The 231,723-nt window shown below is 37.3% G+C and overlaps 11 protein-coding genes, 1 long non-coding RNA gene and 2 pseudogenes across 28 annotated transcripts; 7 read left to right on the top strand and 7 right to left on the bottom strand.

The window, feature by feature from the left end:
* The first annotated feature begins 5,761 nt into the window (after positions 1-5,761).
* Positions 5,762-12,463, top strand: LOC119770716 (annotated as a pseudogene).
* A 2,933-nt stretch (positions 12,464-15,396) lies between these two features.
* Positions 15,397-17,859, bottom strand: LOC6042671 (tRNA (cytosine(34)-C(5))-methyltransferase). Its single transcript, XM_001853319.2, has 3 exons — positions 17,654-17,859; positions 15,666-17,574; positions 15,397-15,601 (listed from the first exon to the last, which is right to left on the bottom strand). The coding sequence occupies exons 1-3, from the start codon at positions 17,723-17,725 to the stop codon at positions 15,495-15,497; spliced, it is 2,088 nt and encodes a 695-aa protein (XP_001853367.2). The 5' UTR covers positions 17,726-17,859; the 3' UTR covers positions 15,397-15,494.
* Positions 17,860-17,919: 60 nt separating this feature from the next.
* Positions 17,920-18,667, top strand: LOC6042670 (39S ribosomal protein L20, mitochondrial). The gene is made up of 4 exons (XM_001853316.2): positions 17,920-18,109; positions 18,194-18,402; positions 18,465-18,553; positions 18,619-18,667. Exons 1-4 carry the CDS (start codon positions 18,023-18,025, stop codon positions 18,636-18,638), a joined length of 405 nt encoding a protein of 134 aa, XP_001853364.1. The 5' UTR covers positions 17,920-18,022; the 3' UTR covers positions 18,639-18,667.
* A 4,568-nt stretch (positions 18,668-23,235) lies between these two features.
* Positions 23,236-25,375, top strand: LOC6042669 (probable methylcrotonoyl-CoA carboxylase beta chain, mitochondrial). The gene is made up of 2 exons (XM_001853313.2): positions 23,236-23,490; positions 23,552-25,375. Exons 1-2 carry the CDS (start codon positions 23,353-23,355, stop codon positions 25,160-25,162), a joined length of 1,749 nt encoding a protein of 582 aa, XP_001853361.2. The 5' UTR covers positions 23,236-23,352; the 3' UTR covers positions 25,163-25,375.
* Positions 25,376-27,899: 2,524 nt separating this feature from the next.
* Positions 27,900-42,520, bottom strand: LOC6042668 (transcriptional regulator ATRX homolog). The gene is made up of 15 exons (XM_038260001.1): positions 42,065-42,520; positions 38,428-39,445; positions 37,830-38,263; positions 37,182-37,772; positions 36,819-37,120; positions 35,290-35,561; positions 35,073-35,225; positions 34,767-35,013; positions 34,538-34,706; positions 34,254-34,481; positions 29,456-29,627; positions 28,997-29,396; positions 28,755-28,930; positions 28,455-28,673; positions 27,900-28,391 (listed from the first exon to the last, which is right to left on the bottom strand). Exons 2-15 carry the CDS (start codon positions 39,388-39,390, stop codon positions 28,296-28,298), a joined length of 4,422 nt encoding a protein of 1,473 aa, XP_038115929.1. The 5' UTR covers positions 39,391-39,445; positions 42,065-42,520; the 3' UTR covers positions 27,900-28,295.
* A 2,623-nt stretch (positions 42,521-45,143) lies between these two features.
* Positions 45,144-64,658, bottom strand: LOC6042667 (DNA-binding protein Ewg). Of its 4 annotated transcripts, none has more exons than XM_038262237.1 (10): positions 64,508-64,657; positions 59,723-60,059; positions 52,261-52,686; positions 52,054-52,182; positions 51,609-51,908; positions 51,268-51,396; positions 51,063-51,201; positions 50,864-50,997; positions 46,861-46,872; positions 45,144-46,744 (listed from the first exon to the last, which is right to left on the bottom strand). In XM_038262237.1, the coding sequence occupies exons 2-10, from the start codon at positions 60,011-60,013 to the stop codon at positions 46,553-46,555; spliced, it is 1,752 nt and encodes a 583-aa protein (XP_038118165.1). In that variant the 5' UTR covers positions 60,014-60,059; positions 64,508-64,657; the 3' UTR covers positions 45,144-46,552. The 4 variants fall into 4 exon arrangements, with proteins under 4 accessions (XP_038118165.1, XP_038118167.1, XP_038118166.1 ...); XM_038262239.1 differs by lacking the exon at positions 64,508-64,657 and adding an exon at positions 63,927-64,219; XM_038262238.1 differs by lacking the exon at positions 64,508-64,657 and adding an exon at positions 63,931-64,219.
* Positions 64,659-64,758: 100 nt separating this feature from the next.
* On the top strand, positions 64,759-66,513 carry LOC119769509. The gene is made up of 2 exons (XR_005278393.1): positions 64,759-65,091; positions 65,144-66,513. It is a non-coding gene; the product is annotated as an uncharacterized LOC119769509 (long non-coding RNA).
* Positions 66,514-86,867: 20,354 nt separating this feature from the next.
* On the top strand, positions 86,868-103,765 carry LOC6042666 (protein sprint). 8 transcript variants are annotated; one of them, XM_038260599.1, is made up of 13 exons: positions 86,868-86,997; positions 88,113-88,703; positions 88,791-88,953; positions 89,020-89,238; positions 92,615-93,634; positions 93,695-93,946; positions 94,008-95,130; positions 95,197-95,298; positions 95,373-95,570; positions 100,156-100,601; positions 102,196-102,567; positions 102,626-102,824; positions 103,090-103,765. In XM_038260599.1, exons 2-13 carry the CDS (start codon positions 88,303-88,305, stop codon positions 103,230-103,232), a joined length of 4,638 nt encoding a protein of 1,545 aa, XP_038116527.1. In that variant the 5' UTR covers positions 86,868-86,997; positions 88,113-88,302; the 3' UTR covers positions 103,233-103,765. The 8 variants fall into 8 exon arrangements, with proteins under 8 accessions (XP_038116527.1, XP_038116531.1, XP_038116530.1 ...); XM_038260603.1 differs by having other exon boundaries at positions 86,872-86,985; XM_038260602.1 differs by having other exon boundaries at positions 86,904-87,068.
* Positions 103,766-109,102: 5,337 nt separating this feature from the next.
* On the top strand, positions 109,103-110,135 carry LOC119770715 (annotated as a pseudogene).
* Positions 110,136-125,051: 14,916 nt separating this feature from the next.
* Positions 125,052-149,842, bottom strand: LOC6042665 (zwei Ig domain protein zig-8). The gene is made up of 7 exons (XM_038264022.1): positions 149,387-149,842; positions 142,985-143,214; positions 142,664-142,902; positions 142,150-142,363; positions 131,980-132,157; positions 127,186-127,322; positions 125,052-127,105 (listed from the first exon to the last, which is right to left on the bottom strand). The coding sequence occupies exons 2-7, from the start codon at positions 143,052-143,054 to the stop codon at positions 126,999-127,001; spliced, it is 945 nt and encodes a 314-aa protein (XP_038119950.1). The 5' UTR covers positions 143,055-143,214; positions 149,387-149,842; the 3' UTR covers positions 125,052-126,998.
* Positions 149,843-152,249: 2,407 nt separating this feature from the next.
* Positions 152,250-162,093, bottom strand: LOC6042664 (axonemal 84 kDa protein). The gene is made up of 12 exons (XM_038266350.1): positions 161,909-162,093; positions 161,434-161,709; positions 160,977-161,071; positions 160,679-160,910; positions 158,043-158,221; positions 157,782-157,975; positions 157,349-157,675; positions 156,251-157,233; positions 154,123-154,322; positions 153,633-154,046; positions 153,021-153,084; positions 152,250-152,824 (listed from the first exon to the last, which is right to left on the bottom strand). Exons 1-12 carry the CDS (start codon positions 161,909-161,911, stop codon positions 152,687-152,689), a joined length of 3,105 nt encoding a protein of 1,034 aa, XP_038122278.1. The 5' UTR covers positions 161,912-162,093; the 3' UTR covers positions 152,250-152,686.
* A 5,793-nt stretch (positions 162,094-167,886) lies between these two features.
* On the bottom strand, positions 167,887-169,942 carry LOC6042663. The gene is made up of 2 exons (XM_038263561.1): positions 169,705-169,942; positions 167,887-169,577 (listed from the first exon to the last, which is right to left on the bottom strand). Exons 1-2 carry the CDS (start codon positions 169,757-169,759, stop codon positions 167,956-167,958), a joined length of 1,677 nt encoding a protein of 558 aa, XP_038119489.1. The 5' UTR covers positions 169,760-169,942; the 3' UTR covers positions 167,887-167,955.
* A 13,917-nt stretch (positions 169,943-183,859) lies between these two features.
* LOC6042662 (protein Vhl) lies at positions 183,860-184,927 on the top strand. Of its 2 annotated transcripts, none has more exons than XM_038263099.1 (2): positions 183,860-184,012; positions 184,319-184,927. In XM_038263099.1, the coding sequence occupies exon 2, from the start codon at positions 184,388-184,390 to the stop codon at positions 184,853-184,855; it is 468 nt and encodes a 155-aa protein (XP_038119027.1). In that variant the 5' UTR covers positions 183,860-184,012; positions 184,319-184,387; the 3' UTR covers positions 184,856-184,927. The 2 variants fall into 2 exon arrangements, with proteins under 2 accessions (XP_038119027.1, XP_038119028.1); XM_038263100.1 differs by lacking the exon at positions 183,860-184,012 and adding an exon at positions 184,029-184,169.
* Positions 184,928-184,965: 38 nt separating this feature from the next.
* Positions 184,966-224,655, bottom strand: LOC6042659 (zinc finger protein 497). Of its 6 annotated transcripts, none has more exons than XM_038263092.1 (13): positions 224,296-224,653; positions 196,567-196,642; positions 195,407-195,492; positions 195,307-195,345; positions 195,200-195,238; positions 194,996-195,128; positions 194,853-194,930; positions 194,151-194,257; positions 190,772-191,019; positions 190,517-190,648; positions 189,932-190,385; positions 186,310-186,462; positions 184,966-185,912 (listed from the first exon to the last, which is right to left on the bottom strand). In XM_038263092.1, exons 1-13 carry the CDS (start codon positions 224,374-224,376, stop codon positions 185,697-185,699), a joined length of 1,842 nt encoding a protein of 613 aa, XP_038119020.1. In that variant the 5' UTR covers positions 224,377-224,653; the 3' UTR covers positions 184,966-185,696. The 6 variants fall into 6 exon arrangements, with proteins under 6 accessions (XP_038119020.1, XP_038119025.1, XP_038119022.1 ...); XM_038263097.1 differs by having other exon boundaries at positions 190,973-191,019; XM_038263094.1 differs by lacking the exon at positions 224,296-224,653 and adding an exon at positions 207,873-208,120.
* Positions 224,656-231,723: the final 7,068 nt, after the last annotated feature.

Raw genomic sequence — 231,723 nt, 5'->3', positions numbered from 1 at the left:
TTGCAAAGAATGTGTCAGATAATGATTAAAGACATTGAATTTCTATTGAACGCTCATTCCCCCGCTAGAATGGCCTAATTCCCCCCCAGGGGGGAATTCCTCACCGGTTGAGAAACAGTGGATTATCCGAAGTCCCATCCAAATCTTCGGATAATTGAGTTTGAACTGTAGAGAGCAGTTCTCTACGGAATCAGTCTTTTTTCTTTAATTTTAATTTGTGTATTTTTTAATCCGGCTGAAACTTTTTTGGTGCCTTCGGTATGCCCAAAGAAGCCATTTTACATCATTAGTTCGTTCATATAATTTTCCATACAAATTTGGCAGCTACCCATACAAAAATGATACGTGAAAATTGAAAAATCTGTATTTTTTTTTAGGAATTTTTTGATCGATTTGGTGTCTTCGGCAAAGTTGTAGATATGGATATGGACTATACTGAAAAAAATGATACATAGTAAAAAAAATTATTTGCAAAAAAAAGCTATTTTTATTTTTTTTCGATATGTTTTAGAGGACATTAAATGCCAACTTTTCAGAAAATATCCAGAATGGGCAAAAAATCTTTGACCGAGTTTTAATTTTTTGAACCAATACATACCAATATTGGTCGCAAAATTTTTCAACTTGAGTTTTCGATGTAAAATCGAATTTGCAATAAAAAAGTTCTTTAGTCAATTTTTGATAAAGTGTACCGTTTTCAAGTTAAATCCATTTTAAGGTAACTTTTTTGAAAATAATCGCAGTTTTTCATTTTAAAAATTAGTGCCCATGTTTGCCCAGCTTTGAAAAAAATATTTTTGAAAAACTGACAAAATTCTCTATATTTTGCTTTATTGAACTTTGTTGATACTGAAAGGCGGAGCTTCTTCAAAGAACGATCTTTATTTAACTAGGTCTTGAAAGGGAATGAAAAAGTTTAGTTGAACCTAACACAAGGTTACTACGATCTGTTGATCGTTGATCAACGTGGCGTTGCCAGGGTACGGATTGGCGGTTGCCATCTAACATCCCCGCTCAAACGAACAATCCGAACTGACCGGAACGCTACATAATTCGCTATCGCAAACAGTAAACGTACGACTTGATTTTGGTCACCGGTGTGTTCGTTCCTTTGTAATCGAAGCCACGTCCTTGTGAGCAGCTTTTCTCCACCAAGTGCAAATTGAACCGGTCCACGTTGCCGGTCTCGTCTTTCTCGAACTTGAAATCTTTTGCCAATCAACGATGTTCTCCTCCAGCGGCTTTGGCACGAACCTGGTCTTCTTCCAGTGGATCCAGCCAGAACGCCGTTTCGAGGCATCAGTCGCCGACTGCAGGTTCTTCGCAACTGCCTCTGTGTTCCGTGCACAAGCCAACACTACGTCGTCAGTGCCCTCGGTGAAATCTGTGAATTGTCCACCAGCAGTATTGCTGCCAAATTGCATGCAACAGTTAAGGAACTTACCCGAGGTTCTGCGCTCCCGTTCGCTGTGCCTCGTGGACCCTTCTGCTGGGCAGTGGCCACGTTCTGGTTGCGAAGGGAGCGCTCCGGGAAGTCCTTCCTCGTCCTCGTCTTCCGTCAGCTTCGCAATGCCGAGCTGTCGTCCAGCCAGACCAGCGGTGAGCTCTTGTACGCTCTCGCCATCTTGAACATCAGCAGCCGTCTCCTCCTCAACCGATTCTTCATCAACAGGTTCCTTGTCTTGGCTCAAGCGGCTTTGCGGTTTTGGCTTCCAAGCCATCATTGCAGTAGCATGGATGCCACCGCCAACAGCACCATCTCGGCGGAAAACGTCCAACGCGTACAGCTGTCCAGATCGGCGTGCACTGCCGACCACACGCTTTCCCTTCTCGATGGACACCTTTCCACCGACGAACTTTACAGCCATCCCAACGTCTTCAAGCCGTCGAACAGAAAACAGGTTGCATCGAAGCTCGGGCACGTACAATACATCGTTGACCACTGCCGGCAGCCACTTTCCCTTGACCAGCATCGTCACTCGTACAGTGCCGACCGATTCTGCTACTAGCGATTGGCCAGACTTGGCCACGACAATCCGCACCTCTCGATTCAGCGGTCGCAGCTCCTCAAAGAGAGACTTGTCTTGCACCAAGTGCGCCGTTGCTCCAGAATCCAGGTACCACTCGATTCGGCCCATCACAGCAGGCGACGCTGAAGCACCAACGTTGTCCGTAGCAACACCAAACGCGATTTGGTTTTCGTACGTCACATTGGCTCTACTTTTCACGTTTCGAGTGGACTTACCGGACCTGAATCCAGACTCCTCTACCGGTTCCGATCCGTCCAGCCGTCCATTGGGACAATCTGCTCGCTTGTGACCGGGCCGGCCGCATTCAAAACACCTTATCTCTCGTCTCTTGCTGGCGAACGCAGACTCACCCGACTCGCCTTCACATTGATCCTCCGGGGCAGCGCGTTCCGCTTGACCTGCTCGTCCAGAATCCTCTTCTTTACGTATTCCAGCGTCAAGTCCTTCGGCTCAATCGTCTCGACCGCCGTGATCAGCGCGTCGAACGATCGTGGGAGAGCCAACAGCAGTTGGCAAACGACATCTTCCTTTTCCAGCTTGACTCCGGCCGCCTTCAGTTCGCGTAGCACCTTCTCAAATCGCTGCAGGAACGCCGGAACATCGCCTCCCTCGGCCAATCGTAGCTCTTGAAACTGCTTCTTCAAGAAGAGCTTCCCCGCGATACCGACGCGCTCGAACACGTCGCGCAGCGCGTCCCAGGTCTCCTTGGCTGTCCGCGCATCCTTCACGTGGTCGAGCTGGTCCTCAGCGATTCGGTTGACCAGCAGGTTTCGGCAGCTTCGATCCTTGGCCACCCGTTCCACCCGCAGCGCTCGCTTCCTCTGCTTCTCGTTCGCCGAGTCCGATTCCAACTCCGCCAGACCCGCCAGGTCCAAGGGCGCTTTAACGCAGTTCAGCAGACCCTTGTCCTCAAGCAGGACCTCCATGCGGAACTTCCAGTTCCCGTAGTTCTTCCCTTCCAGGAGCCAGACCTTTTCTTCAGCCATTCCGCTTCCGCCAAAGAAAACTTCTTCAGAAAACTTCAATCTTCTTGAACGTAATCTGGGCCCATAACCTGAAAGGCGGAGCTTCTTCAAAGAACGATCTTTATTTAACTAGGTCTTGAAAGGGAATGAAAAAGTTTAGTTGAACCTAACACAAGGTTACTACGATCTGTTGATCGTTGATCAACGTGGCGTTGCCAGGGTACGGATTGGCGGTTGCCATCTAATAGATACGACCCTTAGTTGCTGGATATTGCGTAATATTGAATGTTTGGCCCGTTTGAAATGTTAGTCTTGATTTTAAATTTTTGAAAATATTTTTTTCGAAAAGATCCGAAAATTTCACGAATGTTTCATATTTTAACATTGTAAATCGGACCATTAGTTGCTGAGATATCGACATTAAAAAATGGTGGGTTGTTTGGGTGAGACTTAGATAACATCAATTTTCCTGTTTTTTACCTTTGCATGGCAATATCTCAGCAACTAAGGGTCGTATCAACAAAGTTCAATAGGAAAAATATAAAGAATTTTCTCAGCTTTTCAAAAAAAAAAATTCAAATGTGGGCAAATATTGGCACTGATTTAAAAAAAAAACTGCGACTATTTTCAAAAAAGTTACCTAAAAATGGCTATAACTTGAAAACGGTGCACTTTATCAAAAATTCACTGAAGTACTTTTTGATTGCAAATTCGATTTTACATCGAAAAATGAAAGTGAAAATTTTTTGCGACCAATATTTCGATTTTTTGAAAAATTATGTATTGATTCAAAAAATCATAACTCGGTCAAAGATTTTTTGACCATTCTGGAAATTTCTGAAAAGTTGGCATTTCGACGTCGTCGTGCTATCTTGTCGCACCCGCCATTTTGACGTTCCGAGAAAACGCGTTTTAATGTTTGACCTTGAATATTCAAAAACGAGAGCACGCAATGTAAACAATAACAAACACGTTTTGTTTGGCTCACCATTCTGTGCATTGTCCCAAAGTTTGGTTGAAGTTGGTTGCTGGAGTAACGAGTTATAATTACAAATGTTTACGGTAGTCTAGCTTATACGTGCGACAAACGCATCCTGACTTTCCTGGCCTGAAATCCCTTTGGCCTTTTGTCGCACTTACATCAATTTTCATGGAGTGACAAGATAGAACGACAAGATTTAAACTACTTTCATATGTAAAGTGACAAAAATGCACGGAGTTTTTTCGGTTTTTGGTGAATATCTCAGGATTGAAATCGAATTTTGGGGATCTGTGAAGGTCAAAAGGTGAGGCATTGTGAGCTGCACAAAATGGCGTTCTTAACTCAATTTGGCCCAAAATGCACGTACGACAAGTTAGCACGATGGCGACGATTTGATGTCCTCTAAAACATATAAAAAAATAAAATATAAACTAAAAATAGTGTTTTTTTGCAAATCAAGTATTAGTGACAAAAAGTGACATTAAAAATCACCACATTTTTATACTGTGTAACATTTTTTTTTTTCAGTGTAGTCCATACCCATACCTATAACTTTGCCGAAGACACCAAATCGATCAAAAAATTCCTTCAAAAGATACAGATTTTTGAAGTTTCACATATCATTTTTGTATGGACAGCTGCCAAATTTGTATGGAAAATTATATGAACGAACTAATGATGCAAAATGACTTCTTTGGGCATACCGAAGGCACCAAAAAAGTTTCAATCGGATTAAAAAATACAAAACAAAACGAATGACCGAAATCTCAGAGAATTGGTCTATAATTAAAACAATTTTAACTCAGAACTTCCAAAATTTAAAATAATCTTAAACAATATTTTCCTTCTTTTTTATTTTTAAAATAATGAATTTTTTTAATTGATTTGTTTTTTTTTTTTTCAATTGTTGAAGGTTTTTAAAATTCATCATTTAAAAAATAAAGAAAAAAAAATCAGTTTTTAATATTTTGTTGTTCTTGATATTATTTATTTAATTTAAAAATAAAAATTCAAAAGCTTCAAAATGTGTTCGAATCTTGCCGTTGAAAGCTCAAAAAACAAAAAAAAAAAAATAAAACATTAAAAATAATCTGAATTACAACAATTTAAAACTTCGGAACTGTTTTGTTCATACTTAAATTTGTCTATAAATTTCAAATTGATTAAATAATATAACTTTAGATTATTTGAATATTTAATTTTTTAGATATAACAAAATTAAACTTCAAAAATGTATGTATAAAATTTAAAAAAAATACAAATCTAGAGTTTTTTACAGGACCTTTTAATAAAATCTAGAAATTCACAATCGAAAAATTAAAATTTCATTTTTTAAAGGAATTTTAGAAATTTATTATTATTTTTTTAATATTTAAATGTTAAGAAATAAAAAAAATCGAACATTCAAATTTAAATTGTTAAAAATTAAAAAAAAATATTTTTTCAAAGAATTTTGAAAAATTAAAAACAAAATAAATTTTACAGTTTGGATTTTTTATGTAAAAAATATATAAGTTACCAAACCATTCACGCGGTTTCAGCTAGAAACCGCGAACATCGAATAATCACAACGTCAGCATGCGCCGTGTGCAGCGGCACATCATATTACACTGTAACCAGAGGACGACGACGACGTCTGGAGTGACGACGTCTGGCGAGGATTCCAGGAAAGTGGCGCAACAACATAGTTTACGTAGTGTCTTTCAGATTCAATAAAGAGAGGGAAATTAATTATTCCCGGTCAGTCTGTGTAGAGCCATCAAACCATCAATTTAATTTTTAAAAAGTAACCTTCGAAAGCCCGGCGGCTAACTGGCGCAGTCGGTAGGATATGCTGTTCAATTGCTGGTGAACGAATATCATCAAAGACAGCATGAAGACCATCCTTATTTTTATGTAAGTAATTTCGTGAGCCTCAAGTGAATATTGAGTGCATAGAATTCCGTTGGGGACTGTTAAATTGAAGATTATCATGAATTGTTAAGAGGCAATCAATTATTCCAAGCTCAAGTGAATATTGAGTTAAGTGAACTTTAAAGTGAACTGTTAATGGGGACAAATTATTCCGAAACTCAAATGAATATTGAGAGAAGTGAATTTTTCGTGAACTGTTAACGGAAACAACATTAAGTTAAGTGAGTTTTGTGACAAACAAATCTAATTAATACTCAAATGAACATTGGGTACAAATCAAGTAATTTTTTTTTACAATCAAATAAACTGTTGATGTTAAGTGAAAAATAAAAGGACTGTTTCAAAAATTAAAAGGAAGAGAAGAAACCGTTAAGTGATTGATTTTTTTTTGAAAATTAAAAATGGATGCTGAGCAAGCAGCACTTGCAGCAGCAGCAGCTGCAGCAGCCCAAGCTGCTCAAGCACTTGCAGCTGAACAAGCTGCGGCCGAAGCACAACGCACATTAGAAGAAGCAGCGCACATTGTTAACAGCATGAAAGTTCCGAATGCTGTTGATACGATTCCAGAATTCACCGGTAATCCAATCAAATTACATTCATTCATAAGAAGCGTAGAAAATTTACTGCCTTTTATGAGGCCTTGTGTTAACACTCCTTTTACAACATGTGGTTACAGGCAATTAGAAGAAAAATAATTGATGACGCGGATAATGTTTTGGAACTATACGGGATTGGGCTTGATTGGGAAGCAATCAAAGAATTTTTAATCATGTTCTACAGTGATAAAAGAGATAACCTTACTCTTACCAGAGAATTGTATTCGTTGTATCAAACAGGTACAATTGAAGATTTCTATGGTAAAATTCAACATACTTTGTCTTTGCTAATAAACCATGCTAACGTTTCGATACAAGATCTCAATATAAGAGCAGATCGAATTGGTATGTACCGTCAAAATGCATTGAACGTTTTTCTAGCTGGCCTCAAAGAACCGATAGGAGGAAATATTAGGTCTCGCGGACCCGATAATCTGAAACATGCGATTGATGCGTGCATGGAAGAATTAAATTTCCAAAGAATAAATAATTCACGCAAATTTGAATTACCACCAAAGCCTATGCAAAACTATAAATTTCCGAAAAATTATTTTACTTCAAATCAAGTTCCAAATATTCCACCGAAAAATTATTTCGCTTTAAATCAAGTGCCAAATGTTCCACCGAGAAATGTTTTTGCTCCTTTTAACTCAAAACCAAATTTGACATCCAGAAATTATATTCCATACCTCAGACTTCCAACTCAAGAGGGATTTGATTTGAAATTGTTAATTGATACGGGATCAAATAAAAACTATTTGAGTCCAAAAAGAGTACGAAAAGCATCAAAGCTTCAAAAACCAACAATTGTTTCAAATATTTCCGGAAAACATTTGATTAATGAATACGTTAATTTTAATCCATTTCCTTCATTAACGACTAAAAAATTTATTTTCCATGTTTTTGATTTTCATAAATATTTTGATGGACTCCTTGGATACGAAACACTTCAAGACCTCGATGCCAAAATTGATTCAAAACTGAATACGATCCAAATTCTCAATCAAACATTTAAAATGTATAGAAAATATCCTGATATTATGTGCAAAACTATACCAAAACAATCAATTTTAAACATAGAAATCCCAGTTACTGAAAAATCTGGTGACTTTTTTTTTGAGGATTTTGAAGTTTTACCAAAATTAATTATTTGTTCAGGTCTTTACAAAGCTTCTGAAAATAAAGCCGTTATAACTATACGGAATGACTCTAAAAATGATCAACAATTTGCTTTGCAAAATCCCATGCAAATTGAACTTAATAACTTTGAAATCATATCATCGGATGAAATCAATCATCATGAATTTCAACCAGAACGATACAGAAAACTTATTGATCAACTAAGGCTTGACCATTTAAACACCGAAGAAAGGAAAAACTTTTAGAGGTTATTAATGAATATCAAGATTTATTTCACGTCGATAATGAACCACTATCAGCAACAAACGGAACAACACATGTTATTCGAACATCAGATGATTTACCAGTATACCAAAATCTTATAGGTACCCATATTGTCATCGAGAAGAGGTAAGTAATCAAATATCAAAAATGCTGAAAGAAGGTATCATTAGACCTTCTTCATCTCCGTGGAATTCACCCATTTGGGTAGTACCCAAAAAGATAGATGCTTCAGGACAACAAAAATGGCGCATTGTGGTTGACTATAGAAAAGTCAATGCCAAAACCGTTGATGACAAATTTCCGATACCGAACATAAGTGATATCCTTGACAAATTAGGCAGGAGTCACTATTTCACGACCCTAGATTTAACCTCCGGGTTTCATCAAATTAAGATGGAACCACAAGATATCATCAAAACTGCCTTCTCGACTGAAGACGGACATTATGAGTATACAAGGATGCCTTTTGGACTTAAAATGCTCCAGCCACCTTTCAACGTCACATGAATGTCGTTTTAGCTGGTTTAATTGGAAAAATATGTTTTGTTTACATGGACGACATAATCGTCTATAGCACAAGCCTTGAAGAACATTGTGTTAATTTATCTAAAGTTTTTGATGCTCTCAGCGCAGCGAATCTCAAAATTCAATTAGACAAAAGCGAATTTTTAAAAAAAGAGGTTGCATTTTTAGGTCACGTCATAACTGATGAAGGTGTCAAACCTAACCCGGACAAAATTGATGCTATTCAAAATTGGCCAGTACCTAAAACAGAAAAACAAATTAAAGAATTTTTAGGTACAATAGGGTATTACAGAAAGTTTACACAAGATTTTAGTAAAATTACTAAACCCCTCACACAATGTTTACGGAAAGGTGAACAAGTTGAACATACCCCTCAATTTATAAAATCCTTTGAACAATGTAAACAAATTTTGTCAAGCAGTAGCATTCTTCAATATCCTGATTTTTCAAAACCATTTATATTAACTACTGACGCATCAAAATATGCGTTAGGTGCAGTTTTATCCCAGGGGCCTATAGGAAAAGATAAACCTATAGCATTTGCGTCAAGGACCTTAAACAAAAGCGAAGAAAATTATTCCACTATAGAAAGAGAGTTACTTGCCATATTTTGGGTAACAAAATATTTTCGACCATATCTTTTTGGACGAAAGTTTATTCTTTATACAGATCATCAACCATTGACATATGCTTTAAATTTAAAAGACCCATCATCATCAATGATTGGCAAATGGATGATCGCTTTACTTGATTATTCTTATGAACCAAAATATAGACCTGGTAAACAAAACGTGGTTGCTGATGGATTGTCAAGAATAATAAACGATGTTAACATTAATGAAAATGAACAATCATCAAACCCTGAAGAAGACATCTCATCAGATGATGCAACACAACATTCCGCCGATACAGATGACTCAGCTTTTATTCCCTGCACTGAAAAACCTGTCAATAGTTTTGTTAACCAAATTATTCTAAAAGAGGAGAAAATGAAAGTGAACATTTCGAACAAATCTTTACTAAAATCTTCAGACACACAATAACTAAAGTTACTTTCGGCGTACCCCTTATTCTAAGAATATTAAAGACAAAAATCGATCCAAATCGGGTTAACTGTATTTACTGTCCAGAAAACGTTATTAACACGGTTCAAACAGTCTACAAAAATTATTTTAGTAGGGCAAAAATGTTCAAAATTTTTATATCCCAAAAACTTTTGATCGATCTTAAATCACCAGAGGAACAAGACGAAATTATAGAAGAAACTCATAATAGAGCACACCGAGGAATAGAAGAAAATCTCGCCGTAATTTCTCGAAAATTCTTTTTTCCAAACATGAAAAAAATTGTCCGAAAATTCGTGTTGCTTTATGAAATATGCAAACGCGCTAAATACGAAAGGACTCCGTATAAAATTTCATTTGCCAAAACACCAATACCAAAAAAACCATTAGACATTTATCATCTGGATATTTTTATTTGTACCCAAAACATATTCATATCAGTTATTGACAAATTATCCAAATTTGGCATTTTAATCCCTATAAAATCAAGATCAATTCCAAATATAAGAGCAGGATTAACAAAATTATTTTCACTTTACGGTATACCGAAATTAATCGTGAGCGATAACGAACCATCGTTAAAATCCACAGAAGTTCGTGGAATGCTGGCAGATCTCAACATTGAAACTTATTACACACCATCTAATAAAAGCGAGGTGAATGGGATCGTTGAAAGGTTTCATTCAACCTTATGTGAAATACTACGAACAAACGAAGAAAAATTTGCGAATTTATCAATGAAGGAAAAGTTAAGAATCTCTGTGGCACTATACAATAATACAATACATTCTTCAACCAATCTTAAACCTACCGAAATTTTCTACGGAATTCGGGATGGAGAAGAGAGGCCTACTGAATTGATTGATATAATTGCGGCCAGAGATAAAGTTTATGATGAAGCTATCATAGCACTAAAAAATACACAAAAAAAAGATTTATCTTACCCTAATAAAAACAGAGAACACCAACCAAATCTCGAAGAATCTGCGTCCGTTTACATAGAACGTCAAGGCGTCAAAAGTAAACATAAGGACAAATTTAATAAAACAAAAGTAGCTCAAAATCAACGAAAAACCTTCATTGATGAAATCGGTAGAAAACATCATAAAACCAAATTAAGACGCCAAAGAAATTAACAAATAACTTTTATTTCTAGGTGCGTGATGACAACTTTAGCCGAAATCATCATCACGGATTTGAACAGAAATGATGGATTCATCGCCTTCAAAGAATATAAAACAAAAATCATCCGAAATCTAAATCTGCATTTGCACATAGTTAATGTAGAGAATATTCAAAGCAACATTGATATAATTTCACATGCTTTGAACATTTTTTACAAAAACAATTCAACTCAAAATTTTCATAAGGTTCTAGAAAGAAGGGTAATGAAGTTATCCGATAATTTCAAGCGCCTTAAACCACTGACATCAAGACACAAACGAGGACTTGTAAATCCAATAGGAACCATTATTAAATCAATAACTGGCAACTTAGACAACAATGACCTATATGACATTAACAAACAACTTGATATAACAAAAACTAAAACTAACTACTTGATTGAAAGCAATAATCGTCAAATAATAATAAATGATAGACTTCAATCAAAGTTAAATGAAATAACTAAACACTTGAATGAGCAGCAAATCAAAATTTTAAAAGAAATTTCAATTCAAATCAATAAAAACAATCCAATCTGATTACTTTTGGAAACAAAACCTCTTCGAACTATTATTTAACATTCAGTTTTTGGATCAAGAAATCAATGATTTAGTAGAGTCAGTGCAGTTAGCTAAATTAGGTATCATTTGCAAGAATATTATCTCTCTAAATGAAATGGAAACATTTGAAAAATATTGACCGATCAAAACATTACAATTAGTAGTCTTGACCAAATTTATGAATATCTCGGTTTAGAAGTTTTCCATAAAAATCATTCAATAATATTTGTTATTAAAGTTCCAAATTTTGAACCATTTGAATACGACTTCATTAATATTGAGCTTCTCCTAAAAATAATTCAATAATAACATTTGATTACAAAAGTGTTATAACAAATGGAACAAAATCTTTTGTGTCACAAATACCATGTTATACTATTGAGAAATACAAAATTTGTAATTCAAAAATCTGAAAGACATAAGCGAAGATAAATGCATTTCGAACGCATTGAGAGGAACCCCAGCGCGATGCAACTTCAAGGAGTACCAGGGAGGCACACAGATTGACGTTGTCAACGATTTTACGGTAATATTAAAGGATGCAAATTATCCAACTTCTATTAAATCAGAGTGTAACATCAAAGAACGCTCTGTTACGGGAACATTATTAGTATCATACGAAGGTTGTGATATTACCATTAACAACACCAAGTTTAGTGGTAAAAGTCATGTTGAACACCATAAAATTACAATGATTCCTATGATAGGAATTTCATTCAAACAAGAATGGTTTTTCAAAGAGCATAACATTTCACAGATTCAAATCTCGAATATAAACCATATCGAGAAGATAGAACAACAATACACAAAACTCCAATACTTTACCATAGGAGGTTTTATGCTAACATTATCATGTAGCATAATAATAGTATTGTTGTGGTTGATTACAAGAAAGACAAAATCAGCAGCTACTGTGGAAAACAACCTTGAATCCAATGATCCCGTTTCAGCATCCATAAGTCAACATTCAAATAAAGATTCGGGCCGAATCTTCTCTAAGGATGGAGTAGTTACCAAACCATTCACGCGGTTTCAGCTAGAAACCGCGAACATCGAATAATCACAACGTCAGCATGCGCCGTGTGCAGCGGCACATCATATTACACTGTAACCAGAGGACGACGACGACGTCTGGAGTGACGACGTCTGGCGAGGATTCCAGGAAAGTGGCGCAACAACATAGTTTACGTAGTGTCTTTCAGATTCAATAAAGAGAGGGAAATTAATTATTCCCGGTCAGTCTGTGTAGAGCCATCAAACCATCAATTTAATTTTTTAAAAAGTAACCTTCGAAAGCCCGGCGGCTAACTTATATATAAAAGTAAAGATTAAAAAATCATAAACTCAAAAATGTGTTCGAGTCTTGCTTAAAAAAATCAAAGCATGAAAAACAATATTCTAAACTTCAAAAAATTAATTAATTCGGAACTTTTTTCAATTCTTTATACATTTTTTTAACCGTTTAACAAAAAACTTAACTATAAGAAATTCAGAAAAATATGTTTACGAATTTAAAAAAATAAATGTAAGTGATGCCCTTATTTTTTTATTGTTCATTTTTTATATCTAAAAAATTCAAATTAAAAAAATTGGGAAATATTTTTTTTTTAAATTTTAATAAATAAAACACAAATTGTTTAATTTAGAAAATTCAATTAGAAAAAAAAAACAAAAAATCAAAACAAAACAGGTTTTAAATAAATCAAACTCAAAAAATTTAAAATTTATAAAAAAAATGGATGCAAGTTCGAAAACAAGTTTCTATATTGTTTTTTTTTAATTCTTGGTTTTTCAAATTTTAGAAAGAGGGGAGGGGGAGGGTTAAATAGAAAAAAGTTTTTTTTAAATGCATTTTATTTATAAAACACCTTTTCAGTTGTTTTGCCTTAGATCGTATCCTACCCCTTATATATACCCTCCAAAAAACCGTCCAACTCCAAGCGATACTAACTTGGGGACACCGTGGAGATTTCCCGTTGTCCCCTTAAAAAAGTGGAGCATCAACCCTTCCCGTCTTCCAAATCCCCTATCCTTGTCCCTGGTGCGCGGTGGAGATGCGAGCGGCCGGCAATGGACGGCTGCCATGGTGGTGAAAATCTGGTTCAGGTGGAGTTGGTTTAATTCCCAATTATCAATTCCCATAGGCAACTTGGGCTTTGAAAATCATTATTTAACATGGCGAAATCCAGGCTGCAATCCGCTAAAATCACCGTCTCCTTGCGAAGCGAATAGACCTGTCCAGTTGTATTGCAATCATAGAATTTCAAAATTTTTATCTGTATTGTGAGGATTTTTTTTTTGATTCGCGAAAAAAACTGTATGTCAAAATTCCAACAGCTAAAAAAAATTTGATTTAAAAAATCTAGATTAGGATGGTGGTAAATAGCAGTGGTGAAATATTAAAAAAAAATGTATTTGGAAGCATTTCATAATTAAAATTTTACAAAATAGGATTACAGAATTCAAATTTGATGTTCCACGTTTCCAGATTAATATTTAGAAAAAAGAAAACATTTAAAATTCCAGAAATCCAGGAATTTTAATATTTTTTTAGTTAAAGCCAATTTGAAATAATTTTCAATACTAAATTCTCAAATTGAAAAAATATGATACAAACATTTATTGCGCATTTTGCACTTTACTAGAGTCTTGCGCAATTATTTTCATCACAGTATTTTTTCATCACAGTGATTTTTCTTCACAGTGATGACGATGATATCCGTTGCTATGGCAGGCTGTTTATTTATTTATTTTTGGAAGTTCAGAAAGCTCGTCCAGCCCAGAGAAAGTGTGTTCCGACTTGTTCCGACTGTGGAATCGCGGTCTTTGGTGCCGGGATGCAGTGGTGTTGCGCCGGCATCTTGGCTTGCGGTAAATCTTTGGAGTCAAATAACGGCTGATGGCTGTTGTTGCTGCTTCGAGCAGGATTCCGCTGCCGGATGTCGAGCGGGTGTTGCTGGGCTTCCGCGCGGCTAGGCGTCTTCTCTAAGTGACGGTATCGGCCAACCCAGCACCTAGCTGATCTGGTTGAACCGAGAGGGGAACCTCCTTGACGATGATGGTTCCGCGCCAGAGGTGAAGATGGTCCGCCAGAGGTGGAGATGTATGGTGGACGTTTTGATGCAGGCAATGGCCCCTACGCACTCACAGGCCTGGACCGACCAAAACCCATGGGTTGCCGAGGTCCTGCGGATTATTGACTTCCGCCGGGGCACTTCTTTTCCGGGATGCAGAGTGTGACCAGTACGAAAACGGGACTGACACTGGGACACTTGACTAACCACACAGACGCCTGAATGGCAAAAGATTCCGATCTTTGCAATCGGTGATAAAATTCCGTTTCTCCCTTCTAATCTTTTCCGGAAGAAAACTCCACCATTTTCCAATCCAACCCATTTTTGATGCAGTTTCGACGCAGCGCTGTCGAGCCTGTCTTAATTGCAGTGGTATGCAAATCCCTTCGCTGCTAGTGTGTGTAGTATTGTAGGTTGAGGAATTATGTTAAAAAGTAAAGGTTCGTTCAAGAACTGAACTGCCTCGAGCTTATAAGAAAAAATAACCCGTAAAAAAAACCCAAAAGTGTCAACTACAAGAATCGATCCAAGAATCTTTAACAGTCCATCTCAAGACTTAACTGCCACGGCCACCACAGCTTGGTGACTAGATTGGGGTCAGAAGTCGATGCATTGCACTTGTTTTGTTTTGATGGTGTGATAGAAATTCAGTTTGCCAACTGTGATGAAAATAATCCCGCAGCACTCTACTGAGGTGCAAAGTGCGCAAAGTTGACAGTTCTCAGTCCTGCAAAGCAGTGTGATGAAAAAATCTAGGCCTAGCACGATTGACACAAAACTCTAGAAATTGCTGCAAGGCGCAATAAAAATAAAAAAAAACATTATTTTTTCAAAAAAATTTAAGAATTTTACTTTTCTAATTCTATATTATGATACTAGTGGTTAAGGGGTCATATTCAAGCACAGCAATTAAAAATAAACGCAATTGTCGTCTTTTTAACGATGGGACGACTGATCGACCAAGACCAAAATTTCTCGATCTACACTTGAGAAGCTTGATCCATTTCAAAATGATCTACAACATCGATAGGGTTCTTATTATTAAAACAATCAAAGTTATCAAGTTTTTGTTGGCTCTAAAATGTTTTATAATGTGATTTGTCTATGAAAAAAGCGCATTTTAATTCAACCGATTATATTTCGTACTCTTCGTTAAGTCTAACAAAGTTTGTGGATGTATCCTTATAAAAGAAAACTTGATAGGTCAAATGATCACCTAAGCTGCTTCCTCGACTTCAACCTTTACCTCGTCTTGCTCTTCTGCCTCGGCCTCAGCTTCCGCTTCCGCTTCGGCGGCCCGGTTGTCCTCGAACTTGTTTTTCTCTGCAATTTTTTAGAATTGATTAGTAATTTTTCAAACTTTGTTTTTTCCAATGCTACAACGTACCATATTTCGAAACATCCGCCCCCAGCAGCCTCAACATGTGCACCGTATCGTGCTGATCGACGTACGCCCGCAGCGACTTTGTCCCCCTCCAGCCAACCAGGTCCATCTCGAGCCCATCCTCGCCACGATACTCCAGCACGCAACTGCCCGGTTCCAGCACCGTCACGTTCGTCTGCGTGTCCTCGCTCAGCCCCTCAATCTCCGGCGGCCTGGTCGGATCGTTGTTGGACAGCAGCTTGATCAGGTCGTCCTTGACGATGCGCGCCCTCCGCCCCGCCCCGATGAACCCGTTGACACTCTCGAGTCCCTCCTGGGCGAGCCGGAAGTCACAGACCATGTTGCGGTTGTCGCACCGGGCGAACGCTTTGACGCCCAGGTTGATGAACTTGATCTTGTTCTCGTTGGTGGTGACGATGTTCCGGAGGATTTCCGCGCTGAAGTAAATGTTTTTCTTTTTGCCCTCGCGGCACCGGGTCAGGAGGTTGAGCGGGTTGAACGTGTCGTTGAGTTGGTAGAAGCTTTTGATCGAGTCGAAGATGTCTTCCTTGCCGTCGAAGAAGACAAACGGGTCCTCTTTGAAGCCCCGGTGGTAGCGTTTCTGCTTCTTTTGGGGTGGCTCCGCTTCACAGGTTTTGACTTCGTCGGCGGCGGATTCTGACGGTTCCACTTCCGAGGGGAGCTTCTTTTTCTTCTCGAGCAGGGCGATGAAGAACCCGCCGGTGTTTTGCTGGTGCGGGAGGACGCGGATGCAGCGGTCGAGGTTGAACTTGGCCACGTCCTCGGGTGCTGGAGGGAACATGAGCGGTCGGATGACGGTGCGGTAGTTTTCCGGGACTTCGGCGAAGCTCTTGTAGAATTTCATGTCCTTGGTGGCCGGTTCCCAGTAGGTCATGCCGGGGCTGTGCTTGAGCGTCGGAACGAGGTGACTTGCGTCGACGATTTCCATCGCGTCGCCGGTCTCCGCCAGCAGGTGGTGCAGCACGGCCTCGTTTTCGATCGGATTCAGCGAGCAGGTCGAGTAGACCAGTTTGCCGCCCACTTCGAGCAGTTCCGCGCCACGTTTAACGATTCTGTACTGAAGTCCGTGCAGGTTGCACGCATGGCCCATGTTCCACTTGGTCCAGATATCCGGGTTCTTGCGCAGGGTGCCATCTCCGGAGCACGGAACGTCGCACAGAATGCGATCGTATTTGAGTGGAACCAGTTCCCCAGCTTCATTCTTGACCTTCAACGACGGAAATACCGAACTATCGGCGTTGACCACCAAACAGGAAGCCGAAGCAAGGCGTTTCGCCTGGTGGACCAGCATGTAGCACCGGTTATTGTCGATGTCGTTGGCCATCACGAAGCCCGTCGGCAACGCATCACCCCCGGCATGCAACGCCTCAATCAATTGGGCCGTCTTCGAACCCGGTGCCGCGCACATGTCCAAAACTTTGTGATGCGGCTCAACCGAGAGCACCAACGGCGGAATCATCGAAACAGCCTCCTGCCGACTAATGTTGCCCGACCCGGTCTCAGCAATCAGAAAATTGTGCAGCTTGTAAAGCGGTTCCGACCTCCGGATGTCCTTCCGGGACAACTCCAACTGCCAGGCAAACTCGTTCGGATACCACGTCAGGCACTTCGGCTCCGGCACGACACCCTCCCCGCTCTCCCTAAACTCAGCCACCGCCCGCCGATACTCCGTGAAGAACTGGTCCTTGATGATCTTCAGCAGCGTGTGCGCCTGGCTCTTCGAGCCGGTTATCCGGAACGTAACCGGCAGATTGCTCTGCATCTTGCCCATAAACTCGTCCCATTCCTCCGGCTTGCATACGTTCAGATGCTTGTAGTACGCCTCAAAGCTTTCATTCTTGCGCACAATGTCCTCGTACGGCTTTTCCCTCCGGACTGATTCCGTTTGACCCTGCCCAAAAGAGAAAACATCGCCGTTTGTTTACCTCCCAGAAAAAAAAAAAACATAACCTCAATCTTCCAACACTCACCCTCTCCTTCGAGTCCCGCTTCCTCTTGGCGAACGGATTCTGCTTGTTCGTGAACTGTCGCTTCTTTCCCATTGTCAACGGTTCGTTCCACTTCCTGTTTCGCCAACAAGTCTTCCAGAAATTCCAGTAACACGAAAATTCCGTCGCACTCGACCAACTTCAGCGCAGAAATGCGGCTTCTTTCGCTGCTCGCAGCGAACTGTCACCCAAAATTCACCCCCCCCTTCAGAAACCTCATTCCTCTTTGTCGCTGTGGTGAGTTTCTCGATGACATAACGTAACTTTGTTGTTTTCACTCAGTGCAAATCGGAGCACATTTGCGGCGGTCGTGAAATAATCTTATTTTTCGCGTTAGTAGGCATTTAAATTATGGTGTTCACATCGGTCGTGAATTTCGTGCGTGCGCGCGGTCCGGACGAGTTCTGGCGAAAGCGCAAAATCTTCAAACTGGCTGCGGTAAGCAACTTTAAAGTTCCCACTCGACATCAAAACACGGGCACACTGAGGCAAAAGCATTGAATTTGATGGTCAAAATTTCAGCACTACATGGGACGGCCGCGGAACTGCTACGGGATTACGATTCGCAGCGTGCACCGGGCGTTGGCGTACGCCACGAAGGGGCGCGCCCTGAAGAAGCTGGATATGCGCGAGTTGTGGACGCAGCGGATAAATGCGGGCTGCGAGCAGCACGGGTTGCAGTATCCGGCGTTTCAGGACGGGTTGTACCGGAATGATGTGCTGTTGAACAAGTGAGTTGTATTTATCTAGGAGGAGGATTTGAGTGTTTTATTTTTTTTTCTTTTTCTTACAGGAAAGTACTAGCGGATTTAGCCATTTGGGAACCGAGAACGTTCGAGGCGTTGGCACGGATCAGTGAGCAGTTTCCAGAGGAAGACCAGGGTAAGATTTTGATGGGACTGTGTGCAAACATATAAAATTATTTTGATTCGTTTAACATTTTGCAGGGTCGTCAACGAAAAAGTAAGCAATAAATCAATGATAGTTTAAATAAGATACTTTTGACTACATCTAATTTGAAATCACAGCCTTGTCTCATATAATATGCCTTAAAATGAATTTTGAAAGTTAAAACTCATATTTGAGAGTTTTAATTCGTTGGTTCTTATGGCAACATTAACCTCAAAATTAGGTCTGTTATTTTATTTGGTCGATACAACTCATTTAATTTATGAACTCTTGAAATAACAAATAAAAAAAAATGTGAAATTCTTTTTGCTTCGCTTGGTGATTTAAGCGGATTGCATACTGTATTTCATCATGTTTATGCGATTCTTATCCAAATTAAAGTTGCCCAGAAATTGATAGCGGGAGTTGTTGATGCTCGACTTTTTCTACAGAACCAGGGAAAATCTCCACGTCAAATAAGTTTCGCTTGGAGTAGAATTGAAAATTTATTAAATTAAAAAAAAAATCAGAGATCTCAAAAATAAAATTAGGATTTTTTGGTTAAATTAATAAAAAAATATGTGTTGAAATTTGTGTCGTAATATTAAAACTTAAATTTTAACACAATTTTAACTTAAAACTCAAAAATCATACAATTTCAATTTTTTCTCGAGTTTTTTTTAAACAGGTCCAATAAACGATAATATTTTTTTTTGTTTCTGGTTCCAAACACCAGAAAAAAAATAATAACCGGAATAATAAAAATAAAAATTATTGGGGATTTGTATTTCAACCTAATTCAATCTGCAATAGTAAATGAAGATAGTTTTTTGTCAGCCTTTAAAATATAATTTATTTTGGTCAATTAAAGTGATAAGCTAGAAGCAAAAAGGTAAAAAAAATAATTTTGCTGTGGGAGGGAAGGGGTCAAAATCTATTTTTTGTTAATGGCCGCATAACCTACGGATTTCCCTAGGTTTATTGGACCTTTTCAGATATTGAAACTCTTTATATTTTCTTGAAGCCTTATGTAATTTGTGCACAATGGTAATAACTAAAAAAACACGATTAAAAACTCTTTCCGATCACTTTTTTTCATTTTAATGCTAAATATAAATTGACAATTGTCAACCTTTTGCGATGAAGCAACTAGGGTCCCCTTTAAACGAGCTGTCAAGAAAGGCCGCGAAGTTATTTTTTTTATTTGATTTCAAGTCAATCCAAGTTCTTACTACTCACACCAACACTAATTTTCTTTCACCTTCCTCCTCCCGATCCCCTAAATCTTCCGGTGGTGTTCATTTTGTATGCAATACTAGTGCACTACCCTTTTTTTCTACAAGAACAAGATCTACAAGACTTGGACTGACTTGAGGCCGCGTCCCCCACCTTGCTCCGTAAAACGAAACGAAACGAAAATCAATTTTAAATTATTCGCGGTCATACAAAGGGTCATGTTACTCAGAAAAATAATAATAAGCATTACCGTTGTGAACAATAACATCACAAATTCAAGCTTAATTTTTTGACCCAATTCCTTAAAAACCGGTGTGTGAGTGGGTGACTAAACTAAAAAAGTAACGTTACGGGTAGGGCTAGTTATTTTTTACGGCAAAAAAAAAATGAAATTACATGGTATGCCAATTTCAAAACATTTTATTGTTCATGGTTTTAGCAAAAGAGAAATTTTTATTTTTTCCAAAAAAAGTTAAGGCAAAATTTTATTTTGAACAGTATTTTTAATATTTGTTTTTGAAAATTCTAGAAAATTGGAATATATTGCAAATTGCTTAACAAAATTCTTACAACACATTATAGCAATATTTAAATTAAATTCATTGAAGAAAAAATATTTATGACCAGATTTCTATTTTTATGGTTCCTTTGCGTTGTTAATTTGTTAATAGTTTTTTTTTTTTAAATAAATTGAACAGGGATAAAAATAGCTCAAACTGCTTTGCGTTTTTTTAAGTTTTTGAATCTCGTTTTTTCTCTTACTTTTTTGAAGTTTGCCTAAAGGAAAAATCTAGAGTTTTTTTTTTTTGAAAAGGTCCTATAAGCTATTGTCTTTCACTTTCATATGTTTTATGGGACCTTTAAAAAAACTCTAGATATGTGCACATGCATCCCTAGTATGTTAAATCCATAATATATTTCGCTGGAACTTTGCGTGAAACACTGTATTAAACAGTATCCTTAAAAAATAGGAAAAAATGAGCATGAGCATGAGCATGGTTGACTGCCAATGAGCTGCTACTCCGTTATTGACGGATCAGCTGAAGTTACACAATGAACCAACAGATGAGTAGTGGGAGCTAATCATCCTCACTGTATAACCCCTGAAGATCTCTGCTTTAAGTCAATACCGGCGCCCCCCCAAGGAGATGCAGTTCAACAAAGGTAGGAATGTTAGTCCGATAGTTGAAGTTGCAGACTCATCAGACACAGAGTTTGTCGCTCTATACCTGTTGACACCGCATGAGACCGTTGAATCCACAGCATCTCCTTCAAGCATCACGGGAAGTGGGGGATTTTGTTAGTAGGGGAAGGAAAGGGAAGGTCAGGATTCATCTTGGTAGATGATATGACCAGAAAGTGATAAGGACTTATCAATCGCTTTTTTTTTACTTCTTACCGTCGGCGTGCCATCCGAGCAACGATGCTATGGGAAGGGCTTTCAAAACGAAATGAAATTTTAGTCACGTATTATTCGTTATCATGCAAACTTCTTTGCAACAAACTTCACCGCGAATTTGCCCAGTTTGGACCGCGAACAACCGGCTCAACTATAGAAATTCAACATACACACGACGACACGAATCCTTCTTTCAATAAATTCAAGAATCTTCCACTACTTTCTCGCGAGTAATAATTTATTTCGCGTATTTCCCGCCGGCGTGCTTTTGAGCAACGATGCTTTGAGAAAGTCTTTAAAATGAAAATGCATGTTTTACTAACTATTCGACGACGAACCTTCCGAGCGGCGATGCTATGGAAAGGGATTGAACTTGAAACAATGTAGAATATAATATCACCACACATTTAATTAAATGTCTGGAAATTTTTTTGAAAAGAATACATTATTTCGTATTTAAGAAACAAACGGTGACTACGATTAATAAAGTTAGTACGAACACGACTCGAATTGTATCTAACAACTTAATCGATTCAAGAAATTTCTATCGAACGACGAACGAAAACAAATTTCACCGCGAGACTGTTCGTATTTTTTTCAGTTAAGTCCAGTTTTTAACAAACGCGCGCGCGGCTGGCAGAACTCGACGATCGACTGGCCAACTTGAAGGCCCAAATCAACTGAAATCTTCTTTTATCGTTTCACTCCTCCTTCCCCCACAATGAATCTTCCAGAATTTTCCGGAATCCATTTTTTTTTTCACACACGCGCGCGACGGAGAGAACTCGACGATCGACCGGCCAACTCGAAGGCCCAAATCAACTCATCCTTAAAAAATAGGAAAAAATTAACTTAAAAAATGAGATTTTTTGTGAAAATTCACTAGCCCTAGTTAGGGGTAGTAATTGAAAGTTTTTAACCCTCGGCTCTGGTTGAATCCGCTTTATTTTCAACATGTTTAGGCAAAAAGTATCAAAAATTGCTTTATAAATCAACAGTTCTGCTTCTGACAAAAGTTTGAAAAATATCAATGAATTTTTGAAAATCTAGACATGATTTCTTAAAAAAAAATATAATATATGTTTTCTAAATTTTACGTTTTTAACCGTGGTTGTGGTCTCAACATTCAAATTTTTTAAAGGGCTTAAAAAGTTTTTATTTGATTGATTCTGAAAAGTTTACAAACATTTTATAAGATTGTTCAATGAAAACATGAATTTTAGCAAGATTGCTAAGCTTAGATTGCTGATATTATTGTTTACAGCGATAAAGCTTATTTTTCTGAGTACAATTACCCAAGTTTAAAATTGATTTTTAAATCAATTTTGGAGAGTTAACCTCGCGGTCCTTCTTGACAGAAAAGTTCCTACTTGAAAGCTCGTTCCAAGGGGACCATAGATGATCCATCGAAAAAATGTTGTCTGAAAAAAAGTGATCAGAAATAGTTTTTGATCGTGTTTTTTACCGTTGTACACAAAAATTGACTTAGGGCTTTACACCCAACCCCCGGTGGTTGGTCACTTTTTCGTTTGACACTTTTTTAGTTTGTACCCCGTTGGTTGGTCAAAGTCAAACTAAAAAGTGACGAACTGTCACTTTTTACACAGCGCTCACGCACACTATCACAACAATCGTTTGGTAGTGCGTGTGAACTCCGTGTAAAAGGGGTGTCAAACTAAAAAGTGACCCCGTTCGTTTGACAACAGTTGGTGTCAAACCATCGGGGTTTGAGTGTAGTACCCAATTTTGAAGGGTTGACAAAAACTTGAAATAAAATTTGCATTGTGCTAAGACAGCAACAATTCCGTAACGCATCGGTAATGATGCTTTTATAAAGCTTTTACAAACTCCATCTTTTCCAAAAGCCTTTCAGTCAGGAGAATTTTGACCAGTAAAATAAATTGAAAATAAATCATTGTTCAAATAACTAAAACTAAATCGCCCTAATTCTTCCTCCGTGCTTAAAAGGTTTCGATGTTTTTTCTCCAGCTGTCAAACCGCGCGCGCGCGATAAGAAATGCGATGAAATTGTATGTTTCTGTCATCCAGCGCCTTTATCAGTGCGTGCTCCGCATTCGTTCGTTCCTTCGCTCCGTTCCACCATCACCAACCAGTTGCATGTTTACATAATATCCTATTCTGCGCCGTTGTGATAAAAATGCTCTCAAAATCCGTTCTCCTCGGGTCGCGTTTGTCCGCGCTGCGACCCCTGCACCAAGCATGCCGCCGTGCCGTTCACATTTCCGAAGCCAACGTGCTCACGACCGAGGTGAATCGCCAATCGGCCGAGTACAAGGTAACTAAGGAGGAAGGTTCTCGCTTGTTGCCAGGCTGGTTAATAAGTTGCTTCGTTGCAGGAAAATCACTCGCAGATGCGCGAGTTGGTTGGGGAGCTGAAGTCGATTACGGGGGAGGTGCTGACCGGAGGTGGACCGGAAGCGATCAAGCGGCACACGAGTAAAGGGAAGTTGCTTGCACGGGATCGGATCAACCGGTTGGTGGATCCGGGTTCGCCGTTTTTGGAGCTTAGCACGTTGGCCGCCCATGGCATGTACGGGAAGGATGTGGTCAACGCGGCTGGGATCGTAACGGGGGTGGGTCGGGTGCAGGGTGTGGATTGTGTGATTGTGGCAAACGATGCCACGGTCAAGGGGGGGAGTTATTATCCGATTACGGTGAAGAAGCACCTGAGGGCGCAGGAGATTGCAAAGGAAAATAATCTACCGTGTATTTATTTGGTCGATTCCGGTGGTGCGAATCTGCCGCGGCAAGCCGATGTGTTTCCGGACAAGATGCATTTCGGAAGGATTTTCTACAATCAAGCGAACATGTCGGCGCAGGGAATTCCGCAGATTGCGGTCGTGATGGGTTCGTGTACGGCTGGTGGGGCGTACGTGCCGGCCATGGCTGACGAGAGCATCATTGTGAAGAAGCAGGGAACGATCTTTTTGGCTGGTCCGCCGTTGGTGAAGGCTGCCACGGGGGAGGTCGTATCGGCGGAAGATCTTGGCGGGGCAGATCTTCACTGTCGCACCTCGGGAGTCACTGATCATTACGCGGTGGACGACGAGCATGCTCTGTTCCTGGCCCGCCAGGTGGTGCAGAATCTGAACCGACCAAGTGCTTACGACGAAAATGCCGGCTATTCAACCAAGGCAATGATGAATCACACCGGGTTGAGCTTCCTGTCCGATCCGGAACCACCCAAGTACGACGCCGAGGAGCTGTACGGAATTGTGGGCGCCAACTTGACAAAATCGTTCGACGTTCGCGAGGTAATCGCTCGCATCTTTGACGGAAGTCGGTTCACCGAGTTTAAGAAATTCTACGGCGAAACCATTGTCTGCGGGTATGCCCGACTGTACGGTCAGCTGGTCGGAGTGGTCGGCAACAATGGTGTCCTCTTTTCCGAGAGTGCCCTCAAGGGAGCTCACTTTATCGAGTTGTGTGCGCAGAAGAAGATTCCGCTGATCTTCCTGCAGAACATTACTGGTTTTATGGTGGGTCGTGACGCCGAAGCCGGTGGAATCGCCAAGAACGGTGCCAAGATGGTCACGGCAGTGGCCTGTGCCAACGTCCCCAAGCTGACCCTAATCATTGGCGGTTCGTACGGTGCCGGCAACTACGGAATGTGCGGTCGCGCCTACTCGCCCCGCTTCCTGTACATGTGGCCAAACAGTCGCATCTCGGTCATGGGAGGTTCGCAAGCCGCGGGAGTGCTGGCACAGATTACCGAGGAGCAGTACAAGCGCACCGGCAAGCAATGGACGGAGGAAATTGGCCAGAAGATCAAGGCGCCGATCATCGAGCAGTTTGAGGCCGAAGGATCGCCGTACTACAGCTCGGCCCGCCTGTGGGACGACGGAATCATCGATCCGGTTGACACGCGGAAGGTCCTCGGGCTGAGTCTGCAGGCGGCCCTCAACAAACCCATCGGGGATACCAAGTTCGGAATATTCCGAATGTAAGCGAAATGCGGGTTAAACAACACGTGTGTCTTCCAATCTAAAGTGCATTTATTACGGTTAGGATGAATACTTTTTTGAAAAGTTTTATAGATTTATATTTTTGTAGTGACGAAACGTGCAACGTTTACACACATACCAGTGAGTGCATTTATGAACTTGTTCAAAACAATACATTGCTGTTATCGAGAGAAATAAAGTTTTCTTCAAACTCTTGGTCTTTGATGTTTTTTTTACTCATTAATCTCACATTACCGTAGGTAAAATTTGTTTAAAAACAAACTGGAGACAGCTTTGCGAAAATTGTAAGTTTATGAAAACGTGCGCTTCCCTAACGCGGACGTGAACTTCAAGTGTCTAACGAACTCTAGAAGTGATAATGTTCAGAAGATGGCTCAATATTAAACATATCTCGAAATTTTTTTGATTAGGTCCTATAAACAAATGTAAACATTGAGTGTATCCCTTTTACACCATATGTTAATGCCCATCGGAGTAAGCGGGATACACTCAATGTTTACATTTGTTTATAGGACCTAATCAAAAAAAAAAGTCTAGATATCGAAATCGCATTACGTTACTTTGACTCTTTTCTGTCATTTTGCTTAAAATAAATTTAGAATTATTTGTTCTAGATGTCGTGGCTAACATAAAATTGAGGAAATGTATTTTCATACATCTAAAATTTGCAGAACACATCGAGTGCGTTGCATGTCCAGAGCAGAGATGGCAGTGGTTGGACTCAAACTCTACTTTTCAGAAATAAAGCGTTATCCATTGAAGACGTCGTGGAGGTGTACGCCCCTTCAGTTGCCGAGGTAACTAACACACTATACCCGTACCTGCAGAATTGCAGAATTTCTGCAGGTTCTGCAGAATTCTGCAGCCAGCATAAGTCACTTTTTTGCAGCACGTTCCCGTACTTTTCAGCTCGCTCTCTTCAACTCTCTCTTTTGCAGAAGTTCTGCAAGGAGAGAAGCGGTAAAACTTTTGCCTGAGTAGCGCGTTCCAGTACTTTTTCTGCAATATTGTACACAGTTGAGTGGATTTACTCAAATTGGATTTTCAAGTTTTTTGATTATTTCAAAATGTTTAATTAAATAAAATAGAAACAACTCGAAACTTTTACATAAGGTAAACAATTTTACAATATGAGAGTGGCAGGTACGTTTAATAAATATGATTTAAAAAAAGACAAACAAAGGTTTAATATAGAAGGGGCCAAAAATACATTATGACTGGATGTCACGTGAAAGAACAACGGTGACGCAGCAAAATTGGCAAATTAAAAAAATGAATCGCAGACTCAAAAATTTTAAAACACATAAAAAAAGAAATCCATAATTAAAAATATAAAAAAATATTATTTTCAAATTGAGAAATTTAAAAAAAACATGAATCAGATATAAAGAATATATCAGAAAAATAAAAAAAATATTAATCACAAATTCAAAGTTTTAAATTCAAATAATTAATAACTAAATAATTCAAAATGTTTAAAATTTCAAAAAAAAATATTAATTTTAAAAATTCAAATTAATTATAATAAAGGTCGAAAAAAATCGAAATAAAAAACAAAAGTTTGAATATTTATGATTGCTTCAAAAATAAGTAAAATTAAAAATTGTGTCAATCAAAAAATTTAAAACAAAAATATAAATAAAATAGAAACAATCAAAATATCCAATCTCTTAATCGTCTAAATTTGAGTTTCTAACCTAAAATATGACTCCAAAAAATGTGTATTTTTTATGATTCAAGATGGCGAAGAAATTAAGAATTTAATAATTTAAAAATTTAAGAATTTCAGAATTTTAATGTCGACACAATTGCATTTTTTTTTGGTTCATGTAAGAATACAAATTGGTAGGTAGCGCCGTTTAAGGTTCAATTTATGATTTGCCAATTAAATTTACCTATTATTTTAACACACATATTGAGTATATTCAAAATAAATTAATGATCAAAAATAATACCTAAACAAATATTTATTTGAAATTATTAAACTCAAAATAAATGTGTCTTTTAAAAGTTTTTAAAAACTATTTGTTTTTAAAGTACATTTTTTTGTTGGGGTACTAGCCGTGCTGTAACACTATGGCTTAGGTTTTATCAGGTAAAAATATTAACACTAAAAAAATCGCTTTATCATTGATTACATGAATGAACTAAGCCTGAAATCGTTAACATAAAAAAAAATCGTTCTCAATTAAACCAGACATAAAAAACAACCCCAAAATCATTTATTATTACAACTAATAATAAAATGCTTGATTTCACCCAACTTGCAAATTTAACGTAAGCGTGTACTCAACATCCATCACACCAAATTGCAGTAACTTTTCAACAAGAAAGAGAAGAGAGAGTTTGCAGAAAAGTACGGGAACGGTTTTGCTGCAACTTCTACCTCTCTCACTGCAGAAGTTCTGCCTGAAAGAAAAGTTACTTTTGTTGCAGAAAAGTACGGGAACGCTCTGCTGCCGTTTTTGTGCAGAATTGCAGAATTCTGCAGTACGGGAATAGACCTAATGTAATTATTTCCAAGTACTTGAAGTTTACGTCCGTGTTAGGGAAGTGTAATGTGAGGGTGTAAATTTATACAAATTAAGCAGCCAAATTGTTCAACCCAGACCTACTGGGAAAAGTCAGCCGCAAAGATACTGCGTTGAACTGGGTTATGTTTGAGGATACAAGTTCAAAAAAGACATTCTTTTAAAAACTTTCAAAGTGAAACAACTTCTTCCCGTTTCTTTAACCTAGTCAGAGGTTAGTTGTTGGAAAACAACACATTTATTACTTGTTTTTTTTTTGTTATATAAATAAGACGCTTCACTGCACTTATGATGCTTCAGACTACGACGACTGTTTTAAAAGATGTATTTCTTTTGCTACCATTTTTTTCCTTTCTTCTTTTGTTATCTGTGTGAGATCCGAATTTGGGTAGGACCTCCCCGCAGATTGTGGGAGGGTCCATCATGTTTCACTGCACTGTACGAATCAAAAAGATGCGGAGGGGGAGGATTATGCTGAGTTTCAACGCAACGGTCACTACAAAGTTCAATGTGGTGCGCGGTTGATATCCTTTTTTTTCTTCTACTGTTTGTGGGTTTTGTGTTTTTGGGAGTGAGTGATTAAATTAATCCAGTTCTACGATTTCCACGGGATCATTCATGAACCGCTTTTGTGCTTCGTTCAGTATGACGCCTCGATTCGTGCCGCTGCCTCCGGGTTGCTAGAATTGAGTTTCAAAATTAAAAAGGGCGTTCTTCACCGTGAATACCGTGAGTCATCTTACCCCCATCTGTGCGTACCGGAGCTGCTCTTGCTCGCGCATGTACTGCAACTGGGTCATGTTGTACGCCGGGGTGGCCTGGGCGCCCCCCATCATCATAGGTCGTCCCATCTGCTGAGGTTGCTGCTGCTGCATCATCATCGGGTTGTTATAGCCCATACCGGCGGCGGCGTACGATGGTGCTTCCAGCTGGTAGTAAAGCTCGAGGAGGCTTTTGTACATCTGAAGAGATCAAGAAGAGGGCGATATTAGAGGGGAGAGTTCGTCAATTGGAACTAACGTCGCGCCGGATAGCAGTTATACCGATAGTTCACCATCTTTCATCTGCCGGCACAGTTCCTGCATGAGGAAGGGAATTAGGGTGGCGACTCGGGAGTCGTTAAAGGTGGGATTATCCTGGCGGGCCTTCATGTTGAGCAGCTTGAGCAGCACGTCGTTCCGGAAGCCAAAGATGTTGCTCGACGTAACGGGGCCGTTACCTGTGACAAGAAAACAACACCTCAAAACGTTGTCCAGCTAAAAGATTCAATTACTGGTAGACTCACCTCGCATTCCCATGTTCATGTTCATGCCCATGTTCATGCCGTACACCGCCCCGCCGTAGTTGGTCACCGGGGGCCGGTTCTTCTCCTGCTCAAACTCTTCCCAGGCCGCCTTGCGTTCCTCCTCGTTGAGCGTTTCCTCCTCCTTGTTCTCGAGCAGCGAGTCGTGCTCGTGGTACTTGTACAGCAAGGTTTCAAACTTTTTCAACAGTTCCGCAAATAACCGGTCTTTCGGCAGATTTGGCATCGGTCGCGCCTCCTCCGGGTCGATCATATCGTACCGGTACAGCTCCTGCAGGTCGTTCTCCTTGTAGTGCCGATCGATTTGCTGCTCGTCGATGACGCGCTTCGAAATGGCCTGCTTCGTGACCTGTCGCTCGTAGATCTTCTCCTCCATCGTGCCCTGAAATTCGAGTTGTACTTTTTAATCACAAATTTTCACCTAAAAGATCATTGCATTACCATCGCCAGGAACCGGTAGATGTAGCAAGGTTTGACCTGACCGAACCGGTAAACTCGGAAGATACTCTGAATATCGTGCGAGGGATTCCAGGAAACGTCGAAAATGATCACGCGGTTGGCAGCCACCAGGTTGATACCGAGACCACCGGCTCTCGTAGAGATAAGGAACAATCTGTAAGAAAATGCATTTCTTGGATTGGTAAACTTTTCACCAACAACACTGTTCTGAGATATCGTTACTTAAAAGGAATTTGAAAAACCTCTCAAGATCGAAAACTTATTTGGGGATACCGTGGAGATTTTCCCCTATCCCCTTAAAAAAGGTGGAACAACCTACACTTCCCGTCTTTCAATTCATTTGCGCGGTGGAGATAAGGAGCGGCTGGCAACGGATGGCTGTCTGTTGTCTCCAAGCAAAGCGAAGTTCTGAGGCAAAATAAAATTACAGCATCCAAAATTATTGTTCATTTCGTTTTTAGAAATGTGTCCAAATTAGTCCACAAAAGATGTCCGAATTTCCCCGAAAGGTTTGTCCAATATACCTCACATAATTTTTGCTAGAGTAATTAGGAAACCTTTTAAATTTTGCGGTATTTTTTATCGAAATAATAATTAAAATGAATGATTTTTTTACGAATATGGTTTTTAATATTTTGCAGGCCAAGTGCGAATGATTCTGATGATATCTCTTCAGTTGACGCTCAGGCGAGGAACATCCTGGAAGGAGCGTCACTGACTACGTCCGTAGTCCTGTTAGATCTTTCTTGATCAGGACAGTATAGCTCTGGTTCCTTGCAAGTATCCTATTTTCTTACCTCCACGTTGGCTTGGTTTTCATGATGACCTAGCTGGTGGCCTGTGGAAACGGATCGTAAACCTTTGACCAGCGAGGGTCAGAGTCGAGACGGCTAGAAGAAAGGGGCGCGTCAATGTGGGAACGGGAAGTAATTTGTGATTGTAGACGGTATTGTTTAGATTCGCAGTATGTTGAGTCAACTGCTGTGGATGTACCTGAACGTTGCAGAACGGGGTTTCCTCTCTCCTTTCCACTTCTAGCTACCATCTATCATCTGTTTATTTAGTTTCACTGATTTTCTTAAACGGCTTTTGTTTATTATCCTCCATTTGATTTCGATTTTACTTATTTGATTCTCTTATTTCTCAACGCTTTTCCACTCTATTTTACTAATTGATGCTGCTGCAACAAACTGTCTGCTTTCCCTTAATTTGGCAGCGATGTCAATTTTGTTTATCATGTGCCTTTTCTTTATTTATCTATTTCAATAATTTCTCATCTCCCCTGTAAATTGCCCTCAATACAATCTAAGCATATTTGTTACCTCTATTTATTAACTATTGTTAATTTCTTTATCTTCTTCATAAATTACTATCTTTCTTTTACTATTGATTCTTTACATAGTATATTTCTTTCACTGTCCATTGTTTTGAAACTTCACCTTTTTCTTAAGCAAGTGAGGTTCGAGCCCTGACTCAATTTATGAAATGATTAAAGGATTAACGCAAATATTACTATTGCACTTTTGAAAAACTTTTATAAAATGCTTAGGACCAAAATATTGTAACAAAACACCGCGACAAAAGAAATAGCAACAGATAAACACGACTCAACAATAGGGAAGATTTCAGGAGAAAACAATACACAGTAAATAACAATTAGTTTTTGAATTCAAACTAAAAATATAACAGTTTTTGCTTTATGAAAGTTGATAGGCACACTATAAATGGTTAGGCGCTTATACTTACATCAAACCCTACGTAATGTACCACCCCCGGTCGAGTTAAAATGCGTAACCGGAAAAGAAGGTGTGCATGCCTGGCACGAACACTCAAAGCGTGTTCTAGCGTGTTGCTCGTACTGACTCAGAGCAAGGGTGAGATGTAGGTGTAAGGGCAGTGCGTGTTCGTCGGGAACCTGGTGCATAAGATCGGTCAAGGCCCGTTCTTACACTGAAAATTGCGAATTGCGAATATGGTTTTTAATATTCTCTTGGGCCAACCATGTTTTAAAACCATGCTTTAGGTTTTATTTCTGTAAAATGGTATAGTAGCTATTCAATTTCTGAATCTAGTTTTTTTTATTCAGAATGCTCATACTAACAAGTTAAATTTCTGTAATTATGTTATTTAACAATTTTAAGTTTAAAAAAATAATATTTCTTTATTGAATCTTAAAATGGCAAAAATTGCGAATTGCGAAAATAATAATATTTTTTTATTGAATCTTATATGCATTTTAAAGCATTCTTAATAACAGTTATTCTGCTCCAGTTTTTGAAATCCAAAATCTCAAAGCTTGCTGTTTTCAATTTTTTAGTTTGTAGGTTGTAATTTTATTTTTGTTTTGTAATTTTCCAATTCGTCGCTAACATTTCAATAAGCGCTATACCTCACGAAAAGTCTATGTTTGTTAGCGAAGAATTTCAAATTATTTTTGAATGTTACATAAATTTTAAACAGTCTATATTTAGTTTGTTATTTTTTTTTTATTCATAGGCTCAAAACTCCTTAATTCTAAATTTTACATGATTAGACCGGCGAACACATTTTTAATACGTTTTTATCAACAATTCAAGGATTGAAATTAAATTTTTTTATTTAATAAATTTGTCACTTAAATTTAAAGTCTCAAACATTATTTTTAAAATGTATTTTTTTTTGTTTTAATTTTTTAAAATTTTTATTCTTTTTTTATTTTATAGCAAAATGTCTAACTAATTGCGCAAAATTCAGGAATAAAAAAATGTCGATATCAAAACACTAAATCATTTTGTTTTTTACAATCAGAGGTAATTTTTTTGATTTTTTTCTTCTTTTTTTTTACTTCCCACGTGGTTTAATCGAGGCAAAAAATTTAATAAAAAGGCAGAGGCAAAAAAAATTAAGATTAAATTCCAAGGCTACTATTTAAAATATGGAATCAAAAATAACAGAGAAATTTTGCTTATAAAGTTTCGACCTTGTCTTCTTCGTCTTCACCACGACCGACTACCTGATTTTGACATTCTGCGTACGTTCGTTCCACACATAAACGAATGAGTGCTACGCAAAGTCACTCACACAGTCATTTGCCTCCCTCTAGAAACGGTCTTTTGACATTCTACCGATATTCCGATCATCGCTCCCATGATCGCATTCAAATTACTTCTGTCATCACGCAGCAAACACAAGAGAGAAGCGAAAAAAGAGAGAAAGAGAGCACGTTGTTTCGTTGGGGCGGTTGCTCGTTTGTTTCGTCGTTGTGTTTACTACATTCGCCGACTGTCGCCAAGCTGTGCAATTACGATAGGCGCTGTGTGTCAACGATCAAATTTCGTTTTCGGAAATGATCGCTGACAGAAAGTTCTTTCACATATCGAGCAGTCCCATGCAGTGACAGATCCCTTCTCAAGCATTGTTGAAAAATATCGAAGAATTTATTGCACCGTTTTCATTAAAATTTGAACTCAGAAAGAAAAGATTTGACCTCAATAAATAATCAAAAAATCAAATCAAATTATTCGCTCTACAGCTTTGCCTTGGCGTTCTCGATTAAGAGATTTCTACTCGAAACTAGGTGTCCGAAGGCTTGATTGTTGAGGCAATTGCAAACCTCTTTTTACCACCTTAGCTTCCATCCACCCCGGGATTCGAACTGACGACCTTTGGATTGTGAGTCCAACTGCCTACCAGCGAATCCACCGAGGCAGGACCCCTGGGAGACGACTCCTACACCTGGACTGAGCTAACGACCTAACACCTCTAGGTTAGACCGGGGCCAACATTTACTTTCCCATCCGACGGAAGGCGTGATCAGACAAATCTCGTCTCAAAATTTGCCACCGGGACCTTCTGGGATCGAGCCCAGGCCGACTGGGTGTGAGGCAACCACGCTTACCCCTACACCACGGTCCCGAAATAAATAATATGCTTTGATTTTTTTTACTTTTAGAATAATAAAATTTGTATTTTTTTAAACTTTTTACTCAAATACGGATAATGACATAATTCAAAGCTGAAAGTTAGAGCATTGCATAAGCTTTGAAAATTGCGATCGAAATTTGAAATAGATTTTTAAAAAATGTTCGAAAAACTTTATTCGACCTGAAAAAAATTGAAGAAATAAACCAAAAACAAAAAACATAAAAAAATTAAAAATCATTTGAATATTTTAAAATTTCTAAAACTTACTTTCATGTTTTTTTTTACTATTACTGACTTTTATGGGTTTTTTTTATTTAGCAGCATTTTTAAAACTTTTCAAATTATTTAGATATTTTTTTCAAATGCTTTAAATTTAGTATTTTATTCTGTTTATTTTTTTAAAAATTTTATTTGAATTATTTTTTTGAACACATGTCGAGATTTTCGGGTCGAAGGTATATCGAGAAATTGCGAATAAATGATCGCAATATTTGAGTATTCGTAGGTCGGCAATGAAGTTTTGGAAAAATATCAGACTTAAGTTTGCTGATACAGCTTTCCCTAGTCCCGGACACAAAGTGATATTTTCCCTCACGCTACTTGCCCGGAACGTCTTCAGGGAACAGCACGAAATTCCATCGGACACCTTATGTTGGCTTATCAACACTTTGATATTCAATTACAGTTTCTTAAATGCATTTTAAATTTAAATAAAGTCATAACTAGCTCAGTCAGCTCAGTAGGAAATGAGCAAGCAGGTTTTCATCGAAAGTTTTGCAACGTAAGTTGTTTAAATAGTTAAATCGACAACTTTTGATTTGATTCCTCGACCCCCAATCTTGAAACTTTAATCCTCATCCCATCTGGTCAAACTTACCGCGCACGCGGATTCTTCGCGTCGTTAAACACCTTACACGCCGTGTTGCGGTTCTCGATCGTGGTGGACCCGTCCAGCCGGAAGTAGTCCAACCCCAGTGACCACGAACCCTGGTACTTGTCCAGCTCGGTGTCCTTCTCGTCGTCGTCGCGCTGCGTATTCTCGTCGACCAGCGCGAGGAAGTGCTCGATCACGTCCAGCGAGTAGAGCGATTGCGAGAAGACCAACCTGAAAATAAGTCACGCTTTGAACTCCAGCGAAAAGTTCGACCGCTTCGGACTTACAGCTTGTCTCCGATGGCTTCGCACTCTTTGAGAATTTCAAACAGCACTTGAAGTTTGCCCGAGTGCTCCAGGTTGTTCAGCTCCTCCTCCGGACACATGGACATCCACCACTCGGTAGGGTTCTCGTTCTTCTGCTCGACCTCCTGGACGTCGTCGTCTTCTTCGTCAGCTGGAATGAGTCAGTGTTAGAAGTCGTTCGAAACTACAACTTCCCGCTAAGAACACTCACCTCCGGCATCCGGATTGTTCCGCGTACGCCGCGACGGCGCCGCTCCGCCCTTGTCCGAACTGGCTTTTTCCTCCTTCTTGCTGTCCTTCTTTCCCTTGTTCTTTTTGGACTTTTTGCGGCTGTCGTCACTGTCGTCGCTCTCGGATTCGCTCTCCGACTCGTCCGGCGTCGTTTCCGCCTCGCTGTCCTCGTCGTCCAGGAAGTCCTTCATCGAACCCATTGACTCCTCGTCGGACTCCATGTCGCGCTGAAATTGATCGATACTCTTTAGTGTTTACTCAGGTCTACAACATGCCTTGAGTCTACCTTCTTCTGCTGCATGTACTCGTAACGATCGCTGTTGTAGCGCAACACCCTCGGGTGCGTCCAGATTCGCTGCAGGTTCTGGAAGTCGGCAAACAGGACGGACGCCCGCTTGGTTTCGTCACTCTGCTTGCGCGCTTGCGTCTCCATGTAGTACTGTTGCAAGAAAAGAACCCCTCCGTTAATCTCCAGCTACCAAACTCTCTAAATCTTAGCTCACCTTGTACAGCGTGACCTGCAGCGGCGTCAGCTTGATCGACACCACAAACTCCAGCTTGGGCGGGAGGAAGGGCGCCAGGACGGCGTAGTCCCGCCGCTGGACGCACCCGTCGAGCAGTTTGTGCAGCACGTGGGCCCGCTTCCGCATCAGCTGGATGTCGTACGGCGTCGAGTCGGTGTACTGGCCGTTGGTGATCGGGTTCACGAACCGGTTCATGTACTCGTTGTACGTGCCGAGCAGCTTGGGCTTCACGAACTGTACCATGCAGTAATCTGGGTGAGGAGGGAAGTGAGAGAGAGAGTCGGAATGGTCAATTGATTTCTCAATACAATTCTCCGTACAAACTTAGGAGCTGTCCATACAAAACTGTTATGAAAACGTGCAGAAACCCGTACCTTGAGAAGACATTTTTTGATCGATTTGGAATCTTCGGCAAAGTTGTACGTTATTCAATATTAGGGCTTTGAAAAATTTAACCTTTTGTTACTTTTTTTTACATTGATTTTTGAAGGTTTGTTCAGATGCTTTCTTTTAATTTGGTCGTAGAAGGCATGGGTTGCGAGATAAAAATTAGGTGTCTTCGACAAAGTTGCTTGGACTGACAAGTCCAGCAAACAACAAATTCATCGAATTTCCAACAATTTTCCTACAAAGTTAGAATAAAAAATAAACAACCTAATCGTGAACCACTCTAATTTCCAATCATGCCGAAAGTTGTCCCTTTCTATACGCAATAACTCTCCTGAAGACACCAAAGCTCCAGAACGACATCATTTTTTGGAAAATTAATTTTCCACTTAATTTGACGATCTGGACCACTGTGTCTGACATTTTTACGATTTACATGTATGTAACCCCTTAAGCATTCAACATCAGTAAAGTAGTTTCACTGTCGAAGTAATTCAATGCTTCATTTTTTTTTCAAAGTGCAGCGAATTTGCAAGGAAAATTTACGCTTCTTCAACATCTAAATAATCAAATATCTAAAAAGCATAAAATTGGACACAGAAATAGCGCTTCCCTAACACGGATGTAAACTTCCACTAACTAACAGGAACTACGTTATTCAACACCATTTTGGTTATGCCATGTGACTTTTTTATCTTCTTTTTCTGTTTCACTTATTTTGTATACCCGTTGTAAATCGATAAATCATGCCACTTTTTATAGCTAAACTTAACGAAAGAAGAATACGAACTCTTCCTACCCGATCCGCAAAGCCATCGTTACATCAAAACTAGTATTAAAGTGATTAAAATTGAGTTAAAGCAGCATTTAATTTTTTGATTCTCAACAGTTGCGGCTGAAAATGCCGCCGCATGTTGCGTATTTATGGTACCCTCCACCGAAAAAAGGTAAACCGTCGTGATAATTATAGTTCCCGCTGGTTTCCAGTCCAGTTTCAATTCCGACTGAATTCGTGCATGCCCTATTTCTGACGATTTCTGAAATCAATGTCAGGTAGGCACTTGAAGTTCACGTCCGTGTTAGGGAAGCGTTCATTTTTCAAAAGATAATTTTCCACTTACACTCCTTCATGTTGTTCTGGATGGGCGTTCCGGTGAGCACAATCCGCCGCAGCGTCGTAATCCGGTTGACCGCCTTCGAGAGTGACGTCTTTTCGTTCTTAAGCAGATGGCCCTCGTCGCACACGATCAGATCGGGCCCGGGATCGATCAGCGAGGTTGACAGCGACTCGCGCACCTTCTTCTTGATCCGGCCGGTCGTTTGGTTGGACAGGTTGCGGTACATGTCGTAACCGAGCACCATGACGCCGCCCTCGTTGTGCCACTCCATCAGCTGGTTCGCGCGGACAATGTTGTTTTTGTATCTGAGAGGGAGATGGTGTTTAATTGTGGAATCACTTCTTGGAAGACTGTTTACATTCTTACTTGGAGATTTCATACACTTCGACCTCGGTGCCCTTTTTGACGTGCTTCATCCAGATCCGGAACTCGTTGACCCAGTTCAGCACGGTCGAGAGCGGACAGATGACCAGAATGCGTTCCACGCCGGTCGACTCCGAGTTGGAGAGCAGCGTGTGGCACAGCGTGACGACTTGGAGTGTTTTTCCAAGACCCATGCAGTGGGCCAGGATGCAGCCGGAACCCTTGCTGTTGCGGGCTCGTTCGAGACTTTCGAAGCACGCGTCGAACATGAACTTGATACCGTTGGCCTGATGCGGCTTCAGCTTCTTCACCAGCGTCTTGTCGACCTCCAGCAGCGGTTCCTTGGTTTCCTCGTCAAAGTCCAGCACCAGCTGCTTGAGCTCTTTGACCTCTTCGGGCTTTTCGTCGTATACCTGGTTGTACAGCTTCTGCCGCTCGGCGATACGCTGCTTGCGTTCCCGCTCCTCCTGTTCAGCCTCTTTTGTGGTTTGCTCAAGTTTGGACTTTTTAAGAATCTTACGAATCTTTTTGCGGCCCTTGGTTGGCGAATCGTCTTCGCTGCCCGAACTCTTCTTTTCCTTCTTGCGCTTTTTCCTGCAAAATAGAGCACATTAGAAACAAATTCAAGTAAGACTCAACCCCAAAACTAACTTCTTGCCACCATCGTCTTCATCGTCCTCGTCGGACGTCGACGAATTTCGCTTGATCCTCGAGCGCTTCTTCTTCGGCGGCGTCTTCTCCTTCTCAAAGTCATCGTCCGAGTCGGATTTGTTCTTGCCGTCCTCCTCCGACTCGGCCGCCGCTTCCTCTTCATTCTCCGAGGACGAGTTCTTGACCACTTTGGCAGCGGGCCTGCCGCGGCCACGACCAGAACGCTTAACCGGAACGGCCTCCTCCTCCTCCTCCTCGTCTTCTTCTTCGTTCTCCGATGACGAGTTCTTGATCACCTTTGCGGGTCGACCCCGACCCCGTCTGCCGGCCGGCGCCGCTTTCGCGGGCTTCTCCACCTCAAAGTCATCGTCGTCGTCGTCATCGCTTGCGACGACCTGCGTGCGCTTGGAACGTCCCGCCATCGTCGTAGTCTTCTGTTGGGGGGAGGAAACAAACGGAGCCCAGGCTCACGTTATAGTAAAAAAAAGGACCTTTGGTCGAGAGCAAAACCCGCAGGGTTCTGCTCCCGATCAAATTGATCTACAAAAATAAACCCTGAAACAAGAAGTAACGCCACAGCTGCGCAGCAGCACATTACGTTTTTGGGAATGTTGTCTTTCTTGGTCGCGATTTTCGCGATCGGTTCGTCGGAATCACTTCCACTGGACAGGGCCACCGTTGGACCGCCACCACTCTTCGTTTTCTTACTGTCACTTGACCTCGACTTTGCGCTTGCTTCTGCCTCTTTTGGTTTGCTCGAAATTGCCGACGCCGCCGTAACGGCCAGCTTGGTAATCACGCGGTTTTCCACGTCTAGGATGGCCGTCAGCTTGTACCGGCGCTTGATCGGTTCCAGATTTTCCGGTAGCCGGCTTACCTTTACGCGCAGCGGCTTGCATCCCTCCGGGAGTTTGGCGGATTTGGACTTGCTCTTGTTGGGACCGCTCAGCTTCTTTTTGACGACCGGCGCCTCGTCCTCCTCCTCTTCCTCGTCTTCCTCATCCTTGATGACGATTTTGGAGGGTTTCTTAGCCGCTCGTGACACCCTTCGCTTGATCGGAACATCGTCCTCACTCTCTTCATCGCTCGATATATTCTGTACGCTTTCGTTGCGCGACTTTTTGGCCAGCGGCTGCTCGTCGTCCTCTTCGGTGTCGCTAATCTCGATGACGCTCGCGTCCTTGCCCCGTTTGTTGGCCCTTTCGGCCGCTATTCGAGCGCCGATTTTGATCTTCGGGATTGGCTTCTCTTCATTCGTCGCGAGTAGGCTCGGCCGCATCAGCTTTTCAATGGACACCAGCCGGAGAACCTTTGCCGCAGCAGTTTCCTCCTTCTTGACCTCGACGATTGGTTCTTCGTCCTGAGCTACCGACGAGCCTTTATCGCTGGTGGGCGAGTCCTTCCCATTGTTGTCGGTTGTACCGTTTTCGGCTTCGACCGGTTCCTCGGTTCCGTTCGGAGGGGTCACGTCCTTGCTGGTTGAGGAAACCTGCTGCTGGTCGTCCCCTTCCGACGAGGAGGTCGAGTTTTTGCCCTTGCGGGTCGTCTTTTTTGTTCTCATCTTTGAGTTATTTTTTAGTACATTGTGACTCGGTTAAAGATTCAAAGTTGAACATCTGCAATTGAGAGAACAAAACAAAATGATTAAACTCAAATGTTAGGTCTTCAGTACAATATTGGAGTTTTTTTTGAAAGATCCAAAACCAAATTTTCTGTTTTTGCTTTTTGGGTGTTTTTTAATGCCTCTGACTCAAGGTGGCTTCAAAAACTTAAAAATTTGGTTTATTAGACCTCTTAAAAAAAAGAAAGAAAAAACTCCAGAATTCTAGAGTTTTTTAATAGGTCCTATACTGCCGTTCTACGAATAATTGTCTCATGTCATTTTTTGACGATTTTGGCTTTTTGACATTTTTAAGTTTAGTTTGTCGTATACTTCGCAATTCGCAATTCTAAATTTTCAGTGTAAGAACGGGCCTTGACCGATCTTATGCACTAGGTTCCCGACGAACACGCACTGCCCTTACACCTACATCTGGGGCGATTAGGGACACATAGGACGGATAGGAACCCACGGGACAATAATGCGTAGAAACTCAGAAATTGGTCGAAAAATTTCAATAGCGTTTTTCTCAGTTGCACTTTTTTGAACAAGGTCAATTATGCGTAGAACGGTAGTATAAACATATGAAAGACAATAGTTTATAGATGGAGTTTTTTTTTTAAAGGTCCAATAAACCAAATTTCCAGTTTTTGCCTTTTGGTGGTTTTAAAACCGCCTTGAGTCAGGGGTATTAAAAAACACCCAAAGAGTAAAAACTGAAAATTTGTTTTATTGGACCCTTAAAAAAAAAACTCCATGTAAGGCCTTAAAAAAACTCTGGAATTAAAAATTAATATCTCAGCCCAGAAACACATAACTTTCCCTCCTGATTTTGCATGTGAGTAAAATTCGTGCCAAGCTTTACAGTCCAGACTGGATTATCTAATGGTTTAGTATAGATCAACTAAATGGTCGCAGAAGTCTTAAGTCCCACAAAAAAAAAAAAAAAAAAAAAAAAATAAGACTGCGGATAATCGATCATGGACTATGAATGGGCCGCAGACTTCATCAGTGTTCTGTTCTCGACTAAAAAAAAACTTCAAGGCTTTCGGATAATCGAGTCTGGACTTTATGTTTGGATTTTACGATCGATTTGGTGTCTTCGTCAAAGTTATAGGTTATGGCTAGGACTTCGAAAATCGATTCGCAATTTAGTACCAAAATCAAATCTAAAATTATGTTTTCAATCCTCGGCCATATTGCACCATTAAATTTTAAAACAATTCCGATTCAATTAGTTCGCAAAACAAGTTCTCTAAAAAAAGATATCTGTTTCTGCTCCATATAAACAGAGATATGCCCAATTGTTTCGAATATAACGTGTAATTTCTGGAATTTAATTAAATTTCACATTTTATGTTTATGATCCAGCTTTTAACGGGTATTTCGAAGGACAGTGCCCTGTTATAAGCCCGATATAGATATTCCGATATTTTTTGTTACGATTCAGTTTTTATTAATTTTTGAACGGAGGGAGAACTTTTAAAATTTTAGAATTTTTCTAGTTGGAATATTTTATGGTTGACTTGTTTTATGTGATTTTGCCCATATTTTTAAAATGTATTTTATCAGTGGTCAACTTTGGCCTTGTTTTTTTACTAACATTTCCTATATTTTAATTAAAAAGTATGCAGTAATTTTTGTAGTGTACCAGACTAAACAAAAAAAAAAAAACATAAAAAATAGAAAGACAAAATGTAATAATAGGAGGCCTAATAATCAAAAAAAAAAAACCAAACCTAAACAAAAACTAAACAAGATAAATGCAAATTAAAATACTAAAAATCAATCAAGAAAAAACAAAACAGGAGAAGTAAAGTTTTTCGTAGAACAAAAGTTGCCCAAAATTACCTTCTGAACACGAGAAAAATAAAATTTAACTGAATCGTCTTTTCTTCATATTTAACATGGACGATATTTCAGATTCAGATTAAGTTTTTTTTATTGAAGGAAGGGAGTGATGAACACCCTAGATTGTCTTAGTTATTGTGTTTCAATCCAGTTTAACTGAATCGTCATATTTAGATTAGTTAGTTAGATTTAGTATTGATATTTGTTAGTTTATATATTTTGGATTAAATGTAAATTTCCGGATAGTTCCCTTTGTGACATGATACATAGTTTAACTAATAAGTTATTGTACCCAAAAGATACAAATATAACAAACTCCATGGATGTATCGATAAAACGCTTTTTGAGAACCAACAAAAACGTAGATTTTTAAAAATTATGTCAATTAAGAAAACAACTCGGAACTTTCATTTTTTAAGAACTGATAAAACAAATTTTAAAAATTGAATCACATAGTAATTAACTAATCGTTAAAAGAACAGAAAACAAAACTTGAGTGGAATTGAACATAACTGTAAATATCGTTTCTTTTCTACTCTCAACAAAAAATGCAATTAAATCTATGCTTCTTGTAATCTAACATAAAAAGTGCCCACAAAAAGCAAGAAAGCTGCAGCTTCACATATGATGCGAAATCTCTCTCCTCCTCCTCCAAAGTTGATGCTGTGTTGGTGCACTTGGTTTAAGTGTGTGCAGTGTAAAGACTGTAGCTTCGTATGAAATTGTTTGCAACAAAAAAAAGACAAAAAATAAAAAGAACGTAACACAAATTTGCAAAACTTACCCAACGCCTACCGCGGGATCGCTTCCGTTACGCGAGTCCCCCTATCCGTTCCCGCGTACTAGAACCGCACCGGAAGCCGGAATTTATCGCGCAAAATTCGCTTTTTTCTCCGGGGACAAAAAACGTCAAAAAATTCAATTCACCACCACCGCCGCGCCACACACACTCTTCTCTGGAATATTGACCCAAGAAATTGAAAATGCTCCTCCACCCTGGTTCCAGCAAAGATGGGGCGCGCAACCTCCTTCTCCTCCGGGGGAAAACACTCTAAACTTCCGGAATCCGTGTCCCGCACACTGGAGCACACAATCCTGTCGACGTAATGGCGTACGGGAATCTTTTTTTCTGTGCTAGGGCAATATTCCGACGACGACAACCGGAGAGGCAGAAGCAAAAGCAGCAGCAGCAGCCGTCTAGAGGTTCGCTTTTTACAAGTATCTTTTGACAGCGGAAAAAACTGGCGTTCAAAGCCAGGGGGAGGGCCGCTGCCGTTGGGTCGGTAACGGTGATACCGGTTGAATGTTTCGGGCTCACTGCTGGCGGCAGATGGTAGGAGCAGGCGCATGTGGGCTACTGTCAAACTGACCGGGAGGACGTGACAGACCTCTGGTTTGAAATCAGACGGAAGGCAGTGATGCCAGAGAGGATTTTTGCGAGTGACAAACGTCATTGGAAACACTGAGAATGATTTGCTCGTTGAATTTGAGGTACTTTGCAACAGACTCTGGCTGATCGACAGATACATTTTTTATAGGGTACGTTATCCATTAGTGGACCCCTTTCCTATAGTGGACCTTCTGAAGGGTTTTTGATGAAAAATTCAATTAAATCACAATTTCAAGCGTGTTGTTGTCTACAAATCTTTTATTTGGCATGTTCAGCATCATTTAAAACAATGTTGACTGACATTGAATTGTCCTTTTTACCAAAATAAGTGTTTTGATTTCCACATCTGAAATCAGCCATGGCCACTAGCATTTTCACAACAAAACTTCATTTATATTTAATGATTGAATTAACCATCCAATTATTTTTTGACTGATTATTTAACTTCAGCAAGTCGAAATAATGTAAGTTAAAGGATCTTTACTAAAATATAGCGAAGAACTGCCATTTTCGAGCAAAAATTAGGGGGGTCCAATATAGGACAACTAAAATCCAAACTTTTCCAAAAGTGGACCCCTGTTAATTTAACTTTCAAAAATGAAGAAAACTGTGTATCCAAGCAAAAGTTTCTCTGAAACATACAATAAATGCTTGTTTTTATCAACCTAAACGAATATTTTTTCAATTATGAGTATAAATGTAGCTGTTTTCATGTTAATAGTACCAAAAAAGCTGAAGCCGTAAGAATTTATAATTAATCAAAACTATAGTTAATTGTACTTAACTGAAGCATCATAATTGCAGTTTGAATTGATATTTTATAATAATAAATCAATAAAAAAAAACATTTTTTTAAATAAACATCCGTGGTTTTATCAGCAACTGTAAACAAATCTAATGTTTAGTTTCGGTCAACCATTTATGTAATTAATATGGAAAAATTTGCATCAAGATTACTTTTTTTTTATTATTTTTATGTTTGCAGTGGTTTTTGAATCGTTATCTCTGATCTTTTTCGGAAATAAATGTGTTTAAATATCTGTAAGGTTTTTTTGTTGCTTAAAGCCAAATTTGTTAACAAAACATATTTGTTTATGATGAAAAGTGAGCAAAATCCATCTTTTATTCAGTATATCTATCATTAGACCTACACCATGCATCAAAACATCAAATATCGGTTAAATTTGATATAAAAATGACAGTTTGCCTATAGTGGACCCGGGTCCACAATCGGATTATGGACCCGGGTCCACTATAGGAAAAGGGGGTCCATAACAGGCAAATTTTTTTTTTCAAATGACTATTTTTCTGCTCAAAAACAAGTAACTGATGAAACAAATAGTCAAAATTGTTCAAAAGACTTCAGATTTAATTGTTTTGTACAAAAGGTTATGAAAAAGTGCTTAAAATATTGAAAATTTGTAAAAAAATGTGCTTCGGCTCTACTAGGGGGTCCACTAATGGTTAAAATACCCTATTGCTCTGGTGTTAACATCGCATCATCAAATCGAAGTTCTAAACGCCTCCCTCTCCCTTACAAATTGGGTCGAAATTTTTGGGGGAAAAAAGGCAGTAAGTACAAAATGTTTGGGGGTTGCCCAATTTTAAAATTCTTCAAATCAAACCATCCACATTAACGACCCCCGGGTCTTTCTTGGTCTCTTTTGCAAGTTTCTGCTCGAACCTAGGAGTCCGAAGGCTTGAATGGGGAGAGCACCCAAACCTCTTTCTACTCCAAGGAACCTTCCACCCCAGTGTTTGAACTGACGACCTCAACATAAAAATATTTGTTAACAAACTTTTTGAAAATTGGCTTTTGTCATGCATACTAGGGTGCCTAGAATATGGGACTTTTTCTCAAAACCTCGGTGAATATTGTTTCTTGACCTATTTTAGGACTATATGTCAAATATGAGCAAAAACTGTCAACATTTACCCGTTGATACTCAAAGGTGAAGTTTGTATGGGAAAAATCGAAAAAATGTATGAAAAACTCAGTTTGCTTACGATTTTGTTAGCGGGTGCGCTACTTCTTTTCAAAAATTCCCAAAAGTGAGATTCTTATTGGAAATGTAATGCCCTACAACTTTCTAGAACTACCAACGCTGTGAAACTTGATCCTGAAAAGTTATTAGCGATTTAAAAAAGTCATTTTTGTATGAAAAACATTTTTTCGTCAAATTTAGGCTTGGGTATCACTGGGTTATTTTAAATCAATTTCGCTCAAAATTTGCACAGATGCTTAAAACAACCCAAAAACCCGATTTCCGCTTGTGGAACAGGGTGTCATTTTTTAATAAACACAAATGAAAGTTGTTTTGCAAAAACACAGAGAATAATATGTTGCATGAGTAAAATTTATAGTTTATTTTTCATTCAAACAATTTTTAAATTTTATCTAAGAACAGATTTTCATTTTTTTTAAAATAATAATTTATTACTAAATTTTCGGATAAATAACAGCAGTGGTGCATTTGTGTTATCATTAGTTTTTTATTTTCCCATGATTTAATATTTTACATAGATGGTTCAATACATTAGCTTGGTTCACGGAGACAAAAATAGTTTGCTTTCGAAATATTTCATATTTCATACAAATATGCTTTATGAAATGCTATCGGGGGTGGTGGGTAAATATACCAGAGGAGTATTGCAATCTCAGTAAGGAACAGTTAGCATTTATGGTCACGTGTCACCGAGAGTATAGAGTAGAAAGTTGCTGAGGGGTACAGCAATTTTGTTCACTTCGGCAACTGAACCGCATACTCTCTGCTCTGGAACTTTTCTGAAGTTACACACCGGTACAACTTTGCTATTCGCGTTACCCACAAGTTTGCTTCATATTCATTTAAGGGTGATGAAAATAAATCTATATAGTTCTCAAACCGCTTTCCCTAACCCACCTCTCGCTGCATCTGTTTGACAATTGGTGAATGTTTAGATTCGAATAAATAAAATAAATATTTGACTCTTTTTTGTAAACAATAAATAAATAAATAAATAAATAAGATATTAAACTAAAAAGTTGATTGATAAATAAAACTGAAATTGATACATTCCATTAATCACAGCTGCTTTTATATTGGAGTGTTTACTTTTGTCTAATCCCTCAGGATGGATCAGTCTTTTCCTCTAGTGCTTCAAAATTTTGTCTAGTAAATTTTTCGGGACTGCTTTTTTTATGCACGTTGATGTTGCTGTATTATTATTTTTGTTTCGTTTGATTTTCACAGTGATATTGAGGGATTAGTTAAAAGGGTGAATGGAGTTGAAATTAAAGCAATAAATAAATAAATAAAAATAAATTATCTTTGCACACAATGTGATTTGACTAGGTTAATGAATAGATAGTACGTTAGTTTAACTTATTTCATCTCGATATTGTACAGAAACTTAAGCTGCCGACGTACAGGAAAAAGAAATCTTTTCTGCTAATTTAGACTAAAAATGACTAGTCGAGAAGATTTCCACTGTTCTTTTCAATCACACCGTTACACGCTATTGAAAATTACACTAGTTTGGATATAAATAATTTTTGAGTTGCACAATCCGTATTTACATGTTTCTGTTTTTATGTGCTGAGAGAATTCAAAATCCACTGATTTTATGCTTTTTCCTTCATGGATCTAATTAACGATGATTGTTTAAATGAGATCTGTATGTAAAGTGTTTAAAACATTGAAATTTTGATATTTACACAGTTTGCTCTTTTTCTGGAAAGGACTAGAACATACTTTACTTATTGAATTGCGATTCTAGTTGACTGATGGCAAATGAAACAAACCATTTAGCAATGACTAGATATGATACGCTCGAACGAGAGTTAGTTCAGCCCAGAGAGAAGTCATTTGATGATGCTCACTTTCTTTTGACTAGTAGCATTTAGTGCTCGATGATTGTACCGTCGTCCTTGTTGAGTTCGCCGATACTCGCCATGGCCTTGGTCAGCACTGAGGCGTCCTTCAGACTGATGACCTGCAGTACCTGAGGATCCGTCCCGGGCGCACCCTGGATCATCATCTGGTGCATTCCGGAGCCCACAGTTATTGTCTCCATCGTTTCTCCGTTTTCGACCTGGAGGGAAAGTGCGACATGATTTAGTACAGAGAAGGGCATTGAAAATAATATAAAAAAAATAAACTAAATAAAACACAAATTCTAATGTAATTTTACAGCAACTTTCTACTCACTAGATCACACATCTGGAAAGAGATAGAGAATAGGTATTAGCTGTAGCTTATAAACAAACTTCCAAAATTGCATAATTGCAAAAATGGATCAAATTACCTTGTGTAGTAAAAACCAAAGTAAAAAAATGTACAAACTAAATAAAATAAAAATGATTTTTATTTCGCTGTAAACATCTCTACACTTACAATCAATAAAATACTTAGAAAAAAACACACAAAATCATACGTGGACACAAATAAATAGAATAAACTACAAAACATAGTCTAAGAATGGCACAAAAGTTGAAAACAAACATGACTCTTAAGACTAAAATCATTGAACTGCTCGTTAAATTTAAATCTTTAATAGCTAGCTTTGGACTACGACGGTGTTTATGGCTTGGGCCGATGGTCACAATAGTTTCGTTTCTAATTTGTTTTTTATTGCACTTTTGTTTCTTGATTTTTCATTCCTGCCGAACATTTTTTCTTTTTGATTTAGCTGCGTATGAGAGACATTTGCTGACTAGAATTATGATTGCGAGCAATTGAAAGTCGAAAATCTTACAAATATTGATGATGACCGTTCGACGTTTAGGTTTAAGTTTTAGTTGTTAAACACTTAGTTACACTATTCATCGATTGAATAGTGATTTTTGGTTGGTTTCGTTTATCGATGAACATCTTTGTTTGATGGGGAAATAAATGTAAAATGGTCATTTTATTCGAAGTGAAACAGCAACAATATTGAAGTTTTCTGGTTAAGCACAAATTTGGTCGAACTGTTTTAATTTTCAGAAAAAAGAGATTGTGGATTTCAGTCTCCATCCTTAATTTGTTTAGATAGAACTTTTTTTTTAGTTCTGATTTTCTACAAAGGTAATGAGTACAAGTGGAGAGATTACTCATTTTTAATGATTTAAACGATGCTGATTATTTTTAAATCTATTTTAAACATCTTGAAACAAATAAAAAGATGTTTTTTTGGAACGTTAAAACAAAATTTCTGAAAAGGGAAAAATACATTAATTTTATTGGACATTTAATGCTGACATAGTAAAGCAATGCCATTATGCTATCGTTTCTGTGGCTTAGTAATAAATAGCTTTGAAGCTTAAAAATCTCAGAACTTCTCGAAAATTATTGAAAATATTTTTTTGTTTCTGTTTGCTAAAGAACAGCACATAAGTTTTGTTGACAAAATAAATATGAATAAATATTTTCACGGTATCATGACTGCTCCAAAAACTCTAATATTTTGATTTAGATAAAAACTCTTCAACATTTTTGGAAGATTTTTTCATTTTGCACAAAACTCCGTGTCATTTAAAAAAAAAAACAGTACAGAAACGTGACAATTTTTTTCAGTTTGAATGAATTTACAAATTTTATTTGAAATTCAAAATATGTTTTTCCTAAGATTCGGGTTTCTTCATAGGATTTTATAATCTTGAAGAATAACTAATTCATAAGTTGTTGATGCAGTTTATGCTTGAAAGAATGCCAACATTCTGAAAAAAAAATTGCAGGGAAGCTAATTTTCTAAAGAATAAAAACACTGAAAGAAATATAAGGATTAGATTTATGAAATTTGCAATAAACAAAATATCAAGAAATACTTATGTGAAAAAATCAAGAAAACTAGATCATTGTTAACGACAATTAAATAATTATTTCAGTTTAACAAGCTAGAGTTTATAAGCAATTGATCTTGAAAATAACACAGAAAAAAAATCCGATGTTGGAATCGTATGCAAAAACATGCACAACATCACCTTTGTGAGAAAAGACTGTCATCTTTCAATGACGGTTCTGGATATAGAGCATAGAAAAAGTAATAAATACAATTCTCCCCGAATTCCGGAAATGGGTTTTATTTGTATTTTTGTATTTGGGCTTTTCCTATCCACCCATTCAAGTCTCCATACATTTTTGGCAGCTGTCCATACAAAAATGGACCATAAATATTCGAAAATCTGAATCTATTGAAGAAATTTTTCTGATCAATTTGGTGTCTTTGGAAAGTTTTTTTTTTTTTTTTGAAAAGTTTTAGACATTGATGTGGACTATTCAGAAACAAATTAGGCTGGTACAAATATTTTAAAAAGTTTTCGGCACCCCGGGGGACCCTTCAAAATCGGAGCGAAAAATCAGGGGGCAAAAATATTTTTTTCAAAAAACTAAAATAAATCATGTTTGGTGTTATTTAAAACTGTAAGTAGCACAAAAAGTTTTTTTTCGCTATTTTTTTTGTTTTCTTGATATTTTTTGAAACAAATGATTGCAAAACAATTGAACTAGTGTAAAATGCATTTTAAAACACTTTTTTCATTCAAATGTTGAGGCTATGGCTTGTCAGTACAATTTTCGTTTTTTTTACCCCCTCTCCCTCGACCCCGGCCAGGGCCGCACACAAACTTTGAAAAATATTTGCAAAGGCCTGAGTACACGTATTTTTTTTACTGATTTTTAATTTTTTTTGCAGAAAATCAATTTCCCAAAATCCGTTGTTTTTATTTAAGAGATTTTTTAAATGTTTTATGGGATTTTTTTTGGCAAAAGTTTTAAATGTAAATTTGGATTTGCAATCGAAAAGCACTTAACAGAAATTGTGCCCTTGAGTGACGATTTCTGGAAATATTTTTGTGAAACGTTCAGAAAATTTTCGAAAATTTCGTCTAAGAAACATTCAATTTTAGACCCCTGGTCGCTGACACCCAGCGAATACAAGAAAAACAATCAGGAAAAGTGAAGTTTTCAAATTCTATAATTTGTAATGCTACAAAATAAAACATTTTTGAAATTTTCTGCACAGAAAAAATAATGTAAATTTGGAAGCTGTAATTTTGGAAGGTTCAATATTACCTCTTTTATGATGTAATTTTACCTCAATTTAGACTGAAAAAGTGACATTACACCAGAAAAGTGGTAAAATTTCAAATTTCCAGAGGTAAAATTACACCTTTTTTCTGACATAAAAGATGTACCCCTTCCCAGATGTAATATTACCATGATTTTTGTTTCTGTGTGATCTTTTTGAAAAAATATTTAGAAAATTTTGGAATCAATACTATTTTTTGAAAAGCACCTAAATATTGTAAGATCAGATCAAAAATCAGAACTAATATGTTTTGATGAACCCCTATTTGAGCTTGATCAGAAAATTCAGTTTCATTTTTTTTGCACACTTCAAATGGAACGACCCCAAAAATATACTCTCTAAATAAAGTAACAAACCAAAGCTACCGGTAATCAACGTTACTTAAAATTTCTAAATTACAAAAAAAAATTACGGGATAAAGAAAGAAGTGCTGGGGATGGTCTCGGGGTTAGTTAGTATTCAGTCTGTAAAACAACAGTATGATTCATTCTAGAAATGTCAGTAATGTTAGATGGGAAAGGCACTCTAAATTCTCGTGATGGTTATGTCTTTGGTGTCCAACAGCGGAGGGCTGCTAGCGGGACTCGAGGGCAAACTGTCCAGCACGGTCGTTACGCTGCGTGGCCTCTGCTGGGCAGCCTCGAGCTCGGCCCGGACCAGCTGAACTTGCTTCTCGAGCAGCGCGGGAAGGCTTTCGTTAAGGAGATCTTTGGCGTTGAGGATTACGACGCCCGGGGGAAGGACAGGGGTTGGCTTTGGGATTGTTTTGTCCCCGGCTTCGAACAGATCTTTGGCGATAGTTATTTTGAGGGGGTTGTTGTTGTTTAAGCTACTGTTATTGTTGGTTGATATCACATTTGGTTTTTTGCTTTGGTTCGCCGATTGTTGGGCCAATGCTTGCTGGTTGAACAGGCTGGCAAAGTTGGCCGCCATGTTGGCATTGGTGGCGGCCATGTTAGGTACGGTTCGTGGCCTCTTTAAACTATTGAGATTAAAGCTAGTGTTGGTCAGGGGGAAGAGACTGTTGGTAACATTACTGACATTACTGGTACTGCTAGTGCTGTTGGTTGAAATGGTCACGTTTTGGGAGGAAACTGTCGTTCTAGTGTTTAGGTTTAGCGAAGAGCCTTGATGGTTAGGTACCTGCATCGGGGTTATGCACACGGTTCCATCCCCGTTCGGAAGCATGTTGGCCACCATGGTCTGGTACATCTGCGCGGACACCGGCACCGTAATCATGCCGCTGACGTTCACCGGGAAGCCCGAGTAGGAGTACTCTGTGGAAATTTTGACGACGTTTAGATTTTTGGACTTTTGAAGAATAAATTTGAATTGGTTATACCTTGACCATCCTCTCCGGTGATGATGAGCTGGCCATCCTGGCCCAACGTGGCCTCGGTCAGATCCACCGACATGCTTTCACCCTGTGCGTCCGAAATGGTTTGAATTGTGTGCACGTTGTTATCGTTTTGGGCTTGTAGCTGTGAACAAAGACAGTGTTTGATTGTAATACATTGTATAATGCAGATTTAAAGTTGTTTTATTACCGTTGCGATTCCTTGTACTTGTGCAGTGGTTCCGTCTGGAAGTGTGATGATTGGATTGTTGGGATCAACCTGGATGATGGAGACCGTGCCGTCGGCGTTCTGGATGGTCTGGAGAACTGTGTGCGTGTACTAGAGAAGGTAGGAAAGAAGAAATACTTTACAACTCTGCTGCACGACAAAGTGAAGTAACACCTTCATGCTCAAATCAAAGAAAAGCAACATAATTTCAAAATAAAACAATCTTCAATCAGAACAAACCATGTCAACTCAAATAAAAAAAAAAAAAAGTAAAAACCAAAACTGCACAACAACAATATTCTGGTAGGAGGATTAGTACGAACATCCACATCGCTTAGCGCCATCGAGTCGAGGCAAACCTGCGCGTTCAGGGTCTGCGTGGGCGAGGGTTGCTGCTGAATCTGGATTGTGCCGTCGGACATTTCCTTGATGATCTGGTGGGTGGTCTGGGTTTGCGCCTGGGCGCCGCCCGTCGTCACGATCGTCGGCGTCCCGCTGGACTGCTGCTGGATGATGATCTGCTGGCCGGTTGTGCTACTGCTGGCCACCGCCGTAGCATTGCTGCTGACGATGGTCGGACTCGTTGTGATAACGTTTGTGTTCTGAATCTTGATCTGTTCAACCTATGTTTATCGTACAGGATTTGAAGTCGGTAAACAAAGAGTCCCATCGTCCAGGGTTAGTGGAAATTTTAAATTTCAAAGTAATTTAATAAATTTTACGTTAGTTTATAGTATAAGATTGAGAAATCAACAGTATGATACTTACGTTGGAGTTTGCGGTCGCAAGCGCGTTGGCCTTTTCGTCCTCCTCGCTGAACGCTGGCAGCAGATCCTCCCGACCGTGATATTTGTAGCAGTTGATGACAATTTTCCGCAGCGCGTGTGTCCAGCTAATCTGTAGACATTACCAAACAAAAAGATATACGTTCAATCGCCAATCTCCACAAACAACCCCCCCACAACTCAAACGAACCTTCTGCTTTTCGTCCTCGGACCGGGCGTCCATCCGCACGTTCGCCCACGGCAGCTCCTTCGGCCACCAGCCCGGACGTGTCGAATCGCGACCCCAGCCCGGCTTCCCGCGCCCCGTCGAGTACTTCAGCATCAGCGGAATGAACGCCCGCAGCTGGGCCTGGGTCATCTTCTCCACCGGGGTCGGGATTCCGTCGATGATCAGCGGGGGCAGCTCGAACAGCGACGGGTCGTCCTGAACGCGGGGTGGGGCCTGGGCGGCCAGCGCTTCGTCCAGCTTGTCCATCACGTTTGGGCGGAGATTTTTCAGCACGTCCTCCAGCGGTTTCGCGCCGAACACTTTGAATATGTTGTTGGGCTTGCCGGGAGTGGCGACCAGGACGACCGCTTGTTGGCCCACGCGCGTTGCGTACTCGAAGATTGTTTGCTTTGGGGAGGAAATACGACTCGGTTAATCTTTGTCCAATTTAAATTGTTTTGCTCCAGTTTTGGAATTACAGCTAATTGTTTAATTTTTAAAATTCTTAAAATTCTGAGTTTTTTTATATGGTCCTATAAACATTTGAAATACAATAGCTTATAGGTCCTTTAAAAAAAACGCTGGAAATATTTTTTAACAATACCAATTCCATTTAGGCCGTTAGAATAATATTTTTCGAATTATGTCGCTACCCCTTCAAATTCAGTCCAAAAATTCAGGGGGCAATTTTTTTTCAGCAAACTTCTAAATTGCAAAACAATAGGGCAGGTGTTAAATGTATTTTAAAACACTTTTTTCATTGAAATGTTAATACCATGGCTTGTGGTTTCAATTTTTCAACTTTTTTTATTTTATTTTTTGCCACCCCCTTGACTTCGGCCAGAGTCGAGGAACATAAACTTCGAAAAATATTTGCAATGGCCTTACTTTTAAAACAACAATTTTTTTTGAATATTTTCAATATACCAAAATGATATTTTGATAACCAAAAATTTAATTAATATAACATTAAAGTTATTTACAAAATTTTGAGATTAAAAAAAATCTCTTAAAAAAACTAATTTTCAAAACTATTACAAGTTGTATTACAACATGTCTGATAAAAATAGAAACTGGACTGTAGAGATTTTTTTAAAATGTTGTTTTTTAAATTGTTTTAGTTTTGTATGCAAAATAAATATTTGCAAATTCCTATTTTTTCTCATATTTTCTGGAAAATTCAGAACCTCTGATATTAGACATGTTATATTTATCTAAAATATGAATAACCCAATTCTGAAAAGCTTGTCATTGCGATTCTAAACCTTGGGTATATTTTTAAAACATAACAGCAGATTAACATCATGTCTAATTAAAGCAAAAAACAATACTAGAGTAACATTTCATTTCCATCTATCTGCTGTGGGTTTCCACATAACACTTAAGTAGCTACAAACTGAAGCGTTTGGTACGGTATGTCCACGCATCTTAACTTCCTGGTAGATTTTGTGAATAGTGAACGTATCATAGAATCCTCTCAGCGATAAACCCAATGCAGTAGGTCTGGTCGCTTATATTTTTGTAAAACATTTTCTAGGTATTCTCAGCTATTTCCGGGCAGGTGGAATATCAAAATGTTGTAAACATATCTGATTTTGTTATTAGATACCATGACCATATATAATAAAAGAAAAAATATTAACATCCCCAAAAATGTTATCAACCAGATAATATTAAGAGAATGCCAAATTTAAGTAAGACAACAACAACTCAAGTTATACCATATGAAATGTCATTCAATCATTGATCGCATTATTCGTGTGATACTATAAAATGTGAATAAAAAAAATTGCAGTCCTTACTAAATTTGTTGTTATTTTTAAATTTTAGAACCACTGACCAATTTTTCATAACAGTATGGGGAAATTTGTAATTTTTTTTCAAGGTAATATGATCAAATTTCAAGCTACTTTTCAAGATTCTGAAGCATTGAATATTGTAAAATGTAATAAAGGTGGGCAAAAAAAAAGAGCGAACCGCTCAAAGAGCCGGTTCGCTTAAAAGAGCGAACGAACCGTGGCTCACAAAAAAAAAGAACCGCGGTTTTTTTTAAACTCCGGTCAATTTCAAAAATTTCAATGCATATAAAAATTAATCCCAAAAGTAAACGATTTTCTCAACAAAATGAAATAAACTTTTCAGTGTGCAACTGATTGTTCATTAAAGTAAAAAACTTCAAAATTTTAATAAAAATAGAAGTCTTATCCACTGAAAATAAATTAAAAAGCATTTTCGGATCGATCAAAAATATGCTGATTTTTGGTGAAATTCCGTTGTACAGTATCTAATGCAAAAGTTTTTTTTCGGTTTAAAAAAAAAGTTCATCGATACTTCGATATTTTGAAAACTAATGATTGCAAAACTTCTGGGGATGTCTTTTTCATTAAAATGTCTTTTTATTATTTTTTTGCGACTTTGGCCAGAGTTGAGGAACATACACGGGTCATTCCATCTCAACTGTGCACGAAAAAGTGCAAATTTGAAAATTACCCTCTCCGATCCTGCTCAAATTTGGCAGAGCTGTTAATACTATCAAAACATGCAAGAATCCCGAATTTCATCAAAATCGGACCACCCCCTCAATTTTTGTACCTCCCCAAAAAATCGACTTTTTGGCGATTTTTGACCAAACCTTCAAGTTTCAAACGACGATAACTCAGGAACCACAAATCTTAGAGGGTCGGTCTTAGACTCAATTTTGAAGGAAATTGGACGTAGAATCCATTTCTGTGGTCAAATTTTTGATTAATTTATTTTTTCTACCTGTATTGCGCAATTGAAAACTTTAAACGGCCGTATCTCAAAACACCCCAACTTATATTTTTAATTTGACCTCACCATCGTGTTCTCCGGCCAATTTTACATAAGAATCACTTATCGACCAAAAGGAATATGTTTCGTTCCAGAGATATCGAATTTTAAAGTTTTGTGTTTTCGAGACTACCTACATCAGCTTCATTCGCCGCATCTGCTAGAAGCACACAGGCGGGCTGATCAATAACTGCTACCTGGTGTTCTAGGAGATGATTAATTTAATTTATATTTTCATAATTTTACGCAAATATTTATTCAAATGGCTAATAGGGAAATTCTGGTATGTTTGGCAGGTTAAGTCCTCGCTCCTAGTTTCGTCCAATTTGCTCATTTTCACTATTTAAACAACAAATTTTGCAAAACTTTTGATAGAAACTTGCTTGTTCACTTCTTATTGAGCTATTTATCACTCGATTTCAGTTGAAAACGCTTTTAATCAGCTGTAATTGAATGCCAAAGCGCTGATATGGCAACATAAGAGGAACGCTGGAATTAGATGCTGTTCCCTACCTTGATCAATCTATTTTTGTGAAAGGAATATTTATTGGGTTATTTTACGTGTTGCTAACCGTTTTAGAGTACCTCCGAGGCCATGACTAGGGCCTTCATCATGAGCGGTAGCAAAATAGTGCCATTCAGCAAAAACCCCAAAACCTGCTTTATTATTATTATTATTATAGTTCATTATTGACACTTTACCATAATTTGGCAAATCCTATTTATGGTTTAAAAGATTGATCATATTAAATCAATTTTAATATTGTGAGCCAGCTCCATTTGATTAAAAGAATCCAAGAATAATGTAAGGAAAAAAATACTGTTGTTCGGACGGTGTCGAAATCATCGCAACTAAATTTGGGGAATTAGCCGCTTTGCAGCAGATCAAACTTTGTGATTTTCTTACATTTTTCAGTTTTATACTTTCCAGAAATCCTTTTCCTACTCCTTGTGATCGTCCTTCACTAGAGTACAACGTATCAACAAATTTTATTAATTTTTGTTCATATTTTTACTCAGTAATGTATCGTGTACTTATTGTTCAGTGTTACTAACAAGATTAATTGCATTTTCCTGCTCGCTCCGTCGGAATCCAATTCTGCCCTTTACTGTGTGTCGTTATTGCTCTGTCCTGTGGGTTAGCACAGAGATTCACTTCATTCATTTTTTTGAGCAGGTAAACATTCGTGATTCAACTCCAGTTTCCTACAGTGTTATACAGTAAATTTTTGCCCAATTTGATAAAGATTATTTATGATGAAATATTATTTCAATAAATTACCAGGTAGCAGTTATTGATCAGCCCGCCTGTGTGCTTCTAGCAGATGCGGCGAATGAAGCTGATGTAGGTAATCTCGAAAACACAAAACTTTAAAATTCGATATCTCTGGAACGAAACATATTCCTTTTTGTCGATAAGTGATTCTTATGTAAAATTGGCCGGGGAACACGATGGTGAGGTCAAATAAAAAAAATAAGTTGGGGTGTTTTGAGATACGGCCGTTTAAAGTTTTCAATTACGCAATACAGGTAGACAAAATATCTTAATCAACATTTTGATCACGGAAATGGATTCTACGTCCAATTTCCTTCAAAATTGAGTCTAAGACCGACCCTCTAAGATTTGTAGTTCCTGAGTTATCGTCGTTTGAAACTTGAAGGTTTGGTCAAAAATCGCCAAAAAGTCGATTTTTTGGGGAGGTACAAAAATGAAGGGGGTGGTCCGATTTGGATGAAATTCGGGATTCTTGCATGTTTTGATAGTATCAACAGCTCTGCCAAATTTGAGCTGGATCGGAGAGGGTAATTTTCAAATGCTGTTCCGCTTCAGATGGAATGACCCACACTTTAAAAAATATTTGCTATGGCCAAATTTATAAGTCCATTGTGAAATAACTTATAAAATCACACGATTCTTGAAAAAACCTTATTCATTCAAATTTTGAAAAAAGAGCGATAGAGCCGTTCAAAAGAGCAGCTCTTTTTAAAGAGCGAACGAAAATGAGCGGCTCCTAAAAAAGAGCGGTTTTGCTAAACTCTAAGGAGAGTTCATTAACTATATTAGAGATTAAAAAATCTCTAAAATTACTGCAAATAATTTTCATGGTCCCTCCTATATATTTTCCGAGATTTTTTTTATTTTGATTATATGTTACTATGTGGAGCCGCATGGACTTAGAACAAACAAACTCTTGTACAGAGTACATTATTTTAAAGCACCATGTGCCTCCACTATTCAACTTCAATGGAGTCGCTGCGTGCCTAACAGTGGAGCAATTCTCTACCAAAACCGGAAATGGATTTTATTTGTATTTTTTTATTTGGCTCAAACTTTGTGGGGGCCTTCCCTATGACCAAATATGCTATTTTGTGTCATTGGTTCACCCATACAAGTCTCCATACAATGTTGGCAGCTGTCCATACAAAAATGGTATGTAAATATTCAAACAGCTGTAACTTTTGAGTGAATTTTCTGATCAATTTGGTGTCTTCGGCAAAGTTGTAGGTATTAATGAGGACTTTTGAGAAAAAAATAGGTACACGGAAAAAAAATTGCGGATTTTTTTTATCAACTTTTTTTTCATTAAAACTCAATTTCCCAAAATACGTATTTTTTGATTTTCGTGATTTTTTGATATGTTTTAGGGGACAAAAATCCGCAACTTTTGAGCCATAGAGAAACATGGTCAAAAATCTGCCGCCGAGTTATGAATTTTTGAAAAAATAGTGATTTTTAGAAAAAATCGAAGTTTCATGCAAAAACAAGTTTGACATTACTTTTTAATGCAAAATTGAATTTGCAATCGAAAAGTACTTTACAGATTTTTTGATAAAGGGCTCCGTTTTCAAGATATAGCCACCGAAAGTTTGATTTTAGCGCAATATTTGCAGTTTTACAATTTTTAAAAATAGTGACCATGAGTGACCATTTCTAAAAATATTTTTTTTTGAAAAGTTCAGAAAATTTGCTATAAAATTGTCTAATAGACATTGCAGATTGGACCTCTGGTTGCTGAGATACAGCGGCTTAAAGAAAAATAAACACAAAAATTGAAGTTTTCTAAGTCTCACCCAAACAGCCCACCATTTTCTAATGACGATATCTCAGCAATTAATGGTCCGATTTTCAATGTTAATACATGAAACATTCGGGAAATTTTCCGATTTTTTCGAAAAAAATATTTTGAAAAAAAAATAAATCAAGACTAACATTTTAAAAGGGCTTGAATAACGTCATTTGAAAAGATGATTTACGTGATTGAAAAGACAATTTTGATTTCATTAAGAAAATGTTTTATTCAAAATATTAAGAAAACTTCAATTTTCGAGTTTCTTTCTTAAAGCGGTTCTATAGCAAAGGTCCAACTTCAATGTTTTAGACAATTATCAAATTTTATTTTTAAAAAGAAATGCTCATGGCTAAAATTGAACTGCTATATCTTCAAACTATCTCTTTTTCGGAAATTTTCTTTCAAATTATTCGGAACACCCACAAATTCGGAACACTTTAATGATAATTTGTCAATAGCATGCCAAAAGTAGCTTTTCTGTCGACCTTACTATTTTTAGAACCTTCATTTGGACATTATCTTGCTATTTCAATAGTAAAAGTAGGACTTTTTGAACAAAAAACTTCATTCCAAGACTATTTTGTCCACAGCAGCAAAACACTGCCTCCAAATGGCCTGTTTCATAATTGTGGGATGTTATTGTGCCTCCCACAATTGTGGAACACCTGAATTTACCTGCTATTTCCACAAAAAAAGTTATCAAACCATGTATTAAACATCACTAAGCTTGAGTTTCATTGGTTTCAGTGTGTGAAGTCATTATTTGGTAATAAATATGTACTCCTGGAGAAATCCAAAGTTTACATTCGTAAGAAAAAAGTGTTCCGAATTTGTGGATTTCAAGGGTCAAAGTAATTCTTCAAAAACTTCATATAAAAGTTAAAATTTGCAGATGTTCGATACAGCATTCGAAAGATCGCAAGAAAAGCTTTCAAATGAAGGTAAAAGCGAAACATTAAGTTCAATTATCGATTTGCTATGATTTTTTGAACATTGGCCGATCTGGAAACCGTTCCGAATATGTGGGATGACTGTAATATCAAACTTGTTTTTGCATGAAACTTCGATTTTTTCCAAAAATCACAATTTTTTCAAAAATTCATAACTCGGCGACAGATTTTTTGACCATGTTTCTCTATGGCTCAAAAGTTGCGGATTTTTGTCCCCTAAAACATATAAAAAAATCACGAAAATCAAGTTGATAAAAAAATCTGCAAATTTTTTTTCCGTGTACCTATTTTTTTCTCAAAAGTCCTCAACAATACCTAAAACTTTGCCGAAGACACCAAATTGATCAGAAAATTCACTCAAAAGTTACAGCTGTTTGAATATTTACATACCATTTTTTTGTATGGATAGCAGCCAAAATTGTATGGAGACTTGTATGGGTGAACCAATGACGCAAAATAGCTTATTTGGTCATAGGGAAGGCCCCCACAAAGTTTGAGTCAAATAAAAAAATACAAAAAATAAAAATGGTCGAAATCGGCCGATTTCGTAGAGAGTTGCTCAGTTTTAAAGTGAATAATTCTTCCCGACACAGTTGACCCCACCGTACTCACCCTCAACTTCCTCAGCAGCCGGTTCTGCTGCCTTTTCCGGATGGAAGGATTCGTCTCGAACGAGTGCGGTCGCTTTTTCTTCTTGGACGATGTGATGGCCGCCGCGGCAGCCACTCCGACCACGCCGGCCGCCACCAGCTGGGCCGTCACCTCGTTCTCCATGGCCACATTGATCAGGTTCCCGTCGTCGTACGCACTTCCGGGACTGCTCGGATTATCGTCGTCATCGTCGTCCTCCGACCCCGTGAGGTGGTCCTCGTCGATCAAATCCATCGCTTCCACCGAGTTCATGGTTGCTGCTGCTGATGTTACTTCCTTTGCTGCTGCTTTTCACCGACTGAAAAAGAGGGTGCAAAATTTGAGTCACGCAAGTTAAGATAAGCGCGACATGGCCACGGGGTGATTATAGTTGCGCACCCCTGTCGAGTTTGGTCGGAATAAGTCCTTTTAACATGTTCCAAAACGAAGGGGACAACGCGTGCGTCCTTTATTTAAGCTGTAGTTCCAGTGCTGGCCACTAGAGGAAGTGAGACGACGACGCGTGCATGCACGAACAACAGGACTAGGGGGAACAGTTATGCTCTATCTTTTTATGTTGCTTCTGGCAAGTGCAATGCCACGGGATTTTATTAGTGTGTGTGTGTGAATCAGAGGGCTCTTTAAACTTGATTCGTCTCTTTCGTTTATTCCGGGTTGGTGGAAATAACAAAACGAAATGAATTACTACATTAAATACAGAATATAGATAGAATATTTTGTTTATCAAGTAAAAAGATCGACTGGATATTTTTTTATAATTTCAAAGTATGGACCACATTATAACATTTTTGAGATATGTTTTTTTTTTAGATCAGAAAATTTCGCAAAGGTTTCAATTTTTAACATTGAAAATCGGAAAAATTAGTTTCTGAGATATAGTCAGTTGAGAATAACAAGATAATTAGGTGACACGTAGAAAATTAAATTTTCATTGTTTCGAATTATTTGTGAGGCTGCATCTCAGAAACTAAATGTCCGATTTTCAATGTTTCGGAGAGAAAATTCTTGGAAAATTTCTCAGCTTTTCAAAAAAAAAATTCATGATGTTTTTCTTTCTATAAGTTTTTTTTTAAATGCAAAACATACTAAAAGAATTCAAAAATTTATACCTTTAGATTCGAAACGGTAAATTTTATCAATTTACCGCTGAAAAATCAAGGGGCAAAAAATCTTTTGAAAATTTCAATGAATCTAAAACTCTTTTTTTTCTGCATTGATAACCATATGTAGCATGTTACAGCACCGAATTTATTTATTTTTTGCAAAAAATAAATTTTCGTCAATACTTAGGTACTTTGGAAACTAATGATCAGCGCCGTAGCTAGGGGTTGGCGCAGTTGGCGACCACCTAGGGCGTCGAAATCGGTGATTGTATTATTTTTAATGTCAGTCATAGCATCCTCATTAAATATTTCAAACAGATAGGGCGCCAAAATATAATGTTGAATTATAAATAACTAGATAATTTGGTTTAACATATAAAAAAAATATTCAGAGGCGTCAAAATCAATTTCATAAATATTTCTACCGAAGTGTTCTTGAAAATTTATAATTAATGCTAAATTTATTTTGTCATCAAAGAAGGGGTGCTCAAGTGGCACAAAGTACAAGGAGTTCTAGAAGAGATTTTAAAATAAATACAGCATTAAAGTTTGGTTCGTTATATAATGAAGTTTAAGCCCTACCTTCCAGACTAAAAAATGTCCCACTATTTGTTATTTTCACGTTAACTTGGCTGTGAATCAAAATCCGTAAAATTCAGAAAAAAATGATTTAGCTTCTTTGAAACAGGAGTAATCTTGACAATTATACATTTACTTTTCTTATGAAATTCTGACATTCTCGAGATAAAAAAATGGGCTTTGAATTATAAGCATTTTCGTGCATTGAAATTTCCCTACGCTTTTTCAAAATTCTAGATTTTTGAAATAGGAAAACTGCTGTAAATTGTAAATTATGTTTTTCAGAGCACACAAGCTGCTCTGATCATCACTTTTTCAGATTTTGCTTAACCGGTGTTGCAAAATTGCTACACGTTCAGATTATTCTGGCTTTTCAAGTGTTATTTACACATTAACTTTTTGAATCGTCAAAAAAGCTCTGATAATGAGAAACTATTCAAACTTTTATTGCCTGGAAAATGTATTAAAAAATAATAACTTTGTAGAATATGGAATTCCATTTAATGTTTTAATTCATGTTTAAATCAAAAAATACAATTGTAAAAAAATCGATGCAAAACATGTGTGTGTGTGTGTGTGCAACCAACCAAACGGGACCACGCGGTCGCTTCTTACAAATTGAGTTGTTTCCATGTATTTTTTAGATCTACATTCTATACATGCAAATAACTCGCATAGGCATTTGGAAGATGTTAGCTCTGCCGAGCTTCGGTGACCCATTTCTACGCTGGCTAGCCGAGCGCGAGGTACTTCAGCTTTATCGACAAGCCCCGCCCTGAAGAACGTTTGGATCAATCGGATACAAACGTTATTTAGACCTTCCGAACCCTTGTCAAATGGACAAGGACCCAGCGCGTATATAGTTGATAGTAACAGTATTCCTAATTCCAGTCATAGCTCACCAAGTCCCGAAGGCATAGTGGTTAGCATTTTTGCTTACCAATCCAAAGGACGGGGGATCGAACCCCGACTCGAGCGATTTTGATTTTTCGTTCATGTTCAGAGTTTCAAGATTTATATTTCCTATACTTTCTCGTTGGGAGTAGATGGGAATCGAACCCAGGATCATTCGCTTACAAAGCGAACATCGTGACCAGTCAGCCACGGCCGCTCCCTTGTAAAAAAAAAAAAAATCGATGCAAAACATAATCTAAAAAAATAAAAGCATAAAAAATATTTCCAAGCATCGTATAGGCGAATCATTAAAAATTAATAAAAATTTCTTAACTTCATATTTTTTTTATCAAATATAATGCTATTATTATTACCATTAAAATAAGTTTCAACATGAATTGCGCTAGATTTTGAATGATTTTTAATTGATTTTTACGAAATTTGGTTCTGCCGGTGCATGTTTAAAAATTATTGCTTTTATTTTTTTAATTTTGAAGAAGGATTTTTTTTATTTTTTCTAATCACACCGAAACGAAATCCAATGCCAAATCAGCTTTATATTTTACGAATCCGGGAAAATTCTTTGTTGAATGTTAAGTTAAGTTGTTTTAGCAAAACTCATCGGGATTGAGCATTCAATTGTGTGCATTTATCTGAAACATAAATTAAAAGCAAACAAAACCCTGCTATCATTATCGATTTTATTAAATCTATTCAGCCAACTTAATTCTTACAATAAGTTTTCAATTCAATCTACCTTAATTATTTTGGAAAATAAATCATAAAAAACTGTTATTCTGATTTTAACCATTTAACCACATTTAGGTCTCCAATTGGGTCCTAAAATTAAGCCTAAATTAGGGATATTATTGTTCACAGCGATAAAGCATAGTTTCCTGAGCACAATTACCCTTTGTACGACCGCAAAGGATTTAAAATGGATTGCGATTATACTATCAAAATTATTTGAAGCAATAATTGAAAAATAACCTAAATTTACCAAAATGCAAATGGTGGGGACCCAAATTGATGCTTCGCCAAAGGACGTCGTGGACCCAAGGTACACTTTTTAAACACTTTTTTCATTCAAATGTTTAAACCGTGGCTCGTAAATTCAATGTTTAAACAAAAAAAAACCCTAGTGATTAAATATTATTATATTTTGTGATTCGATTATCCGAAATGAAATTTTTCGAAGAGCCTGGAGTGAAGTATGTTCAAATAACAAATTTTGTTATTTTCGAACCAAGCTAATCCCGATCTTCTCACAAAACATGTACTTTTCCAGTAATTTCCACCCGCTCGGGTTGGCCCATGCTTTTATGTTTACAATCTGGCACCACACGCGTTCTCATTTTGCTCTCCTGGATCGGATAGCATGGTTGGTTCGTTGGTAGTGTTGGTGTTGGAACGACCCTTTTTTTCCTCCTTATGCTTTTGCCCATTGAAAACAGGATACGCGTCTGTTATCGTAGCCCCGAGTAAGGGTTTGATTTAGTTTTTTTTCATTGAGGGAAACTCAGCATATTGTTTAACATGTCATGATTGAAATTTACACTCGACTGCCCGCACTAGCTCACCACACTCACTCACACTCACGAAACTTGAAGGAAATTTGCGGGGGATCTCCGAAGGAAGAAAATCCCTCCTTGGCCACTCCGGATCGCTGGAGGGTCATGTTCGACGGAACCCCGGAGATCCGTGCCATATGGTCTGGCTTTTTTTCACGACACCCCGTCACCACTTTCACGGTCACTTTTCACGCCGTGACGAACGACGACGACGTCCCCCATCTTGGTGAATTTTTCACGCTGCCCTTTTGTAGCCATTATGGCCGCGCACTGCTGCCCCGAAACACGGTCCCGAGACCAAAGACCAAAACATACACTGACCCCACCGAAATATGGTTTGTTTACTCCGTGAAGGATGCCGCGAGCACGCGGCGATTTCCACGGCGGCGTCGGAGCGCGCGGACCCCGAATCCGAGAGCGATTGAGCGCACATCGCACAGGAAAAATTCTGAGTTTGCCCTATTCTTACAAAACAGACAACATTTTGCTGAGCAAGCCCAGTTAAATTTTCGCGTTACGCACCTGCGTGAAGTTTACAAAAATAGAAACCAGTCGCCGCGGATGCACGCCGACAACAATTGACCACTAAATGCACTTACCTGCCGTTTTCTGCACGAAATCAGCCCGAATTATGCACTAAATTGCAAAGAGTGAAAATTTTCACGTCCGCAGCACTCGTCGCGATGGCCGACGCCAATATCGATTTTCCACCCAGGGCAGGAAAGAAGTGCTCATCAGGCAAGGCAGCAGCAGTACAGCAAAGCAGCAAGCAGGGGGGTGAGGCGTCGCGACGGGCGTCGGTGGGCGTTGGTTGACGAGGGGTGGTGGTGGAGGGACGCGGAAAACGTCGTGACGTCACGAGGGTGATGCTCGTGGGTGGTTTGGAGGTTTTATCAATGAAAGAGTGATATTTATGTTTGAACTTATCTTGCAAAATCGATCACAAGATGATTCCAGCTGAACAATACACATTTCAAGTTACAGTTTAGATAACTTTTACAATTTAATTTCCGACTATGCTGACGTCACATGGTTGTTTTATTAGTCAACCTCACTAGCTACCATAATCGCTGCTGTCAGTGGGAATATGCTGGGGCACGTTCGCCGATTTGACATGGATTTCTTATTGGAAAAATAAATATGTTGACAGGAATCTGAGTTTGATTTTAATTTCACTAAAAAGGTAGCTAAATTATGGAATAATACAGTTTATATTCATCTTTTCTTTATTTTAGGCAAAAGAGAGTCATACCTGGTCATAGCCTGGTACATCGCAAGCATAATAATCCAAAGTGAATCGAGAAATCAATAGTTTCCACAAATATCTTCATCATTCCAATGCCTATGGACATAAACATCCATAAGCAGAATTAAATTTCAAATCAATTTCTTCCAGTCTTTTTTATACTGCAAAATTTTACACCAATTAATGCCTATTCCTTTAATACTTATGTTGTGTCAAGCCTTATTTTTTCTTATTTTTGAAAAAAAATCTTTCTTTTAAACGACATTCTAAAATTGTTCATGCATGCTTCTGATTTTTTGTTCTGTTTTACAATAATATTAAAATTGATTATTTTTCTGAAAACTGAAAAGCGTCTGGAAAAAAAAATTAATATTCCATGCCTTATTATCATAATTTTAAAACAAAAATACTTTAAGCAAGACAGCAATTACGATACAACAAAAAAAAAAAAAAATGAAAATATCAATGAATTTATAACAACTTAAATGTATTTTATCGATTTAGTTTCTGAACTAAACTGTGTCTTGTTTGATTAAAAATGGAAAAATATAATGTTAAAATAAATAGCTCAATAAAGTTTGTAAATCGAGTCGTACATTATTATGATGAGTGCTGAAAAAATCTTCTTTTTGCAACTTGTTTCATTATTTTACACTATTTGAGTTGCTTTTCTGTTTGGAATTTTGGTGAAAATATCATATTATTGAATGTACTTGGCTGAAATTTTTCGAACAATCAGTTTTTTAATGAAAAAAAAATAAAAAAAAATAAAAGCGTTTGCGAACTATATGGAGTAATATTTTAATGTTTATTTTTTTCATTTTTAATCCAATAAGACACAGCTATGTTTAAAAATAATTAATAATAAAACAATTAAATCTATGCCACAGATCGCCAAAACACTTCAAACTTGTTATAAATTCATTGTATTTTGCATCTTTTGCCGGTAGCCTAATTGTTGTCATGGTTTAAGCATTTTTGCTTCAAAATTATGAAAATAAAACATGGAATATTATTGTTTCTTGGTTTACCTTCTTGGAAACTATTTTTTAAAATTAAAACTATATTTCTACGGGAAATTCTATACAAGATTAGCTATTAGTTTTTGCGGCATATTTTTGGAATGGAGAAATTCGTTTTAATTCCAGGCAAAAATACGTCTAGATTTTTTTAAACGGTCCCATAAACATTTTTTTTTTATTTTTGGGAGTTTTTGAATACCTCTAATTCAAGGCGATTTTGAAAAAATCCAAAAAGCAAAACAATAAAAATAAAATTTTGTTTATAGGAAAGTTAAAAAAAATGTAGACATTTTTTGAACATCAACATGATATTAATTAAAAATGACAACCTCCTGAATCCATATAAAAAGAGCAGTTCTCTCAGATTTCGGTCATTCGATTTTTTGTATTTTTTTGTCCATATAATTTTCCATACAAATTTGGCAGCTGGCCATACAAAAATGATGTATGAAAATTCAAAAATCTGTATCTTTTGAAGGATTTTTTTGATCGATGTTTGCCACCTTTTGAAAAAATATTTTTGAAAAGCTGAGAAAATTCTCTATATTTTGCACTTTTGAACTTTGTTGATACGACCCTTAGTTGCTGAGATAGTTATTGCCATGCAAAGGTTTAAAAACAGTAAAATTGATGTTTTTTAAGTCCCACCCATTTTCTAATGTTGATATCTCAGCAACAAATGGAAATTTTCCGATCTTTTCGAAAACATTATTTTCAAATTTTTAAACCAAGACTAACATTTCAAGATGGCTAAACATTCAATATTACGCTCTTTTAAAATGTTAGTCTTTTTTTTTAATTTTGAAAATATTTTTTTTCGAAAAGATCGGAAAACATTTCATGAATGTTTCATATTTTAACATTGAAAATCTAACCATTTGTTGCTGAGATATCGACATTAGAAAATAGTGTGTTGTTTTGGTGTGACTTAGAAAACATCAATTTTCCTGTTTTTAAACCTTTGCATGACAATATCTCAGCAACTAAGGGTCGTATCAACAAAGTTCAAAAATGCAAAATATAGAGAATTTTCTCAGCTTTTCAAAAATATTTTTTTCAAAGGTGGGCAAACATGTGCACTTATTTAAAAAAATGAAAAACTGCGACTATTTTCAAAAAAGTCACCTAAAAATGGATTAAATTTGAGAAAGGTGCACTTTATCAAAATTTCACTAAAGTACTTTTTGATTGCAAATTTGATTTTACATTGAAAAATGAAGTTGAAAAAAATTTTGCGACCGATTTTTCGATTTTTTGAAAAAAATTAGTATTGATTCAAAAATTCATAACTCGTTCAAAGATTTTTTGCACAACCTGGAAATTTCTGAAAAGTTGGCATTTGATTTCCTCTAAAACATATCAAAAAATTAAAAAAATTTAAAATAGTGTTTCAGTGACAAAAAGTTAAATAAAAAATCACCAAATTTTTTTTACCGTGTATCATTTTTTTTATAGTGTAGTCCATATGCATACCTATAACTTTGCCCAAGACACCAAATCGGTCAAAAAATTTCTTCAAAAGATACAGATCATTTTTGTATGGCCAGCTGCCAAATTTGTATGGAAAATTATATGAACAAACTAATGATGCAAAATGGCTTCTTTGGGCATACCGAAGGCACCAAAAAAGTTTCAGTTGGATTGAAAAATACAAAAAAATAAAATTTAAGAAAAAAGACCGATTTCGTAGAGAATTGCTCAATACAGTCCAGACTCTATTATCCGAAGGCCTTGGCAAAATTACTACTCTAAAGTGATTTAGAATTTTTAAATCCAAGATGGCGGCCAAAATGACGGTAATGAAATATTGAAAAAATACATTTTTTAATTTTAAAGGCTATCAAGCATTCAAATTTGACTGAGATGGGGTCGTTGAACTCGAATTTGATGTTTAAAACAAGAAAATGAAAAAAAAAAAAAACTAAATATAAAAATGTTGTTCGTGATTCGATTATCCGAAGTCCAATACAAAGCTTCGGATAATCGAAACTTCGAATAATTGAGGCTTCGGATAATCGAGTCTGAACTGCAATAAAAAATCTATTTGTGGGACCTCTAGCCTTGACTTGACGTTCAATAATACCCAAAATGCAAAAGCAAGTTTTATTGGATCTTAAAAAAAACTCCGTAAAAAGTCTTAAAGTAGTTTTCACGGACGGTGCTGGTGATTCACGAAGTTTTTACGAACTGCTTGCGGAATTTTATCACATAACTGTGGGTTTTTCTACTTGTCATCTCCTTGGAATATTCGTTTTGTCTTGAATAATGTGACCTATTAATTTCGAGGCAATTTATAAATATTATGTTCAAAGATTTATATTTGAAATCATGTTTGAACTGATTTGTTTTTTTTTTAAATATTCATTTAAAATTTAATAGGACGAAATAACGTTGGAAATTATAGCTTTGGGATAAACAATAATTTTAGAAACGATTATGATTTGAAGATTTTCCCAATACTTAACACAACGATGTTCTATCAAGAAATATTATTATGATTTTTTTTATTTGAAGCTTCAAAGGCAATTCAATGAAACTTTTTTTACAATTCTTAGGAATTGAAAATCACCATAAATCACCAACCATTTTCGAACGCGACACACATACACTCTTTTTTTCGCAAAACACTCTGGGACGACATCCCACCACAATATTGCCCTTCACTAGGCAGCTAACTGTTTCAAGTACGAGCTAGACGTCCCAATGAAAGGCCGAATTGTAGTTTCGATTGATTCTTCCGGTACGCGCGGCACCGAAGGATCCACTTTCTCCGGACTTAACTAGGCAGACACTGACACGGTGACGACAGCGGACGGAGGCTTTTATAATGACGAAACTTAAGAGTTTGACTCCTTTCCACGATGCCGGCCACAACGCAACTGATTAGTTATGGTAATTATTTTTCAACTTTGACCACATCACCACATTCGACCAGCAAAACGCGTTTCCCATTCACAGGAAACTCTGATTTGATAAAATGTCCCAGCCCTAGAGTCAGCCTCACAGGCTCACATGTGGCCGTTATTTGTTGATAACTTTTTGTGCGATACTGGCTGGACAACAAACTGCAAGTTGCGTTCACACCCGCAAACGGTTATCTGAAGTGAAGGAAAAAAAGAGCTCACTTTTTGCTTATCACTAAATGTTCGGAAGAATAGATCTTGGTGGTTTCTCGCTACATACAATTTACTTGCTGCTTCTGCTCTAAAGTGTGTTATCCGGCAACAAGGATGACTGATTTGCACGTGCTAACATCATGGTTCAAAAATTGTTGGGAGATAGACATTTCTGAGTTTGATACCCCAGGTGTACTGAGCTTGACTCTCAAATATTAGCTTGATTCGTTGCGACCGGACTTGGCGCTCGGCTTCTATGTTTTGGGATCTAGCACGCAATAGTACGAAAATATTCGTTTTTTATCTTTTGAAAGAATTTTGTGATCGATTTGGTGTCTTCGGTAAATTTGTTACTGATTTTTACATTTTCTTTTTATTAAAAATCAATTTGGCATTTTTCCGCATTTTTTTATATTTTAAAAATTTTGAGATATGTTTAACACGGAGAAAAAAGAGTTCCCAAAATCGTGAACAAGTGTTCATGGAAATGGGAACCACGAACAAAGTGTTCAAATGCCATGGTACGTTTTTCAAAATCGTACCATGACATTTGAACACTTTGTTCGTGGTTCCTATTTTCATGAACGCTTGTTCACGATTTTGGGAACTCTTTTTTCTCCGTGAAGGGGAAAACTTTGAAAAAAATATTCGTTTTTTATCTTTTGAAAGAATTTTGTGATCGATTTGGTGTCTTCGGTAAATTTGTTGCTGATTTTTACATTTTCTTTTTATTAAAAATCAATTTGGCATTTTTCCGCATTTTTTATATTTTCAAAATTTTGAGATATGTTTAAGGGGAAAACTTTGAAAAAAATATTCGTTTTTTATCTTTTGAAAGAATTTTGTGATCGATTTGGTGTCTTCGGTAAATTTGTTGCTGATTTTTACATTTTCTTTTTATTAAAAATCAATTTGGCATTTTTCCGCATTTTTTATATTTTCAAAATTTTGAGATATGTTTAAGGGGAAAACTTTGAGCCATAGAGAATTACGGCCACAAATTTTGCCGCCAAACTTTTTGAAAAAAATGAGTGTTTTTTTTCGAAGAGTTTGGAAATTTCCTGAAATTTCGTTCGTCTCAGAATCATTGGAGATTGGACCTTTTGTTGCTGAGATATAACGGATAAAGGAAACATTGATGTTTTCAAAGTCTCACCCAAGCAGTCTCCCATACCAGTATCTCATCTACTAAAAGTCCAATTTTCAATAAAAAAAAAAATAAAAAAATGGTGAAGATTTCTAGTCTTTCCAATATTTTTTTGAATTTTTAAAAGGGAGTAATATTGCATGTTTGGATTTTTGAAATGAGATTTTTCAGCGTTTGCAGTGCTATTTTATCCCTTTCAAATGCAAATTGGCGCTTAAAATTCGGTCTGCGTTTTTTCAAGATGTTTGAGTTTTAAAATTGCATCAATTTTATCTTAAAATGGCTATAAGTCCAACATATTTTTTCAAAAACGCTTTTTTAAGAGTTCTAAAAATGCTCAGAACATTACTTTCATCTAAAATTTAACCCTGAATTGCCACGTTCTAGAAACTGATTTTTGATTTGGTAAATGTTTGTTTTTTAGATCTCTAAAAGTGCTCAGAACATAACACAAACTTATTTTTGAGGATTTTTCTGACGCTTTTGACAAATTTGGTCGTAGGAGGCGTAGATTGCGAGATAAGACGAGAAAGAAAAAAAAAAAAACTCTTGCTAAGTTAGATTAATAAAAACACCTGATCGTAACCCAAACCTCATTTTAAACCAAGCAAAAGTTGCCCCTTTTCATTTGAAACAACTCTCCAAGCTCAAAATCTTTAATTAATTTTACAATTTGGACTAATTTGCACTGTAAGATAACATGAAGATCTGATAATTTGACAACAAAAACCTGTTTTATTATTAGGTTGAAATTCTGTTTTTTTGGTATTCGATAAGAAAATTCAAAATCATGAAAATGTTTACCTCATCCTCTACTGCCCAATGGAACATTTCCGAAGTTTTTTTTTCTGAAAAGGTCTTGGAAAAGGTCCAAAAAACATTTTCTCTAATTTTTGTTTTTTGGCCGTTTTTGAATATCCAGGTAGTTTCAATAACGCCTAAATAGCATGTTATTTGTTTTAGTAGACCTTTTTTAAAATCCAGATTGTTTGTTGTTGTTAAGTAGGACATTTTGAGAAATTTTCTTTTGACGAATGATAACTTTTTCTTATTTTTAGAACTCCATAGTATTTTTAAATTGTCTTGTTTAGTTTATGTTATTTTTCTGTTAGCATTAGGCCTATTTAATGAATTCTCATCTCTATTTTTTGCCTGACGCGTTTATTTTTTTTCCTCCGGCTACTTTTTGTTTTTTGCATGTTTTTCATTTAAGCACATTGACTGAGAAATATGTTTGGTTAACCATTCCAGACGCAATTATGGAAGGGCCTAAAAAAAAAATCATTTCGGATAAACAAGTATGATCGAATGAGCAGCATGAGCATGAGCATGGTTGACTGCCAATGAGCTGCTACTCCGTTATTGACGGATCAGCTGAAGTTACACAATGAACCAACAGATGAATAGTGGGAGCTAATCATCCTCACTGTATAACCCCTGAAGATCTCTGCTTTAAGTCAATACCGGCGCCCCCCCAAGGAGATGCAGTTCAACAAAGGTAGGAATGTTAGTCCGATAGTTGAAGTTGCAGACTCATCAGGCACAGAGTTTGTCGCTCTATACCTGTTGACACCGCATGAGACCGTTGAATCCACAGCATCTCCTTCAAGCATCACGGGAAGTGGGGAATTGTGTTAGTAGGGGAAGGAAAGGAAGGTCAGGATTCATCTTGGTAGATGATATGACCAGAAAGTGAAACAATCGTTGCCTTCCGAGCTACGACGCTATGAGAAGGTCTTATCAATCGCGTATTTTTTACTTCTTACCGCCGGCGTGCCATCCGAGCAACGATGCTTTGGGAAGGACTTTCAAAACGAAATGAATTTTGAATTAACGTATTATTCGGTGATGTACAATTTAGGATAGATCAGGATTCATTTTTGTAAGATGATATGACCAAAAAGTGAAACATTATCGCTGCCTTCCGAGTTGCGACGCTTTGAGAAGGACTTATCAATTCCTTAATCGCGTATTATGTTTAACTTCTTACCGCCGGCGTGCCATCCGAGCAACGATGCTATGGGATGGGCTTTCAAAACGAAATGAAATTATAATATATAATTCAACGATGCGAATCTCTATTTCAATGCTTTTCCGATCTACTTCTCGCGGGTTCGCGCGCGTCGATTCACTCTCCGATCGCTCCAACGAACACCACACGACTGATGGCCCAACTTCTCTGGCCACACCGCGACCCCTTTTTCAATGATTTCGAGAACTTTCTACCACTTTCCCGCGGGTTCGCGCGCGTCGATTCACTCTCCGATCGCTCCAACGAACACCACACGACTGATGGTCCAACTTCTCTGGCCACACCGCGACCCGTTTTTCAATGATTTCGAGAACTTTCTACCACTTTCCCGCGGGTTCGCGCGCGTCGATTCACTCTCCGATCGCTCCAACGAACACCACACGACTGATGGTCCAACTTCTCTGGCCACACCGCGACCCCTTTTTCAATGATTTCGAGAACTTTCTACCACTTTCCCGCGGGTTCGCGCGCGGCAAACATGTGCACTAATTAAACAAAATGAAAAACTGCGACTATTTTTAAAAAAGTTACCTAAAAATTGATTTAACTTGAAAACGGTGCACTTTATCAAAATTTTACTAAAGTACTTTTTGATTGCAAATTTGATTTTACATCGAAAAATGAACTTAAACAATTTTTGCGACTAATTTTTCGATTTTTTGAAAAAATCAGTATTGATTCAAAAAATCATAACGCGGTCAAAAAATGTTTGCCCATTCTGGAAATTTCTGAAAAGTTGGCATTTGATGTTCTCTAAAACATATAAAAAAATAAAAAAATAAAATAGTGTTTTTTGCAAATCAAGTTTTAGTGACAAAAAGTTAAATAAAAAATCACAATTTTTTTTACCGTGTACCATTTTTTTCAGTTTAGTCTTTATCCATACCTACAACTTTGCCGAAGACACCAAATCCATCAATAAATTCCTTCAAAGATACAGATTTTTGAATTTGCATACATCATTCTTGTATGGACAGCTGCCAAATTTGAATGGATCGAATGAAAAACAAAAAAAAATCGATGTCTTATTTTTGTTTTTTAGCTTTCTGACCTTAGGGGTAGATTCAGATTTTTTAAATCCAAGGAGGCGATGAAAATTGCTGTTATGAATTATTGAAAAAAAAAAAAATGCACGAACTCTAATTTGATGTTGAAAAAATGAAAATAAATCATTCGTTTTTGTTCACGATTCCATTACCCCTAGTCTTATACAATGTTTCGGATAATCGAAATATCGGATAATCGAGTTTGGACTGTATTATGGTTGAAGTGTGACTAAAGGCGGGGTTAAGCTGTAGAGGCTTAACTGCTAGTAAAATAATATGAAAGTCTGAAGGTTTATTGAAAATTCAACAACATAATTTTTAAATAAAATAATTCTAAAAAATGGTTGAATAATTAAAATGATTAACAAATATGATTCATCTATTAACTAGATGAATGTGATAGAATACATCACAGATATCTAATTGCAAAAAAATGTCACGTTTCAGGTTTTCTGAATAAAAAGCTAAGCTTTAAATTGAGACAATGATTGAGATGGTTATTCTCTAGTCCAACACTTATTTCATACAACATAAAAAAATCTCCCAAAAAAAAAAACGAGCCCCCATCACACTTATGACCCCGGGGGGGCGCAATCAAAGATGAGTGCGTCCTGCTTGATGGTGTGAGCCGCCTCGGCGTAATAACAATAAAAAAACTAACTTAATCCACCTATGTGGTTGGAGCCTTCCTCACAACAATGGCTGTACACAAGTTTCATCAATTTTTTAGATCCGGCTTTCAAAAAGTACATCGATATCACTTAAGACGCCATATCTCGAGACAGGGTTGCCAGATCTTTAATGTTTTAGACTCGTTGGAAAGGTATTTTGATAACCTAACCAACGTTGGGTCGGATAGTGGAGCCGGACATAGTTTACATACATTTAAGTGAGATCCGGCTTCAAAAAAGTACATCAATATAACATAAGTGGCCATATCTCGAGACAGGGTTGCCAGATCTTCAATGTTTTAGACTCGTTGGAAAGGTCTTTTGATAACCTAACCAACGATGGGTCGGATGATGGACTCGGACATAGTTTACATACATTTAAGTGAGATCCGGCTTCAAAAAAGTACATCAATATCACTTAAGAGGCCATATCTCGAGGCAGGGTTGCCAGATCTTTAATGTTTTAGACTCGTTGGAAAGGTATTTTGATAACCTAACCAACGTTGGGTCGGATAGTGGAGCCGGACATAGTTTACATACATTTAAGTGAGACCCGGCTTCAAAAAAGGACATCAATATCACATAAGTGGCCATATCTCGAGACAGGGCTGCCAGATCTTCAATGTTTTAGACTCGTTGAAAAGGTATTTTGATAACCTAACCAACAATGGGTCGGATGGAGGATCCGGACATAGTTTACATACATTTAAGTGAGATCCGGCTTCAAAAAAGTACATCAATATCACACAAGTGGCCATATCTCGAGACAGGGTTGCCAGATCTTCAATGTTTTAGACTCGTTGGAAAGGTTTTTTGATAATCTAACCAACGATGGGTCGGATAATGGACTCGGACATAGTTTACATACATTTAAGTGAGATCCGGCTTCAAAAAAGTACATCAATATCACTTAAGTGGACATATCTCGAGACAGGGTTGCCAGATCTTCAATGTTTTGAACTCGTTGGAAAGGTCTTTTGATAACCTAACCAACGATGGGTCGGATGATAGACCCGGACATAGTTTACATACAGTTAAGTGAGATCCAAATATATGTGAAAACACATTTTTATACATAACTTTTGAACTACTTATCGAAACTTCAATCTGTATAAAACTCGATCTATGGGACCCTAAACCAAGTCGAATGCAACAAGTTCGGGTCAAATCGGTTCAGCCAGTGCCGAGAAACATGAGCTAGTTTGTTGGTCACATACATACATACACACACACATACACACACACATACACACACACATACACACAGACATTTGTTCAGTTTTCGATTCTGAGTCGATATGTATACATGAAGGTGGGTCTACGACGTTTTTATACGAAGTTCATTTTTAGAGCAGGATTATAGCCTTACCTCAGCGAGGAAGGCAAAAAGCACCACCACCCTACGGGAAAATCCCGCATTCGCAGAAGAGCCCCCCCTCTGGCCCGGCCGGGAAATCAATTTCTTTATCGCCCGCCGCGTGGTTCATCTTCTCTGCCTCTGGGTGGTTGTAATCTTGTGTGACGATAAGGAAAAATTCATACTTTTTTATTCTTTTTCATTAGAGTGAGAGCATTTTTGGGGTGCTGCTGCTGCTGGGGATAAGTGGGGAGGTTTGAGGGAGGAGGGGACACACGGGCATATGCACTAGGACAACGCTTATGTACTGCTAATTTACGATTATTGCATGTATGCCACATCACATAACATAACGATCGATTTTCCTTGTTACAAATTGTTTTGGTGCGTACTTTTCACACTTTTTGACCACCACGAGAACCGCAAGTGCGTTGTAATGGCTGTTTGTGGTTTGCAGTTTTTTTTTAGAATTCTCTTGAAAATAATTTTGCTGAATCGAACGTTCTGTTCGGACGAGGACAACCAGTTATATAAAGAGAATTTCACAGAACAGAACTCGTCAGAACTTGGAGGCACTCCCCCCCCCATTAACTCGGCATTCTGTCGGGCTTGAGGGTCGATTTCTTTACGAAAACTTTATCAATCAGAGTTCGATTGCTAGAATCCACAACATTTCGACATAGTTTAGCTTCACAAAATGCCGTCCACTAAATAATACCAACTTTTTCACAATTCACTCGCGGAAAACTTACTCCATCGTTGTGCAAGACCATGTCGGTTCTGTGTGCGGAATTGACATACCTTAACCGCCTATTGCGCAGCTGTTCTATACATGTAGATATTGTGGCTGTTGACCGTGGCTGGAGGCAAGGCAAAGTTCTCCACCATCACCATAGGGAAATGGCTGAAGTTGGAAATTGATTTTTCGCTGGTCGACCTCGTGGTTTTCCCGCTATTAGCATTTCGGGCAGTAATTTAGGAGGGGCTTTTCTATCCGTGGTCCCAAAATCCTTTTCCAATACGCACAAAACCACATCTTCCATCGGTTATCATCGACTCTGTGACCCAAATACATACATTTGCGGAAAAAGAGGGACCAATCTTGGTCCCAATATGAAATATTTATTCGGTTTTACGACATCCCGGTCAATCTAGGCTGATCCCATTTGTCCATCGATGGTGGACGAGATGACTTCGTTTTCCATCACAGATTTCCCAAAAGGGGATCAAAGCCCCGAAATGCAATCTCTATTTATTTGGGATTCCAGGAAAAAAAAAAGTGGGAGCTGTGAGGGGGCATTAGTGCGGCATTGCTTTTTTGTTTTGTTTTTTTTTTTGCTGCCGTTCTCCGGCCGCTTAGTCACACCCCCAAACGAAGAAACGACCACATCATATGCATAAGAGAGGGCACGCAGCATCCCCTCTATCATCGGGGGCTTTTCCGGGGTTTGTTGGGATGAGAGTGCGGGTGCTGCTTTTCTTTATTTCCGGCAAGTGTGACATTAAGAAGCGGGAGAGATGGGGGGCGTTAGTGGTGTGGCGTATACTCATGAATATTGGAGTATGAATAGTTTGGTGTTAACTTTGGAACAAAGGAAGGCTCCAATATAGCGAAATGTCCCATGTTCATTTTTTTTGTTTTTTTTTCTGTCTGTGTTTTTTTTTCGTTTTGATTAAAATAGTTTTTGATTTTTATTAATGGTTGTCGCCGTACCGATGGATGGCCTTTCAAAATCAAGATACTAATGATAATTTTGGAAAAAAGTATACAAAATGTTACTAAAACAACATGCACTGGATTTGATGTCAGTAAACGCTTCAGTTTCGTCAAGGTATGATAGATTTGGGCTCTCTGAACACGTTTCAATCGACAGAATTCAATTATAGTGATTTCACTGCCATTAAATAAAATAATAAATTTAGGGTTTAAATGCTATGGAATCATCCTAAGCATCCATGCGCAATCCTTATTTTTTGCTACGCCCACAGATAAACGTGGGTGCGCATGGTTGTTGAAATGATTCCATTCCATTTAGTGTGGGAGTTGTAAATTTTATCATTTCAGAATTTTTGGACCAGATGAGCTCACCTTTCTGGAGATTTTTTTAATGGGTCCAATAAATTAAGTTTTTATTTTTTGCATTTTGGGTAAAAATTTAAAAATTCCCAAAGACCAAAAAAAAAAGTTTGTTGTGCTTTTAAAAAAAGTTTTTAATGTTATTTCCAAAAAAAAAAAAAATTTGTTCAAATCTGATCGAAATATGATCAGTTCTCAACAGCTCTTACATTGTTTGGCGATTGATTGTTCGGATGAAACTTTAATTAAAAAAATTGAAACATTCGTTCTATGACACTGAAAATTTGGACCAAGAGTTCTCAAGATGTCGTCTTTTGAAAATTAACACCTAAACTACCATGCAAGCGAAAAAAGGCGAAGTCCAACTTCAAACAGCTGTATCTCGGCTCCCTGTGGACGGATTTTCAAAATTCAAGAAGCAAAAGATGCGGACAGATCTCTAGATTATTTTGCTTTTTGAAAAGTCAAAAACAGAGGCACTTACCTAAGTTATTCCCAAAACCAACCAGGTAACTTTTTTAGCCCTCTATTTTCTAGTTGTTTTGCATGTTGGATCGAATGTTGAATGACAATTTGTTTAAAATTTTATCATAATGCAAGTTACAGTACAATTATAATATCCAATACCATATTGGACCGATCTGGACACATTGGGACCGGTTCCAGGTTCTCCGGTGAAACCCGGAATATCCTCAATTCAGAGTATTTTCAAAAATTTTATTAGGGTGGCAATATGGGTATCAAAATTCAGCATTTTCAAAATCAAGCTCACTGATGACGCTGAAAACCATTTTGGACATATCTGGCCACTTTGGGACCGGTTCCAGGTTCTCCGGTGGAATCCGGAATATCCCAAATTCTACAGTATTTTCATGAATTTTATTAGAGTGGCAATATGGGTATCAAAATTCAGCATTTTCAAAATCAAGCTCATTGATGACGCTGAAAACCATTTTGGACATATCTGGCCACTTTGGGACCGGTTCCAGGTTCTCCGGTGGAACCCGGAATATACCAACTACGGAGTATTTTCAAGAAATTTATTAGAGTGGCAATATGGGTATCAAAATTCAGCATTTTCAAAATAAAACTCATTGATGACGCTAAAACCATTTTGGATACTTCTGGCCATTTTGGGACCGATTCCAGGTTCTCCGGTGGAATCCGGAATATCCCCAATTCTACAGTATTTTCATGAATTTTATTAGAGTGGCAATATGGGTATCAAAATTCAGCATTTTCAAAATAAAACTCATTGATGACGCTGAAAACCATTTTGGACATATCTGGCCATTTCGGGACCGGTTCCAGGTTTTCCGGTGGAACCCGGAATATCCCCAATTACAGAGCAATTTCAAGAATTTTATTAGAGTGGCAATATGGGTATCAAAATTTAGCATTTTCAAAATCAAGCTCACTGATGACGCTGAAAACCATTTTGGACATATCTGGCCACTTTGGGACCGGTTCCAGATTCTCCGGTGGAACCCGGAATATCCCCAATTCCAGAGTATTTTCAAGAATTTTATTGGAGTGGCAATATGGGTATCAAAATTCAGCATTTCCAAAATCAAGCTCACTGATGACGCTGAAAACCATTTTGGACATATCTGGCCACTTTGGGACCGGTTCCAGATTCTCCGGTGGAACCCGGAATATCCCCAATTCTACAATATTTTCAAAAATTTTATCAGAGTGGCAATATGGGTGTCAAAATTCAGCATTTTCAAAATCAAGCTCATTGATGACGCAAAAAACTATTTTGAACATATCTGGCCACTTTGGAACCGGTTCCAGGTTCTCCGGTGGAACTACGGAGTATTTTCAAGAAATTTATTAGAGTGGCAATATGGGTATCAAAATTCAGCATTTTCAAAATAAAACTCATTGATGACGCTAATACCCATTTTGGACATATCTGGCCATTTTGGGACCGGTTCCAGGTTTTCCGGTGAAACCCGGAATATCCCCAATTACAGAGCAATTTCAAAAATTTTATTGGAGTGGCAATACGCATAACAAAATTTAGCATTTTCAAAATCATTCCAAAAAAATAATTTGAGTGTCAACAAAAAAATTTATTTTGAAAATGCTGAATTTTGATACCCATATTGCCATCTAGGAAAAGCTCCGTAATTGGGGTTGTTCCGGGTTCCACTGGAGAACCTGGAACCGGTCCCAAAGTGGCCAGATATGTCCAAAATAGTTTTTAGTTTTTATTTTAATCAATGAGCTTGATTTGGAAATGCTGAATTTTGATACCAATATTGCCAATCCAATAAAATTCTTGAAAATACTCTGGCATTGGGGTATTCCGGGTTCTACTGGAGAACCTGGAACCGGTCCCAAAGTGGCCAGATATGTCCAAAATGGTCTTTAGCGTCATCAATAAATGCTGAATTTGGATACCCATAATGCTCCCCAATAAATTTCTTGAAAATACTCCGTAGTTGGGATATTCCGGGTTTCACGGAGAACCTGGAACCGATCCCAAAATGACCAGATATGTCCAAAATGGTTCTCAGCGTCATCAATAAGCTTGATTTTGAAAATGCTGAATTTTGATACCCATATTGCCACTCTAATAAAATTCTTGAAAATACTCTGAATTGGGGATATTCCGGGTTTCACCGGAGAACCTGGAACCGGTCCTAAAGTGGCCAGATATGTCCAAAATGGTTTTCAGCGTCATCAGTGAGCTTGATTTTGGAAATGCTGAATTTTGATACACATATTGCCACTCTGATAAAATTCTTCAAAATTCTCTGGAATTGGGGATATTCCGGGTTTCACCGGAGAACCTGGAACCGGTCCTAAAGTGGCCAGATATGACCAAAATGGTTTTCAGCGTCATCAGTGAGCTTGATTTTGAAAATGCTGAATTTTGATACACATATTGCCACTCTAATAAAATTCTTGAAAATACTCTGGAATTGGGGATATTCCGGGTTTCACCGGAGAACCTGGAACCGGTCCTAAAGTGGCCAGATATGTCCAAAATGGTTTTCAGCGTCTTCAATGAGCTTGATTTTGAAAATGCTGAATTTTGATACTCATATTGCCACTCTAATAAAATTCTTGAAAATACTCTGGAATTGGGGATATTCCGGGTTTCACCGGAGAACCTGGAACCGGTCCCAAAGTGGCCAGATATGTCCAAAATGGTTTTCAGCGTCATCAATGAGCTTGATTTTGAAAATGCTGAATTTTGATACCCATATTGCCACTCTAATAAAATTCTTGAAAATACTCTGGAATTGGGGATATTCCGGGTTTCACCGGAGAACCTGGAACCGGTCCTAAAGTGGCCAGATATGTCCAAAATGGTTTTCAGCGTCATCAGTGAGCTTGATTTTGAAAATGCTGAATTTTGATACCCATATTGCCATTCTAATAAAATTCTTGAAAATACTCTGGAATTGGGGATATTCCGGGTTCCACCGGAGAACCTGGAACCGGTCCCTAAGTGGCCAGATATGTCCAAAATGGTTTTCAGCGTCATCAGTGAGCTTGATTTTGAAAATGCTGAATTTTGATACCCATATTGCCATTCTAATAAAATTCTTGAAAATACTCTGGAATTGGGGATATTCCGGGTTCCACCGGAGAACCTGGAACCGGTCCCTAAGTGGCCAGATATGTCCAAAATGGTTTTCAGCGTCATCAGTGAGCTTGATTTTGAAAATGCTGAATTTTGATACCCATATTGCCATTCTAATAAAATTCTTGAAAATACTCTGGAATTGGGGATATTCCGGGTTTCACCGGAGAACCTGGAACCGGTCCTAAAGTGGCCAGATATGTCCAAAATGGTTTTCAGCGTCATCAATGAGCTTGATTTTGAAAATGCTGAATTTTGATACCCATATTGCCACTCTAATAAAATTCTTGAAAATACTCTGGAATTGGAGATATTCCGGGTTTCACCGGAGAACCTGGAATCGGTCCCAAAGTGGCCAGATATGTCCAAAATGGTTTTCAGCGTCATCAGTGAGCTTGATTTTGAAAATGCTGAATTTTGATACCCATATTGCCACTCTAATAAAATTCTTCAAAATACTCTGGAATTGGGGATATTCCGGGTTCCACCGGAGAACCTGGAACCGGTCCCTAAGTGGCCAGATATGTCCAAAATGGTTTTCAGCGTCATCAGTGAGCTTAATTTTGAAAATGTTGAATTTTGATACCCATATTGCCATTCTAATAAAATTCTTGAAAATACTCTGGAATTGGGGATATTCCGGGTTTCACCGGAGAACCTGGAACCGGTCCCAATGTGGCCAGATCGGTCCAATATGGTATTGGGTATTATAATTGTACTGTAACTTGCATTATGATAAAATTTTAAACAAATTGTCATTCAACATTCGATCCAACATGCAAAACAACTAGAAAATAGAGGGCTAAAAAAGTTACCTGGTTGGTTTGGGAATAATTTAGGGTAAGTGCCTCTGTTTTTGACTTTTCAAAAAGCAAAATAATCTAGAGATCTGTCCGCATCTTTTGCTTCTTGAATTTTGAAAATCCGTCCACAGGGAGCCGAGATACAGCTGTTTGAAGTTGGACTTCGCCTTTTTTCGCTAGCTTGGTAGTTCGCGGGATAATATTGAGGATGGTAGTTTAAGTGTTAAAGATTACACGGCTTACACTCGGAAAAACTCACATCTTTCACATTTTAATTTTTTTGCAAAGCCATAGTCCCATCTTCGCATAAATTTTCCAAATTCAAAAAATCTTGCTATGTAACCTTAGTTAGCTTAAGTCAAATTATTTGGCCTTTTTGAAATGTAAATAGTGATTTGAAAAAATTGAAAATATTTGAGAAAAATTAACACGAAAAATCGGATCAATAGTTTCAAGATATCATCAATTGCAAATCTCGGGACGAATGGGCAACATTCGTATAAACATATTTTTCCTAATTTTGACTTTTTGCAAGGCCTACAAAATTTTACAGATGTTTGCCAAAGATGGACTGGAATGTATAATGAATAAATTTTTTTTAACGAAATTTTACTTTTAAAATGGCCTTAATTCGAAACGGTACATTTTATCAGAAACTGCCATAAGTACTCTTTGAAGCTTAGAGCTTGAATATTCAATACTTAAAAATAAGACTATTCCACACAGTTAAAAATAATGTAAATTTGGAAGCTGTAATTTTGGAAGGTTGAATATTACCTCTTTTATGATGTAATTTTACCTCAATTTAGACTGAAAAAGTGACATTACACCAGGAAAGTGGTAAAATTACATAATTCCAGAGGTAAAATTACACCTTTTTCTGACATGAAAGATGTACCGCTTCCCAGATGAAATATTACCATGATTTTTTTTCTGTGTACACAACAAATCATAACTTGACAAAACAAAATGTCCATCCGCTTTTGAGTTGGATTTTTTTGTCCACTAAAACATAACAAAAAGTGAAGAAAATCGAGGGGGTTATAGTTTGTCAAAATCGAAAAAAAATGATAAATTTGTCTTTCTTTTTTTCAAATTATCCCAATCATAAACTACAACAAGGTACAAATTTTCGAATATTTGCGTAGCACTTTTCTATGACCAGCTACCACATTTGTGTGGAGACATGTGTGGAAAAACAAATGATGCGAAATGGCTCACTTGAACCTACACAGAAAAAAATAAGGGTCTCTTTGTATTCACAATAAGGGTAATATTCATCAGGAAATGGTGACAGATTTTGTGGCGAAAAAAAGTGTAAATTTCAACATTCCAAAATTCAACTTTTTTTTGGCTGTTTAAGGAATTGATGGACAAGGTTTCATCCAAATAAAAAAACATACAAAAATTTAAAACAGATTTTTGTTCGAAATTCTAGAGTTCTGTTTTAAAAATTTGAAAAAAAAACAAATCTTTCGAAAAATTTAAGTCAAAAATTACTGTAACTCGCACAGTATGGACGAAGCAAAATATTATGTTCAATTCAAAATATTCTATCGGTGAAAAAGGCGTTTTTCCAAAAATAAAAATGTTTTCCCATATTAAATAGCTTGAGCGGAGGCACATTGTGGCTCAAGTAAATTCTAATAATTTATTAATAACCTTATAATAGGTCGTGTTTCAAAATGATTCACATTTTTTACCATTGATTAGCATAAAATTTCGATAAAAGTATTTCTTAATATATATTTTTTTAAATTTTGTCTTAGTACCAGGCGTCTCTTTTTGCATATTTTTTTCTTCTTAAAAACGCAATTTTCACCGGTAGATTAATTAGAATCCATCATATTCTTAATCAGGAAGGTGAAACCAAACTTTCTACGTGCATTCCATTGTGGACCATCATTCAGTGAGGTACTCCTGGATTTTAGCTCCTGAAAAGTGCTTAAAAAGTGCAAAAATGCCTCAGGGCAAGAAAAAGAGGCGGTCCTCACCAGCAGGATCGGCAGATTTGAAGAAGCTAAAGAATGCCGAAGCGCTACCTGCAAAGCCAGGCAGTTTGAGCAAGGACGCTCAAAAATTGTCTGGAAACAAGTTCGCTACCCTCCCTGTGGACGTGAGCGAGAAGGAAGAATTTGAACGACGGGAAAAGTTGCCACCCATTTTTGTGAAAACATCGTCATCGGATTCGGTGCGAAAGTGGCTGACCGGGTTTATCAAATCTGGTGCTTTACGAGCTTCCATTCGCTTGTGTGCTGATGGACTCAAAATTCTGCTACCTACCAGAAAGGATTACAACTACGTTCGGGATTTCCTGAACAACACAAAGATTGAATACTACAGCCATGACGATCCAGGTAAACGCCCCATGAAACAGGTCCTCCGAGGCCTGTACGACATGGATGTGAATGTGCTGAAAGAAGAGCTCAAAACTCTGAAGTTGAACGTGATCGACATCTTCAAGATGACGAGACACAACAAGGACATCAAGTATCGTGATCAACTGTACCTGGTTCATCTCGAGAGAGGATCGACAACGCCGTCTGAGCTGAAAGCAGTTCGGGCAATTTTCAACATCATCGTGACTTGGGAACGTTATCGCCCAGTGCACCGTGACGTGACACAGTGTTCGAATTGCTTGCAGTTTGGACATGGTGGAAGGAACTGTTTCATCAAGAGTCGTTGTGCAACCTGCGGAGGTGAGCACAACACACAAGCTTGCGAAACAATCAACGAGAACATCGAAGCGAAATGCTTCAATTGCGGCGGCGACCATTCTACCAAGAATCGAAGCTGCCCAAAACGTGCTGAGTTTGTAAAAATTCGGCAGCAAGCGACGACGAGGCACCAACCAAATCGTCGCCAAACACCACCAGCATACACGGACGTGGATTTTCCTGCTTTGGCGTCACCAGGAGCGGGATCTGTTCGAGTGGTTCCAAATCTGCAGCCATTGCCGTTGAATCAGCGGCAAAGAGTTGCAGAGAATACAACACCTCCAGGCTTCAGTCAGCAACCGAGGGAAAACCAACCAACATCAACGGGTGAAGGCAGTAGTGACCTGTTTTCACCACAAGAACTTCTGAACATTTTCATCGAGATGACAACAACTCTGCGTGGGTGCAAAACTCGCCAGGAACAAGTAAGAACTCTTGGAGGATTCATCTTAAAATACAGTTCGTAGTTTACTCGTTCTAGTGATTTTGAATATATCAATGAACTTATTTTTTTAGTTTTAAGTTAGGATTAGTTGTTAAAGTGATTTTTTTTTTCTTTTTTTACCCAAATGTATTCGATTCAATGCAATAATGTAAAACAATTTGAAGCTAATAAATAAATGTGATCAGGTAATAATAAAACGAAAAATACAACAAAGATGAAGAGCATTAGGCCATACCACTTATCATGTAAAAGAAATGTAATTATTATAAGAATGTTCAATAAAGACATATTTAATTTCAAAAAAAAAACTTTCTACGTATTAATCTCCCATGGGAGCTTGTTCAAACACAAGTTGGTAAACTTAAGGGAAAAGGTTACCGTTTTTGTCCTTTAAAGCATCCGTTGCAAATATTTTTTGATTTTTATGCCACACTACTTCAATAGCGGGCTTCAAAAAAAATATTTTTTTCAAAAAACTTCATAATTTTAATGGAAATAGACGTGCAATTATTGAAAACTTTTTTAGATGATTTTTCTTGCGTTTATAATTACAGTTAGCATAAATGAATCTATTAAAGAATATGTGATTGTTTTTTTTGTTAAATTAAATACCAGTACCGCAAAAAGTTTTTTTTTAATCTTAAAATTAATAACTTCATAATAATTGTACTGGTGTGTAAGCATTTTAGTGTTTAGAAGTTGTTCAGTAAAAAAATGATTCATTGGAATATTGTTTCCATGGCTTACTGTTTCATTTTGTTTTCTTGTTATCGGTCAGAGTCGAGGGACACAATTTGAAAAATGGATAATGGGCTGCTTTGTACATAATTACTAAGCTAAGCTATTGCTCAAAAAATAAAAATAGTAATATTATTTATTTGCAATACCATGCGCCTCCAGCATTAACTTCTATGGAGACGCATGGTACTATAAGTTAGCGATGCTCATAAATCGCTTGATTTAGCATTTTGGAAATTCATTTTGAACGCAATTTCCAAACCAAATTGGAACTTTTTTTGCCGTTGAACTTTTTTTAATCGATGTGCATTGAGGTGGAGAAGCATGGTAGCTTGTTTCATAGTAGTCTGAGGATTTTTTGTCCATCAATTATATTGACATTAACTATTTGAGTGGTATTTAAATGTTTTACTAGATTTGTTTGAACATAAATGATGACTTCACTTTTTAGGGGATTGATCATCCCTATCATTACGATACACCAACACATTGCCACACGTGACAGTGGGCCAACAGCAATGTATCGTTTGGTATGTTCTATGTGCGTTACAATCAGCACACATAGATACCACGCAACATGGCACAGGGTAAATTGACTCACGGATGTAGACTGGCAGGTACGGTATTTCTTATAGGATTTTTAATGATGTTTCATTACTTTTGAAAAGTGATAAGTTATTCTAGGTGTCTGTAATTTATTATGGCGATATTATTAACTTTGTTGATCTACAATCAACTTTGAAAGTATTTTTGGTTGCCATGGAAACGGCAACGTTGCATAGATATCACGTAAATACGTACATTAAGGTGTATTTTTCTGTGTTAATCTCGAAATAATTTGTGCATATTTGTTCAACGATTCCCATTTCCCCCCAGCTGAAATGTTTTGATGGTTGTGTGACGTCGTCGTCGTCGGTGTGTAGCGCCGACATTCCAATTTGAACGTGCGCCGTACGCGAGCTGCTAGCTTTGCTGCTTTAGGCATAAGTCTGTGTGGATGGACCACATTTAGTTGCAATTGGATTTCGACACGAGCAGACGACGGGGACCGACGACCAGGTCTAGTTGGAGGTGCCTACACACTGGCTCTAATGGGCTGGCGAAACTAAACTTTCACTAAACTATCGATTGCGACGGGCAAGGTGGCGGATTGGTGGGCTTCAGGTTTTTGTGCGAAATGTTTTGAGGGGTTCTATTTTTAGTGATGGGTTTGGTGGAGAAATGGTTGTGCGAAATGGTGGTTCTTTCTTCTTTTTTTTTTGGAGGGATTGAAGTTGTGTCTAGTGACAATTAAGAATGGTGTATCTTGCTGCTCTGTGAATCAGAGTAGCTGAATGGAGGGTTTTTGGTGTGTTTGTGTGAGTTGAACTTCCCTTTGGTTCGTCGTCGTCGTTTGCGTGTGCCCATCCAAGTGTTTCTCTGATTGCGATTCAAGGCACTTTGGCGGCCACTGGCAGACACGCATCCAGTGCTGAAAAGTGCCACTTTAAGTGAATATCCGCGATTGATCTTGGGCGAATGAATGGGTGAAGTTGCAATCGGGTTGCAGTGATACTTGATTGCTCTGATGGAAATGTATTAGTGTAAAACGGCAGCCCTGAATCAACAAACAAAACATGTTATTATGCTACGCGTTCCACCCACACTAGCGCACGCCTACTGTGTCTCTCCCGTAACACCGCCCAACACACACACCGGCGCTCTATAGCATGAAATGTTGCAATTGTTTCCTTGGTGATTTCGTCGGCATATGGTGGGATGAGCCCAAGTTGAACCGTCATTCGTCTAGAGAGTGCTTTAATATTTAATGAAATGACTACTTTTTACATTTGTTAATATCGATCTATGGCGGTACGTGCCGGGGGATTTTCGGGCCTCGAAATGGATTAGATTTCTTTTTTTTTGCGTACACTCGGATGTATTTTAGTCTGATGCTACATGCTCGTTTGAATTAAATTCTTACAAGAATGAAATGAGGAAAAAAGGAACAGGAAAAAATGTGGTGCGCAACCATGCGACACCGCCTGTGATGTGATGAGTGAAAAAGAAAGTATGTTTGTGCGACGCCTACTACACTGCGTCTTAGTAGATCGCACAAACGGTTGATTTGGCTGGGGAATCAGAGCGAATCGAGTCATCATCGCATCGCGATGCACTAGCGTTCAATCGTGTTATCTGTTTTCTAGTGAATCGCAGCAAGACCGTCTATGTTGCTGCTGCAGCAGCATGTGTTTGTAGAAGGTAGATATCCCAGTCAGTGGAGAAGTGGAAGAAGTGCACGGCAAAAATAAAGAAAAAAGTCGCTCGTGGAGTGGGATTAAACGTTCGCGAAGAAGAAACAAGATTAACAACCACAACCACAGGCGCGGCTTAGCGATGCAGCAAAGTGTAAACGTGTTGAATGAAGGTTCTAATCCCACGGAAGCAAGAAATGGCAACGATATCGATCTGCTGCTGAGCGGCGGTGGCGGCGACTCTTTCCAACGCAACAACTTTGACGACAGTGTTAGAAATACTAGCAGCAGCACAGTCGCGAGTGATAAAAATATTCGACCTGCCTCGCTGCCAATTAAGAAATGCTTCAATTATACGGAGGAAGACGCCGTTGGTAGTGGTAGTGGTAAAGCTGACGATGAATTCGAGCTGAATCAGTCGCAAGCCGAGGCGGCATTCCTGAGTCCGAGCGAAGGTCACTTTTTCAAGCGCTATGCAGAAGTGTCCAAATTTAGCAGGAAAGACAACAACGCAGCAGACTGCCCCGCGAAGAATCGTCGAAGGTATGCAAAGCGCCACCACCCCAAAAATGGACTTGTTTCTTTGTGCCCCATCATAACCCGACACCACGCTTCTCGTCTCTCTCTCAGGTCGGATACGTCGTTTATGCTAGCAAAACAGAGGTTGTCCTCGTTCAGCACAACCGGCTGCGGAGTCGGAGGTCAGCAAGAAGCTAATGCCGAGACAATGGACGACGACCTGGCTCCACTGCTGCCCAGCAAACGCGAACTCTCGCAAGAGGATATCTATCATGTAAGAAAAATAAAACAACCCTCAAGTCATAACCTGTGCAATAAAACTAAACCTCCACACACACAGTCCCAGACGTCGCTGGTGTCCAGCTCCGAAGGGGGAATCCTCGCCGAAGGCGAAGAAACCTCCAGCGAGGACTCGCAGGTGTCGGACGGCAACTCGTCGCGCAGTCCCGCCTGCGTGCTCGGCCTCGTCGAGCGGCTGCTGCGGACGCATCCGGTTTGGTTCCTGCCCGGGATACAGCGCTCCGGTGCGGTGCATCTGCTGCAGGGAAAGGAGGAAGGGGTAAGCGGGCTTGTTTCTTTAAATTGAAATTGATGGAGACTGCAGCGTGCAGTCTTCGTTGTGATGGCATGAGTCACGGGCAAGCAACAGAGGCAGCTTCCTTTTTGTGGCGTAAAACGTGGTTGAGCAATTTATGAAAATAAGACTGATTATAGCCTTGCTATCTTCCCACGATTATGTGGAGCGCTTGACCGGATTGATGGTGGTCATGTGGAAATTGTTGTATTTAGTTTCAAATGATTCATAAAACTCTATAAATTTGATTTTTAGTTATCATTTTTTTCTCATAAGAACAATGTCCAAACTGCCGTTTTCTGTTAATTATTCTGGCAGGGCAATTTTATTTAAGTGTTGTTATTTAGATTATTTTTTTTATTACTTATTTGCTTTTTAAATTTTTTATCCAGAGTTTTTTATGCATTAAATTTTGGATTATTGGCGGCTGTGCTGCAACAAATTCGATTAAATCGTAGCATGGAATAACAAAAGCTCAAAAATCATATCTTTACGTAAATGGCTGAAGTCGGTTAACAATTCAGGAAATATAAAGAGTTTTTTGTCTAATAATTATTTAGGAACTTTTAAGAAATACTGGTTGGTGACTTGAAAATTTAAATTTATACCATGAGGTGCGTAAATCGCTACGCAAGGATGAAACTTCGTCCATTTTGTATCATAATTATTTCCATAGTTAAATTTAATTGTTTTATGTGCTTAAAAAGACAGTTACCAATTCAAAAGTGGTTTAAATATGAGCAGAAAATTTTACACTTGGTTATTTTTTTAGCAATGAAAATAGATCTAATAGATTTAAAAGAGTGCCTTAAAAATAAAAAAACTTAGATTTTTTTAAACAAATGATTGTAAAACAACTGTACAGGTGTACAATGCATTTTACAACATAATTTTGGTTATTCCAGTGTTAAAACCATGGCTTTTACTCTCAATTTATTTATTTTTTTAACAACCCATCCTAACCCTTCTTAAAACTTAACATTCCAACGCCCAAGGCTCCAAAAAAGTTGGAACGGTAACTTCAACTCAATGGTTCTCGGGCATAACTCAACCAATCAATATTATTCTTCTTTCCAGTGATTTGTTAGGATGTCTACATGATCCTAAAACTTTGCAGAACTTAATTTGATCAAATCTGTAATTTTTGCGATCAAAAACATCGTTCCAACTTTTTTTTTCACGTGTAAAAAAAATTCGCCAAAAATTCCGCGGAGGCAGTCATTTTAAAAAAGGTGGAACGATGTTTTCGGTCGCAAAAATTACAGATTTGTTCAAATCAAGTTCTGCAAAATTTAACCCAAGTAACATTTTTTTCCAGGAGTTCTACAAGAGCTCTTCAAGATAGCTACAGCATAGCAGTTTGGACCGCGGTAGGATAAAATTCTCTTCAAAACTTCTTCAGGAGTTTAGAAGAGTACTTGAAGAGAATTTTATCCTACCGCGGTCCAAACTGCTATGCTGTAGCTATCTTGAAGAGCTCTTGTAGAACTCCTGGAAAAAAATGTTACTTGGGTAAGGTAATGATCATCTAGACTTTCTTACAAATCACTGGAAACAAGAATCGTCCCGATTGGTTGAGTAATACTCGAGAACCAGCGAGTTGAAGTTACCGTTCCACCTTTTTTGGGAGGCTTGGGCGTCCGTGTAAGTTGGACATGCGTTGGGCGTTCCAGTGTTAAAAAAAATATTTTCATCGGCTTAATTTTAATCAAATATTTTTCTGCGTTCAGTTGAAAAATAAAATATTATTAGACATATTCAACTGGTAAAATAGTAGTTTATGCAACAAGTTGCGAAAAGAGGATTTTTTCAGCACGAGTCGCACATTTATCATACGAGGTTCATCGAGTTGGATAAATACGACGAGTGATGAAAAAATCAAGTTTTGCAACGAGTTCCATACAACGTTTTTTGCAATTCCGAAAACACCATTTGAACAGAATTATAGGATAAATGTCCATGCATTGAGTCAATGAATCGTTTAATTCAAAAAATGTTGAAAAATATAACTTTTCGAAACAAGTGCTGAAAAGTTCAACTTTGCAGCATCCATTTCAGTGCTGAAAAGTAGAACTTTTCAGCATTTGTTTTGAAAAGGGTTACTATTCGATTCTGTTATTTTTGGTACAGAAAAGTAGGCTGTTTCGTCGTTCAAGAATGACAGGAAAAGTAATTAGTTTCACGACGGAATTGCAAAAATAATATATTAACATGTTGTTGAGGTGGTCAGCTGCTAAAATAACTTATTCAATAACAATTCAATAACAGAAAAATTGTACTGAAAATATCAGATATTGTTATTATCTGAATAACAACAAACCCACAAAAAATAACAGATAAAAAAAACTTGAGCGAAATAACTTCTTGTGTTATTTTTAAATTACTCAAATTTTTTCGATAAATTTGTGTCGATAACATAAATTATAATTAGGCATTCGTTGGAACATGATGATTCTAAAACAAATTTGATATGATATGTTTTTTTGCAATTCCTTTTTCAGTCATTCACAAACAATAGCACAATTTAGAACAAATTTCTGAGGATGGTGGGGCAGTTGCCCCATGTTGCCCCACCCTGTGCACGCTAGGGTTCTAAAACGACCAAACATAACACAATCAAAAAGTGCATAGTTATACTTTTCAGCATTTAAATTGGTGCTGATAAGTTGAACTTTTCAGCGCTTGTATCAAAATTAATACTTTTCAATACTTTTTTGAATTGATTGGTGAATTGACTAAACACATGGACATTTGACTTAACAGTAATTTCAAAGGGTGTTTATTGGAACGTCTATAAAGACAGGGAATCCCATATTTTATAGGACCTTTTCTGAGCTCTATGTTTGCATTCAGTAATCTCTCCGTTTGCAAAGTTTTGAAGATTACCCTAAAATTTTAATGCTACCTGAATTCAAGACCATGCCTTCGTTAAAAAAAAACCCTATGACTCATAGCAGATATTTTTTAAAGTCATTGTCAACGCTGCTGATTTTTCTTCATGCTCCGTATGAGTTGAGCTCCTTTAAGCTTTTTCAATCGGTAGAATTTAGTTTTTATATTAATTGTTATGTAATAACTCATTTCGAGTATAAATGCTGTGGAATCATTCTAAGAAACCATGCGCCTCCTTGGATTCATTCTAAGAAACAAAGATTCAATGGAGGCCTTGGTCGCTCAGAATGTAGTCTTAACGTTTATAGTTAAAAATTGAGCTTTTTGATCTCAACCGGAGGCCGGAGATGTAAAAAAGTTTAATTCTGTCAATTGGAACAGCTTCAGAGCATGACGGAGAATCAGCAGAATTGACTTTCAAGATGTTATATTTTTAAATTTAAAATTAAATTCAAATTACCTTCCCCAGAACTTCATCGTTCGTGGCTCCAGTCAGTCCAAAACGATGGCCGTATCGGTGCGTCTCCCGGTGGACACCGGACCGTATATCGAGCACTACTTAATCCAGTCCAACGACGGGCAGCTCAGTTTGGAGAGTTCGCGCTTCAAGTTTGAATCCATTCCATCGTTGATTGCCCACTACTCGCAGTGTTGTGATGAACTTCCCGTTCAACTGTGTCTTCCGAAGGCGCTGAGAGAGGCCAAAAACCGACAGCAGCTCTCCTCGCTGGCCCTGTTGGGTCAGGAGTTTTGGCGATACCCGATGGCATCGCCAAAGCCGAAAACCGTACTATCTGCCAACTCTAGTCATCTGAACACGCCCTCGGATGCCACGCAGTCCAGTGGCATCGGGTTGACGTTCAACAAGCAAGTGCATGCGAATTTTAATCATTTTGGAGGCCAGGAGGCCAACACCAGCTTCATCGGTCCGGGGGAAACTCCCACGGACACCATATCAACGCTGAGCAGCTTCACCGTCGGACCTGGCCAGCAGCTGCTGAGTCCGGAATCGATTGACAGTGCTGTGGTAATTTCCCCCACTGACCCGAATCAAACGGGCATCATAGGGAAAACGAGTACTTTCAAGTCGAAACGCCCGCTACCGTCACCCGGTGTGGCGTCGTACGACGTTGAGAAGCAGATCGATCTACTTAACGCAAACCTGTTCAGCTCCAGCAGTAGTGACCATGAACTGAAGATAAGCCAGCTGAACGAAGTCATCCATACTAGCACGTTGGAGCGGCAGTTGAAAACGCCACGACCAACACCGCCGAATACGCTGAACATTAAGCCAATTCGGAGTCCACCGGCACCTCCGGCGAGACGGCTGAAGCCACCGAGTGCGGCTAGCACCCCGAACGAACCGAACCAGCTGTTTTCCAACAATATTACGGTGACCACAACGGTGACCTTCAGTGTCGACAATCACACAAATGCGCAAATCATCGAGCTGGTCTCGCCGGCCGAGAATAGCAAGAATTTTACAACGGTAAGTGGGATAAAAGAACGTAATTTGAAATCAGTTATAAGAACTTGTTGCAATTTCCAGTTCCAGTCTACGGCGGCTCGTCTTCCACCGGATGGAGAGTGCCACGGAGGTTCTCTCGTAAAGTCCCACGAAATAATCGAGTCGGAGTCTTTGTCGAATATGATGGCCATTCAGTCGCCGCTTTGCAGCAGCAATAACGGAAACGGACTGTCGTTCCGCAAGGTTCCTAAAACTGCAGAATCCAGCTCCAGTTTCGCCCACACTAACCGTACTAGCAGAAGAAGCAAACGAATGGAGTCGAAACACTATCAGGTTTGTTGTTCATAGAATTGATTGGAAATTTAATCTCGTAATACTCACAATCTTGTTGCAGGAATCGGATATTCTGGAATCTCCCTCAGTGTACTGTCGAAGCAATCTTGGTGATAAAATTAGTGACTATGAAGATATCTGGACTCAGGACAACAACGGCAACACAACGTTGGTTAAGGTGGACAAGGTATCCACCTTTAAGCCAGCAGTAGACAAATCTGTAAATCTGTTGTCACCAGTGGCACACACCCCGGTGGCAGATCCTCCGGGGGCGTTCAGTGACTTTCCCAAAACACCGATCCTCTCGTCGTTCAGCACGGAAAGTGTCCATCTGAGACACCACTACAGAGATGCCAGCAGTGACCGCAGCACTCCAACCGAGCAGCACAGGAACACGGTGCTGAAAACCTTTTCGCCGACTCCAACTCCAACTCAGGAAAAGCCTTTGCACAATCCCATGCTGGAACCTCGCTACAGGATGGGATTGTGTTTCCCAAACGTAACGAATCGATGTGACTTGAACGGGAATGATAACCGGAACGATATGTCTCCGGTGAATGTTGGTATCCTTCCTGCCAGCAAACAGGACAGTCCGTTCTACGCCGATCCAGCGGACGTCCTGAACAGTATCATTCGGAGAAGTCCGTTCAACAGGTCGACGATGCTTCCAAACAATCAGCGCCACTCGGAACCGCCCAAGCAGCTTCTTTCGGGCATTGATTCACAGTCCCCTCTCCCGTGGGCCGCGATCGAGCAGGACGCAAGGTACAAGAATCAACTGGCGGCATCGCTGGACGAGCTGAAGAATCCCAGACACGCCCCGCAGCCCAAGTTCGTAGACAAGTTGCACTTTGACCGGCTGTCACTCGAGCAAACCGAAGCCAACGACTACGACAATGACTTGCGCTGGATGACTGATCAAACAAAGTCTGATGCGGCGATCCAGAGGAATGTCAAAATATTGACCCAGGGCCAAGAGCTGCTAGCTGATAACCGAACCGTAACAGTACATCAAATAATTGCCAAACGATTGCCGCATCTCGATTTGCCAGAGCTGCCAGCGGCAAATGGAGGCACCAGCGTATACCCTGACGAGTCCAAAAACACCGTAGAAAACGGATCGGGTACCTTGACCCGCCCGCAGCGAAAATCTGCCTACGATAATGTGGAGAAACATGGTGCAGGTACGAGGACGCCTTAATCCTTCAAATCCTAAGGAGTAATAATTTCTATTTTGGTTGTTATTTTAGGATACGCATCGTCCCTGATCAACAGTGCCCAGTCCGACGATGGAACCGTCTTCTCCGAACCCTGGGACAGTTCTCAATGGGACAGCTTCCTACCTCAGGACAGTAAGTGTATCTCTACCCGAAAAAAGGGTTAAACGACCTCCTAAAATCGAAATTGTTTTATTTTACCTAATTAGGCAACGCCGCCGACACGATTCCGATTGGCGACGGGCAGCAGGCAGGTAAATCGTGCGACCGGTACGGATCTCGGAACGAGTTGTCCTCGTACAACAGTCTTTCGTTGCGGCGGGAGGTGCGCGTGAAGAAGTCGAGCCCATCGCAGAAGGTGGCGACCATTTTGCGGTCGAGAAGCTGCCGGGATCGGGAGATATTATGTGAGTATTTTTTTTTCAACAGTTTTGTTCTTGAGTTTGAGTTAGTTGATGGTCAATTTTAGTCAATTTAAAATTAGCTGCTTTTGGTCGATGCTAGTTAAAGAATTATCTTATTTTCGATTTACTAAATCTTGAAAATTTAAAATTTGTGTATTTTAAAATTTCAACATTTTGGTTTTATTTAAAAATATTAAAATTGTAGAGTTAAAAAATTTTAGAATTTTAGAATTTTAGAATTTTGGAATTTTAGAATTTTAGAATTTTAGAATTTTAGAATTTTAGAATTTTAGAATTTTAGAATTTTAGAATTTTAGAATTTTAGAATTTTAGAATTTTAGAATTTTAGAATTTTAGAATTTTAGAATTTTAGAATTTTAGAATTTTAGAATTTTAGAATTTTAAATTTTAGAATTTTAGAATTTTAGAATTTTAGAATTTTAGAATTTTAAATTTTAAATTTTAAATTTTAAATTTTAGAATTTTAGAATTTTAAATTTTAGAATTTTAAATTTTAGAATTTTAGAATTTTAAATTTTAGAATTTTAAATTTTAAATTTTAAATTTTAGAATTTTAGAATTTTAAATTTTAGAATTTTAGAATTTTAAATTTTAGAATTTTAGAATTTTAAATTTTAGAATTTTAGAATTTTAGAATTTTAAATTTTAGAATTTTAGAATTTTAGAATTTTAGAATTTTAGAATTTTAGAATTTTAAATTTTAGAATTTTAGAATTTTAGAATTTTAGAATTTTAGAATTTTAGAATTTTAAATTTTAAATTTTAGAATTTTAAATTTTAAATTTTAGAATTTTAAATTTTAGAATTTTAAATTTTAGAATTTTAGAATTTTAAATTTTAAATTTTAAATTTTAAATTTTAGAATTTTAAATTTTAGAATTTTAGAATTTTAAATTTTAGAATTTTAGAATTTTAGAATTTTAGAATTTTAAATTTTAGAATTTTAAATTTTAGAATTTTAGAATTTTAGAATTTTAAATTTTAGAATTTTAGAATTTTAGAATTTTAAATTTTAGAATTTTAAATTTTAGAATTTTAGAATTTTAGAATTTTAGAATTTTAGAATTTTAAATTTTAGAATTTTAGAATTTTAGAATTTTTTTTAGAATTTTAGAATTTTAGAATTTTAGAATTTTAGAATTTTAAATTTTAGAATTTTAGAATTTTAGAATTTTAGAATTTTAGAATTTTAGAATTTTAGAATTTTAGAATTTTAAATTTTAGAATTTTAGAATTTTAGAATTTTAGAATTTTAGAATTTTAGAATTTTAAATTTTAGAATTTTAGAATTTTAGAATTTTAATTTTAGAATTTTAGAATTTTAGAATTTTAGAATTTTAGAATTTTAGAATTTTAGAATTTTAGAATTTTTTAGAATTTTAGAATTTTAAATTTTAGAATTTTAGAATTTTAAATTTTAGAATTTTAGAATTTTAGAATTTTAGAATTTTAGAATTTTAAATTTTAGAATTTTAAATTTTAGAATTTTAGAATTTTAGAATTTTAGAAATTTTAGAATTTTAGAATTTTAAATTTTAGAATTTTAGAATTTTAGAATTTTAGAATTTTAGAATTTTAGAATTTTAGAATTTTAGAATTTTAGAATTTTAGAATTTTAGAATTTTAGAATTTTAGAATTTAAGAATTTAAGAATTTTAGTATTTTAGAATTTTAGAATTGTAGAATTTTAGAATTTTAGAATTTTAGAATTTTAGAATTTTAGAATTTTAGAATTTTAGAATTTTAGAATTTTAGAATTTTAGAATTTTAGAATTTTAGAATTTTAGAATTTTAGAATTTTAGAATTTTAGAATTTTAAATTTTAAATTTTAGAATTTTAGAATTTTAGAATTTTAAATTTTAGAATTTTAGAATTTTAGAATTTTAGAATTTTAGAATTTGAGAATTTGAGAATTTTAGAATTTTAGAATTTTAGAATTTTAGAATTTTAGAATTTTAGAATTTTAGAATTTTAGAATTTTAGAATTTTAGAATTTTAGAATTTTAGAATTTTAGAATTTTAGAATTTTAGAATTTTAGAATTTTAGAATTTTAGAATTTTAGAATTTTAGAATTTTAGAATTTTAGAATTTTAGAATTTTAGAATTTTAGAATTTTAGAATTTTAGAATTTTAGAATTTTAGAATTTTAGAATTTGGACGAGTCCAAATTTTAGAAATTTCATATTGTCAGTTGCACGTGCTTTTCAGTACAAAATACAAAATTTTGATGAAATTTCGTTCAATGGGCTAATTTTGGTCCATGATCACGAATCAGATGCCATTTTTTTATAGCTCGTGACGGATACGCGGCACGTCCCCTTTTATTATTGAACATGCGAAAAAACACGTTGGAAATTTGTTGTCAAAATGACTTTTATTTAAAATTGGATGCCCAATTTGAACAAAGATTAAAATGTGAATCTGAAATGAAATATTGGAGAAAAACCATTCGACCCTGTTTAAATATTTTTGAAAAATTCAAAGTACACGTGGTTCTAGGGACCCTAAACTTCATTCTTACCCTCGAGTTGAACCTGCGCAGAAATTTTGTTGGACGGTGTTATAAGTTACTGGAGTCATCATGCGTTTGCATATTGTTTTCTTTGTAAACTTGTTTTAAAATTTATTCATCAAGATGTGATTAATTAATATGATGTTGAACATTAGTCACAACAAGTTATTCTTTAGTTCGCTAAGCCATAAAGTCATACAGCTTTGCGTTTCCATTCACCCTGCATGTTTGAAACAATCTCAAATTTTATTGCGTCTCACACTTCGATAATGTGCACCATCATCCCAATGATAAACACGCTGTTCAAACTACCCGGAGGCACACAAACAGAGAGAAAAAGGAAACCAAGGACGTCGCCACACGCATTCATCAATGAACTGCTTCCGTCCGGTGTGGTCGTCTGCTGTGCCGGAATTTGTCTATTCGCTACGACGCCATTACTCATTGTTCTGATGGACCCAGATAAGTGTGCCGCCGCCGACACATAATCCACTTTTCCTCCCCAGCAGTAGCTAGTTGAGTAGTTTGAGCGTCACCATCAATCAGTGTGCAAGCAAAAGCTTTTATTTGCCAGGACTCAATACTAAACTCAAGTCGATGAGTGAGTGAGTGAGAGGAGAGAGATTGACTACCGACGAGAAAAACTTTCGTTCTGTTCGTTTCTTTGTTTCGGGAAGATATTTGGACGCTGGGACCGAGAGGTGGGCGGAGCAAACCTGTGATTTATGCTAACTTGAGGACATCCGCATGGTACTTGAGCTTCAGTCTGTTGGTTGGGATTAGAGTGTGAAGACGGGTGTGTGACTTAAGTATGCGCCGTAGATCTTGAAGTGAGGCCTTATTCTCTGTGCGTGGATCGTCGGGGTGATCGTTCTGATGAGAAACTTTAAATTTCGACGATTCCTGCAATCTGGAAAGAATCGTTTCTCGATCAGCCATGAGGTCGTTCAAAAAGTGGTGGCTCGAAAGGTTCGCGAACCGGAATAAGGGCGGTACGGACGGGGCGAATGGATTCGCTCGAGTAGATTCCATTATAAACAACGCGTCTCGTCAGCGTTGGCCGTCTAGTAGTGATGTTGCTGCCGCCGTCGCAACTAACGATAATCGAAACGGCAAACATGCTGATAAAAGTGGCGATGCGCTGCTGCTGGACGCTCACTGCAGTCATCATCATCGCCATCGTCAGCCGGGAATAGATAACAACTGTTGCTCGCTGCTTGGCATCAGTCTCGAATATGGGGTGAAGACGGTCAAAAGTGTGTCCACGATCAGCCTCGACGACCATCTGATACTCGATGAGTACGAGATTGTCCAGTTTGAAGATATTGCCGACTACCGACCCGCGTCCAAGTTAGACCGTCTGTTCTACCTGGGCAGTAGAATCGAGTATGGACTGACTCTGCAGGAGGTTCGAGCAGCCGAGCAGCACAAACCTCCAACACTAGCAAGTGAGTCGAAGAAATCTGCAAAACTCAGAAGAAAGGTCAGACGGCTAAAGTTGGACGTTGCCGATGCCCTGAACCGATCCCTGATGGGTCCTCTGTACCAAGCTCAGAAAACCGACTCGGATGTGTGCGAATCATCGTACTCCGAAGTGGGCGGCAACACATCGCTGGACAGCTGCGATTCGCTCGACGTCCAGATGCACTTTGGCTTGAGTGATTCCGGCAACATCATAATCGACATTGGCCACATTCAAGAGCAACGTGGCGAGGGCACCTACACCAAGAAACGCACCCAAAAGTTCCTCCGAAAGCTCGACTGTGGTGAAGAGGCGTTCGAGAGTACCAAGTTTCGCACCACCTGGAAACAGTGGATCCGCAAAATCCTAATTTGCTTGATGTGCAAACCCGAAGGTATGTCCAAAACGTGTCCCGGAACCGTGCTGGCCACACCGCGACCACTCATCCTGACGCTGATACTCCCCTTTGAGATAAAAGATTAAACCCATAAATCATCGCCACGATACCGTAAGCCTCGAGCCGGGCTATTTGCGTTACTCTCGGTCCCATCACTCTGCCACTAATCCCACCCAATGTGTTTCTATTTTCAGGCCACCCTCGCAATAAGACTGTTTTCAGCGGACCGGGCGAAACGATCGGTACTTACGCGCTGTCGTTGGCCGACGACACGGAGTCGACCTTCTCGCGGAATATATCAAACTTCATATCATGCACCAAAGAGTCCAAGGCGGCACCGCAGGTCGTCATGCGCAACATGCGGCAGTTTATGAGCGGGATGAAAAACTATCTGGTGAAGCACGGCGAGGGTGAGTTCGCCAACGAGGTCCAGAAGGCGCGATCGCAGCTCAAGTCGGACGAGTTCCTGAACCTGGACTCGATCCTGGAGGAGGTGATGCATCGGCTGGTGATTTTGCCGCTGCGCGAACATCTGTACGGGCTGTTTGTGGATTATTACACCCAGTCCGGGGACATCCAGGTGCTGGTGGAGAAGGTGAAGCAGGCATCCGGTCGGGGACCTGCGGTGTTCGGGATTAAGGTAGGTTGATATATGGAAAGGGGATCACCAAGTTTGGGTAAAGATGGCGGAAATTTGCGAAAACATTTTTGTAGCTTTAAATTTCACTGAATTCTCCTTTTATAACTGCTACGGACAAATTAAAAAAATTTGATTATTTTTGGGAAAGTTTAAAAAAAAGGTATCGAAATATTTTTCATGACAAATTTTTCAAATCTAAAAACATTTTTTTTTTTTCAAAGAATTAGAGACTTTCTTATAAATTAGTGTAAGAAACTTTGAAGATTTACCTGTGGTAAAGATAAAAATCTTGAGTTTTATTAAAGGTCTTATAAACTATTGTCTTTCATATATTTATAGGACCTAATAAAAAAAGCTCTAGAATTAAAAAAGGAATTAGAAATCACTCAAAATAGCACTCAATTTCCAAATGCTGATACCTCAGCAACTAACGATCTGATTTTCAATGTTAGAAAATGAAACAAAAATTTCTGATCTTAAAACTGAATTGAAACTCAAGAGTCACATTTGAAAAGGGCCAAATTCTACACCTTTGTAAAAAATTTGAACTTCAAGATAACATTTGACATGATTTTTCGAAAGCATTGACGTCAAAAATATTTCTAAATTTGCACTGTAAAACAAGAGTCCTGATTTTCGGTTAAAACATCAAAAATAACTCACCCATCGCCGAACGAATCTTTGCCGACTGAAGCACGCCAGCACTGCAAGCGACTTGGCCAATCACACAGCGATACAAATAGATATGTTCAGAGAGGAGAGAATCTAACAAAATACCAGCGCGCAGCTCAGTTGGCCTGCACGGCCTCAGTTTGCCGTAAATTTGAATTTGGCATGGAGCAAATTGCTGTCAAATGTGTCTTTGATGTTGAGTTAACAACAAAAATTGCAAAATAATTTTGATAGTATTTATTGATCGCAGACTAATTTAAGTTAGCTTTGAGCGACATAGCGTATCTAGTTTCTCTGAGCCATTCGATGTACTGACCGATTCGAGTGAGAGGGAGGGTAAAAGAGAGAGGAAAGAGTAATCGGTAGCGATTGAAAGTGACAAACGGTCAGAGCAGTTTTGTGTCGTGTTCAATTTGTGTTCGCTAGTTGTTGAGTCTTTTTGGAGCAATCAGGACTCTTGCTGTAAAATCAATTTGAAATCAAACGACTATCTTTTGTTGGTACTATTAACCATTTTCAAGTTAAATTGTACCGATTTCAAGTGTCAAAAAATTGTCTGATTTCCCGATTAAACATATTAAAAAAAGCAGAATTTTGCTTGTATAGGTAGGCACTGGGCTATTAGGTTTTACGCCGACTCGGTTTTTAAGTTAGAAATTTGACAGCTTGGCTGCACTGTTTACATTTTTTGCACGTGTGTCTCAGTAAAAATGTGTGTGCGTGTGCGCTCGTGACGTCACGCTGTAAAACCTTATTGATTGCGCACTGCTGTTGGTTCTAACGAAAAATTGGCTGTCTTAGCAAAAGTTTTGGCAAATATCAGCAAAATCTGTTCTGATTTGGTGATAAATTTCCGTTTCGCGCAATGGTGAATTAATGTTAACGAAGAAAACTTAAATCCCCTCTACAATAAAAACAACAGAACACCGTCATCCCGCCAAGTGCGAGCGCGTTACGCCAGATCTCCGCCCTGTTTGTCCGTCTTCAGGAAACGGAACTACCGCTGGAAAAGCTCGATCTCCTCCTCACAGCGGTGTCTGCCATCTTCGAGTCCACCGCCAGCAGTATAGGCCAGCAGCTCAGCGCGGATGACTTCCTGCCCGTGCTCGTACTGGTCGTGGCCCATTGTGGTTTCATCGGTGCCGAAATCGAAGCCGAGTACATGTGGGGACTGATTCAGCCGTCGCTACTCAGTGGAGAAGCCGGGTATTACTTGACCGCGCTGTGCAGCGCCGTGCACGTGCTGAAGAACTTTTCCCTGCACGATCACGAAGGAATCGCTGGGTCGATGGAGGTAAGTCTACGTTTCTATTGCAAGTTGAATTCGATATCACTATTTTTTCTTCCAACAGTGGGTGTCGTCAACGCTTCCGGAATGTTCGTCGGTGCTGCGTGTCATCATTCCGGATGAGTACAACGGGTCCATTCAGACGCGAACGCTTCCCATTCGGCCGCACACAACCACGAGGGAGGTCTGTCGAATCATTGCTCACAAGGCGAGAATTACCAACGCTCAGGATTACGGACTGTTCAAGCTGATCGATGGAGAAGGTTTGTGATGGCACGGACAAAACAGGCGTAAATCTATTTTAAAATCTGCAATTCAACTGTCAATTTGAATAATCGGAAACTCACCACGGCGATTTTGAATTCACCACAGCTCGTTTACACGCAATTGACAGCTGTGCACTTGTTGACATCTAGATAGCTTTAGTGAAAAGTGATTGATGAGCATTCGATTGAAATGTTCAATGATTTACGTCTGTTTATCCATGGTGATGTAAACATGTGAAATAACTTGAACTTTCTATTTTAGAAACTCTTCTACAAGACAACGAGTGCCCCCAGGACGTGCGCATGGCGGCCTGCGGAAAGCACTGCATGATAGCCTACAAGCGGGTGGACGCGAAAATCGCCTGGCCTACTGTTATGCCAACGACTCTGACTGATAACCAATAGCACTACGGATAAAAGTTTCCAAAAGTAACAAGTTTTATTTATTCGATTCATGCACAGAAAAAAAAAGAAGGAATGGTTTCGTATGCCGCAAAACAATAGCAGATAACTGTGACAATTAAGAAAATATATATATATATTCATATATTTATTTTTACCGATAATATAATTTCCATCTGTAATAGCTTTTTGTTAATGCTTGCTAATGAAGTACGATAATTTTGTCAATTTTATTGGCTCAACACGTGTAATCGAGCCCCCAACAAAAATACGAGAGACATAGCTATGAAATTCTAAGAAGGACTGAATCATTTCGTAAATACACTTCAAATATACCTGCTATCGAGTTGTGTGATTAAAACATCGAAATTTCGCTTAGCTTAGTCCCACACTAATTATACCAGGACAAAGTAATTCCGATTATAATATTTTTGCAACATCCCACAAGCAGAGTGAAAAAATGTCCTGTCATTTATCTAACCGTATAATATAATCATTTCACATCTAAGCATTTTTAAAGTCATTGTCAGGAACTGTTGATTTTCATTTTTAACTGTAACAATTGGACTCCTTGAAGCTGTTTTAATCGACAAAGTAAAGTTTTTTTTTCATTTCCGACTAAACAAATAGCTCAAATTCCTGGTGCAATAAAATCATTTTGTAAAACTCAAAAAATTTAAAATTACTGACTTTTTGAAATTTTATTATTTTCAATTTTTGGTTTTTCAAAAATCAAAAAAATATTTTTTTAAGTTTTACGATTTGAAATCTTTTGAAATCACTAAAATTTTATTTTTTGAATAGTTTTTTTTTAATTAAAAAAAAACTTAAAATTTCTGATGTCTTTAATTATATTGTAAATTATTATCATTTAATTTTTTTTAATTTGCGATATATTGTGAAAACGTCTTTTTTTGTTTTTATAGCTTTTATTTTTTTAAAACATGTAGTATATTAGATTTTTTTTCTTTCTTTTTTTTAAATTTTCGATGTTTAGGATCGCATAAAGTTTTTTTTCGCTAAAATTTTTGGTTTCATCAAATCTTACATTTTTTTAAACTAATTATTGCAAAACAACTAAACTTGTGCAAAATGCATTTTAAAACACTTTTTTCACTAAAATGTTGAAACTATGGCTTGTTATTTAAATTATTATATTTTTTTATTTTTTTTTATTCAATTCTGTCGATTGGAAAAGCGTCGCAAAATAGTTCTAACAGATTAAGACAAAATATCAGCAGCTTTTGACATTGACTTCCAAAACGATGAGTTGTGCATTCTTTCACAAAATTCTTCCATATTAAACGAAGTACTTATTGAAGCCGAATCATAACATCTGTACATATGATCGCATAGTAGATCAGATTTCAACCTATCCGTCTTTCGATTCTCCACTTAGGTATCACTTACATTTCGAGTTTAGGGTGTAGCTGTTTGCGTTTTTCGTTCCGTTACCCTTCGATTATTATTGCGTTTTTGTGTGTCGGTCATGTAATGACAAATAATGTAGCGAAATGCGTTGCCAAAAAAACGAGGAAAGAAAAAGGAAGAAAGTAACTCTAAGTAAAAATTTGCACCCGACAATCTAATGAAGAAACAGTATCAAGCGTTTTTGTGATTACTGCTATGTGTAGATGTTACGTAAAATCGTCATCCGTTTGGACCAAGTCAATCCCCTTCTGTCTCCTCCCCCCCCAACAATCACGTTGAATGTGTTTTTTAATTCTTATTTAATCCTAGTCAGAAAAAAAGAGAAAAGATCGTTTTATTTGGCTATATCGTCTATTTAATAGTTTTGTTGAGCGTCTGTTAGCTCACTTTGCCACTTTATTTAACTTATTACTCGAGAGTGAACAAAAACAAACTTATTAAAACTTTCGGAAATCTAATTTCATCCAACAATTTGCCCATTTGCCAAAACAACCAATATTTATACATTACTCGATTCTCAGACAGTGTGTCTTTTACCTTATGTAACGCGTGCATTTTTGAATAGATATTCCAACAACACTACTAGTTTGTAACGTTTCTAAACTTGTGTAATTGCTCATTTAAAGGACAACATAAAAAAAACAAAACTACAATGCTCACACTTATACTAACAATAAAAAAAACTATATTCAGCATATACACAAATTGCAATAAGGCTGGTTTGGATTTGCTTTGCGTTTGCCGTAACGAGAAAAATAAAACAATAATATTTTCATATTATGCATACTTTCGCCATGACCAGTATTACTACAGTGAACGGATTACCCGCCACAAACTCAGAGCAAATTCACTCGCCCCAACGTCGTCGTACCCTCTTCTTATTAACAAACTTGCCAAATAAAAGTAAATAAAAAGTTTTGGATGCATCTATTTTTACATGATATTCAACTATGTAAACTCAATCAATAAACTATTCATAAACAATTTGAAGTGGCTTTACATTAATTGATGACATTTTCCAAGCGTTATTTGATGACATATCAAGCGTATCACAATTATCACATCTTAACTTTTATGTTTAAAAAAATCTTATCATAAGTTTTCAAAGTAAAAAAAAAATATCAAAATTATGATTGGAATCAGTTCTAAACTGAATAGAATGAAATAGACTGGCTTTGCCACAATGTTTAATTTGCTGTTCCCTTTCAAGAGATTTCCCTCCCAGGCAATTAGGTCGCAATATAGTTCTGCAGAATCTATGACATTTCCCCGAAACCCATATTACCGAAGGGACATTTCCCCGAATGCCACTTCCCCGAAAAGACACTTCCCCTAATAGTCATTTCCCCGAATTCCATTTACCCGAATTTTCCATTTCCCCTAATCGTCCACATCCCCGAATGCCATTTTCCCGAATGGGCCACAATCCCGAATGCCACTTACCCGATTAGTCGTATCCCTGAATAGTCATTTCCCTGAATGCCATTTCCCCGAACGCGGTCAAGCGGAAATGCCCGGTGCCCCGGAGCGCGCGCGCGCTCCTGGGCACCGGGCATTTCCGCTTGACCGCGTTCGGGGAAATAGCATTTTTAAGAAAAAAAATTGATGGCACATCAAACTAGAGACCCTAAATAGGGAGACTGGTCTAAGCTGGCTAAATCGATCTGGCAACGTATGTTTTGAGTTTGGCAACACTGATAAGTTTTGCTGGGCGTAAAGGCAAATGTCCGTTTGGATACGTCAAACTCGTGTCTGTTTGGGTACGTCAAATTCACTTCGACCAGTCTCCCTATTAAGGATCTCTACATCAAACTACTTATAATATTTCTTGAAAGGTTCGTATTGGTCTTGAATGATCAACTTTCTTTTTGGCTTCATTCAGAACAGACGTAGCATTTTAGGGGGAAGGGGTGTTGAAAGGTTTGATAATATTCATTCAAATACAATGAATATTGTTACAGACTTTTTTTTATATATTCTCAAAACAAATACTTTTTTCTTATAGACATGATAATAACAATGCAATAGAAGTTTTGTTTTCTTTTATGATTCAAAAAACATACCGTGCGATTTTCGTAGTACAGAACCCCGTTCACACTGATCATTTTATTTACATTGCTGGTTTGGGATTTGGCGAAGAGTATAATCATCATAAACTCTAAATAAAATTTGTACCAGCCTTATGTACCTATTTGTTCGATTTTTGGGTTCTTGAACAAAATTCGAAAAAAGACAAATTTCTCGAAAACAACATCTAGGATTATGCGGTTGAATACAAATGTTAATTGAACAAAAAAAAATCTAGTACAGTCCAGACTCGATTATCCGAAGGCCTCGGAAAAAATTCACTTAGGATAATCGAAACTTCGGATTAAAACTTTTAAATCCAAGATGGCGGCCAATATGGCGGTGTTGAAATATTGAAAAAATGCATTTTATTATTTAATAGGCAATCAACTATTCAAATTTGACTAAAATGGGGTTGCAGAACTCAAATTTGATGTTTAAAACAAGAAAAAGAAAAAAACAAAAAATGTTGTTCGTAATTCGATTATCCGAAGTCCCATACAAACCTTCGGATAATCGAACTTCGGATATTCGAAACTTCGGATAATCGAATCTGGACTGTAATTGGGTCCTAAAATGAAAATTAAATTTGTGATATTATTGTTCACAACGATAAAGCTTTTTTTCTAAGTACAATGAACTTTTGAACGACCGCAAAGGATTTAAAATGGATTTTTAATTCAATTTAAAAAAAATCACTTCACGGCCCTTCTTGGTAGAAAAGCTCCTACTTGACAGCTCGTTCCAAGGGGACCATAGTTGATCCATCGAAAAAATGTTGTCTTGTCAATAACTTTTTTTCATACAAATAAAAAAAAATGTTATCAGAAATGGTTTTTAATCGTGTTCATAAAAAATTACAAAGGGCTTTACTACCCAATTTACAACATTTAATCAACAGCATACCCGAAAAAGCTGTTTGTTCGGTAAAATCGAGAAAGAAAATAACTGTTAGTCATGGAAAAAGGCTTGAGCGAAAATGATGATTAGGATTAGGATGATATGAAAAATCGGCAAAATTTAAATAAACAGCAACTGGCGTAAGTGTCACTTCGGGGAAACGGCATTCGGGGAAATGGCCGATTAGGGGAAATTGCATTCGGGGATATAGCCGATTAGGGGAAATGATATTCGGGGAAATGGCATTCGGGGATGTGGCTGATTAGGGGAAGTGGTATTCGGGAATGTGGTCAATTAGGGGATATGATTTTCGAGGAAATGGCATTCGGGGAAATGAGCTAGACCCAGTTCTGCATACTGTAATTTAAACTATATTGTTCGGTCTTCCCCGAATTCGGACCGATTGCTGGGGGAGGAATTTATTTATAACTGAAAAGTTCACAATGCCGGCAAAAAGTTGCACCATCATTAGTGTCGCAATAGATCCATACGATTTTGCATGAGGAATGTCACTTTTTCAGAATCGGCAATTTTAGAGCATACTAGCTTTTTTTTGCGATTCAGGTCAACAATGTCCAACGACCCCTATTTCAGTCGAATTGGAGTGGTTGGTCAGATCACAAAATAGATCCCTTCAGAGCATTTTTTAAGGTTCAAATTTGAATTTATTATTTTGGTTTAATAATATGAAGTGATTTTTTTTCGAAGGACTTAAAATAGTCTAGTTTGTGCGGTATACAAAAAAATTAAACGTTTTCACATGATTAAAAACCATTTCTGGCTTAAATTTCTTTGCAAAGCACTTTTTTAGTTTTAGTTTTTTTTTCTCAAAACGTGTCACATCAAAAGTTTGGTGTTGGCCGTTTTGGTCATTTTGGTCATTTTACACAGAAAAAAATCTGTAAATTTCCATGTCATGTAAAGTGTGTTTCTCATGTAATTCCACCAAATGTAAATTTGAAATTCAATGTAAATCGCTAAATTTGATGTATTTAGCAATCATGTAAAATTAAAACGAATGTAAATAATAAATTGCATGTAACTGGAACAGATTTTGTCAATCAATAATGAATCTAAACATGTAAAAACTAAAACAGATGTAAAATTCGTCTAATGTAATTACAAAACAAATGTAATTTGAAATTGCCACAACTTTTTGACAGCAAAGCAAAACAAAACAGGTCGAATACAAAGTTGTTTGAGAGCGGTCGTTTTAAAATGGGTTTTGTGAATACGCCTTTGTTTATACAATGATAATCACTCAATTCTCAATGAATGTGTAGCACTGGGCATTCCCTCGTCATTGAAACCATCGAAATCAAAATCTGTCAAACTCGAAGAAGGCTGGATTTTTTGGTTTTGTTTTGATAGTTGCGAAACTACTGCGAGTTCAAAGCAGACTCACGGACCAGCTCTAGTTTTAAACTGGGTTTTAAACTTTCAGTGCGATCTGCACCTGGCTGCGGTGGCCGGTGATGGAGAAGGTAAGGTAAGCCAAATTTTCTTGTAGAGTTTCTGACATGTTTTTGCTCCACACACAGGAGCTGCCGTTACGACACAGATGTCAACGCCGGGGCGATTTCGCAAATAACTCTGCTGGCCCCAACTTCGCCACCACTGCAGGTGCAGATCGCTTCGAAATTTTGGAACTCGGGCCGGAACCTTATAGAGAATCTGGTCAGAGCAGAATACTTTCAAATAAGCCGTAGCAGAAATCGAAACAATTGTCATTCAGATAAGTATATTAGATTTTTATGTGTGTCTAAGAAATGATACTTTGTGTTTACTTTTTTAATTTTCAGATAAACACCAATTTCATTTATAGAAAGAGTATGTACCAGCGTAAAGTTTACGAGGCGTGGGATATAAACTAATCCAAATTGGCAGCTTTCAGATCAGAACACGAAAAGTGCAGCTGGTAAACAAAGAAAACATCAATGCCGGCAAGGTGAGTCATGAGTCTTGATCTTCTTTTTGCTTGGGTTGTTGAATGAGAATAATTTATTTTGTTTTATTCTTTTCCGTTAGACGATTGTTGATCCTGTTTGGGACCGCGAACCATGCTGATGGACCAGATGGTCAGAATCACGATGACCAACGATAGAAATATGATCCTGCTCGAGATTACGTTCCAACATCCGGTGGCGAACAGTATGATCATGATTGCCCGAACCCAGCACGAGGAGGTGGTGATATAGAACCACCTCGGTGATAGTGCTGAGCGTCGAAATGTTGGCCGTGGCAGAGCAGTTCCTGCAGTAGCAGATTAGTCGGACGGTTCTTATCCGGGCGTATAGGGAGTCGTGGGAGGATATGATCAAGCTGCTGCAGGTGGATGCCAGCGTTCCGTAGGACAAGGCTATGTTGGAAGTGGTGGTCAACTCTTGCATCGAATCCAAATTCATAAGCCGTTAGTCCAATCTGGCGGTCGATATTGCCAGCCGGATGATCGTTCGACGAGTCGTGTGCAGCGTGGAGTTATGTTCAACCAGGACGTGGCCCGCCTGAAGATGCGCCGGTACATCGAGAAATCCTGCATCGTTCTGTAGGACTAAATGCTGTAGTACAGAGTATCCGGCTGAACGTAACTAGCAAGCACCATATTCAGGGCCGATCCAGCTTGCACGGGATGGAAAAGTCTGAAGAGGTAAGACATCAAACGGCAAAGTCAAATAAGTACTGTTTACTAAGTCATTATTTTACCATTCACAGGTCAAAACAATTGGACAGTTGCCACCGGTAAATCACTTTCTCAAGCGCGAGCCGGGTTTCTTGATCGAAAACTTGAGGGAAACTTCTGCTGCGCATGATAGCACCGTTGTTGAATGTGTTGCTGCTGACGAATTTGGCCTTTGATCTGCTTCCATAGATTGCTGCGTTGGATTTTTCAGTTTGTAACGGAATTATCAAACTGATTCCAATCAAACCCAAAACCATTTGTTGCCCGAGGAGCCCATCATCAAGCTCAAGAAGACACGATTAAGGAAAGCACCGAGTCTGGTGAGTATGTTCCTCAGTGTAGATACCACCGATAAAAACTCATTTGTATTGCTCCGTTGAATTTAGAATCTGAATATTATAGCAGATTCTAGTTTCAGCGGAGCAAAAAAATTTTTCTGATTGTGTAATTTTACATTAGATTTGTTGGAAATTTACACGATTTCAATATATTTTCAGTTGGAACATTTACAATGAAAGTCATGTAAATTTCCAATGAATGCAATGTTAATATACATCATTTATCATGATACCTTTTGGTACATGATAAATAATGTAAATTTACAGGAATATTTTTTTCTGTGTAGTCATTTTGGTCATTTTGGTCATTTTGGTCGTTTTAGTCATTTTGGTCAGTTTGGTCATTTTGGTCATTATGGTCGTTTGGGTCATTTTGGTCATTTGATAGTTTTGGTAAATTTGATCATTTTGATCGTTTTGGTCATTTTGGTCATTTTGATCGTTTTGGTAAATTTGGTCATTTTGATCATTTTGGTCATTTTGATCGTTTTGATAAATTTGGTCGTTTTAGTCATTTTGGTCAATTTGATCATTATAGTCATTTTGGTCATTTGTTCATTTTGGTCATTTTAGTCATTTTGGTCGATTTGGTCATTTTGGTCATTATGGTCGTTTTGGTAAATTTGGTCATTTTGATCGTTTTGGTCATTTTGGTCGTTTTGGCGATTTTGGTCATTTTGATTGTTTTGGTCATTTTGGTGATTTTGGTCGTTTTGGTCATTTGGTCATTTTAGTCATTTTGGTCATTTTGGTCATTTTGGTCATTATGGTCATTATGGTCATTTTGGTCATTTTGATCGTTTTGGTAAATTTGGTCGTTTTGGTCATTTTGGTCAATTTGATCATTATGGTCATTTTTGTCATTTGGTCATTTTGGTCATTTTAGTCATTTTAGTCATTTTGGTCGATTTGGTCATTTTGGTCATTATGGTCGTTTTGGTCATTTTGATCGTTTTGGTAAATTTGGTCATTTTGATCGTTTTGATCATTTTGGTGATTTTGGTCGTTTTGGTCATTTTGGTCATTTTAGTCATTTTGGTCATTTCGGTCATTATGGTCGTTTTGGTCATTTTGATTGTTTTGGTAAATTTGGTCATTTTGATTGTTTTGGTCATTTTGGTGATTTTGGTCGTTTTGGTCATTTTGGTCATTTTAGTCATTTTGGTCGTTTTGGTCATTTTGGTCATTTTGGTCATTATGGTCATTATGGTCGTTTTGGTCATTTTGGTCATTTTGATCGTTTTGGTAAATTTGGTCGTTTTGGTCATTTTGGTCAATTTGATCATTATGGTCATTTTGGTCATTTGGTCATTTTGGTCATTTTAGTCATTTTAGTCATTTTGGTCGTTTTGGTCATTTTGATCGTTTTGGTAAATTTGGTCATTTTGATCGTTTTGGTCATTTTGGTGATTTTGGTCGTTTTGGTCATTTTAGTCATATGGCCGTTTTGGTCATTTTGGTCATTTTGATCGTTTTGGTAAATTTGGTCATTTTGATCGTTTTGGTAATTTTGGTGATTTTGGTCGTTTTGGTCATTTTGGTCATTTTAGTCATTTTGGTCATTTCGGTCATTATGGTCGTTTTGGTCATTTTGATTGTTTTGGTAAATTTGGTCATTTCGATTGTTGTGGTCATTTTGGTGATTTTGGTCGTTTTGGTCATTTTGGTCATTTTAGTCATTTTGGTCGTTTTGGTCATTTTGGTCATTTTGGTCATTATGGTCATTATGGTCGTTTTGGTCATTTTGGTCATTTTGATCGTTTTGGTATATTTGGTCATTTTGGTCATTTTGATCGTTTTGGTAAATTTGGTCATTTTGATCGTTTTGGTCATTTTGGTGATTTTGGTCGTTTTGGTGATTTTGGTCATTTTAGTCATTTTGGTCATTTCGGTCATTATGGTCGTTTTGGTCATTTTGATTGTTTTGGTAATTTTGGTCATTTTGATTGTTTTGGTCATTTTGGTGATTTTGGTCGTTTTGGTGATTTTGGTCATTTTAGTCATTTTGGTCGTTTTGGTCATTTTGGTCATTTTGGTCATTTTAGTCATATGGCCGTTTTGGTCATTTTGATCGTTTTGGTAAATTTGGTCATTTTGATCGTTTTGGTAATTTTGGTGATTTTGGTCGTTTTGGTCATTTTGGTCATTTTAGTCATTTTGGTCATTTCGGTCATTATGGTCGTTTTGGTCATTTTGATTGTTTTGGTAAATTTGGTCATTTCGATTGTTGTGGTCATTTTGGTGATTTTGGTCGTTTTGGTCATTTTGGTCATTTTAGTCATTTTGGTCGTTTTGGTCATTTTGGTCATTTTGGTCATTATGGTCATTATGGTCGTTTTGGTCATTTTGGTCATTTTGATCGTTTTGGTATATTTGGTCATTTTGGTCATTTTGATCGTTTTGGTAAATTTGGTCATTTTGATCGTTTTGGTCATTTTGGTGATTTTGGTCGTTTTGGTGATTTTGGTCATTTTAGTCATTTTGGTCATTTCGGTCATTATGGTCGTTTTGGTCATTTTGATTGTTTTGGTAATTTTGGTCATTTTGATTGTTTTGGTCATTTTGGTGATTTTGGTCGTTTTGGTCATTTTGATTGTTTTGGTAAATTTGGTCATTTCGATTGTTGTGGTCATTTTGGTGATTTTGGTCGTTTTGGTCATTTTGGTCATTTTAGTCATTTTGGTCGTTTTGGTCATTTTAGTCATTTTGGTCATTTCGGTCATTTCGGTCATTATGGTCGTTTTGGTCATTTTGATTGTTTTGGTAAATTTGGTCATTTTGATTGTTTTGGTCATTTTGGTGATTTTGGTCATTTTGGTCATTTTGGTCATTTTAGTCATTTTGGTCGTTTTGGTCATTTTGGTCATTTTGGTCATTTTAGTCATATGGCCGTTTTGGTCATTTTGGTCATTTTGATCGTTTTGGTAAATTTGGTCATTTTGATCGTTTTGGTAATTTTGGTGATTTTGGTCGTTTTGGTCATTTTGGTCATTTTAGTCATTTTGGTCATTTCGGTCATTATGGTCGTTTTGGTCATTTTGATTGTTTTGGTAAATTTGGTCATTTCGATTGTTGTGGTCATTTTGGTGATTTTGGTCGTTTTGGTCATTTTGGTCATTTTAGTCATTTTGGTCGTTTTGGTCATTTTGGTCATTTTGGTCATTTTAGTCATATGGCCGTTTTGGTCATTTTGATCGTTTTGGTAAATTTGGTCATTTTGATCGTTTTGGTAATTTTGGTGATTTTGGTCGTTTTGGTCATTTTGGTTATTTTAGTCATTTTGGTCATTTCGGTCATTATGGTCGTTTTGGTCATTTTGATTGTTTTGGTAAATTTGGTCATTTCGATTGTTGTGGTCATTTTGGTGATTTTGGTCGTTTTGGTCATTTTGGTCATTTTAGTCATTTTGGTCGTTTTGGTCATTTTGGTCATTTTGGTCATTATGGTCATTATGGTCGTTTTGGTCATTTTGGTCATTTTGATCGTTTTGGTATATTTGGTCATTTTGGTCATTTTGATCGTTTTGGTAAATTTGGTCATTTTGATCGTTTTGGTCATTTTGGTGATTTTGGTCGTTTTGGTGATTTTGGTCATTTTAGTCATTTTGGTCATTTCGGTCATTTCGGTCATTATGGTCGTTTTGGTCATTTTGATTGTTTTGGTAAATTTGGTCATTTTGATTGTTTTGGTCATTTTGGTGATTTTGGTCATTTTGGTCATTTTGGTCATTTTAGTCATTTTGGTCGTTTTGGTCATTTTGGTCATTTTGGTCATTTTAGTCATATGGCCGTTTTGGTCATTTTGGTCATTTTGATCGTTTTGGTAAATTTGGTCATTTTGATCGTTTTGGTAATTTTGGTGATTTTGGTCGTTTTGGTCATTTCGGTCATTATGGTCGTTTTGGTCATTTTGATTGTTTTGGTAAATTTGGTCATTTCGATTGTTGTGGTCATTTTGGTGATTTTGGTCGTTTTGGTCATTTTGGTTATTTTAGTCATTTTGGTCATTTCGGTCATTATGGTCGTTTTGGTCATTTTGATTGTTTTGGTAAATTTGGTCATTTCGATTGTTGTGGTCATTTTGGTGATTTTGGTCGTTTTGGTCATTTTGGTCATTTTAGTCATTTTGGTCGTTTTGGTCATTTTGGTCATTTTGGTCATTATGGTCATTATGGTCGTTTTGGTCATTTTGGTCATTTTGATCGTTTTGGTAAATTTGGTCATTTTGGTCATTTTGATCGTTTTGGTAAATTTGGTCATTTTGATCGTTTTGGTCATTTTGGTGATTTTGGTCGTTTTGGTGATTTTGGTCATTTTAGTCATTTTTGGTCATTTCGGTCATTATGGTCGTTTTGGTCATTTTGATTGTTTTGGTAAATTTGGTCATTTTGATTGTTTTGGTCATTTTGGTGATTTTGGTCGTTTTGGTCATTTTGGTCATTTTATTCATTGTGGTCGTTTTGGTCATTTTGGTCATTTTGGTCATTATGGTCATTATGGTCGTTTTGGTCATTTTGGTCATTTTGATCGTTTTGGTAAATTTGGTCATTTTGATCGTTTTGGTCATTTTGGTGATTTTGGTCGTTTTGGTCATTTTGATTGTTTTGGTAAATTTGGTCATTTTGATTGTTTTGGACATTTTGGTGATTTTGGTCGTTTTGGTCATTTTAGTCATTTTGGTCGTTTTGGTCATTTTGGTTATTTTGATCGTTTTGGTAAATTTGGTCATTTTGATCGTTTTGGTCATTTTGGTGATTTTGGTCGTTTTGGTCATTTTGGTCATTTTAGTCATTTTGTCATTTCGGTCATTATGGTCGTTTTGGTCATTTTGATTGTTTTGGTAAATTTGGTCATTGTGATTGTTTTGGTCATTTTGGTGATTTTGGTCGTTTTGGTCATTTTGGTCATTTTAGTCATTTTGGTCGTTTTGGTCATTTTGGTCATTTTGGTCATTATGGTCATTATGGTCGTTTTGGTCATTTTGGTCATTTTGATCGTTTTGGTAAATTTGGTCGTTTCGGTCATTTTGGTCAATTTGATCATTATGGTCATTTTGGTCATTTGGTCATTTTGGTCATTTTGGTCATTTTGGTCATTTTGTCATTTTGATCGATTTGGTCATTTTGGTCATTATGGTCGTTTTGGTCATTTTGATCGTTTTGGTAAATTTGGTCATTTTGATCGTTTTGGTCATTTTGGTGATTTTAGTCGTATTGGTCATTTTGGTCATTTTAGTCATTTTGGTCGTTTTGGTCATTTTTGGTCATTTTAGTCGTTTGGTCATTTTGGTCGATTTGGTCATTTTGGTCATTTTGCTCATTTTAGTCATTTTAGTCATTTTAGTCATTTTGGTCATTTTGGCCGTTTTAGTCATGTTGGTCATTTTGGTTATTTTGATCGTTTTGGTATATTTGGTCATTTTGATCGTTTTGGTAAATTTTGTCGTTTTGGTAAATTTCCTCGTTTTTGTCATTTTGGTCGTTTTGGTCATGTTGGTCATTTTGGTTATTTTGATCGTTTTGGTATATTTGGTCATTTTGATCGATTTGGTAAATTTGGTAATTTTGATCGTTTTGGTAAATTTGGTCGTTTTGGTCATTTTGGTAATTTTGATCGTTTTGGTAAATTTGGTCGTTTTGGTCAATTTCCTCGTTTTGGTCGTGTTTGTTATTTTGATCGTTTTGGTCGTTTTAGTTATTTTGGTTGTTTTGGCCATATTGGTCATTTTTATCGTTTTGGTAATTTTGATCGTTTTGGTAAATTTGTTGATTTTGGTCGTTTTGGATGATTTGGCCTTTTTGGTAATTTTGGTCGTTTTGGTAATTTCAGTCGTTTTGGTAATTTTGTTTGTTTTGGTAATAGTGGTCGTTTTGGTAATTTTGGTCGTTTTGGTAATTTTTGTCGTTTTTGTAATTTTGGTCGTTTTGGTCTTTTTGGTAATTTTGGTCGTTTTGGTAATTTTGGTCGTTTTGGTCTTTTTGGTAATTTTGGTCGTTTTGGTAATTTTGGTCGTTTTGGTCAATTTGGTCTTTTTGGTAATTTTGATCATTTTGGTCAATTTCCTCGTTTTGGTCATTTTTATCGTTTTTGTCATTTTGGTCAATTTGCTCGTTTCGATCAATTTTCTCAATTTGGTCGTTTTGGTCATTTTGGCCATTTTGGTCATTTGGTCATTTTGGTCATTTTAGTCATTTTGGTCGTTTTGGTCATTTTGATCGTTTTGGTAAATTTGGTCATTTTGATCGTTTTGGTCATTTTGGTGATTTTGGTCGTTTTGGTCATTTTGGTCATTTTAGTCATTTTAGTCATTTTGGTCGATTTGGTCATTTTGGTGATTTTGGTCGTTTTGGTCATTTTGGTCATTTTAGTCATTTTGTCATTTCGGTCATTATGGTCGTTTTGGTCATTTTGATTGTTTTGGTAAATTTGGTCATTTTGGTCATTTTGATCGTTTTGGTAAATTTGGTCATTTTGATCGTTTTGGTCATTTTGGTGATTTTGGTCGTTTTGGTCATTTTGGTCATTTTGGTCATTATGGTCATTATGGTCGTTTTGGTCATTTTGGTCATTTTGATCGTTTTGGTAAATTTGGTCGTTTCGGTCATTTTGGTCAATTTGATCATTATGGTCATTTGGTCATTTGGTCATTTTGGTCATTTTGGTCATTTTGGTCATTTTAGTCATTTTGATCGATTTGGTCATTTTGGTCATTATGGTCGTTTTGGTCATTTTGATCGTTTTGGTAAATTTGGTCATTTTGATCGTTTTGGTCATTTTGGTGATTTTAGTCGTATTGGTCATTTTGGTCATTTTAGTCATTTTGGTCGTTTTGGTCATTTTTGGTCATTTTAGTCGTTTGGTCATTTTGGTCGATTTGGTCATTTTGGTCATTTTGCTCATTTTAGTCATTTTAGTCATTTTGGTCATTTTGGCCGTTTTAGTCATGTTGGTCATTTTGGTTATTTTGATCGTTTTGGTATATTTGGTCATTTTGATCGTTTTGGTAAATTTTGTCGTTTTGGTAAATTTCCTCGTTTTTGTCATTTTGGTCGTTTTGGTCATGTTGGTTATTTTGGTTATTTTGATCGTTTTGGTATATTTGGTCATTTTGATCGATTTGGTAAATTTGGTAATTTTGATCGTTTTGGTAAATTTGGTCGTTTTGGTCATTTTGGTAATTTTGATCGTTTTGGTAAATTTGGTCGTTTTGGTCAATTTCCTCGTTTTGGTCGTGTTTGTTATTTTGATCGTTTTGGTCGTTTTAGTTATTTTGGTTGTTTTGGCCATATTGGTCATTTTTATCGTTTTGGTAATTTTGATCGTTTTGGTAAATTTGTTGATTTTGGTCGTTTTGGATGATTTGGCCTTTTTGGTAATTTTGGTCGTTTTGGTAATTTCAGTCGTTTTGGTAATTTTGGTCGTTTTGGTAATAGTGGTCGTTTTGGTAATTTTGGTCGTTTTGGTAATTTTTGTCGTTTTTGTAATTTTGGTCGTTTTGGTCTTTTTGGTAATTTTGGTCGTTTTGGTAATTTTGGTCGTTTTGGTCTTTTTGGTAATTTTGGTCGTTTTGGTAATTTTGGTCGTTTTGGTCAATTTGGTCTTTTTGGTAATTTTGATCATTTTGGTCAATTTCCTCGTTTTGGTCATTTTTATCGTTTTTGTCATTTTGGTCAATTTGCTCGTTTCGATCAATTTTCTCAATTTGGTCGTTTTGGTCATTTTGGCCATTTTGGTCATTTGGTCATTTTGGTCATTTTAGTCATTTTAGTCATTTTGGTCGTTTTGGTCATTTTGATCGTTTTGGTAAATTTGGTCATTTTGATCGTTTTGGTCATTTTGGTGATTTTGGTCGTTTTGGTCATTTTGGTCATTTTAGTCATTTTAGTCATTTTGGTCGATTTGGTCATTTTGGTCATTATGGTCGTTTTGGTCATTTTGATCGTTTTGGTAAATTTGGTCATTTTGATCGTTTTGGTCATTTTGGTGATTTTGGTCGTTTTGGTCATTTTGGTCATTTTAGTCATTTTGGTCATTTCGGTCATTATGGTCGTTTTGGTCATTTTGATTGTTTTGGTAAATTTGGTCATTTTGATTGTTTTGGTCATTTTGGTGATTTTGGTCGTTTTGGTCATTTTGGTCATTTTAGTCATTTTGGTCGTTTTGGTCATTTTGGTCATTTTGGTCATTTTGATCGTTTTGGTAAATTTGGTCATTTTGGTCATTTTGATCGTTTTGGTAAATTTGGTCATTTTGATCGTTTTGGTCATTTTGGTGATTTTGGTCGTTTTGGTCATTTTGGTCATTTTGGTCATTATGGTCATTATGGTCGTTTTGGTCATTTTGGTCATTTTGATCGTTTTGGTAAATTTGGTCGTTTCGGTCATTTTGGTCAATTTGATCATTATGGTCATTTTGGTCATTTGGTCATTTTGGTCATTTTGGTCATTTTGGTCATTTTAGTCATTTTGATCGATTTGGTCATTTTGGTCATTATGGTCGTTTTGGTCATTTTGATCGTTTTGGTAAATTTGGTCATTTTGATCGTTTTGGTCATTTTGGTGATTTTAGTCGTATTGGTCATTTTGGTCATTTTAGTCATTTTGGTCGTTTTGGTCATTTTTGGTCATTTTAGTCGTTTGGTCATTTTGGTCGATTTGGTCATTTTGGTCATTTTGCTCATTTTAGTCATTTTAGTCATTTTGGTCATTTTGGCCGTTTTAGTCATGTTGGTCATTTTGGTTATTTTGATCGTTTTGGTATATTTGGTCATTTTGATCGTTTTGGTAAATTTTGTCGTTTTGGTAAATTTCCTCGTTTTTGTCATTTTGGTCGTTTTGGTCATGTTGGTCATTTTGGTTATTTTGATCGTTTTGGTATATTTGGTCATTTTGATCGATTTGGTAAATTTGGTAATTTTGATCGTTTTGGTAAATTTGGTCGTTTTGGTCATTTTGGTAATTTTGATCGTTTTGGTAAATTTGGTCGTTTTGGTCAATTTCCTCGTTTTGGTCGTGTTTGTTATTTTGATCGTTTTGGTCGTTTTAGTTATTTTGGTTGTTTTGGCCATATTGGTCATTTTATCGTTTTGGTAATTTTGATCGTTTTGGTAAATTTGTTGATTTTGGTCGTTTTGGATGATTTGGCCTTTTTGGTAATTTTGGTCGTTTTGGTAATTTCAGTCGTTTTGGTAATTTTGGTCGTTTTGGTAATAGTGGTCGTTTTGGTAATTTTGGTCGTTTTGGTAATTTTTGTCGTTTTTGTAATTTTGGTCGTTTTGGTCTTTTTGGTAATTTTTGTCGTTTTGGTAATTTTGGTCGTTTTGGTCTTTTTGGTAATTTTGGTCGTTTTGGTAATTTTGGTCGTTTTGGTCAATTTGGTCTTTTTGGTAATTTTGATCATTTTGGTCAATTTCCTCGTTTTGGTCATTTTTATCGTTTTTGTCATTTTGGTCAATTTGCTCGTTTCGATCAATTTTCTCAATTTGGTCGTTTTGGTCATTTTGGCCATTTTGGTCATTTGGTCATTTTGGTCATTTTAGTCATTTTAGTCATTTTGGTCGTTTTGGTCATTTTGATCGTTTTGGTAAATTTGGTCATTTTGATCGTTTTGGTCATTTTGGTGATTTTGGTCGTTTTGGTCATTTTGGTCATTTTAGTCATTTTAGTCATTTTGGTCGATTTGGTCATTTTGGTCATTATGGTCGTTTTGGTCATTTTGATCGTTTTGGTAAATTTGGTCATTTTGATCGTTTTGGTCATTTTGGTGATTTTGGTCGTTTTGGTCATTTTGGTCATTTTAGTCATTTTGGTCATTTCGGTCATTATGGTCGTTTTGGTCATTTTGATTGTTTTGGTAAATTTGGTCATTTTGATTGTTTTGGTCATTTTGGTGATTTTGGTCGTTTTGGTCATTTTGGTCATTTTAGTCATTTTGGTCGTTTTGGTCATTTTGGTCATTTTGGTCATTTTGATCGTTTTGGTAAATTTGGTCATTTTGGTCATTTTGATCGTTTTGGTAAATTTGGTCATTTTGATCGTTTTGGTCATTTTGGTGATTTTGGTCGTTTTGGTGATTTTGGTCATTTTAGTCATTTTGGTCATTTCGGTCATTATGGTCGTTTTGGTCATTTTGATTGTTTTGGTAAATTTGGTCATTTTGATTGTTTTGGTCATTTTGGTGATTTTGGTCGTTTTGGTCATTTTGGTCATTTTAGTCATTGTGGTCGTTTTGGTCATTTTGGTCATTTTGGTCATTATGGTCATTATGGTCGTTTTGGTCATTTTGGTCATTTTGATCGTTTTGGTAAATTTGGTCGTTTTGGTCATTTTGGTCAATTTCATCATTATGGTCATTTTGGTCATTTGGTCATTTTGGTCATTTTGGTCATTTTAGTCATTTTGGTCGTTGTGGTCATTTTGATCGTTTTGGTAAATTTGGTCATTTTGATCGTTTTGGTCATTTTGGTGATTTTGGTCGTTTTGGTCATTTTGGTCATTTTAGTCATTTTGGTCATTTCGGTCATTTCGGTCTTTATGGTCGTTTTGGTCATTTTGATTGTTTTGGTAAATTTGGTCATTTTGATTGTTTTGGTCATTTTGGTGATTTTGGTCGTTTTGGTCATTTTGTTCATTTTAGTCATTTTGGTCGTTTTGGTCATTTTGATCATTTTGGTCATTTTAGTCATATGGCCGTTTTGGTCATTTTGGTCATTTTGATCGTTTTGGTAAATTTGGTCATTTTGATCGTTTTGGTAATTTTGGTGATTTTGGTCGTTTTGGTCATTTTGGTCATTTTAGTCATTTTGGTCATTTCGGTCATTATGGTCGTTTTGGTCATTTTGATTGTTTTGGTAAATTTGGTCATTTCGATTGTTGTGGTCATTTTGGTGATTTTGGTCGTTTTGGTCATTTTGGTCATTTTAGTCATTTTGGTCGTTTTGGTCATTTTGGTCATTTTGGTCATTATGGTCATTATGGTCGTTTTGGTCATTTTGGTCATTTTGATCGTTTTGGTATATTTGGTCATTTTGGTCATTTTGATCGTTTTGGTAAATTTGGTCATTTTGATCGTTTTGGTCATTTTGGTGATTTTGGTCGTTTTGGTGATTTTGGTCATTTTAGTCATTTTGGTCATTTCGGTCATTATGGTCGTTTTGGTCATTTTGATTGTTTTGGTAAATTTGGTCATTTTGATTGTTTTGGTCATTTTGGTGATTTTGGTCGTTTTGGTCATTTTGGTCATTTTAGTCATTTTGGTCGTTTTGGTCATTTTGGTCATTTTGGTCATTTTAGTCATATGGCCGTTTTGGTCATTTTGGTCATTTTGATCGTTTTGGTAAATTTGGTCATTTTGATCGTTTTGGTAAATTTGGTCATTTTGATCGTTTTGGTAATTTTGGTGATTTTGGTCGTTTTGGTCATTTTGGTCATTTTAGTCATTTTGGTCATTTCGGTCATTATGGTCGTTTTGGTCATTTTGATTGTTTTGGTAAATTTGGTCATTTTGATTGTTGTGGTCATTTTGGTGATTTTGGTCGTTTTGGTCATTTTGGTCATTTTAGTCATTTTGGTCGTTTTGGTCATTTTGGTCATTTTGGTCATTATGGTCATTATGGTCGTTTTGGTCATTTTGGTCATTTTGATCGTTTTGGTAAATTTGGTCATTTTGGTCATTTTGATCGTTTTGGTAAATTTGGTCATTTTGATCGTTTTGGTCATTTTGGTGATTTTGGTCGTTTTGGTGATTTTGGTCATTTTAGTCATTTTGGTCATTTCGGTCATTATGGTCGTTTTGGTCATTTTGATTGTTTTGGTAAATTTGGTCATTTTGATTGTTTTGGTCATTTTGGTGATTTTGGTCGTTTTGGTCATTTTGGTCATTTTAGTCATTGTGGTCGTTTTGGTCATTTTGGTCATTTTGGTCATTATGGTCATTATGGTCGTTTTGGTCATTTTGGTCATTTTGATCGTTTTGGTAAATTTGGTCATTTTGATCGTTTTGGTCATTTTGGTGATTTTGGTCGTTTTGGTCATTTTGATTGTTTTGGTTAATTTGGTCATTCTGATTGTTTTGGACATTTTGGTGATTTTGGTCGTTTTGGTCATTTTGGTCATTTTAGTCATTTTGGTCGTTTTGGTCATTTTGGTTATTTTGATCGTTTTGGTAAATTTGGTCATTTTAATCGTTTTGGTCATTTTGGTGATTTTGGTCGTTTTGGTCATTTTGGTCATTTTAGTCATTTTTGTCATTTCGGTCATTATGGTCGTTTTGGTCATTTTGATTGTTTTGGTAAATTTGGTCATTTTGATTGTTTTGGTCATTTTGGTGATTTTGGTCGTTTTGGTCATTTTGGTCATTTTAGTCATTTTGGTCGTTTTGGTCATTTTGGTCATTTTGGTCATTATGGTCATTATGGTCGTTTTGGTCATTTTGGTCATTTTGATCGTTTTGGTAAATTTGGTCGTTTCGGTCATTTTGGTCAATTTGATCATTATGGTCATTTTAGTCATTTGGTCATTTTGGTCATTTTGGTCATTTTAGTCATTTTGTTCGATTTGGTCATTTTGGTCATTATGGTCGTTTTGGTCATTTTGATCGTTTTGGTAAATTTGATCATTTTGATCGTTTTGGTCATTTTGGTGATTTTAGTCGTTTTAGTCATTTTGGTCATTTTAGTCATTTTGGTCGTTTTGGTCATTTTTGGTCATTTTAGTCGTTTGGTCATTTTAGTCGATTTGGTCATTTTGGTCATTTTGCTCATTTTAGTCATTTTAGTCATTTTGGTCATTTTGGCCGTTTTAGTCATGTTGGTCATTTTGGTTATTTTGATCGTTTTGGTATATTTGGTCATTTCGATCGTTTTGGTAAATTTTGTCGTTTTGGTAAATTTCCTCGTTTTTGTCATTTTGGTCTTTTTGGTCATGTTGGTCATTTTGGTTATTTTGATCGTTTTGGTATATTTGGTCATTTTGATCGATTTGGTAAATTTGGTAATTTTGATCGTTTTGGTAAATTTGGTCGTTTTGGTCATTTTGGTAATTTTGATCGTTTTGGTAAATTTGGTCGTTTTGGTCATTTTGGTCAATTTCTTCGTTTTGGTCGTGTTTGTTATTTTGATCGTTTTGGTCGTTTTAGTTATTTTGGTTGTTTTGGCCATATTGGTCATTTTTATCGTTTTGGTAATTTTGATCGTTTTGGTAAATTTGTTGATTTTGGTCGATTTGGATGATTTGGCTTTTTTGGTAATTTTGGTCGTTAAATTTGTTCATTTTGGTCGTTTTGGATGATTTGGCCTTTTTGGTAATTTTGGTCGTTTTGGTAATTTCAGTCGTTTTGGTAATTTTGGTCGTTTTGGTAATAGTGGTCGTTTTGGTAATTTTGGTCGTTTTGGTAATTTTTGTCGTTTTTGTAATTTTGGTCGTTTTGGTCTTTTTGGTAATTTTGGTCGTTTTGGTAATTTTGGTCGTTTTGGTCTTTTTGGTAATTTTGGTCGTTTTGGTAATTTTGGTCGTTTTGGTCAATTTGGTCTTTTTGGTAATTTTGATCATTTTGGTCAATTTCCTCGTTTTGGTCATTTTTATCGTTTTTGTCATTTTGGTCAATTTGCTCGTTTCGATCAATTTTCTCAATTTGCTCGTTTTGGTCATTTTGGCCATTTTGATCGTTTTGGTCGTTTTGGTCAATTTCCTCATTTTGGTCGTTTTGGTCATTTTGATCGTTTTGATCAATTTGGTTGTTTGGTTATTTTAGTTGTTTTGTCGTTTGAGTCATTTTTATCATTTCTCTATTTTGTTCGATTTGGTAATTATGGTCATTTGGTCATTTTGGTCATTTTGGTCATTTTGTTAATTTTGGTCATTTTGGTCATTTTGGTCATTTTGGTCATTTTAGTCATTTTGGTCGTTTGGTCATTTTGGGCATTTTGGTCATTTTGGTCATTTTGGTCGTTTTGGTCATTTTGGTCATTTTGGTCGTTTTGGGCATTTTGGTCATTTTGATCGTTTTGGTTTGGTCATTCTGGTCATTTTGATCGTTTTGGTTATTTTCCTCGATTTGGTCGTTTTGGTCAGTTTGATCGTTTTGGGCAATTTGCTTGTTTTGGTCGTTTTTGTAATTTTGGTTATTTTGGTCGTTTTAGTCATTTCATCCCAATCATCCCTTTTTGCCTAATTCATAACATAAAAGCTCATAATTTTCGACTTATTTTAAGGTCAACTAAATATCTAAGGTAACTTTCCAATAGAATGTAACCTTCGGCGTTTTCAAGCCCTCAGAAAACACCAAACCAAAAGTTGCCCCTTTCTATTCGAATAACTCTCCATTTGTCGGAAAATCATTTTTTCACCTAAGGATGAAAAGGTTCTTTTTTATTGAGATGTGATATTATACTAATAAAATACACATGGCATTTTTTTTTCGTCGACTATTTATTCATATATTATGTTTGCTGTATCTTTGATATATCTATGTCCATATGAATGATTTATATTTAATCATATAGCTTTGACCACAACCATCATTTTACATATCAGTTGATAAGTTTGTTTTGTTATTATTCAATTATAAAATGAATATAAAATTCACCTCTCTACCTCTAAGTACGGGTTTTTTGTATTTTACTTTCTTGAACTGTATATTTATATATGTGGTTATAAAAATGCATATTCCTTTATCTATCAGAGATCGTAAAATAAATATTCTGAAATAATCGTTCACAACACCATTCTGCATGCGCATAAAATTCTCCATTTTGTTTGTAACATATTGGGCGTGTTATTATTATTACTGGTTCTACTTTTATATCTCAACAGCTGGAAAGATTAAATTGTTTTTTTTTTTGTTGGTTCTTCTTCATATTGCTAGTCATTGAATTAGCTACAAGTGTCTTTGTTTTTTTGTTTTATTATTATTTTTTAATTCCACTGATAACGAGTCGTTGATATAAAAGCTTATTTCACTCACAATTTCCTGGGTACAACATAAAGGACTATCCACAGCGGTGGCGAACAGTCATCCCAATATATTTGAATTTGATGCGCAGTACACTTATATAGAATTATACGTTTTATAGTTTAATAATGCTGGTTTTCAAAATCAACATTTGTTTTATGTTTTGGTTTTACTCACTATTAATTTCACTCATCTTTTGCTGTTTTAAGCGCCTCGTACTGGTTTTTTCCCCTCTTCTTCTTTTTGTTTGTTTGTTTTTGGTATATAAAGATTTCCTTCAAAATTTTTACTATAGAATCACTGTGTAGAATTTCATTCTACGCTATGGAAACTACAAACGTGTTTATTTTCTTCTTTTGTGTGATGCGTTACGATTCGTCACCGTTGAAACACAGTAAATAAATTCCATCTTGACCGTTTTGCGTGTGCGGAACACTGTTAGTTTGCGGTTAGGAAAAGGTTCGGAAAAGTATTTGATATGGGACACATTTTCTATTTTCCGTTTTCTATCTCACTCTCTGGGGCTCTGGTTCAAATTTGTCGCCAAATAAAGGTTTTGTTTTAAACTCGCTCCAATTTGGCTGGACTTGTTTTACACGACGTTTTGTGTTTTTATTCTTGAGATAATGTTACACAAGGAATAGTTAATGCACGATTAAAATTTTCGTAAAAAATGTACTATCTAGATTGGATCCACAATATACGAATTTCAATTTGATTTTCATTGTTTTTTTTTAAATTTATAATGTTTTTTGTTGTGTAAGATAATTGATTTGGAATGACTTTTTGATGATGCCTGGAATCGGATTTCTTTTTTTCTTTTTTTTTTACAACTTTTGTGATGCTGAAAATGGAAAATTTTGGTGCACTGATGGTTTGTTTTCGGCGGATAGTACAAGAAGTATACATTAGTTTGTGAAGTAATTTTGAGTTATTGCTTTGTTCCCTAAAACAAACGACTTTGCACTAGTGCATGGACAAACAGATTACTTTAGACGAATTGCCCATCGATTATTGTAGCTAAGGACAAAGAAAGGGCTAGTATTAGTTTACATGCGGATATTATATGCTTTTGTGTGTTTGTGTGTGTGTGTGTAGGAAAGATACACCGAAAAAAAGTCTAACGCTGCTCTACACAACCTTTTTGTTTGTAATCTTATTTTTTTTCGATTAGTACAAGTGTCGTCTGCCATTAATCGTAGGTTTGTTTGTTTCATTCCCTCTCGGATAAAAACGTTGGTAAGTTACAGTTATGTTGTAGTGTTTTACTTTTGCTTTATCTCATTTTGCTTCTATTGGTTTGCACAATATAGTCTTTGGTAGTGGAACTAACACACTTTACACAGTGATGAATGACTTCAGAGCGAATGATGTGTGCCTAATAGAGAGACAACAGTATCTATAGTCACCGGTTGGCACAGGTGGCCACCACCAGGAGTAGAATCACCAAAGTGCTACTCAACGGACCCCATTTGACGCCCCCACCGTGTTGCATCGCGGCCGGATTTTCACCTGCGAAAAAAAAAATGTGTTTGTTTTTGTTAAGGAAATGCATCCTGTTTTTTTTCGGTACTGATTTCACGCCAAATTACCATTGAGCACGTGCACCGATACGGTCGCTTGGGCGATGTCCGCCAGTGCGCACGTGTAATTTCCGGAATCGTAACGGTTGGCGTTTGCGATGTACAGCCGGCTCATGGCTCCGCCGACCAGCAGGTCGGTTTTGACGCTGAAATGGAATTGATAGGTTATGGATTTTGCATGAAAATTATGTAAACTATTTGTTTCCACTGGTATATTTGATATCATCGTAAACTAGCACTATTTTAGTGATCTACTTGACATGGAAAACAGACCTTGTTTGGCTTTGTTGGTTTTATGGACGAAAATCAGCCACTTTTGAGCCATAGTGGCTCAATTTCCATATTTTTTTTTATTTATTGCTCCGTTTTTGAGATACGGCCACTTAAAGTTTAAATTTACAAAAAATGCAGTTTTTCGATATTTTAAAACAGTGCCTATGAGTGACCATATTGTTTTCTAAAAGTTAAGAAAATTTCTTAAAAGACTAAAGAGGAAAAACAAACAGGAAGTTTGAAGTTTTAATGGATTCACCCTAACAACTCCCTTTTGTCTTATACCAATATCATAACAACTACCGTCATCAGGAGTGACATTGGGTCTGGGGTGACATTGGGACATTCAAAAATGCTGAAATTTGTATGACCCAATGTCACCCCGGCGGTACCTGTAGAAAACTAGAATGTCATAAAATGAAACATTTGAGAAATTTTCCGATCCCTCCGAAAAAAATGTTTCGGAAATTTTTGAACGTACCTATTTTTCTAAAGTCTTCATAAATATCTAATTTAGCTAAATACACCAAATCGATCCGAAAATTCCTTCGAAAGATAATGATTTTTTTAAGATGCCAAAATTTAGAGACTTGTATGGGTAAAGATTAGAGGTGGGCAAAACAGCTCTTTTTCGTTCGCTCATTGAAAAGAGCCGCTCTTTTGAACGGCTCTTTCGCTCTTTTTCAAAACATGGATGAAATAGATATTTTTTTAGGAGTGGTGTGATTTTTAAAGCTTTTTCACATTGAATTATATAAATCATTTGAAAAAAAAGTAATACATGAGAAAATGCCATTGAAAACCTTCGATATCTATGTAAACATTTCTACTCAAACCGAAACGTTCGAATGATTGATTGGCATCCAAACTTCAATCTAGGATTTTGGTGAAATTGATATTAATTTTCAAAATTCGTTTTTTCTGTAAAATTTGAAATAATGCTGATATTTTATTTAGAGAAAATATTCTGTTAACTCTTTTCTACACTCTGATTTGATCAATAAAGTCTGTAAACGCTTAAGTTAATTCGGACAAGAGGATTATTTTTTTTCCAAAATTTCTAATCTTTTTATTAAATTTTTGGTAATATTTTACAAGTTAAGCAATTTGAAACGCTCAAATTTGTATTCGGGTAATACTTTAATGTACGATTAGTACGTTTGAAAGTTTCTTCATTTTGTTAAGAAAATCATTTACTTATGGAATTCAAAAAATATATAAAAAATAGGAAACTGAAAACATGAGCTTGAAAACTATTTAGTGGTTTTCAAATATTGAAAGTCTTTCAATATATATTGATGAGATAGTTGCTATAGACACCCCAATGAAATATGACGACTCAGCTCTGAAAATGTCGGGAAATAGCCCCTCATTAACCTGCCGTTTTTTTATTCTGAAGTACTTGAAAAAGTACAATAAGTGACAATGTTGGGATTATTTTTTTATTTGCATTGAAGTATTTGAAATTGTATTTTCAATTTTCAAAAACAAATTTAACACTGCAATTGGTTGGAAATTCAATAAATTATATTTATAACAAGTTTAAAAATTATTCTATATTGGAATGATTCCTTCAAAAGACCGGAAATTGAAAAAGAACCGCCGTTCTTTTTTTTGAGTCATGGTTCGTTCGCTCTTTTTAATGAACTACTACTTTGTAGAATATTGTTGAACTACTACTTTGTAGAATATTGTTACACTCTAAAAAATAATCCTGCAAAGTTAGAAAAAACACGAAATTTTAAAATGATTTTTTTTGTTCTAAATGAAAAAAAACCTTCCGGGTTAATGTAGATTCAAAAAGAACATTAAATTTCCCTTGAAATGACATGTTCCAATAAAATTTACCGTCGAGTAACGGAAAATGGTAGAGTTTTTAAAACTTTTTTAGTTTTTTTTTTATGAAAAGTACGATTTTTCGGAAATTTGAGTACGCCATCTAATCGGGCGTACAATTTCACATAAAAGTCCCTTTGACACCAAATTTCTATCTCATCACCGTTTCAGGCTGCAAATTATTAAAAACACCTCTTTTTTCGCATGTTCAAAAATGAAAGGGGTCGTACCGCCCCTCCGTCACGAGATATCAAAAAACGGACAAAGTTAAGTTTCGGGACCATCCATAAACCACGTGGACATTTTAGGGGGTATGGTGGTTGTCCACGCTCCATACAAAAAAGATTTTTTTGTATAGGCCCCCAAAACCAAAGCTAAAAACTCGATTCGCCACCTACATTCGAGTAGAAGAACTTTGGTGCAAGGTTACGTTTACGTTTTTGCGCGATAAGTGCAAAGAGGAGTGAAAACTATTTGAAGGTTTTATATACGAAAATTATCTTATGGAATAAAAAAAAATTAACAGGAGGTAAGAAATAAAAAGTTCAATCGACTGACTTTTTGATTTTTTTGCTAATTTGCCTTTTTCATTGAAAATCCTGAGATCCGGATTGAAAACGCGAGAATGAGGTTAGATTGCTAATTTTGAAAATTATTCCAATTATTATTTTTCAAGCAGAGCTTTGCTTTAATATCAATTATAATATCAATTTAGTTATTTATTTCTTACCTGAAAATGGTATAATTTGCTTTTAATGTCGATTTTATGATGAAATAAAACAATTTCAAATTTAAAACCAATTTACTCGCTGTAGGATATAATGAAAACATCAACCCAAGTTTCAGCACCCTCTAGTGGGGGGTAATTTTGACGTTTGATTGCCTATGGACAATTGTCCACGATGGGGGGGGGGGGGGGGTTAAGATTTCCAAAAAAGGTGTCCACGTGGTTTGTGGATGGTCCCATCACTAAATCCGTAATTGGTGGTCGTAGTGTTTTCTAAAAGTTAAGAAAATTTCCTAAAACACTGAAAAACAGAGGATTAAGGGAAAACAAACAGGCAAATTGAAGTTTTAATGGTTTCACCCTAACAGCTCCCTATTGTCTTATGCCAACTACCGGTAGAACATTTTGATTTCAAAAATGAAACATTTGTGAAATTTTCTGATCCCTTCGAATTAAATATCTAGAAAATTTTTGAATCAAGATGTACATCTCAAAAGGGAGATGTAAATCTTGATTCAATATTTGGCTCTTTTGAGATGTTAATCTCGACGCTATTATTTTCGCGTGCCTATTTTTTCTGAAGTCTTCATAAATATCTACAATAGCCGAAGACACCAAAACGAACGAAACGAAATGATTTTTTTTTAAGATTCCAAAATTTTGTGGAGACTTATTTGTATGGGTAAAGATAGTTAAGATTTGTGGGTTAGTAAAAAAGACTTGCAAAAAGAAATCTTAAATCTGTAATAATTTAAATTTCTCCTGACAGAAGCAGTAAAAAACAGTTAAATTTAATGGGTAATAGTAAGCACCTTAACTACAGATGAATTGAATAACTTTTACTTACAAATAAATCTTGTTTCAAGTTTGCTAAATGGATAACGATTTGGTGGCATAAGTCTCTGTCAAGAAGTTTATTTTATTTTTTCGAATCATTCTTAGGAATTTTGATAATCTAAACTCTCTTAAATTTATGAATTTCACCAAATTTTCAAAGAAAAGTTAGATTTTTTGTTATTGACATTTCGAATCGACACCATGCTCTCCTAAATGCCACCACCTAGCCTTGCATTCGTTGAATTGGAAACTTCGGGTGGCATACTTTCTTCTCCGAAGCTGATTTGCATTTTCCTGTAACATTATCTCTGCTGCCTGGCAGTTGTAATTTATCTGCATCGCATCGCCGCACTGATTATCATCTCTTCCTTCCGTTTGTCCCGAAGTTGGCTGACTGCCTGCCTGCCTGGCTTGCTGTGTTTATGAACCGAACTGTTTTGTCGAGTTTTGTTTGTCCTCCTGTCTCTTCCGTGTGGTGCCCGGAGCCAGTCCAGTAAATGCATTAGTCATTCCGAAAGGGAAACAAGTCTCAACCAATCTGAACAACTGAGTGTGCAACAGTGATTAATTTGCTAGAAATTTAAATAAAAACCAGACCATCCCTACCAACAGTTTCTTTTTCCCTCTCCCAGGCAATTAGGCCGCAATTTAATTCTGCATACTGTAATTTAAACTGTATTGTTTGGTTTATAGGCATCTCCGGAATTCGGATTGACTGCTGGGGGAGGAATTTATTCTCCTTTCCACAATGTCGACAAAAAAAAATCCCCAGCATCACAGTGTCTATACAACAGTGTATTCATTTTTCAGGCCACCCTCCCCCTTTTCCGTGGGCAATCCGGAGGCCATTCATAAGAATCATCCATCCCTGGCCAATTGGTGGGGCTGTGTGTCGGTATGATTGTCCCACGCGCCAGCCCCCCGCCCTCATCCTTCCGGGACCTTTTCAAAACGGTGTGGTGAAAAGGATCTAATTATAAAGTTTTTACCCTCGGTGGGAATATAATAAGTGAGCCACACCATCTAATTCAGTGGAGACCGGGATACATGTCACATTAGAGTCCGCCGCGCGCCGCGTTGGTTGAATCAAAGCTTGAAATTGATTTAATGAACTTCTATAAATTAATTACCTTATTCCGCCTCGGCTGGTGTCATAATTCAGCATCCTCATGCCGTGCTTCCACGTCACGTAACTGGTGGGCTGGGGCACCTTGCTGATGATACATTTCAGCTCGATGGTACTGCCGGCTTTGTAGAACTTATCCACCGTTGCAACTCCCCGCTCGTCGACAATCTCCACCCTGGGAACTGCGGAAGGTGGGGGGTAAAACGAGAAACGAAAGAGGGCGTGGGTTGTGTGTGAAAATCTTTGTTTAATCACTGTTTTCCTCCTCCCCCAACTCTTACGTGCTTACACACTCTCACATTTGCTATCATACAAATCGGAAAGGTTTATGGCTGTTTACGAGATTGCTCCTCCATTATGAGGTGCAGGAGGTGTGGATTTTGGTTTGCTATACAGGACCGTGCTGAGGGATTTGGAAACTTATTTCCGGATTTTTTTAAAGGGTTTACATTTTTTAATTCGTTCATAATAGCCTTTTCGTTAATTTCCATCGCCGCACGCATCTTGATGGAATTATGGCAGTTTCTAGAAGTTCACATCTTTTTATCATACTTTCCGTTTATCAAAAAAGTTGTTTTTCAAGCCAACATCATGCGTCAGCTTAAATCTGTTTCCACTTGGATAGTTTGATGTGGACGCCAAGTACTTCACCGAATAAAAAGAAAATCTAAGAAAGATAAAACTTTCCAGCTACTGGTCGTTCATAAGGACGTTCACATAAAATCATTAAGGTTGGAACATTTTGATGCTGACGTTTAATCAGAGTAGGATGATTTTTTTCTGACATAATAGATGTACTAATTTAAATTGAACTATTGAAATGAGAACTAGTACATCTTCTATGCCAGATACATAACTACCAGATGCAAAATTAAATTATTTTGTTTCACTTTGCACATGCCTTCTTTTCAAAATTAGTTCCAAAGATCAAGGGACAAAACAAATTGTTTTCAAAAAACTTCTAAATTTTTATCAGATTGCAAATCAAATTAACTCAAAACAGTTTATAATGCGTTTTCCTTCATTGATATAATATGTTTGGGCTCGTTTTAAAATATTTTGGATTTTTATGAAATTCAGATGTACAGCACCGCAGAACCTTTTTTTCTTTTAAATCGGCAATGCTTATTCATTTTTTAAACATAAGAGCGTAACACATTTGTGAACCCCCTGCCCCCAACTGCGTTACGTGATAAATGAACGCTCCCTAAGATGGTGGCGTTCAATATTATCTAGTCAAACATTTGAAAATGGCGAATGTTTTGAAATAATATAGTTTTTGCCTTATTTCGGTTTCAAACCATAAAATAACCCTTCCAAAATCATTTACTTGAAAAACTTTTTTAAGAGATACGCCATATTCAAATGTTATTCCAGAAAAGTTCTAAGGAGCGTGCCACGAAAGCCATTGCCGTCTGTCGGTGGATACGCTTTGCAGCGCTAAAAAATAGCTTTTTTCGAGATTTTATAACCCAATCCAACATTAACTTTTTTATAGTTATGCTTGATTATAAAATTGCATCTATCATTATTGTAAATTTTCATCAATCCTACGGATCCATAGTTCCCGAGGTTAAAAAACTAGGGCTAATTGAGCAACACTGAGAAAATTTAATTTTTCCTGTGTTTGAATCTTTGCATGGCCCTATCTCAGCAACAAAAGTCCCTATCAAGAAATATCAAGCAAGAAAAATTGAGAAAACTTTCTCAGTTTTAATAGATATACTTTTTTCTAAAAAAGGGCAACTTTTTTAAATTGAGTAACTGCAAATGCGACTTTTTAAAAATATTGGCTAAACATGTCTATAACTTGAAAACGATTAACTTTATCCAAATTTCACTGAGGTACATTTTGATTGCAATTTTTACATCAAAAATGAAGTTTTAGTATGTTTTGACATTTTTAGAGTTTTTTTTTAAATTGCAATTATTTAAAAAAATGTCACATGGTTAAAATTTGTTGCCCTTTTCTAGAATTTTGCATAAAAAAATATTTTATGTCCCCTTAAATATAATTTGATATAAAAGAGTGTTATTTTCTGATATTTTTATTGACAAAAATTTGATTTTTAATATCAGCATGTTTTCAACTTTGCCGAAAACACCAAATGGCTTAAAAAAATCCTTCAAAAGATACAGAAATTTGAAATTTTATATTTAATTTTTATATGAAAAGCAGCCAAATATCTTTTTAGCATCTGTTTGAATGTTCAATTTACAATTTTGCCGACTGACCATGTTGGCCAAATGTTAGTGCTCAGTGAAGAAATAAGTTATGTCAAAAAACTTATTTTTTAAAAATGGAAAGTCCAATCACCTGAAAACGATTTGAAATGCATTTTAAAGCGTTAATAATAATATTTGGGCGCATTTTTATGCTTAAAGAATTTGGAAACTAAGAAATGCACTACAACTGGGCTGGTTTAACCCTTTCAGGCCTGAATTTTCAAAAAAATATTTTTTTAGTTAATGATGGGAAAATGATTCTTATGACCATACGAAAATTATAGGCTAGTTTTGGAAATTTTGATATTTGGGTCATATATGACCCATCAGGCTCTAAAGGGTTAAAGGAAATTTGAAATACTTTTTCCAATAAAATTTTTTAAGCACGGCTTTTAATTATTTTTATTCTTTTATTGTCCTTCTGACTTTGGTCACAGGGATATAAACTTTAGGAAATATTTGCAACAGCCTAAATGGAATAAAAAAAAAACGAATGAATGAGTTTAGGGAACATTTCAGTTGACCATTACAGAAGTTGTTCGGTAACTGGGCCGAGAATGTAGCCCAGTTTCCGAATGCTGCTTGCTAACTGGGCTGAATAGAAAATTTCGAGGGGACCACCGATGCATAACATTTTCCTGATACAACTTTAAAATAAAAGTTACTCAAATTAATTTACAATCCCACTGTTCATATTTCTATAATTGTGACTTAAAATTGAATAAATGTTCGAAAAAGTTTTAATATTTTTTGAAAACGACTTTTTGCATGAGGTTCTCGGTCATTTTGTTTTGATTTGGTTTTCTGACGTTTGTCTGCTTTTCAACTGGGCTGCGGCCCAGTTAAAAAGCAGCCCAGTTAAACAGCGCCCAGTTACCGAACAACTACTGTAGATCCTTTGTTCTTTAGGATTCGCATAGGTTGCAAGGTTATAATTAGGTTATATTTTTTTTTCTCAGCATTTCGATGCCCGTGTACTCTCTTGTACTACCTACACAGAAAAAATGATGACAGATGATGACAGATATTGTATCAAAAAAAATTGTAATGTTACATTGGTGAATATTCATCAGTTTCTGATGAATTTTCATCAGGTTCACATTCCTACACTTTTTTAACCAACCAAATATTCAACCTTCCAAAATTAAACTTTTTTTCTGTGTGTCTAGATAGGAATCCCAGCGAGTACTAAGCTTTCTAGGATTCCCGGCATCGATTTATGACACAAACACCATTAAATTTCAAGAAAAGTTTTTCTGATTTGCTACTGTTAATAGTTCAAAATGTAAATCAAATTTTGAAAATATATTATTTCCAAAGTTTTGCATCTTTCCCGATCGTGATTCGAAAATTGTAATAAGTAAAAATAGCTCTACTTGAATAAAAATACAAATAATTTGGATTTCCAACACAATTATTTTTGAAACACCCGCTATTTCGACGATCCTAGAAAAACGCGTTTTAATGTTTGACCTTAAATAAACAAAAACTTTAGCACGCAATGTAAACAATAACAAACACGTTTTATTTGGCTGATCAATGACCATTCTGTGCATTGTACCGAAGTTCGGTTGAAGTTGGTTGCTGGAGTTAACATAAGTACGTGTTACAATTGTACGTGCGTCAAACGCGTTCTGACCCGAAATCCCTTTGGCCAGTTGTCGCATTTACATCAATTTTCAGTGAGTGACAAGATAGCACGACAAGATTGAAACTACTTTCATATGTAAAGTGACAAAAATGCACGGTGTTTTTTCGGATTTCGTTGAATATCTCAGGATTGAAATCGAATTTTGGGGATCTGTGAAGGTCAAAAGGTGAGGCATTGTGAGCTGCACTAAATGGCGTTCTTAACTCAATTTGGCCTCAATTTTGCACGTACGACAAGTTAGCACGACGGCGACGAATTGATATCAATTTAAAATTACTAGGTGGTTTAAAATCTTCTCAATTTTCGCGGCGCGGGTTTCGAGGATTTCTGCTGAATGTTCCTGTGGATGCAAGAATACAACACAGAAGAAGTTAGGGGGACAGGGGGTTATATGCACCCCCTAAGGGAAAACTGTGATTTCTCAACCATAACAGCATTTCTGTGAAAGAATTTCGTTAGATGTTCATAAATAACTATTATTCAACGTCATCCAAGTGAAAAAAGTCTTTAAAAACCTCAAAATTGTTAAAAAAAAAACAGATTTCTAAAAATATTTTTGATTTATTTCAAACAACAATGCGGGGTAATATGCATCGTCGGGGCAAAAGCAGCTTAACCCTTTCAGGCCTGAATTTTTCTGAGCTGTGTTAATCTACAATTTTGGTACCAGTAGTTCATTTTTTCCATGAGTAAACAGAAACAGGCAAAAAAAATTAAATTTCATTATTGGACGTTCTGGGTCCTCCAAAGTGTCCTGGAATATAGATCTTGGAGTCTACCGCCGTAACAACACGATTCTACCAAGTTTCCGATTATGGTTCATATTCAGTGATGTCCCTGGGACCCTTTGGCAACACTATGAGCTATGTGGATCACTTTTGGGATGTTCTGGGTCCTCCAAAGTGTCCTAGAATACAGATCTTGGAGTCTACCGCCGTAACAACACGATTCTACCAAGTTTCTGATTATGGTTCATAATCAGTGATGTCCCTGGGACCCTTTGGCAACACTATGAGCTATGTGGATCAATTTGGGATGATCTGGGTCATCCAAAATGTCTTGGAATACAGATCTTGGAGTCTACCGCCGTAACAACACGATTCTACCAAGTTTCCGATTATGGTTCATATTCAGTGATGTCCCTGGGACCCTTTGGCAACACTATGAGCTATGTGGATCACTTTTGGGATGATCTGGGTCCTCCAAAGTGTCCTAGAATACAGATCTTGGAGTCTACCGCCGTAACAACACGATTCTACCAAGTTTCCGATTATGGTTCATATTCAGTGATGTCCCTGGGACCCTTTGGCAACACTATGAGCTATGTGGATCACTTTTGGGATGTTCTGGGTCATCCAAAGTGTCCTGAAATACAGATCTTGGAGTCTACCGCCGTAACAACACGATTCTACCAAGTTTCCGATCATGGTTCATATTCAGTGATGTCCCTGGGACCCTTTGGCAACACTCTGAGCTATGTGGATCACTTTTGGGATGATCTGGGTCCTCCAAAGTGTCCTGGAATACAGATCTTGGAGTCTGCCGCCGTAACAACACGATTCTACCAAGTTCCCGATCATGGTTCATATTCAGTGATGTCCCTGGGACCCTTTGGCAACACTATGAGCTATGTGGATCACTTTTGGGATAATCTGGGTCATCCAAAGTGTCCTGGAATACAGATCTTGGAGTCTACCGCCGTAACAACACGATTCTACCAAGTTTCCGATCATGGTTCATATTCAGTGATGTCCCTGGGACCCTTTGGCAACACTATGAGCTATGTTGATCACTTTTGGGATGTTCTGGGTCCTCCAAAGTGTCCTGGAATACAGATCTTGGAGTCTACCGCCGTAACAACACGATTCTACCAAGTTTCCGATCATGGTTCATATTCAGTGATGTCCCTGGGACCCTTTGGCAACACTATGAGCTATGTGGATCACTTTTGGGATGTTCTGGGTCCTCCAAAGTGTCCTAGAATAAAGATCTTGGAGTCTACCTCCGTAACAACACGATTCTACCAAGTTTCCAATTATGGTTCATATTCAGTGATGTCTCTGGGACCCTTTGGCAACACTATGAGCTATGTGGATCACTTTTGGGATGATCTGGGTCCTCCAAAGTGTCCTGGAATACAGATCTTGGAGTCTACCGCCGTAACAACACGATTCTTCCAAGTTTCCGATCATGGTTCATATTCAGTGATGTCCCTGGGACCCTTTGGCAACACTATGAGCTATGTGGATCACTTTTGGGATGTTCTGGGTCCTCCAAAGTGTCCTAGAATACAGATCTTGGAGTCTACCGCCGTAACAACACAATTCTACCAAGTTTCCGATCATGGTTCATATTCAGTGATGTCCCTGGGACCCTTTGACAACACTATGAGCTATGTGGATCACTTTTGGGATGATCTGGGTCCTCCGAAGTGTCCTGGAATACAGATCTTGGAGTCTACCGCCGTAACAACACGATTCTACCAAGTTTTCGATTGTGGTTCATATTCAGTGATGTCCCTGGGACCCTTTGGCAACACTATGAGCTATGTGGATCACTTTTGGGATGTTCTGGGTCCTCCAAAGTGTCCTAGAATACTGATCTAGGAGTCTACCGCCGTAACAACACAATTCTACCAAGTTTCCGATCTTGGTTCATATTCAGTGATGTCCCTAGAACCCTTTGGAAACACTCTGAGCTATGTGGATCACTTTTGAGATGTTCTGGGTCCTCCAAAGTGTCCTGGAATACAGATCTTGGAGTCTACCGCCGTAACAACACGATTGTACCAAGTTTCCGATCATGGTTCATATTCAGTGATGTCCCTAGAACCCTTTGGAAACACTCTGAGCTATGTGGATCACTTTTGGGATGTTCTGGGTCCTCCAAAGTGTCCTGGAATACAGATCTTGGAGTCTACCGCCGTAACAACACGATTCTACCAAGTTTCCAATTATAGTTCATATTCAGTGATGTCCCTGGGACCCATTGGAAACACTATGAGCTATGTGGATCACTTTTGGGATGATCTGGGTCCTCCAAAGTGTCCTGGAATACAGATCTTGGAGTCTACCGCCGTAACAACACGATTTTACCAAGTTTCCGATTATGGTTCATAATCATGATCGGAAACTTGGTACAATCGTGTTGTTACGGAGGTATACTCCAAGATCTTTATTCCAAGACACTTTGGAGGACCCAGAACATCCCAAAAATGATCCACATAGCTCATAGTGTTTCCAACGGGTCCCAGGGACATTACTGAATATGAACCTAATCGGAAACTTGGTAGAATCTTGTTGTTACGGCGGTAGACTTCAAGATCTGTATTCCAGGACACTTTGGAGGACCCAGATCATCCCAAAAGTGATCCACATAGCTCAGAAGGTTGCCAAAGGTTCCAGGGACATCACTGAATATGAACCATAATCGGAAACTTGGTAGAATCGTGTTGTTACGGCGGTAGACTCCAAGATCTGTATTCCTGGACACTTTGGATGACCCAGAACATCCCAAAAGTGATCCACATAGCTCATAGTGTTGCCAAAGGGTCCCAGGGACATCACTGAATATGAACCATGATCGGAAACTTGGTAGAATCGTGTTGTTACGGCGGTAGACTCCAAGATCTGTATTCCAGGACACTTTGGATGACCCAGAACATCCCAAAAGTGATCCACATAGCTCATAGTGTTGCCAAAGGGTCCCAGGGACATCACTGAATATGAACCATGATCGGAAACTTGGTAGAATTGTGTTGTTACGGCGGTAGACTCCAAGATCTGTATTCCAGGACACTTTGGAGGACCCAGATCATCCCAAAAGTGATCCACATAGCTCATAGTGTTTCCAAAGGGTCCCAGGGACATCACTGAATTTGAACCATGATCGGAAACTTGGTAGAATCGTGTTGTTACGGCGGCAGACTCCAAGATCTGTATTCCTGGACACTTTGGATGACCCAGAACATCCCAAAAGTGATCTACATAGCTCATAGTGTTGCCCTGGGTCCCAGGGACATCACTGAATATGAACCATAATCGGAAACTTGGTAGAATCGTGTTGTTACGGCGGTAGACTCCAAGATCTGTATTCTAGGACACTTTGGAGGACCCAGAACATCCCAAAAGTGATCCACATAGCTCATAGTGTTGCCAAAGAGTCCCAGGGACATCACTGAATATGAACAATGATCGGAAACTTGGTAGAATCGTGTTGTTACGGCGGTAGACTCCAAGATCTGTATTCCAGGACACTTTGGAGGACCCAGAACATCCCAAAAGTGATCCACATAGCTCATAGTGTTGCCAAAGGGTCCCAGGGACATCACTGAATATGAACTATAATCGGAAACTTGGTAGAATCGTGTTGTTACGGCGGTAGACTCCAAGATCTGTATTTCAGGACACTTTCGAGGACCCAGATCATCCCAAAAGTGACCCACATAGCTCAGAGTGTTGCCAAAGGGTCCCAGGGACATCACTGAATATGAACCATGATCGGAAACTTGGTAGAATCGTGTTGTTACGGCGGTAGACTCCAAGATCTGTATTCCTGGACACTTTGGATGACCCAGAACATCCCAAAAGTGATCCACATAGCTCATAGTGTTGCCAAAGGGTCCCAGGGACATCACTGAATATGAACCATGATCGGAAACTTGGTAGAATCGTGTTGTTACGGCGGTAGACTCCAAGATCTGTATTCCAGGACACTTTGGAGGACCCAGATCATCCCAAAAGTGATCCACATAGCTCATAGTGTTGCCAAAGGGTCCCAGGGACATCACTGAATATGAACCATAATCGGAAACTTGGTAGAATCGTGTTGTTACGGCGGCAGACTCCAAGATCTGTATTCCTGGACACTTTGGATGACCCAGAACATCCCAAAAGTGATCTACATAGCTCATAGTGTTGCCATGGGTCCCAGGGACATCACTGAATATGAACCATAATCGGAAACTTGGTAGAATCGTGTTGTTACGGCGGTAGACTCCAAGATCTGTATTCCAGGACACTTTGGAGGACCCAGAACATCCCAAAAGTGATCCACATAGCTCATAGTGTTGCCAAAGAGTCCCAGGGACATCACTGAATATGAACCATGATCGGAAACTTGGTAGAATCGTGTTGTTACGGCGGTAGACTCCAAGATCTGTATTCCAGGACACTTTGGAGGACCCAGAACATCCCAAAAGTGATCCACATAGCTCATAGTGTTGCCAAAGGGTCCCAGGGACATCACTGAATATGATCCATAATCGGAAACTTGGTAGAATCGTGTTGCTACGGCGGTAGACTCCAAGATCTGTATTCCAGGACACTTTGGAGGACCTAGATCATCCCTAAAGAGATCCAAAGGAATCGAAGTGGTCCCAAATGGTCGTGAGGATGTGACTGGTAATAACTAAACTTCATTTGCCTTGAAAAATCGTTGTAAACCTGAATTATCTTCAACATTTTCTGAAGTTTCCAAATTTCAGGTTTTCAGGATGTTCTAGGTCGTCAAAATGGCCATTAACAACCACTCAAACATTTTTTCCTAGGTAGAGAAACTCATAAATTACAACTTTGCTTAACAATGTTATATGTTTTGAGCACTGTGTGATTTTATACAACCGAATTTCGGTATGGGTCATATATGACCCATCAGGCCTGAAAGGGTTAAAGCAGTTTTCACTAGTCACCACTAGATGACACCGCTGTTTTTACAAAGGAGCTTCACAGCGGTGCATTTTGCCCCGACCACGCTTTTTGCAGAAAATTTAATTAAAAATGCATTTTTTGATGTTTTTGGACTCATCTATCTACACAATAATGAAGATTATGGCAAAAACTATATACCTTAACACTTACAATAACAATAAATGCTTTTTATATTATGCAAAAATCATAATGAAAGTTCAATGAAAATTAGATCAAAACACAACATTTTAAAGTTTTGCAAATAACTTAAGCTGTTTTTATACCACGATGCTCAAATTTGTCTAGCGTTAAGCCTCCAATTTCTATGATTTTCCCCCGGAAAATTCTTCCAAATACCGAGAAAAGCAGGGGGTGCATATTACCCCCTCTCCCCCTAGAAATTCGTGAAAATCGCGAAGATTTAACCATCCTGAAATAATTCTCGAAATAATTAAGCATTTGATAATTGAAAAACATGCTTTTTCCCAGAGAGCTGCCCAAAGTGGTTTGGCTTTACGAAGTGGTGTGAGTTTAACTCACCACAAGAAATCATATAATATCCCCTCTCTATTGTTCTCTCTTACCTCCCTTCCCCCATGTAGGAACTTACCGACAACGATCAGATAGACCAGATAGACGAGCGGCGGGTAGGATGAAATCTGGCACTCGTAGTGGCCCTCGTCGCGCTCGTTTGCATACTGAATCAGCAGTTGCCAATCGTTGGGCGCCTCGTACTGGAGCGAGTACCGCGAATCGCTGCTGTAGGTATGGCGCCCGACCGTGATGAGATGAATTTCGTCACCTTTCCGGCGCACCCAGGACACCTGCAAGTATGGGGTTGGGTTACGGTTACGGTAGGGTGTTTGGGGTTGGGGTAATTTGCTAAAATGGCAAAGTGCGCCCGAAAATGCCAACGCACCGGAGAGATGCAAATGAGCCCGACATTGAGGCTTAATGATGCTTTCTAATTGAATACCGTAGGCTGGAGTTCGGGGGGAAAAAAGATAATTGCTTTATTTAATTAAATTGCTTTGAAAAGAGTGCCAATGGAAACGCACGGTGTTTGAAGCTGATTCCGGACAATCAACTCCAGCCTACGGTACAAAGCACCTCACACCACATACCGTGCGCTCGCGTAGATCGTTCACGCGGCAGTGCAGATACACGTCGTTGCCAAGCTGGGTCGTGACGTTGGCCGTCATGTTGGAATCGTCGAAGAACGGGTACGGATCGTGGGTGGTGCTCTCCTCCGATTCCTCCTCGAAGTCGTCATCCGGCAGGTCCGTGTAGGGGGAGGAAATTTCTTGCCAAAAGTGTCGCGGCAGCGTTTTGAACGAGTTCTCATTTGGGCCGATTTTGCCGACTGTGAGGGGAGGGGAAAAGCCAACAAAGAATCATCTTCAAAATTTCCTTCCTTTTAAATAAACCGAAAAAAACAAAAGTACCTTGAATGGTTCCGGTGACGTGGTTCAACGAGACAAGGGTTAGTATAATTCGGAACGCTGACTGCTTCATAGCAGCATTTTATGGTGTGCTCTCGTGCTGAGTTTTATTATCAATCGTTTTATTGTAATGCGTCGTCGTCGGCAATTACTTTCATTTGGGTACGACAACGGCAATCGCGATTAACTCGCATTTTTCTTCACACAAGCAGCAGCAGCATCCAGGTCACAACCTGTGGGCAAAGGGTTAGAACACACACTTTTCTGAGTCGTTTGTCTTGATTTGAGCATTTGTTTTATTTTAGTGTTGGCTCATAAATATTTGTGGGCGGGTCAGAAAGATGGTTTCTTGAGCGCGCGAAATGATTCACCGCAATAATTAATGTACATTTTTACTGGATCATTTGCGTAAATTTGCATGCTTTCAGTGGAGGTTTACACTTTGTTGGTGTGTGGCAGGGCAAGTTTTCATTCAGTTATATTGTGGTTGACCGACAATGTTTATTTTTGAAGCATTTAAAATGCTTAATAAACAATAGTGTTGAAGTGATCAAAAGGTTAAGCATTCAAAACAATAATTGCTTCAAATTTTGAGAATGATAAACTCAATCCTTAAAAAATAGTTTTCTTTAAATTCACACCGCTTGTATAAATGTATCATACCGTCAGTGGGGGTGACTATGGGTCAAAAAACGATACACCTCTCAAAATCAAAATCAAACCATCCACATTAACGACCCCCGGGTCTTTTGTGGTCTCTATTGCAAGTTTCTGCTCGAACCTAGGAGTCCGAAGGCTTGAATGGGGAGAGCAGCCAACCCTCTTTTTACTCCAAGGAACCTTCCACCCCAGTGTTTGAACTGACGACCTTTGGATTGCGAGTCCAACCGCCGCCAGCGATTCCACCGGAGTAGGCTTGGTTTGGTGTGTTGTTTGTACTTATGGCATGGAGACGACTTCTACACCTGGAATGACTTAACGGCCTAACAACCAAGGCCGGGACCGACATTTTACTTCCTCATTCGATGGAAGGTTGCAGCAGATGGGAATCGAACCCAGAATCATTCGCTTACAAAGCGGACTACCTTAAATGCCAATAGTTTGAAAATTGATCCAATCTCACCCCTTAGAGGGGGTGCCATTGGGTCAATTGAAACTAAAATGTTGCTCAAATACAACGATATGGCAAAAACAAGTCATCCAACAGTGTTTCTTGTTCGAGGGAATCGTATTGACATTGGCTACAATGTTTGAAGTGGAGATTTTCAAACATTTGGGTAGTTTTCGAGCAATTCTAACAAAAATATTAGAAAAATGATTTTTCGAGAGGTCATTTTTGCCCAAAAACGTACCCTAACTTTAGATAGCTTCCAAAATAACAAGATTTGTTCTAGGAACGAGATTTTTTCAGCGAAGTCATCTTAAGATGTCCCCTACACAACCCTTTTAACAGAATTCAGTTTCATTGAGATGAACCTGAGAAATGGTTAAATCTGTAAAAAATCACTTTGACTCAATCTCACCCCCCAGACCCAATGTCACCCCCACTGACGGTCCCTCATCATCTCATCATCATATTACAAAAAAAAAAACTCAAGTCACAATAAGGCGGTTACAAACAATGTTCAAAGTTCATGTTGACCAACAAACATTAAAAAACATTTAGATTTCATTTCAATGGGAAGTACAATCAAGACATTCAAACCCCTGCTGAGCTCTGGGTGCCACAAATGTTGATTGTTTATAACGGGACTTATAAGGGAGCGTTCTTTTATTACGTAACGTAAAAATAGGTTTTTGTATGGAGCGTAACACAGCCTTCGCCCCCTCCCCCCAACTGCGTTACGTAATAACGTTCCCTCACTGGATTTTTTGGCTGACCACCTGGTGTCAAGCCCACAGAAAAAGATCGAAGCAAGCCGTGCGTGCGAGATGACGCTCTTCATTTTTTTCTCGTATTCAAAAAAAAATGGGTGAAATTTTTTTTTCAAAAATGTTGGCGATATACGGTGGAAAAAATTGTGGTTAAGGAAAAGTGGTTCAGTAGTGATTTCCAGCGGAAAATTAGGAGCACAACCTACTGGATTTTCTGAAAAGGAGTATGGTGTCAGCTCGAGCCTGTTGCAGAAATCAAATCTGACACCCGGATTCAAGCAGCAGCGGCAATTTATCAGCAGATGGCGATCTTCATCCGGTACACTTCCACGGACAACGGATAAGGTGATAAGATGGGCTGTTTCAAGTTTGTTGATGGAGGTTCAGCGGATCGCAAGTTTAGCAAAACGGACAACTCCTAAAATTTAAGCTAGTCTTGAAGATTTCACTATTCGGTGCGCCCGTTTTTTTTTTTATGAAACGTTCTTTAGGGCGGGGTTTGTCGATTCAAGCTGAGGTACGTAGAAATGGGTCACCATTGCTCGGCAGAGCTAACACCCCACAAATGCCTATGCGAGTTATTTGCTTTTCTGGAGTTTTTTTTTGAAAAGGTCCAATAAACCAAATTTCCAGTTTTTGGTTTTTGGGTGTTTTTGAAACCGCCTTGAGTCAGGATTATTAAAAAACACCCAACACTCCAGTTTTATAGATTATAAATCTAAAATACATAGAAACAACTCAATTTGTAAGAAGCGGCCACGTGGTCCCGTTTGGTTGGTTTCACACACGCACACACCACCTGGTGTCATGGCAACATATTTCGCAGGGATTGTGCCAGCTCTTTATTTTCATTGGGAACCCACAGCTGCTGGGGCAATAAGGCCAGAAAGCTTTAACCGTAAAATAATAATTATTTTGTTAACTCCTCGGTTTTGTTTTTGAAATTCAATGAACTCAACGCAACCGTAACATTGTTTGATACATTTCACAATTGTTTTTCATTCTAAAAATTATGCCGGGGCTTGATATTTCTAATCTTTTTATGCAACTTAATCAGAGTCGAGGGACATACAGTCATCCTCATATTCGGAACAGTTCACAGATCTGCCACTGTTCAACAAATCATAGAAGATCAATAATTGAACATAATGATTTGCTTTTTCCTTGATGTGAAAGCTTTTCTTGCGATTTTTAAATTGATATATAGACCGCTTGTACATTTTTACGTTTTATATAAAGTTTTTAAAGAAAAACATTGACAAATTCGGAACACTTTTTTCTTACGATGTAAACAAACTTTTTTCTCTCTCCAGGAGTACATATTTTTCAAAAAAATGACTTCACACTCTGAAACCAATAAAACTCAAGCTTAGTGATGTTTTAAACATGAACTGATAACTTTTTTGTGAAGATATTAATTAAATTCAGGTGTTCCACAATTGTGGGAGGCACATTAACATCCCACAATTATGGAACAAGCAATCTGGAGGCAGTGTTATGCTGCTCTGGATAAAATAGTCTTGAAATGAGGTTTTTTGTTCAAAAAGTACTATTTTTAATAGTGAAATAGCAAGAGAATGTCCAAATGAAGGTCTTAAAAAAGCAGGCACGACAGAAAAGTTGCATTTTGCACCCTATTGACAAATTACCACAAAAGTGTTCCGAATTTGGATTTTTTTTCAAAGATCCAATAAGCAAAATGTTCATGTTTTTTTGTGTTTTTGCTACCGCCTTGAATCAGAGGCAAAAAAAAATAACAAAAGTGTTTCAAAATTCAATCGATACCAGAGCAACTGTTTTGCAATTAGTTTTTTCCATATATTTAAGAAACAACGAAACAAAAGTTCCTTCGATTGCGGTTTATTAAGTAATAAGTTATAAAATCAAACGCACTAACAAGATGTCTCGGAAAAAGTTCTGGTGGTATATAAATCAGTCCGAAGTTTTTTTAAGTGCTCTTCTCGTCATGATGAAATTAAATTTCTAAAAATTTTGCGTGAATCAGCTCGACGGAAAAAAGGTACTCAGGCTGTAGCATATTGGAAGAGATCTACCCTCGCTCTACCAATGATACATTTATAGATTTAGGGCGATTCAGGCTAGCTGTTTATTTCGAAAAAATGGAAGACAAATTTTCAGATTTTAAAAACAATATTAAAGAATGAACAAAAAACTTTGAGGAAAATTCCATGCCCCCCCCCCTTCGCCAGAAATTTATTCTAGATTTGTGCGAGGTGTCATTCACAAATACCGTAATCAAAAAATGTCCCATGCGTGTGCCCCTCTTCTGTCAGAGCCTGGGCACGCTCCTGGTATTCTTATCGACTCAGAATCAAGTTCTTAGCAAATGTCTGTGTGTAGGGATGAGGACAAAAAATTCACTCGATTATATTTGGACTGACTGAACGGATTTTGGCCGTCTTGGGTTCCCAAAGTCTCTATTCAAAAATAGCTAGTTATGTTAAGTTTCGCAAAAAAAAACTTTTTTACTAAGTTTCGAAGATTGCAAAGGGGTTGTTGTTGTAAGAAACCCGTCATATATTGAAAATCTGACAACCCTATCAAAAGCTGTGACCGATTATAGCAAAAAAAAAAAAACTTTATTCTTGTGAGGAATGCATCAACCAACTTACGCTTCGCTTGGAAATTGCGATTTAAGTGGATTTCAGGCTGGATTTCGCCTTGTAGGAAGGCATCACCTTACCATGTAATAAGTATCGTTTTCAATTAATGGCTTTTAAATATGCCTTTTTAAATGTTGGGAACACTGTTCTGAACAAGACCTAAAACTTCTGAAAAAAATATTTCTTTAAATTCGTTGATATTTTGTAAACAATTACAATATTTTTGTAACAATAGCGTATTAAATTTTATGATACCTGTTGCATTTTTTGATAAGGCTTAAAAATTTCAATATGATTTTTTTCTGACAATTTAGGACCCGATACTACCAAAAGATCAACAACAGCTATTTAAATTTTTTACACATTCATTTGAAGTTCTTCACAAGACCCTTATGTACAAATCCAGTTAAGGATAATTGATACTGTGTCCCTGTTTGAAATCAGATTCCTTATTTAGATTTCCAATGTTTACTTTTAAAAGAGTGTACATAAAGTCAATTGCGCTTGATTGGTTGGCGTCATTTTGCATACAGAATTAATTCTGTATCAAATTCAATTTCAATTTCAATTCGGTTTTATTAGTGAATAATCATGCTACAATAAGTTCTTTTGCAGTTCATAACAGAGTTTTGGAGTTCCTTTCAGCTGTGTGTTAAATCTCAATCCATTTTGGAAACGATTATTGCTTATGACTAAGAGATTATCAAGAGTAAGAAAAAATAAAGAAAAAACTTACTGAATTATTCTGTATCAAATGTGAACAATCCTTTTCAAACATTCAAAACAAAATCCAACGTGATCTATTCTAATGAACAAAGCTTTCTCGTAATATTTTTGCCAAAAATTAGCCCCAGCAAAAGGTCACTTGTAATGGCAATGTTGGTAAATGGTTACTTCTAGAGAAAAGAGAGAAAAAAAAAATACTAAAATCTGTAAAAAGCTTTTAAGGCTTTTGGCATTTTACTCGGCACTCTCTCAGATTGAAATAGACACACTTGACTGTTTCCTTTTCGTGCTGTAAAGCAAACCGAATGATTGTTTTTTTTTGTGGACGTCTGTAAGGTGAAAACAAAATAGAAGCGCAATTTGAAAATATCATTTTGCTTGCAAATAAATATAATAAAATAGATCTCTCTTCTTTTTGGTATGATTTTCCTAGACCAATTTCAAGGTCGTTGTGGTGAAAATGCGTGACAAAAATGGCTAATGTAATTGTTGTAGTTGCTGGTTCCATTCAGCTCTAGACTTCAAACAGTTTTTCCTTACTATAACTTTTCCCCGATAAATCCATCACTGACGGAAGCTTTCAAAGATTTGCCTAATTGAAACAAATTACCATCCCTCCACGACTACGACGACGACACATCCTCGCTAGCGAGAGCGAGAAGAGCAAACAAACTAGTCGTGGAGGACAAAAAAAAATACTCCGAACTCCACGGTAAAACCATTCCACAAAACCAATTTTCTATCTCGCCAGCCACACGCAGCATCACCATTTATCAACGTTCCCAAGTGCGCCTTAAATTGCGTAAGCCCGCGCGGACGGTGTGAAACATTTTCCCCAAAAAATCGTAATACTGAAAACCGCGGTACGCGGATTTCTTTTTTTTTCAGACAACACTTCTGGGATGGCCTGGCCACCGGAAAAGCCAGTGCCAGTTCTTGTGCCCAATCTCCGCGAAAATCTCATTTTACATTTGACAGGGTAGCTTAAAGCGCTGTCGACAGTGATTTAACAAAATGAAGGCAACGCGAGAGAGGAAAAATCGTTCCGTATTATTCTAGGGGGTTTGGGTATTTTTTTTGTGCTGGCAATTACGGAACAATTCATTTAGTAAGAATTCGAATAAATTGAGTTCTGTTTTTTCGTTATCCAATGCCGTGTGTTAATATAATTGAGTCTTACTTTTGTCGTCTCCACTTTGAGTTATTCCGAGCGTAATCCACATCCGACATTCCTTTATTCTCCATGGAGCACTTGCATTGAAATTCACCCTTGCTTTTTCTCCCTCTTCGAACAATAACTCAACTTATCGTACACACTTATTCCATTCTTGAATATTATATTCATACTTTCATTATGCGCCCACAGGTACACACGATAATAAAATAGGTGACTTATTAGCATGGAAATTTTGCAGCAATTTTTTGCGAGTATGGAAAACACACTTTCTCTTCTATTCCTGAATACCGCAGCGTCCGTGATCAATTTTTATGGTAATAGTCACTGCGTACAACAAAAAAAAAGGCAGAAAGGACGACCGAACCGAGAACCATCGACATCCGCGGGTCCACCACCGGAGGAGAGCTTTTGAAACTGTGGCTGAGACGACCCGTCGTTCACTAAATACTGGAGAAAGAGCTTGTCCCTATGCTGGTGGTACCATGTCGCGCACATGTGTGCTGGTGGTCTTGTCTCTTCGCAGTCAATCCGAGGAGGCCATGGTGAGAGCGCAAGAGAGAGAGAGCAACAAGAAAAGCGCTTTCCACGCCGAAGCTGGGAGAGCGCTGCAGTACTAGAACGAGCGCGCGCGAAAGCATCCGAGGGAGGCGGGATGCTCTCTCACTCTCTGTTTTCATAGCCTGCTCTTGTTGCGGTGGGTGGCTCTCGCGGCACATGCTGAGAGGACTCTTACCATAATACATATAGGTGATGCTGCACAGTGGTAGCAGGAGGCTGAGCAGAAACTCAAGTATTGTTTGCTTATTTGAGTTTAACTTTTCTTATTCAATTATTCACGTGTTAAAGATGGAAGGCACATTTGGCAAAGAGAATTGATTTCCCATCAGAGGTATCAGTTGATGACTAACCTTTAAGAAATTGACTCGCTTGAACAAATTTAGCAGATCGAACAGCAAAATAGATAGATTTTTTAAATCATTTTGATATTGAAGCATGTAAAAAGTCAATCTTTATCATTTTTTTCGGATTACGAAGCCTTGAATATCCCAAATTTTCTATTATACGAAGTTCGTATTTTTAAGTATTTTTTTTATTTTCTTACTTTTAACATCTTATTCGAGTTCCCCATTTTAGTTAGATTTGTATGTTGATTAGGATGTAACAAAAATGACTTTTTGGCGGGCATTCAAGGGTTTGTTCCGGTGGGCATACTAAGCCCAAATCCAAAATATGAGCTTGATTGGACGTAACAGGAGCTGGCGCTCCGCCCTTCAATTTTAAATGGGATTTAACCCGTAAAAAAGATTTTTTCAAAAATGTCACTTTTTGAGGCATTTCGGCCACCAATGCGTTTACCAAAAACATCACTGGCGTGTGGGCCAGATCCTTTCGCATCTTTTGGTATATATAACATTGACATTTGGAGCACCCTGGAGCTCGGTACAGGCCTTCAAAGTTTGGCATTTTTTCGAAAAATCGGTCCCGGCAAAAAAGATATGCGTCGCGCCTCGCGACGCCCTAGGCGCCATTTGATTTTGCCGGGGCCGATTTTTCGAAAAAATGCCAAACTTTGAAGGCCTGTACCGAGCTCCAGGGTGCTCCAAATGTCAATGTTATATATACCAAAAGATGCGCAAGGATCTGGCCTACACGCCAGTGATGTTTTGCGTAAACGCATTAGTGGCCAAAATGCCTCAAAAAGTGACATTTTTGAAAAAAAAAATTTTACGGGTTAAATCCCATTTAAAATTGAAGGGCAGAGCGCCAGCTCCTGTTACGTCCAATCAAGCTCATATTTTGGATTTGGGCTTAGTATGCCCACCGGAACAAACCCTTGAATGCCCGCCAAAAAGTCATTTTTGTTACACTCTAATGTTGATTGCCTTTTAAATTAAAAAAGCAATTTTTCAATATTTTATCACCACCATTTTGGCCGCCGTCTTGGATTTATCATCATTTTAGCTCAACCATAAAAAATAAGACAACGAAAAAGGGTTTTTTTTCGTGATTCGATTATCCAAAGTTTCAATTATCCGAAGTGTAATATTTCCGAGGCCTTCGGATAAACGAGTTTGGACTGTACTAAGCGAATTGAATCAAGAAGGGAAACGATCGCCAGCTTTGTTGATCCAAGCTGGGGATTGAACTGGTCTACCGCTTATGAGGCGGAATGGTTCATTCTTGAAGGATGTTATAGTAGATCCTGAATGAGTAGATATCACAAATGCTGCATATTGGCAATGAAATGTTCATAATATTTTAAAACCCTTTTTTAGATACACATTATGTAAAATTTTCATAGCATTTTTGTTTGGGCAACTGAGTTTCCTTAAATCTTAATTGCAGTATAATAAATAAAAAATACATTGCATTTTTAGCTAATGTAAAAAAATCCTATAGATTTTTTTTCGGTGGTTTCAATTGATTTCATAAAATTGGAATCGCAATTCATATTTTCAAATATTGATATTTAAAAATAATATATGTGACGACTACCATCATTGCCATGATTATGTGTAGACGATATAAATTTGGCTTCGTTTACAATATTTTCACGAAATTACTTCTACAAGATGTTTAGAATAGTACACTGCACGTGTTGATACTTTTTGGTAACGATTTCATTATCACAAAATTATATAATTTTTGGGACACATTTCATTTAGATCAAAAATTCCTTCAGTGCCTTCAAGAAGGGTACAACCGGCATACGCTGATTCATTTTGGTGCAAAAATTCGTAAAATTTAACTAAATACAGAGCATTTTTGAGGGATGATCCATTTTCTTTTCATTGTATTTTTTTTTTCAAATTTCGGATATAATAACAAATTTAGCTACGAATTATTTTTATTTGAAGCTTGTTTACAATGTTTGCCTAATTACCTTTCTTAAAATGTATAGTAATTCAAAAAAAAAAAACGAGTTAATAATGCAGTCTTGAGGCTCTGAAAAATATTTAGATTTGATCAGTTTTTCGATTATGACCGCCTGACAACCCAGAGTTCATTGTGCTCTTTCTAACCGCTCACAGAAGCTACAAATGGTTCTTTCTCTATGCTCTAGCTGTGAAAATCTTTTCCAAGCAAACATAAAGGCGCCGAAGGTTTGAGCACTTTTACGAGCCCAAAACGGACGAGTTTTCAATAATTAATATAGCTCAGATTTGTTGCCTCTTCCCGCCAAATTCCAAAACATGAACGCGGGACAGTGTGTTATCGTTGAAGGCGGATTTATTACGGCTCATCTTCACGGCGACTATGCGTATCAATTATTGTAATTCTCACGTACTCGTGCTACAATTTTTAGGCGAAGCTTAAAGGGCGAACCAACTTTAACAGCTGCACGGCGTTATCCCTTAGGATGGGGCTCATGTTTTCCTGCTTCACCTTGGACGACGGCTGCGAGTGCTCTCGGCCCAGATGGTAAAGATCGGCGTAATGCTGTGGAGTGTAGGGGTGGGAGGAAAATGGGGAAAAAGGGGGGACCATTGGTTAGTTGGTATGCGTTCAGGGCATTTCGCTTCGACGGAGAACTCTCGAGTGCGCTTTCAAAAGGACGTGTAGCAACTCAATTTTATTCTCTTCTCTCACACATGTCCTTTCGAAAACGTACTCGTTGGAGTCATGCAGCATTTACCCCCATTCCTTCGATCGGGCCAGTGTTGAAGACGGGTGAAACCTCCACTGAATCCACAATTACGCTGTAATTGTTGAAAGATAAATATAGGAAAGTCATTACGTATCTGCTTTTGTCACCGGTCATTACGTTAATCTTTGGTAAGCCCTTTTTTAATGCCCACCAGCACTTTATCCGGAATCAATAATTGCGCTTGCACAGCAATTTCAACACTTACGTGATGCTTCGAACGTTTTATTTAAATTGAATCAAAAAGAGTCGAATCTGCCAGAATGTGGGAGTTTTAATGAAACAAAAATTGTAAATAAAAGCAACAATTTTTAACTTGGTTTCTACACCACACCTCTCCTCCCAGACTTCAATGGTTAAGCGGTTTTTCATGGAAATCGTAAAAATATACACCTCGACAGAGGGTGGCTTTCTTCTGGGAACTTCGCAATCGTGGATCGAATTTCGACGTCAATGAAATTCCAAACAAGTCTGATGATTTGTTCAATTCGTTCCTGGAAAGTTTTACGGTTGATTGTGCTGTGAACACAAAAAAAATCCCCCCATCGCAAATGATTTAAAATATGCTAGAAAAAATAAATAAACAAGCAGAATAACACTCACGCTTTCAACGGTGTCACGAGCAGGGTGGAGTGGGTTGGCAGCCGTCGATGTTCAACAATTTCACGCATCAACAGCACACACATCCGGCAGCCCGACAGCAGATTCCACCTGGACCAGGAAAAGTTGTGCGTCACAGCGAGCAGTCCCATGCAGTCGTAAAGATGCGACTCCATGATCCAGTTTTTCTCGCACGACCCTTCCGAATAGTTGAAGGCGTCGTCCTCGGGAAACAAATCGACCGCCGCCTGGCGCAGCGTTTTTATCATCTTCCGCAGCGGCAGGACCTGGCCAATTATCTCCTGCATGGCCTGGGTGGGACCACCCTGCAGCGAGTTGACCCGGAATCCGGCCTCCGAGATGGTGATCTCCGTGCTGATGACGGCCGCCGTGAGCGAGAATGTGATGCATCCCGGGCTGTAATGAAACAACATACCACAACCAACATCCACTCTGAACAACGAAACCATTTTAGAGGCAAATCCAATCCTACTTCTTGATGTCAGGCTTCATTTCCCACGACTGATATGGCAAATTGCTGTATCGGTTGGCGGCAAATCCGATCGCACCCAGTCGGCCGATCCGGAACTGGATGGTCAGCTTGTCCTCGTTGAATTTCACGTCGTGGATGTCCCGGGTGCTCCACTTTCCGACGTACTCCTTTTCGCGGTCAACCATCACGTAGTTGCCGACCTGTTTGGTTACAAACAGGAAGTTTGTTACACATTAACGAATGATTTTAGTTCTTGGCATTTTTCGGAAAAAAAGTTATTAATGAGAGTGAAATTTTGAGGCATCAATTATATTTTGATGGCTGATTCAACATTGCATATACATGAAAGATTAGATTCGCTTCCCTCATGTTTCCGCAATAACTTCACAAGAAAATTTAAAATTTTTAAAATATTTGTTTGGAAAATATAAAAAAAAAATCACAATTCTTTCATTTTTTAATATTGAAAATTGAACCATTCATTGCTGGGATTAGAAATTGGGGGGTAGTTTGGGTGAGGATTTGAAAAGATCATTTTTCCTGTTTGTCAAGTTTAAATTTTTTTTAGGTAATATTTATTTTTTTTTCTTAAAAAACACACTTGTTTTCATATAATCCAAGCATTGCGTCAACATTTTGGCGGATTTTTGTCTCATAAAACATGTAACAAAAAACAAATAACGGACTTTGGTGATTGTGATGGTGATTTTTTATTTAACTTTTTGTTACTAAAACTTGATTTGCAAAAAACACTATTTTTAATTTTTTTTATTTTTTGATATGTTTTAGAGGACATCAAATGCCAACTTTTCAGAAATTTCCAGAATGGGCAAAAAATCTTTGACCGAGTTATGATTTTTTGAATCAATACAGATTTTTTCAAAAAATCGAAATATTGGTCGCAAAAATTTTTCAACTTCATTTTTCGATGTAAAATAGAATTTGCAATCAAAAAGTGCTTTAGTGAATTTTTGATAAAGTGCGCCGTTTTCAAGTTATAACCATTTTTAGGTAACTTTTTTGAAAATAGTCGCAGTTTTTCATTTTTTAAAATTAGTGCCCATGTTTGCCCACCTTTGAAAAAAATATTTTTGAAAAGCTGAGAAAATTCTCTATATTTTGCTTTATTGAATTTTGTTGATACGACCCATAGTTGCTGAGATATTGCCATGCAAAGGTTAAAAAACAGGAAAATTGATGTTTCTAAGTCTCACCCAAACAACCCACCATTTTCTAATGTCGATATCTCAGCAACTAATGGTCCGATTTACAATGTCAAAACATGAAACATTCGTGAAATTTCCGATCTTTTCGAAAAAAATATTTTCAAAAAATTTAAATCAAGACTAACATTTCAAATGGGCCAAACATTCAATATTACGCCCATTTGAAATGTTATTCTTGATTTAAATTTTTTGAAAATATTTTTTTTGAAAAGATCGGAAAATTTCACGAATGTTTTATGTTTTGACATTGTAAATCGGACCATTAGTTGCTGAGATATCTACATTAGAAAATGGTGGGTTGTTTGGGTGAGACTTAGAAAACATCAATTTTCCTGTTTTTTAACCTTTGCTTGGCAATATCTCAGAAACTATGGGTCGTATCAACAAAATTCAATAAAGCAAAATATAGAGAATTTTCTCAGCTTTTCAAAAATATTTTTTTCAAAGGTGGGCAAACATGGGCACTAATTTTAAAAAATGAAAAACTGCGACTATTTTCAAAAAAGTTACCTAAAAATGGTTATAACTTGAAAACGGCGCACTTTATCAAAAATTCACTAAAGCACTTCTTGATTGCAAATTCGATTTTGCATCGAAAAATGAAGTTGAAAAATTTGTGCGACCAATATTTCGATTTTTTGAAAAAATCTGTATTGATTCAAAAAATCATAACTCGGTCAAAGATTTTTTGCCCATTCTGGAAATTTCTGAAAAGTTGGCATTTGATGTCCTCGAAATACTCGAAATAACCTCTTGAAGACGAAAAAATAAGAATGAAATGGCCATGAGTGGGTCAACCAGAATTTAAATTAGGTTTTCGTGGAGTGATCATAACGAATTTAAAAACATGCTTACAATGTTTGAGAATAAATTACGTGTAACGACTTTTTCCTACAACCTACCTCAAGAATATCCCCATAATCGACCTCCTCATCGTCCGAATCGAACTTGCTCTTCTGCACCTTTTTGCGGTCCCGATCCCGCGTTCGCTCGTCCGTCTTCACAATCTGCACCGTCTGGCGGCCCTGGTCCGCCTTGCTCACCGTCGCCACTATTTCCTCCATTTTACACTCAAACTTTGGCGTCTTTACCTCGATCAGCTCGTCCAGATCCTTGAGAAAGGCCGAGAAGAGGTACTGCTTCTTCTTCGTTTTCGTGCTGGTTCCCGCTCCGTTGTCGTTGTCCGAGTCGTCGTAATCGCCCTGATCGTCACTCTCCTCCGGCAGGGCGGGATAGCTCAGCTTGTTTCGGCGGTTCCAGATTTTGAGGATTTTGCTGCCACATCCGGGCGGGAAGAGATACGCCGGGATACGCGTTTCGTAGATGATGTTGGTCAGCGCGGCACTCGAGGGCACTTTGGAAACTTTTCGCTTTTTTTCGCGGGATTTTTTGCCACCGCTGGGTGCCCGTTGAAGGTGGGTCTTTTTCTTTTTATCGTCTTGGGGGATGATTTTTACGGTGTAGCTTTCGGGGAGTTTCGGGACGACGAAGTCGTCGACAATCGAGCTGAGGTGCACGTGGGACGGAATGTCCAGAATGTTGAAGTCTTCGATGAATTTGGTTTTGCGATCGCGTAGGGACTTTGTGCGGCGCTCTCTGGCGGTTTGGACTTGAAGACGGTGCTTTTCCAGATATTTCGCGAATCCCGGGTCGGATTCGAGGGTTTCCTCCTTGAGTTCCCACCGACAGACGATTGGTGGCTCGAACCAGAACACTGATTCCGGGAGTTGGAGAGTGATCAGGGCTAGTTTGTCCAGGTTTTCCTCCATTTGTTTGATTTCGGCTTCAATTTCTTCCGGTAGTCGACGCACTCCTGGCTGAGGCGTGGGTGGGGGCTTGTACGGCTGGTAGAACTTCTTTCTTGTTAACTTGCCGGGTTGGGGAACTGTTGGATATTATTTTAAAAGGTGAAATCAGATAAAGATGTAAAATGAAACGGCTCAATTAGTACCCCTCGTGGGGCAAGAGATGAACGGCATCGCCACCTGTTCGCCACTTACCGGTCCTCAGCAACGATTTCTTCGCTATCTTAACCTCCTGGCCGGGCTGGGCCAGATAATCGATGCAATAAACACCGGCGATTATGCGATGGCTTCGCATGTTTACGTCGTGCTCCAGCAGACCGAGCGCCTTGGTCCCCTTTTTGGCGCGCTCCTTCTTCATCAGCTCGTCCGCGTGTTCCGTGTAGATTTTGTCCACGTCGATGTCATTCGGGGACCGCTCGTCCTCCTCCGAGTCGTCCGGCCTCTTTTCCCGTGGTTCCTCGTAAACAGCTTTCAAGATTTCCTTCCGCTTTTTCCACTCAATTCGGCTTATGATTCGCAGATCTGTCCCAATTGATAACGCACCGAACGCCGAGAAAGGACACAAACAAAGATACAAGATACAAGATACGAGATCGCAATAAAAAACGAGGAAGAAATTTTAATTTACCAGCGCGATTATCCAGCCTATAGGGCATGTCGTAACTGGGGCAATAGTCACTGAAATGGTCATAATTCAGCCATAAACCTCGTATGGCCGAATGGTGGCACTTAACGGCAGCCGGCAGCACCAGATGAAATCCTAGCACCGGAAAATCAATATCAGTGTGCTTGCTGTCCTCTTTGGCCTTTTCCTTGGGATTTCTGAACGAAAACATTAAAAAACCCATATATAAATATTTCCTATAGTTGCAAACTCGTCGAAACATACAGCTGTGGTGTGGGCATATCTCGCAGGCCAAACAGTTGCGTTTTGAACACATCCGACGCGAACTTGTGCGTCACCTCCAGCAGTCCGGTCAGCGTCATGTCCCGGTTGATGTTGCTCAAGATTTTGTAGGCAAACTCGTCGATGTAATCCGCCAGCACTCGCCGGAATTCGGTTTTCAGCTGTCGGAATGAAGCAATCAATTTGATTATCCGTCGGTCATATTCTCGCTAGATAAATTTCTTCGGGTTTTGATGATGATGGAAAGGGCAATGGTTTATTTGAGGTTTTATTGCGATCCTCTGGTTTGTTTCACTTGCTTTATTGGCGATGGATTCACTGTGAATGGGCGACGTTGAATAGATATTGTAATTGAAAATGGTCTTTATAGAACCATTCTTCACTTAAATGCTTAGTAAGTTCATTTTTAATGCATTTAATTTAGGCCGTTGCAAATATTTTTTGTAGTTAATGTCCCTCGACCCTGACCTTAATATATAAACTTTGAATAATATTTGCGACGGCCAGACTCGAAAAAAACTTTCCAATGATTTTAACAAATTGTGTAGTTCGAACGCTTGATAAGTTAGAAATTTGGTCGTGCTAACTTGTCGTACGCGCATTTTGGGCCAAATTGAGTTAAGAACGCTATTTTGTGCAGCTCACAATGCCTCACCTTTTGACCTTCACAGATCCCCAAAACTCGATTACAATCCTGAGATATTCAACGAAATCCTAAAAAACTCCGTGCATTTTTATCACTTTACATATGAAAGTAGTTTCAATCTTGTCGTGCTATCTTATCACTCCCTGAAAATTGATGTAAGTGCGACAACTGGCCAAAGGGATTTCAGGTCAGAACGCGTTTGACGCACGTACAAGTTATACTACCGTAAACATTTGTAATTATAACTTGGGACTCCTCGAGCAACCAACTTCAACCAAACTATGGAACAATGCACATAATGTTTGTTATTGTTTACATTGCGTGCTTTCGTTTTTGTTTATTCAAGGTCAAACATTAAAATGCGTTTTTCTCGGAACGTCGAAATGGCGGGTGCGACAAGATAGCACGACGACGTCAATGTCAGATTTGACTAAAAACACAAAAAAAAAAATCATAGAAAAATGTTAAACATAATTTTTAATCTCTGCAAAATAAAGCCAGATGGGCCAGTTCTTCACTTAAAACAATATTTTTGGATTACAAAAAATGTGTGCATAAAAATAAGAGTTTTACTTCTACCCTTTACGAGCAATCGTAAATTCATTTGAACAAATTTTGATTATTTTTGAGTGTTTAAATCAGGATTGCTTTCTTCTACTAGACAACTTTACTCGGGTTTTCGAGTACTGAAGAGAATAACCCAGTACATTTAGGCTCTAAAAAAAATGCAGAAATTTTTAGGAAAAAGGACAGTTTTAAAATAAGAAGGAAGTTTTTTCAAAATAAATCATAGTTTCTATAAACGCATACTTAAATTTCTAGGGTAATCTGTTTTGTAATAAATTGTACGGATTAATCTAAAATTTTAATAAAATTTTGATTTTAGATTAAAAATCACGGAAAACGGCATTTTGTTCTACCAAATTGACAAATTTAAATAGATTTCCATTTTTTACCAGCGCCATATTTTTACCCCCATACACGCCTACATGGATTGAAAATTGGAACTTGAAAAAAAAATCATCAATATTCATTATCATCAAAGACAGCGAGTGAAATGAATCTAAACTCCAAAATCATAAAATTTATTTGAAACTTGCCTCTGTAAGCAGTTTGAGAGAGTGTGATTGACACATTATGTTTTTAAATATATTTTTTGTGGGTTTGTTGTGTCATATGGTTTTCAGCTAAATGAATTACTTCTCGTAGCACAAACAGATTATATCAGTCAGTTTCACTGTCTTATTTTTGACTGTTGAGCTTGATGATGACCCCTTAACTACGCTAAAGTGATTTAGAACTTTTACATCCATGATGGCGGCCAATATGGCGGTGAAGAAATATTGAAAAAAAAATGTTTTTTGCTATTTAATAGGCAAACAACTACACTCAACCCACCGGATTTTCGTTTGACACTCTTTTAGTTTGTACCCCGTTGGTTGGTCAAAGTCAAACTAAACAGTAACGAACTGTCACTTTTTACTTTTTTTTGTTAACCCACCAGCAGTCGCATACATGGACTTTGTACATACTTTGTAAGGACACTTGTAAGAAACGCCAAAACATGTGAGATTCTGAAGGGTGCTTAAGGTAAGATCAGCTATGAATTTTAACATTTTTAACTATGAACCCATGGAACAAAAAGTCAATTCAATTTTTTTTTCAAAACTTTTCGATGAATGCAGTAATATTATTAAAAAATTTCAACAAATAATTCGCTAATTCACCCCCCTCCGACGTGGTTTATGGATGGTCCCATAAGGAAGTAATTCTAAACGAATGATAAACGCTTGATTACCCCACTCAGAGTTTGCTAATTGAAAATTGTTCATTCAGGAGTGCACCAAAACTATCAAACCATATGCCGCTCGGCAGCACCGGAAATGGACGAAATATTCATGATTTATTGACTACAGACTAATTGACGAACCCGCGGCGATGCATAATGTATTTGAAAACCATCCCACCATACCTCGTGCAAATCATCAATCATCGATTGTGTTACGGTGGTGTCACAGTGCAGTGCCTCGTCGATCTCCTCCAGGATCCCCAGCACTTCCTTGGTTTTGGCCGCATACACGGTGCCGATTTCCGGCTGCTGCAGCTTTAAACTCTCCCGTGAAATGTTGCTAACGTTAACGTCTTGGGTGAGAATGCTCTGCTCGTTGGCGAGCAACAGCCAGTTTTGTTCACTTTCGTTGTATCTTGTTGGAGTAAAGGTTTAAAATTAGTTGAATCAACTTTGGGGACAGGTTTTAAGTTGATCTCACTGTTTAATCCCTTCGCACCATATGTGCAGATATTTCCTTAAATCCGCTGGGTCAAATGCATTTGGTAGACCGTTGCACCGCATGTACTGCTCCCACTGTGAAGTAGTCCGTTGATTAATACCCCATTCTATCCTCGCGATAAGACTATGACTAGCCTTCATTTCCCGATAAGTGGATAATAAATTAAATACACCAACCTAATTTAGATTCTAGGATTAACCATGCACGGAAAGTAGATTTATTACGTGAGATACACAAAAAAATGCTAAAAATCTTAAAAACTATGTAAAATACTAAAATACTAAAATACTAAAATACTAAAATACTAAAATACTAAAATACTAAAATACTAAAATACTACAATACTAAAATACTCAAATACTAAAATACTATAATCGATGAACCGCCTTTCCGTGCACAGGAGAACGCACCACAATCTAATCAAACCCTCACGTACTTCCCGATCCTTCTTCTGCTGGGCATGTAGATGTTTCACCTCCTCCTTAATTAGGGCGAAATACTTGTAACTATCCACGAACTGGACTTTGCGCATTTTGTTCGCTACAATCTCCATGACCTGCTTCCGCTCAGCTTCCTCCTTTTCGCGAACTTTTCTCATCTTTTCCTCCTCGATCCGGCGAAGTTTCTCGCGCTCCTGCTCCATCCGTTGGTGTTCGGCCTGTTCGGCCTCCAGGCGAGCCCGCTCCTTTTTGGACATTTTCTTTTTGGGACTCTGGGCAAACAATTATACCGAGGCAAAAGAAGAAATAATAATGAAGTTGAAGCCACTTGGTTTCTAATTTCAAATATCGAATGTGCCTAAAGGGCCAGGACGACCAAGAAATGCGACGGCGGGACAACCGGTGGGTTCGAATCGTCCAGACAAACAGGACACGAATCAATATCCAGCAAAACAAGGCAAAAAACCATACCATCTTATTGTATTCCTTTCTTCAGTTAGCTGCGGGGGTGGTGGAAGGGGCTAAACTGGGACTAGCTTTACATAACAATAACCAATTATGCACTCGTCTATGTATTACATAGTATGGGACACTAATTCCTGTAACCCCAAAAAGGACAATCGAAAAATTTTACCATATCTAGAAGAATTAACTTGCGACTGAGGCCAAACTGCAAAGGGGTACACACTGCGTTGTTATAAACACAACCATAACAACCGACAAAAAACGGTCCGATCGGAACGGAATGTCCCCAAAAGTGGTCGGGGGCAGGGAGAAAGGTCATAACCAACATAAAGCGCCATATGTCGCATTATTGTTTCGTCGTCGTAGAGCTCGTCATCGAGCTCGCTGCGTCTGTTTTTTCGTTGGTTGATGTTCGGTGCATTGATCTGAACTAAACGCAGCTGGTCTTCTGAAGAAAAAAAAATCCAAATTCGCTGATTTTACGGCCGACGTGCGCTAGTTGACGAACATATTGCGTTCTGTGGAGCAACAAAAAATATCGAGAACATGGAAAAACTGGAATTTGGTGACGACGACGGTGACGAGGTCGACGAAAGCGGAATGCAAATTTATTTCAACTTCGTGCAATGAATTTTACATCGTTCTTACTCCCATTTGCGTTAGAGCACGTTGAATTTTGTTCTATTGACCGATAAGTAGGACGCGGAAATGGATCATTTACAGCGCATCGTTTAAGTGTCAACCTATCTCATATTCAATTGATGCGATTCTATTTAATTTGGGATCATCGAGAAAAGATGAAATAATGTTTTATTTTTTCCATAAATTAAAACAAAACTAATTTAATCCACCTGTGTGGTGGATGCTTTTCGTACTCCTTACCGAAAATGGGTCAAATACAGTATGTAAAAAAAGTATTTACACCCCTTGGGCACTATGCACATTTTGTGATGAAACATGTAAAAAATTTGAAGTTTGACAGGAACCTAGTACTAAGTTTTATTCAGAAACTCATGCCAAACATTTTGCTACAAAAAGCTCATGAAAAGATGATTTCTATAAAAAGTTATATAACAAATACTATTACGAAAATAAAAAAGGTGCAAAAAAAGTTTGTACACCTTTCGAAAAATTTACATAAATAATGTTATTTGTTGACAAATCACCATAAATCCAGTCTCCCAACTTCAAATAGGCATCCTTGACTGATTAAAAAAATAATTTGGATTGAATATAAAGTTTAATAACTACTTAGTATAAAAGTTTATATAACTCTGGAAATTCTATATAAAACTTATCTAAACATAATTTTGCAAACTTTTAATTCAAATAAGTGTCAATATATTACCATAGAATTGCTAAATAAACATTTTGGAGTGGGTATAACACCGTTTTGGGGGTATTTGTATCGATAGAATAGATTTTTCGTTGGAATTTCGTACCAACCCGGAATTACGTCGTCGGAAAATCCGCCGGCATCTGAACCGGTCCACAATTCACAAGTCAACCTATGTGGCATCAGAAAGGGCATAAAATTTCCGATCTTTTGATACCCATACATCCAGGTTTTCTATAAAACCCACGTTTTTAAATACCTAAGCAAAAACGTTGTTACGGTTTCGTTTGAGCAACCTGCCAAAAATGTATGGAATTTCGTAATTTTTGTTCTCGGGGATCAAACTTACTTTTTGCCCAGGTATTTAAAAACGTAGGTTTTAAAGAAAACCTAGATGTATGGGTATCAAAAGATCGGAAATTTTATGCCCTTTCCGATTCCACATAGGTTGACTTGTGAATCGTGGACCGGTTCGGATGCCGGCGGATTTTCCTACGACGTAATTCCGGGTTCGTACGAAATTCCAACGAAAAATCTATTCTATCGATACAAAGACCCCCAAAACGGTGTTATACCCACTTCAAAATGCTTATTTAGCAATTCTATGGTAATATATTGACATTTAGTTGAATTGAAAGTTTGCAAAATTAAGTTTAGATAAGTTTTATATAAAATTTCCAGAGTTATATAAACTTTTATACTAAGTAGTTAGTAAACTTTATATTCAATCCAAATTATTTTTTTAATCAGTAAAGGATGCCTATTTGGAGTTGGGAGACTGGATTTATGGTGATTTGTCAACAAATAACATTATTTATGTAAATTTTTCGAAAGGTGTACAAACTTTTTTTGCACCTTTTTTATTTTCGTAATAGTATTTGTTATATAACTTTTCATAGAAATCATCTTTTCATGAGCTTTTTGTAGCAAAATGTTTGGCATGAGTTTCTGAACAAAACGTAGTACTAGGTTCCTGTCAAACTTTACATTTTTTACATGTTTCATCACAAAATGTGCATAGTGCCCAAGGGGTGTAAATACTTTTTTTACATACTGTACATAATAGATCCGGAAATAATTGACATGTAAATTATGAACTCATTGAAAACAATAAAAAAAATTAAGAAATTCAAGAAATTCAAGAAATTCAAGAAATTCAAGAAATTCAAGAAATTCAAGAAATTCAAGAAATTCAAGAAATTCAAGAAATTCAAGAAATTCAAGAAATTCAAGAAATTCAAGAAATTCAAGAAATTCAAGAAATTCAAGAAATTCAAGAAATTCAAGAAATTCAAGAAATTCAAAAATTCAAGAAATTCAAGAAATTCAAGAAATTCAAGAAATTCAAGAAATTCAAGAAATTCAAGAAATTCAAGAAATTCAAGAAATTCAAGAAATTCAAGAAATTCAAGAAATTCAAGAAATTCAAGAAATTCAAGAAATTCAAGAAATTCAAGAAATTCAAGAAATTCAAGAAATTCAAAATTCAAGAAATTCAAGAAATTCAAGAAATTCAAGAAATTCAAGAAATTCAAGAAATTCAAGAAATTCAAGAAATTCAAGAAATTCAAGAAATTCAAGAAATTCAAGAAATTCAAGAAATTCAAGAAATTCAAGAAATTCAAGAAATTCAAGAAATTTAAGAAATTTAAGAAATTCAAGAAATTCAAGAAATTCAAGAAATTCAAGAAATTCAAGAAATTCAAGAAATTTAAGAAATTTAAGAAATTCAAGAAATTAAAGAAATTTTAGAAATTAAAGAAATTCAAAACATTAAAAAAATTCAAGAAATTCGAGAAATTTGATCAATTCAACAAATTCAAGAAATTCAAGAAATTCAAGAAATTCAAGAAATTCAAGAAATTCAAGAAATTCAAGAAATTCAAGAAATTCAAGAAATTCAAGAAATTCAAGAAATTCAAGAAATTCAAGAAATTCAAGAAATTCAAGAAATTCAAGAAATTCAAGAAATTCAAGAAATTCAAGAAATTCAAGAAATTCAAGAAATTCAAGAAATTCAAGAAATTCAAGAAATTCAAGAAATTCAAGAAATTCAAGAAATTCAAGAAATTCAAGAAATTCAAGAAATTCAAGAAATTCAAGAAATTCAAGAAATTTAAGAAATTTAAGAAATTCAAGAAATTCAAGAAATTCAAGAAATTCAAGAAATTCAAGAAATTCAAGAAATTTAAGAAATTTAAGAAATTCAAGAAATTAAAGAAATTTTAGAAATTAAAGAAATTCAAAACATTAAAAAAATTCAAGAAATTCGAGAAATTTGATCAATTCAACAAATTCAAGAAATTCAAGAAATTCAAGAAATTCAAGAAATTCAAGAAATTCAAGAAATTCAAGAAATTCAAGAAATTCAAGAAATTCAAGAAATTCAAGAAATTCAAGAAATTCAAGAAATTCAAGAAATTCAAGAAATTCAAGAAATTCAAGAAATTCAAGAAATTCAAGAAATTCAAGAAATTTAAGAAATTTAAGAAATTTAAGAAATTCAAGAAATTAAAGAAATTTTAGAAATTAAAGAAATTCAAAACATTAAAAAAATTCAAGAAATTCAAGAAATTCAAGAAATTCAAGAAATTTAAGAAATTCAAGAAATTCAAGAAATTCAAGAAATTCAAGAAATTCAAGAAATTGAAGAAATTGAAGAAATTCAAGAAATTCAAGAAATTCAAGAAATTCAAGAAATTCAAGAAATTCAAGAAATTCAAGAAATTCAAGAAATTCAAGAAATTCAAGAAATTCAAGAAATTCAAGAAATTCAAGAAATTCAAGAAATTCAAGAAATTCAAGAAATTCAAGAAATTCAAGAAATTCAAGAAATTCAAGAAATTCAAGAAATTCAAGAAATTCAAGAAATTCAAGAAATTCAAGAAATTCAAGAAATTCAAGAAATTCAAGAAATTCAAGAAATTCAAGAAATTCAAGAAATTCGAAAAATTCAAGAAATTTTAGAAATTCAAGAAATTCAAGAAATTCAAGAAATTCAAGAAATTCAAGAAATTCAAGAAATTCAAGAAATTCAAGAAATTCAAGAAATTCAAGAAATTCAAGAAATTCAAGAAATTCAAGAAATTCAAGAAATTCAAGAAATTCAGGAAATTCAAGAAATTCAAAAAATTCATGAAATTCAAGAAATTCAAAGAATTCGAAAAATTCAAGAAATTCAAGAAATTCGAGAAATTTGATCCATTCAAGAATTTTAAGAAATTAAAAAATAATCTAAAAGTTCAAAAATTGTATGGTTGAATGTCTAAGAATTATAGAAACAAAAGAAATTTATGAAATTTAAAACCCAAATTTCCACAAAAATATAATTCAGAAATGTGTCCATTTTTCTGCATTTCAATCATTTTTTTTTTTAAATCATAATTGAACTTTACGTTGCCTCAATATACCATCATAGAAGTTCAGAGTTGCCAGGTTGCCAGATAAATTCAGGAGTGCCAGATTTTTCAAGTATCAGCCAGAATAAAGATTCATCCTTCTATTTGCCAGATATTGACAGATATTGCAGGATTTTTCACTTCATACCTATTTAGACCAACTTTTTGATTTAATAAACGATTAACGATTGAAAATATCACTTTTTTAGTTCGTTTCTTGGGTTTCTTTTTTTTGCATAAAAATTTAACATGGTTCGGGACCATCCATAAACCACGTGAACACTTTTTTGGAAATTTTGAACCCCCCTCCCTCCTCGTGGACAATTGTCCATACAACAAAAATCTTTTTTGTATGGAGCGTGAATAATCGGCACCCCCCACCCCCTCCCTCCCTAAAGTGTCCTTACTTTACTTTACTTTTACTACTCGTACAACCTCTGGGCTGTCTCCAGATGCGCTGCCACTGGACTCGGTCCTGGGCTGCTACTCTCCAATTCTGCTGCGGAACTTTCACACTTTCCAGAAAGTCCCTAAAGTGTCCACATGGTTTATGGATGGTCCCGATTTAGGGCATAACAAATTGCATTTTTTTTAATTTATATTACTGCAAAGAGGATGAAAGATAATAAGTAAGTTGATTTAAAAAAAATACTTTTTTTTTAAATTGCAAAAATGTACATTTGATTTCTAACATTCATTACAAATTTGATATCGCTTTTCATGAAAGTCAGTTCACAATACGTCTTTGTTCGAAAGATGAAAGCGTGCCTATTTAGACAAATGTAGGGCTCCTGTTTTTTTTTTTTTGAGGACAACTACAAAACACATTTGCTTATAAGAACTTTAAAAAACCTCTGGAAATTATTATTGTTTTACTAATTATACTAAACGGAAATGTGCTGATATGCCAATATTAGTTGCCCAATAGAATTACATGCTGCACCACTATCAACATAAATTGGGAAAACAAATTGATCCTTCCATTTGGTCCGCAAGCCTTTTTGTGTTTCAAATTCGGTAAACTAGTGAAAAACTTTTGACACCTTTTTGAGTTCCTAGATGGGTTGGTTTAATTCAGAAAATGAAAGTTTCTGAAATCAAATCTTCTACAGTGGCCTTTTCTAAGATTAATGAATTCCTAAAGTCATCAGTGCGTCATCAGTTTATCCAATCTCAAAATTTAGATATATTTGCACACCCCCAAAGAAAAAACTAATCAAACTTTCGAAATTATCACTTTATTGCTAGCCCCTAAACCTACACAACTAATCACACAAATACACACACACATGTGTGTGTGTGTGCACGCACTAAACATCTTACTCTTCCATGCACCACGTGTTCCGCTTATCGTTGAGGCTTTTCGAGAGCAAACTTAGCTGCCCGTTCGCTTCCAGCTGGCTAATTATCATATTTATCTTTGACCCTTTGTTGGCACTGGCGGATGACACCACGGTGACACTGGAAGTCGGAGTCGTCGCAGGTTCGCAGGCCGGGAAGGCAAGTTGCTTCTTTGGTGGTTTCCTTGTTGTTGTGTTGTTGGGTTTAGGTTGATGTTCCGAATCACCGCTGCTGGGTGATTTATTGAAGCGATTAAAGATCCAACTTTTAACCGGTGTGCTTGGAGTAAGAGCAACAGTTGGTGGTACGGTAGGTAGGCTAATTGGTTCACACCACGTCGTTGTCTTGGGGGAAATCAGAGCATCGTTAATTATCTTAGTGGGGGTGGCTTTCAGGTGCTGCTGACTCAGGAGATTGTCGGCGGCTAGCTTCGGTGTATCGTAATTGTTGTGTAGCTCGAGGGTGGAAGGGGGCACCGGTCGTTGTTTACTCAAAAGCTGAGGCTCCTCATAAATGCTTTCTTCGCTGTCGATCCTTGCGACCGAGGAGGCTGCAGCTGTGTCGGTCTCGTCGGAGGTGTAGGGCGTGGGAGTTGGAGGAAGGGGTAGCTTGCGGGGACTGTTCTCGGGTTTTGCCAGCAAATTCTGCTGAATTGCCACAACCCACTCGTTGAGCTCTTTAAAGCTGGGTGAAGTGAAGCAAATTTTCGAGTCTTCCTGGGTGATGATGTGAAATTGACTTTTTTCGTTGATTTGATCGTTAAGGCTGAGATCGAGTTTGATGTCCTTCACCTGAACACACTGAGTTGGTTTGAGCTCGTTGCTGTTGTTGTACAGAAGAAGCCAGCGGTCCAGCAGTCCAACGTAGTACTTTTTGGTTTGATCGAAGAAAATGCGCTTTTCCTGACGGAAGAGGGTACCACTTTTGGGAGATTGTTTGATGCGAAGATGTGCTGCCGGGAGGCCACTGAAAGGGCACTTGGTGCTACTGCTGCTGCTGGTTGAGTCCTCCGCTGGGACGATAACGTTAACAGTGTTATTCAATTTTGTGTCGGCGCACTCGTCGTACAGGCATCGATCGGTTGTAAAGTCGTAGCAATTTTCCTCCAAGTTCAGCTCGGCCTCGTTCCTTTCGGGCTCGCACGATGGAGTTATTTCTTTGTCACCACCAACAGCACAGCAGCAGCTTTCGGAATTTTCACCCGAGTCAATCTTATCTGGCGGTTGTTGGGTTAAATTAATATCATTTTTATGTCCCACACCGCCCATCTCCAGATATGAGTTTTCCTCTTCGTCTAATACAGTTTGGGGCGTCGCCGTCGACGACGACGACGACGACTCCTCCAGCTTCCGCAAAAGGGCCCGGCATTTGTGTACCAACGTGTAGCGAGATTCATCTATTTTATTGACAATATTCATGTACTCGGCACTCTCTTTTGGACCATTCTGTGCCGTCCCCGGAGACGGGATCCAGTCACATTTTTCCTCGCAACTCAAGTCACCATCAGCACAATGCTCGTTTCCATCTATTGCTTTCTTCGAGCAGGAGCACATTTCTGCAGTTGTTGCGGTCGCCGCACCATCCAGGAATTGGAGCATCTCTGTGTGTTGCAAGTGTTGACGTGGAATGTAAAGAAAGAGAGAGAGAGAAAAAAAAACGAAACGAAAATGCTGTTAAGGACTTGCTTCAAAAGCACTACACAAAATTCCAAAAGCTCACTGACGTACCATTCAATAATTCCATCCATTCGGCGAGATTCGCCCCGGGTTCCATGTTCACCATTACCAACCCACCACCCAAGCCTCGTACGAACGTGCCCAAAATCACGAAATATGCTAATCGATCCGAGGGGCAAAATGCCCAAAGGGCAAACGCGCGCGCTACTCTAAAATCCTCTTATTTAAATCAACAATCAATCCTCCCCGAAACTCTCGGAAACTCGGAATAATTACGCACACGTCTTGACCTGCCACTGTTGATGAGTTAAGTGAGGCCCGCACCCCGGTACTTCCCAATCGAGGTTCGAAATTAATGCAAGAAAGATAAAACCACCCGCTGAGAGACGACGTCGACGTCGGCGTCTAATTTTGTTTCGTTCCAATTTTAAATGAAGCATTTTGTCCATTGTCGGGTTTATGCTTTGTCGAGCGGAGCATCGTACTCGATGGTGCTGATGCTGCTGCTGCTGCGACGCACTCGACGACGAAAAGTGTGAAAACATATCAGTGCGGAGTCTGTGGCGGAGCCGAAAAAGGTGAAGGTGGACTCGTGAGCGACATGTCGTCGGCGTTGCGCTATCTTGCTACTAGCTTACGTAAATTGATAAGGCATGTGGCTAAAGTAGCGCATACTGAACATGGTATAGAATGGTGATGTTAGGGTGAAGGACGCGTTTCTCAAACACTTTATATCAGTGTAATCAGTTCTAAAACATGATTCAATTTAAAGTTAAGCATAAAGTTAAATACAAAATAAATTTAAATTCTTTGGCAAAGATATGACACCCTATCGTCCCAATAGATCCCGTAGCGATTCCATGCAGACTGATGGTGTCAAATCGGGACTGTATACAAAACTTTGCTTTCGTTCTATCTTAACACATTCCGTCTCAACCTAGACTATCCGAATTTATATGTTTCTCATAATTTAATATTGGGTCGTTGAGCGAAAATATGATCCCACAAGTTGACTTAAGTAATCATAAAATATGCAGTGCGACATGGCGGTGGGGAAATATTGGAAATATTCATATTTGATCTTAAAAAAAAAATACGGTTGTGTTTATCATAATTTTCATTGAAAACTTTCGAAAAATCGAAATGAGTAATTCTCCACCAATTCACACGAAATCGGAAAAAGTTGCCCGACTCCTCTTCGATTTGCGTGGAACTTTGCTCTAAGGGGTTATTTTAGTTCCTAATCACAAATCCGAGGTCCATTTTTCGATATTTCATGACGGTGGGGCGGTACGACCCCTTTCATTTTTCTGGTTTTGCCTTCCTCACTGAGGTAAGGCTATAATCCTGCTCTAAAAATGAACTTTGTATAATAACGTCGTTGACCCACCTTCATGTATGCATATCGACTCTGAATCGAAAACTGAACAAATGTCTGTGTGTATGTGTGTGTGTGTATGTATGTATGTGACCAACAAACTAGCTCATGTTTCTCGGCAATGGCTGAACCGATTTGACCCGAACCTGTTGCATTCGACTTGGTTTAGGGTCCCATAGATTGAGTTTTATAAAGATTGAAGTTTCGATAAGTAGTTCAAAAGCTATGTATAAAAATGTGTTTTTACATATATCTGGATCTCACTTAAATGTATGTAAACTATGTCCGGGTCCATCATCATCCGACCTATCGTTGGTTAGGTTATCAAAAGACCATTCCAACGAGCCTAGAACATTGAAGATCTGGCAACCCTGTCTCGAGATATGGCCACTTAAGTGATATTGATGTTCATTTTTGAAGCCAGATCTCACTTAAATGTATGTAAACTATGTCCGGATCCACCATCCGACCCATCGTTGGTTAGATTATCAAAAGACCTTTCCAAAGAGCCCAAAACATTGAAGATCTGGCAACCTTGTCTCGAGGTATGGTCACTTAAGTGATATGTAAGTTATTTTTTATTCCGGATCTAAAAAACAGATGAAATTTTTGTACAATTCCATCATATCAGCCATTGTTGGTAATAAGTGAGTAAGGCTCCAACCACATAGGTGGATTAAGTTAGTTTTTTACTAAGACACGTTTTTTCAGTGATTTGTAGCTCGCAACCGTGAAGAGATAGAAATTTGGTGTTAAAGGGACTTTTGCGTAACATTAGACGCCCGATTTGATGGCGTACTCAAAATTTTCATCAAAAAATTAATAAAAGATAGTTTTAAAATCGCTGCCATTTCCCGTTACTCAACTGTCAAAAGTCGTGAGTCATGTCATTTTATGGGAAATTTAATGTACTTTTTGAATCTGCTTGTATGTGGGGATTTTTCGAAAATAAAAAAAACAAACCGGATACACTCACTCATCACACAAATATTTTTTTGAAAAAAAAAATCTGATTCTCGCAATGCACGAGTCACAACAATCGTCCAAGGGGTCATTCTTATGCAAAATTTGCTGAACTTTCCGAAAAAATACTTTCAAAAGCACACGATTGAGTTTTTGGGGTGAAAAATTCGAAAAACTGGTCAAAATTATAACTTTTTCAAAAAACTTTTTTGTAAAGTTCTGATAACTCGTGAAGAATACATGCAAACCCCTTAAGTATGTATATCAAAATTTTGGTTTTTGTCTGGCTACAACTTTGTTGAACATTGTTACACTCTAAAATGTAACCCTGCAAAGTTAGAAGAAACACGTATTTTTAAAATGAAAAATTTTGTACTAAATGAAAAAATGACCCTTCTGGGTTATTGCAGATTCGAAAAGTACATTAAATTTCCCATAAAATGACATGAATAACGATTTTTGGCAGTTATGTAACGGGAAATGGCAGCCATTTTAAAACTATTTTTTAACTTTTTTTATGAAAAATAAGTTTTTATTCGGAATTTTTCAGTACGCCATCAAATCGGGCATCTAATTTTACGCAAAAGTCCCTTTGACACCAAATTTCTATCTCTTCACGGTTGCGAGCTACAAATCACTAAAAAACGTGTCTTAGTGTCTTAGGTCGTACCGCCTCACCGTCACGAGATATCGAAAAATGGACCTCGGATTCGTGATTAGGGACCAAAATTACCCCTTAGAGCAAAGTTTTACACAAATCGAAGAGGGTTCGGTGCAACTGCTGTGTGAGTTGGCGGAGAATGACCCTAATGCAGATTATCGAAACTTCGATTGATTGAGCATGGGCATTTGCATTTTACGCGGATTTATTTCCCCAACAATAAAAGTAAAGCGTGGATTTTTATTTTTATTGATGATTTACCTATTTACCTTTTTTTGACAGTAGGCGTTTTTTTAAATTAAATATGTCTTTATTGAACTTTCTTATAATAATTACATTTCATTTACATTTTAAGTGGTATGGCTAAATGCTCTTCATCTTTGCTGTATTTTTCGTTTTATTTTTACTGTTCACATTCATTAATTTATTTCAAATTGTTTTACATTTTTGCATTTAATCGAATACATTTGGGTAAAAAAAATTGACAGTAGGCGTGGTGTGGTTTTGCGTGGGCAAATGAAAATATAATGATCAAACTTCTAGACAAATATCGTTTTTTAAGGGAACTTGTTATTTAACTCTCAACTAACAGTTTATGGATATTTTATTTATTTTTCCCGTGTTCAGGAGGTCATTTTGATTAGCTTTGGTTCAATTAAAGCTTGTTTTATTTATGTTTTTAGAGGCAACATTAGGCCCGCTTATTTTTATTTTTTATTTTTATTTTTGTTTGTTTTTCACAATTTGGGATCTCCAACTGTCATAGCCGTCAACCAAAAGTGCGCAGAAAAAATTGAATCATCCGCTTTCATTCGCACAAAATTGCGTTTGGAGCATATCAAAGATTAAGAATTGAAAATTTAATAATTGCAAACACGGCCCAAGCTGACTCAAAAAAAGTTGTTTTTTCAATACATTGACTATGTCTCATATATCAAGTAAATCATCAAACCAAAGATTTTGTAAAACCAATAATAGTTCTCCTTGCTCTTTCCTAAAGAGGCAAATTTGGTCATCTGAAAAAAAATGACTCTTCATTTCACCCCTCTTCGATTTGCGTGAGGTGGAAATTTGGTGTCAAAAAGACTTTTATGTAAAATTTGACGCCCGATCTGATGGCGTTTTCAAAATTCCGAAACCCTGGTGGTTGGTCACTTTTTCGTTTGACACTTTTTTAGTTTGTGCCCCGTTGATTGGTCAAAGTCAAACTAAAATGTGACGAACTGTCACTTTTTACACGGCGCTCACGCTCACTACCGAAACAATCGTTTGGTACACAGCAAACTCTGATGTTCGTTTTCATGTAATATTTACTGAAAACTGCACTACTGAAATTTTCAGTTAGTTTTTCACTGAACTTCAGTCAAAATGGAGCTGTCAAAGTTTGCTGAAATTTCAGCAAGTTTTCATGTACTGAAAATTTTAGTAGTGCAGATTTCAGTAAATTTAACTGAATTCAGTTATGAGAAATTGGTGTGAGTATGTGTGAATTCCGTGTAAAAGGGGTGTCAAACTAAAAATAGACCCCGTTCGTTTGACAACAGTTGGTGTCAAACCATCGGGGTTTGAGTGTATAGCAAAGTTGAATCCCTAGTCAAGTTGATTTTATATAATAATTTCTTTTGATCTTGTTTATATTGAATAATTCTTATCCTAAAACATGTAAAAAAGTAGATTAAAAATAAATGAATGTGTGATAAAATATATTACTTGGCTGAAGACACCGATCAGATTAGAAAATTACCCCGAGAAACAGAATTTTGAATATTGACAATGTACCGTGACTTGTATGGAGGAACTAGTGCTGTAAATGGTTCCTTTGGACATTTGGGAGCCCCATGAAATTTTAGACAAGCAAAAATAGAAATCCAAAAAATCGAGAAACATTTTCCATTTTTCAAATGAAAATACACTGAGAGAGCATGACGGTGCAATACACTTGCAGCAGCAGCAGCAGCATCACATCTCTCCAGTTGGAAAAAGGCGTGTGAGCAGGAGCAATATGTTGCGAAAGTAGGAGGATGAGGGAAGAAGCGGCGGCAGCGGCATGAATGGAACAAGAAAACGGAAAAAAGAGGAATAAAACAACTTAACGAGCCAAGCGGTTGTGTGACACATTGGCGGCGACATTCGAAGTTTATTTTCTCCTACATTTAGCATTTATTTATTGCTCCGCTCTATTGTCTGATTATCGCTACTTCAATCTGTGCTTTAATTATAACATAATACGATGACAACAAAGGGCACTCTCGATTGCCGATTGATATGACTAAATGTTATGACGGTTGGTATGACCAACATGAAAATCTGCTCGATTTATTACACTGCACAGCTGTGGCGTTGAACGTGTTCTCCTATTGCTTCGAGGAAATGAAAACAGGCTCGACCACTACATCACTTTACTAGAGCGTGAGGAGTATGATAGTTAGGATGAATTTTCATGACTACGTAGAATCCATTAAATGGAACCTAAGATGGGTTATGTCTTACAAATCGAGTACCTCGATGTTTCTAAATCTTGGAACTAGACATCAAAAGCCGTGATAACGCACCAGCTGCAATTGCTTCTTTATAGTTGCTCCATTGGAGGGAAAAAAGTAAAAACATGTCTTGGGAAACAGTAAAAGATTCATCTGATAACTTCATTCATAAAATATTCAATTGCAGCCATTGATAAGCGCACTTATTCATATCACAATTTCCAGTTGCATTTCGGCTTTCAACGTTCATTCATGCGATACTTATTCGAAGAGCACTTGGCAGAGCATTATTCCATTGAATCGAAGAGGAAAGCAAAACAAAAAAAAAACTGTTCCATTTCAACCCCCAACAGGTACCACAATAAATAGACAGCGAAAAGCGTGCGTGGGTCGGGGAAATGCCATCGAGCATTTTGCGAGTCTCGCGCTTACAGCCGATCCAACTGGGATCTCCCACACTGCTGTGTAGCTATCTGTACATCTCATTGTGCGTGAAATTGACAGAAATCGCAGAACAAAAAGGAAAACAACTGTGCCACTGTGGCACCAGTAGATATGAGCCCCACTGGGAGATAACCGGAAACGTGTATGGTAAAGGACATTGACGTCGGAAGTGAGATGAAATCTTGAAAAGTGGAAGCGATGTGAAAAAATAAATCTGGCTAACGAGGATATCGGAACAAGTTGTTTGGAAAAACATTGTGTTTGTGTTTTACCCCCATTGACACCTGGATAAAGTTAAATTTCACAAATTGTTTATAATTTATTATTTGCCTGACCCGCAAAATTGTATGGAGACTTGGATGCAAGTGGCATTTTGTGGCATTGGATGATGCATGTACAAAATTTTATCCAAATCAAAAATACATAATAAAAAATCACAATTTTTTTTGCAGAGTTCCAAACATTTACTCATGACAAATGATAATTTTGTCCGGTTGCCAGAACAGCTTATTTCTTACAATCACGCAGAAAAATAAGGCAAATTTGAATCAACAAAATGTTTTGTTGATTTGAAAATCATATTTTTTGTTGAATCAACGCTAAACGTCAAAACAGCTTTTTCAAAACAACAAAAGACTTTTGTGGACTCGAGAAAATCAAGATTTGTTTCAACGCAAAATCGGCGTTGATTATATTCAACAAAAATTGTGTTGATTCAAACCTCGTACAGGCTGATTCTACAAAACTTTTTTCTTCGTGTATGTTTATAATCACATCAATCAAATACATTACTTTTTTATTGTAACTTCATTGCATACGCAATACGATTGTCTCAAATTTGGTGTCGAAATAAGAAAAGTCATGCTTTCAACAATATAGTACTACATTTACACATTTTTTTGCAAATCTGAGTGTCAATCAAAATAAGAAGTATAGAGCTACATTGATGTTTCTCAACTGCAGAGAAATTTTACTATTCCAAGGGTTACTTTATTATTTTTATTTCGGTGTTATTATTTTTTATGTGGATATAAATATGTATTAAAAACGGATTCATAAAAACTTGAAATGCTTTATGGCCTATCTACAATCACTTAGCTTAGAACATCTAAGTAAAGTAGTTACTTAGGAAAGTCTGCAACTTACGTTCGTCATCCACAATCAACTTAGAAAACTTGCTGGGCTGATATACGTTGCTATGCAGTTGTTTGTTTACCTTTGATATGGAAACGTCAACTTACCGTAGATTTTGAAATTTTCCAAACCAAACGTCAGTTTCTAATTTGATTACTTTTCCATTGTAGAAACTCAGATTCATTTCCATTGATTCAAATTCCTAAGCTAAGTGAAATTTTCTAAGCTAAGTGATTGTAGATAGGCCATTATTCTTATTTTCATTACTTCACATATTTTTTTAAATTTTTTTTATTGTTCTGGATTTTTGTCATGAAATTCATTTTTCTTTTCTTTTAAGACAGGAGTGCTGGTGTGGTTTTGCCGTAGGAAAATGGATTGCTGCACCAACACTTGACCAGGTGTAAATAACTGGATTGTTTTGTTATTATCAGGATGTCAAAACGCTCAACCAAACCACTATTTTTTTCTCTGTTATCGGATTTTATCGGAATTCTTACAAGAAAATCCGATAACAGAGAAAAAATAGTGGTTTGGTTGAGCGTTTTAGCAGAATGCATTACTGTGAATACAAAGAGACGAGTTGTTCCTTTTAATTCCGCTATATATAGCGGATATATATATATCCGCTATATATAGCGGAATTAAAAGGAACAACTCGTCTCTTTGTATTCACAGAGAAAAAAAAGTTCCGATAACTCTATTTGGTATTGGTCAGATATTTTTATTTGCAATGGTAAATAACGGATTTGGATATTGTTTTCTTATTATTAACTTATTATACAATTTCAAAATTGGATTGGCTCCTATTAAATATTACATATTTTTAAATGTATATGTTGGGGGATGGCTTCGAACCTGGGTCGTCTTCGATGCCATCCCCCAACATTTGGTCCTTCGAACCGGATGAAGGAGCCGGGTAGGACGGATGTTGGACCGGGGATGGACCTGCCGGAGAACCAAGGACTTCGGAGTATACGCGGCGTTCGGCGAATGGAGGTCGCCATCGCTGATTACGTCATCGCCATCGAGAAGGTGGACAAAGGGTTTTGTGTTTTGCACTTAGCAACGGTACGTGTTGGCGCCAATCATCGACAACAATAGAGCAGTCGCTGGGGGCGACTGTCGGGACGGTTTCTGGACCGAACCGCGACTCACGGGAGAGCCGCGGCGGACATTCAACCGGGAAGGAGAGCTTCACCAAACCCAACGGAGTGCTCGACCGTACGGAGACGACAACTGATCCAGCACGGCCAGTTCTTGTCCAGGTAAGGCTACATGATCAGTGTGTATGTCTGGTCGAAGCATCGGTCATCCTGATTCTAACACCAACTCTCACTTCAACTCCAAACCACATCGAGCGCAACCGTACCAGGAACCAGGAACGGATGATCGCCTAGGAGGTATCATCCCAAGGGCGCTCCCAACGCGTTCAACCACCATTTTGGAAACGGACACCCACCAACCCCATGTGCACGGAGCACACAATGGAATTCAGTTCAGGCTACCACGGACTGAATCGTCACCAAAGGATGGACATCGGTGCCCAATCGGGCAGATCAACCAGCCGAGGAGAATCGGCTCGAAGCTGACACCAGCTCAGCGACACACGCACGGATCGGACATCGCACAATTGGGTGCTTTGTCTGACGCCATCGGATCTCTGACCAGGTGGACGGTCAGACCTGGAGGAATATCGGCCCATTGATGATCGCTGGTACGCGATCGTTAATCACCATCGAGCGGCGAGAGGATCAACCCGCTCTGTTTACTTCATCGATCACGTCCATATGATCACTCGGGTTTTTGGACAGCTTCATGTGACCACTCGGATTTGGCCGAGCTCCTCTGCTCGGAACCCACACATGCAGCGAATGACGTCACAACTAAAACGGATCAAGAAAATTGCAGTTTGGTGCAACTACAGCAGAACAATAGGTGGATGGAATGCAACGGTGCCACTCCTGGCATCGATCACTTAACACGGGATCGGTCGAACCACGTGACTGGTCGGGACTGGTCTGGGAAACGTCACAATTCGGACCACGTGACACATCGGTTTCGGCTCGGGACTGGCTCGAGTAACAGCAACACATCCCAAGAGGTAGCTGATCACCAGGCTTTGTGAGGTAAGCAATACACTGTGTATATGTCCGCCGAAGCGGGACGACAGATCTACACACCCTTACATGCCTTTTTATCCTCTTCTGGATGCTGCTGACCTATCAACATCCTCAATGCAACGGTCTGTTTGAGGTCACTGGGACTTTGGAGGACCTCAATCATGCTCTGGTGTCAATGGGATGCCAGCGAAGAACACTGTGGTGACGTCATCGGGACGTTACTGGAGAACAACATAGCATCAACCTTCACCCGCACATGAATGACGTCATGGGATATCATCAGCTGATTGGAAGGATTTGGTATCGGTTTCGGCGAACGGTCGCCTCGTGACAACCACACGGCATTCACTACAACCATCCATGCCGTAATTGGGACGTCATCTACCAACACCACCAAAGCGGAACGTGCGCGGTACGCACGCGACCACGCGACCACGTGAACAATCGTTGATCTGGGCCAGATCAGCTGGTCTTCAGCAACCACCGCCAAGGGATCGGCAATCATCTTCGCATGTCGGTGCATAACCGAGGGACCTATCCACGGATCATGGGTTCCGGTTACGATCACGTAAGGCAGCTGTTCAAATGGGATGCACGGATGCAGTTGCAGTCGGTGAACTGCACTCCATGGAAACAACCACGTGTATGAAGAGGCAACACACCACCAGGTTCTCTCAGGTAAAAATAATTACACGTATATGTCCGCCGAGGCAGGACATCGGACACTGCACCTCCTCATGAACCTTTATCCTCTTCTATGGCGTCGGCTTGTTCATTCACATCGTTCGGTGAGGCACACTGAACGCACCCAGCCTGGACGGTACACCTACGCAGCGCCTACAGCGAGCTTTGATCAAGGCGGTCTAGGACAGACTGCGGTTTCCACAGAGCAAGGGCTCTGGTTTCTACAACTCTGGTTCGGCATGGCAAGCGGTATCAATCTGGATCGGCGGAGTATGGGCTCCCATTCCCAAGGGCAGCTGAAGGATCGCTGCAACAGCCCAAGCCAAGTGACAACGAATACATCCACGGCGTCAACCGACGTCGACTTCCACACCTTCCGGTGACGTCAGAGGGCGTCAAGGTAAAATCGATTTTGCGGGCTGAATGAACCACCACACCCGAACTCTGGCATCAATGGGATCGGGATGCCTACCAAGGAGGTTCAGCGATAGCTGACCAACACCAAACAAGGACGTGCCGGGCATGCACGTGACGTCGCTGGAGACGTCGGCAAGGGCAGCTCAACCGTGACGTAGGATGTCGCAATCTGCAAGAAAGGACTCCAAGGCGATCAACCGTGTCGCCCATCTACTAACCTAACTACTGGTGTGACGTCACTGGGGCGTTGCAATTTCGCTGGAAAATCGGCATTTTGGGAATGCACTCAACCAACCAATCAACCCACATCAACGCGTGACGTCACTGGGACGTTGCCGGTTGCGGTTCTACCTGGGGCGACAGTTGGTACACTGTCAACCATTCATCGGTTTTCGGACTTCAGGTGTCAAGGAAGCACACCTCGAAGTAAGCCATCCGGAGCAAGGGCTCCAATGGGGGACCACAGTTGGAACACTGTTGGTCATTAATCAACCACTCCAACCCTCAAGTGTCGTGGACGCACACTTCGAGGCCACATCCGGAGCGAGGGCTCCACTCGGGGAATTCAGTTGGCACACTGTTTTCCAATCCCACCCACGCATTCAAGGTGTCAAGGACGCACACTTTGGAGCGACGGCAATCGGAACAGGGTTCCATGCCAGGTGACAGTTGGCACACTGTCAATGATCGCACACTACCCAAGGGTCACGGACGCACCCTACAGAGCGATCACCATCCGGAGCAGGGCTCCATCCAAGGGAAGATAGTTGGAACACTGTCTTCAATCCCGGAGGCGGCGGTTGGAACACCGTCAGCTGGTCTACGGAGTATCAGGGGAGCATATTTCGCAGAATAACCGTGAAGAGGAAGACTCACACACAACAACGGTTTGTTGATAGTACACATCTATACACACACGTAGGAATTGTAACACACAAGCAACAACACAGGGCAGTTCGGATACTGCGGTAAGAACAAAACAAACAAGGGTAGATCACTTAAGCTCGGACAGCTAAGTCGATCAAGAACATTCTAACATTTTTATATAAAACACTAATCGATTCTTCAGAAATGGGACATTTCAGGGTCGGGGAGAATGTTTGGGACTAAGGCAAAGGATATTGGGTCCAATTTAGGTCACTTAACCCTACCCTAGGAATAGGCGCGTATTGGTCACTATAGCACTGTTGGCCACTGTGCTGGTGATCTTTAACCCTTTAAACCAACACAATCTACACAGCCTAGACGGAATGTAAGGGAAGAGATGACACGATTAGGGAGAGTGAGTACTCTCGGGAGATGGATTTGGGATGAACCTTTATGTGGATCATCTCCAAATGGAGGCGTAATTTTAATATTTGACTCACTCTAAGTTAAGTTAGGTCCAGGGGACCGGCCTGGAAGGCCACGGGCTCTGCCCGTACACTTTTGTATAGTTGTACAGTGAATAAATGTTAAGTGTTAAATATAATTCGGCTTTTACACCTTAACCGCGAGTTTTATTGTGCACCGGGATATTCTGGAGTAATCCAATACCGGCCGGGGCGGCCGTCGGGCGATGCATGGCGTAATCTGGACCATAGGCAGGTTCCATCCGGGTCTCTACCCTGGCGTGTTGGAGGTGGCTGCCGTCTTACAGTCCACGGCATCGAAGACGACCCAGGTTCGAAGCCATCCCCCAACATTTGGTCCTTCGAACCGGATCCGGTTCGAAGGACCAAATGTTGGGGGATGGCTTCGAACCTGGGTCGTCTTCGATGCCGTGGACTGTAAGACGGCAGCCACCTCCAACACGCCAGGGTAGAGACCGAGATGGAACCTGCCTCAGGTCCAGATTACGCCATGCATCGCCCGACGGCCGCCCCGGCCGGTATTGGATTACTCCCGGTGCACAGTAAAACTCGCGGTTAAGGTGTAAAAGCCGAATTATATTTAACACTTAACATTTATTCACTGTACAACTATACAAAAGTGTACGGGCAGAGCCCGTGGCCTTCCAGGCCGGTCCCCTGGACCTAACTTAACTTAGAGTGAGTCAAATATTAAAATTACGCCTCCATTTGGAGATGATCCACATAAAGGTTCATCCCAAATCCATCTCCCGAGAGTACTCACTCTCCCTAATCGTGTCATCTCTTCCCTTACATTCCGTCTAGGCTGTGTAGATTGTGTTGGTTTAAAGGGTTAAAGATCACCAGCACAGTGGCCAACAGTGCTATAGTGACCAATACGCGCCTATTCCTAGGGTAGGGTTAAGTGACCTAAATTGGACCCAAATATTGTTTGCCTTAGTCCCAAACAGTTTATAAAATATTGGCTGACGGCTATCAAATTCAGTTCAACATTTTCTATTTTACATAGACCAGGCAAAAATGTCCAGGTGAGCAAATAACTAAAATAGCGAACTTGAAAAAAAATATTCAAAGTACCCAAATTTGGAAAAATAAAAAAAAAAACGTTATGCACACTTAGAAAATGTTCCAACAAATTGTGCATAACCTTGGGGAGTATATAATAATGAAAAAAAACCCAGTTTCATTTTTTTTTTGCTTTTTAAAAGTTTAGATATAAAAGCCTCGTTTTATGGCCAAAATAATGTCCTTAATAAAATAGTTCAAAATTTTCCCATAATTATAGCTATATAAAGCTAAACAAAAAAAAATAACAAACCGGATTATGAAAAATTGTTCTAAACGTTCCCATAATTAAAGTAAAATTCAACAATAACAATTGCTGATTGTTAAAAAAAAAATAATATCACGTGAATAACGCGATCAATGATTGAATGATTTTCCATGTCCCATAACTAGAGTTGTTATTGTCCTACTCTTTTGCATTCGCCCATAAGATCTAATCAATAACAATTTTCAAACTATGTTTTAGGGATATAATCATTTTTTTTTTTCTCGTTACCGATGGTCATGGTTTTGAGATATTCAAAATCAGATATTTAAACAGGTCTTGTTATTGCAATGACCAGAAAAGTACGTTTTTTTTTTGACGGAATTGCCAAAACAAAAGATTTGTTTTTATATATTTTTTTTTGGAAATGGTTTGTTTATATTTAATTTTACATTTATTGTTTTTGCAATCAACACATATTTTAGATGCAGTTTGATTTTTTTTTATTTACTGCGCGTTTTAGTATTTAAAATTTTAAATTTAAATGTTCAATCTGACATAAAAATACGAAGATGAAACAGTTATGATAATTTCCAAAGAGAGGTCCTCTTAGTTTAGTGAAATTATTATTCAGGTAGGCAATCAAACAATGTTTCCCTTATACTAATCTAAGAATTAAGAAAAAAATAGTTGAAAAAACTTTTCAGAGAATCAGTTTTGGAAGGATGGATGGTAACATGACAAAATCGCTTATCGCTTTAACAGCATAATTTCCGAAAAAAAACCGAACAGCATTTTTTTTCCACCCAGTGAACCAGTTTTAAGACAATCGATTGCAATTTGTATGTACACATAAAAGAATTGGGTTTAGCCTGTCCTTTTTTGCATTAATTTTCCTTTTTATGTAAAAATATACAAACAAACAAACAATTAAAATTAGAAAATATCAATGCACTGCGAACCTACAGTGAAATATATCATGAAGCTGTGAAATATTTCAAAAGCTTACTCATGTTAGTGCAACACTACATTAGGATGATACCAAAATTTATGTTCTATGACTCTTGTGTTGTAAATAGATTTTGATATCACTTTTCATACAAGGTGATAAAAAGTACAAAAAATCTTAATTACAATTTCGCAAAATTATGTATCCAAATTTAATAATAACTTTTCGTCGTTTTTTCAAAATAAACATCTGCAATGTCACGCACAATGCGGGCCAATCTAGACCAGCGCTACATTAAAGTTGTCGCAAGTGGAAAGACTGTCACAAGCGCATGCAACAAACAAACTTTGACAGCTGTTTCGTACATTCCGTGGATGGTGGATGTGTCCAAAAAAGAGATGTTTTTGTGAATAAATTCAAAAATTTACGTATACATTCAGAATGTATGTTTTGTGTACTATTTTGTGAGGTGAAACGATCAAATTAGATGCAGCGAGCAAATAGGTATGATTTGTCTGTTTTTCAGGGCTGAAGGGAGTTACCAATAAGTCGTAGTTGCTTTAAAGATGCAAGCATATTTTTGCTATTCAGAAGTCAACATGAGTACATTACATTTATGTAGCAACGAGGTTTATTGAATCAAAGCAGTACCTCAATTCCAGTATGAAATAAATATTGAATCCTTAGTTTTGTTTGTAATACAAAAAAAATAAATTAATTGAGTCATTCTATAGGAAACAAAATATCTAGATATGCTATTTAAAAGTATTGATATATTTTTAGCAACTATCACAAATTCTTATCTTTCAGATCGTTCAGCACAAGAGTGTTAACAGTCTAGCAAACGGCAGGCTCGTACAACAAACTGATTCAATTAAAATGGAAGGTGACCCTAATTTGAAATCAGAACACGCCGAAATTCGCTCTTTTGTACTGTTCAAAAACCAAACCCAAAGAACAGTGGACGTTTACTGGGTGAACTATTCGTCCAAGTTTGTCCACTATTCCGCGCTGGAACCGGCGGCACAGGTTCCGGTGAACACGTACGTAACCCATCCGTGGGTCTTTATCGATAGGTTTACTGGCGAGAGGATGCTGGTGAAGTCGAAGCCTGTTTACATGCCGGAACCGTGGTACACCAACATCAACACCGACGGAAAGTTGGCCCGAATCGAAGTTCGAATACATTTTCCCCTGAGAAGTTTGAAGGATGTCTGTGCCTGGAAGATATTCAGCACGCTACGGGACAAGCAGAGCTTCATCGATCTCGAACTTCCGAGGGTACTCGTCGATGATCTGAGAGCGTGCTATAATCTCTTTTTAATGAATAACAAATTGGTCAAGTAGAACCGATGGTGATATGATGTACTTTGTAAGGCTTTTAACATATTTAACAGAAATATATAATCGGTAAACGCATTAAGGGAGTTTCTTTCAGCATGTGATAAAACATCAAATTTAGACTACACAATGTCTTTATTTTTTAGATCCACGATATATTCCTTAATAGAATAACATAATTTCAAAATACAAAAATAGTCTTTGATAAATCTTATTCGAAACATTTGACTGGGAGAGTTACGTTTTTGATTTCACCACAATGGTACTTTTAGTCGTATCCCTAAACACTGGCGTCGCTTCCAGCAGAACATTTAGTTGGCTGGTAAATCCTTCCACTGGCAATCGATTCGATTGTCTCAATTTACCACACAAGTAAATATGTGTGGAAAGCATTTTACATAAATATCTAATTATTTCCGCTACAGCTTTCTCCCTCTCTATCTCTCTCTCTTTCGGTTAATTTCTAACAAACCTTCTTTCATTTTACTTTTAATTCTTTTGCACTAAAACACAGTACTATTGAAGAAATTATTGCATCCCGTACAAAATACTTACTCGATGTGACCATGCATGGTTTGGTTGAACATTCGTAGAAAATGCCCACAAATCCACCAATCTCGTTTGGGTGAACATTTTCAAGAATGTTTCCGATTTGTACTTTTTCATGTTAATACAACAAATGATTGCAGCGAGTGGAGCGTGGCTCTCCGTTTGCACGTAGATTGCACAGCGATTTTCAATTTCATTTTCGACAAAAGTCCACGCTGCAAACGTTGCAATCGCCTAAATCCGAACGGTGAAACGTTTTACGACACAAGTTTACAAAAAAAAAGAAACGCGCACAAATTTAGCTATGAAATTTCTCGATGTGCCTCGACAGCGTTTGGGGCGTTTTGTACACGTTGTAGCAGAAGCTGCACACCAGCTTCACCGGGTTGCAGGAGGGCGCGAACGAACCGAGACCGCCACCACCGCCCAGCGGGTTCGTCGCTGGGTTCGCCAGACCGAACAGGTTCTGGATTTGCAGTTCGGTTTTAATGCGACTCAAGTTGTTAACCCGGTCCTGGAAGGGGTTGAGAGTTTTGGGGAGATTTAGTTAGATGAAGTTCAAAGTGCTTGTGTGTGGCGCAAAACCATGTTAGAAAACACTAGAAAAGCCAAATCATGTTTTGTTGAAGCATTTATTGCGACTATCTTATGGTGTAAATAAACTAAAGGTAAATAAAACACTTTTAAAAAATGATGATATCGAAGATGAAAGCAGTCCCTTAAGTAAAGTAATATTGCATGCTTAAAATAATGAGATTTTAAATCTAGTTGTTAAAAAGAGATGTTTCCGTTCAGTCAAGAAGAAAGCACATGAAAAAAAACAGCTACGAATAAGCCATTGATAAATTTCACACATTCATTCCATTAAGATACATAACATCGTTGCAAGTTTAAGCAGGTTCTCTCTTTACTTCAATATTTTGCTCAACATCAGTCTTCCCGTTGTGTTGCTGACTGCGCTGCTGCTGTTGTTGTTGAAGCTGCTGTTGTTGTAACTGGTGTTGCTGCTGTTGTTGATGATGGTGTTGTTGAAGTTCTTCGTTCATACTGATCAAGTCGGACACCTTTTGGAATAAGAGAAAGTAAAAAATGACTGTATTGAGTGACTGTAAAAAAAATGAAAATAGAAACCACCAACAAAGTATTAAAATCTGCTTGTTCACGCTTGTTCATGATTTTGGGAAATCTTTTATCTCCGTGTAGATTCATACAAGTTTCTGCAATTTTTGCCTTCCTCACATTACTGAGGAAAGGCTATAAAATCACTCGAAAAATGAACTTCTCAATTAGACCTCCTAGACCCACCTTCATGTATACCTATCGACTCAGAATCAAATTCTGAGCAAATGTCTGTGTGTGTGGTGGGATGTTGATCAAAAAATTGTCACTCGATTATCTCGACATTGGCTGAACCGATTTCGTCCGTTTTGACGTCATTCGATCTGTCTTGGGGTCCCATAAGTCGCTATTGAAAATTATGCAGTTTAGTTAAGTACTTCAAAAGTTATGCTAATAAAACGATTTTAACAAAAGTCCGGAAGATTGTAAAAAGGGTGGTTTTTGTAAGAAAACCCGTCATGGTAGGGGAGAGTGGGGAGACTTGATCCCCTTTTTTTGTATCGCACATAACTCTGTCAATTTCTCACAAAACTATAAACTTTTTGCATGAAATGAAAGCTTAAACATTCATCTATGTTTGGCTAATAAGGGTATTTCATCAGATGAACTCTTCGAATCATGCCAAGCGTTTTAAAAAAATATTTTAAACTGGCATTTTAAAAATGTTAGGGGTAACTTGATCCCCTTTCAACATTTTGAAGAAATCTTAAGCAAAATGTTTCTTATTCATCCAAACTTTTAATTTTCTATAAGTTACAGCAATTTCACATAAAACCTGTACGTTTGTGTTCAAAATATAACAAGTTTATTATGTTAAATATTTAAAAACTTAAAATATTATTTTTTAGACCAAAATTAAGCATGTTTACAAAAGCTGGAAATTTTTGTTTACGAAACTTTTGAAAAATGGTTCAAACTGCAGTAAGTTATGTACAACAATACTAAAGGAAACTATGTATGAAAACCCAGCTCAATTAATTAACCTTGAGGCTGATTCCAGTGACTGTAAAAATGCAGGGATCAAGCCTCCCTAAACGCACTTTTTTAAACAATTGATTGTAAAAATAGTATGACGATAAATTTAACATCAAATGGGTAAGGGTTTTGGAGTTGATAAGTTTATCAAACAATTCATGTATAAAATATATTTTTTTGAATAATTTTTGAGTGTTTTCTATACATATCAACACAAAGAAAAAAAGATCTCTTGGAAGTTTTTTGCAGCTCGTTTTAGAAAAATGTGTGTAACTGAATCTAAACATTTTTTAATTTTTTTCTTTGTTTTCTACAATGAGTTTTAGTTAATTTCGCACAACTTTCTAGAACAAAGCTAATTGTTTTACCCACATGCTGACGAGATACAGGCTTGGGATCAAGTGTCCCCGGGGATCAAGTCTCCCCACTCTCCCCTATACATTTTCAGAAAGGTATTTAAAAGACCTTTCAAACACGTTCAAGACATTGAAGATCTGACAAATCTATCAAAAGTTATAAGCACTTAAGTGTAATTTATACGCTTTTTGGAGGCCGGATCTCAGATATGTTGATGAAAACGTTGTCCGGATCTCTCGTGCAACCTATCGTTGGATAGGTATTCAAAAGAGCTTTCCAATGCGTCCAAAACATTGAAGATCTGACAACCCTTTCAAAAGTTATTAGCACTTGAGTGATATTAACGCACTTTTTGTTTTTTGGATAGCACCCTTTAAATGTGAGGAAGGCGCCAACCACCTAAGGGTGGATTAGGTAACGTTTTTTATGGTACGTTCGTTTGAAGAGCCGGTGCGGCACTCAGTGCCGCACTCGTCGGTGCCAGTTTTGGTTCAATCGAACGTCATTTGTCAGTGTGCGTGGAACTCGCATGAAACTGAAAAAAATATCGAGTGCGGCACAAAAGTTTCAAATCCAAGATGGCGGCGAAACTCGTGCGAAACTAGCGCGAGTTACTTCAAAGAAACACTTTGACAGCTCTGAGTGCGGCACTCAGTGTGCAACTAGCCATCAAACGAACGTACCATAAGGCACAATCTCACCTCCCAGGCCCAATGTCACCTCTGATGACAGTAGTGAGTAAACCAAAACGTTGTATGTAACCGAGGCTTGAAGGGATTCCACAGTGTTTTCGTCAGTTGTGTGCTATCTTGTGACAACGACCATTTAGAACTTTTCGAGAAAATCGATTTTTAAAGTTTGTTGGTAAATAATTTCAAAACTATGAATAATAGAGCCAAACTTTTTGAAGCAATCGGTTCGTATACTATCGCTTAACAAACGCTCCAAGTTTCAACTAATTTGGTTACACCAGTTAAAAGATACAGTAAATAATGTAAACAAAAATCTGAAAAGCACGTGTCACAAGTGTGTTTCGAAAGTAAAATTGTACTACGTGTCACAAGTGTGCACAGAATTCCCATACAAACTAAAATAAGCTCAAATCAATGGTTTAATCGACTTAGTCAGTATATTTTTATAAACAAAAGGTTGCATTGCCTTTAGAAAGTATGTGTGTACATAAATTTGTGAAAAACAAGAAAAATTTTCCGCATTTTCCATCAACATGTATGACGTGCACTAGTGTGCACAATCATTTTGATGATAAATTGGTCTATGTCACAAGTGTGTATTGCGATATTCGGGAAACGGAAGCGAATTTCCAAAATCGGGTTAAAGCATCATGTGGTGTTTGTTAAGTATAGCAAAACGTCATCATTAACTCATTTTCAACCAAAATGGTCTAAGTCACAAGATAGCACACAGCTGACGTTTTGACAAAATTACTAGCAAATTTGCAAGCAGTGGAATACCACCTTGAGTCGTATCGAGAAATTAAAAGTGAGAGTGTGTGCGTGCAACATGGAATTAAACTTTTCAAAGTGTCATGGTAACCTTCACAGCAACTTCATAGAAAGTTTAACTCCATGTTGCACACACTCTCACTTTTAATTTCTCGATAAACCAGGGCTGTGGAGTCGGAGTCAGAGTCGGAGTCGACAAATGGAGCCTAACATTTCAAAAGGGAACATAACTTTTGTAAACAATAGTGTATCCCTTTCACTCAAATGACAGTACACTTTTTTTTTAAAGCACATGCCATTCAGTCTAGATTATTTACCCATAAAACAAATTTAAAAAAATGTAGAATCGTGCCAGCTGTATTCTTAGCGAAGACAGCAGACAAATCTTCTGCTTCAACTGGAAATTTGGCAGGTACTGACAGTCAGTCAGCCAGGGATGACAATCTGTTTAAAATTTTGGGCCAAATCAGGAAAATTGAACTTATAAAAATTGTGGTTTCGTTTATATTTTTTTCAGGCTGGGAAATTATTGAGGTTTTGGAAAGTTTAAGTTAAATCTATGTATAACGATTTACCAGTGTTTTTTCTACTTTTTGTTGAGTTCATATTTAAATCATACCGAGTAAGCTTTCTGCTTCTCTGCCGCTGCAGCCTGTTGTTGAGCCTGTTGCTGTTGCTGGTGCTGCTGGGCTTCGGTGATCTGCTGCTGGTAGGACTGGAAGCTGGCACTGAGCAACGAAGTCGCGTGCTGCTGCATTTGGGCCGCCGCCATGTTGATATCGCCTCCGTTGGTGATCATGTGCTGCATTTGCTTTTTCTCCTCCGGACTGGCGATCGGCAGCCCGTGGCCGGTTCGCAGGTGATTGCTCAGCCCTTCGGACGTCTCAAATGACTCGTTACAGCTAAAGTAATGGCAGCAGTGTCTCGGGGGACGGGTACTGACTCCGCCTCCGCCGGGCGTCGGAGCACTCTTCTTGAGATCGATCGCCGGATGTCGCATCTGCATGTGCTTCGTCAGATGGTTCTTCATGGTGAATCCCTCGTTACAACCGAGAACCGGACAGGTGAGAAATCTGTAAGAGGCAGTTGATTAGACCAAAGTTCTTGTGGTAATTTTCTGCTCAGTGTCTTTCATAGTAGAAATTTCAAAAAGGACATTAAACAAGAAGAATCAAGGTCCAAGCCCGGAGGAAAGTGTGCTTACCTTCCGTCCAGGTGCCTTTGGACGTGCTTTTTAAGCAAAACTTCGTCGTTAAACGTCATCGAGCACATGGTGCACGCAAAATCTCCGTGTTGATGGGTCATGTGGAGTATGAGGTGAGATTCCTGAATGAACCTGGAACCGTCAAAAGTGTGAGGGTAAATACGGTGAAAAGATACAATTTCAAAAATTTTGACGCAAAAAGGCCGAACGAAAAAAATTGAAACGGAAAAACAGAAAAGTCGCAGCACCGCGTACCTTTCGTCGCACTTTGGACACGGAAAGCCAAAGTTCGAGCCGTGAATTTTCAAGTGGTGTTGGAACAGCGACTGGGACTTGAAACGCTTGTCCGGACACTGAGGGCAGAAAAAGGTTTTCGTCGAGCTGTGCTCCGACACCAAGTGCAGGTTCAACTGGGTGACCTGGTAGAACCGCCTCGGGCACTGATTGCATACGTACTGTTGGGTTTTGTGGTGCGTTTTCATGTGGTTGTTCAAGTTGGTCACCTGGAATGGGAGAAATGGGATATTATTGGGGAGACGGCTCAGAATGGTCGCTTTTTCAGAATAAATGTTATATTAACATTAATTTCAATGAATCATCTCTGCGGTAAACTTAAGGCGGTAGGCCTGGCTTCTTTGACATCCACCGCAAAAGTTAATAAAAAGAAGACTAGATGTTATCTAGCATAGACTAATTTTGTCAATTTTGTCAATTTTGTCAATTTTGCCAATTTTGTCAATTTTGTCAATTTTGTCAATTTTGTCAATTTTGTCAATTTTGTCAATTTTGTCAATTTTGTCAATTTTGTCAATTTTGTCAATTTTGTCAATTTTGTCAATTTTGTCAATTTTGTCAATTTTGTCAATTTTGTCAATTTTGTCAATTTTGTCAATTTTGTCAATATTGTCAATATTGTCAATTTTGTCAATTTTGTCAATTTTGTCAATTTTGTCAATTTTGTCAATTTTGTCAATTTTGACAATTTTGACAATTTTGACAATTTTGACAATTTTGACAATTTTGACAATTTTGACAATTTTGACAATTTTGACAATTTTGACAATTTTGACAATTTTGACAATTTTGACAATTTTGACAATTTTGACAATTATGAACATTTTGTCAATTTTGGCAATTTTGACAATTTTGACAATTTTGTCAATTTTGTCAATTTTGTCAATTTTGACAATTTTGACAATTTTGACAATTTTAACAATTTTGAAAATTTTGACAATTTTGAAAATTTTGACAATTTTGACAATTTTGACAATTTTGACAATTTTGACAATTTTGACAATTTTGACAATTTTGACAATTTTGACAATTTTGACAATTTTGACAATTTTGACAATTTTGACAATTTTGACAATTTTGACAATTTTGACAATTTTGACAATTTTGACAATTTTGACAATTCTGTCATCGGGACTGGCAACACCAGCCAGCAACAGTCAACTGTTCGGAGCTCCTCAAACTTTTCGATTTTTTCGCCGTAATTAACAGTGTTTACCCGCAAGTTTGCTGCTCCAGCATGCCAAGGGCCGGCCGTGGCCGTGGCAGTTCGAGTGCGGCCTCGAAAAACCCGCGAAGTTCATCTACCGGCAGAGTGCAGAAAGGTAAACATACCAACGCCGCATCGACCGCCATCGCGCACGGGAGCGTGCCCGGTGACGTCACCGATCCTTCTTTTTTACACGTGTCATACCGTCCACGTGAGTCCCCAGTACGGACGAGACAATCGACCCGGGCATCCGGAAGTACTTCCGACCAGCAGCAGCAGCAGCAGTCCACCAGCACTACGACAACAACCACTTCCAACGTTCCCACCAGCAACGAATTTGAGATGCTGAGTGGAGAAGAAAACAACACCGCCAGTGACAGCAGCAGTGCTGGCGACGACGATGACGATGATGAACTTGCGCGCAAGCAAGAAAGCAGAAAAAGTGTAACTCTCCGAAGGAACGACGACCACCTCCAATTTTTGTTTTGGATACGTTGGCGGACGATGTTGACGAGTTGCTTGAGGGACTCCAATATTGTCTTAAAATTAGTAAAACTTCTGTGCAAGTGATTACGCATAAAAACAGAATTTCGACTTGGTAGTGAAGAAGTTGAAGTTGCGAAACTTCAAATTCTTCACATTTGACCCAGCAGAGAAGGTCCCAGTGAAGATCGTCCTTCAGGGATATCCGGACCGCCCGATCTCCGACCTGGAAGAACACCTGTCGGGCGTCAAGGTTAAGCCTCGAGAGGTTAAGGTGCTCTCGAAATCGACAACGGCGACAGGTACGTACACATTGTACCTCCTGTACTTCGATCGTGGGTCGGTCAAAATCCAGGACCTACGGCGGATCAAAGCACTGGACGGCTTCTTCGTGACGTGGCGATTCTACACGAAGAATCCGACTGACGCAGCGCAATGCCACCGCTGTCGAAAATTCGGACACGGTTCAAGAAACTGTAATCTTCCGCCCCGGTGCGTTAAGTGCGGTGAGACCCACTTCACCGAAAGGTGCAATCTTCCGCGGAAAGACCAGCTGGGGGAAAACGCCCAGCAGCACAAAGCGCGCGTCAAGTGCGCGAACTGTGGTGGAAACCACACGGCGAATTTCCGTGGCTGTGCCACGCGGAAAAAGTACCTCGAGGAGCAGGACAAGAAGAAGAAAGCGCCAGCGTCCCGCCAACCTCCAAAGACTTCGAGCACGAACGCTGCAGCAGCTGGCGGCGGAGCGGTTCCATCGACCAACCCAGCGTTCCCTCCCGGTTGGGGAGGTTCGTACGCTAGAGTAGCCGCTTCTGGGAGCGGTACTTCACCGGGACAAGCAGACGTTACCGGAGATGATCTCTTCACGCTTCCGGAGTTTTTCGCTCTTGCTGGAGAGATGCTCACGCGCTTTCGTGCCTGCCGGAACAAGGCAGAACAATTCCAAGCTCTGAGTGAGCTTATGATGAAGTATATCTACAACGGATAAGCTGCCTTGTGCAGCGAAGTTTTCGACGTCAAAAGACAAAACAAACTGTGATCTAGTTTTAAGCTTTTCTATCTCTATCCTTTTCCTTAGCAAATTTAGAAGGTTTTTTTAAAATAATTTTTCCTTCTGTTGGCAAATCCATTGTTAGAATATCCAATTACATCAAAATGAACTATAGTACAAATCATAGTTGAAAGGTACTCCAAAACTCTATTAGGTTATAAGAATAACGAAATTGTGAATTGATTATTTACTAATAAAAACTAATTGAATTGAATTGAATTGACAATTCTGACAATTTTGACAATTCTGACAATTTTGACAATTTTGACAATTTTGACAATTTTGACAATTTTGACAATTTTGACAATTTTGACAATTTTGACAATTTTGACAATTTTGTCAATTTTGACAATTTTGTCAATTTTGACAATTTTGACAATTTTGACAATTTTGACAATTTTGACAATTTTGACAATTTTGACAATTTTGACAATTTTGACAATTTTGACGATTTTGACAATTTTGACAATTTTGACAAATTTCAGTCCTAATGATAATTTTTAAAATTTTGGTCATGTTGATTATTTTTAAAGTTTTGGTCATGTTGATAATTTTAATCATTTTTAATTGTTCACGAATAATCTGTACAAAATACTCACTTGAGCGAACGAGCGACCACAATTTGCCTCAATGCAAACGTAGGGTCTCTCTCCTGTGTGCAGTCGTCTATGGTTGTTCAAGTTTGTGATTTGAGTAAATGCTTTGCCTGAAATAACAAGAAGATATTTAGAGATTAGAGTTAAATTGTGAATAACTTCATGATTTGTTTTGAATTTTGGTAAATTTATAGCTAAACTTTATACTTTTGAATAATTGTAGATAAATTGATAAGGCTTGTACAAATATTTTTAAAAGTTTTTGTCACCCCCTTCAAAATTGGCCCAAAAATCAGGGGCAAAAAAATATTTTACAATAAACTTCAAAATTTCAATGAAAATTCAAGTGCAACCAGCTGAAATCAAATTAAAATACATTCTCCTGCGTTTAAAATCATTTTTAGCATGTTTGGGTTTGTTAAAAATCTTAAGATTTTTGAAAATTTTCGATGCAAAATTTTTTTCGATACAATTTTTGTTTTTGTCAGATCTTAGATTTTTGAAAACTAATGATTGCAAAACAACTGAACTAGTGTAAAATGCATTTTAAAACACTTTTTTCATTGAAATGTGAAGACTATGGCTTGTTATTTAAATTTTTATATTTTTTTATTTTTTTGCCCCCCCCCCCTTGACCTTGGCCAGGGCCGAGGGACAAAAACTTTTTTAAATATTTGCATCGGCCTAATGATAATTTAAACTTACCACAATCGACGCAAACGTAAGGACGCTCATTTGTGTGAATGCGAACATGGTTCCGGAGATTTGCTTGTTGCGAAAAACCTACAAATAAAAACATAACGACATTAATACCCAAGACTAATGCCAGTACAAACCGCCCCACCAACCTTTCTGACAGTACTCGCAGACATACTTCTTCTCGGCGGTGTGATTTCGTATGTGGTTCAGCAGCGAAGTCTTTCTGCTGAATGTTTTGTTGCAAATCGGACAACTGCCTTCCTCTCCCTCCAGAACTTCGTTCTAAAAATAGTGAGAATTTTCCAAGTTTTTCATTGGTTATGGAAATTACACGCGAGTTTGACAATACTCACGTCCACAGCTTGTAAAGTTGCTTCCAAGTCGAAGGGAATCTAGAATTTTAAAATTGGAAATTAATAGTTTTTAAATTTGTGATGAACCTCAAGTTAGAGATACTTACGATTTGTTGTTTCTTCGAAGGTTGCTCCCCACCATTTGGCTGCAAGAATTAAAATACATTAAATTTTTAGAATGTCTACTCAAATTTCAATGTAACTTACCGCACCACCTAGCAGCGAGGAGCTGGTGGGCACCATAGTGGGGCGCGAATTGTCGTAGAAATTCGGCATCATCCCTTTGGTTATGCCTTTAAAGTTTGGATTATCATCAGTTAAAATACACTTTACCTTTACATTAGTTTCAACTGGAATGAAAGAAGAGAACGGAGAAAAAATGCACGATCAGAATCCATTTCTTAGCTTGTCTAAAAATAAAAGTCTCCATATCGTATTTATATTAGGTCCCTCTTTGGTATGGCGAGACAACACAAAAAAAACCAACTATCTCACGCGTTGTTTTCTTTCTATCAACAAATGCAAATGTTATTCTAAGTGGCAAAAAAACTGGGCAGACAAGGCGAACGAAGCCGCCTTTTGTCCGACTAAAATAACATTGGCTTAAATTCATTGTATCACATTGATTTCCGAATAACTTGACCATATACCAACATTTGGTCACAATTTCAACTCACTTTGTCGAAATTTGGATTCCAACGTCCAATAATTCACTCTGATATGATAAATACAAACATTTATTATTTTTTCTAGTGCATTAGAAGAAAAAATCTGAATCTTTGTTTGACATCCCAGGCAGGAATTGGTAGTTTCCACCTCGCCCGCTAGGGGGACGGTACAGAAGAGCTCGCACTTGCTTGCAAGTTGCATGACTCGATTCTGCTTTGGGAACGCTCTGATTGAGCAGTGTCGGATTATGGAGTATCCCATTTTATAAAATATTATAGATCTTATCAGAATTTTCATTTTAGTAATGTATTTCAAATTCACTTCAAATTAGACTCATTTTCTAATTGGATTAATTTTAATCTCAATGAAACAGTGCACACTCAACCCCCGGTGGTTGGTCACTTTTTCGTTTGACAGTTAGCACCCCGTTGGTTGGTCAAAGTCAAACTAAAAAGTGACGAACTGTCATTTTTTACACGGCGCTCATGCACACTATCAAAACAAACGTTTGATAGTGTGTGTGAACTCCGTGCAAAATGGGTGTTAGCCTAAAAAGTGACCCCGTTCATTTGACAACAGTTGGTGTCAAACCATCGGGGTTTGAGTGTACCCAACATTTAATACAAACCCACCCTCACTTTTACTGCTTTTTTAATGAAGGACTCGCTGTGGCATCGAGTTTCAGATACTCACCTTACCTTGTTTCAGCAGAAGCAAGAGTTGGAAGTAAATAGCGTCAATGTCCATATAGGCACATTGATTAGCACCGTTCTCCTGGAAGAAAAGAAAATTTAATGATTAGACAGTTTTTCTAAGTTGGTTGTTTAATTAATTATTTTATTAAAAGTTGTCGATGATTAAACGACTTTATTCAATTCTAGATTAAATTTCCAAAATTTCCTTATCTGCATAGGAAACCATGACCATGACTCATAGCTTGTTTCGAAAATTTACCCTTAAATTACAAAATGCAACATTTGACAATAATTTTAAGCTATTTGCATTGCAAAGTGGTCCAGATTGCAAAATTAAGTGGAAAATTGGGTTTGGAGTTTTGGTGTCTCCAGAAGAGTTGTTGCAAAAAGAAGGGGCAGCTTTTGATTTGGGTGAAATTTAAGGTGGTTCACGATTAGGATGATTTCGAAAATCTAACTTTTCAGGTTTTTTTTGTCTTTTAGAAATTTGTTGGGCTTGGCAATACAAGCAAATTTGTAGAAGCCTTCTAAGACCCAAATTATACCCTTGTAACATTTTTAAACTTACAGGTTTTATCATGGTTCTGAAAACCCTCATACGGCCTAAATAGGCTTTTATGGCCTACTTAAAACCTAAAATGTTACTAGGGTAGAAAGCATCTGAGCAATCCTTGAAAAATCAGTTTTTAACGTAATTAAGTTCAATTCTAGATTATGTTTTTTTTTTATAGAAATGTGATATACAGATCACTTAAGGTTTTAGAGCTTTTCAAATAAACATTTTTATTTTTTGACAGATCAATTTGAGGGTAAAAAATTACATCTATTTTTAGACGCAAATTTAAAACTTAAATATCTTGAAAATGCACTGGCCAAATTTTAAGCTCTAGGTTGCAGGCACATCCGAAATTCTAAAATTGTCTAACTACATTAGGGTGCCCAGAATATAGAACTATTTTTCAAAACCTCGCTCCACAAGCTGAATATTGTTCCTTGACCTATTTTAGGACTCTGCGTCAAATATGAGCGAAATCGGTCATCATTTACCCATTGATACTCGGAGGTGAAGTTTGTATGGGAAAAATCGAAAAAATGTATGGAAAATCGAAGTTTCTTACGGTGTGGTCTGCACGGTGCGCTACTTCCATCCAAATAGTCCCAAAAGTGAGATTCTTATTGAATATTTAATGTTCTACAACTTTGTAGAACATCCCTAAGCTGTGAAACTCGATCCTGAAAAGTTATTAGCGATTTAAAAAAGTCATTTTTGTATGAAAAACATTTTTTTCGCCTACTTTAGGCTCGAGTATCAATGGGTTGATCTCATCCAATTTCGCTCAGAATTTACACAGATGCTTAAAATGACCCAAAAAACCGTTTTCCGCTTGTGGAGCAGGGGGTCATTTTTTCTGGGCACCCTAAACTACATGTTTTCCATGTAATTTTGCCCGCTGAAACTGAATCTGCCCTCATAATAGATCCAAAGTGTCAAATAATCGATTTTGGTCATATTTGGGTTTTTATGTGAAATTATCATATAAAAAACATAACCCTGAATTGACACGTTTAAAAACTGCTTTGCTCTGGTTTGCTCATATATTTTTCAGGGGATGACAAATTACTTTTTTTAAATGTATAGATTTTGAAAAAAAAAAACATTCCGATAATTTGTTTTATCGATACAATATTTTTAAATAAATTTTAATACATTTCTTGAATTACAAATTTCCTTCATTTATGTATGTTTGGATTTTTTTTAAGTAAGGCTTTAACGAAAATGTTACAATACCAAATCGCATTATAACATTCAAATCGGAACAATACTTTCCGAGATGTGGTTAGTTGAATAATGTAAGGTAATTAGGCGACACTTAACAAGAAATATGTCAGATGTATTTTTTACGCGGCTGTACAAAAGAAACTCGCTGTTTGATTTTCAAAGTTCACAATTCAACATTTTTGAAAATTTCTTCCAAAAAACTTGGGTCTAAAAAATGTTTTTCAAAAAAAATCAGGAATGGTTTTGTAAGAACATGTTTTTGTAACTAACAATGTCCAAAAAGAAAAGTTTATGAGCAATTCCAGCTCAAATCGCGAATTTTTCTGATACTTTTGTACCCAACCCTCTCCGATTTGAGTGAAACTTTGTAGACATGTTAAGCTAGGCCTATATAAGCCATTTCTGTGTACTCGAAGCGGTTGCGTTGTTTGAAAAATTGGTCAAAGACAAATTTGTAGGAAGTTGAGATTTTCTATGAGATTTTTTTATTTTTTAGTTAAAAAGTTCAATTTAACTTTTTTTCAGGGGAGACATACCATCCTGCATTTTTCGGCAGTCTTTTTGAAACATCTTAGGCTATTTCCTCAAAAATTTTGAACGAAAAAAAAATCGTGAAAAATGATCTTTTTTTTTTCAAAATATAGAAAAAAAAATCTAAAATGTATCAAATCTAGATTCAATGCCGTCTTATCAAAACATAAATAGCATAACTTGCATACAAGTGCTGCAGCTGTACGGCCGTGATTTATTTTATGTACTCCGACTGCTATATCACACTCGTCCTCCCTGTTTTGTGAGTGTGTGTGTGTGTGAACCGACTATGTATAAATGGCAAACGCACGTATGCTTATGCTATGTGCGAGTGCGTGCCTTCCAAAATGCAAACATAAACAAGCAGCAACATGGTCCACGCGCTCGCTGGATGCTGCAAAAGAGAGAGAGAGAGAGGAACACACACAAAACACGCGTCGTCGTGTGTGATATGTTTTTATGTACCAGCGCAAAAGGGAATCTCTCAAACAAGGATATGCTACGGCTCCACGTATGAATGGAAATGGCCTCGTGGCAAAATGCACTCTCGCATCCATATATACTATACGCAAGCTTATGTACCTACACACTGCAAATCTCACTCACATTCGTAATTGCCCTTCCCTTGGCTCGTAGTTTATCTGCAAATCCGTGCCAAAGTTTGTGCTAAACATAAAGTTTGAAAATTTACGCGCTCCTGAAGACGGAGAGTTCGAAACACTTTTGGGACGAGACATCGTCGTGCCACCACCGACCGGTAATGTTTTCGAGTGTGTGTGTGTGTTTGTGCTTTACAACGTAACATTAGTCTGTGGTGGAGGGTGGTTGTCTAAGAAGGAGTTGTTTAAAAATAAGCGGTTGTTTAAAAAAACACATCGCGTCGCTGGTCGCGGAAAAAAATGTGACTGCTGGAAATAGATTTCGGGTTTATCATATCTTCTCAAGCTAAAAATAAGGTCTTTTTGTGCAATCTTACGAAATGTGAATTTAGAATAACAAAAGTTTCAATTTACTTTTCAAACCATAGGAAACACACTTTTCGGATAATCGATTTACATTTGTTTTGCCCTTTGTCCTTTGGGTTGTTGCTCTGAAATAGTCTGGTTATTTGAAACTTTAGGATAATCGAGTCTGGACTGTATTTCAATTTTCAAACGCAGTTTGAATTCAACTATCTAGAGTGTTGAATGTTCCGATACCGTAAACTGGGGTGACTTTGATAGCCCGGGGTGACTTTGATAGGTTTTTCAAATGCCCGTCAAATTAATATTTAAACATTTTTGAGAATTTTGAGTATGTAAGCATTAAGGGAAAGCTTATTATCGAACATATATGCAAAAATGTGACTGTTACATTGGATGTATCAAAAATAGTGGCCAAATCAAATTTCTATCAATGTCACCCCGGGCTATCAAAGTCACCCCAGTTTACGGTACAAATATTATTTAATTTAGTTTCCTTGTTTGCTTGAAAAATAATGTAACATTCTGATATTATAATTATAAATTTCAATATTCATCTAGAGAAAAAGCATGTTATTCCAACAAGCACCTATTGTTGGCATATTAGCACTTTGGCGTTCAATTACAGCTTCTCGAAAACGTTTTCAACTGACATTTTGCAAAGAAACAGTTGAGTAGGAAGTAAGCAAGCAAGTTTCTAACAAAATTTCTGCAACATTGTTTGAAACAGCAAACTTAAAGTGGTACATGGTGTCTTTCCCTTTTGAGGCAATGACTGTCAATGATGATTTGGAATTCAGGATCCAGAAATAGTGAGTTGTCATGAAAAAATTATCACTATACGTAAAATGCTTCTACAAACAACTCAAAGAAAACCATTTTTTGATTGAAACATTCTGCATCAAGGTTTGAATGTTTTTTTCTAAAACAAACATTTTTTTTTCAAACGTGGCCGCCAAATGGCCGATCGGGAATGATGCCTTCCAGAGCCTTAATGGGAATAGAACAGAATCCTTAATATGTCAAATTGCTGTCAAAAATATGAGAATTTCTGATAAAAGTCGAAAATTTTTTTTAAATAGATTTTTAATGAGTTTTGTATGATTAAATTCTAAAATAGAAATCGAAAATCTGGCATGAGTAAAAACCACAATTTCACTAAATTAAATAAAAAAAACGTTACTTAATCCACCTTTAGGTGGTTGGTGCCTTCCTCATATTCATAAAGTCAATACATTCAGTAAAAATAGCAACATTCCCCCTTAACATGTTTAACAAATCAACTTTATTACTCATTTCTTTTGATACAGTATGTAAAAAAAGTATTTACACCCTTGGGCACTATGCACATTTTGTGATGAAACATGTAAACAATTTAATGTTGACATAAACCTAGTACTACGTTTTGTTCAGAAACTCATGCCCAAGGGGTTTCCAGCATCGTGTCAGACTGGTCACTAATCCGGAATTACTTGGAATTTGAGCAGGTAATTCTGTAATTCCGGATTTACTGAGTAATTCCAGAGTAATCCTGGTAATTCCTAAAATCCCAGTAATCCTGGTAATTCCATGATTCTTGTTTGTGAAAACATACTTCAGAAATAATAAAATATTGAAAAATAACTGTTAAAAAAATAATTTCGATAAACCTTTTATGATTCTATTTATTGCCTATTAATTTTCATGTAAGAATCCATTCGGATTTTGAGTATGTAATTCAGTAATTCCAGAATTACTCCGCAATTCTGCAGTAATTCCTGTAATTCTGGAATTACCTAGTAATTCCGTAGTAATTCGAGTAATTCCATAGTTACTCAGTAATTCGTGTATTTCTCATCAATTCAAGTAAATCGGCAGAATGCATTTTGTTTTTCCTTGATGCCTTTTATGGTTGTAAGAAGTACAGAGCGGATTCGGAATGTCCGCCAATTTGGATGCTCTCTAATTCAAATGTCAAAATCAGTTGTCAAACAGATGTTGATATTTACCCAATTATTCGATGATTTTCAAGCAGGACGTCCAATTTTCCCAGGTTTTGAGTTTCCCGGAAAACGGGAAGATTTTGAAAAAAAAGTCATAAAATCTATGTTTTCTTTATATTTGTTATGTTTTTCAAGCTTTAAATTTATAGAATTAGCTCAATACTAATAATATCAATCTGAACAAGGATAGCAGTTTTAAGATAGCTTAAATAAATTTTTGCTGTTCTCTGTTTTGCTTTGAATTTTATATGCACCACATTTATAATTCAAATTAAATAAGTATTTTATAAATATTTATTTTTTAATCTCTATATGACATGACTAAAACAGCTTAAAAATTGGGTTAAGATGTATAAAAAACAAAAATGACAACAAATAAAATGGTACCAATTTATGTAAAATTTTAGAAAAGTTTAAACATATTAATTGTAATACTAATGTTATTTCCAGATTTTTGTTTAATTCCGGGAATTCCCCGTACAACATATAAAAATCCCGGGAATTTCGTGCACTATTGCCAAGCACGTGGTTTTGTGCGTTTGACAACTGTCATTCGATCCAATTTCAAAGACTTTTCTCAATATGCTGGAAGCTAGGCAGTAATTCCAAGTTATTTTTTATAAATTTGAGCAATTCTAAGTGATTTCTGGAAATCCCAAATAATTCTGGAAAATCAAAGTAATTCATGACATATTGCCAGTAATCCTGGTAATTCCATTTAGACTGGTCAGTAATCCTTGATGCTGGAAACCCCTTGCTCATGCCGAACATTTTGCTGCAAAAAGCTCATGAAAAGATGTTTTCTATAAAAAGTTATATAACAAATACTATTACAAAAATAAAAAAGGTGCAAAAAAAGTTTGTACACCTTTCGAAAAATTAACATAAATAAAGTTATTTGTTGACAAATCACCATAAATCCAGTCTCCCAACTCCAAATAGGCATCCTTGACTGATTAAAAAAATAATTTGGATTGAATATAAAGTTTACAAATTACTTAGTTTAAAAGTTAATATAACTCTGGAAATTCTATATAAAACTTATCTAAACTTAATTTAGCAAACTTTCAATTTATCTAAATGTCAATAAATGACCATAGAATTGCTAAATAAACATTCTGGAGTGGGTATAACACCGTTTTGGGGGTCTTTGTATCGCTAGAATAGATTTTTCGTTGAAATTTCGTACCAACCCGGAATTACGTCGTCGAAAAATCCGCCGGCATCCGAACCGGTCCACAATTAACAAGTCAACCTATGTGGCATCGGAAAGGGCATAAAATTTCCGATCTTTTGATACCCAGACATCTAGGTTTTCTATAAAACCCACGTTTTTAAATACCTAGACAAAAACGTTGTTATGGTTTCGTTAGAGCAATCTGCCAAAAATGTATGGAATTTCGTAATTTTTGTTCTCGTGGATCAAACTTACTTTTTGCCCAGGTATTTAAAAACGTGGGTTTTATAGAAAACCTAGATGTATGGGTATCAAAGATCGGAAATTTTATGCCCTTTCCGATGCCACATAGGTTGACTTGTTAATTGTGGACCGGTTCGGATGCCGGCGGATTTTTCGACGACGTAATTCCGGGTTGGTACGAAATTCCAACGAAAAATCTATTCTAGCGATACAAAGACCCCAAAACGGTGTTATACCCACTCCAAAATGTTTATTTAGCAATTCTATGGTAATATATTGACATTTAGTTAAATTGAAAGTTTGCAAAATTAAGTTTAGATAAGTTTTATTTAGAATTTCCAGAGTTATATAAACTTTTATACTAAGTAATTAGTAAACTTTATATTCAATCCAAATTATTTTTAATCAGTCAAGGATGCCTATTTGGAGTTGGGAGACTGGATTTATGGTGATTTGTCAACAAATAACTTTATTTATGTTAATTTTTCGAAAGGTGTACAAACTTATTTTGCACCTTTTTTATTTTTGTAATAGTATTTGTTATATAACTTTTTATAGAAAACATCTTTTCATGAGCTTTTTGCAGCAAAATGTTCGGAATGAGTTTCTGAACAAAACGTAGTACTAGGTTTATGTCAACATTAAATTGTTTACATGTTTCATCACAAAATGTGCATAGTGCCCAAGGGGTGTAAATACTTTTTTTACATACTGTATGGTTCGCAGACCATCAATATTTCTGGCTCATCGGCAAGGTCTGATAAAAAATACCTATCCAACGATAGTTCGCATGGAAGATTCAGACAATATTTTTATCACAATATCTGAAATCAAACCTCTAAAAAGTGTATAAATAACACTTAAGTGCCAATAACTTTTAATAGGGTTGTCAGATCCTTGATGTTTTAGGCTCATTTGAAAGGTCTTTCGATTATCTAACTAACGATGGGTCGCATGATAGACCCGGACATCATTTTTACTGAAATATCTGAGATCCGGCCTCCAAAAGTGTATAAATAACACTTAAGTGTCAATAACTTTTGATAGGTTTGTCAGATCCTTGATGTTTTAGGCTCATTTGAAAGGTCTTTCGATTATCTAACTAACGATGGGTCGCATGATGGACCCGGACATCATTGTCATTGAAATATCTGAGATCCGGTCTCCAAAAGTGTATAAATAACACTTAAGTGCTAATAACTTTTGATAGGATTGTCAGATCCTTGATGTTTTAGGCTCATTGGAAAGGTCTTTTTAATACCTTTCTGAAAATGTATAACATGACAGGGTTTCTTACAAAAACCACCCTTTTTACAATCTTCCGGACATACGCCAAAATCGTTTTTTTTAGCATAACTTTTGAAGTACTTTACTAAACTTCATAATTTTCAATAGGGACTTATGGGACCCCAAGACGAATCGAATGAGACCAAAACGGTCCAAATCGGTTAAGCCAGTGCTGAGATAATCGAGTGCATATTTTTTGGTGCACAGACCCACATCCCTACACACACACACACACACAGACATTTGCTCAGAATTTGATTCTGAGTCGATAGGTATACGTGAAGGTGGGTCTACGAGGTCAAATTAAGAAGTTCATTTTTCGAGTGATTTTATAGCCTTTCCTCAGTAAGGTGAGGAAGGCAAAAATCTCAATTATATAAAAAAAATCATAATTTTAAAATGCGATGATATACTTAAAAACAATGTAAACTTATGGTTGAACTTGTGATTGTAGATTTATAAACTCCTGCAGTCAATTGTTTGTTTATGTTTAACATTGAAAACAAGCAAAAAAATAAGTAAAAAATAATTATTTAAACAAGAAGAGTTATTTTGATAGATTTATAGAAGGTTGATTGATGAGTTTTTTTTTAAATACAGTCCAGACTCGACTATCCGAAGGCCTTGGCATAATTTCTCTTCGGAAAATAGAAACTTTGGATAATCGAATCACAAAAGATATTTTTTTCTTTGTCTTATTTGTTATTGTTGAGCTTATAAGTATGTCCCCAAACTGCTCTGAAGTGATTTAGAATTTTTAAATTATTTCGAGGTTATTTTTGCATTTTTTTTCCTTCTCTGTCCAATTCGTTCTCCTTAGTACCAGTAAAATCTACCCCATTTTGAACAAATCAGTTGTTGAAAGGTAGTCCATATCTCAGCTCAAGATAACAACTGCACCAATGTAATTGTTAATGCAACCTTATTAAATGAAATGAAAATGAAATTATGAATCCCAGATGGCGGCCAAAATGCGATTAAAAAAATGAAAAAATGTAGTTTAAAATTTAATTAGCAATCAACCACTCAAATTTGACTAAAATGGGGTCGCATGACTAGAATTTGATGTTAAAAATAAGAAAATGAGAAAAACTAAAAATGGTAATCGAACTTCGAGTCAGGACTGTGTTATGATTGTTTCTGATCACCTTTCAAATTCCTTTTATTTATTTAAGGATAAGTTTCAAATGTCAATCCTGACGTTCATAATTTTGAAACAAAAAGAGAAACAAAGTTTTTTGAAAATTATTAAATTATTTTACCATTTAAATTATCAAGATCCAAATGAATGTTGTTTGATTTTTTCACCTCAATTATTTTTCCGCAAATAAAGCATATTTATTGATTTTTAAATTACTATTACTAGTAATTTTATTACTATTCTGTAAATGTACAACTATTTGTTTAACATTTTTTTATAAATCCAAAACACATTTAAAGTGAATGTTTCAAACATTTGTTTAAACCTAAACTCCGTTAGAGTTTTCTCGATAAGATATACAGGAACCCCGAAATATGCTTATCATAGAATTAACAAAAAAACTGGTAGGATAAACGTAGCAAAGATGAACTGTTAAAATATATAATATAAATCCAAACTGATGAGCCAAGTTATGAAAGTATTTAATAATAATAAAAAAATATAAGTATTAAGAAATAGTAGTTTATGCAACAAGTTGCAAAAAGAAAATTTTTTCAGCATGAGGTTCACCGAGTTGGTTTTGCAACGAGTTACATACACCATTTTTTGCAATACCGAAAAACACCCTTTGAGTGGAATTATAAGTCGAATGTTCATGTATTTCGTCAATTAACCGTTTAAATCATAATAATGTTGAAAAGTATAACTTTTCGAAACAAGTGCTGAAAATTTCAACTTTTCAGCATCCATTTCAGTGCTGAAAAGTAGGACTTTTCAGTATTTATTTTGAAAAGTGTTATTTTTCGATACTGTTATTTTTGGTTCAGATAAGTAGGCTTTTTCATCGTTCAAGAATGGCAGGAAAATTATGTAGTTTCACGACGGAATTGCAAAAATGTAATTAGAGTTATTGTAATTAAAGTTATTGAATTTTTGTATGTTCAAAATTTTTTTGGAAAATCCTATAAATTTTGGTTTCAAATCGACACTCATTTAAGGCATGTTTATAAAAGTTACCAATTTGCGTACACAGAATGTTGAAAAAAAAATAATTTGACCATTCCCTAAATTAAAAAAAAATGTTCAACAACTCGGTCTTGGTGATGTCTCAAAAGTTAATGGTACACAAAATAATATTTTTTTAATACTTTCAATATTTCTGTTTCTTTCAAAACATTTGTAAACTTACCCAATTTTTTTTTAGCTAAGGCCGTTGCAAACATTTTACAAAGTTCAAAAATCTTAGCATAATTCAACCAGTTTAAAAATATTTTTAATTTTTGTAAAATTTCAATAAATGTAACGCAACAAGTTGTTTTTCGAAAAAAAAATGTTGTTGTCAAAGCTTAGTTTTTTCATTGTTAGAATACTCTGCTGGTGTATACTGTTTTATTTTATTTTTTGAAAAATTGATTTATTGAGATAGGTTTTGGAAGGATGCACAAGCTATCCTGACATCTGAAACTACTTTGCATTTATCACACAAACAAAACACAAACTTAAATGAATTTGAGTTTAGAACGTCATTTTGTCGGCATTTCACCATTCTTCGATTGTTATTCTTAAAATCTAAAAATTAAATCTTATTTAAAATGGCTATTAAGTCCATTTGAAACTAACTAAAAAAATTAACCCTTTCGCTGAAAAAAATACGGTGCAGATTTGGTCTCATAAACCCGCATTAACAATACAAATTCAAATACTTGTTTAGCTTTAAAAAAACATCATTTTTGTTTTTTTTTTAATTAATTTTCTGATTTTTACACAAAAACACAAAATCAAACCAAAAAATTGCCTGCTTTTATTTAGAAAATTTTTCATATTTTTATGTAAGTGTTACCAAATATTTAATACACGTGGGTAACATTCGAAGAAATTTTCAATTTTCTCGAAGCTGAATTGATTATTACCACTGGAACCTGATACGTAAAATTCAATATATATTTTAGTTCAAGAACAATAAACTTCTTTTAACACTGCTCTTTTTTTCTTCTTGACTGAAAAAATGATGATTTGCACTAGAATGTTATCCGTGATGTCGGTACATATTGTTCAACTATTTTCTCAAAAAAATATTGTTAATCGTAAAATTGTTCACTGAAATCCTTATTCAATTGCAGCTCTTGTTAAACTTTTCCATTTTGTGGCACTCACATTCGATAACATTTTTCCTCTTAAAAAATCTTGATTTTTTAACGTTGATTACCGCAAAAAAAGTGTATCCTCGCACAGCTGCCCACAGCAACTACTCCCACTGAAAACTCCAAACTATCTCGCGGTACTGCTGCCGCGTCGTCCTCCTGCTAATCGGGATAATCGCACTTCACTCAAATATTAATGTCAAGATAATCAAGAACATTAACACCTTCCGAACGTTTTAATTGAAAAACTTTTTCCTCCGGAGAGTAATATCCAAGAACCGGACCGGCCAGAGAGCCGAGGAGCGCGCGTAAGATGCTGGCAAATTGAATAATAAGACTGAGAATTCATCAAATTTTTAAAATCTCCAAACCTTCGGAAAAGCGAAAAAGTAAGGCACAGCGCGAGGGGGCGTACATAGCCTCGATCGCGCGAAGGCACTTGTATTTTAACTCTCTGCTTGTATATATCACCATCATCAGAAACGTCTTCTTATTTACCGAAGGCGCACACCAAAAAAATCTCCTGAGTTTCTTACACTCCCTCCACTGCCGAAACGGAACGGCGACCATTTTTTGTGTTTTTTTTTATTCCTTGCTTTACAAAGTGGTGGGGTGGGTGAATCTTCTTTTCCAGCAGCCGAAAAAGGGTCGGCGCGCGAAAGACAAATGTATCAGAAATCATAGCCCCGAAATGGCCAAGTTTTGTGTGTTCACCCGAGATGCGTTAAAAAGCGTAATAAAAATATATACATGAGAGAGCCCCTTTCCCGGCCCGGGCCCCTTCTTCTTTTTCATGGCGACGCGTTGATGGCTCGAAGTTTTTCCTTTTTTTTCATCCTCCTCCTCCTCCTCCTCACCACCAACAAACGGAGAGGAGGCCCACTCACCACTAAACAACAAAAATTCACACACAAACGTAAAATTCAACACCACCATGGCCAAAGACGGCGCCACCACCCTCCGACCAGGCCAACGCCAGGACCCTTTGCTCGCTTCTCCTCTTCTCTTCTTGCTTTTATGACACGATGGTGCGGAAAAACAAAACCCTCGTGGAAAACTGAGCTGGGCTGTGCAGCAGTGGCAGTCACGAACCTTTTTTTTGGTGTGTCGTTCCTCCTCTCGACTTTGGCGTTAAACAACTTACGGGAAAATTTAAAAAACCTGGCGCTAATTTTTCGGCTTTTGGAAAAGTGAACGAACCTTGCAGAAGCGTTGAATTTTAGATTTTTTTGTAGTTTCTAAGAAATATCAAAATCTCTGAAATTCCGAGGATAAACTGTTTTCCAGTCCAACCAAGTTGTCCACCTGGCAGCACTTTCTTACCGGCTTCGCAGGACTGTGTAAATTTGATGATGGGAGCATCTTAGGTATACAGATTATAGGAGAGATTGGTTACGATTTTTCAATTAGTTGAGTAATTGTGTTTTAAATTTCTGCAGAAATCGCCTTTCATAAATCTAAAATTATAACATTCTTGTGAATGTTATAATTTTAGATTTATCAAAATAGTTTTTTACAGTTCCCTAGTTGAGATAATGCAACCCATTTTTTTTTGTTTAGCCATTAGGGTGACCTACACCGTGTAAGGATGGTCCGAAAAATTTCCAACTCCGTTAAGGGGTTGCATACATGTAAATCGTCAAAAATGTCAGAGGTTGGTGTGAGCACACATTTAAACTTTGTTATAATCTTTTTTCAGGGCGTATAAATTTGCATTTTCATCTAGAAACAAAATAAATATGAAGACATTTGGATGTACCATTGCCGAGATATAGCTATTTAATGTTAGCAATTTCAAAAGACGGGTGCCACGATATCTCAACACTGCTTTTACCAAATAAGCTAAAAATAATTGGTGAAGACTCGTTAAATCGGTCCTGTGTGCATGACGAAGGCCGATTTTCATAAACTTAATTTAAAAAAAGATAAAATTATTTTTATGTTTTTCATATAAAAACGACAATTTTTGATTTTTGTAGTTTTTTTTTTATAAAAGCAAAATTACAAAATCGGGCTTCGTCATGCACATGAGATATGTCTTGGGAGTCTTTACATCAAATTTCAGCTTATTTGGTCCATCCCATTTCGAGATATCGTGGCACCCGTAAATCAACTCCTTGTGTAAAGAAAAACGTTCACAAAGTTTGACAGTTCACTTTGCGCATGGCAAAATGGTAAACTTAAATCGTCTCTTACTCAGTTCAGTCATGAAATATCTTCTTGAAAATTTCAGGAGTGATTGAAAATCATGTTTTTAGTAAATCAAGTGAATTTTCTGTAAAATGAAATTTTGTGATTTTCTACATGTATGTAACCACTTAATTTTCGTAAAACTCATGTTTTCCAAAAACTCGTAACTCAACGTCGTTTCATCTAATTTTAGTTCACTTGTACGCAAATGAACTAGTTGTTGTGCTTTGAAAAAGCCGTATATAACTTTAAAAAGCCATCAGTCGCCAGCCAGCGACAAGTTAAGACGTGTTTTGCTCGTGTTGTCATCTCGCGTGCTTGGAAGTTTTTGACAGATGGAGGTGGAGGAATCCTCCGAGGAGGAAGATTTTCGTCCCGTCCGCGGGAATCGGAAGCGGAAGAAGTCCAGCGAGGTCAATGGAATCGGCATCGAAGGAGAAAAAGTTGAGAAAACCCTGTTCAACAACAACAAGTTCAGCCCGCTAGCGGATAACAAAAACAACAACAATGCCAGCCCAGCAGGAGGAGGGGACGCCCCGGCGGTTCCACCACCCGGCCAGTCGGCAGATAAACAAAAGCAACCACCTTTGGTGGTGAAGAACACTACGGATTTTTACAAGCTCGTGGCGATAGTGGAAAGTTGTAAATTAGGTTTCAAACCGATTTACAAACTAACCCGATTTGGAACCAAGGTGGCCTGCTTCTCTGTCAAAGATTTTGACAAGTTGCAAGAGCTACTCAAGAAGAAGAAAGTGTAATTCTACACCCACGATCGGCGGAGCGAACGAAATCATCGGGTGGTTCTTCGTGGCTTTCCTGATGAACTGAAACCGGACGAGGTCAAGTACCTTCTGAAGAGGGATCTCAAGCTGGACGCGCTGGAGGTGCATATCATCAAGCGGAAGGAAAAGTCCACCGAGGACGAAACTCCGTACATTGTGGTCTTCCCCAAGGGATACACCAATCTGAAGAAGCTCTATGCAATGAAAGTTGTGGCAAGCACTATCATCCGGTGGGAGGCCTACCGGAACAAGCGGCCGAACGTGACCCAGTGCAGGAACTGCTTGCAGCTGGGTCATGGAACCAGGAACTGTCACCTGAAAGGCAGGTGCAACAACTGTGGGGGTCCCCACAAGACGGACGAGTGCAAAGTCAAGAAGCCGAGCCGAAGCGGTGTGCCAACTGCTCTGGAGCCCACGAAGCCACGGACCGCAGCTGCCCTAAGCGTGCGGACTTCATCCGGAGGCGCCAGCAGGCGTCGAAACCGAAACCGCCGGCAAGGAAGGCGGAGAAGCAGAGTCCAGCAGTTCCGGCGTTTACGCCGGCGGAGTTCCCTCCGCTGCCGGGCGCAGTTCCGGACGGAAAATCCAAGGATCGCCCTCGTCTCGCAGGAAGCAGCCAAGGTGGCCCCCGAAACGGTGGAGCCACGGAGAAGGAAGCCGGGGAGGTACTCTACAGTTCGGCTGAGCTGTGGGGGATTTTCTCCGAGTACATCGGCAGGTTCAAGACCTGCAAGACCCGCTTGGACCAAGTAACCCTCGTCAGTTACATGATCTCCAAGTATGGAATTTAAGGAGTTTTTTTTTGTTATTATATATTGTTTTACTGATCCTCGGTCCCAACCTGGTCACAGCACCTAAAAGGACCTAATAAAAATAAGTTACGAAAAAAAAAACTTTAAAAAGCCGTTTCTACGGTTTCCGGAAAAAAAGTCTAAAAATATGTTTATCGCATTCCTCAGGTAACGTAATATATGTACCCGAAAATGGGTGGAGTATAAAACTGAGTTTTTCAAAGAGCTGCGTGCAGAATCGTGAAAAAAAATCCGTTAAAAAGTGTGATAACATGAACATTTATGCAACAACCTAACTCTTAGGGCAGTTAGTTATTTTCTTAAATGTGGTTTTGACAAAAAATGCAATTTTTTGTACCATCCTAATACGAAGAAGGTCATTCGAACGAGCAAACTGAAAAAATCGGCCTTGTTTTAAATGTTTAAAAATGGAAAATTGTAGAAACATTATTATGCAAAACATATTATTTATCAAACCAATAAACTCAATAAACAAATTGTTTTATACAACGTAGGGGAAATTCTCGTATGATTGGCAGGTTAAGCTCTCGCTCCTAACTCCATCCAATTAGCTGATTTTCAATATTTAAACAACTAATTTTGCAAAACTTTTGATAGAAACTTGCTTGCTCACTTCTTATTGAGCTATTTATCACTCGATTTCAGTTTAGCTTTAGCTTTAATTGAATGTCAAAGCTCTGACCTGCCAACATCAGAGGCACGCTGGAATTAGATGCTGTTCCCTTATTAATCGAGAGAAAATCAAAATACGTTGCATTCCTTCAGCGTATATTGATTTTAAAGGTAAGACTAAATTTTCAGCTGTCAAAAACATGTCACCGTCAACTGGAACGAACTAAAGGACTAAAGTCTGAGTAAGTACAACAGTTTTTAAAGCATAAACGAAACTATTGGCACTACGCCCCCCGGGGCATGGCCTTCCTCTAACGTGGGATTTCTGCTCCAGCGCCTCTGACGAGACAGGAGAAACCGGGACCGACGTTTTACTTCACCATCCGATAGAAGCTCAGTGGATAAGGCGGGAATCGAACCCGCGTCTCATAGCATCATCGGGATCGGCAGCCGAAGCCGCTACCCCTGCGCCACGAGACCCACCCATTTCAATGCTTTAAACTAGTAAATAGATGTAATATTCTGTATCTATTCAGATATCTTAATTCACTCCATGTGTCCCGATTCACTTCAGATGATGATCACACGCAATGTGGATTTTTTAGATTGATGGAAATTTTACGTTTTTTCCGAGCAAATTTTACTCGATTTTTCTGTAGGTTTGTTTGACTGGATTAAAATAGTTTTTGACAAAATGTATTCGCTCTGAAAACGTTTTTCGCTAGCCAGTTTGGCATGCTAACAACCTTTCCCCTTTTTGACAGTTGAATCCGCCTTAACCCCTTCCCGCACAGACCAAACAACTTTTTTTATGTTTTTCTGCATTTCTCGTAACTGGACAAAATCGGATGTTATATTTATAACAAAAACTTAACTTATCACCTTTGTTTTGCAACGCATTGAACTAAAATAAATTCAGCCGTTTCGGGGATAAGATTTTATGAAAAATGAGTTTTTTTTGCGAAAATTTCAAAATTGACGTTTTTTGACTATCCTATGTCGGATATGACCGGAAATCGGAACACTTGCTGTTTTGACGTGGAATCGCTGTAGAAGCTATTACACGGCCCGAAAAGAAATTTATTTGAGACCAAGTAAATACTATTTATCCCATTCCTTTGGTCACATAAGCGATTTTCGAATATTGATATTCAAATATTTGATTTTTTTCTAAATTATTGCATTACTGTAAAAATAGTTACGCCATTCTTAAAAATGTTTTTTTATGACTTCAATATTCAGCCAACTTTTTAACGATAGTCTCTAACAAAAAATACTATATACAACGGATATAATTTGGCTATTACGTCAAAACAAGTACATACTCCGAGAAAAACGAGTTTTGCATTTTTAACAATAAATGAAATATGTGATATCAGAATTGAATGCTGAAAATCTTAATAATAAGAATTGGGTAACTTTAAAAATAGCTAAACAGGCTTATGATAATTTTATCATGAAAAATGAATTCATTGAATTATGCAGAAATCTCACCATGCATAAAACTGCGAAAGAATGAACTGTAGCTACAATTTCCAGAATTTCCAATCTCCCCTACAAAAAGACAAAAAAGATATTGCTTCAGGAAAAGCGCAAAAGTAAAGCGAGATTGCGTGGAGTTTTTCCTTTTTTTTCATCGCCTTTTGGGGCAGCAGAAATGTATACACAACCAACGCAACAAAAAAAGACAAGACATAATATAAAAAGGGGACGGTATAAAACTGAAAGTGTAGTGGTTATCACAGATATTATCGTAAAATGTTTAGAAAAGAAAATCCAGAGTGTGTTCGTTCGTCGTTGGCAACGTTTAAAAATAAATCACTCGAGGGTGGGTCGTTTGCCGAAAGGATCGCCGCTGCTGCTTCTTTTTGGGTTCGGGGTTCCGATTCGCACTGGAACTGGCACCCGGACCGGAAGAGGGGGTGGTCGATGTCGGCAAAGGGAAGGAAGGGAAATAATAAAGAAGTGTTTTACATAAGGACGGGATGGCTACAGGCCAATTAAGGCTTCGCATTTGTTTTATCTCAGAGGTAAGATACTGGAGAAAAAACAACAATTATTGCGAGCAAGAAAATGGTGGGGATTTATTTTCATTTTATTTCATCTTAAAACTTATCGGCGAAATAAATCACATTAAATAAAATTAAATGAAAAATTCAGTTGATATTCAGCCAAAACAACAGTGGTTTATGCAAAAAGCTGCAAAATGACGATTTTTTCAGCACGAGTCGTTGACAAATATTGCTTTTCAATGCGCTACGTGTGCTTTTCACAATACAATACAATGTATGTATGTACTCTAAACACGTAATTGCAAATTTCTAAACATATTAGGTCAAATTGGGCTCCAGGGCTAAGCTTAATTTTTAAATTGAAATATTAAAATGCAGATTTTATTTAAGAGAAAATTGATAATCATTATATTTTTTTTGTTCATTTTATTAGGATCATTAAGATTTTGTTCTAGTGCGAAATTTTCAAACACCTGGGATGCCTGAATCTCAGAATTATGCATATTTTGTTCCGGTTGTACCGAATCTGATTAATATCCTATTTTAGGACTTTGTGTATAAATGTTAAAAATCACGTGTGGGACCAGTTTTGAGCAAGTCTTTTGCCTAAAGCAAGATGGCATCATACTATTTCTGAGACATAAAAAAAATCTCAATATGAACGCTATTATATCAGTTTTTCAATTAAAAGAAAGATTTTTCATACAATCGAAAAGTCACCCTAATAACCTGGGTGCGGAATAGTGGTTCGCAAAACGGCCTCAATTTGGAACTGTCAAAGTGGAACCAATTTACTGTTCGCCAAAAGTAGAGAGTATTGCTATCGATCATTAAAAATTGTTTGTTTTTTGAAAGAATGAAAAAAAAAATGTGTGGCTTTTGAGGACCTGGAGTTTAAGTCAAGAAATCTTAAGAAAGTTACAGGCGAGATCGGCATTTTTTTTATAAGTATGAATGGAAGTTGTTAATGGAGTCGATGCGGTTTTATCCATCCAAAAGTTGTCTTTATTGCTTGATTCCGTTTAAAAACCTGGTTTACTGAAAATCTTCTCTGTTTGTTGGATCAGTTTCGCTAGAATTAGCGATGTTTTTTCGCTGGACCAGAAAGAGCTGCAGGATTCAAAATCAACCAGGGAATTTATCTGCAACATCGCAGAATGACACTCTCGCCGCAGTTCTTCGTCACCCGTAAAAAAGAGAAACCTCTTCTAACCGATCGATATTTCAAAACACACACAATTTTCCAGCAAAATATGTCAAATACTAGAAAAAATTAAACACAAGCTACTGATTATAAAACAGCTAATTTTCCAGTAAGAAAAAAGTCATGCTTGTGCTTGAACAGCCTCCTACTTTGTGGATGTAAACAAAGTGGGACCATTCGAAAATCACGTTACACATTCTCTCTATTCATCACCCAGCTAATAACTATAGAAGTGCAATACACTAAAATTACTTCAATATAATTTGCGATTTACAGTTTTGTGTAATTATAATAATTTTTGTGTCAAATTGGATTCCTTTTCCAATTTTTAAATTTGGAGAAATGAATAACTGAAAATTAAATAAAATTTTAACCTATGGTTTAAAGACTTGGAAAAAAAACTTCTTTTTTATCTTATTTTAATAGGATATTTACACATTTCAATGTTTACCGTGTGTGGAAAGTTTCAACGTGAACTCCTTAATATTAGAGCAATTCTCTACGAAATCGGTCTTTTTTCTTCAATTTTAATTTTTGTATTTTTTAATCCGACTGAAACTTTTTTGGTGCTTTCGGTATGCCCAAAGAAGCCATTTTGCATCATTAGTTTGTCCAAAAAAATTTCCATACAAATTTGGCAGCTGGCCAAACAAAAATGATGTATGAAAATTCAAAAATCTGTATCTTTTGAAGGAATTTTTTGATCGATTTGGTGTTTTTGGCAAAGTTGTAGGTATGGATACAGACTACACTGAAAAAAAATGATACAGTGTAAAAAAAATTTGGTGATTTTTTTATTTAACTTTTTATCACTAAAACTTGATTTGCAAAAAAACACTATTTTCATTTTTTTTTTATTTTTTGATATGTTTTAGAGGACTAAAATGCCAACTTTTCAGAAATTTCCAGGTTGTGCAAAAAATCTTTGACCGAGTTATGAATTTTTTAATCAATACTGATTTTTTCAAAAAATCGAAATATTGGTCGCAAAAATTTTTCAACTTCATTTTTCGATGTAAAATCAAATTTGCAATTAAAAAGTACTGTAGTGATATTTTGATAAAGTGCACCGTTTTCAAGTTAAATCCATATTTAGGTGAAATCGGACCATTAATTGCTGAGATATCGACATTGAAAAATGGTGGGTTGTTTGGGTGAGACTTAGAAAACATCAATTTTCCTGTTTTTAAACCTTTGCATTGCAATATCTCAGCAACTACCCAGTCACGGCGTTCTCACAGGATTCTTACAGAAATCTAACAGAGCGAAAATGTTCTTACTAGAAAGCTGCCATCATCCTGCTAGATTTTCTCAAGAATTCTTTGAGAATTCTAGCTCAAATGCAATAACCGGTTCTAGCAGGAGCCGGCGAAATCAACCGGTTTTGTTAGAATCCTGCTAGAATTTTGCTAGAACTATTCTGACAGGCCCCTGCTAGAATTCTGTAAGAATTTTGCTAGAATGTGACGGCAAGGAAACCTGCTAGAATCCTGCTAGAATTTTGTTAGAAGCAAATGGCAGATAATTTTGGTAATAACCAATCATTTTAGAAATATTCAATTTAAATAAACAGCACAAAAGAATCTACATCAATTTATTGTACACTCACTTTTAACTTATACTTAAGTCTCTTAATATTAAATTAAACATTCTCTTCGACCCATATACGTAGAATGTCCGCGATTCCGAGTCACGAACCGAACCCGGTGCTCTTGGTAGGAAATCGGGATCCGGGAAAAGTGCCGTCTAAGACGATGTCCAATTAGCGGCCGCCGGAATTGATGGTGCTTGCTTTGAAGCTGCCCGCCCGTGGGCCATGTGGTTCTTGGTTTTCTTAAAGTTGGTCGAGCCTTCCAGGTTTGTGTGCGCCTGTGGAATCGAAATCGAGGAATTAGAATAACTTACAAGTAACCAATCTATTAATACTTTGCTTACCATATTCTGGGTGGCCAGGCGACCAACGGAACGGCGCCGAAGCTAAATTTTCTGCCGGTGGCAACTCTTTTTAATACAATTTACCAGACAAGATGGCGGTCACAATGTGGTTCGGCGAAAATGACGTCATTTTCGACAGATTTTGCGCTGCCAGAATGTTCTTCCATAATTCTTACAAAATTCTAGCAGATTTCGCTCTGTCAGAATATTCTAGCAAAATTCTTACAGAGTTCTGACAGGCCTACTAGAATCATTCTAGCAGGATTCTAGTAGAACAAATTCTGCCAGAAAATTCCGTGTCTGGGTAAAGGTCGTATTAACAAAGTCCCAAGAAGCAAAATATAGAGAATTTTCTCAGCTCTTCAAAAATATTTTTTCCAAAAGTGTGCAAACATGTGCACTATTTTAAAAAAATGAAAAATTGCGATTATTTTCAAAAAAGTCACCTAAATATGGATTTAACTTGAAAACGGTGCACTTTATCAAAATATCACTACAGTACTTTTTGATTGCAAATTTGATTTTACATCGAAAAATGAAGTTGAAAAATTTTTGCGACCAATATTTCGATTTTTTGAAAAAAATCAGTATTGATTAAAAAAATCATAACTCGGTCAAAGATTTTTTGCACAACCTGGAAATTTCTGAAAAGTTGGCATTTTATGTCCTCTAAAACATATATAAAAAAATAGTGTTTTTTTGCAAATCAAGTTTTAGTGAGAAAAAATGAAATAATAAAAATCACCAAATTTTTTTTACAGTATATCATTTTTTTTCAGTGTAGTCTGTATCCTTACCTACAACTTTGCCGAAGACACCAAATCGATCAAAAAATTCCTTCAAAAGATACAGATTTTTGAATTTTCATACATCATTTTTGTATGGCCAGCTGCCAAATTTGTATGGAAAATTATATGAACAAACTAATGATGCAAAATGGCTTCTTTGGGCATACCGAAGGCACCAAAAAAGTTTCAGTCGGATCAAAAAATACAAAAAAAAAATCGAATGACCGAAATACTAGAGAACTGCTCATTATTCTAATATCAAATAGCAGCACATTTAACCACTCTCAATTTTCACATTATAATTAAGTTTAATGGTAATCGAAGTTTTTTTGATATAAGCTAAAATCCAAAAATGTTTAAAAGAGTTCAACTGTCCGTGTTCACATAAATGTCCCATATGCAAAAACAAATAGCTGAGAAAAACGCAAGTTAAGTTTATTCCTCACAAAAAAGGTACAAAGAATGTTGTTAAATGTTCTAAACTAACTATTATTTCACGCACCCAAGTCATGAAAGTATTGTATTGTTTGTTCAAAATATAGCGAAAAACTATACATTTTTAATCAGCAATTCGAGTACATACACCTTGTTAGAAAGGTATTCAACTGGGGCGAATTGGGTCAGTAGTTTCAGCAAAATTACAGCCTAATATTTTTAAGTGATTTCAATTAGGCCAGATTCAGAGTAACTGAATGTGTATTAGAGTGTAACAAAAATGACTTTTTGGCGGGCATTCAAGGTTTTGTTCCGGTGGACATACTAAGCCCAAATCCAAAATCTGAGCTTGATTGGACGTATCAGGAACCGGCCCTCCGCCCTTCAATTTTAAATGGTATTTAACCCGTAAAAAAGGTTTTTTTTTCAAAAATGCCACTTTTTGAGGCATTTTGGCCACTAAAGCGTTTATTTTCAACATCATTGGCGTGTAGACCAGATCCTTGCGCATCTTTTGGTATATATAACATTGAAATTTGGAGCACCCTGGAGCTCAATTTTTTTCAAAAAATCGGATCCTGGCCTCGCGACGCCCTAGACACCCTAGACGCCAATTTTGCCGGGGCCGATTTTTCGAAAATATCCCAAACTTTGAAGGCCTGTACTGAGCTCCAGGGTGCTCCAAATTTCAATGTTATGTATAAAAAAATGCGCAAGGATCTGCTCTACACGCCAATGATGTTGAAAATAATTGCTTCAATGGCCAAAATGCCTCAAAAAGTGACATTTCTGAAAAAACGTTACTTAATCCACCTTTAGGTGGTTGGTGCCTTCCTCATATTCATAAAGTCAATACATTCAGTAAAAATAGCAACATTCCCCCTTAACATGTTTAACAAATCAACTTTATTACTCATTTCTTTTGATACAGTATGTAAAAAAAGTATTTACACCCCTTGGGCACTATGCACATTTTGTGATGAAACATGTAAACAATTTAATGTTGACATAAACCTAGTACTACGTTTTGTTCAGAAACTCATGCCCAAGGGGTTTCCAGCATCGTGTCAGACTGGTCACTAATCCGGAATTACTTGGAATTTGAGCAGGTAATTCTGTAATTCCGGATTTACTGAGTAATTCCAGAGTAATCCTGGTAATTCCTAAAAATCCCAGTAATCCTGGTAATTCCATGATTCTTGTTTGTGAAAACATACTTCAGAAATAATAAAATATTGAAAAATAACTGTTAAAAAAATAATTTCGATAAACCTTTTATGATTCTATTTATTGCCTATTAATTTTCATGTAAGAATCCATTCGGATTTTGAGTATGTAATTCAGTAATTCCAGAATTACTCCGCAATTCTGCAGTAATTCCTGTAATTCTGGAATTACCTAGTAATTCCGTAGTAATTCGAGTAATTCCATAGTTACTCAGTAATTCGTGTATTTCTCATCAATTCAAGTAAATCGGCAGAATGCATTTTGTTTTTCCTTGATGCCTTTTATGGTTGTAAGAAGTACAGAGCGGATTCGGAATGTCCGCCAATTTGGATGCTCTCTAATTCAAATGTCAAAATCAGTTGTCAAACAGATGTTGATATTTACCCAATTATTCGATGATTTTCAAGCAGGACGTCCAATTTTCCCAGGTTTTGAGTTTCCCGGAAAACGGGAAGATTTTGAAAAAAAAGTCATAAAATCTATGTTTTCTTTATATTTGTTATGTTTTTCAAGCTTTAAATTTATAGAATTAGCTCAATACTAATAATATCAATCTGAACAAGGATAGCAGTTTTAAGATAGCTTAAATAAATTTTTGCTGTTCTCTGTTTTGCTTTGAATTTTATATGCACCACATTTATAATTCAAATTAAATAAGTATTTTATAAATATTTATTTTTTAATCTCTATATGACATGACTAAAACAGCTTAAAAATTGGGTTAAGATGTATAAAAAACAAAAATGACAACAAATAAAATGGTACCAATTTATGTAAAATTTTAGAAAAGTTTAAACATATTAATTGTAATACTAATGTTATTTCCAGATTTTTGTTTAATTCCGGAATTCCCGTACAACATATAAAAATCCCGGGAATTTCGTGCACTATTGCCAAGCACGTGGTTTTGTGCGTTTGACAACTGTCATTCGATCCAATTTCAAAGACTTTTCTCAATATGCTGGAAGCTAGGCAGTAATTCCAAGTTATTTTTTTATAAATTTGAGCAATTCTAAGTGATTTCTGGAAATCCCAAATAATTCTGGAAAATCAAAGTAATTCATGACATATTGCCAGTAATCCTGGTAATTCCATTTAGACTGGTCAGTAATCCTTGATGCTGGAAACCCCTTGCTCATGCCGAACATTTTGCTGCAAAAAGCTCATGAAAAGATGTTTTCTATAAAAAGTTATATAACAAATACTATTACAAAAATAAAAAAGGTGCAAAAAAAAGTTTGTACACCTTTCGAAAAATTAACATAAATAAAGTTATTTGTTGACAAATCACCATAAATCCAGTCTCCCAACTCCAAATAGGCATCCTTGACTGATTAAAAAAATAATTTGGATTGAATATAAAGTTTACAAATTACTTAGTTTAAAAGTTAATATAACTCTGGAAATTCTATATAAAACTTATCTAAACTTAATTTAGCAAACTTTCAATTTATCTAAATGTCAATAAATGACCATAGAATTGCTAAATAAACATTCTGGAGTGGGTATAACACCGTTTTGGGGTCTTTGTATCGCTAGAATAGATTTTCGTTGAAATTTCGTACCAACCCGGAATTACGTCGTCGAAAAATCCGCCGGCATCCGAACCGGTCCACAATTAACAAGTCAACCTATGTGGCATCGGAAAGGGCATAAAATTTCCGATCTTTTGATACCCAGACATCTAGGTTTTCTATAAAACCCACGTTTTTAAATACCTAGACAAAAACGTTGTTATGGTTTCGTTAGAGCAATCTGCCAAAAATGTATGGAATTTCGTAATTTTTGTTCTCGTGGATCAAACTTACTTTTGCCCAGGTATTTAAAAACGTGGGTTTTATAGAAAACCTAGATGTATGGGTATCAAAAGATCGGAAATTTTATGCCCTTTCCGATGCCACATAGGTTGACTTGTTAATTGTGGACCGGTTCGATGCCGGCGGATTTTTCGACGACGTAATTCCGGGTTGGTACGAAATTCCAACGAAAAATCTATTCTAGCGATACAAAGACCCCCAAACGGTGTTATACCCACTCCAAAATGTTTATTTAGCAATTCTATGGTAATATATTGACATTTAGTTAAATTGAAAGTTTGCAAAATTAAGTTTAGATAAGTTTTATTTAGAATTTCCAGAGTTATATAAACTTTTATACTAAGTAATTAGTAAACTTTATATTCAATCCAAATTTTTTTTTAATCAGTCAAGGATGCCTATTTGGAGTTGGGAGACTGGATTTATGGTGATTTGTCAACAAATAACTTTATTTATGTTAATTTTTCGAAAGGTGTACAAACTTATTTTGCACCTTTTTTATTTTTGTAATAGTATTTGTTATATAACTTTTTATAGAAAACATCTTTTCATGAGCTTTTTGCAGCAAAATGTTCGGAATGAGTTTCTGAACAAAACGTAGTACTAGGTTTATGTCAACATTAAATTGTTTACATGTTTCATCACAAAATGTGCATAGTGCCCAAGGGGTGTAAATACTTTTTTTACATACTGTATGGTTCGCAGACCATCAATATTTCTGGCTCATCGGCAAGGTCTGATAAAAAATACCTATCCAACGATAGTTCGCATGGAAGATTCAGACAATATTTTTATCACAATATCTGAAATCAAACCTCTAAAAAGTGTATAAATAACACTTAAGTGCCAATAACTTTTAATAGGGTTGTCAGATCCTTGATGTTTTAGGCTCATTTGAAAGGTCTTTCGATTATCTAACTAACGATGGGTCGCATGATAGACCCGGACATCATTTTTACTGAAATATCTGAGATCCGGCCTCCAAAAAGTGTATAAATAACACTTAAGTGTCAATAACTTTTGATAGGTTTGTCAGATCCTTGATGTTTTAGGCTCATTTGAAAGGTCTTTCGATTATCTAACTAACGATGGGTCGCATGATGGACCCGGACATCATTGTCATTGAAATATCTGAGATCCGGTCTCCAAAAAGTGTATAAATAACACTTAAGTGCTAATAACTTTTGATAGGATTGTCAGATCCTTGATGTTTTAGGCTCATTGGAAAGGTCTTTTTAATACCTTTCTGAAAATGTATAACATGACAGGGTTTCTTACAAAAACCACCCTTTTTACAATCTTCCGGACATACGCCAAAATCGTTTTTTAAGCATAACTTTTGAAGTACTTTACTAAACTTCATAATTTTCAATAGGGACTTATGGGACCCCAAGACGAATCGAATGAGACCAAAACGGTCCAAATCGGTTAAGCCAGTGCTGAGATAATCGAGTGCATATTTTTTGGTGCACAGACCCACATCCCTACACACACACACACACACAGACATTTGCTCAGAATTTGATTCTGAGTCGATAGGTATACGTGAAGGTGGGTCTACGAGGTCAAATTAAGAAGTTCATTTTTCGAGTGATTTTATAGCCTTTCCTCAGTAAGGTGAGGAAGGCAAAAATCTTTTTTTACGGGTTAAATCCCATTTAAAATTGAAGGGCGGAGCGCCAGCTCCCTTTACGTCCAATCAAGTCCATATTTTGGATTTGAGCTTAGTATGTCCACCGGAACAAACCCTTGAATGCCCGCCAAAAAGTCATTTTTGTTACACCCTAACCTAATGTGTATACTAGGGTAAATGAAAATTTTGGAAAATCGTAAGATCGTACCCCATGGCTCGATTCTTTAGGTAAAAATAAGTAACTGTGCCAATTCTGAGCCGAATCGGTTAAAGGTTATGGGTCGTTTTTCAAAGTTGAAGTTTGTTTGATAAAAATCGAAAAAAAATTAGATGTTTCGGATCATTGTGTAGTGTGAGATTTTTTTGTTAAATTTTATGACAAACAACATTATTGAAGACTACAAAACGATCCGAGTTAACTCTGACGAGTTATCAACGATTTAAAAAAATGATTATGATTTGTATGAAAAGATTTTTTTCATCAACTGCAACGATAAAAAGCGACCCTCAACCCTTAACCAATTTCGCTAAAAAAAATTCACAGTTGCTTATTTTTGCCCAAGGAATCGAATTAGGGGGATCCCTGATGTCGATTTTTTTAATTGTCACCCTAGTGTATACTCATTTCCAAATTTGAGGCTTTTAAGTGTTCTAAAATGTGCTGTCCCTATAAAGACTGTAGTCCCGATTCGCCCAAGGCTACGGTAACATCTTGAAAGAAGGCGAACAAACTTTTTTTTTAAGTTTAACCTGCTATTTTCTTTACGTTACAAGAAACGGAAAATTGATTGAAATAGGAAAAAAAACTTCATCCAGCTAAATTTACACGCTTTCCCTCTGCACATGAAATTTACATCAAGCAGGTGTAACATTGTGTGATGTAAATTAACCTTGCTATGTTATTCCATTTTCATCAATGTCGAATAATCCAAAACATTGCAATGAAAAACAAGTTACATTACCTTGAAATTTGGCTTGTTTTCTACTTTTATTTCTAACAAAAATGGAGCCTTTCGTTTGGTAGTCTCCTCGTATACTTACCCCAGTGTTCTTCTCATAGTGATTCGTCCAGTTAGATTTCGCAAAGCTTCGCTTCAAAGGATAATCGCGGCATTCTTTCATGATTTTCGCCGTAATTGGTATCTTTCTTGTTAATTTTAATATTCCACAAATTGCCTCATTGCTTCCTTCCCACTAATCAAAATTATTTCGACGCATGATTATTCACTTCAAAATTTTCGTCACAATTCCACCTTCGTTCCTCGATATTGCACACCCGTGTCGTGGACACACTTGTTTTGAAAAACACTACAACCTGCCGCTCGGCCGGTTGGTCGGCCCAAAAGTTGTCATTATGTGAAGGTCACCACCCGGCACTGACTGAGTCGAAACTGACCAGGATCATGGCCCAGAAGTCGGTGCATCCTTGGTGGCCCCGTGTCCTCGCACATAGACCGGTCAACAGACATGTGTGATATGCGTTCTGTACATGTGTGTTTTGCTTTTACATAAGAGCACAAACCCCCTTTTCCGAACGCACGTTTTATGTCGTCTTTTGAGGGGTGCGAGAGACAGAGTTGAGCTTGATGATGTAGGGCTAGGCGCAATATTTTGTTTTTGTTGATTGCACACAGCAAATATACTCATAACTGGGGGATGCAAGTTGTGTCCTAAATTTTTTCGAGGGTGCATTTTGTAACGTGTTTAAAGTGGACAGTCTGACTTTTTAACCATATTTTTTTCTTCTCTTTGGAAGATTGTTAAAATTTTCCGCTCGTTCAATTTCGAAGAAACTTTTAAAAAGCAAGCCAAATTTCCCAGAAAGCAATTTAAAATTTTCATTATCGTTCATTCCTGCCATTTCGCAAACCGGTCGTTTTCTTTGTGAGTCCCAGTGGAAAGAGGAATAATTATTTTTAATTTCAATATTTCTTTCTAATCCTCCATCAGCAAAGGCAACGGCGTCCTGGCGCGCTCTTTTTGCTTCAATTATTTTTTTCTGCTTGTCCTCCTCCTCATCGTCGTCGTCGTCGTCAGCGTCCATAATTTTTCATTCAACCCCTTGTTTCTTGGAAATTTTACAGCGCCTTGCGATTTTTTCCCCCGTTTTTCGTCTCATTAATTCATTTTCTTATATTTTTCGATACGCGCCCGTACATAACGGACCTTGTTTTATATACATTTGGCGTTGGCCGCGCAAACACCAACACAAGGATGCCCCCTCCCCCAACCTCCTCACCATTTTTCCAGCACTTCCGGGGGTTTCTTTTGTTTTTTTTTTGCGCCACCCTCCCTTGGCCTGGCGAGGAGATGACTTTGAAATGAAAGGAACGGAGGAAAAAAAAAAGCAACTGAAGAGTGAGCTGTACGCGTCTTTTTCGCCAATATCTCGGGACGGGACATTTCGTCGTGGACCAAGTGGAAATTTTTGTTTTGCTGGCGAAACTGTACATAAATACATAAATATACATGTAACAGCGGCAGTAGCTTCGTTTCACCACCGTATCACCAGGCAAAATTTTACGTAATAAAATACGCTTTTGTTTCGTTTGCGAGGGTGATTTTTCTTCAAGTTTTTGTTGCCGCCAACTTTTTCTTTTTTGCCCAAGTTTTAAATTATTTTTCTTGCCCTTTCACTGCTTCTGAAGTGAAATGAAAATTAGTACCGCTGGATGAGTTATTGCTTCGCAAATTGTGTTCAACTTAGTAATTGAAGAATTTTTCATGTTTTGTACAACTTGAAAGAAAAGTTATCTATTTTTTCCATGCTATTTTTTAGTAATGAGGCTTCAAATAAAATATAAAATGTTAAATAATAATATGCAAGTGATAGTATCAATATAAAATAATATCTGAGGAAAATTAAACAAACGACACATGAGCAATTCTCTACCGAAACCGGAAATGGATTTTATTTGTATTTTTTGATTTGGCTCAAACTTTGTGGGGGCCTTCCTTATGCCCAAATAAACTATCTTGTGTGATTGGTTCATTCATACAAGTCTCCATACAATTTTGGCTGCTGTCCATACAAAAATGGTATGTAAATATTTAAACAGCTGTAACTTTTGAGTAAATTTTCTGATCAATTTGGTGTCTTCGGCAAAGTTGTTGGTATTGTTGAGGACTTTTGAGAAAAAAATAGGTCATAACTCGGTGGCAGATTTTTGACCATGTTTCTCTATGGCTCAAAAGTTGCGGATTTTTGTCCCCTTAAATATATCAAAAAATCTCGAAAATCAAAAAATACGTATTTTGGGAAATTGAGTTTTAGTGAAAAATGTTGATTAAAAAATCTGCAATTTTTTTTCCGTGTGCCTATTTTTTTCTCAAAAGTCCTCAACAATACCTACAATTTTGCCGAAGATACCAAATTGATCAGAAAATTCACTCAAAAGTTACAGCTGTTTGAATATTTACATACCATTTTTGTATGGACAGCAGCCAAAATTGTATGGAGACTTGTATGGGTGCAAAATAGCTTATTTGGTCATAGGGAAGGCCCCCACAAAGTTTAAGTCAAATAAAAAAATACAAAAAATAAAAATGGTCGAAATCGGCCGATTTCGTAGAGAGTTGCTCACATATAACCTGAAATGTTCAAGTAAGTATGTAGCAAGCAAATCATGTTCTGAAATTTAAAATAATTGGTAGGTTCTTCATCCATCTCTTTTTTTTTCAATTTTAAATGTTGACAATCTCTTGGAGAAATCTCTTACGAAGCGACTCCAACTCCTACTTCAAATGATTTAGCAACTCCGACTCCGACTTAACACTATAAAATGCTCTCTACCACATTCAATTTAACGAATTTATGCACCAAAATTAATAAGGTTATGCTAGTTGTGCCCTTCTTGAAGGTGCTGAAGGAACTTTCGTTCTAAATTAAATGTGTTTCAAATTATATAATTTTGTAATTCATGGTTGGCAATCATTGGTTAAAAATAATTTTCATAACTTTACTAGAAATAGGAAAATCGTTACCAAAAGGTATTAGCATGTGTACTAGGGTGGGTACGGATTTTGAAAAGTTCTCAGATCAAGTTCTGGTGTGGTTCCCCTTGTAGGGCATACCCAAAGGGACTCTCACGCCAAATTTCAGCTTATTTGGTTGAAAACTGGCTTGTCTCAAGCGAGTTCAAGTTTACATGGAAATTACTATGGGAAATTTTGAATTTTCGTTCATTCGCTCCTACAGGCTTAGGGAAAACATGTAGAAACTTCTAGGATGGCCAGAAATGAGCGGAATTGTCTGGAGAACAACTTTCCCTAAGAGACCAGGTCGATTCGATCAACCCCCATCGAGCTCAACGGCAATACATCCGGGGTTTTCGGAACCAACGGTTTTCCCCAGAAAAGCATCAAATTTTCCTTAGCATGCTATGAATGTTTGATGAACACCGCGACGCCACATGTCAAACAGCTACCACGTGATTGTAAAATTTGCACCATAACAGTTTTTTTCTTATTTGAAGGTTCAGAATACAGCTAAATAGTATCAGGATCACCATAAATGATAATTCTATAGTTCAAAAAGTAATAAAAAGTTATTCTTTATAGGCGATGCTAGTCCACGTGGTAGCTTTTTGACATGTGGCGTCGCGGTGTTCATCAAACATTCATAGCATGCTAAGGAAAATTTGATGCTTTCCTGGGGAAAACCGTTGGTTCCGAAAACTCCGGATGTATTGCCATTGAGCTCGATGGGGGTTGACCGAATCGACCTGGTCTCTTAGGGAAAATTGTTCTCCAGACGATTCCGCTCATTTCTGGCCATCCTAGAAGTTTCTACATGTTTTTCCTAAGCCTGTAGGAGCAAATGAACGAAAATTTAAAATTTCCCATAGTAATTTCCATGTAAACTTGAACTCGCTTGAGACATGCCAGTTTTTAACCAAATAAGCTGAAATTTGGCGTGATAGTCCCTATGGGTATGCCCTACAAGGGGAACCACACCAGAACTTGATCTGAGAACTTTTCAAAATCCGTACCCACCCTAATGTGTACGGCACTACTCTCAACAAATTGCAGGAGTTTTTTTTTAAAAAAAGCGAATATATCATCGAACGATAACTTATGTCAATGAAGGAAGTCGTCACCTAAAGCGAATTGAAATTTAGCGATTCCGGAAATTCAAAAATCTGTATCTTTTGAAGGAATTTTTTGATCGATTTGGTGTCTTCGGCAATATGAACTACACTGAAAAAATAATACACGGTAAAAAAAATGGTGATTTTTAATTTTACTTTTTGTCACTATAACTTGATTTGCAAAAAACACTATTTTTTGATATGTTTTATTTTTTAACTTCATTTTTCGATGTAAAATCAAATTTGCAATTAAAAGTACTTTAGTGAATTTTTGATAAAGTGCACCGTTTTCAAATTACAGGTAAGTTTTTTTGAAAATAGTCGCAGTTTTTAATTTTATTAAATTAGTACCCATGTTTGCCCACCTTAGAAAAAAAAAATATTTTTGAAAAGCTGAGAAAATTCTCTATATTTTGCTTTTTTGAACTTTGTTGATACGACCCTTAGTTGCTGAGATATTGCCATGCATGTGTTTAAAAACAGGAAAATTTATGTTTTTTAAGTCTCACCCAAACAACCCACCATTTTCTTACGTCGATATCTTAGCAACTAATGGTCCGATTTACAATGTTAAAATATGAAACATTCGTGAAATTTTCCGATCTTTTTGAAAACAATATATTCAAAAAATTAAATTCATGACTAACATTTCAAACGGGCCAAACATTCAATATTTGCGACCAATATTTCGATTTGAAAATGAAATCCGTTTTTGAGACTTATATAGTTATAGTTTTTAAGCACTGATTCATTAAACAGAACTATGTTACGAACATTTTTTTAAACTTTTCGTTCATTTTTTTAAACTAAGAAAAATCCATTTGAAAATATAAATTAGTTTTCCTATTATGGCCACCACTTCCTATAGTAAACCCGGAACCTTTTATTTTTATCACTGTCACTATCACTAAAATTTGAAGTTAGTTCCTATCTGCATCGGAAACCCGTGACAGATACCTAGATTGCTTTGAAAATTTAATCTAGAAATAAAATGTATCAAAGTAAACTGAAAAAAATCTTACAGTTTTCATCAGTAAACAAAAAATGACCAACTCAGTGACAAAATGCCACAAAAATAAATCCTTTTAAAATGTGACACATTGCCGCTGACATTTCAAAAAGAACACACGCAAAGCTTATGTACATTAGCATGTAACAAAATGTCGAATTTTGCGGACATTTTAGGGCAGGGATCCCGAAGGTGTACTGAGCACGAATCCCAGATATGAGCATGATTGGTTGCAACAGGTCTTGGCGCTTTGATTTTGAAGTTTAAATGGGTTTTTCGATTTTTGCATTTTTCAAAAACTCCGCGGGCTTATAGTTAGTGTTCCAGTGGACAACTTTGTCGAAGAGTGCGAAACGATTCGCCCACTGTTAAAAATGTTACAGAATTTATAACCCCGTAGCTGAAAACTTCAAATTTTTCTTCACTTTCTCCTGGCAGCACTTGCTTCCCTGGAACATGAACTATGAGCTCGCGAGGTTTTTGAAAAATGCAAAATCAAAGTCAAAGCGTCAGGTACTGTCGCAGCCAATCAAGCTCGTATTTGGGATTCGAGCTCAGTACACCTAGGGGAACTGAAATGCCCGCTAATTTTACCCCCATCAGTAAAAAAATCATTGCATAAAATGTGAAAATTATAACTAAAAACTAATAATTTATTTGCGAGTTTTCAATTTTGGCAGTTTCAGCTAATTGGAGATTTTTTACAAGAGCCATCTTTTGTACCCGAAAACTTTCACCACTATTGTAAACAATATGTGAAGAATCTAATACTAAATGTTTAGATCGATCCGTGAAACTGTAAAGTGTAAGGGAAGTAGGGCCTATTTTCAGGGTCATCTTTTAAAAAGTCATTTATTTTAACCTAACTTATGATTTCAAAATTTTGTGATATTGAAACCAACAACGCACCAACCGTCAATCTGAGCCACCGAAGCCAAGACGTCTTTATTTGTATTCTTTCTACAGTTTTATTCGAAAAGGTCCTATAGAAATCGGAAATACCACATCATTGAAGACCTGGTAAAAAAATAGGTTGTTTACATTAAAAAAGTATAGAAATGCTTTATCTTTAAATTTCTTATTGTCCTGCAGTTATTTTCAAGTAACCAAAAGAGCTGAAACAAAATATTTGAACGCAATTTGTAACCCACGACAAAGAAGAAAAAACCCGGGCAAACCTGAGCTAAGTTCACAAAGTGTGTGCGCCCCAATAAGTCAAGAAAATTTATGGACCTTTTTATCCATTTGCCACCCCCAACCCAACTCGACCGACCGCCTAGCTCGGAGCGCGCATTTTCTTCGTCCATTTTCTTGATACACAAGAGTTGTTGTTTTTTTTCGTATTATTTCCATCGCTTCTCCCGCAGGCAAAATTTGGTCGAGCGCGCGCTTTTGCTCCTTTTTTTCTCCTTGCTTCTTTTTTTCCCACCCCCTTTCGTTGATGATATTACTGTTGGTGGTGGTGTTGTTGGAGGGTGGGCGGTGGTTAACGCATTCTCTGCTCGCCCTTCGACACAATGGCAACTGGCTCTCTGCTGGCTGTGTGAGGAATATACAAATACCACCCCAACACGGACGACGACGACGAAACAAAAGTGAAAGCCTCGTGAATTGGTGCCAGGAAAGGAACAAAAAAAAAAACATATATACCAACTCAACCCCCTCCTCCTCAATACATATAAAAAAAAGTAAATGCATGAAGATTTGAATGAGCGGAACACGGCGAGTGAATAAGAAGTCGCGCGCGTTCGAGAAGATGAGGATTTTTTTATTATTTTATTTCTTCCTTTTTTGCGTGGGCAAAAGGGATAGCGTCCTGGCCAGCAAGCAGGGAGGTGAAACGAAAAATTTTCCTAATGACTAGGGAAAATGATTGAAAGAATAACCCGAGGGCCTGCCGCGTCGAGGAGACGGAAAAGGACGTAAGGAAATCATCATCGGTATTGCTTGGGTGGGCAATTATTCGATCTCGTCGTTTCTTGGGTTTCTGGTCGGTGCGCGCCAGCGAGAAAAGGGTAATTTTTGAAAGTTTTTAAAGATGTTAGTAGGGGAAGGTGGGGCAAGACGACCATATGAGGCAAGAGGGACAATCGCTCGTACGGCAGTAATTTTTACAATTTTGATTATTTCCAGTATGAGGAATTGTTGCTAGCAATGCAATTAGCTGATTCTACTACCACATAACCGCCAAAACGACTTAAATGCCACGAGGCATAAGATTTAATTAAGTTTTATTCATAACCTTTGTTTTCTCATAGTCCTGTCTCAACTGTCAGAGAAGCAACACTTGTTTTCCAGAGCGCGAGAGTATAAAAAAAAAGCTTTATTCTACTTAACAAAAGGTTGCCCTTTTGTTACCCGCCTTGATTT

Source organism: Culex quinquefasciatus, chromosome 3, assembly GCF_015732765.1.
Source record: "Culex quinquefasciatus strain JHB chromosome 3, VPISU_Cqui_1.0_pri_paternal, whole genome shotgun sequence".
NCBI lineage: Eukaryota > Metazoa > Arthropoda > Insecta > Diptera > Culicidae > Culex > Culex quinquefasciatus.
Note: the sequence above shows the minus strand (reverse complement) of the source record. Positions and strands in the feature narration are given on the sequence as shown.

Coding starts and splice junctions, on each gene's coding strand:
- LOC6042659 (XM_038263092.1), bottom strand. CDS start 224,376: ATGAAAGAATGCCGCGATTATCCTTTGAAGCGAAGCTTTGCGAAATCT. Junction 194,931..194,995: donor CTGCGAGTACTGTCAGAAAG/GTTGGTGGGGCG, acceptor TTTTATTTGTAG/GTTTTTCGCAACAAGCAAAT. Junction 194,258..194,852: donor TTACGTTTGCGTCGATTGTG/GTAAGTTTAAAT, acceptor TTGTTATTTCAG/GCAAAGCATTTACTCAAATC.
- LOC6042663 (XM_038263561.1), bottom strand. CDS start 169,759: ATGGTGAACATGGAACCCGGGGCGAATCTCGCCGAATGGATGGAATTA. Junction 169,578..169,704: donor ATGGATGGAATTATTGAATG/GTACGTCAGTGA, acceptor TGCAACACACAG/AGATGCTCCAATTCCTGGAT.
- LOC6042665 (XM_038264022.1), bottom strand. CDS start 143,054: ATGAAGCAGTCAGCGTTCCGAATTATACTAACCCTTGTCTCGTTGAAC. Junction 142,903..142,984: donor CGTCACCGGAACCATTCAAG/GTACTTTTGTTT, acceptor CTCCCCTCACAG/TCGGCAAAATCGGCCCAAAT. Junction 132,158..142,149: donor GGTCTATCTGATCGTTGTCG/GTAAGTTCCTAC, acceptor CACCTTCCGCAG/TTCCCAGGGTGGAGATTGTC.
- LOC6042669 (XM_001853313.2), top strand. CDS start 23,353: ATGCTCTCAAAATCCGTTCTCCTCGGGTCGCGTTTGTCCGCGCTGCGA. Junction 23,491..23,551: donor GCCAATCGGCCGAGTACAAG/GTAACTAAGGAG, acceptor GCTTCGTTGCAG/GAAAATCACTCGCAGATGCG.
- LOC6042664 (XM_038266350.1), bottom strand. Junction 157,234..157,348: donor GAAATCGTTGCTGAGGACCG/GTAAGTGGCGAA, acceptor AATATCCAACAG/TTCCCCAACCCGGCAAGTTA. Junction 152,825..153,020: donor GCCCGATCGAAGGAATGGGG/GTAAATGCTGCA, acceptor TACACTCCACAG/CATTACGCCGATCTTTACCA.
- LOC6042662 (XM_038263099.1), top strand. CDS start 184,388: ATGGAAGGTGACCCTAATTTGAAATCAGAACACGCCGAAATTCGCTCT.
- LOC6042671 (XM_001853319.2), bottom strand. CDS start 17,725: ATGGGAAAGAAGCGACAGTTCACGAACAAGCAGAATCCGTTCGCCAAG. Junction 17,575..17,653: donor AGCGGGACTCGAAGGAGAGG/GTGAGTGTTGGA, acceptor TCTTTTGGGCAG/GGTCAAACGGAATCAGTCCG. Junction 15,602..15,665: donor GGCGGATGTTTCGAAATATG/GTACGTTGTAGC, acceptor AAAAAATTGCAG/AGAAAAACAAGTTCGAGGAC.
- LOC6042670 (XM_001853316.2), top strand. CDS start 18,023: ATGGTGTTCACATCGGTCGTGAATTTCGTGCGTGCGCGCGGTCCGGAC. Junction 18,110..18,193: donor AAATCTTCAAACTGGCTGCG/GTAAGCAACTTT, acceptor TCAAAATTTCAG/CACTACATGGGACGGCCGCG. Junction 18,554..18,618: donor GTTTCCAGAGGAAGACCAGG/GTAAGATTTTGA, acceptor AACATTTTGCAG/GGTCGTCAACGAAAAAGTAA.
- LOC6042666 (XM_038260599.1), top strand. CDS start 88,303: ATGCAGCAAAGTGTAAACGTGTTGAATGAAGGTTCTAATCCCACGGAA. Junction 95,299..95,372: donor CAGCTTCCTACCTCAGGACA/GTAAGTGTATCT, acceptor TTACCTAATTAG/GCAACGCCGCCGACACGATT. Junction 102,825..103,089: donor CAAGCTGATCGATGGAGAAG/GTTTGTGATGGC, acceptor TTTCTATTTTAG/AAACTCTTCTACAAGACAAC.
- LOC6042668 (XM_038260001.1), bottom strand. CDS start 39,390: ATGAGAACAAAAAAGACGACCCGCAAGGGCAAAAACTCGACCTCCTCG. Junction 37,773..37,829: donor GAAGACGATGGTGGCAAGAA/GTTAGTTTTGGG, acceptor TCTATTTTGCAG/GAAAAAGCGCAAGAAGGAAA. Junction 35,562..36,818: donor CCAGAACAACATGAAGGAGT/GTAAGTGGAAAA, acceptor CTCCTCACCCAG/ATTACTGCATGGTACAGTTC.
- LOC6042667 (XM_038262237.1), bottom strand. CDS start 60,013: ATGAACTCGGTGGAAGCGATGGATTTGATCGACGAGGACCACCTCACG. Junction 51,909..52,053: donor TTGCGACCGCAAACTCCAAC/GTAAGTATCATA, acceptor CGATAAACATAG/GTTGAACAGATCAAGATTCA. Junction 51,397..51,608: donor TGGCGCTAAGCGATGTGGAT/GTTCGTACTAAT, acceptor TACCTTCTCTAG/TACACGCACACAGTTCTCCA.